General features: G+C 43.8%; 5 protein-coding genes, 5 long non-coding RNA genes and 2 other non-coding genes across 30 annotated transcripts in view; 7 read left to right on the top strand and 5 right to left on the bottom strand.

The window, feature by feature from the left end:
• Positions 1–8,320: 8,320 nt before the first annotated feature.
• LOC120097044 (uncharacterized) lies at positions 8,321–22,130 on the bottom strand. Of its 2 annotated transcripts, none has more exons than XR_010058212.1 (2): positions 13,326–22,130; positions 8,321–8,560 (listed from the first exon to the last, which is right to left on the bottom strand). It is a non-coding gene; the product is annotated as an uncharacterized LOC120097044 (long non-coding RNA). The 2 variants fall into 2 exon arrangements; XR_005494124.2 differs by lacking the exon at positions 8,321–8,560 and adding an exon at positions 11,180–11,771.
• Positions 10,762–12,587, top strand: LOC103690313 (uncharacterized). 3 transcript variants are annotated; one of them, XR_596213.4, is made up of 3 exons: positions 10,762–10,900; positions 11,828–11,878; positions 11,963–12,587. It is a non-coding gene; the product is annotated as an uncharacterized LOC103690313 (long non-coding RNA). The 3 variants fall into 3 exon arrangements; XR_005494123.2 differs by having other exon boundaries at positions 10,808–10,938; XR_596212.4 differs by lacking the exon at positions 10,762–10,900 and adding an exon at positions 10,932–11,068.
• Positions 22,131–22,871: 741 nt separating the features above from the next.
• LOC134482153 (uncharacterized) lies at positions 22,872–24,371 on the top strand. Its single transcript, XR_010058211.1, has 2 exons — positions 22,872–23,399; positions 24,316–24,371. It is a non-coding gene; the product is annotated as an uncharacterized LOC134482153 (long non-coding RNA).
• A 21,139-nt stretch (positions 24,372–45,510) lies between these two features.
• Positions 45,511–166,627, top strand: Gtf2f2 (general transcription factor IIF subunit 2). The gene is made up of 8 exons (NM_031042.3): positions 45,511–45,688; positions 48,652–48,725; positions 61,803–61,821; positions 62,939–63,083; positions 111,230–111,311; positions 141,060–141,159; positions 152,135–152,278; positions 165,920–166,627. The coding sequence occupies exons 1-8, from the start codon at positions 45,623–45,625 to the stop codon at positions 166,037–166,039; spliced, it is 750 nt and encodes a 249-aa protein (NP_112304.2). The 5' UTR covers positions 45,511–45,622; the 3' UTR covers positions 166,040–166,627.
• Positions 88,454–88,593, top strand: LOC120097218 (small nucleolar RNA SNORA5). Its single transcript, XR_005494451.1, has one exon. It is a non-coding gene; the product is annotated as a small nucleolar RNA SNORA5 (small nucleolar RNA).
• On the bottom strand, positions 95,172–106,964 carry Kctd4 (potassium channel tetramerization domain containing 4). 2 transcript variants are annotated; one of them, XM_006252330.4, is made up of 2 exons: positions 105,783–106,964; positions 96,784–98,382 (listed from the first exon to the last, which is right to left on the bottom strand). In XM_006252330.4, the coding sequence occupies exon 2, from the start codon at positions 98,189–98,191 to the stop codon at positions 97,412–97,414; it is 780 nt and encodes a 259-aa protein (XP_006252392.1). In that variant the 5' UTR covers positions 98,192–98,382; positions 105,783–106,964; the 3' UTR covers positions 96,784–97,411. The 2 variants fall into 2 exon arrangements, with proteins under 2 accessions (NP_001103120.1, XP_006252392.1); NM_001109650.1 differs by lacking the exon at positions 105,783–106,964 and having other exon boundaries at positions 95,172–98,376.
• LOC120097043 (40S ribosomal protein S29-like) lies at positions 139,845–173,925 on the bottom strand. Its single transcript, XM_063274895.1, has one exon. The coding sequence runs from the start codon at positions 173,805–173,807 to the stop codon at positions 173,637–173,639; it is 171 nt and encodes a 56-aa protein (XP_063130965.1). The 5' UTR covers positions 173,808–173,925; the 3' UTR covers positions 139,845–173,636.
• Positions 173,926–179,869: 5,944 nt separating this feature from the next.
• Positions 179,870–196,542, top strand: LOC102549099 (uncharacterized). 2 transcript variants are annotated; one of them, XR_005494122.2, is made up of 4 exons: positions 179,870–180,157; positions 181,761–181,922; positions 195,124–195,231; positions 196,230–196,542. It is a non-coding gene; the product is annotated as an uncharacterized LOC102549099 (long non-coding RNA). The 2 variants fall into 2 exon arrangements; XR_360065.4 differs by lacking the exons at positions 179,870–180,157; positions 181,761–181,922 and adding an exon at positions 194,759–195,030.
• Positions 196,543–213,019: 16,477 nt separating this feature from the next.
• Positions 213,020–219,771, bottom strand: Tpt1 (tumor protein, translationally-controlled 1). 5 transcript variants are annotated; one of them, XM_063273910.1, is made up of 7 exons: positions 219,653–219,771; positions 215,749–216,542; positions 215,519–215,592; positions 214,891–215,081; positions 214,438–214,543; positions 213,928–214,044; positions 213,020–213,228 (listed from the first exon to the last, which is right to left on the bottom strand). In XM_063273910.1, exons 2-7 carry the CDS (start codon positions 215,774–215,776, stop codon positions 213,226–213,228), a joined length of 519 nt encoding a protein of 172 aa, XP_063129980.1. In that variant the 5' UTR covers positions 215,777–216,542; positions 219,653–219,771; the 3' UTR covers positions 213,020–213,225. The 5 variants fall into 5 exon arrangements, with proteins under 5 accessions (XP_063129980.1, XP_063129979.1, NP_446319.1 ...); XM_063273909.1 differs by having other exon boundaries at positions 215,749–216,047; positions 219,653–219,766; NM_053867.2 differs by lacking the exon at positions 219,653–219,771 and having other exon boundaries at positions 215,749–215,844.
• Positions 213,295–213,424, bottom strand: Snora31 (small nucleolar RNA, H/ACA box 31). Its single transcript, XR_005494449.1, has one exon. It is a non-coding gene; the product is annotated as a small nucleolar RNA SNORA31 (small nucleolar RNA).
• A 4,180-nt stretch (positions 219,772–223,951) lies between the features above and the next one.
• On the top strand, positions 223,952–229,140 carry LOC102552389 (uncharacterized). 8 transcript variants are annotated; one of them, XR_005494116.2, is made up of 4 exons: positions 223,952–224,088; positions 226,014–226,112; positions 227,215–227,554; positions 227,630–229,140. It is a non-coding gene; the product is annotated as an uncharacterized LOC102552389 (long non-coding RNA). The 8 variants fall into 8 exon arrangements; XR_010058210.1 differs by having other exon boundaries at positions 227,315–229,140; XR_360060.5 differs by having other exon boundaries at positions 227,215–229,140.
• Positions 229,141–273,006: 43,866 nt separating this feature from the next.
• Slc25a30 (solute carrier family 25, member 30) overlaps positions 273,007–287,464 on the top strand; it is a 22,636-nt gene continuing 8,178 nt past the window's right edge. The window contains exons 1-8 of one of the 3 annotated variants that reach the window (XM_008770873.4): positions 273,007–273,088; positions 276,766–276,907; positions 279,298–279,428; positions 281,007–281,154; positions 284,436–284,530; positions 285,877–285,962; positions 286,463–286,558; positions 287,279–287,403. In XM_008770873.4, coding sequence (XP_008769095.2) covers positions 279,365–279,428; positions 281,007–281,154; positions 284,436–284,530; positions 285,877–285,962; positions 286,463–286,558; positions 287,279–287,403 — 614 coding nt within the window. In that variant the 5' untranslated portion in view covers positions 273,007–273,088; positions 276,766–276,907; positions 279,298–279,364. Of the gene's footprint in view, positions 273,089–276,765; positions 276,908–278,307; positions 278,439–279,297; positions 279,429–281,006; positions 281,155–284,435; positions 284,531–285,876; positions 285,963–286,462; positions 286,559–287,278; positions 287,404–287,464 lie in introns of those variants that run through there. The other 2 variants (NM_001013187.2, XM_063274438.1) reach the window with 2 other exon arrangements.

Below are 287,464 nucleotides of genomic sequence, written 5' to 3'. Positions count from 1 at the left end.
GGTATATGGTATAAGAGTATATGGGTATACAGGTATATGAGTATATGAGTATATGGCTATATGGGCATATGGGTATATGGCTATATGGGTATATGGGTAGCACTGATTGGGCTCAGTGGGTTATAAAAAAAAAGACATGAAGTTGGGAAGAGGTGAGGTAGAACCCAGGAGAACTTGGAGGGGAGAAATGGAGAATTAAGTGAACCAAAATAAGCCCTGGTAACTGTTACATGAGGTTTCAGGGCCTGTTCAAACAGAAGCTTTACACATATGAAGAAAAGATCTCATGGGAGAAAAGCAACAGTTTTCACCTGCTTTCCCCCAGGTCCTGGAAGTTATTCTTCCTCCTCAATGTGTCTGGCACACAATGGCTGCTTTGACCTCTCTGCCTCTTAATCTCTCCCAGTTACTCCTAATCTTTAAAAAAATGGTATTGCTCTCATCTGCCTTTATATTGACACTTCAATTTTTATCTCTCTAAATTACCTATTAAAGTCCCTCCACTGTAGCGTAATATGCATAATGCCAGTCGTCTTCACAGCACGTTGGGCTTGAATCCAAGGTGGGAGATATTTGTCTGCATGTTCATAGTCCTTAATTACAATAAGGCAGTAAGAGAAAGGCAGGAGTAGATCAGTCATCTATTCCACATCGATTTGCCCGTTGAAATGGGGCATTTATCCTCACCCACTGCCGCGCCCCTGTCTTCTGAGAGAATCCAAAATGTTGTCTGGGACCTTATGAATATCCAGCTCATTCTGTTCCAATTCCTTCTCCTGAGCCACAGAACAACAAAATCGTTGGGCTATTTTTGCGCCAAGAAACACAATTTATCATTTGCTCAGAGGTGAGCAAGCTTTCAGATCAGCAGCATTTCCTAGTAAGATGACATAAACTTTTCAGAGGAACCTTTGATACATCCTGCAAAGAAACCTAACTGCTTCTAGCATAAAACCAGGTAGAGTAACAGAACTTTATTTTTTTTTAATTTTGTTTTTGGTTTTGTTTTTTGTTTGTTTGTTTTGATTTGTTTTGTTTGAGATAGGGTCTTTTTATGTAGCTCTGATCGGTCTGGAATTCACTATATTAACAGGCTGTCCTGTAACTCACAGATCTACCTGCCTCTACCTCCCAAGTGCTGGCACTAAAGATATATACCACCTTGTCCCAATATAACCTTTAAAGGAGTCAGATAGAAATACACGAAACTGAGGTATTGCCTAACTGTTGATAGGACATCTGTAGCAGAACAGTCTTTAAGGAAGTTGGTTTGTGAGGCTCTGTCAAGTGCTCCCAGATATTCTTTTTTTTTTGTTTTGTTTTGTTTTTTTTTGTAAGTCTCTCTCTCTCTCTCTCTCTCTTTTTAAAATTAACTTGAGTATTTCTTATTTACATTTCGAGTGTTATTCCCTTTTCTGGTTTCCAGGCAAACATCCCCCTAATCCCTCCCCCTCCCCTTCTTTATAGGTGTTCCCCTCCTCATCCTCTCCCCCATTGCTGCCCTCCCCCCAACAGTCTAGTTCACTGGGGGTTCAGTCTTAGCAGGACCCAGGGCTTCCCCTTCCACTGGTGCTCTTACTAGGATATTCATTGCTTCCTATGAGGTCAGTGTCCAGGGTCAGTCCATGTATAGTCTTTAGGTAGTGGCTTAGTCCCTGGAAGCTCTGGTTGCTTGGCATTGTTGTTCATAAGGGGTCTCGAGCCCCTTCAAGCTCTTCCAGTTCTTTCTCTGATTCATTCAACGGGGGTCCTATTCTCAGTTCAGTGGTTTGCTGCTGGCATTCGCCTCTGTATTTGCTGTATACTGGCTGTGTCTCTCAGGAGAGATCTACATCTGGCTCCTGTCGGTCTGCACTTCTTTACTTCATCCATCTTGTCTAATTGGATGGCTGTATATGTATGGGCCACATGTGGGGCAGGCTCTGAATGGGTGTTCCTTCTGTGTCTGTTTTAATCTTTGCCTCTCTATTCCCTGCCAAGGGTATTCTTGTTCCCCCTTTAAAGAAGGAGTGAAGCATTCACATTTTGATCATCCGTCTTGAGTTTCATGTGTTCTAGGCATCTAGGGTAATTCAAGCATTTGGGCTAATAGCCACTTATCAATGAGTGCATACCATGTGTGTTTTTCTGTGATTGGGTTAGCTCACTCAGGATGATATTTTCCAGTTCCAACCATTTGCCTACGAATTTCATAAAGTCATTGTTTTTGATAGCTGAGTAATATTCCATTGTGTAGATGTACCACATTTTCTGTATCCATTCCTCTGTTTTAGGGCATTTGGGTTCTTTCCAGCTTCTGACTATTATAAATCTCCCAGATATTCTTACAAGCTACTGGAATGGTGGCAAAATACCATGAGGTAAGGCAGTAAGTGATCTGGGCAGTATGCCTCTCGTCCCAGCATCCAGGAGGTGGAGACTGGCGGATCTCTGATTTCGAGACCAGTCTGGTTTATCAAGAGAGTTCCAGGGTTGGGGATTTAGCTCAGTGGTAGAGCGCTTGCCTAGCAAACGCAAGGCCCTGGGTTCAGTCCCCAGCACCCCCCCCAAAAAAAAGAAAAAAAAAAGAAAAGAAAAGAGAGAGTTCCAGGACAGCCAGGACTACACAGAGAAACCCTGTCTTTAGAAAAAAAAAATCAGCAAATGGTTAGATTATAGCACACAAGGAGCCTTACAGGCATTACAAGGTATACTCAGAAAATGTACCTTCTGGCCAGAAAAATGCTTATGATAGGCTCTTGGGTGTCACCTGGATCAGCGTATAAATCCTATCACCTTACACTTAAATATATCAGTAGCACAGTGTTCTACTGGAAGCCAAGGTAGACCTGGCCTGATGAACTCCCATCACCCGAGATGGTAAGGACAAAACTTTACCCCCAAACCACAATCTTGGCAGAGTCCAACAATCTCAATAACTATTTTAATTACCACAGCAGAATAAGGGAGAGAAGACTAATTATTAGATACCGATCTGTTGATCTGCTTAGTGGTTTAATTAAAGCCCTGATTGTCCTGCTTGTTGCCAAGCATGGCTTCACCTTACTACCTGGAACAGACTGACCTGGAGAAATAGTGGACCAGTAAGTCGTTGCTCATAGCAACCTAACCACAAAGCTCGCCCCCATCAACTGTAACATATACCTTTGAAAAACAAGAGCTCCCACAAAGCTCGCCCCCATCAACTGTAACATATACCTTTGAAAAACAAGAGCTCCCGCAATAGCTGTCGTGCATGCTTCTGGAAAAAGTCCAACTTGCTTGCTTGTTGACCCCACTTGGTGGTTTTAGAATATAAAATGAGAATGAAAACTGGACCAAAGTCTTTCAGGAGCTGTCCTGGCTTTGGTCCAGCGATGATGTTTCCTCTCGTCCACTCTTATCAGTGTCAAAGCACTTATTCCAGACAGATTCCCACAATATTACTCTCATGTTGGTAACATGAACAGATATTCCGATTTCTCTCCAAAAAGAGCGTGGGATATATGGGAAGGGGTGTGGTTTGGGAGACCACCTGGTACTGGGGAAGTGGAGTTTGAACTCCTGACCGGACCTTGTGTGCAGTCTGGGGTGTTCTAGAGAATGGGGTAGGCAGTCTGAATCTCTGAGTCTCTGTTGTTATCAAGGCTCACGCATGCTGTACTGAATGCAGCCCACATGATCTTTCCAAAAGTGCAAATCCAATCACCTTTTCCTATTGTCTCATAAACATCTGGGAGGCATTGCACATGCCTCTTCTGTCTTTCTCTCCTGTCACATCCGGTACTGCGGCTAGCACATAGTCCTTCCCTGACTTCCTTGTTTGAGTACATTGGACACACACCTGTGCTTCCCTTTATTAATTTTTATCATTTCTTCAAATCCAACCCCAGAGTTCTCTTGTTTAATCTCCTTGATATTCTCAGTCCTCCACACTGTGGACCACAATACATGTCTCTGCAAAGCCCTGACTCAAGATTGGCAAGATGACTCAGTGGCTGAACACACTTGACAGCAAGTCTGACAACCTTGATACGGTCCTCAGGACCTGCATGGTAGAAAGAAAAAACCTATTTCCATGTGTTATCCTTAAAATGTGGCTCATGGCATATACATAGGTGCGCACACACACACACACACACACACACACACACACACACACACTGTCTTCATTATGATTTTACTGCTATGAACAGACACCATGACCAAGGCAACTCTTACAAGAACATTTAATTGGGCCTGGCTTACAGCTTCAGAGATTCAGTTCATTATCATCAAGGTGGGAGCATGGCCATGTCCAGACAGACATGGGACTAGAGGAGCTGAGAGTTCTACATCTGCATCCAAGGCAGACAGGAGAAGACTGTCTCACACCTGGCTAGGAAAAGGGTCTCAAAGCCCATCCCCATAGTGACACACTTCCTCCAAGGCCACACATACTCTAACAAGGCCACACCTCCAACTAGTGCCACTTCACGGACCAAGAATATTCAAACCACTACATACACAGCTGAAAAATTAAATGCATGTGGAAATAAAGCCACTGGAGCTGCAAATTGAAACTCAATAGTAGCACTTAATGCAATTGCAGAGTACCAGGCTCAGTTCCCAAGCAGCACAGGCACCTGTAACTCCATTCCAGGAGATCCACTGCCCTCTTCTGACCTTCATGAGTTCCTGCATGCATGTAATACACACACACACACACACACACACACACACACACACACACACACGCAGGCACACGCAGGCACACATACATAAATTAAGTAAATTATTTAAAGATAAAGCTCTTATACAGTGTAAGTTTAAGTGTCTTTGTGACATGCACAACAGTGAAATAGATGCTTGGAAAATGTCTCTCTCCATTTTGGCTCCCATTTAGGTCTGTGTCAGGCTAGTGCCCCCTGAGGGAATGCTTGTAATCTTGCCAGCTATTTTCCACAATGTAACAATAGTTTAATATTCAGGTTGATAAAGCAGTTGGAAAACGATAGCTAAAATGAGCTAGTTCCCCAAAGCCCTGTTGCATGAGGTCACATTGTTGTATTGGTTTCCAGGTCTGCCAGAGCAAATTGCCATAAATTTAGATGGCCAAAATATTCTCTTATAGTTCCAGAGGCCAGAGACCCTACTCAGTGTGTCAATGGGGCATACACCCTCTGAAGTCTATGAGAGAGGGTCCTTCTTTACCTCTTTCTAACATCTGGAGACCGTTGACAGTGTTTGGTGTTCTTGAGCTTGAAGACATGGTACTACCATGGACTCAGTATCGATGCCTACATTTATCTCAGTCTTGGAGCAGGAGAGAAGGCTCAGCACTCAAAAGTACTGGCTCTCTTCCAGCGGACCTAGGTTCAATTCCAAGCACTGACATAGTAACTCATCACTTTCTGTAACCCTGGTTCCAGGGGCTCCAATGCCCTCTTCTGGCCTCCTCAGACATCAGGCACATACATGTGATGCACCTACATACAGTAAGGCAAAATAGTCACGGACACAAAATAATAATGCTGCTGCTGCTGATAGCAACAATAATAAAAGACACCAATCTTTGGCTGAGGGTTCATCCTATCCAGCAGGACACTATTTTACCCTAACTAATTACATAAAGTTTTTGTTTCTAAAAAATAGGTAACATTTTGAAGTTCGAAGTAACAGGACAGTTGTAATCAGCATTGAACGGACACAAAAACAGACATGTAGACCAATGGAATAGAACAGAAGTCCCAGATATAAACCTACACGGCCACAGTTACCTAATTTTTGACAAAGGCCAAAATATGCATTAGAGGACAAAGAGCCTTTCAGTAAATGGCCCTGAGGAAGTTGGTGGTCCAACTGTGAAAGGATGAAGCTGGATCCCTGTCTTTTACCAAATAGTCATTGAAAGTGGATCAATGACCTTAAAGTAAGACCTGAAATTCTGAAAGTGTTTGAGGAAAACATGGGGAAAGCTTTCGAGATATAAAGGACATTCTAGAAAGGACTCCAGAACCTAAGAAAATATTCGAAGAATTGATACATGGATTATATGACATGAACAAGCTTCTGCACAGCAAAAGAACTAATTCTTCATGTAGCACGTGCATACACTCTCTGTATGTTGCACGTGCACACACTTGAATGATAAGAAAACAGAAGGGGGCCCTATTGGGATCAGGAACCAGGAGCAGGAGGAAGGGGAGGGGACAAAGAAAGATGGTGGGAAGTGACTATGAACCAAGATCATGCTATATTGAGGAAAAAAAAAGTACTATGTAGCCCATCACTTTGTACATTGAATATAAATAAAAAGAAAAAAATAACATGTTCAAACTAGAGACTTTCTCCTGTGACTAGAATATCCATTATCATATTCTCTGTACATTCCCAAGAAGTTTCTCCTTGCAGCTCTGAATGTAATATTTTAACATTTGTATTCAACACTTTCTATCTCTATTTCTATGAAGGAGTTTTGCTTTTAACGAATTCTAGTGGTTAAGGACTATCCTATTTGCAACACAAAAGAGAAAGCTCTGGCCAGAGGCAGTGCTGAGTGGGTGACACAATTAAACAAGCCCTCAGAGACTTGCCCAAGCAGCCTGATTGTGAGTCACCTGCAATTCTTCCCTGTGCTGAGAGCTCCAGATCCTGCCATGCCTCTGACCCACTGGAACCTCCAGCAAATGTTTCTTCTTGACAGAATTTCAATGTCACTGTTGGAATGGTGATACTAATGGACGTGTGTACTGCTTCTTTCTCTTCACCAAAACGATTCTTTGGGGTAAACAAGGTTTAGTCACACAATGGCCAGCTTCAAATTTCAGATTCTACAGTAAGCCCTGGTTTAGAAAAATTAATTGTAAAAGAAAATATCTTGGGCTGGAGAGATGGCTCAGTGGTTAAGAGCACCTGACTGCTCTTCCAGAGGTCATGAGTTCAATTCCCAGCAACCACATGGTGGCTCACAACCATCTGTAAAGAGATCCGATGCCCTCTTCTGGTGTGTCTGAAGACAGCTACAGTGTACTTACATATAATAAATAAATAAATCTTTAAAAAAAAAAAAAAAAAGAAAATATCTTGAACAATTAGGGAATGTGACTGTGAACTGAGTTTGGGTCTGAAACATCCTCTGAGGCCCATACCTTCAAGGCTTGGTCCCCGTGATGGTTATTCTTGGCTGTCAGGTTGAGTACATCTGTAATTAGCTAAAACCATTAACTAAAATCATTTGTAGTGGGAAGATGCACTTTTAATCTGGGTCACACCTTCTGAGGACAGAACATATAAAGGACATGAAAGAAGAAAGCTTGCCCTCTTTGCCTGCTCACTTTTGTGCTTGCTAGCTGTACCATTTCTTCACTGGCGTTAGAGCCTACTTCTTTGGGATTCTGGCGTACACTGAAGACCAGCTGAGACATCCAGCCTCCTGGACTGAACAACTACTGGACTCCTGGACTTTCCATTGGTAAACAACCATTGTTGGATTAGCTGGACCATAGCCTATAAGACATTCCAATAAATATCCTTCCTATGTCTATAGATAGACTCATTCAAGTCTGTTCCTCTAGAGACCCTGACTGCTACAGGGTTGATACTACTATGAGGTGGAGAAACCTTTAGGAGATGGGGTGTTTACTGGGTGATGTTCAGGTCACTGGGGATGTGCCCTTGAAAGGGCCGTGAAACCCTAATCCTCTCCCCTCTGTGTTTCTTGGTCTTTTGGAGAATGACTTAGTCCCACCACAAGCTCAGAGCAACACACCCAGCAACCTCAGGCTGAAATTTCTAGAACAATATACCCAAATACACCTTTTCCTTTTATAAACGGACTATCTCGGCTTGTTTGCTACAGTGACAGAGAACTAGTGAATACAGCATTAGAGAATTATTAACCTTAAGGTGATTATTTTATCCATTCAGGTTCAAAAATTTAGCAGAGTAATCTGAAATAAAAATATTATTTTTGAACAGTTTTTTTTTACTTTTTTTTTTTTATTAACTTGAGTATTTCTTATATACATTTCGAGTGTTATTCCCTTTCCCAGTTTCCGGGCAAACATTCCACTGCCCTTCCTTATGGGTGTTCCCCTCCCAACCCTCCCCCCATTGCCGCCCTCCCCCCATAGACTAGTTCACTGGGGGTTCAGTCTTAGCAGGACCCAGGGCTTCCCCTTCCACTGGTGCTCTTACTAGGATATTCATTGCTACCTATGGGGTCAGAGTCCAGGGTCAGTCCATGTATAGTCTTTAGGTAGTGGCTTAGTCCCTGGAAGCTCTGGTTGCTTGGCATTGTTGTTCATATGGAGTCTCAAGCCACTTCAAGCTCTTCCAGTTCTTTCTCTGATTCCTTCAATGGGGTCCTATTCTCAGTTCAGTGGTTTGCTGCTGGCATTCACCTCTGTATTTGCTGTATTCTGGCTGTGTCTCTCAGGAGCGATCTACATCTGGCTCCTGTTGGCCTGCACTTCTTTGCTTCATCCATCTTTGAACAGAGTTTTATAGTTCTAAAACTTCAAATTGTTGATGATTATTTATGGTGAAGGGGTTAGAAGACACACTTTCAGTGTGCCCTCTTCTCCAGTGTTGAGATTCTCTGCAAAAAAAAGCAAAAGATATGTACTTCTGTTTTTCATTTATCTTGTTTTACTTATGTGTACGTGTGTGCATGTGGACATGTGTGTGCATGTGCATACAGGTACCAGAGGAAGCTGGAAGAAGGTGTCGGATCGCCAGGAGCTGGAGAGATAGGCAGCAGTAAGCCACATGCATGGCTACCTGGGTCCTTTGCAAGAGCAGGAAGTGCTTTTTGCTATGTTTTATAAAAAGATAAGGGGAGAGAATCTGTTTGGTGGATGTGCAGTAAGGTGTGAGAGAAGGGGGTGCCTCTGTGGGCCCATGCTAAGGCGCCCCTTCCTCCTGAGGGACCAGTCATACAACGGTATAATATGATTGAATAAAGTTTATTCAGGGCATGGGGAGAAGAGTTGAGGGAGACAGAGAAAGGCAGAGAGAGAAAGGCAGAGAGAGAGAGAGAGAGAGAGAGAGAGAGAGAGAGAGAGAGAGACTAGAGAAGTAGAGGAGTAGAGGCCGGCCTTGAGCACATGGAGGCGGGGTGATTGGGAGAGAGGGAGGGCAGGAGCAAGAGGAGAGAGCAAGAGAGAGAGGAGTGGCAAGCAGCCCCCTTTATTGTGAACCAGGCACACCTGGGTGTTGCCAGGTAACTGTGGGGCGGAGCCTAGACTAAATGCTAACACTTTTAAACCCTGTGCCATCTCCATCCTGAAACATGCTTTTGTATTACTTGATCACTGTTTACAAAAGAGGGGGAGAAGATCAGGATTTCACAACCCTTTCAAGGGCATATCCCCGCTGACCTGACCATCACCCAGTAAACGTCACTACATATAAACATACAGCATATATATGATTAAGTGATATATGTTTATATGCATATGTGCATGTATATTTACTTAGATTATAGATAGATGATAGATAAATAGGTGATAGGCAGATATAGAGAAATAATAGGAAATAGATAAATCATAGAAAATAATACAAACGTTCTAAGATGCTAGATTTTAGAAACTATGGGCAAATAGCACATAGTAATCATTTCTTGTACTATTGCTGTAACTTTCCATTTAAAAAGCAGTTTCCTCTGATCACAAAGCCTTCCCCCATTTTTTAAAAAAAGAGATTGATTATAAAAGTGGCTTCCTCAATCTGCAAAACAGAAATATATAAAACGCCTGTCTCTGGGCCCCGTTATAATTAAACCAGATAATGCAGGTAAAGGACTCACCACGCTACAAGATAAAAACTGTACCAGTCAGGTTGTAAATTATTGAACGTCAAACCCACCAGCTGGTTTAAGTAGGAAGACATCTATTAAAGATCATAAAGAACTCACGGACATTCAGAGTGGCAAAGGCATGCAACAAAATCTATGCTCACAAACTGAGCCAACCAAAGAGGCTTGCAAGGTAGCAGCTACCTTTGCCTCAGCTACGGTGGCGGTGGCGAGGTTGCCTCTCCTTCCCTGCAGCTCTTCCCACAGTCCTCCTGTCAGAACCAAAGTTCCGCATGAGTTCATCTAGGAAGAGAAGCTTAAAGCGGCCCTCACCCCCACCGTGCCAGCAGGTGGCTAGATGGGCGTGGATAGACTCTAGTTTCAGCAGTCTCTGAGCTGTTTCTCCTGTTTAATTTCCAAACAACAAAATCCCTACTTGATATAAAACAAATGGCTTCTGTAGAGACAAAAACTGTCCCTATCTCCCTAAAACAGGAAGCATAGGGCCACAGGAGTCCCTGTGTCGGGTGGATGGGTGGATGTATTCTTCTTCTAGATTAGTCACAACTTCTCTATCTTGACATCTTGAGATCTGTGGCCTAAATTAAAATCTAATCAAAACCACCGCATTAAAAGAATGTGGGGGTGGGAGTGGGAGGAAAGGAGAGTGGAGCGAGGGGAGAAATGCACACCCAACAGATGGAAACGCAGATGAACATACTGGCGGAGTTTATTGGCCCAGAGTTAAAACAATACTTTGACAGAGGCAAGGTCAAAGCTAACTGGTAGAGTTTCTAGAACATAACAATGGATCAGAAACGTTACAGAATGCTCCGGTTATAATTAACTTCGGCTGTGTACTTAACCGTTACCGTTCTGAACGGCCTTGGCCCCGAGTTGCTCCCGTGGCCATCCTAACTCTCCGTTAATGTTACTAAATTACTCAGTTGTCACTGTCCACAGTGAAGGAGCAGCAAGGGCTCGGGCTGGCAGGGTCGTTGTCCCTGAAGCCCTGCGCTTCCTTTCCCCAGCTGTAACGGACTCAAGTAAAGAGTCTTCAGCTCTGGGTCTTGAAAGCCCTTAGATCACGATAATGAAATTTCAGCCAAGCAATCTCGCAAATGGAAGCGCTGTGAACTGCTTGTAAGTGCTCTCTGCGTATTTCCTGAAGCTGACTCAAGGTTGTTACCATGATTTATATTCCTCCGTCCCTAACGTCTTATATGTACTTGCAGTTTTCCATGCTCAGCTGCTGAAATGTGTCCTTAAAGCTTACAAGCATAAAGCTTGAGGTGATACAATCCATTTGATGTAAGTCTTGGGTAGTTTGGTTTCCTCCACCATATTCTGTTCTTCATATATTTCCTGTCCTTTAAAGCATCTGGGTCATAAATGATGGTAAGGTTCCATGTGATTTTGGAGTCTCTCTCTCTCCTCTCTCTCTCTCTCTCTCTCTCTCTCTCTCTCTCTCTCTCTCTCTCTCTCTCTCTAAGATTTGAGTGTCCACATGGGAAGCACATTGCCTTCAATGGGCCCTGCTGTGGCAGAGCAATGTGACCCCCGCAGCAAAGACTGGAGAGGGAGAACCTGGTAAATTGGGGCTCGGTAGAGGCTGGGGAAGCAGGTGTGGGGTCTGCATAAAACAGGAGCAGAAGTCGGGCTGAAGCTCCTCCTTCTCCCGAGCTGCTTAGAACCCTGACCCCAAATAACTCATTCTCTTCAGCCGCCAATGCTATGATTTTTGGCCGTCCTTTCCTTGGTTTGTTGGGGGAGGAACCCCTGATCCCTAATCTCCCGTTTTCCACTTACCTGTTTGTTACTAGCCAATTTTGGAGTAAATTCCCCAAAACCTTCCCGAGGAAGTGTGCATATGAGGTTGATTCTGAGGACTTTATGATGCTGAAACAGATTTTTTATCACCAAATTGTTGATAATTGGGCTGGGGCAAGATCTCCGGGTTGGAAGCTCTGTCTACAGAATGTTGAAAGCAATGGTCTGTTGTCTCCTGTCTCCGCTGTGGTTGTTACAAAGTAAAATAACATTTTAAAACATTTCTCATCCTTTCTTTAGGGCCTGACCCTCAGTCTTTGCCCTTTTGCAGAATCTAAGCATTTGCTTGTGGTAGGTATTTTTCTGTATTTGCTGTGCTGTGTGAACTGACAATGGCAACAAAGATAACGGATCCCCCCTGTGCTGTTTGTTTAGGCCTTTATCTTCACTCTGGAAGCTTGAGAAAACTGCACAGCGAACAGAGTCACTACACAGCTAGCCCCAGTTGTTCATGCACATTACAGAGAGTCACCAAAAATCTAGGTGGCTTCTTCCACAGGCAAGACAATGACGTAACAGCTGTCAGATTGCCCCTTCTGCCAGAGTGAACCCAACCCAAAGAAACAGAAAGCAGAGACAGCGATGAAAGAATGGCATTTACACCTTCAGCATGGGGAGCACGAGGCAGCAATTCCTGAGCACAGAGGAAAATGGGAGATGTGTTACCCAGGGTCCAGCTTGCAGGGATTAGCAGTGTTTGCAGTGTACATGCACAAGACTAAAAAAAGAATGATCACACCAAGCTATGATGGTAATAAGAAGTGTCAAAGTATGTTCAAGACTTTTATGTCAGAAAATGGAAAAAAAACAGGAGCTAGAGAGATGGCTCAGTGGTTAAGAGCACTGACTGCTCTTCCAGAGGTCCTGAGTTCAATTCCCAGGAACCACATGGTGGCTCACAATCATCTGTAATGGGATCTGATGCCCTCTTTTGGTGTGTCTGAAGACAGTGACAGTGTACCTACATACATGAAATAAATAAACAAATCTTTTTTAAAAATGCAAAGAGAAAGATATAAATGAGTGAGAGGGTGCATCCTGTTTATTGATTGGAAGGCTTCGTATTATCAGGAAACAATTCCTTAAAACTTAATGAATACAGTCCATGTAATTCTAATTTAAAATCTAAGCAGAGTGGGGTGGGTTTTTTTTTTTTTTTGGCAGAAATTAACAAGCTGTTTCTAAAAGTTATATGAACTACAAAGAAGCTAAAGTATTCTGAACAATTTTACAAAAAGAACAAAGTTGGAAGACAAATTCTTTGATCTTGAACCTTATACTAGTCATCTGATAATGAGGAAGAATAAACATGTTTGTCAAAGAGGCAGATAGGTATGTTGACTGTGTAGTCACGTGTGAGTTTATTGACTGTGTGGTCACGTGTGAGTTTGGGTGTTCAGCCATTCTTCTAGCACTTGGTATGAACTCTCTTGAAGCTACTCCTGTAGGCATGAGAGATCTTTGTGTCGTTGGTGCCAGTGTTGTTATGACAGGATCTTGCTACGTGGCCCAGGCTAGCCTTGAATTCCTGATCTACCTGCCTCCTGAGTGCTGGGATTAAAGGTGTGTGAGACCACATCCAGGTCATAGGAGAAAACCTTAATGACCCTTTGTAGACAGACACTTAAGAGACAGTGCACAAGGTATAAGGTAGAAGCTAAAACTTTGGTAAAAGCTTGACCTCATACAAATTAAAGACCCTTGAGTCTCCATTTTTTTTTTAATAATTTTTACTTACTTTGTGTGTGGAGATACCAATGTTCAGGAACGGAGTCTCGCAGGAGGGAGACTCCTGGGAACTTACTGGATTCCAACTCAGTCATCAAGCGTGGCAGCAAATGCCATCTCGCTGGGCCAAAGCCTTTTAGTTCTCAAACAACACTGGAAAGAAAATGATAAGGAAGCTGCAGATGAAATAATTTTTTTTTTTTTTTGGTTCTTTTTTTCGGAGCTGGGGACCGAACCCAGGGCCTTGCGCTTCCTAGGTAAGCGCTCTACCACTGAGCTAAATCCCCAGCCCCAATATTTTTAGGATCCAAATTTTATGAGGATTTGTATCTAGAATATATCAAGAACACTGAAACTCTATACAAGACACTCAAACAAACAAACAAACAAAAAGGCAAAATACTTAAGCAAGTGCTTCACAAAACAAGGTGGTGAATAAGTGCCTGGAACTATACTTAGCAATATTATATTAGTCACTAGGACAGTCAGTATATGCTAGGAGTGGTGGCATATCTGTAATTCCAGTGTTCAAGAGTCTTGGGACAGAAAAATCAGGAATTTGAGGCTATCTTGGGCTATATAGCAAGATCCTGTCACAACAAATGACAGACAGACAAAAACACCTATAGGAATACTTCAAAATGTTAAGAGTAACCATACCAAGTGTTAGAGGAATTGCTAACTGTAAACCAGGCCCTGACTTGGCTTGGTCAAAACTTAAGCCTTTGGCCGAGTAATTTCACCCCATTAACCTTAACCATAAAAATGATAGTGACCAACAGGAGTCACTTGGATATTCCCTTTCTCTAGATAGAGACCCTTTAGTCTCCTTCTGGATGGCGTATATGACTACCAGCATGCTGGGAACCAAGCAATCTACCTGGGGTACCACTATTCCATATACAACCCCGTTTATTCCTGTCTTTTGTGAAGTTTGCCATCCCAGATGAAGAGCTTCTCCTCCATAAAGAGAGTGAGGAGACAAGACTGGGCTGGCAGAGTGCATTAGGAGACAGGTAGTCAGTTACCTGTGTAGTCATAGGGAGTTTGAGGTCAGGAATTTTTTGGTTTTGTTTGTTTGTTTGTTTGTTTGTTTGTTTTTGCTTCAATTGCAGACCTGTGGGTCTGGCTCTGTTGGTAAACTGTGCACTTTGAAAGAATAAGGACCAGAATTTAGTTTCCAGAGTCCATGTTAAAAAACAAAAATAGAGGTAGTGGTGGGCTAGCTCCAGAGATGGCTCAGTGGTTAAGAGCGCTTGACTGCTCTTCCAGAGGTCCTGAGTTCAATTCTCAGTAACCACATGGTGACTCACAATCATCTGTAATGGGATCTGATGCCCTCTTCTGGTGTGTCTGAAGACAGCAACGTTTTACTCATATAAATAAAATAAATAAATCTAAAAAAAACCCAGAACAACAACAACTAAAATAGGAAAGGTGTTGTGTGCTTATAAAGGCAAAGACAGGTAAATCCTGAAGCTCACTGACCATCCAGCCTATATCTTACTTGGAAAATTCCAGGTTCAATGAGAGTGGTAGAATGGACAGCAATAAGGCTGTCTGGCTTCCACGTACATGTTAACTCATGTACTCACATACTCCACAAACATGAAAACGCACACACAATTGCAAGAGATCCCAGCCTGCTCCCCTCTGCACCTGCCTTCTTCTGCAATGTCTTTCTAGCAAGTCACTTACCTTCTGGGGGTCACTGTGGCTACCACTGTCAGACACCCATACATCCACTTCTCCCTTGTTCTGTGTTCACTGAGCATTGGTTATTGTTTCAAATAGTCAGGTGCTCAGCCTCAGGTACTGTCTCTGATGTCGCAGTCACAAGAGATCACGTAACTACTCCTGTTCCCTGAGTTGTAAACAGAAGCCTGGCGGACCCACCTTAATTCTCCAGTAGGAATGTAAGCTGTGCGCGTTGGGACGCAGCCCAGTTGGTAGAGCACTCACCTGGCGCGCTCAGGGATGGGTTTGATCTCCAGCATAAACTGGACACTGTACTGCACTTGAAATCCCAGTTCTCAGGAAGGAGAGAGAGACATGAGAATCAGAAGGGCGTGCTGGCTGCTTAGAATACATGAGACCCTGCCTCAAAAAGGAAGGCTGCCACAGGCATTCCATTTTAATTATTACATTTCTAATGCAGATATAATATATGACACAGAGACCCACTTGTGACCATAAGACAAACAGAAGTCGGGGCTGGGGATTTAGCTCAGTGGTAGAGCACTTACCTAGGAAGCACAAGGCCCTGGGTTCGGTCCCCAGCTCCGAAAAAAAGAACCAAAAAAAAAAAAAAAAAAAGACAAACAGAAGTCACTAATGCAGTGGTTCTCAACCTTTCTACATCCTACTGTTTAATATAGTTCCTTGTGTTGTGCTGAACCCCAACCAGAACATTATTTCATTGTTATTTCATAACTATATTTTTGCTACTGTTACCTGATATGCAACCCTTGTGAAAGGGCTGTTTGACCTGCAATGGGGTCGAGACCCACAGGTTGAGAATCACTGCACTAATGTGCAGCATGGACAGTAAAGACAAGGAAAACAGTCTTATGCACATCTGAACCAAGGCCAGCAATCACGTTCTACTGCGACCAAAAGCAAGACAGTACAAGAATACAATACAATACAAGAAGCCTCTGCTTGTTGTATTACTTCCAGTTGAAGACATCTCCAAGTGATGAATGCTTCTGAAATGAATGCACTGAAACTTTTGCTGCCATGGGATATGGCTCCATCATGGGTCTAGAGTCTGTGAAGCCAGAGATGCTGAGGTCGAGAGTTTGGAAACTGTGAACCGAGATAAACAAGCCCTCTAAACAGGTTATGTCAGGTATCCCAAAACGGCGAAGAGAAAACTCAGATAATACCCCAGGCAATACTGCGAGCTTATGTTCCAAAAGAAAGACAACCACAGAAAGAAACCAGAGGCAATGGAAGCAGACTCTGGAGTTTCCGATGCAATTGCCAAGGCATGACATCAGCGACCTACTTCTTCTTCTCTGTCCCTGACTCTTCCGCCACCTCCCACAGCCGTTTCGAGAATCGGGGAGTAAAGCTTCAGCGTAGACGCCTGTTGAGGACAATCTTGTGTTCAAACTGTAATGCCTAGCCTGGTCTCAGACCCATAGACAAGACTCAGTCAGACACCAAAGCTCTGAGCATTCTGCACATGCGCCCCACCTCACAGCCAAGCTGACCCTCTTCTATTGCCAGCTTTAAAAATGGCACTGGGCGCTTTCTGCCCATGCTGTTTCCTCTAATGTTCTCTGTATGTGAAATCCTCCCAGTGGGGATTTGGAAGAAGGGCAAGTAAATATGAAATATGTCTGCCATGTTTAACTGGCAATCCTTCGATTGTCTCCCTGTTTCTAGCCTTGGCCATCTAATCCCCTTTAACTGTACAATATGTTTGTAAAATGCACACACCTTACCATGGTGCTCCTCTCCTTAAACATGATTTTGCTACTTAAGGGGAACAGTGAGGACTTCGGAGGACTTGAAAGAGATCACTTCTCCCTTGGAAGGGATGCCCTTAAGGAAGGAGTAAGTAGCCCGTTACCTCACCGTTCACCACCTCCCTGGGAACTCCCTGGTCCAAAGGGCACCAAGGCTAATCCTTGTGAACTGCAGTTCCGTGTGTCTTGCAAGTGAAAAGAGAGTTAAGAAGTATTGTTTGAGGTTGGAGAGATGGCTCAGTAGGACCTGAGTTCAGATTCCTAGCAACCACATAAAGCCCGCCATGGAGACATGGATCTATGACCCCAGAAACAGGCAGAGGGGCACAGGCTAGTACAGAGATAGCTGGATCCCAGGAGCTTGTTAGCTGAGCAGCTCAGACCAAAAAGGTTCAGTAAGAGTCTTTGTCTCAAAAACTAAGATGGAGAAGTTATTGAGGAAGACATCCTAACATCAACCTCTGGCTTCCTATGCATCTGTACACACACACACACACACACACACACACACACACACACACGCACACACACACACGCATACATGCACACATGCACATACACATGCACACGCAAGCACACGCACACATGTGCACACAATGCATACATGCATGCATGCATATACACATGCACGCGCAAGCACACGTACACACACGCATGCATGTGCACACACACACACACACTGAGTGTGTGTACACTCTTGGAAAGGGAGAGAGATGGGGAGAGGGAGGGAAGGAGAAAACTTCAGTGGTTTTGTGCAAAGAGGGAAGAATGATGAAAGAAGTCAATGAGAGCATGTTGCATAAGATGGAGGGTTTTGTTTTGTTTTGTTTTGGCTAGGGAGGTTGCTGGTCTACCCTACATGTAATGTGTCCCACCGATTACCTTCAGTTTATCATTCTTTTCTGAGACAAAGTTCATTCCCCTTCCTAGAAGAATGTGCACCTGTTGTTGAGGGGTTGTTGTATCTTAGATGAGATGTCTATATATGAGTGTTTCCGTTTCTCATATGTCTGTCATCATGTGTGTGCCATGCCCACAGAGGCCAGAAGAGGGTGATGACTCCTCTGGAACTGGAACTTCAGATGTTTGTAAGCCACTATGTGGGTGCCGAGAACAAAACCCAAGTCCTCTGGAAGAGTAGCCAGTGGTGCTCTTTACCACTGAGCCACACTGAAGCTCACAGTGAGACTCTTAGTGTGGTCCTCTTCCTCGCTTGCAGATAGCTGCCTCCACAGTGTGTCACCTTAGGAAAGAAAGACCCAAAGCAAGGATCCTTCCACTCCTTGCAAGAACAAGAATCTCATCATGGCCTTACCCTCATGACTGCATCTAAATCTACTTCCCAAAGTCTCATCTCCAAAGACATTCTACTGGAGTGTATAGAACCCCAATAAATGAATGATGGGGTTAGTTGGACATCAGAGTCAGTCAGAGAGAGAAAAGTCTCACTCAAGAGGCATTCTGACTTCAGAGTTCACCAGGAGTGGTGAAGACTCTTGTATCCACTCCCAGCTCCATCTCTCCCCGTATTCGTCCGCCTTCCTTCTCTGTCTCCTGGAATGAGGGCTGATCCTCGGGGACCCTTTAACAAGTGTACAGGTTGCTAGTTTCCTTACCATCTGTCCCCTGGAGTAGCCATACGGCAAACAATGCTGAGCCCCACCTGGCAATTGTCAAGATGCTCCCGACAGCTGCTTCCATTAGCCTCTTTAATCTTCACACATGGCAGGGCTTGCTTTCTGCTTCCAGCATAAGAAAACCAAGGTTTAGAGAGCATGTTTGCCCAGGGCTATCCAGCTTGTTAGATATGGAGATGCATGATTATGAAAGTGTCTCTTGCATTCAGAGAGACTGGAACTTTTGCTGAACCTCACAGCCAGAGTTAATAATACTTTAAGGTCACTTAAGATTGCTAGCCTAGCGCTCTTTAACTAGGTTTAACTTGCCTTTATCAAAACAATTAACAACCCATGATTTCCCCATGTAACCAACTTTATAACCTAAACTAATGCACATTGAGGGATATCTACCCCAAAAGACGAATCACACATAGGTGTAAGCCAATAGAAAGTCCTTATAAGCTAGCCAGTGACTACACTGTGTTAGGGATCCTAGTTGGGGAGCCTAAAGCCTTTCTCATGGTGAACTTTCGAGCACAAAGACCATATCCTAGTCTGACATACTTCGGTTAACAAGAACAGTTACCCAGAAGGGGGACCACAGAAGCCAGAAAGCAAGGTTAGTACATTTAGAGACTGTCCCGGAACTATGGCCTTTGATGAATTAAGGCTTTGTTCTTGTTTTGGAAAGAACACTCTTGGAAAGGTCATGCTGTCTACATGCTGAACTTTGTGTTCTGAATGGCCCTTCCATCATGGCTTCAGCTGTGCTAAGGTCTGGGAGCCTCTTACAAGGCACAGCAGTATTTTCGAGTCCTGTACTTTTCTATGCTCCTGACTTATGAGTAATGTTTGTATGTTTTGATAATCATTTGCTGAAATCAGGAAATAGGACAGCAGCAACCTTAAAAAAGGAATATTCTCTAGCAAGGAATGATGGCGCACACCTTTAATCACAGCACACAGGAGGCAAAAGCAGGCAGATCTTTGAGTTAAAAGCTGCCCTGGTCTACAGAGCAGGTTCCAAGATAGCCGGGGACATACAGAGAAACCCTACTGCAAAGAAAGAAAGAAAGAAAAAAGGAATACTCTTTATAAATGTTGAATGCAACCTATAGATATTGCTTGAAAGCATTAAATTGTTAGTTTTCTGGGTCAGTTGAGGTCAGTTGGAGACAATGACTTCATCCCTTGTAAAACTATTCAAGATTCCTGTAAAGTGTTTCTCATTCCTTCCTGGTGTAACACTTCTGTGCTGTTCGATGAAAGAGAGGGCAAAGCCTTTTGTTAGAGAGACACATGGACACAGAGAGACAGACACAGGGACAGATTCACAAGACACATTCAAGTAGTCACAGATTTAGACTCATACAACAGACAGAAAGGGGTACCGGAAGACACAGAGGGGCAGAAGTAGGGAATTCAAATCTGGGATTACCTTGGTTAATGATACCAAGAAGAAGTGCTTTTAAATTTATTTTCCTTAATGTGACACTGGGGCATTACTGATGACGCTGTTAGAAACAAGACTGCAGCTTGGTCTGCATTCTGATGTCAGGAGGCAGAGTTCTCTGAACAAAACAAAGAGAACAGAATCACACAACAAGCCTGTGCCAAACTCCAGGTCAGAGAATTGGGTCCTCAGAGCTTGGTCCCTATGTTTTTCCTTTCTCTAACAAACTCTTGAGAGCATACCCATTTGGACGTCAATATGCCCACAAGTTCCACTCCAAGGCCAGCAGCGCTCGAAGCGATAAAGAGACCAGTGGAGGAATCTCAAACCGTTGGCTTCCCTAATGAGTTTTCAGGTTTTTCTCTCTGGGAGAGTAACAGGCAAAGCCGCTGTAATTCTTTCCAGGCAACAGGGCACCCAGGACACAGAGATGCCAATAGTCTCCTTAGCAACCATGTAAAATCGAGTTGCTCTCAGATGAAATCCTGATCTCTATTCATGTGGCAAATCACATGGGGTCAGGTACTGTTTATCTCTCTGGCAGAACCCACCAGGCACAGGGATTTTAATTGCATCCTCATGATCTGAAGAAGAAGAAGAAAAAGAGAGAGGGGGAGGGGGAAGAGAGACATATAGGAGAAATGAGAGCAATTCTTAATGAGCAGGAAGAGAACATAAACCATTTAGCTTCTTTGAAGCCTGTACTTTCTTATCGTGTGCTTCAGAAACCACACACACACACACACACACACACACACACACACACACACACACACACACACGCACACGCTTTAGGGCTTCAGACTCTGGCTGCTCTTCATTATAACTCGAAACTCGGTAACCAAGCTCATTATGTGAATGTTGATTGGTTTGGGGGGACTTCTCAGCCACACAGCCATTTGACAAATACAGGTTTGCTGCCCTCAGCATTGCTTCTGAATCGTCTTGACTCAGGAAGACCCGTAATACTGAGCAATCCTGGAAGCAAACAGATCCGAAGGGCTGTAAATCAATGCTCGCCCTTTTTATTAAAAGAGCCTTGCTGGGAGAGCAGGTGGCGCCTGGCCGCATAACCAATTGCAGAGTCCTCGACAGATGGGGGGGTGGGGGAGTCTAGATGATGTTTTCGGAACATTATTTCATTTATTAACTTGACAAATATTTATTTTATGTTTGTGATATTCATTCGTGTCAGGCACTCATTAGGGCTTAAAAGCACTGGTACACAGTGGTATAATTCATTAATAAAATTTCTCTTACCGACAAATAGTCTGACTATATTGTTAAATCACATAGGCATTTATAAGATTAAAGAGGTTCCTGGCAGAATAGGTCCCCTTTCCTCATAGGCACGAAGAGTAATATTCTTCTCAACGGTCAATAAAGGAACCATTTTATAAAATCAACAAAGTATCATGTCTTACAAATCAAAATTTCCTCCAGCCTTTGAAGAGTTGTTTTTGAAATCTGCCTTCTGGGAGAGGAAACATTTTGACATTTTAAAGGAATAGGTTGGGTTAAGGAGATGTCTCCGTGGGTAAAGCATGGACACCTGAATTTGAATCCTCATCACCCATTTCAAAATAGAGCGTGTCCTTGTGTGCCTGTAGAGCATGTCCTTGTGTGCCTGTAGAGAATGTCCTTGTGTGCCTGTAGAGCATGTCCTTGTGTGTCTGTAGAGCGTGTCCTTGTGTGCCTGTAGACCATGTCCTTGTGTGTCTGTAGAGAATGTCCTTGTGTGCCTGTAGAGCGTGTCCTTGTGTGCCTGTAGAGAATGTCCTTGTGTGCCTGTAGAGCGTGTCCTTGTGTGCCTGTAGAGCATGTCCTTGTGTGTCTGTAGAGAATGTCCTTGTGTGTCTGTAGAGAATGTCCTTGTGTGCCTGTAGAGCGTGTCCTTGTGTGTCTGTAGAGCATGTCCTTGTGTGCTTGTAGAGCATGTCTTTGTGTGCCTGTAGAGCATGTCCTTATGTGTCCGTAGAGCATGTCCTTGTGTGCCTATGACCCCAGCATTAGGTGAATGGAGACCTGGAATCCCCAGAGCTAACTAGCCAGCCAGCCAGCCAGCCTAGGTAGGCAAAATGGCAATCTTCTGGCACACACACACACACACACACACACACACACACACACACACACAGACACACGAAAGCTTTAGCTTTTCCTTCCTTTACTGCTTGCTAATGAAGCTCTCAGGAGACACAGGCGTCCTCACGGACAACAAGTGAGCTTAGTCATATGATAGTAATAGGCTGTCTTCTGTCTCCCCTCTTGCCTTAGCCTCCTGCTTTTTTCTTTTTTCTTTTCATTTTCTCTCTTCCTGCCCACGGGCCTATTAGTGGAACTTAAAAGATGAAAAGATTCTAGCTCCATGGCTGGTGGCAAATGGCAGTGAGTTTTGACTTAATCTTCCTAACTGGGCCCCTGGCACTTTTCCCAGCATGCCCTGAGGGTTACTGTGGGAGACATAACTGGGAAGAGGCACAGTTGATGCTTGACATGCTGTCATAAGAGCTCACTGCTTCTAAAGTGGTGTGGAAATTCCCAGTGACTTGCAGAGTCAAGTCAGAGAGCCGCAGAGGCAGCAGGAGTGCATACGCAGCAGGCCAGCAGCAGCACCAGTGGGTGTCTGACAAAGGTGGACATTCTTCTACCTGCAGTTCTGAGTCAATAGGCACCCGATCGTGAGATAACATTTCTCCACTTTCTCGGCCATCTTTCTTCCTGTGCGGAGTTGTACAATGGTGGGAAGGTGGGGAAATGGTCAGAGGAAAGCATTTCTACCTGTGGAGAAGTGAGATTATAGAAACCTAAATCGTGAGTGTTAGAGCATAGGAGAATTAAAAACGTGGCTTGCTTGCTTCCCTGATCTACCACCAGAGCAATTAATGTGTGATTGAAATTAATCAAGCCAGTGGATGTGTGGAAGAACTGCCCCCTCGCTCTCCCATGTTAGAGATGGGAAAGTTAATCCACAGGGTAAGTGACAGCCAGCAGCTTCAGTCAATCGAGTGAGTTAGGAAGGTGACTGGGCTCCTTAAGCTTCTGAGGCAGAGGAGTCAGCTGGGAAACGTTGCTTAGATGCAGATTCTGATTCAGAAGCCAGGCTAGGCTCCAAATTCCGAAAATCAAGTAAATCCCCGAGGTAACGTGGTATTCTTAGTCCAAGAACTGTGCTTCGCTCTGGTTTGGTTTTAACTTTTTAAAATTAGTCATATGTTGCTTCCTATTACTGTGAGAAGCACCGAATGTGACCTGGGGAGGAAAGGGTTTCTTTGGCTTATTTGTCTCAACAGTTAATCACGGAGAGAAGTCACAGCGGGAACTCAAGCAGGAACAGAGGCAGGACCCAAGGAAAACACTGCTAAAATGGCTTGCTCCCCATGACATTTCTAGTGTAACTCCAGACCCGCTGTCTAGGGTGGCGCTACCACAGGCTGCTGGGTGCTCCCGCAGCAATCAGTAAAGACAATGCCCGCAGACACACCCAATGGCCAATCTGATGGAGCAGTTCTTCAATTAAGGTTCCCTCCTCCCCGGTATGTCAAGTTGGCAACCAAGTTTAGCCATCATAATCGGTATTTATTCATACAAAAGAATGGGTTCCATTATGAGATTCATGGGAGTGCGTATGGTGTACTCTGATTATAGCCACCCTCTCTGCCATTCCGCTCTCACTTCAGCTGGTCTTCCCAAATAGTCCTCCATGTACTTCTTCCTCCTCTTCTTCCTTCTGCTCTTCCTCCTCCTCTTATTCTTTTAAAAAAATTTTTTTTTCCTGAGAAACTCTGGCTGTCCTGGATCTCACTCTGTAGACGAGTCTGGGCTCAAAGCTCAGAGATTGTCTGCCTCTGCCTCCTGAGCTCTGGGATTAAGGATGTGCACCACCACTACCCTGCGGTTTATTTTATTTTTAATAGTGTGTGTGTGTGTATGTGTGTGTGTGTGTGTGTGTCTGTTTCCGTGTGTGGCTAAGTGTGTGGGAGTGCAATGCCCACTGTGGTCAGTAGATGGTTGTGAGGATCTGAACTCTGACCTTCCTAGAGTCTAGAAAGCACTGTTTACCACTGAGTCAGCTCTCCAGTTATGTATGTTTTAATGTGAAAACCCATGAAGAATTTGAAAGGTCTGGTTTAGAACCTTGGAAATGAAAGTGTGGTCCCTGCAAAAGGAGCTCTTAGACACAGTTAGCGGGAATGTAAATTATTCCAACTTCTGTGGAAATCCACATGAAGTCTCCTCAAAAAACTAAAACTATCAAGTATATCACTCCTGGGTACAGGCCTGGGAGAATCTAAGAGATTGTGATTATCATGACAGTTTTCACAACACTGATTTCTAACATAGCCCAGGTGCCTGACAATGTGCACAAAGATAGAAAATGTGGCTTAGAGGGAATATGGGGTTTTACTCAGCCATGAAGATGAACATGATTATATTTATTCTATTTTTCAGGAAAATAGATGAAACTGGAGGTCATCAGATAAACAAATATTTTATGTTTTCCCTCATATGTGGAGTCTTGATTTAAAAAGAAGAGGATGCCTTGTGGGGTAGCTAAATGGTTAAGAGCATCTATTGCTCTTGGAGAGAAGCCAAATTCAGATCCCAGCCCCATGTAACAAGCTGGACTGTCTGCAACCCCTGTAACCTCATCCCTGAGGAGGCTGGAGACTGGAAGATCGCGGGGACTATTGAAAGATCGCGGGGGCTATTGGAAGATCATTGGGGACAATTGGAAGATGACTGGGGACTATTGGAAGATCATTGGGGACTATTGGAAGATCATTGGGGACCATAGGCTTCTATCTTAGCTGGGGGAAAAATATGTAGGTTCAGGGAGAGATCCTGCCATAATGAAGTGTGGGAGAGATTGCCTGGTGCCCTTCTCTGGCTTCCAAATAGGTACAGGCACCTGCACACATGCACATCAACACATACACACACACACACACACACACACACACACACTCACACACATATACACTCACACACACATATTCACACAAACTCACACACACACTCACACACATTATTTAATATCACATATAACTGAATGTTCCTATGGTAGTAGCTATTTTATTTTATTATATAGGGATTATTACATTATAATGGTCAAGGACCTTATATTAAATGAACTGACTTATTTTGCTGCTAAGAGGCATTGTTAAAAGGAGACTTAATCTGTTTTCATTTATCGACGTGTCACTTTTTTTCATGCTCAGCCCAAACTTTGGTCAATTCAGGTCCTTCCAGCCAGATATTCCTGGAGCAAGAACATTTGTTTTCTTAGATGCAGCTGTTTTGTTTTATAGGGACCCGGTGGGAATTGTGGTATTACATTTTTCATAAATTTTTGTTGATTATTTAAGAATTTGACTTCATGCATCCCCAATTCCCCTCGTTTCCCAGTTCTACATATGTCCTCCACCCTTGTATCCTGCCCCCCACCGAAAAAAGTATAAAAGTAAAGTTTTTGCCCAAACAGCTTTACTGGCAAATGTTCGCTGCAAAGAGTCATTGGTCTGGCTCAAGGCCTCCAGCTTCCACTGTTATCCATACTGGCTCCTCACCCGGAATCCCCGCGGCCGTCTGTTGTTATTCTGTGTCCTGGAAATCCTGCAGCTTTGGATCTGCAGGCCCAGCCCGTTCTGGAGCTCCAGCAGTTCAAGCTAGAGTAGATGTTGAGGTGGGCCAACAAAAAGCCCTGGATCAGAGCCCGGGTGGTAGTGGAGTTGGTCAGTCCTCCAGCTCTCACGAACCCACGCCATCCCGCCAGATCTCCCATTATCCCAGTCAGCAAAGGAAAACTTTTTAGAGACTTTCACAGTCGGCAGTGACTGTAGAGACTCATAATTGGTCAAATACAGAGAGTAAGGGACCACTGATGCCCACTGGGACATCTGTGTCACCACCCCCAAGGCTCAGGGAACACTGTGGTGGAAAGAGGAAAGAGCTGCTGTGACAGTGCATAAGTTTGGTCGCAGCCCCTGGGAGGCAGAGGCAGGTCGCTCTGTGAGTTTTGCATCCAGTCTCATTTACAGTGTGAGGAGGAATGTTAAGAACCTGAGAAAGGTGCTGGAGTCCAGGCTGGAGATATACTGTATGCCTGAATTCAAGTAGCTATGATGACCTCCACAAGATTGCTACAAGATCTGAACTTGTGGAAACCCTGTTACAGATCTGAAAGGGGCTCCTCCTGCCCTGTCCTTTGGGCCCTGCTCTTCCCTCAGGATTTGTTTACAGTCAGTGGTTGATGGAAAGATGAGAGATTTTTCTTCAGTGGGGTAGCCTCTGGTGCCTGTGCTTCTGTAAACAACCCTAATGATACTCATTGGGTTGCACACTCACAAACAGGCATGAAGTAGAAGGTGAAGTTGGGGAAAAGGAAAGGATCTGGAGTTACAGAGGAACAAGAGAGGCGAAGGGGACCCCGCTGAGGCAGGGCAGCGAACTGAGGCAAAAAGGCAATGATGAAAACTCAGCTCAGATTGATGCAGCTGTCGGTCTGGATCAGACTTGGGGATTGTTCATTGTCAGCATATTTAAAACAGTACAATTCAGGAAGAAGTTTCCAGGCAACAACCATTCTCATTCCAGGTTTCCAGGCAACAATCATTCCATTTCTGGCTGTGCGTTAAAACTGAAGGTGTGACTACTTAGAAACTCCATTACAAAGTACATATGTATGACCACAAGGGTGGTTTCTATAACTAAAAAGCCCAGAACCTAGTGTGGTCTCCGGCTGGTAGCATAGAGTTCAGCAAGCTATGCAGTACATGTGACCCCCCTCACCCCTAAAGATGGCCTCCATTAACTGAGAGCTAAAATAATGGTCTAAGAGAAAGAGTCTAGGATAAACATTCTGGGGAATTAGGGTAAGGTATGCCCCTTCGGAGAGCAAAAATGTCACCAGGATAGTAACAATATCTACTCCTAGCCTTCTGGGTGGAAACCAGATAGTTCCTCCTTGAGGAGATGCCCCTGTGTGTTTAACATTCCTAGTTCCCTAGTGCTCTGTGGACACAAGGACCTTTGTGACTCCAACAGAGAGGGCAAAGAAGGGGTAAATATGGTCAAAATGCATCATGTACATATATGAAAATGTCCATTATGGTAGTCATCCTTGTGTGACATATGCTAATAAAATGCTCAGAAGTAACACTGTAGAAACTATGATATTCTGAGACAAGAAACTGTTTCTGATACATTAAGTGGAAATGGCAAGTTATAAGATAGTCTTAATCCAGTTTTGAAAAAGAAAAAGGGGGTTGGGGATTTGGCTCAGTGGTAGACCACTTGACTAGCAACCACAAGGCCCTGGGTTTGGTCCCCAGCTCCGAAAAAAAGAAAAAAGAAAGAAAAAGAAAAAGAAACGTATTTATGTGGAAGAGAGAAAAATGCGAAGCACGGGGAGGTGCAACCACCATAATCATGGTGTAAGCTTTAAAAATGCAAGCAGGATCCCAAGTGGGTAACTGGGCTAATGCTTCAAAATGGAGCCTGACAGCCACTTGCTGACCGTGCTGTCACACAGTCACATATATTCTTTTGCACATAATAAACTTTGTGGCTCTTACGTAGGCGTAGTCCTGTACCAACTTTCAAAATAAATGCATCCCTATAAAGCTTCAATTCGCTGCTTGGATTCGACCAATCTGAGCCATTGTCTATAGTCATATGTAAATGCCAACCAATTAGGAGCAGGTAAGGTTGCGGCTCACGTTTGTGCCGTAGACAGATGGTAAGAACAGCCTCTATTACAGTTTTTTAAACTGTGGGCATGATCCCATATGGATCACATAACTCAATGTTCAGGTTACAAAAAAACTGACAATAACACAAGTTTCTGCTGGGCAGTAGTGGCATATGCCTTTAATCCCAGCGCTTGGATGCAGGTAGATCTCTGTGAATTCAAAGCCAGCCTGGACCACAGAGTAAGTTCCAGGACAGACAAAGCCATACAGAGAAACCCTGCCTTGAAAAACAAAACAAAGTTTCTGAACTTGCAACCGACCACCAAAAAATAAAAAACAAAACAAAACAAAACAACCAAACGTAATGAATCCAAGGTGTTCTCGCCAGAGCTCAGTGGTATCCCACATCTCCATCAAACTGTAGCCTTGGCTCTGAGCACACAGTGTGCACACGCTATACACGCTCTGCTAACAAACGCTGCCCAGACACACACTTTGGCTCAGGTTCAAGCCTGTTGCTTATTAACAATGTCAGTGCTTTTACGACCCAGGCAAGTTTCTTTATTAAAGTCTGAATAGTTTCTCTACCATCATTTCTCAGGCTGTAAATCAAAGTGGTGTTTCTCTGGATTGTGTTCTGCTAGAACGTCTGGTAGAAAAGTTGCCCTTTGAATTGATGTCTTTGAGTTTCATTAAAAAAAAAAAATCATTGAGTGAACATTGCCTTGGGGTTGGGACAATGTTTCCATTAGCTTTGGTGAGGGTCCTGAACATATGCCTGTCATTTCACACTATCTATGCATGTAAAGCTGTGTTCCCCTGCTTTGATGGTGGTAAAGATTAAATATTGATCAACTCTGAAAAAATTTAAAGATACCCTACATTTTGCAATATTCCACTGGGATGTAATTCATGTAAATACAAACAGGCTGATTCTCACCGATGCACTTGGTAAGGTCATTTGTATACCAAAGAATTGTCTCGAAATTAACTTCTGTGAAGGTCTGCTCTGTGTACCTGTTTCATATATCTGCATATCTGGAGTTACCAGAAAGTGTCTTGGGCCTAAAGGTGTCAAGAGAGTGAAGAACACTGTCCTTCTTGAGGACCTCAGCTTGCTTCCTGTTACCCTTGCGAGTTGATAGCCTGTAGCTTTAGCTTCAGGGGATTTGGTACCCGCTTCTGGCCTGCACAGATTCCTGATACACAAAAACAACCAACACTACACCAACATAAAAATAAATTAAAGCAAAAATACTAATTTTCAAAAGCCATGTCCTAAGGGCAGGATAGCTCATATTTGTACTTCCTGTACTTGGAGGGTTGAGGTGAGAGGATTGCCATGAATTCAAGGTCAACCTGGGCTACATGATCAGTTCCAGCCTGGGCTACATGGTCAGTCCCAGGTCAGCCTGGGCTACATGGTCAGTCCCAGGTCAGCCTGGGCTACATGGTCAGTTCCAGATCAGCCTGGGCTACATGGTCAGTTCCAGGTCAGCCTGGGCTACATGGTCAGTTCTAGGTCAGCCTGGGCTACATGGTCAGTTCCAGATCAGCCTGGGCTACATGGTCAGTTCCAGATCAGCCTGGGCTACATGGTCAGTTCCAGGTCCATCTGGGTTACAGAGTAAAACCCTGTCTCATACAACCAAACCAAATCTCAGAAAGCCTTGCTCCATCCGAGCTAGCATTTCTCTTTGCTCCTGCACATGGTAAGTTTTCACTTCGTACTGAAACTGAAGGCTGTGTCTGCATCTCTCTGGATTCCACAGTGTCTGTTTTGTAGCTGTTTTTAAATAAAGGCTCCCTCTGTCAACATTTTTTTCCCAGTGAATTGTTATTGACAGTTGCTGATTGCTGCTAGTTTCTGTTCTGGGTCTCACTGGGAGGTTTCCAAACTGGATAGAAGAAATTGTCTAAGTGCCTGACTTGAGGTGCAAGGAGCTACTTCTAAGGTTGCTTACTCGAAGAGCTGGCTCCTGAGAGGTAGCAAGTGGTCTCCTTTCCATTGGGCTTCTCTTCTCTTCTCTTCTCTTCTCTTCTCTTCTCTTCTCTTCTCTTCTCCTCTCCTCTCCTCTCCTCTCCTCTCCTCTCCTCTCCTCTCCTCTCCTCTCCTCTCTTCTCTTCTCTTTTTTCTTTTTCTGAGAGAGGGTTTCTCCTGTAGGCTGTTCTAGAACTCACTCTGTAGACCAAGCTGGCTTCAAACTGAGAGATTCACCTGCCTCTGCCTCCAGAGTGCTGGGATTTAAGGTGTGTGTACCACTGGGTTTCTTAAACAAGTACATCCCTAGTAAGAATGTGTCAGGCCTGTGTCAGTGGTTGGCTTCTCTCTCTCTCTCTCTCTCTCTCTCTCTCTCTCTCTCTCTAAATAACAGGCTTTTTTCCTTTAGCTGAAGCTGCTGCTGACTCCTTGATTTTCATCTGGGGATTGATGTGTTACAAATTAGTACTGTTTGTCCTCTTGGAATAAGCCAGTCACAGTGACAAACATTTTATTTTCAAAGCTGACAAACACTCGGCCTGAAAAGCAAGCAAACACATAATCTCAACCTCTAAAACTCTTCGTCTTGCCATCTGTAATTTGCACCAAATCATAATTTGCATCTGTAATTTTAGGCACCAAGAAAAATTCCAAGGTCAAACAACCTTACTGAGACACTTGTCTTCAGAGCCCTGGTCTTCTTCCCGTTGCAACACCCTTCATGAAATGACCTGAGAGAGAATCTGGTAGAAAGCCACCCTCTTAGGACCTACTCTTGGAAGTCACATGACATCACTTTTCCTACTTTCTGTTTGAAATGAATCACTAGACCTGCTTCCCATCCAGGCGGGGGGAACCTGGCCTCATATTTTGAAGAAAGGGCCTGAGACATATTTTTAAAACTACTGATGTGCTGAGATGTAACTCAGCTGGAGAGGGCTTGCCTAACCCACATTAAGCCCGGACTTAGCTCTCCGCCATGCGAGTATAACTGCAGCGTTCAGGAAGTGGAGGCAGGGGAATCAGGCGTTCAAGGGCACCCTCAGTTACATATTCAGTTGGAGGCCATCTGGGCTACATAAGATACTCTCTCAAAAAATAAAAATTCTTTGATAATCAAGCTACCCAGATCAGCACGAGTCCCCTAGAAAATGCCTGGTACCTGGAGGACCTCACTGCGCATGTCTGGTCGTTCTCCCGGCACAAATACAGCTTTGTGGTCTTTATTTTTCTTGTGTGGTGGAATTAAAAATAACATCTAGAGAGGTTCATCTCAATTCAAACAGTGCTACAGCAGGTGCAACCTATTTGCTCTGTCTGCCTCTTCCCGCACAAGGGTTCCTACCTAAATTCACCCGGATAGAGAAGGGAATTTTAATCTTCACCGCTGTCTGTAGCACATGCTACCTCAACAGAAGTCGGGATCATCAGGCGGCTTTGGAAAATTCCCACTGATTATCCTTCATGTTAAAAGGAGGGAGGGAGATGTGTTTCAGCTTCTAAGGGATTCTGGGAAGGAAGCTTCAGGTACAATGATAATGAGGAAGCCGGGCCTAAATATTCACAGCAATTATTTCCTTCTGGACACGTTAAGAGAAGAGGGGGGAAATCGATTGAAAACAAATTTGCATTAGAGTTAAATGTTTAAAAAGCTCAATTTATACCTCTTGTAAGACTAACAGTCAATTCCTCCGCTGGGTTTTGAGTGGCTACTGGATTCACGATGAACAAAGAAGAGGCTTGACCCGAGGGAAAGCAATTAGCATCGCTTTCCCAGCTCAGCTTCGGTTGCTCAAGGTCTGGCACGGCTGCGAAGAGCTGTAAAAGACTCACTAAAACAAAATCAATTTTCAAATGTGATGTATGTATGCTCTCTAGACTTAGCAAATAGGCAACTTCTGGGTATCTTATTAGAGAGGAGAGCAGAGGAACAAAGGAATATAAAGTGGTAACTGCTAAGGGCTTTTGCTCCTGCCATGGTTGAATCTAAGCCTGGAAACCAGAAAAGTAAATTGCAGTGAAGCAGAAACATTACTAATTGCTTCTCTTCTCAGGAGTTCCTTCATCCTGAGCATTCTGTTCTCCCAAGAGTATTGTGAATGCCCTGGTGCTGAGAGATCACACAGATGTGTTCAGGCGGGCAATGAATTACAGAGCAAAGACTTTTAACCCAGCCCAGGTAGTTACCAGCTTGCAGTGAGCTGTCTGTCCATGGAATTAAATGTATTGTTCTGACAGCAAGTACCCGGCACCTAAATGTCTCCTTTTAGCAATCCCAGGAGAAAGATGATCCCTCTCCATCCAGAGGCTTGCCAGGCGAATGGCACAGAAAGCCGTTGTCTCTAGGCATCGAAACAATTGGGCAATCAACCAAATGAGTTTTCTGGGGCTTCAGTTTCAATGCGTTTTGGAGGTTTTTCCTGATGGATGATTAGGGATGTTGTGGGGATGGGGATAAAACAAAAGGACTCTGGTCTTGTGGTGAAGAGATAAAGGAGGTCCTAGGAGTTGGAGATTGAGACTGAACCTCCTATGGGTGTGTGTGTGTGTGTGTGTGTGTGTGAGAGAGAGAGAGAGAGAGAGAGAGAGAGAGAGATCCGTGTGATATATGGGCTGTGTGTGTGTGGTGTCTGTGTAGTGTATGTGGTGTGTGTATGGGATCTATGTGATATATGTGCCGTGAGTGTTTATATGTGTGTGTGGTCTCTGTGGTGTATGTGGTATGTGTGTGTGTGTGTGTGTGTGTGTGTGTGTGTGTGTGAGAGAGAGAGAGAGAGAGAGAGAGATCCGTGTGATATATGGGCTGTGTGTGTGTATGGTGTCTGTGTAGTGTTTGTGGTGTGTGTATGGGATCTATGTGATAAATGTGCCATGAGCGTTTATATGTGTGTGTGGTCTCTGTAGTGTATGTGGTGTGTGTGTGTGTGTGTGTGTGTGTGTGTGTGTGTGTATGAGAGAGAGAGAGATCTGTGTGATATATGTGCTGTGTGTGTGGTCTATGTGGTTTATGTGATTTGTGTGTTTGTGTGATATGTGTGATATGTGTTGTGCGTGTGTGTAGTGTATGTGGTGTGTGTACGGGATCTGTGTGATATATGTGCTATGAGTGTTTATATGTGTATGTGGTCTGTGGTGTATGTGGTATGTGTGTGTGTGTGAGAGATCTGTGGGATATATGTGCTGTGTGTGTATGGTCTGTGTGGTTTATGTGGTGTGTGTGTGTGTGTGTGTGTGTGTGAGAGAGAGAGAGAGAGAGAGAGAGAGATCCGTGTGATATATGGGCTGTGTGTGTGTGGTCTGTGTAGTGTATGTGGTATATGTGGGGTGTGTATGTGTGTATGGTCTGTGTGGTGTATGTGGTGCATATGTGCTGTGTCTGTGTGTGGTGTTTTGTATGTGTATGTTGTATGTTGTGGCATGTGGTGTTCTAGCATATATTAATCATTCATATTAGTGGTTTTCATTACGCCATATTCAAAGGTATCATATTTTCCTACCCCATTACCCTCTCCTGCCCCTTCCCAATGATCAAGATGCATTTGAAAATTTTTTATTTAAGGATTGTTTATTTTTATGTGTATAGGTGTTTACATTATATACACACATATACACAGGTACCACATGTGTGCCTGATGCTTGCAGATACCAGAGGCTTAGAATCCTGTGGAACTAGAATTATAGGTGCTTGTGAGCTGTCATATGGGTGCTGAGAATTGAACCTGGGTTCTCTGAAAGAGCAGCAAGTACTTTTAACCATGGGGCCATGTCTCTACCCCCTCAAGATTGTGTGTGTGTGTGTGTGTGTGTGTGTGTGTTGTGTTTGTGTGTGAGTTTGTGTGTTTATTTATGAGTGTTTGTGTAGGTGAGTGTGTTTGTGTATGAGTAGTATGTTTGTGTGTGTATGAATGTTTGTGTGTGTTTGTGTATATATGTGTGTGTATGAGTAGTGTGTGTGTGAATGTGTGTTTGTTTAAGAGTGTGTTTGTGTATGTGAGTGTGTTTTTGTATAACCAGTGTGTGTGTGAGAGTGTGTGTGTTTGTGTATGAGTAGTGTGAGAGTACATGTGTTTTGTGTGTAAGTGTGTGTTTGTATGTGAGTGTGTTTGTGTATGAGTAATGTGTGTGTTTGTGTGTGTGAGTGAAAGTGTTTGTGTATAAGTGTGAGTGTGTGTGAGAGTGCATGTGTTTGTGTGTGTGTGTGTGTGAGAGAGAGAGTGTGTGTGTGTGTGTGTGTGTGTGTGTGTGTGTGTGTACATGAGAATACAACATTCAAATCCAAGTCTCCACTTTATGATAAAGGCTCTCCTTGTCTCTGCTCAAGCCCTCACGTGATGTTGCATCTCACAAGAATGAGATGAACATTTCTCTACAGAAATCATGACAAAATCACAATACAGCAACTTGGCGATTTGTGATGAATTACTGGGTCTAGTCAACACTCATCAATGGCTGTGGTATTATTAATGGTTACTTACTTTTGTGTTGTTGTGCTCAGAACACCTGATAGAAACAGCCTGAGGAAAGATTTATTTTGGCTCCTAGTTTCAGAGGTTTCAGTCTATGGAAATATGGAGGAAATGCTGGAGTCATGGTAACGGAAGTGTGTGGGAAGGCTCCTCATATCACAGCAGGCTAGGAAGAGGAAAGACTATTAGAACCAGCGGCCTACTTCTGCCATCTAAGACTCCTCTCTCTAAAAGTCCCACAGCCTCCTGAACAGCATTCAAAATGAGTCTGTGGAGGACATCTCTGATTCAACCACCATTACAACCACCAACACTGTAGGAAGAGCGAAACCCAGCAGTTATGTCCCTCATGCTTGGAAGTGCAGAAGACTATGTGTGAAGCAAATTGTTTTTTCCCATCAAAGTCAGAGCTGAATCACGTCATGCTTGGAGATCTAATGATCATTTAGAAACTACAAGTAACAGCCTAGAGACGCAATTAAAAGATTGGGGATATAGGAAAATACATGAGACAAGTAACCTGGACAAGAGCAGTAGGCATGAGGAAGAGGGGAAGTGGAGTGGAGATAGGAAGGGAAAGGGGGAGAGAAGGATGGAGGTGAGGGAAGGGAGCTAGGAAGAGATTCAATGTTTGGAATTTGTTTAGACCATTATCAAACAGACTGTAAAAATAATTGTTTTTAGGGATGGAAAATTGCTCAGTGGTTAAGAGCATTTGCTGCCCAATCATGAACACTGGAGATCAGATCCCCAGACACACAAACAATGTGTCCCATAAACACCTGTGGTCTGAGTCCCTAATGGCAGGAAGAGAATGAAGGAGGGCTGGGGCTTGCTAGCCTCCAGACCAGCTCAGAGAAAAATGAGGTCCAAGTTTAGGGAGGGGTGCTGCCTCAAAGAAACACTGGAGAGTATGGGAAAGAACCCCGGATTCCCTCTTCTGGCTCCCATGCACATAGGCATGCGCGTGTGCGCTCAAGTGAGATAAGCAGGATGCATACACCAATACACACATAAGGAAATACGTCTTTAAAAGAGCTATGTTAAAGCTTTGATCAAGACAATGAGTGGTCTTTTTCTCCTTTACCTTTTCCCGGTAGCTGGGAAAATACATTCACTGTGATCTACCACACAGTCAAGATGGCACTGGGACTGGAACAAGAAGAAACTGGAAGTTTCACGGGCCTTCAACAGCCTATGTGTCAGTCAACATGGCAGCTCAGTTACACCAGAGACATGTGAACGCCATGCCTGTACAGCGATGGCAAGGGTTCTTCTCATAAGAAGTACCAGGAGGGTTGGGGATTTAGCTCAGTGGTAGCCTAGCAAGCGCAAGGCCCTGGGTTCGGTCTTCAGCTCCGGGGGAAAAAAAAGGACCAGGAACCTAACTGACATCTCTAATGGATCTCTGTCCAACACCTTTACCTTGGCGCGATGCTCTCCTGCCCCTGATGTCTTTGTATTTGGTAGGAATTTGGGTAGGGAGTCTGGGCTTATAAAAGGGGAAGCCCTAGTTTTTGCTCTTAGGGAAATGTGGACATGATTCCTCATTGATATTCAGCGTGCATGGCTTCTCTGGCTTGAAGAGCAGAACGCCAGCGAGGATCCATCTGTCTAATACGGTATTTTAGGGCTCACCGTTATTTGTAATTTTTATCTGGACACTTTGATCAAGTGTCTCTGTACTGTTTCCTAACTTTAATTTCATTTTATATAGAAAGCATGATTTAAATGTTTTGATAAATTATATAGAGAAATAAACTGTATTTTATTACAGCGATGACAAATTAAATTTTCTCATGCTTTATTTAACACAGTATTCCCACAGAAATCCCTAATGGGCAATTAAATTGACTTGCTGAGAAAGAAGGCTTCTTGTGGGCCACGGTAGCCATATGTTACATCAGACATAAAGCACTTACCAGGACTAATTCAATGGGCTCCTGTCATTCATCAGGCAAAGTACATGCAGAGTCCTGTTTTATTTTCCAGAAGGAACATGTTTCAATTTGTTTCCTTGCACTGAGTTATCGCTTGGTAGAGGGTCCTAGTTTGCTACACGGCTAAGAATCACAAAGACTTAATCTATTTCACAAAGTCTATCTCTGCTTTGTTTCTGGACCCATCTATTTCTCTTATTCTCCACTATTACTTTTCTTAATGCAAGCCATTCCCACTTATACAGTCCAGTGATGTCCCTCAGGCTCATCTAATAGCATAGTGGGTAGAGGCGCTTACATAATAGAAGGTAGAGAATCTCCCTGCAAGCTATCCTTTGACTTCCACACAAGTTCCATGGCACCTGTAATTAACACATGCATATGCACACACACACACACACACACACACACACACACACACACACACACATGCACCAATACATTATGAACACATACACAGAACATAAACCCGGAACTAGACATGATGACTCACTCTGCCATGCCAGCACCATGGAGATCGAGGCAGGAAGTCATGAGTTTGAGGCCAGCTTGGAGTATACAGAAAGAACTTGCCTAAAAGCTAAAATTAAAAGAAATAAAAAGACATTAGATTATTTTATACTCAAGTATTCATTTTCCCTCCAGTTTACCTGTTCTTTGAACATGCCCTCCAATGTTTTGCCTGTTTGGCTTCCCCTTCCTCTCCTGCCAGTGGTCTGTCCTGACTTTGCCTCCAGTTCATCATGTCCTTCCAGTGGCATCTGCTCAGTGCCACAGACACTAACACACAAGAACTTTCCACTCCGGGGGGTTGTGTGATATTCCCTTTTCTCAGAACATTCACCATTAAGTAAATTATGTTAAATAAAGACTCAACTCATCAGCCCCTAGTTTTTATCTAGGAGTTCAGTTAATAGTGGAGAAAACAAAGGTATCCATGTAAATATGCATCCCATGGTACAGTAAGCCAGCCCCAGTTAAATGCTTTCCTTTATCAGAGTTGCTGTGGTCATGGTATCTCTTCACAGCCATGGAAACTCTAAGACAACTCGACAGTATGCTTGCTCCTAAGTTGATGCTCTGTGCTCAATAATCCAGAGCTGACTGAGAAAGCATGCTCTGTCAGTGTACAACATTAGAAGCCAGAAACGTGCAGCCCTGAAAAGATCCACACTCTGGGATGCACATTAAGAGATTCTGGGACTTTCTGTTCCAGCTCTTCGTTTGATTCTACCTCAACTACACCGAAGCTGCTTCTTTTAAAGACTTACTTCCAGAACTTTCCCAGAGTGGCTAGTTTGCCTCTTCAGCCTTTCAGACTGTCATAGTCAAGATGTCAGCTAAGCAATGAACTTTCTCAGCACACAGTGACTGGAAAGCAAATGACGCCAGTCAGCTCTCCTCTGACAAAGACAATTTTCCTATTTCCCTTTGGGCCCCAGAAGGGAATTCTTTACCCCAATTCAGCTGGAAGCAGACAAAAGAAGATCATTGTCCCAGTTCCTTATGTTGGGGTGGATGGTTCTGGTTATGTTATGAATTATAGATATGTTATCATTTAAGGGATTCTTTACAAATGTAGCTTTGGACAGGGAGGGAACTAGAGAGTTTAAACTCAGGGATTTCTAACCTTCCTCTTCTCTATCCTTCCTTCTTAGGTAAAAGGGAAGGGGGTGGAAGAGAAAGGGGGGGATATAGTAATATCATAGAAGTTAGAGAAATAGACAAATAGGGATAGGTTAGCAAATTTACTCTTAAACAAAATATTACATAGCTATATCTTACATTGGTAGAAATCTTTGTAATTGATACAAAGTTGAAGTTATAATCTCTTACATCGGTACAGAATTTATTTGATAAAAATTTAACATTTTCATTGGTATGAATTTCTCATTGATATAAAATTGGGATTAATATTGTTACTTTCATATAGGCATTGTGTCTATACAACACATTTAAGAATACAAGGCTTAGACAGTCGTATAACTGCTATTATATACTGTTTTTAGATGATTATGCAATACCAGTTAAGGGTCAGATAGCAAACTCATGGTTCTGAGTTAATTCAAAGGGTGTTTTTGAGATAATTCAATTAGAAATGGCCGCGAATAGTTCAGAAATGTTGTGTAGATAGATGGTTTTCAAAGGCATCAGAAGTCTACAGACTATGATGTTTATGCACATTTCTTTATTAAAAATCATTTGACTAGAGACCTGTCTGCTCCTGAGAGCACCCCTTTCCTTGGATTCTAAGAAAAAATTGAGCATCAATGGAGTTGCTCCAATTGTGGCAAGATGAATTGCCTCAATTCATCTACAGACAAAATACTGTCCAGAAAAAGGACAAACTATACAGAATAGTTGACTGATAATCTCTGCCAAGACAGGGTAATCAGCCCTTCAAAATTCTGCATTACAAAGGTCTGTCAGATGATCCTGGGCCAGAAGGCTGAAGACTGATGCTGCAATGTTTTGAAGAATGAGGGACTGTCCAGGTGATCAGCAGTCTCTATAAATTGGCTAAGTTTTATGCTTCTCATATTTTCAGGTAATATTAGTCTTTCTTGGATTTCTGACTGGGTTGAAGACTGGTTGAAACCCAAACTGTTTAGCACTGAGAAAGATATAGACTTAGGAGGATGGTTTTCAGATGATATACGATCTAAAACCAAAACATAAGTCAGGTGTAGAATTATAAGTCTTTTAAGTTAGGATAGATGGCAGAGTGCTTTATTTAATGGATAAAATTGATGGACTGGGTGTTAAGTGTAACTTATACTTTATAAATTGTAGAATGGTAATAGTTGTACTCAATTTATATCCAAGGGAAAGGAACCTTTTAACTGGACAAAAAGGGGGACATGTGGATTTCCCTGGTGCTGTTTGTATTTTGATGCTAGTTATGCTTCCTCAAGAGGCGCTGCCTAGGACTAAGTGTGAATCAAGTACTCAGGTGACTTCATTGGGACCTTCTTCCCATTTTAACTTGTAAAATAAAGGCTAGAGACAGTGATTGGGCAGGGGAAGGAAAGGCGGAGATAAAAAGTTCAGGGGAGAGATCGAGGGGGATGACAGAGGAGGAGGAGGTGGAGGGAAGATGGAACTGAAGCACATGGCCTGAAGAAATGGCAAGCTGTAAGAGATCTCATAGCTGGGGAGCATAGTGGTGCAGTGGTAGATCTGCCCAATCTAGGCGTGCAGCCTAGATTGAGTTGTGTTTTCATCGCACGGGCTTATTTGGGTTGGAGAATTTAATGCAACAACGTGCAACCATCCAGAACTGATTGAGAAAGCATACTGTCAGTGTACAACATTAGAAACCAGAAACGTGCCTTCCAGAGGGTGATCATGTGGCTCAGGGACAGGACCCTGGTGCAATATTGCCAAGTCTCCAGGCTTCATTCAGAAGGGATGGGTGGAGAGGAGAGAGAAGGAGAGATTGGGGTGGGGTTGGGGGCACACACTAGGGCTGACCAGAAGACAGGAATCATTCTGAGAAGATGTTATGATATATGGAAGCAAACTTATCTATGACTTCAATAATGTGAGGAAATAGTTTTTTTGTTTTGTTTTTGTTTTTGTTTTGATAGCATTTTGAACCAGACTGGTTAGAACTCTACATGAGGATGACTTTCAATTTCTGATCCTGTCTCCACCTCCCAAATGCTGAGGCAATAGGCCTGCACCACATTCAGTCATATGCAGAGCTGGAGACAAAAACCAAGGCTTTGTGTATGCTCGGCTAGGCCTTCACCAACTGAACAGTGTCCACGCCTTCATTTCATGTACACTTTTTATTCTGCGACACAATCTTGTTATGGAGCCCTGACTGGCCTGCCACCAGCTATGTAGCCCAGGCTGGTCTTGAACTCAAGGAGATTCTCCTGCCTTAGGTTCACAAGTGAAAAGATTATGAGTATGCACCCCATTGCCAGCTTTTAGTTGTAATTTTTGAGTAGTATTTCTACTATTGGCCAATAAATAATAAATCTGTCTATAAAGAGTGATTTAGCAGGGCAAACCTTTAATCCTGGTGTTCAGGAGGTAGAGGCAGGGAGAGCTCTGTGAGTTCCAGGCAAGCCTGGTATAGATAATGAGTTTCAGGCCAGCAAAGATCCTGTCTTTAAAAAAAAAAATCTAATTTTTAAAGTACCTTGCAGTGGACATTTGAAAAGAGGGAGGCAGATATGTGAATTTTCCTCAAAGCGATGGTTCCTCTAGCTAGACCGTGCTCAAGTAAGCAGGAACAAAGAACATTTACCAACTGGAGAGGCATCAGGACTTGCGTGAGAGTCAAGGACATAATTTGAAAGTGGGCTCAGTCACCTGTTAATACCGTTCTGATCCCTCAACTCACCTGTAACATCTTATTAAAGGCTTTGCCACACATACTGTAATGGCTACCTCACAGAACCGCACTGGTCTGGATTTACAAAGCACAGGGAACTCTAGCTGTATGTCAAACACAAAAGAGAAAAAACTCCCGGTCGCTTTCCATCATGCCTCGGACCTTGCACTCTGCTCCAGGTTTAATGAATTCTCGAAGTGTCAGATTAGAAGAGTTAGTCTCAGTAGTGCAAGTAAGTAAACTGTTAGTTTTGTGCCTGGAAATTTTGGATTCACTCGCCTCAGTTATGGTTCAGCTGTTAGTTTTAGAATGTCCCTCAGAGAGTCCTGTTGCACTGTGTCCAGGAACTGGACATTGAGAGCTGTCATCTAGAATGAAACATGCTTGGTAGAGGCTATGGAGGTTGGGATTTGTTCCTGCTCCAGCCACTCTGGAAGAGTCAGGAGGATTCTAATTCTCCCTTTTCAGCAGATTGGATTGCGTGAGTCTGATCCAGAATCTACGCCCTATCAGATATGTCCAACAACGAGGCTCAATCACCTTAGACACTATGAACTGTTCTAGCACTAAATCGTAATTTACCTAAAACATCATCAGGATTTTTTTTTTTTTTTGTATATTGGTTGTGAAGTCCTGAAACATGAACTTTGTAAGTGACAATGTCATGCTGCCATGTTGCAGACTGAGCATGCTTGAATGGGGTCAGAGCTTAGTCTAAGCACTCATAAGAATTCTTGGAAAACCTGCCACCAGAGTGAGTCTTGGGCCTTCCCTCCTATGACAAAGTTTCATCTTAAAAGTCTTGATAAGAATTCCACTGGTCGGGGCTGGGGATTTAGCTCAGTGGTAGAGCGCTTACCTAGGAAGCGCAAGGCCCTGGGTTCGGTCCCCAGCTCCAAAAAAAAGAACCAAAAAAAAAAAAAAAAAAAAAGAATTCCACTGGTCAATTATCTGGGGAAATAAAGAAGTTTAGGGTTACCTGTTTTTAATTTCTTTTTTTTTTCTTTTCTTTTTTTCGGAGCTGGGGACCGAACCCAGGGCCTTGTGCTTGCTAGGCAAGCGCTCTACCACTGATCTAAATCCCCAACCCCACTGTTTTTAATTTCTGACCTTTGTATTCAAATGCTTTGTGGGTGGGTGGCATCACAACTGGGACAAGGTCTCAGTTCTGGGAAGTTTATGGAGTCAGAGTGAAGAATAACAAATAACTCTCTCTGGAGCAGATCCTCATGAGGACTCAGAAGGACAATGACGTCCAAGTACCCAGCCAAGTGTCTGACATCTAATAATGTCAGCTTGGTGAAGTGTCTGGCACAATGACTGTCGCTTTGTAGTCTCCAGGATAAATCTGTTAAGAAAGAAGTGATGAATAGTGTTTTTCCTCCTATATAATCATTTTCAAGTCATTAATTTTCTTCTTTCTTCTGTAAGACTTTTCTTTAGACACTTAGCACCTCCTAATAGCTGTAAACACCCACACAGACACCCACAACACACACACACACACACACACAGAGAGAGAGAGAGAGAGAGAGAGAGAGAGAGAGAGAGACTTTATTTCCCACGACCTACAAATCAGATCTTTTTCTCTTTTAATTGCATTTATTGTATGCTGAATTTATTCCCATACCATAAGTGTTTGTTTCTTCAGTTTCCAGGATGATTTTTTTCTTCTGTGCGACCTCCTTTTGATTTAGGAACAGTTCGTTCCATCTCAGCAAAGACCATCTCAGTGTGGCAGGGGGAGCCCATGTCTGGGTTGATGCAACAAATCAGTTACTTTTCTGTTGCTGTGATAAAACACAGTGGCCAAGTCAACTTACGGGAGAAAGGGTTTATTTGGGGCGGGGCTTCCAGTTGGATAAGAGTTCATTACCATCACAATGAAGAAGTGTGTAGGAAGTTCAGCATAGTAGCAGGAATGGCTGAGAGCTCACATCCACAAGAAGGAAACAGGGTGAACTAGAAATGGCTTGTTCTCTTTAAACCCTATTTCCTAACCTCCTACTTGGATGATCTGCTAAGCTCCTCTTACAGCATTAGTCCATAGTCCCAAAGTCTCCCACATTCCTCCAAAAACCAACATGGTCAGGTTCTTTAAAGTAATAACCCACTTCCAGGTACCAAGTCTGTATTAATTGCTTTCCCACAACTGTGATAAAACGCCATGATCAAGGAAACTTATTGAACAAAGACTTTATCTTGGGCTTACAGTTCCAGAGTCTGTATTGGTGGGAACAGCAGATGGCAGACAGGTGGCCGGATCTGGAAGTTGAGAACTGAGGGCTCACAATGTCAGACTGCAAGAGGGAAACTGAAAGGGTGCACTCAAAATGGTGTGAGTCATTTTGAAACCTTGATGCCTGACCCACTTACCCACAATGCCAAACTTTCCAAGCATCTCCAAATATCTACAAACTGGGGACCAAGTATTCAAATGCACAGTCTGAAAACAGAACTCTAACCCTCCTGTTGTAATTGTCTCAGAGGCTTACTGCCTCTGTCTGCTAACCTAGGTCTAGTCCTGGGAGCTTCTAGCCTAAAGACAATTTTATCTGGGCCCAGAAGGTTTCCAGCCTTTGAGACTTGCTGCGGAATAAGCTCACCGCTTCCAGTTCTTTCTGACCCCTGGCTGGCTGGTTCAACTCAGCTGTTCTGTCTCAAGCTCCTCTCCAAGCTGACTGATTCAATCTGGCTTCTCTCTTGGCCTCTGAATTTCTCTGCTTGACCTCAAAAATAACTCTTTCAACCTTTTCTAAATACTCTTTCAACCTTTTCTAAATACTCTTTCAACCTTTTCTAATCTTCTGGCTCCTTCTCATTCCCCTTTTCATTCTGACTTCACCTGTGTCTAGCTTGTTCTCTCATCAGTCTATCTCTGTACAACTCTTCTGGTAAACTGCCTCCTTCTCCCTCTCTGTACTGCTCTACCCTCCCTCTCAACTCTACTCACTGCTCTCCATGAACTCAAGTCTATTCCCGTACTGCACTCTCTCCCTTAAGTAGCCTCCCTTTCCTCTTTCTCCCTGTGAGAGCTGGCCATACCCTATTCTGTCAGACCTTTCTCTGATTCATCACTTTGTCTGCCACTCAATTAGACATTGCTTCCAAACATGGCTGCTTTCTACTCCAAACTAACTTTACCTTCATTGTTTGGGATTTAAGACGTGTACTAAGGGTGTGTCTGTACTCCAGCCAAAGTGATTAAAGGTGCGTGATAAGGTTAAGGGCTGAGCCTCACCACAACTAGAAACAGGTTCAAATATCCTGGAACAGTGGTCTATGAGCGACATCTCATCCAAACCATTCTATCTCTCAACCGCTATAACCACCTGCTCTGTAAGTGGGATGGTGCACCATAGGTGCTTCTGTTTACCTGGGGTGTGTTCAATGCAAGTGTCTTATCTTTAAAGCCATCCCTGGGGTGTGCCAGTCTCCTTTGCTTTCCTTCTCACACAGTCCCTATTTTATTTTATTCTTTCTACTTGAACCAAGACCAGAGCAGTTCTCATGTGCTCGCCTTTTAATATGTTAGGCCTGTTTCCAAGCTGTTATAAGAGAATGGAACTTTTCTTGCCAATGAGTGTCTGCTCTTGGCTATCATATTAGTTTAGCGGATCTCAGAGACCTGACAGTTTTCCCCGTCCCTTATGCTGCCCAGATACAGACTCTCTGCAGTTTTGTGCATAGCTCTGGTGTGTGAGTCAATAAATTACTTGCCATTCTTGCAATACCTTACTGTTTGTTTCTCTTCAGCAAAGTTCATTCAAGCAAAGCCCACTGACATTCCACAGTATGTCAAACACTATGCTGGATGTTGTGCCTATAAAATGAATAAAGCATTATTTTGCATTCATCCATTCTGCTTCAGTAAATCTGGGGCACAAGCAGTATTTCTGTCTAGGAGTTCAGCGAGTAGTGTAGAAGACAACGGTATCCATGCCTTTCATGGTACGGTGTTAAGTATCACACAATGTGGTGTGGAGAAACAGAACTCTCTCTGGGGGTCTCTCTTCCTGGTAGTCTTTGTTTCTTTTCTACTTGTCTTTGTTTATAAGTAGACGTTTGCCAAATGATAGGGCCAGAAAAGGACGGGGCGGGGGGAGTATCTAAGGCACAGGTGTTGGTTTCAAAGAGGTAGTGAAATGGTAGGAGGAAGGGCCTGGAGTCTTCATGTAGGTGGATGGGATTGGTGTGGAATCCTGTGTGGAATTGTGAGAATAGGAGGATCAAACTGAGAGGACCCAGTAAAACACAGGGTAGAATTTCATTCCAAAGGCAAGTGCCAGAGGAAATTACCAAATGAAGACTCAGGAGGCAGAAGCTGTGATGAAAGCTGGCAAGCTCAGAGAGGCAGAGAAAGCACCCAGCTGACCTTCCTACTCTACCAGCTCTCCATGCACTCTCCAACACCCTTCAACTCAAAGTGCCTCCTTTCTCTTGCTTATGTTCACTCTCTGTCAGTTGGTTACTTGCTCTGCCTCTTGATCTAGGGTTGACTTTATTTAGCTCTGGGACCGAGGTGTGCGCACCAATACTGTTCCAGGCCACAAATACTTGTTTACAGTAAACAGAAAGTTCTGGGATCAAAGGCTGAGCCACAGTTATTAGCAGATTCTTCCAGTTCACAATCTCAGAGTTCATAGTGTGATTAAATATCCTGCAACAGGAAACTGTTTAAGCAGGGCAGTTAAATAATCAGATTTATTTCTTGCGTGGTGGGTCTTACTGACCCAAATAGATGGCATTTGGGCTTTGGCGTCTGAAAGAGTGTATTCTTCTTGCACCGTGTGAACTTATTTTTAAGTCTCGAAAAGGCATGTGTCCAGCATACTCACTTGTACCTTAGTGCCCACTTGTGCCAATGACATTGGGCCAAGAAAGTGACTTTTACCCCTAAGTCTGTCCTTTAAATGCCTAGCCTCTTCAGCTAGGGTTGGGTATGAATACATACAGTTTTTGTCTGTCTTAACCTTTTTTCCCCCATTTTTGGCACCTTTTCTTTAAATGCACTACTCAGGATTTGGTTTTTCCTTTCTGCACTTGGGTCTCAGGTTTGCATGTTGGCAGGAGTCACACCCACCTGAGAAATTGCGGAAGCAGGAAATTTGTCCCTCGCGGGACGCTGTCCGGACGTACCGTGCGCAGGCGCACTTCTTCATTCAGCGGCGTGTTCCTCTCGTCTTAAGTTTCTAGTTCCCGGCCGGTGAGCCACTCCGGCTTTTCGCGGTCTACTTGTCCCAGCGTCCGGCTCTGGACTGTCTATCGCTCTCTGACGTTCAGTCCCGGGTCGCTGCTTGTGCGCGCACGCCGCCTCACACGACAAACTTATGGCGGAGCGCGGGGAACTCGATCTGACGGGCGCCAAACAGAACACCGGCGTGTGGCTGGTGAAGGTGAGACGCGAGCCCCACGGGGCGCTTCCGAAAGTTCTGGGTCTGTCTTTCCCGGGCCACCGCTGTTCTGAGAAGCGGGTCGCTGTTGCGCCTGTTTGCAGGTTGGAGAACTTACTTTAGGGGCCACAGGGCATCTTTCAGTCTGTCTGTCAATTTCATCCGCCCACCATAGAACTCTGTTTACCGCCAAGACCTGGCCTTCCTGATGTTCCCGAGAAAGCAGTAAATTTTACCCCATGCCGGAAAAGCCCTTGCGGGTTTGTTTGTTTGTTTGTTTTTTGTCTTTGTTTTGGTAAGGTTAACTTTAGTCATGAATGTGTATAAATTAGGTGAGTAGATACACAGTTTTCTGGACCACAAAGTGGAACTGGTCCCTGTGAACTTTTGCTGTTTTGTTTTGAAACAGAATCTCTCTCTCTCTCTCTCTCTCTCTCTCTCTCTCTCTCTCTCTCTCTTCTCTTCTCTTCTCTTCTCTTCTCTTCTCTTCTCTTCTCTCTTTCTCTCTGTCTCTGTCTCTGTCTCTGTCTCTGTCTCTGTCTCTCTCTCTCTCTCTGCTGGTCTGGAAGACTTCTGTCGCTTTACACTGGTAAAGTGTTCCCTGAGTTGGTAATCCAATTGGAGTTTTCCACTGGTAAAGTGTTCCCTGAGTTGGTAATCCAATTGGAGTTTTCGAAAGACCTGGAAGTTCCGAATTCAAAGAGAAGTTTGTTGACTTAGTGTTTTTAAAGAGCGAGTTTAGGTTTCATGAAACTTAACCATCAGTAAATGTTTTAAACGGACACGTGCCAGGCTTTGTTTGCCCCAGTGGTCACCATCTATTTGGGTTACATTTTTTATATGGACTGGGGGACTATTACTCTGTGGGAAATCTCGTTTTAAAAAGCCGTATTTAAATGGGATCATCAACGTTTCCCAAAGTTGGTTTATCAATGATTTATCTTTATAGTGAGTGTCAATGTTTTAAGCACATGGCTGAGTTCTCATCAAGACAAGGTGTCTTTTCCTGTCCATTACTCTGAACAGCTCCCGTTTGCCAGTTCTGCAGACCATGTTAAGTTTTTCAAACCATTTAACAGTTTCTGGTGATTCTTTGTACCTGTACCCAGTGTTGATTGCCTCCACCTCCAAGTCACTTTCTTTGCACTTTGATTAGTGTTTGGCACATATTACTTTCCCAGTGTGTGATGAATATAAGAAATTGAAAAGGCTGTATATCAGAGAGACACAAAACTAAAGTGGGTGGGGGTTAGTCTTCTCAGTTTCATCAGATTAAGAGCTTATGCAGTTAGTGAAGCACACCTTTGGGTGTGTTTGTGGTGCTGTTTTCTGGAGGCAAAGTAGGTCATGAGGGCTATGATCTAATTAAGGGATTAGTTACTCCTTAGGTGGATTTGTAATATGGCGTCTCTGGGAAGTAGTGAAAGGTGGTGAGGTGAGGGCCTAGTTGGAAGAGGTAGATACTGGCGGTATGTTCTTAGGGCTGCCCTGGCCCTGTCTATATCTTCTCTATATCGTGGCCATTGCGATGTGAGCTTGCAGTGCTCCTCCTCGCTTTTCCACAGATAGAGACTAAGATACCCAGTGCAAAATAAATCTTTAATTGTTTCTGTCAGATATTTGGTCACAGTGACTAAAGTCTGATTAATACAAATAATACAGCAGAGGGTTGTAAGTAACAGGAGAAAAGAAAACCTACTCTCTTCCTTTCCTCTCCCTTCCCTTCTCTCCCTGTCTTTTCATCTTTCCCTTTCTCATTCTCTTCCTTTCTGTAGTTCAGGCTGGCCTGGAACTCACTGTGTAACCCAGGCTGGCCTTAAACTCATGGTAATCCTCCACCTCTGTGCGTTTAGAGCATCTGTGCTTCTTGCGTATTTATGTTAGATAAATAAAGCAGAGCTATCAAGTAGGTGCTCCTGTGGTGCTGCACACCTTTAATCTGAGTGCTTGAGAGGTTAGCCTGGTCTACATTTGTGAGTCAGGGGAATGTAGTAAGACCCAGAAGCCAGAAGAGGGCATTGGATCTCCTGGTACTACCGTTATAGCTGGTTATGAACTGCCATGTGGGTGCTGGGAGTCAAACCTAGGTCCTCTGGAAGAGCAGCCAGTACTTTTAATGCTGGGCCGTTTTTCCAGCTCCCATCAAACTTAAATATTCAAACCATTAAAAATTTCACACGCTATTTTGAGATACGCTGCCCACAATCTCACCTAGCTTTATTTCTGAGTCGTATCAGTATCCCTGGGTTCAGTTTTCATATCTGTAGACGGGGGAGAGTACATTTGAGTTTGAAAAGAGATTGAGGGGATGAATTTCCGATGTCTACAAGGTGTCTGACAGAATTGTCTCCTCAGCCTTCCTCTTTTCCAGCCTCCGGCATATCATCTGACACCCTTTGGTAGTCCAGTAAGTTAATATGATGAACTTACACAGAATCGAATACATAACAACCAGTCTTTCTTACTCCTTTTTTAAAACCATAACTGTAGTCAAGGTACTGCCCCACTCCCCCAGCCCCCATAATCTTGTTTCCCCTTTGCAGCCCCAACAGCTGTGTCTCAGTCCTGTATTCATTGTGATCATGTTATTATTCTGAGATTACTATGAGACAACTGGCACTCAATGAATACTTATGCCCCACAACACATATGCTTCGTGCTTTATTAAATCTCTTTGCTTCTCATAACAGAATAGCTGAAAGGTAGATACTGATTTCAAGATCTAAAGGACTGTGAAGAACAGAGGCAGATTACTTAGTAGAATTAATGTATTTTTTCTTCTTAGAATTTATCCCTTGCTTACTTCTGTATCTGGGTTTTAGACACAGTATTTTTATGGTTAAGAACAAAGTCCCTTGAGGTGCCTTGACCTTGAATCCTGTTCTATCATTTACTAATTGTATAACCTCAAGGAAGGTATATAATTCCTGGGTATATCATCTCTGAAATGTTTTGCTTTATTTTAGGTTCCTAAATATTTGTCCCAGCAATGGGCAAAAGCCCCTGGAAGAGGTGAAGTTGGGAAACTGAGGATTGCCAAGTAAGTTATTTATATACGTATATAAATATTATATATAATATATACATATAGTATATATGTATAGCACATATACTATAAGTTTTTAAAAGCTGTTGTGTTTGAAAATGTTTATAATGGCTTTTGAATTAATTACATTCTTAGAGAACTTATTTAGAAGATAAGAGTTATTGAGGTTGTTAAAGCAGGTCATGCGATACTTATATATTCCTTGAGGAGACAGGCTTGTACATGTGTGATAGGTAGTGTGACTATAGAGCTAAATTTATTGGTGGAGTTTACTGGTAGTGCAGGAGCAGATGATATGGTTTCCCCGTCCCTTCATCTGTTTGTGGTGTGCAGAGGTGTGTTTGGGCTAGGTATACTGAGAAAGTACTTTGATGGAAGGACTTTGGCACTATCATTGTTCCTGCTTAAAGGTCTATGGAAGGACATAGGGGAACATCTATTTCACCTGAGACTTTATGTTCCATTCTTTCCATACAGTCACATAAGGGGCATTGAACCCAGGTTCTCCATGCTAGAAAATATTCTATCGCTGGGCTTCACCTTTATCCTTTATTAACCTACTTTGTTTGTTTGTTTAGTTTATTTCAAGTCAAGGTTTTTCTATGTAGCTCTGGATGTCCTGGAACTTGTTCTGTATGTAGGTCAGGGTGGCCCTGAATTCAGAGATCTGCGTGCCTCTGTCTTTTGAGTGCTGGGATTAAAGGCTTGCACCGCCATGCCTGACTTCATCCATTCCCTTAAAAAAGATTATTTTATACAGATGAGGTTTTTGGCGGTACGTGTATCTGTGCACTGTTTGCCTGGTACTTGAAGAGACCAGAAGGTATCTGACCCCTTGGAACTGAGATACAGATAGTTCTTAACCACTGAGGGTGCTAGAAATTGAACCCAAGTCATCTGGAAGAGCAGCTGGTGCTCTTGACTGCTGAACTCTTTCCAGCCCCTTACCCAGCTACTTTTCTTCCAACTTCACTGAGATTCTCATGCCTGGTGGTTCATTGAAATAGCTCTCATCTGTTACTGATGTCCCTACCTTTTAGTCTCTTAGAACAAAAACCATTTTATTTGTTCACAGTTTTCTGGATTTTTTTCTGATTGGGGCTGACCTGGAAGGCCTTCCTGACTGGACTGGTCTTGTTAATTATTGAGTAGCTTGGTGTCAGCTGGGCAGGGGCCATCTCATTCATCTCCAGCATATTCTTTCATTGGTGGTGAGAGTTCACATTGGCTACAGGAAAGGGGGCTTACAAGTACAAGAAGTTTCCAAGCCTGAACTTATGTCTGTTTGCTAAAGTCTTGGTGGTCAAAACCAAATTCAAGGGTCGGCACAGATTTCAACACCAAAGGATTTATTGCTGTGAAAAATGTTATTGGACATTTACATAGCAGCTGTCTTGATGGCCCTCATCAGAGTTGACACGGCTGTACAACTGCTATGCCATCCATCGGGGCAGCGTCTGCCTTCCTTGTCTCCTTTGTATACTTTGCTAGGCTCCCCCAGTCCCCAACTCAGCATCTTAGTTTACATGATTCCTCCTCTCATCAGTTCTTTTCTCTTTTCAGTCTTTTTTAAAGTGGCCTCTTCTCTTCTACTAGCTTTAACTGCTCAAATGTAGCCCTCCCCCAACTCTAAGTTGGTAACGCTGGCCATCTCTTCTATTCCCACTTTGGTGTCTCAAGTGCATCTTAGGCTTAGTAATGGCTGCCTGGTGCTGTTGGAAGTATCTGAGAATTCACCTTTTCAGGGACCATTTTAAAGCTTCCTCAAGACACACACATGGTTCTGGGGTTAGACTTTCTCCCCCTCTTTGTTGTAAATGCATTTTAAAAAGTGACAGTATTTCTCTATCCCTGGCTAGCTTCCAAATGAATGAGACAGAGACACTAGATTCTTTTAAATCAAGCTTTACTGCACAAGTCCTGGGCAGCCATTGATCTGTTCTAATCCTCTGAGCTCATCTGGCTCCCTCCCAGCCCAAATCCCCAAGATAGCTGCATTTTAATATCGGTCTGGATGTCTTCCCCCAGGCTGTCTCTGAGGACCCCTTTCTCCTGGTGAATGTCCCATCCCATCTCTAACACTCCCCCCTCCCCTGGCTAGTGGAAGTCCTGTTCTGTTCTCCCTTCTACCCATATTGACAGAGAATAAATGGAGAGCAGTGTTTATACAAGCTTGAAGCAGAAGATAATTGAAATAAGCATCATAATGCCATGTCCAGCAACAACAAGATAGGGTCAGAGAAGTCAGCATCCGAGTGCCTCAAGGGTAATCTTTACATAGTGCACCAGAACATTTTGCCTGCACTTTATCTTACTTGAGGTTCTGTCTTGAAATTCTTTGTTTCTTGTGTGACATTGTGCAGTTATATACTGAACCCCTTGTCATCTGGTGTGATTTCACTAGACTCTGGATGGTTATGTGTAGTTGTTGGCTTTGGGACTTACCTTAGCTTCCTTGTTTGTGAAGTGTGAGTGTTAGCACTAATGGTTCTCCAGGTCATAGGGCAGTGTTATAAGACAGTCGAAGCTTAGGGCTTGTTAAATGACTTTGTAAACTTAAGCATTACATTCCTGTCAATCTGTACAAAAACTGTGCCTATTGGAAGAGATCAGCATGACCTCTCTTAGTGTGACAGACTGAGACATACGGGAACTAGGTCCAGGGAAGTCATGCAGGCCCCAAATACTGCATCGGTCACTGAAATGAGATGTCACAGGGGATGTTCAAGTAGAGATGGCTATACTTCAGTTCTTCATTGCTGTAAGCGCTGGGGCTTACTCACCAAGCCAGGGCTAACTGACTGTGGTCAGACGGAGTGTCAATCAGGACAGCCCAGAGGGATCTCAGCAAGACTGAGGCTGAGACAACTTTATTTCAAGCAGTTTTATTTTTTATACACTTATCAAAACAGTGTAATGGTAGTTTCCTGGATACAATCATGGTTGTAAGCTACATGGGGCATACAAGAGTAATGTCTAAGACTAATTGTTCAGCCAAGCTTCTCTATCAGTAGTTCGACCCCTTGGGGTTTGAACGACCCTTACACAGGGATCACCCAAAATCACCAGACACAAGGATATTTACATTACAGTTCATAACAGTAGCAAAATTGGTCATTACCGCATGAGGAATATAAAAGCTTGGCTGGAAGTAACATAGAAATACTGTGCATGTGTGTTTTCTTACATAAGTAATACATTCCCCTTTTTTGTATTTAAAAAAAAAAACCACCTTAATACAAATAGTCATCTCAATTTCCCATTCACACTCTTTGGAGGTGGTGACAGTTTGGTGTGGAAGCCTCTAGATTGCATCCTGATTATTTTTGATGTGTAACATATGGATGCAGTTTTGAAGCATCTTTGTTTATTCCACTGAACTCTCAGACTCAGTGTAGCTAATTTCAGAAGGTAGCACAGAACTCTAATTGTGTTGTCATTCGCTGTTGTATGGAGGCACAAGGCTCTGGTTTATTACTGCTCTGTTTTTCTTTGTCTCCTCCTCTGACTATAGCTAGTCCCCCTGTTCCCTGGGTCTTTTTAGAAAGAAAATCCTTAGTAGAAGTAACTTGAAAACACTTCAATAAATTACATCGAGGAGAAAGTAAACATGCCAGAATTTCCTTAGGAAAAAAAAAGCAATCTTTTAGTTGATGTCTCTCTACCCAAAATGACACATAGTTTTACCTTATAGAAGATCTGGCCTCTTTACTAATAGCACACCTATACTAAATAGTCGGCTGAGATTACTGGAGAGAGGCTTGAAAACAGCTTGCCCCAGTAGACTGCGTTCTCCCATGTGTCTTGTTTATGTTCCTGTCTCATGGAGTTTGTGCTGCTATTGCTGAAGTACCTAGTTTACTCTTAGAAAATGTCCAATGGATGAGGGATAGCTTAGAAGTGAGTGTGACTGAGTTACCAGGGTTTCAGTTGATATCTTGCATATTATGTCATCAGATTTTTATACCTGTAAACTGGTCTCCATTAACAGATGTTTGTTTAGAATAAAATGGGGTGATTATCATCATGGCAGGAAGCCTAGTGGCATCCAGGCAGACTTGGTGCTGTAGAAGGAGCTGAGAGTTAAACATCTTGATCTGAAGTCAGCCAGGAAGAGGCTTGACACTCCACACTGGGCAGAGCTTGAGCACTGGGAGTCAGTAAGGCCTAACCCCACAGTGTCACACTTCCTCCAACAAAGACACACCTACTCTAGTACACGAGTCTATGAGGGCCAAACCTATTTAAACAACCACAGTTACTTACCCCCTGTTTTCTTATCTGTTAAAAGGAAAAGTATTGATTCCTCATGTTCACTTTATGTGTTTAAAGTGCTTAGTTGGTAAGTCATAGCATATATCACATACAGTAGGTACCATGTGGTGCAGGTAGACCTCTCTATATATACCAAACCCCCCAGGGTTAAGGAGAGTGTGCTGTGTAGCATAGGCCAGAAGTTAGGAAGAGGTACACAGTAAGCTGCTCATCTCTACACAGATAGGCTTCGGGGTGGAGAGACAGAGAAGCAGAAGGGAGGGAAAAAACATGCAGCTGAGGTGGGGAACAACTTTCTGTTGTAAAGATATTAAAAATAAAAAATGTATTATTGTCTTTTACCTCACTAGGTCTGGCACCGTGGTGCCCCAAGATATCTGCTAGATATCTTGGTGGAAACACATTCCAACTTCGCAGCGGCCCAGTGTCTCCTGCCGCTGCACACTTTCCTACACTCAAACCGTCACATAAAAGAACACACAACACAATAATCTTTGACCCAATTGATAAGATATAATTGCCCACTTAATCATACAAAGCCTGGTGCCATCCATCCCTTAGGAACATTAATAACAACCTGTAACTACACAGAGCGGAATCTTAACATCAGCCTTCATTGTCCTGCCACAGCTTCTCTCCTTCTCCCTCCTGTCTCCTCCTTTCCGTTCCAGTCCCCTCCTCCTCCTCCAAACTTCTCTCCCGCCCATCCTTCCTTCTCCTCCAATGACAGGCCTCCTTCTATCTTGTACCTGCCTCTCACTTTACAGATTCAAGGGGGAGAAGGTTCTGGTGAAGTCACCTGATTCCTGAGTAGTGACTAGGCTGCTGTCTTTGGGGCAGTGGGATTAGCATCAAAATACAGATAACTCCAGGGCAAACCACAACAACTTTCCTCAAATTTGGATCCCATTTAATATCTGAGAAACGGAGTGCAGCTGTAACTATGCAGAATGACACCTTATGTGGATAGTTGGACATAGGGCCAATTAGGTAAATCAGTTTATGAGATGTCCTGATTCCCTCTGTACTTTATTTTGTGCTTTTTGAGGTCCATCATCCCACCTGAGTTTCTAGTCTGCTTTAGCTTCTTTAATTTTACATTACCATCTTCCTCATAGCACTTATTATTTTCTCTGTGCTGCATTTTATCTATAATCTTGAGTACTATGCATAGATGTCTTTTCAGAGACAATTGATATCTAGCTTTATTTCTTAATAGATTTAAAGTCCCAGATCATTTGGGGCCTATTAATAATAAATGTCTGCAAATAAATCAATGAGGTAAAAGTTGAATGAATTCAGGATAAATTTACAGTGCTGACATCATTTAAATTGGCACAGACTGTTGGAAAGACAGTGTTTATGTGTGTCTATGCATAGAGCAACACATGCAGCATGCACATTACACAGTACTGCTGCTCAGAACAAAATGGAGTTGTAAGTCACTGTTCCCTGGTAGGTGCTTTATAGCTCGGCACTGTTTTTAGTTCTTACTGCTACCATCCCAGACAGACACAGTGAGACAGAGCTGACACTGGCTCAGCTGAGGATTGGGTTAGTGAGAATAAAAGATGAATAATAAAATATCCTTGCCTTGTTCTCAGCAGTCTCATCAACTTCTAGGAATTTATCCCATGAACCAAGTCAGTGACGATAAGCAAAGATACAGTCTCAATCCTTAGTAGGGATTGCTTAAATATACTGGACACAGCTTTTAATTGTTGAAGTCATTCTTAAGACTTCATTCATTCAGGTTTTCCAGTCATCTCTGTATTATTTTATAACAATGATCCAGTTTAGAATCTTACATTGCATTCTTTTGTTGTGTGTTTTTAATTTTTCTTCATTCAATCTAGACTCTTCTGAACCCATTTCTTGAACCTTTCTAATGTATAAACTTTAATATTGTTGATATCTACAAGGCAGTAATCTTAATAAATATGTGTCTGTCTGATGGTTCTTCATGATTAGATTTGAGTAGATTTGAGTCATATATCCTTGGCAGAGGATAGATAGCAAAGTACAGCTGGATATTTTTGGTGCTCTAGAGGGATTTTGCATTTTGTTTTGTTTCAGATGGTATTAATTTGACCACCTGATTGCAGGGTGTCTTCTAAGTTTATTTTGAAGTTCCCCTCACTCTGTTAGGTTCCCATTGTGTCTTCTTTAGAGAGAGGCTGTCTTCTGTTGCTAGGAGTATCAAGACATGTTTCAGGGGCCTTCCTATATAGATGTCCTTCCTTCTGCAGCACACTTTCAGCTAAGCCATTATGTCCTTTATAGAGATAGCCTTGTTTTGACAACTTGCCCTAGGATATCCTTCAACCCTGAGTATATCCGCTTTACTCCGTTTGGATTATGACTGTACTGTCCAGTCCACCTACCTCAGCTATCTCTCTGGTATTGCCTAATGGCTTTTGAGCTTAATTGTTCAGGCAGCAGAAACCAACCTCCAGTGTAACTAACTGATGATTTCATAGTTCTTAACTAGGGAAAGAAAGACATTTACTGTCTATCACTGACCTTTTTTGGTATCAGATCCAAGAAATATTTTGAAAGTGAAGAACAGAGACATGATTTGTTTGGTGGGGGAGTTGTCGTCTTGAGGCAAGGTTTCTCTGTGTAACAGAGCCCTGGCTGTTCTGGACTCATTTTGTAGACCGGGGTGCCTTGGAACTCACAGAGATACCCTTGCCTCTGCCTCCAATGTGCTGGGATTAAAGGTGTTTGCTACTGCACTTGGCTTTTTTTTTTTAGCAAGAAGAATGAGTGGAGCTTGGAGAAATGTTGTGGGTGTTGGGAAATTACTTAGAGTAGTGAAGGAGGAAGAATAGATATAGCATTTTTTTTTCTTTTTTCTTTTTTTGGAGCTGAGGACCGAACCCAGGCCCTTGTGCTTGCTAGGCAAGCGCTCTACCACTGAGCTAAATCCCCAACCCCTAGGTATAGCATTTTGATAAACTGAAGGTTAGGCCAGGTGTTTACCTCATTGCTCTCTGGAGATACTGTTTATAAAAATAGCTGGTGTTGTCCATTTTGGCCACAGATCTTTAGACAAAAGATACGTGATAGTTTTAATGTGGAATAATAAAGTTTTGTTTACTTCATTAACACATACAAAGGCAAAGATATATGTATTTACCTTTTAAAAAAGTTAGTTTTTCAACAACAAGCTTTTGCTTCCTATGAAGTTAACCTGTCAAAGAGTTCATTAATCTGTCCTCATTCTAGCTAAGTTGCTGCTATAATTATGTAAAAAGGAAATTACTCTCCCCTCCTGTGTTCCCTAATTGCATCTGGGTGATTTTCTTGTTTTCCAGACTGGAAATGTCAGTGTGATCTTTAATCCATTCTTTTTCACTTCCTCCCACTTCCAGTCATTTCCTCTTCTATTAGTTCTGACAGATTAACAACTCACGTGGACTTCTTCCTCCATTTTACCACCACCTGGGTCAAACCTAAATTCTGTTTTCTGGGACTTTTGTGTTCACCTCTATTTAATCCAGTAAACATTATAAAGTGATTTTCTTCTCAGTTAGGGTTTTACTGCTGTGAGGAGGCACTATGACCATGGCAAGTCTTATGAAGGAAAATATTTAATTGGGGCTGACTTACAATTGACAGGTCTAATCCATGACTATCGTGGTGGGAAACATGGCAGAATGCAGGCTGATATGGTGGTGTTGGAGAGGTATCTGAGAGGTCTATATCTAGAGGCAGCAGAAGAGACAGTGAGCTGCTAACCTTGTTTGAGTTTCTGAGACCTCAAAGTCCACCCCCAGTGATACACTTCCGCTAACAAAGCCATACCTACTCCAACATGGCCACACCTCCTAATAGTGCCACTTCCTTTGGGCCTGTGGGGACCCTTTTTCAAATTACCACATTCTACACGTGTTTGAAAGTCTAAATTTTGTCTGAGATTCATGGTAACCTCTTAACTGTAATTCCCTTTAAAATTAAAATAAAAAACCAAATCATGCACCTCCTACATTTAATGGGACAGGATATCCATTACCATTCCAAAACGGAGGAAAGGGGCACAGTGAGGGGCACAGTGAGGGACACAGTGAGGGGCACAGTGAGGGAATATTGGACCAAAGCAAGACTGAAAACCAGCTGGGCAGACTGCAGGCCCTGCATCTCCACGTCTGATGTTAAGTGCTCTCAAGCTCCAACTCCCTTCAGCTTTGTTGACTGCAGCACACTTCTCTCGCCCTGCTTCTGTCCCCTTAGCAGCTTCCCACAGCAAGTGTCCCACAACTCCGGCATCTCTAGCATCTAGCAACACAGTCCAGGCTTTACCCTCACAGCTTCACAGAATGGTCTTTCTAGGCTTCTCTGCGGGAGCTTCCCCACAAACAACCTTGGCCTCTGCAGCTTTCCTCAGCAGCTTTCCTCAGCCATGGAGATTCTATAACCCCTTTCTTTCTATCCTTGATTCTAAAGCCCTAACCACATAGCTGAATCTGCCAACTTCTGCTCCTTGCTGGAGCTGGAACATGGATCTACTTTTCACCATATGCATTTTCACCAGCTCTCTGTCTTCCATAGTTTCCTTCCATGCCTAAGCTTGGCTACCCTGAACTTGCTTTGTAGAGCAGACTGGCTTTGTACTCTGAAATCTGCCTGCCTCTGCCTCCCCAGCGCTGAGATTAAAGATGTCAGTCACCATGGCTGCCCCCAAGCTTTTCTTTAATTCCTTTTCACAAGTCAGAAACTGAGGTCACCACTCCCTCCCTTTATTCCATTTAGCATCTCCTTGAACACAGGGTTTAGCTCCATTCCACTTTCTAGTGCTCCCTTTCTCCTCAAATCATACATTTTGTTAACTTTCCTTGCTTAGCTTGCTCCTTTTCCTTATAGATCTGCCTATGTGTAGCCACTAATATCCACATGACACAGTCCACACTTGTGTGTTTTGAAATCTCCTCTGCAAAGGCAATTAATCCAAAACTCTTCAGTTTGGCCTCAGGCTGATGTTTTGGACAAGGGCAGAAAGCAGCCACATCCTTCACTAAAATATAAAGAACAGAATAGCCTCTAGGCCACATCCTAACATTCATCTTCTCTGAAAGCTCTTGAGGTAGGTCCCTACAGTTAAAAATCACTGTACATACAACATTCAACTACTTTTCTTACCTAAAGACCACATTCCTGCAAACAAAAGCATGGTCAAGCCTGTTACAGCAACACCCCAGTCCCTGGTACCAACTTCTGTCTTAGGATGTCTATTGCTGTGAAGAGACACTGTGACCAGGCAGCTCTTGTAAAGGGAAGTATTTAATTGGGGCATGCTTACAGGGTTTCAGAGGTTTAGTCCATTATCATGGTTAGAGGAGCATGGTGGCATGGTGTTAGAGAAGTAGCTGAGAGTTCTACCTTTGAATCTGTAGGCATCAGGAGAAGGGAGACTCTGGACTTGAAATGGGCTTTTTAAAACTTTTAAAACCCCAGTGACATACTTCCTCCAACAAGGCCACATACCTATTAATTCTTTCAAATAATGCTACTCCCTGGTGACTAAGTACTCACATTTTTGAGCTGATATGGGTCATTCTTATTCAAACCACCACAGGTAGGTTTTATTGACTGAGGAAACTGCTCATAGTAAAGGTCTGAGGAGTGGAATGAAATAGAAAATATCTTCCTGTATGAGGTAACCCAATCACAGAAAAACACACGTGTTATGCACTCATTGATAAGTGTAAATTAACCCAAAAGTTCGAATTACCCAAGATGCAATCCATAGACCACACGAAACTCAAGAAGGATGACCAAAATGCACATGCTTCACTCCTTCTTAAAAATGGGAACAAAAATATCCATAGGAGGGGATAGGGAGGCAAAGTTTAGAGCAGAGACTGAAGGAACAGCCATTCAGAGCCTGCCCCACATGTGACCCATATATGTACAGCCACCAAAATAGATAAGATGGATGAAGCTAAGAAGTGCATGCTGACAGGAACTGGATATAGATCTCTCCTGAGAGACACAGCCAGAACATGTCATATATAGAGGTGAAAGCTAGCAGCAAACTACTGAACTGAGAATGGGACCTGCATTGGAAAAATTAGAGAAAGGATTGAAAGAACTGAAGGGGCTTGCAAGCCCATTAAGAACAACAATGCCGGGGTTGGGGATTTAGCTCAGTGGTAGAGTGCTTGCCTAGCAAGCACAAGGCCCTGGGTTCGGTCCTCAGCTCTGAAAAAAAAACAAAAACAAACAAAAACAAACAAACAAACAAGAACAACAATGCCAACCAACTAGAGCTTCCAGGGACTAAACCACTACCCAAAGACTGACCCATGGCTCCAACTGCATATGTAGCAAAGGATGGCCTTGCTGGGCACCAAATGGAAGAAGAAGCCCTTGGTCCTGCCATGGTTGGACCTCCCAGCGTAAAGGATTGTGGGGACGGTACAGTAAGTGGGGGTGAATGGGGAGGGGAACACCCATATAGAATGGGAGGGGGAGGGGTTAGGGGGCTGACGGAAACCTGGAAAGAGAATAGCATTTGAAATGTAAATAAGAAATACCCAACTGTGAGGGGGGTGGGGAGGAGAGGAGAAAAGGAGGAGAAGAGAGGGAGAGGAGAAGAGAGAAAAGGTCTAAGGAGGAATGACTGATATAATGGAAGAGTTTAGGGGAGTCAGATATTTTCTGGCTGTGTGGTGGTGGCACAGGTCGCCAGGCTATTAATTAACCCATTCCCAACTTTGTGAGTGGAAAGCAGATTGATTATACCTTTCAACCCTGGGTGTTTAACATTACTGGTTTCCCTAGTGCTGATCTGGGAGCACAAGGACCCTGTCCCTTCTATTTGTTATATTTAACATGATGTTTGTTTATAATTCTTTATGGATTTAGCTATTTTCATTAGCCTGTATCTTTACTCAGTTCTTTGATAATTTCATATATGTATAACATGCATTCTGAGAACCCCACTTCTCTAATCTACCACCCATATTACTCCTCCGTTTCCACATTCATGATCTTGTTTTGTGTTTGGTTTATTCTTTGAGAGTTCTATGTTGAGACCATGTTGGAACTATCTGTTAGAGCCTAGTAGCTCCTCAGTGAGTAACTCAGCTCCTGGCTGCCCCTCCTCTAGAATGCATCAGTCTGCCAGCCGTAGTTCAATAGAGAGGGGAAAGGAAGGCTCCATAAATTCTTCCCTGATCCATGATTGGCTATTGACAGTCTTAAGTCTTGGTTAGCTCATCACAGATAGCCATAGTTGCTCTGAGGTCTTGACTGTGTTGGCTATGCCATGCTCACAAAACAACATTTCACAGTCCTCTGTTTTCTGGGGTTTACAGTCTTTCTACCTCCTCTTTCTCTCTATCTGAGTCATCGATAGAAATGTCTTGTTTCAGGATGAGCGCTCAGCAGTCACTTTTCTCAGCCCCTAGAGCAGTCGTGACCTCTGCATTCACCACTATTCACTGCAAAGATAGGCTTCTCTGATTAAGGCTGAGAGTAGCATTTCTTCTAGGGCATGGGCTTAGAAGGCAGCTTGGCACCATGACATTTTAGCTAAATAGCATCATTAAGCGATGGCTCTTTTTTTTAATTGTATGTGTATGATTTTCCTTCATGTATATTAGTGGATAGTTGTGAGTCACCAGGTTTACAGTATCAGGTATGAGTCCCCTCTTGCAGAGAGGACCTCGAGTCCAATCAGACATGCCACTCTTGCACCAGTGGGCATGTCCTGCCTGATGGGTTGATAATACAGGCTAGTCTGAGACTCTTTGAGACAAGGATTTGTACTTCTTCCCAATGCCTAATGGAGATAGAAGAGGTGTAATAACAGAGTGAATGAGGGATTTAATGAAGGCAGGTTGGAACTGAGTTTTAAGAAGAAACAGCAGTTTCTACTTAGTTTTAGCACCTTGTGGTGCAAGTCAGTTGTGCTAGGTCATCTTTGAACTTGTTTTTGATTTTCCTTTTTGTTCATTGCCTAAAGCATGAAGTCTATGCCTTGGCTGTGATATCTCCCACAGTTTAGTCTTAACTCTTCTTTTTATTTCCTCCCTCATCCCGTCCTTCCCTTCTTTCCACCTCCCTCCCTCTTTCTTTTCTTCCCTCTCGTTTTTTGGAGGGAGGGAGGGGGTCCTAGGATTGAAACCAGTACTGTCAACCGAGCTACACCCTAGCCCGACTCTTCCTTGCTTTGCTTCATTCTTCTAGCGAATTATGATCATTTATTTGTGATGATTTTGAGATTTTCTTAGGTAGGAGCTAGAGAGATGACTCAGCAGTTCAGAGTACTTGACCCAAGTTTGTTCCCAGCACTCATACGGTGGTTCACAACTGTCTTTATTTTTACTTTATATCAATTTCCCAGGGATTTGACACCCTCTTCTGAGCTCTTTGGGCATGAGGCATGTATGTAGTAGTACACATACTTAAACGCAAGCAAGACACTTATCTACAGATATTAAATCTTTAAAAAACAAGATTTTGCTAGGTAATGGAATCTTTTCAGAAAAGAAGTGGTAAGATAAACATTTATTCACTACTGAAGGCTAAAAATGTTTAGAAATAGTAAGAATTATAAGATCATTATTTAGTTACTATAATTAGGAGAGGGTTTAATAGTGTTCTGATACAACTTCATAAATAAACACATGGGTTACTCTAATAAGATTACAAATAGGAGTAAAAGGTAGATTGAACTAAGTAAATTGAACTAAGTTTAATACAAGAATGGGCATGTCTTTAGAGATTTATTTCTGTTTGAAAGTAATATGCAATCTAAGTAATTTTCAATGCTTTTTCCTCTCTTAGGAATCAAGGAAGGACTGAGGTAAGATTATTTATATGAAAATTTACTGAAGCCATGAGCTGTGCGTGGGGCTGTAGTTCCAGCACTTGGGAGGCAGGGGTAGGTGGGTGGATCAAGAGATTTAAGAGCATCTTCTGCTGCATAGCGTGTTCCAGGCCAGCCTGGGCCACCTCAGATCCTATTTCCCAAAGACCAGCAACAACAACCAAACCACAGTAAGCATATTTAGTTGTTTGTAGCAGTTGTTTGCATTCTGGAACATTCTAATCGAAATGGATGTCTGATGGCCATGAACACATAAAGGTGAGTGCACTCCATGGAGGGATGAAAGGACTCCTAAGTTCATTTTGAGCATCTTTTCTAATTGACCTGACTATCCCTCTCAGCACTGGGAAACAGAACACTTTAGCATTACTTCTATGGGACAGATACATTTGGTGTGGAATTTTGAGGATGTTAGATTTAGAACCACTGAGTCTAGTCTATACTGTGTATATGGTACCTATCATAATAGTAGCTGTGTAGTTAGTAATTCATGATCTTCCTGTCTAATTGGAAAATGATTGATTTTTATAAATATTTTTAATATAACATTTGTTCTTTAGGGGAGAGATGGCATGTGGTATAGATCATACTTTTTATACTATACCATATTTAAATTATTTTTAAATGGCATATTTTAAAGTATTTAAAAATAAATACTGTATGTTCATATAATAGCTGTTAGGCGTAAAAATAGAGTTTATTCTGCACATTGACTGTTTAAGGTTTTTAGAGTAAGTAGCTTGTTCCTTACCCTTTTCAAGTACAGTTGATTTTTCAATATTAAAATACTCATTCAGTTTTTCTTCTATGTGCCAAGCACATATTAGGTCTTAGGGATATGTCAGTAAAAAAGTAACCAGTATTGTACTAAAAAGATTTTCAGAGACGATACTTCATCATTCTAACACATGGGGATAAACCTTCTGTTTATGACTGAGAATTAAGGATTTCATGGTGACATTTAAGAAATAAATGATTAAGAGACTCACATCTTTAAAAAGGTTTTAAAAAATAATTCATAATTAAAATGTTTGTATAGATATTTTGAATATAAATGTCTGTTTTAATAAGCTTTGGTTAATTTGGCCCTTAGGTATCATTTACTTTGAATGAGGATCTTGCGAATATTCATGATATCGGTGGGAAACCAGCTTCAGTCAGTGCTCCTAGAGAACATCCATTTGTCTTGCAAAGTGTTGGAGGACAGACATTAACAGTGTTCACCGAGAGCTCCTCAGGTAAGGGGAACAGAACTATGCACTATGATTCCAGTGTACATTGTATAGATCTCTGTCTCGGCCTGTACCTCTTTGCTTTGTTTGAGATCACTGCCTACTGTTTGTCTACCTGGGTGGCATGCAGCCTTTCTGCTCTCGTGTGGGCTGTGGGGTTTGGTTTTGTTTTGGTGATGACATTTTGACCACTCCCTGAGAAGACTTAATTTCCATTTGGGTATAAACTTATAGAGCAGAACAGATGGAAGAACTGCTCTCTAAGAATCTGCGTCCTGCCAGCCCTGACTTGCTGTGTTGAACTAATATAGAGCAAACGTAAGTTATGCTTTAAATAGTTCTTAGTATTAGGGTTCTGTGCTTGTGTGCTTTGGAAGTCTTTATATTTTATAAAGAGTAACTTTTATTGGCATTAGTTTCTGGTAAATTCAGATTGCTAATTAAATATGGAGGAAAACTTTTGCTGGCTTGTTTTCATTAGTTTTTACATTTATCTTTTACTGAATTTAGAACATTGCTATTATAGCAGCACCCCCCTTTATTCAGTAGAATTAAATTTCTCCTATTCAAAAGGTCATTGGTTATGTAAAAGGAAAACTTTAATTTTGTTGGATCTTAAACATTATTATGTATACTAAGAATGTTGTTTAAAAAAAGCTTCACATAGCGTTTTTGTCATAGCTTGGATTTTAGTAACTGTGTGAAGAACTATTAGGTTTCCAGTAGCTGCATAAACTGATTGAGTCTTTTCCTTTTTCTCCTTGATGGAGAATATAAAACAATGATGAGTATCACTTTAGGGACATGGAGGCAGAGCCAAAAGATTGATTTTACTTTTATTATCTTGATGCTATGTTAATATGTTGTGTGCTAGAGCAGTTTTAAAAGTGATTGATTTTTTTCTTTATCGCAGCTAGCTCCCAAATAAATGAGACAGAAATTATAAGTTTTATTAGCAAGCTTTACAGCACAATATCTGAGAAGTTGTCAGTTCTAATCCTCTGAGCTAATCTTGCTACCTGCCAACCCAAATCCCCAAGACACTTGCACCTTAGTTTTGATCTGTTCTCTCTGCTCCAGGTGTGTTCTCATGGTGTCTCTGGGCCTTCTTCATGTGGTGAATCTTTCTTCCTCTCTTACTGCCCCTCCCCAGGCCGAGATCAGAAGTCCGGCCCTATTCTCTCCTGCTCGGTCATTGACTGATCAGTTTTAGAATAAATGGGGAGCAATGTCTATACAAACATTGAGATTGGAGACTCTTAGAATAAGCCTTACAGTGCTATGTCCTGATGTGGGGAGCAGAGAAATCAAAATTTCAGTGGCACAAGGATAATTCTTACACAGTCCACAATAACATTATGCCTACAGGGTGTAGAAAATACTCATCCATGTGGGAAGGCGCTCAGCCGGTCAGTAACTGTGTATAGTCTGTTACATTGTTCAGGACAGTGTGCGTGTGCATACACACAGTCTGGAGTCAGTCTTTAAAGTGATGGGATTGAACCTGTAAGGCTTCTGGACTGAGCAACATGACTGAGCTCTTAGGACTCTGGAGGCAGTGTCTCCAGAAAGGCTCAAATATGCCTTGCACAGAAACTACCTTGTTTCTGTATTTTATAACTATGTGACTAATTTTTCCAAAGCACCAGTTAGCTCTGGTTGTGCTGTAGAAAACTAATGTGTTGTTCTAAAAAAAAGAGTTGTTTAGGGTTGCAGGATTATCTTGGCACCGGGGATGGAAAGGGTACAATTGTCCTGCTGCTTTGTCTGCCTGTATTTGATAGCATGCAGCCTTTCTGCTCTTGCTCCTTCCTTGTGATGGAGGAGATTTTGACCACTCCCTGAGAAGAGCTTACTTCTCATTTGAGTATGAACTTACAGAACAGAACAGACGGAAGAGTAGTCGGGTTACGGTTGGACAGTGTGTTCGTGCTCTGTAGAACTGAAGGAACTCAGGGTGGAGTAGAAACATAATTTGTAAATGGGTTATTTGCTTTCTCTCCTGGTTATTTCTTTTGTAAGTCATTGTCTTTGACTTTCTTTGTACTTTTCTATCCTTTAATTTCTTTCTTTGTAGAATCAGGATAATTATTTACACTTGCAGTATTTACACTTAGAGCAATGTATACATCATTACAGCTACTATTAATATTATCTCTTACATGTTTTCAAGTTTATTTCTTAAGATATGTGCATTCACTTGGCTCATGTAAATGAAAATCATTTGAAAAAGCCCAATGAGTCAGGGCTTTTATATTTAGTGGTTCTCATTTGTATGGATGACCAAGAAGCAAGGCTTTAGAGTTAGTAACAGTTCATCTCCTCTGGAGTCCTACAAACTTCGCTGTTTCTCATCATTAAAGCAGCCTTCTAGAAGTCACTAAGGTGTCTGAGGAGTTGTAAATAAATGGCAGTGGCTTCTTTGAACACTGTGACAGATCCAGAGGGACAGGCTTATGTTCCATATATACCTTTGTTTATTTGTATGTATTTGCTTTACTTTTTTTTTTCTTTTTAAACAGGGCAGCATAGTTCAGTATAGTCTAAGGTCTGTGATTAAGAACAACTACAAAGCTATGATATAGCCCTGCCTTGATTGATCATTAATTTTGCCAAAATATGAGTTACCAAGCCATTTTACAGGGTGTGTCTTTGTATTTTATATTGAAATGTATTAAATGAGGTAGGCATTATTTTGAATTCTTTTGCATTTCCCTCAGACGTAGAAATGTACCTGCTTCTTTTAAAAAGTTATTTCGGGGGCAGGGAAATAGCTCAGGAATGAAAACCTCAGAACCAATAGAGAAGCCAGCTGTGGCTGTGACCTGTAATTCCACCACTGGAAAGGCAGAGACAGATGGATCCTTGGGGCTTGCTGGCAAGCTCCAGGTTTGGTGAGAAATCTGTCTCAAAAAATAAGGTGTAGAACGATTATGAATGATGTCTCCACACATGTCCATATACATACCTACCTGTGCATCTGTAAAGGAACTACACACAGGCAAATGCACTTGCACGCATGCAGACACACACATACACACAGCATGCACACAAATTAGTAGACAGATAATTGAGGAAGATAACCCATGTTGTCCTCTGCCCTCAACACACACCTACATATATGTTCACAAACACAGACACAGATAAGTTTTAAAAAGTAGATATTTTTAGACATTTTAAATAATACACTGGTCTATAAAATGTAGACTTTTACAAGGAAATCAAAGTGTTGAGTTCAATATGTTTAGAGTTTCAGTTTTAATAACTTTTTTTCCTTCTGTTAATGGAAATTTGGTTTTTAAGAGACTTTCTTTGAGCCATCTTTGAATTTCACATTTTTGAATGTCTGTGGGAGATGGAGTTAGAGGGGTTAGTAGTGTGCTTTATAGTACTTCCCCTTAGTCTAAACTGTCTCCATAGCATTAACACACTAGCAACCCAATTCATTTGTTCCTGGTTGAATGTTCTTTCAGCTTGTCTTGGGTTAATTCTTCCTCTTCTGCATTTCTGTGTGAACTTCCAAAAGGTTCATTTCCCAATTCAATATTTTATGGAGATTTTGGAATCTCTGTTGTCTTTTATCTATTTCTGGAAGTGTCTCATAATATAATTCCCTTTATAATTCTTCATTTTGGGTGTTCTATTTAATTTTTTTTTTTTTCGGAGCTGGGGACCGAACCCAGGGCCTTGCGCGCTTCCTAGGTAAGCGCTCTACCACTGAGCTAAATCCCCAGCCCAATATTTTTTCTTAAATTTGAAATTATATTTAGTTTCTCTCTCTGTGTGTGTGTGTGTGTGTGTGTGTGTGTGTGTGTGTGAGAGAGAGAGAGAGAGAGAGAGAGAGAGAACTCGCGCACGTACATGTGCCCACAGATCAGAGGACAGCTTGTGGGAGTTGACTCTCTGTTTCCACCATGTGAGTCCCAGATTCAAGCTCAAGTTGCCATGTGTGGGGGAAAGCGCCCTCACCCACTGAGCCTTCTTTTGCTCTATGATTGCCAATTTTGGACAGTCTTCACTTATCTGCTGCACAGATTTTCTAGTGCAGTTCCTGTGCTAGGACAGGGCAGATTCCTGTCCACTAGAGCAGCTAATCTGTGGTAACAATCGCCACAGTGAGTCCTTGAATGTGGTTCATTCTGTACAGAGCAAAAAAGAGCACAAGCACGTCCTTTGCCTGAAGGTTCTCAGTGCTGAAATCTTCAGCAGTGCTGAGATTTGGACCGGACCTTGGAGTGTAGGAGTGATTGCATGAACAGCAGGAGAGGAAACATAATATTTATTTTTGAATGTTGAGTTACTACTGGCTGTTCTTCGTTTTACATGATACAGTTTTGCTCTGCCTAATCTATCCAGAAGAGAGTCCCAGTTAAAGAAAAGAAGCTCAGTTGTGGACTTTAGAGATGAGGAAAAGTTGAGCTGGTATGGTGGGAGCAGAAAGGGAGAATCATGGTCTAGAGATAGCATCATTCTGACAGCCCCTGGTGCTGTGAGGGGCTTGGTGGCTAAGAGTGGTTTCCAGGGACTTGGGGCATGAGCAACTGGATGGGTAAAACTGAGTTAGGAAGTACTAAAGGCAGGACTTCTTTGCTCTGATTTAATTTTTTTTTAAATCAGTTGGAAGTGGTTCATTAATTCAGCAGGTCGATGTTGCTGGCTACTTTGTGTACATCCTCTTTGAGGCTTAGGAAATTTAAGTGAGCAAAGTTTGAACCTTTGTAGTGTTGTTGGTAGAGGAGATAACAATGAACAGTAAACAATTTCCCAGACTTCAGGTTGTCTGGGGTAACAGGATGAGGAGTATTCACTAGTTAGTTTTTGTCAGCTTGACATAAACTAGAGTCATCTGGCAAGGGGGAACTTCAGTTGTGGGATTGTCTTCATCAGATTGGCCTCTGGACATGTCTTTGGGCATTTTCTTGATTAATGTTTGATGTGTGTTGACCCAGTCAACTGGGCAATGCCACCCCTGGGCAGGTGGTCCTCTGTTACAGAAAGAAGCAAACTGAGTAGAACCAAGAAGGAAGCAGTAAGGGGTATGTCTCCATGTTTTCTTCCCTGACTTCTCACAGTGATGGACTAGGGTTGTCAGTGTAAGCCAAATAAAATAAACCCTTTCCTTTTTAACTTGCTTTTTGGTTGGGTGTTTATCAGAGATTCAGAAAGTACACTAGAACCAGAGAGTGGGATATTGCTATGATGACAAGACCACCTTTTCCTTTTGGGAAAATTGTGGAGGTGTTAGCAGCTTTGGGCTGGAAAAGCTGCTGAGTGCTTATAGAGTTTGATGAGCTGTTAGAGGAGCTTTGAAAGTAAGAATGTTAGAACAGGGCAAATGGCGGAGGCTGGTGAAGTTCAGAAGGAAGCAAGGACTATCAGGCCATTTATGTGGTATTTTGCATTAAGAATCTGGACGTGGGGGCTGGGGATTTAGCTCAGTGGTAGAGCGCTTGCCTAGGAAGCGCAAGGCCCTGGGTTCGGTCCCCAGCTCCGGAAAAAAAAAAAAAAAGAATCTGGACGTGAAATCTTTGCTTAACTGGGGTAAGAGAATCAGCTGTGATTAATAAGAGACTAGCGTCATTGGGTGAAATTTTATGGGAAGCGCTTCCTCAGGGTCATCACACAGAAGCTGTGATCTGAAGGGGCCAAGGTTGCATATCAAACTGGCAGCAGAACTTGGTAATGTGTGAGTCCCCCAGGTGGTACTGGATTTAGTGGCAGGAAGGCTGCCGGACTGAAGCAGTCCTGAGAGAAGCTGGAAGTAGCAACGCCTGTCTGCTGTTAGCCAGCCAGATGCTTTCAGGCCAGAGAGGGAACATTGAACCAGTGTCCTAGAATGAGAGCCAGTCTACCATGTTCAGGTATTAACAGGGAGGTCATAATTGGATGAGTCTAAAGTAGGTTCTTAGGCTGGTGAGCAAGAGTTAGTACAGATTTGAAGGGATTCAGAAGTCCTTGTGGTGACTGTAGGGTGTACTTAGGGAAGTGAGAAGCAGGGATCAACCTGCGTTGTAAAGGCTCTTTCTGACTGGTGACTGGAGAAGAGATACATGCAGGGAAGCCTACAAGTAGGAGGCAGTGGCAGGCTTGGTTCAGTGTGGCAACAGTGACAGAGGTCTAGTCTCGTATCTAATGTCCAACCCTGTCTTTTTTGTTGTCTCAGTAAATCATACACTTGAGTTGTTTTAGATCACCTAAGACTCACAGGATAGGAAGCATTCACTTTTCCATTCCATTTTCTCTGTAGATTCAAGCCCTTTGTTCTCTTGGCCATATAGTTACTAGATTGCTTGTAATCTGGTGCTTGGCCACGATCCTCACCTGCTGTATTAGTCAGGGTTCTCTAGAGTCACAGAACTTATGGGTAGTCTCTATGTAGGAAGGGAATTTGTAGATGACTTACAGTCTGTCGTCCAACTCCCCAATAGCAGTGAGCAGCAGCAGTGAATAGAAGTCTAAGGATCTAGCAGTGTCTCATACTCACAAGGCAGGCAGACTAAGAAGAGTCTTCCTTCTTCCAATGTCCGATTATAGGTCTCCAGCAGGACATGTGTCCCAGATTAAAGGTGTGTACCACCATGCCTGGATCTGGGACTTGCTTTGTCCCTGATGACCTTGAATTCAGAGATCTCCTTGCCTTAGTCTGGGATTCATAACCACTATGCCTCAAGATCTCTATACCAAGATCCAGGTCAGAAACTTGTATCTCCCAGCCTCAAGATCAGTATCAAAGGTGAGCCTTCCAATTCTGGATTGTAGTTCATTCCAGATACAGTCAAGCTGACAACCAGGAATAGCCACAATACCTGGTCACTTATAGAAATCACACATGCAGATTTGTGACTGTCATTTAACTCACTCAACCTCTTAGACTTTGCCACTTCTCCACCCTAACTATTTTTAACCCTCAATGTTATGGTTTCAATGAGAATGGCCCTCAGGGGCTCATATTTGAATACTTGGTCTCCTGTTTGGAACTGTTTGAAAAGATGAGGAGGTGTGGCCTTGTTGGGGGAAGTTTGTCATTGGAGGTATACTTTGAGGTTTCAAAAGATTTTCAACATCCCTAGTTTGTCTCTCTGCCTCCTACTTAATGGAGTAAATAAGATGTAAGCTCTCAGCTCTTCCTGCCTACATGCCTTTGCTCCACAACCATGGACTCTCACCCTCTGAAATTGTTAGCCAAATTAAATGCTTTCTTTTATAAGTTGTCTTGGTCAGGGTGTTTTGTTAAAATAGTAGAAAAGTAACTAAGACACTTACCTTACTTAGATTCACTTGGCAGTAAGATTTCTATGACTTTGTCCCTTAATTAAACTTTTTAGGCTGAGGATAGGTCTCAGCGTTATACCTGTAGTACCCAGTAGAACAGAATCAGAGTGAATGAGGTGAAGTCTATTACCTCCTAAGAAACATGTACACTAGAGATAGTTTTTCGTACTGTAAAATGAAACTCCTTGCTAGTACTGACTTGCGTGGATCGACTTTCTCCTTTGGAGATTAACAGCTTGTTTTAAGATACTTGAGGTTCAGGACCAAATATAAACTTCCCTTGTTCTACACTTGGTATTTGCTTGTTACCACACACACCTTCTCTTTGCTAATCAAGCTCATGAGGTTTGGTTAGCTCCTCTACACAGTTTAAAAGACCTATTCCCCAGGTGAAGTAGCAGCTAAGATAATTGGCTTTGACATGCCTTCATACTCTGAAACATTTACTTTAATACTGTATCACAGCCAGTATGGTGTAGAATATAGTGTGATTTAGAATGTATACATTTGAAGAAAATATTTAGGGTAAAGATTTTCGTTGAGGATGCTGAATTATTAATCTTTTGAAATCTGAACTGACACTGAGGAATTTTCAGTCTGGTGATACCTACATTTTAAGTTGATGTTTGGGGTCTTATGGGGAACATAGCTTCTGCATTTTACCCCATTTGTGGAGGAGGGAGCATGTGATACTGATTTTTGAGAGATGTGAATTTCAGCTCTCTGTTATATACATATGAACCTGTTAGCATTCACAGTATATTCTCATTAGATTGTTTTTCCACTGGTTTGAAGGATGGCCTCTGCTGTTTACTACTGTTATCATAGGTATGTATTACCAATTGCCAGAGGATGGGGCTCCCAAAGAGTTTTACTTAGCCTTGTCCTAAAAAGTTAGCAGACACTGGGTAATAACATATTACTGGCCCAACCTTTTGAATTTTTGACAGATTAAAACCCTTATTAAAGGCCAGATGTTATGGTGTCTGCCTATAGTCCCAATAGAGTTAAAAGGGTCACTGTGAGTTCAAGGCCAGTCTGGTCTTCATAGCCAGTTCTAGGACAGCCAGAGCGACATAGAGAGACCCACCACAAACAAACAAACAAACAGCAGCCTCACTCTTGACTACACTAGTTCTTTTCAGTGCCTCCTCTTTCATTAGGTTTATGAGAATGTCTGTGTTCATTCGCAGGGCTGTTGATTTTCTAAGAAACGAGCTTTAGTATAGATAGCTGCTGAGCTTAAGGTACTAGGCACAAGTTTTTCAAACTTAAAATTCTAGGAAATCTACCTGTTTAAGTTCAATTGAGGTATTTTCTTTGAAAGGATAAACGTTTCTCATTCAAGTTTGAAAAAAAAAATATTGTCCAAATAACTTGAGTCCCAATAACTGGTTTATCTGTTAGTTGATTTTTTTTTTCAAGTTAACAATGATTTTCATTGAGAAGAAAAAAAAAAAGTCAGACCTACTCCCAGCTCAGTCACGCTGTGCAGTCTGCTAAGGCAGCCATATTACCTAGTAGGAGCAGAAATGCTTTGTGCATTTGACTTTACAAAATGTTAAAGTATGTTTACTTGAGAGAGACATTCTGAAGTGAAACCAAGTTTAAAAAACCAGAAGCCTGTAGTATGAGGCAGTGAGGAAAACCCTGGTGAGGTTCATTGACACTGCCTTGGTTTGTGGCAACACCACCAGTTTCATCTACCTTGCCTTTCCTGCCATCATTGCAAGAATCAGAGCAGCACAAGGCAATTCCATGTTTTAATAAAAGTTGTTTGGGCCGTTTGGATACCCAGATCTTGAGGATCCCCTAGGGATCTTTAGACCCAGTTCTGGGGAGTGCTAGTGTAGTGTACTTTAATAAGCGAGCCTTGTGCGTTACATTAACGAAGGCGTTGCTCCTTCCAGCACTGGTGCAGCACATGATAGCCGGCTTGGAGCAATTACATTCCTGTTGGAGGTTTCTGTTAAGAGTACTGCATCCTCTTAGACGGGACTTGATTGGTCGTCAGTCAGTCTTCTCTAAATATTTGTTGTATCTCTCCCGAGGAATGACTCGCCTTTCCATGCACTGTAATTCTCTCCAAAACCCTAGAAGGAGAGGCCTCTGGGGGCTGCAGAAACTAAAGCTCTTGAGCATAGTCTGCTCAGCCTCACTTACGTGCTTTAGTTATTAACCTGGAAAGGGGATAACATTTGAAATGCAAATTTAAAAAATCCAATAACAATGTTAAATTAAAAAGTTTAAAAAATATTTTCTAAAAACAGACTCCCTGTGATGAGATGGTTCTTTTGGTAAAGTGCTTCCCGACCATAAGGGCCTGAGTTCAGATTTCTGTGCCCTGTTTTAAAAAAAAAAAAAGTCAGGCATGATGGCATGTGTCTGTAGTCCCATAAGTGGGGTGACACAGCCAGGTGGATGGATCTCTGAAGCTTGATGGCTAATCAATCAGCTTTGTGAGTTAGGTGAGCTCCTAGTTTGGTGAAAAGACCCCAACAAAAAGTAAGATTAGTTCTTTTATTTAAAAAAAGAGTCTCCTTTTGAAGAAGCTAGCAGAAGTGTTTATACAAAGTACCTGTGTCCATGGTTGTTTCTGAGTCCCCTGAGCATTCTAGTTTTGCCTTGTCTTTGTACAGCCCAGGGAGAGACCTGACTCGGGCAATGAGAGGGTAAAGAAAGACAAACACATGGTCACAGACAAGCGGGGATTAGGTGGTCTGGGCTCCCTGATAAAGAACCCTCACCCAGTCTGAGAAGCTCAGCGTGTTTGTTCTGTGTGGTTGAACAGAGGCAGGGTTAGTGCATTCAGCTGAACAAGGAGTTGAGTTTTATGGTACAGCTGAATGGGGAAGCAGGTTTAGCTAATCTTGTTAGGTTCACACTGTCTCCATAGAGAGACAGTATTTTGGTTATACGTATGGGGGGAGTAGTGGGCTGTGGTGAACATTTTCTGTCACAATATTAACATCTTTACATGGACCAGAGGAGGGCTTTGCCCTCTCTGAACCATATTCTGGTGAGGGTGGGGGTTTGCCATTTTTCTAAGGCAAGGATCTTTTCTAAACCTAAGGATCTAAGGTTATGGTCCTTAACATCACCAGGCCCATGTCAGCAGCACACACCCCTCAGGCTTTCCTCTGCTCCCCACATCTTCCTACATGTTGCTTCTCAGTCATCTCCAAGCCCTGTCTACCTTAGCAACTGTATTGTGGGCTTTCTTGTTTCCCTGGTGATTAAGTGACAAGGCTTCCACAGGAGGAGGAGGAAAGCGTTGTTTGCCACCTTCTTCCTCTGCTGACTCCTTTCCCGTCATGGCAGTCTCAACACGTGTGAGAAAAGCAAAGTGAGATGGAGATCAGGGTTTGGCCTTGTGTATGGTTCTGAGCTGCCTCCCAGGTTTGTGGTTGGCCTCAATGTCTGCTGTGGATTTACTGCCAACTGCCTGAGCCCAAGAGCAGAAAAGTTTCTTTATTCAGTGGTTGGAAGAGATTGAAAGGAGTGTCTGTGCAGTTCATATTCAAAGATGTGTGCAAATTAGGGGGCTGCTTTACGGGGTGGCCTCCAACTGAGGACAGAGTGAGGAGGAATGAAAAGAACCTAGCATATAGAGTGATGGAAAGAAATAATATCAGGAATGACAAGTCATTAAAATTTAATTACTTACTCCTGTTTTATTTATTGAAAATAGATTGTCCTCATGTAGTATATTCTTATGGTTCCCCTCCCACATCATCTTCCAGGTCCTCCCCACCCAGTCCACTCCATGTTTTCTTTCTCATTCTTTAGAAAACAGGCAAACAAACAAACAAACACCAAACAAACCAGAATAGAGCAAAACAAACAGAAAAGGAGAACAACAAAAAACACATACACCGCACGTGGAAAACTCTTAAAAGCACAGATTGGAGTGAAAAGCATAATATTATAAGCCAGAGACCAGTAAGGGGGAAAAAGCCTGACAAAGCATTAAAATATCTCCAAAATACCATTTGTTTCACAGTGGCATCTGCTGCTAGCATGGGTGTACAAAACCCGGGAGTGAGGTTTGTGTACGTAGTAAGACTCACTAACTTTTCCTTTGTGAGTGAGTTGGAGGTAGTTTCTGGATTAGGGATGTGGGCTGTGTCCACTTCCACTCTGAGCAGTGGAACCCCATCAGGTTTAGACCTGTGCATGCATGCGGTCACCATCTCTGAGAGTTCCTATATTCATCAGTCCTGCTGTATGGAAGGCCTTGCTTCCTCTGTGTCTTCCATTCCCACCTTGAGACCTGAGGTGTGGGATTGGATGGAGACATCCCTTCTAGGACTGGGTGTTCCAAGGTCTCTCACTCTGCTGCTGTCTAGCTGTGGGTCTCTACTGCAGGAGGTCATCTCTGATTGTGGCTGAGCAAGGCACTGCTGTGCTTCCCAGTTTTGTTTTGTTTTTGTTGTTGTTGTTGTTGTTTTGTTTTGTTTTTGTTTTTGTTTTCCCGGAGCTGGGGACCGAACCCAGGGCCTTGTGCTTGCTAGGCAAGCGCTCTACCACTGAGCTAAATCCCCAACCCCACTTCCCAGTTTTATAACTGCTTCCAGTTGTCATGTTTTGTAAGTACTCCAACTCCTGTTTTCACTGATTCCTGTTTTTCTTCCTCCTGGTCCCAGCCCCCTCCCGTTTCTCCAGAGGAAAAACAGGAACTCTCGCTCTGGAGTTTCTGTGTGAGTGCAGCTCATTGTCTACATTCTTCACGTGTCTATAAAGTTTAACTGGAGAAAACCAATATAGTTTTGGAACTGAATTAATCAGTGTCCTCTATATTTCTAGCAATGCTGGAAGTGCTTAGCTAATAGAGCTGTTTTAGAAAGTGTATATTATACATTCACAAGATTAGTTTTTCTTCTTTTTTTTTTTTAGAATTAAAAAAAGGTCTGTAGTTTTGTTAGACATTCGTGATACGAGTTGCATCAGTGAGAAGCTTAACAGCCCAGTGTTTGCAGTGAAACTGTGAATACTCAGTAGTGTGGAGATGCCTGCATTCTGTTCAGCTGTGACACCCATGCATTTTTGTAATTTGTTAATGTAGCCTCCTCTTCATCATCTGTATTGTCGCGATCATACTGACAGTGTTTTCATTGTGCGTCTCTTAACATTCAGGATGTTGTTCCTCAGAAGCCTCCATCTATCATTTCTGGCCCATTTTAATTTTCCTAGTTAAAGAAGAAGATTGATTTATTTTTATGTGTACGCGTCTTTTGCCTTCTTGTGTATCTTTGTTGCATGTGTATGTGTGTTGCTGGAGGAGGGTGGAAGAGGACAGTGGATCCTCTGGAACTGGAATTAGCTGGGACTTAAACTTGGGTCTTCTGGAGATCAACCTGTTCTGTTTACCACTGAGCTGTCTCTTCAGCCCCAATTTTTCCTATTTTTTAATCATCGATGTACATTTGTTAATGTACCCAAATGTTCTAATACAGATGAATTTCACTTATGCTTTCTGAATTAGTGTTTATTGGGTATGATTTCTGTTTAATAAGTAACTTCATTATGGATCTCTATGCCAAGGATTCTGACATTCCTTGATACTTTTTTTTTTATTAAAGTCAAAAGGCATTAACACATTTTGACTTTTATTGTATGCCATACTTATTCTTTTTTTAAAAAAAACATTTATTTTTGTTATATTATGTGTGGGTGTGGGTGTCTGTGTGTCTGTCTGGTGTGGGTGTGGGTGTGGGTGCTTGCATGTGGGTATATATACATGAGCGCTGGTTCCCATGGAGGCCAGAGACATTGGGTTCCCCAGAGATGGAGTTAGAAATAGTTTTGAGCCATCCAATAGGGGTGCTATTGGCTAAATAACATTTGGGTCTTTTGTAAAAATAGCAAGCTGAGTCATCTCTCCAGCCCCACGTTTACCTATTCCTAAAACACTTTGATACCTACCTTTTGATACCTACCTGGTTATTTCCAGTTTTGTAAAACAGTTGAGAAGAACTTAGAAACTTGTCATTCCCAGGGGGAATGGCAGGGGATGGGAGTTATGGTTTCCTGTTGCTTCCAGTTGATGAAGTTGTTTCTTTGTTTAGACGCTTGTCTACCCAAGTTCTTAGGGGTAGCTCTAGCAGCTTTACAAACTGAGTCATCATGGGGAAAAACTGTTTTCATTATGTAAGTCATTTCTTTGAGGTTTTGAAACTAAGTCATTGACATAATTTAATTTAAAACATTTCTGTTTCTACAGTTGTCTTTCACCTTTTAGTTTTAATTTTACTTCATGCATATGGGTGTTTTGCCTGCATGTATGTTTGTGCACAATCTGTGTGCAGTGCTGGAGAAGGCCAGAAAAGAGCTTCAGATCCTCTGGTACTGTGGGCTGCCAGGTGGGTGCTGGGGATTAAACCCAGGTCCTCTGGAAGAACAGCCACCTCTGAGCCACCTCTCCAGTGCCTGTGTCTCATTTTTAAAGCCTCCCTAAGAGCAGTCATATCTTTGTTTTCATCCAAGGAGACCAGGTATAGTTAGTGTTGCTCAGGTGTAGGACAACCTCTACCCTTTCACCTGGCAGGGTTATGTTGGGACTTCAGCAAGTCACTCCACCCTTAAATTTCTCAGTACACACCTCTGTGTGGATTCCTTTTTCAAAAGAATACACAACCACAAACCACTGTGATAAGTACAAGATAACATAAAATCCCCAAATGTTTTCATAGTTTGTGGGAGCTGTTACTGCTCAAATTCCAGTGGTTTCTTTAATTTTAATGTTCTCTTTTTAAATACATTTTGTTTTCTGTATTTTGATACAACTCTGTCCCAAGTAAGCATGGTTTGTATTACTTAGCATCACTGGGGAGATGCAGTTCATTATGTCATTCTTACTGCTCTGGTGACATGATCTTTCTACAGACTGATCTTTCTACAGATCTTTCTACTGCCATTTGTATGGCAAAAATGTGTGAGAGTAGAAAATCATTTCTAGGGTAAGTCTAAGGCGCTGGGGTCACATCTGAGACACTGCTGGGGGATAAGCTATTCACTGAATATTGGGTTATTTTTCATTTGTCAGAGTAAAGTTAACAGTTATGTTTGGACATGACCAAAAGCTGAGAAGCAGAGAGCAGTGCATAGAGTATGAAGAGGGAGTGCTTCAAATGAGGAGGGGCATTGTTTATAACTCATATGTTACTTCAGTTCACAATATTAGTTTATTAATACTTGGAATATAAAAGATATTTATCAAAAGAAGAGAGACCAATTTCTCTTAAGTTTAAGTTTAGCATAAATTTCTTTCATCATTTAATACTCCATTATACAAAATCACTCAATAAGCACTTTAAGGTTGTGAAATGAAACCACGGTCTTGTATTTCCCTTACCATCTAGTAGAGGTAGATGGCCTGGAGAATGTTGATGGTGAGCCAGCATATACTGAAAGACTGCTGTGTTTGAGGAGAATTGCGTAGCTGAAGTCTGTCCTGATGGGCGTTTTAAAAGCACTCCGTGTATCAAACACTCACTAACTGTTCCAACAGATGCACGCTGGTTTGCTTACCCCATCCTTCCTTCTGAAGAGCCTTCCTTAAGAACATTTTAGGGATGAAAGTATGGTTGTCTCTCTTCATAGAGAAAAAAACCCTTCTCCACCCAGGGTTGTTTACAGCTCAGTTTCTTACATGTGGCTGTAGAATTTAATGCCTGTGGTGATGTAATAGATTTTTCCCTACTGTATAATTTGTTGCATACCATAATTTGGCCATTTATTCAGATGAATACCTATACTGTTAAACAAAGGAAAAACATAGTTTAGAGCAATTTTCATCACTTTCTCTGCTGTGTCTTGGTTAACACTGATGTTTCTTGTATGCACAAATAGACTGGCTCCTGTGATTTGGGACTGGCATAAAGGATGCCTGTGCCAAGCCATGAATGTGCCTATAGTAGCTTATACATTGTTTCTGCCTGAGAGCTATTTCTTCTGTTGGCTAGTTTTCTCACAGGAAGGGATAGACAGTACCAGACTACTAACTCTTAACTCGGTGATAGCCTGTCAATCTAACCTGAGAAGATTTAGTGGGAAAAAGTGATTATTCCATAACCAGTAGTTAGGACACTCTGAGGATACTTCCAGAGTCCTGCAGCTGGATTAAGCGACGGTCTGTATATAGTAGCTTCAAATAGCACTGGATTTCTAAACTAGTCTCTTTATTGACTTCTTTTGGTTCCTTTTCCCCAGTCTTCTCCCAGTGTTTCCTGACAGTCACCTCCCTTTCAGACTGTGTCTTTCAGCTGGCTTATGGGGGGTCAATTCGAGACCGTACTTCTTTATTCAGAAAAGAGAAGTGATACTTTTAGGGTAATAGTCTTAGAGCGTGTCTGTCTGTCTGTCTGTCTGTCTGTCTGTCTGGACTGGTCGTCTCTCTTCCTCCCTTTCTTCCTCCCCTCTTCCCCATTCTACCTCCTCTCTCCTCCCCCCTTTTTCTTTTCTCCTGTGTATTGTGTGTGTTGGGGGGTTTGGGGGGGAAATAGACCAAGAGAGTCACTTTTCTCCTCGTGAGTCCTTGGGTGGAGCTTAGTCACAGGTGGCAGGTGCCTTTCTGGCTAAGCTATCTCAGCAGTACTGCTTTGATGGTTTGTTTGGTTTGTTGAGACAAGTCTCACTGCCTTGGTACTTAATATGCAGACCAGGCTGGCCTCAAATCCATAGGGATCTACCCGCCTCTGCCTCCCAAATGTGTGTGGGCCACCACATCCAACTTCTTTGATTTTTAGCTTAGAGATCTATACTAATATTCTACATATCGTCACCAACTTCATCCTCACACACACACCTCCTTCTTTCTTTTTTTCCCCAGCACCCACCCAAACTTGAGTTTAATTTGTCAGATTTAACAGGATCAGAGCAGATTGCTTGTGCTATCTCAGCTCAAAGAGCTTTTTTCCCCACGCCCTTTTCTTTTATTTTATTTTCTTTATCTACATTTCAAATGTTATCCCTTTTCCTGGTTTCCCAAACGGAAACTCCCTATCCCATCCTTCCTCCCCCTGCTTCTATGGGGATGCTCCACCACCCACTCCCTCCCTCCTGCTTCCCCACTGTGGCATTACCCTACACTGGGACACTGAACCTTCACAGGACCAAGGGCCTCTCCTCCCATTGATGTTGAACAAGGTCATTCTCTGCTATGTATGCGGCTGGAGCCAGGGGTCATTCCATGTGTACACTTTGGTTGATGGTTTAGTCCCTGGGAGCTCTGGGGGATCTGGTTGGTTGATACTGCTGTTCTTCCCATGGGGTTACAAACCCCGTCAGCTCCTTCAGCCCTTTCTCTAACTCCTCCATTGACGACCCGGTTCTCAGTCCAATGGTTGGCTCTGAGCATCCTCCTCTGTATTTCTCAGGAGACAGCTATCTCAAGCTCCTATCAACATGCACTTCTTGGCATCAGCAACAGTGTCTGGGTTTGGTGACTGTATATGGGATGGATCCCCAGGTGGGGCAGTCTCTGAATGGCCTTTCCTTCATTCTCTGCTGTACACGAAGATCTCCCATGCTCGTCATGGATTGGCAGGATTAATATAACAAAAATGGCCACCTTGCTGAAAGCAATCTATAGATTCAATGCAATCCCCATCAAAATTCCAACTCAGTTCTTCATAGACTTAGAAAGAGCAATTTGCAAATTCATTTGGAATAACAAAAAACTCAGAATACCAGAAATGATTCTCAATAATAAAAGAATTTCTCGGGGAATCACCATTCCTAACCTCCAGCTGAATTACAGAGCAATAGTGATAAAAACTGTATGGTATTGGTACAGAGACAGACAGGTAAATCAGTGGAATAAAATTGAAGACCCAGAAATGAACCCACACACCTATGGTAACTTGATCTTTGACAAGGGAGCTAAAAGCATACAATGGAAAAAAGATAGCATTTTCAGCAAATGGTGCTGGTTCAGCTGTCAGCATGTAAAAGAATGCAAATAAGTCCATTCTTATCTTCTTGTACAAAGCTCAAGTGGATCAAGGACTTCCACATAAAACGAAATACACTGAAACCAATAGAAGAGAAAGTGAGGAAGAGCCTTGAACACATGGGCACAGGGGAACATTTCCTGAACAGAACACCAATGGCTTATGCTTTAAGATCAACAATAGACAAATGGGACCTCAAAATTGCAAGACTTCTGTAAGGCAAAAGACACTGTTAATGGGACAAAATGACAACCAACAGATTAGGAAAAGGTCTTTACCAATCCTATTCTGATAGAAAGCTAATATTTAATATATACAAAGAACTATAGAAATTAGACTCCAGAGAATCAAATAGCCCTATTAAAAATGGGGTACAGAACTAAACAGAATTCTCAACTGAGAATCAAAACAACCCTAAGATTCCACCTCACACCAGTCAGAATGGCTAAGATCAAAAACTCAGGTGACAGCAGATGCTGGTGAGGATGTGGAAAAAGAGGAACACTCCTCCATTGTTGGTGGGACTGCAAGCTGGTACAACCACTCTGGAAGTCTGGAGGTTCCTCAGAAAATTGGACATTGCACTACCTGAGTACCCAGCTCTACCACTCCTGGGCATACACCCAAATGATGCTTCAACATGTAACAAGGACACATGCTCCACTATGTTGATAGCAGCCTTATTTATAATAGCCAGAAGCTGGAAAGAACCCAGATGTCCTTCAACAAAGGAATGGATACAAAAAAATGTGATAAATTTACACAATAGAGTACTACTCGGCTATTAAAAACAATGAATTCATGAAATTCTTAGGCAAATGGATGGAACTAGAAAATATCCTGAGTGAGGTAACCCAATCACAAAAAGAACACACATGGTATGTACTCACTGATAAGTGGATATTAGCCCAAAAGCTCAAAATACCCAAGATACAATTCAGAGACCACATGAAGCTCAAGAAGAAGGAAGACCAAAGTATGGATGCTTCAGTCCTTCTTATAAGGGAGAAACAAAATACTGGCAGAAAGAAATATGCATCTCCTTTCTAATATACATTACTTTTAACATTTTCAAGCATGGATATAGGTGTTGTTTAGAAATAGTACAGTAGTAAAAAATACCAAGCTTCAGAAATATTGTGTGTTAAGGCAGACCAGAGAATTGTACTAGCAACATACATTGAGACATGTAGGTTGGTAAATTTACCATTTAATTTGGGGCTCCAATTATTTTTTTTTTAATCTAACTTAACAACTTTTAAGTCTGACATGACTTAGGGACAAGTGGAAGTATTTGCGGAAAATGAATGTCAGTTGAATCAGTGATGCAAGTAATTTATTTGAATTATTTTTCATGAGTTTTTTATTCTTGAAATCATTTCTACCCAGTGACATTTTTTTCTGTTAATGAGATGCTTTGTACATGGAGTAGTTCCTCCTTGCAAAGGCCTTTTTGAGTGGATTATACTCTAGTAGATTCTGTAGCTTGGAAGTTGTTATTTCAGAAAGCTGGAGAGAATAGAGAATCTAAGTACATAAACACCTGGGAGTTGGTATTCTAGAACTCATCCAAGATGGCGTCCAAGTGACTAGTTTTGAGATTAGACTGACAGCTCATGGAAGAAGACTAAAGGGCTGTGGATATCTGAATACTAAGTATTTTGAAGAAGCATGGTCTCTGTTTCCAATGGATTGAATTTAGAGGATGAATAGGAAGGGAAGGAGTTCAGTGGAAGCAAAAGAGGAAAAAACAAAACAAAACAAGAAAAACCCCACTAAAACAACAGAATTATATTGGCTGAGTGAGAAAGGTTTCCAGGAGCTTCTAGCATCTCCGTCCTTCACCCCAGCAAGTAAAGCCTCTTGCACACTGAAGTGACATTTGTAAGGGACAGAAAGGGTGTGAGGAACTTGGAACATGCCAGATGGTGCATAGAGTATAAAGTGTAGGGCTAGAAGTCTACACAGTGAGTCCAGCTGGGGTGACTTTGTTACAACAGACCAACCCAGTATTAATTTTTGAAGTTAACTGTCATACAGCTATAGATATCATCCTGTACAATAGAGTCCATCTTGTTTCTTCTGAAGATTGAGGAATGTTTCTGATATTTGTGAGCAAAGTGCACAAAAATAAAGCATTGTCTTTGTTCATTCTGATATTCTGGTGTACAGGATTATATCTTGGCTTTTCTTCAGGCTGTGCGCAGTACCTCACTTATAATAGCTCTGGAATATCTGTGACTCTAAATTTGCTTTAAATACCTTTGTAAAAGTGTTTACATTTATAATAATTATTCATACTCGTTAGTGGAAGTAATAGCTTTAAGTATTTGTAATTCAGTTTAGGTCTTTAACAGTTGTGCTGATTACTAGCCATCATTGAAGTTAATTTGCCTTGGTATGTTGATACGTTGTCTGATCGACTACTGTTTAGTGTTACTTGGCTGTAGTGACATTTTATAATGAATCACGTTCTATCAGCTTTAAATCAAATCAGGTCATATGTAAGTGGTAAAACTTTCATTTTAAAGAAGTCTGCTTTGTTTTCGTGGTTACTGTAGTGCTATGTACACCATTCAACCAACTAGATTTATTTGAAAATCATTGGGTATGTCATCTTTGTAGAAACACAGGTAATTTTGTAAAACTGATTTCATAATACTATTAATATTCTTTAAGCTTGCTACATATCTTTTTCTTTTTCCATTCAAAATTAAAATAGTACAGAGAATATTTATAAGCCTTCCACATTCAGTCATAACTCAGCCTTCACATACTAATAATAAATGGCTAGTAGGGGGCTGGGGATTTAGCTCAGTGGTAGAGCACTTACCTAGGAAGCGCAAGGCCCTGGGTTTGGTCCCCAGCTCCGAAAAAAAGAACCAAAAAAATAAAAAATAAAAAATAAATGGCTAGTTAATGATTTCTTTCTTTCATATCTGCTTTGTCTGGATTATGTGAAAGCAAATCCAGGTACTATCACCTTGTAATTCCTTTAGTCCAGGGTCCTTCTCCGTTGGGGGTTCTCTTCTGAGCCATTCCAAAGTTAATGTAATATATAGTGATATAGTAATATATGGGGATAATTTGCTTTAGAGGGAAAGCTTCCTGGTGTTGAATTTCTCTTTTTCATAACCCAATCACAGTGATAAGTGAGTTTGACAGTACTTAGTGGTCTTATAAAGAAAGAGGTATATTTGTATTATGCTATTTTTATATTGTAGTTTTATTGATAATATGAATATTATATTCATATTTCAGTGTACAGTTTGTTAGTTTTAGTATATTTATAGTGCCATACACCTGTCACAACATTCCATTTTTGGACCATTTTAATATAATTAGCAGTTATCCATTGATCCCACCAGCATTGATCTCTACTGCTGCTATCTGTACATAGTTATCTATTCAGAGACCTTCATATAGATAGAATCATAAGGTATTTAATATTCTGTGATTGGCATTTGTATTAGTTATTCTTCTGTTGCGGTGATTAAAATACTAAGTTAAGGCAGAGTTTTATTTTGACCTGCAGTTCCAGAGGGATAGTCTTTCACCAGCTCTCCCACACGGGTGCTTCTTGACAAAACATGCATTTTTTTTTTTTTTTTAAGAAGGCATTTGGGATTTCTCTTTGATACTTTACGGGGTATATTTTGTGATTAGGTTACTCCTTTAAGCTGCCTAGGATCTATTGAACTTTGTGCCTAGTGATTGCCTTTAGTGTTTTCCTTTAATCATAGGACATTTTCAGAAATCCCTTTAAGTGTTGTCTGTCTATCCTTTTCTTCCTCCCCCTGAAATCCTGACTGAACAACTGTTCTAAGCATATGCTCAACTGTTTGATTATATCCTTATCTTCTGCATCTCTATTCTGGTTTTTGTTTGTTTTGTTGTTTTCTTGCTTTCCCCTTTGTGCTGCATACTGTGCAAAATTAATTTTTCCATGTTCTAGCTCACTGATGATTTTTTTTAACTTGTGTCTAGTCAGATATTAAACACATCCAGGGATGTTTAGAATCTATCTGCTATGTCTTTTGCATTTCTACGTGTCCTAGCTGATCCCTCTCAGCACAGCTGTTTACTTCCTAGTTAGTATTGGAGGATTCCAGTCTCTGATAGCAAAGTTCTTTCCTCCAGAGAGGCTCTTGGGGTCATTATCAGTTCTCATCACCATTCTAGCAGTTTATTGCTGGGGAAGAAAACACCCTAAAATGGAGCTTAAAATAATGATGCAGCATTTCCACAGGTGTGTGGGAGTGCATCAGTCAGGCTGGGCAGCTTTTTCACAGCTGCTGTCAGTGAGAGGCTCACACATCTGCACCCAACTGTGAGTTGGCTGTAGCACTGCTTCTGACTTGCCGGACTGATTGCTTCAGTGTTGCAGGGGTACCTTGGTTCTCCTTCGTGCACTGCAGTACTCTCTGTGTGGTGTCTAGCCCAACATCATATTTAGCATCATAGGTGGGTAGGGTTCTTCAAGTGCAGTTGATTAGCCCCTTCTAGTAACAGGGCCAGTCTAACTCAAGAAGGAAACAATCCCCACGCCCACTTCTTCCTTTCTGTTTCCCCCCTTTTGTATGTGGCTACAGATTATTCAAAACTCTGGGGGGATTTGGTGGCTAATTATCTGACTGTCTTAATGCCCCGTGAGTTTGTGGAGTTGAACATAGCAGTTGCACTTTGAATTGCTAGGTGTCCTCCTGGAAAGCTGTTCCCAAATTGCATCATGAGTAGAATGTTAGATCTAGTCCAGTACAGCTGTGGGGCACGTAAGTGTTTATTATATATTATCTTCAATGCTTTTCTGAAGTTTAAAACTAAAATAGGGGGAAATGCTCTATCAGGATTCATTAAGTTATTTTGTTTAATAAATAATTATTTTCTAAATTCATACCAAATTGATTTTTTCTTTTTATTCCATGCTCTGTAAGAAGGAAGGAATCAGGCAAGATGAGATTCATTGAGCAGGGATTTCTTAGGAAATGGATAGACTCCACTTTTACATTTGGGGTGTGTGTGTGTGTGTGTGTGTGTGTGTGTGTGTCCCCGTGTGTCCCCTCAAGGACAGCATGCAAGATTCTTTTACCATGTGGGTTCCAGGTATCAAACTTGGTCTTCATGCTTCGTGGTTATACCTTTAACTGCTGGACCATCTTACCAACCTAACTTCACTTCCTGAGACCAGCCATATGCATGCACAGAGACAAAAGGGGTTCTTATCTGAGTGTGTGTGTGGGGGGGGTGCATTTGTAGTTAGAGGTGTGTAAATACTTGTGTAGTGGTGTGTGGATGCATGTTTATGTGTGTGTGTTCTTGTGTACATGTAGAGACCAGAGGTCAACACTGGGTATCTTCCTTATATCTGTCCTCAGTTTTTGAAGACAAGGCCTGTCACTGAACAGGAGCTAGCCAGTTCAAAAAGGGTGGGTGTCCTTGCCTTGCCATCCCTGGCTTTACAGATGCATGCTGCTAGTTGTGGCTTTTTACATGAGTCCTAGAGATTTGGACTTGGGATCTAGTGCTTGCTATTCCTACTGAACTGTCTCTCCAGCCCCGGGAGGGATTATTATTGTTGACTGTTATCTTCAGAGACTGCCTACTGCAGCTTACGTTACTTCGAAAAGAACCATAAAATTGTCACTTGATATCCAGTCTGGACCACTTTAGTCTGTACATTAGAACTGTTCCTTCTTTGTGTCTATGTTAGATAAATAGTTACACACAAAGACACAGACACACACACCTACATCTCTTTTGCACTGCAAACAGAATTATAGCTGGTCGTAAATGTTTATTTTCCAAGCTGTTTGTGTACTGTAGATACTTTGTTGAAAAACTGACTGGTTTACTGAACCATCCTGATGTTAAAATCCAGTTTTTAATATGTATATTTTTGTTAATTATGAGCTATGATCTAATTTAGTCTGTATTATTCCTAAATAATAATACATAATAGTATATCCATGAAAAAGGATTGTTTTTATTTTCTTAAGTTTTGTTTGTTTCAAGATGGATTGTGTTACTACTTCTACATGTTTGTTATACTTGGAAGCTGTCATATAAATTGCCTTAAACTATTGCATTAATTTTTATGTTAGTCTTAGTATTTTCTTTAGGTAATTTGAAGAAGTCATGGTTTGTTTCTGCGTAATTCAGAGAGAATGGATAAATAAATGAATGAGTGAAGAAATAAATCGCCAGACCTCTTATCCTTGTCGCAGTAGCCACTAAACCCCAACGTGAGAGTCATATACTAATGGCATCACCTCTCTCCTTCCCTCCTCACTGGCTACCCTGATAAGGGAAGAGTTACTCATCTCAAATAGTGGCAACTTGAAATTTATTGATGTATTGACAGTAGCTTAGTTTCTTTTCCTATCAGGGTGGCAAAATACTTTTAACAAGAAATCAACTTAAAGGAGGAAGGGTTTATTTTAGGTCATATTTCACTGTACATACTTTGTCATGGTGTGGAAGATAAGACACCAAAAGCTTGAAGCAACTGGTAGCATCGAATCTACAATCAGGAAGTGGAGAGGGATAAATGCATGGTGATGTTCCATTACCTTCTCCATTTGCACAGTACAGGATCCTGGCCAGGGAATGGTACCACCCACAGTGGGCAGTTCTACCCACCTCAATATAATAAAAATAATTTTCTTCAGGTAGAGCCAGAGGCCCAGCTCCCAAATTATCTTAGATTCTGTCAAGTTGACAACACTAACTATCAGACAATAGAGCACAGTAAAAAAAATTTTGTTAAGGGGAAAAAAAACCTTTAAATGTGCCTTCTACACATACATGGCCATTATTTTTTGCAGTGCTCTTAAAATCAAATTTTAGGTGGACTGCTTTACCTCTAATTGTATTGCTGATAGTGTTGCAAAAATGGAGTAGGGGTAAGAAACAGCTTTCTACTTTTTAAAGGGAAAGAGAATGTAGGTAGGGAGAGTGTATTGTAGTGGAGAGTGGGCTCTGAAGCTGACTTCAGAGCTCTTGTTACTTGCTGTGCTCTGCAGTGGCTTGCTCCTTGCTAAGCTTTAGTTTCTCTATTTGTAAACTGAAGGTAGAATTAGCAAGCACAATGGAATTTTCTTCTGCTTTAAAAATAAAAAAGGTCTTGTTTTCACCAGACAATGGTAGTACGGTCCTTTAATCCCAGCACTGGAGGCACAGGCAGGTGAATCTTTGAGGTGAAGCCTGGTCTACAGAGCAAGTTCTAGGACATCCAGGGATACACTGAGAAACTTGAAAAACCAACCAAACAAAAAAAAAAAATCCTTTTGTTTTCATATTTATTACCTTATATCCTTACGTTATTTCCTACATATGTAGTAGTAACCCATGGTGATGTGGGCTAGAATTTTGGACAGGCAAGAGTCTTATGCTGTGAAGACAATTTTAAATAAGTGTCTATTGTAGATGTTTTAAAAACATGAGTCTAAAAAATGAATTTCTTTGGAATGTATCAAATTGTACCAAAATGTAGTAGTGGTCTACCTTTATTGTAAGCTAAGGTCTCGTGTGTGTCCTTTCGTCAGCCTTTCTTCTCTGTGATTTTATAAGAGACTGATATGAACGAGGCTAAGTCTTGCGTTCTCCAGAATGACAGCATTGTCCAGTCTTCATTGTGATTTGCTGATTTAAGAAAATCAAGGTAGTTAAGAAGCAAAGGAGCCTGGGTACAAAGCCACACCTCACCTCTCATTTGCCTTTGTTTGTGTCTTCCATTTCTTAATTTCTCTAATTTCAAGATGCTTTTTGTTCTAGTGGTCTCTATAGATATTTATCTTTTGGGCAGTTTTAAAATAATAGTAGTTTTATTTTATAGATGATTGTGTATATTTAGGAGTAACTTAAAAAGAGAACTCAGTAATACACTCTTTTGTCAGACAGATACCTGTACTCAGTATGCATATATTTAGTAAGAGGTATTGTAGATGTAATAAAAAACAGAGAGAGAGAGAGAGAGAGAGAGAGAGAGAGAGAACGAGAGAACTCAGTAACCTACAGGGCTCACTGTGTCAACTGTTTTATGCCCTAAACACTTTCCAGCCATCACCCCTACCCTCTCCCCCTTTTCACCACCCTGACTCTCTCTCTTTGCCCTCCTCTCCTTTGCCTTCATTTTGAAAAACACCACCTGGCTGCAGTCGAGTCAGATTCAGCCTCCATCCTTTCATGGTGGGAGCTAGCCCAGATGGCTGCTACAGCAAGCTCTGCTGCTCATTGGGGACACTTACAACTAGTAACCTTTATAACTCTCAGAACTCAAGTTACAAACAATTATGAGCAGCCATGTGGGTTTTGAGAATTGAACCTAAATCCTCTACAAGAGCAAGTGCTCTTAGCCACTTAGCCTTCTCTTCACACTCTTAAGGGTGTGTGTGTGTGTGTGTGTGTGTGTACTTGTGTGTATGTGTGTGTATGTATACGCGTGTGTGTGCACGCGCTCGTAGCCACTTAGCCTTCTCTTCACACTCTTAAGGGTGTGTGTGTGTGTGTACGTGTGTGTATGTGTGTGTATGTATACGCGTGTGTGTGCACGCGCTCGTGCCCGTGCCCCTGGAGATCAGAAGAGAGCATCAGTCCCTGGAGCTGGAATTACAGGGGAGATTATAAGGATCTGACATGGCACTGGGAGTTGAAGTCTGGTCTACACAAGAGTAGCATGCACTCTTTACTGCCGAACCATCTCTCCAGCCCAGCTATTCATATCTCTGCCTTTTTTTTTTTTTTTTTTTTTTTTTTTTGCCTTCTGTAGTTGGGGCCCCAATAGGAAATGGATTTCTCGCCCTCATATTTCTTGCAGCATACTTATCAAGACAAGCTGAATTCAGTTATGGTTAACTGTGACTTCTTACATTAAATTAAACTAAAGCCTGTCCTGATCTAATGAACAGTAGTCCTGACCTTCCTCCAGTGTTGTCTTGACATTTGCAAACTTCATGTTCTTGGTCAGGTTTCTCACTGAGTTCTTCAGGTCTAGTGAGAAGGCAGCATTACAGAGTGACTAAGAGCTTGGTATGAGCTTGGTACTTGAAGGTTGCTTGTCAGCTATGGAGTGGACAAGTTGTCCATCTCTGTGGGTCTCAGTTCTGTAAAGTATGAGTGCTGGCACTCCCCATCTACTTCCGATTGACAGCATCTCAAGGCATCAGTGACTTAGATACATTCCCCCTCTCTGTTGGAAGTGCTAAGGTGACAAGTCCTGACTACTCTGGCTCTGCGGTCATCAGCTATGCTCTACTGTTGCTAGCTTGTAATTTCTGTTCACAGTTATCTAGCATGAGTGCTGTAACTAACCATCATGTCTGCATCTTGTTAGCAATAGATGCAAAAGGAAGGAGGCAAAGGACCCAGCCAGGCTTTCTGCTCTTTAAGAGCATATTATAAGTTACATATGCCATTGGTAAAAGCACAAGAATCTACCACCAACCCTAGAACACCAGGAAATAATACATTTAACTTGGTGCATCCTCCCACCTTTCCTCCCCCTCCCCCCAACATCAGTTGAGTTCCTAGCAAAGGAAGAGAAGGTTGTTCTGAGAAGTGATGAGCAGTGTCTTCCTTAGGAGCTCAGGACATTGTCATGTTGGTGCTTTGAATACAGTCCTTATGTGGAAAATGGAGAAGGAAATCTTGCAGTAGGATAAAGTTGCAGCATGTTTAAAACACTTAAAAACCCCTCATGCATGGTGGTTGATTCTGTTGGGAGTTTTAATTTTTGACATTAGTATGCACATTTTAGAAGAATATTAAAACATTTGTCAGTTTTCAAGGAAATAAAAAGTTAGCTATAAGTGATTATATTTTGTCTTAACATTTAAAGAAAAGTTGGTATTTATTATCTTGCTTTTATAATCAAGCTATAATGACATGTTGCAAAAGGGTATATGAAAAATTTGACTCGCGTGTAATTACAAGATTGCATCTCATTTGAATTTAAATTATTTTTATTATATTTTAACTTAAAAGGCAAGGTCACAAGCTTTGTAACATTAGTAAGCTAAATATTTTCCTGAAATTGTTTTGTCTGTAAAATAGCTCTTTAACCTCTTTCTTTTTTGCTAATTTAACATGTTGCCCTCTTGCCACCCCCACCCCCCCGCTTGGTTTGGGGAAGAGGGTAAAGGGTAATGCTTAAACATTTGCTGCCGTGTATTTAATGTGCCTTCTCTTAGGGAATCGTATCCCCAGCACCTCCTACTTTTCTGACTTGTTCTGATTAATTCATAGGCTTTTCCCAGAAGAGCGTCCTTTACAATGTAAAAGTACTGTCAGGTACCTCGTACTGTCAGGAAACTTAAAACAACCAGACTTGGCCTTTGTGCAGGAGAGAACAGGGTGGTGATGGTTCTCTTGTTGGAATAGCAATAGTTTCTGAGGGAAGCTTTTTACATCATTGGTACTTCCTACTTGGATTTTGAAATCCTCAAAACACACACACACACACACACACACACACACACACACACACACACACACACACACACAGAGAGAGAGAGAGAGAGAGAGAGAGAGAGAGAGAGAGAGAGAGAGAGAATATCCCAGCATATATTCTCACACACATTAAAGGTAATTGTGCTTAGATTTTTAAAATTACATCCTGTAGTTAAAGCAGCCTTGGAGTGATACCAAATAATTAGTTGGTTTTGGTGGTATCGTGATGATGCTTTCCAGAGTGAATGCTGGGAGTGGCTTTATTTAATACATAGGTAGCCTTTGAGTTCATTAAATATCTCATTGTCCACTGCTGTCTTAGTTACAGTTTTACTGCTGTGAACAGACGCCATGACCAAGGCAAGTCTTATAAGGACAACATTTAATTGGGGCTGGCTTGCATGTTTAGAGGTTCAGTCCATTAACATCCAGGCAAGAGCATGGCGGCATCCAGGCAGTCATGGTGCAGCAGAGCTGAGGGTTTTACATCTTCATCTGAAGGCTGCTAGTGGAAGACTGACTGACTTCCAGGCAGCTAGGGTGAGGGTCTTAAGCCCTCGACCACAGTGACACACCTACTCCAACAAGGCCACACCTCCTAATAATGTCACTCCTTGGGCCAATCATATACAAACCATAACATTATAACAACTGCCAAAGTTGTATATAGTCCAATTTGCTATTTCAACATTAATTGTTAGTGACATTTTTATTTCTCATATACATACTAATGCTTTTGCTCTTCAAGAGATATGCTGGAATTCCCCCCTCTTTTTTTTCTCCCTTTTCATACTCAGAAAGTGTGTTGTACCAACACTAAGACCATCTTATACTTAGATTCCAGAATTTTCACTGAGACTAAATGGGAAAAGGAAATACAACTGCTGGCCAGAATGATATTTTAATGTGTCTTTGTAGTTTTCAAGCTAACTGAATTTTATATACTAATCTCGGTGTGGTGTTTTCTGGCTGATTTGTAACTAACACACACACACACACACACACACACACACACACACACACACACGTTGATTGTGGTATTTTTTTGTTTGTTTTGTTGTTTGGTAAGCTGGCCCTACTAACTTAACTATTTTTAAAGCTATTTTACAACATGTTAACTGTAATTAATAACATACTCTTTAAAGTGTTTTCATAATAAAAAGATACGTGAAGTAATACCATAAATAGTTCTGTTATCCCTTCCACAGTGCTCACATGCTTAAAACATCATGTCATGTGCCATATTTTTTTAAAAGATTTATTTTACTTATGAGTACATTATAGCTGTCTTCAGACACACCAGAAGAGGGCATCAGACTCCATTACGGATGGTTGTGAGCCACCATGTGGTTGCTGGGAATCGAACTCAGGACCTCAGGAAGAGCAGTCAGTGCTCTTAACCACCTGAGCCATCTCTCCAGCCCCCCATATTTTTTATCAACTAAAAATATAAGACTTTTTAAAAATGTTTATGGAAAAATACACAAAATCAAAATGGTTTATCAAAATATAAGATGACAGTATCTTCAGTCATAATTATTAAAATTTTATTAAGTGATATACCTAAGCAAATGTGAAATATTACAAAATTAAGTGATGAAAGACTTAAATTCAAGGAAGTATTGAGATTAAAATAATTTATTCAGCATTTCTTAAGAATTCTTTTAAAAGTTAATGAACATCTGTTACAAGGAAGTAAAATCAATGGGGTGTAATTAAGACTAAATTAATAGGCTAGCTCAGTTTCACACTTTAATGTAGAAGAATTTGTGCTTTATGTCCTGGAAGATATTAATCAAAATCACTTGTATAAAGTTGAGCCTAGCCTCAAAAAGGAATTTCTAAAAATTAAGTAGATCTTTATAGATAACTATTAAGAACTGTTTTGAGATGTGACCAGATGTACTGGGGCCTGTACAGCTGAGAATCCTGCCATGGTATGAGGGAGGAATATCTATTTGCTGTCTAATAGAGCTCCCTTTTTTTGTTTGTTTAACGTCTAATTCAGTGTTTCTCATTGGTAATACCTAAGCTATACACACATACACTTCCCACACACACACACGCCCCGCTGCCAATGCTGGAGATCAAACCCAGGAGAGACTTGCTTATGCTAGGCAAGCCTTCTGCCAGTCATCCTCAAACCAAGACGTGGACGTTTTATTTTGGTAGAGGAATTCAGTTACATATAAATAACTTATAATAGCATGCAGGATACAGTTAAGTAACTTGCTTGATAGAATCACTTTAGCCAATTATATATTTTTGTCAAGGAAAGATGAATGTTATCTCTTCTTCACAAATTATTTCAGGTAAATTTAGATTTCTTCTTTGATATATCTCTGTGCCGAGCAAGTGCTTATTTAACACTTCCCCTTTGTGTTTGTTGACAAAGCAAATGAATTTTAATAGTAGCTTAAACAGAATGTGATTAGGAAGCCAGCTACAGAAGCCGTGTGTGTTAGAGCCGTACACATACATTTACCGAGTTACAGGCTATGTTGGATGGTCTGTGTTACATCTCTGCTCACGAGCAATAATCATGATGACTCAGACACTAATTTTAACCTTAGCCAACATCCTTGCATTGTGAGCTATTTACTCATAACTCATTAAATAGGCTTGGCTTTTAAATTGCTTTATCATCTGTATCGTTCCCACTGATTTTTAAATTGCTAATAAAATGCTAGCTTATTTTCTTATAAATTTTTACATAGAACTAGAAAGTCTGAAGAAAATCGAGTGTTTTTAATAATTAAATGAAGTCTGTTTTATGTTTTTGTCTTAAAATAACTCACTTTATTGCATAAGAAAGCATATATTTTTAAAAGATCTGCACTTCGTTCATGTCTTAGTAGGAAGCATAACTTATGTGTGGTCCTGCACTTTGCATGGCTAACACTTGTGACTAGGAGGATGTCCTTGCACTGGGTCAGACTATTAACTCTTCTCCTCAAAGTCTGAAGTAGAAGTGCTTTACATACAACCCCCACTTTAAACCTGCCCAGGAAGAGGTTAAAAGTTTGAAAGGATTAAGTATTGACTTCCCATCCTCTAGTTTGTAGACGTTAATAGAATCTCATTCCAGAACTCAGGAGAATTTTATTTAAGCATGTTTTGCTCATAAGAAAAGTATTTTTTTCACAGTACAGCTAATGCAGGCTCTAAAAGATTAACCTTTTCAGCAAACCTGGTGTGTAAAAAGTGTAGATTCATAAATAGACACATTTGGATATTCTTTAGTCTATGAGATGGATGATTCACTCATGTTCTTTCAGTGACATGACATTAAAAATGTTATTTGCTTAAAAAAAGTTATTTGATATTCCAAAGTTCAATTTTTCACTCAACATTTTTAGAATGCTTGCATTGTGAAAGTGTACATATGTAAGACAGACTGTATCTTGTATTTTGTATTCACATTGAGTTATGAATGTAAATGTCTATTTTGTGCCAAGTTCTAGGTTAGGTACTGGGGATCTGAATGGTTTGGTTCACAGAAGCATTCCGTGCTGCATCTAGAACCACTAAACTGGGCTATGGGCCTTGGCTTCTTGCTAACCGTGAAGTAGGGAGGGATTCTTAGCCCTTCTTTCTCTGTATTCTGGAAGAAGAGCGTGACTGTCATTGGCATTGAGGGTTAATTGAGATATCTAGCTTGAGCTTTGGCTATAGTAAAACACAGGTGGTCACCAAACCAGGAACCCAGCTTTAGGAAGCTCAAGGTAGGAGGGTCATCAGGAGTTTGAGGCCAGCCTTGCCTACAGGTAAGGTTCTACCTCAAAACAAAAACCAGACAACAGGAACTTAATGAATGTTACCTTTTTATTAGTAGTGCTTTATAAGGAGCACTTAAGACTTCAGAGAAACACTGGAGCAGGCTTATTTGTTATCTTCATCTTTAGGCTGGGATAGTCATCTGCTTTTTATTATTTGAGGTCTTATGTTTCATTCACTCTTCATGCTGCACAGGTACAGTTTACAATACAGCAGAAAGCCATAAGGACATTTTAAAATTGGGTACAAGAACCACTGCATGGGCTAGGTCCAAATACAGGAGAATGTATGCTTGGGTCCTGGAAGTATAGTAAATAACCTTTACCACCTTCCTTTAAACAGATAGAGACACTGGTGAGTTCTTTATAACATTTGCTTATGAGAAAGACATTACACAGTCATTGAAACAAAACTGTCACGGAAGCTTTACTCTTGTCCTTTTGTAAGTTATCAAGATATCTTAGTAAGATCCTGGTAAATATTTCTAGAAAGCCATAAATTTAAAACTAGACATTTTCTGTGTACCTGTAGCATAGCATTTAGGCACTAGAATCTGTAAATACAGTTAATTTTGAATTTGCAAAGATATGTTTCTAGAGAGGTATGAGGGGAAACAGTATAGTCATATTTTCCTGTCCACTACTAATTGTTGTAGATTAGTATGGTGCCTTAAAGTTTGAGGACTTAAATCCAGAAGTGAATATTCATTTAAAGAGCTACATAAACATGCATGGATTCCTTTGGTAGTTCATAACAGCATCAATGACTTCATCATGAAAGCTAACCTCTCTAGTTAAGTCCTGGGAAGCCTTATTGCAGCTCTGAGGCTGGTTTAGCTGTGTCTCTAGTAACACATTGTATCAGTACAGCTTTATTATCTGGGCTGAAACCTTGAGAAAGAAAAAACTTGACAGTGATGTTAAATCACTACCAGTTTTTCTCAGTACACAGTCTGAATGCCAAGGAAAAGTCAGCCCCTAGTCTGGGGAGGTGTATATATGTATAAACAGTTGAGTAGCAGCCACTGGCAAATTGTACTTTTTAAAAACTGTTTCAGTAGTCCCTTTACGTTCTGATCAAGCCGCTCAAAGTTCATTAAGATTTGATACAGAAGGCAAAGCAGTTTTTTCTTAATGTAACATCTGAGGAAATTATGTAGCTGACATTGATTGTTGTTTTAGTATGAATTTTTGAAGGACTTTGTTTGCACAGTACTTTTTAAAGGGTTTCTTTTAGTCTGCATAGGCAGCTTTTATATTACCTTAGAACTTGTAAGTGAAAGTCAGTTATAGTTAATCGTAATTAATATTGAGCTTTATTCTAAATTTTATATGTAATCAAAGTGTTATAATATATGATTAACTATTCAAACTCAGCCAAGATAATCAACAGGTTTTGTTGGTTTACTATAATAAGGTTGGATTGTACTTAGTTTCAGTGATTTCTTCCCTGCGTCCTTTTTTTTTCTTTTGCTTTGTCTTTTTTGAGATAGAGCCTCACCTATTAACCCTAGCTGGCCTCAAAACACTCGTTAATCCTCCTGCCTCAGCTAGAGGGATTCCAATATGAATCACCACTTCCAGCTCATTTATTTTAAATAGACAATTTGTTCTTAGAGACCATTAGGAATGATGTAGGTGAAACCATAGGAATGATGTAGGTGTTCTTTGCAGAGTAAGTAGGCAAGGCGTGCCCCACATTTAGAGTTTAGCTGGGAGAACAGTCCTTAAGCAGTCATTCATAAAGTAAAGTTTAAGATTTCTGTGACTGTTAGCATGAGATAGAAAACATTAGCACGACTCTGAGATTTAGCAGCAGAACAGATAGTTTTAGTATAACACGAGGAATTGAGTAGTCGGTGTTGACTTTGTTGGGTTTTAGTATGAAATTTTGAAAGACTTTTTTTGCATAATAGATTTTTAAAAGATTAGTAAAGTTCTTCTGTAAGAGTGTTCTTGAATAATGTTCATTTAATATTTTTGAGCTTGAAAAATGAGCATAGAGTGATTGTGAGAGTGGGTCTTCCATTCTTACACCATGTGCTCAGCTGGGACCAAACTGCCCGTGCTGTGCTGTGTGGGAAAGTGCAGCTGCTAATTTTTGTCCCTTGCTGACTAGTAAGGTGCTACTGTAGCCTGGCAGGTGATCGATTGCATGCATGCAGGATATCATGCACAATCATCAAGTGGCACTATTCATTTTTAAAGTGACACGTGTAACTTTTATTGCAATCATTAATACAAGCAAAGAAGCTAGCAGTGCTTTTATTTATTTTTTTATTGTTATCAAGCAGTTTCCTAGAAATTTTCAGCAAAATTATAAATTTAGCCATAATTGTAGTACGAAATACAGGAACTATAATAAAGCTTTTGGTGCCTGCTATTTTAAAAGTCAAATCAGTAGCTCGAATGTGTTTTACAATCCCATTTTGATTCACTGTCACCCCTGCTTTAGGTAGCTCTGTACATTTAATTTGCTCTCCATGTTTATTTTATAAACCAGTTCATTTTCTTCATGGAATTTTGCTCTTAAGTAGAAAAGATTTTGAATCGTATATTGTTAGCATTTGCTATAGTGAATGATAGGTGAAGTACAAAGACATTCTCATTGAAAGACAGCTTAAAGAAAAAAAATAAATAGCAAAAGCATTGTCTTTATTTACAGTGTAGAAGACCACAGCTTCACTGTCGGTGGGAATGTGAAGGCAGAACACCCCAGAGAAGGACATCTTTAGTGATAGATTTACATACCGTTAGCTCACAGTACTTGATTAGCAGCCGGGCTCTGGACTAGCTAGCTGGGCACGTTGTTTGGGATGCCTTTGATTCTGTGGCTTCTGAAGCTTGCTGGCTGCATGCTTGTTGCCTTTGTTCATGAGACAGGTAATTACTTGATAAAATGAAGAGCATCGCTGTGAACAATTGACCCTTTGGAGCAGTCCAGGCTGGTCAGCAGTCTAAACCCACACTTTAAAGCCATCATTATGGCCTCAAACTTAAGAGTTTCCAAGGTGCAGACAAAGGTGTTGTCTTCCTTTAGTACAAGTCGAGTGCCGTTCTCAGACTTGATGAAGTATTTAAACTGAATGATATTTGACGACACAGAGAACTCCTCCGGAAACCCATCCAGCCTGCTTTTGGATACCAGAACAATGCGAGATTTGATTTTTGATATGAAATCAGGAGCATTACAGAAGATTCTCAGTCCTTGTGAACGGTCGTGGTTATCTGTTATTTCTAAGAAAGTGGTCTCTCGGGGTGTCAGCTGTTCTTTTTTCCACCTGGATTTCACCTCCTCCGCCAGCCCCTTGAGCTGGAAGAATTCTGCCTCTTGAGCAAGAAGTTGATTTTCTCGAAATCCTTCGGGAAGTAGAAGTTCTCCATTTCGTAGGAAGTTTAGGACATGCCTGAAGAGGAGCCCATCCCTGTCAATGAAGTAATGGCCATCAGCATCAAATGGACAGAGGATTTTGCCATTTACGATGCCTTCCAGGAAGGTGTCTGGGTACTTGGTCAGTGTCTGCCTTTGAGTAATGTATAGATAACCACCGACGTTGAGGGTCGTCAGTGTGGATGTGCAGTTCTTGCCTTGCTCGGCGTCTTCCAGGCTGTTGTGCCTCCCTTCGTACTCCCTTTCTTTTTCCCTTCTGATTATTTTACGCTCCATTTTCAGGATGCTATTTCAGCTTGTTCTTCTTGGCTTGGAGATTTTTTTTCTTTTAAAAAAGAAACACTACCACACAAGCACGCCTTTATTCCGTCCCAGCCTGGCGATGCAATGAAATGCTGGTAGCACCGCCTGCGCTGGCAGCTGGGTTTTGCAGTAGGTGGCGTGTCAGCTATGCATGCAGGAGCTTTCTGGAGTAAGACGGAAGAGAGAATTTGCATTTAACTGTGTCAGGGAAGGGATTTGTTGCAAAAGGATTTCTGTGTCTGTTTTTGAGTAAATGAGACTTACTCAGAGTAAATTGACTTTCCTTACCAGTTAAACTGCCACTCCAGTTTAATTCCTAGGTAAATGAGAATTTCTGTCCGTTTCTAAAGGTCTAAGTCATTGCTTAGTCTAAGTCAGTAGACTAATACTGAGTTACACTGTCATTTTTTAGAAATAGTATATGTTGTACTGGTTTATTTAAAAATAAGTCATAATAGGGAACCTAAGGTGAAAGAAACTAGCATATAGAATTTTTTCCTATAAAAATACAGTGTTTGCAATGTTTTAGACCCAGACAAAAGTATCTAGACGTGCTGTTGTGACATTGAATTTGAATTTAGTGTTTTGTATTTGGACCTCTTTGTTAAATAAGAAATTTGCAGAGCTTCTTTTCACAAAAGGTTGTTTATTTACGTATTTTTTACCTCAAGGTTAAAAAAAGTCATGCAGGCTGGCTTTGTAGTATTCATTCACATTTTGTTAGTTACGATCTCCTATAGCAAATCCACGAGCTCGTTTTACCCTGCTTAGGTGCTGTGGAGAAAACTGTAGCCATGTGCGTGCAGGGAGAAAGATGATTCTGAATGCCTGCTTGGTTTCGTGGTTACATGTTGTTAGGGTTTGTTATCTCACAGAGAGTGATGGAGTCGTGTGAGTGGAGGGCTTCCCTGCCTCTTTGTCCTTAAAATCGCCCTCCAAAGCATTTTAGGATTCTGAGCTTAGGCTTCTAGAATCAAAGCCCCGGAGATAAGAAATCTGGGTGTGCTTCTAGTACATATTACTTGAACAGCCTGTCTATTAAATTACCCCGAGGAACTCTGTTGTAAGAGTTTGGCTTTTATATGAAAGTCACTTACATTTCTGTTCATTAAATATCTTTTAAACTATATATTTTTATAGCAGATAATGAATTTAACATTTAAAATTTGAAATTGGACTAGAAATCTAAGGCCTAATCATTGTTTGCTTATGATCATGAGATTCAGCTTCTTTACCAAAGAGGGAATTCCGTCTGAGAGAGCTTTTCATGTTTACCTGGGTTTTACACTTGCCTTGGTAGAGCCATAAACTAATGCCTCCTTCTCAGCCCTGTAGCATTGAAGAAGAGTGTGCTCTTACATTCTGACAGAGGGTGTGTGTGTGTGTGTGTGTGTGTGTGTGTGTGTGTGTGTGTGTGTGTTAAAATGAAGTTTTACTATGGGTGTGACTTTTTTTTTTTTTTTGGTTCTTTTTTTTCGGAGCTGGGGACCGAACCCAGGGGCTTGCGCTTCCTAGGCAAGCGCTCTACCACTGAGCTAAATCCCCAACCCCGGGTGTGACTTATTTTAAGAACTGAATAGTTGGGTGGAAGGAAGATACCAGTTTAGAAATCGTGGAGTTTTGTTACTACCACTGACTAACATCAGCAAGAGCATAGATACATTCATAGATACATGCAGTCTGTTCTTTATGAACTAACAGGACACCTGAATCATACAATATGATCATATTTAGGAATAGGTTTTCTGGCATAGCTCAGCTTCCTTGGTCTGTCTGTAGATGCCCTCATGGGACCCTCCTGATGTTGGTGCTAGAGAACAGGCTTCCATTGGGGTGGTGGGCAGGTCAAACAGGCAAGTTTGCTATCTCTTTCTGAAGCCCACTTACAGTTTCTGCTACCAGATTCTCAGCACCACTGATAAACTTGCTGTTTCTTTAGTCTCGCCTGTTGTGTTGTGTTATTTTATTTGTTGATACAGCCTAGCCTGTCATCAAAATCTTGATAGTCTCTTTTCTTCAGCTTCTTCAGTGCTAGGATTCCAGGTGTGAGACACCATACCTAGCTTATAGGCTTACTGTGATACGGACTGACACTCTTCCACCATGTGCCTCTCACCCTAAGACTCGCAACCTCACTATGGTGTGCTTTGCTTCGGCAAACTCGCCATGCACGATTTGCTTGCCAGCTTTGGCTGCCACTGCTGGTTGTAACTGAAGCCTTCTCATGGTGCCTTACTAAAAGAGATGTGAATCCACAGGACTTCCCTTTTGTGTCTTGTCTGCCGTCTTGCATCTTAAAAAAGGAAACTGGCATCTAGTAGATGCCACTGCATCCCATGTTACTGTGTTTCAGCCATGTGATGGCACTCCTGGATTTACAGGCTTCCTTTGGTTATTGCTGCCTGTGTTGTACACTTGCTAGCTTGGCTTTGTGTGGACTCTTCTGACTTTTTATTTGTGATAGATGCTTGTCGAAGGTAGTCAGATGGTCTATATAATATACTATATAATATAATATATAATAAAGTTTATATAATAAACTATATAATAGTACTTGTGTGACAGTACCAGAGAGAGTCCGTTTGTATGACTGTTTCTCTGCCTCACTACAGGTATAACGTAGAATTAGCAGTCCAGCAAAACTCCATCACAAGAGCCAAAGCCACACATCAAAGGTTGGCTCCTTTGACCGCCCTTGACCACTAGCTTAGAGCATCTCATCTAACTTTGTAGTCAGGAAGGCGTCACTGTGGAAAGCAGAGGCTCTGCTTCCCTTATGACCTTACTCTTACAAGTTGGATCACTCGGTGTGGTAATTCATGCTTACCCTTATCCCCAGCTCTCAGAAGTTGAGGTCAGAAGATTCTGAATTCAAAGCTATCTAGGCTACATAGTAATTCAAAATAAATTTTAAAAAGGAAATAAGAAAACCTCATAGAGGGGTTTAACCTTTTTTTTTTTTTTTTTTTTTTTTTTTTTTTTTTTTTTTTTTTTTGGAGCTGGGGACCAACCCAGGGCCTTGCGCTTGCGCTCTACCACTGAGCTAAATCCCCAGCCCGGGGTTTAACCTCTTAAACACCATAATCTGGAACCTTACAAAAAGAGTCCTTCAGCAACTTGTGAATTTAAATCTCATTTCCTATAGTTAAGCCCAATGCCTAACCGACTTCTGGCAATACTTCCCATTATAAGGTAATGCTCATCTACTGTCTGTAGAAGGCAAGGCTAATAATGGAATTCCCATCTTTTCTACCGACTCTTAATGGGAAGTGATTGGCATAGGACATATGCAGGCTCTGCTTATATGTTATACCATGTGAGGAAGCTCCCATCCGATTGACAGATAGAGGAAGGGGCTGAAGCCACCAGACTCAGCAGATCTCTCTTCTGTGAGATCCAAAGCAGCCGTGGTTTCAGGAGCTTTCCTTAACAGAATGTCTTCACATTTGCTTTTATTGCTTTTCCTTTAAAATGGTGAGTTCCATGACTTTAGAGAGAAAGGTGAAAACAACTAGAGCTGTTGATCTGTGCTCGATTGCTACTGCGTCTCCCTCTCTGACCGTGACTCTCATTCTGTTTCCAGTGTATTGATCTGTGCTTTGACTTCACTGCTTTTACAAGTCGAGTTTCTCTTCTTGACGTGTGGCTTGTTTCCTCATGGTCCCCCGCTAAAGCATTGACTGTGAGTGGAATCCATACTGTATTCCCCATGAATGTTTTATGTTGGCCTCTTTGTTTATTAAAAAATAAAATGCCACCGAATAAAAAATTTTTCATGTGAATCTAGTTCTGTTCGCATGTCAAAGTTTAGTTGTGTGAAATACAAAATTTTGAAATACAAAATAGCATTGGCAGTTTCCTCGGGCTAAACTAGTACTGACACAAGTACAGTGTCAGCTAACTGACCACAGCATCACTCAAGCTATGCAGAGAACCAGAATCTTCTGGAACTCACTGGACATGATCTCTGGCCAGAAAAGCAAGTGAACATGTCATTCATGCCTCATGGTTTTCTGGTGCTGCTTCTCCACAGAAGCTGAGGCCTGTGGCTACATTGGCAACTTTTTTTTAGACTTGTAAGAGTACAGGGGACAAGAGTGTTCTATGAAAAGAGCAAATAAAAATGATAGACCAGTGAGAGAAGTTCAGGTAAAGTTCCATCCACAATCTTGCTTTTTTGATCCAAGGGCAGTCTTGACAGCTTTAAATCTTAGTTATTCCTACTTTGTGTGTGCTCTGTGGATGACTCTTTCAGCAGCACTCATGTTTTATAAGTAAAAGTTAAACTTTAAAATTAGTGTTTAATGAAGAGTTTGTTCTAATTTGTATGTATTTATGTGGTGTGTGATGTGTGTGGACATTCAAGCTGTGGCCCACACACATAATAGACCAATAAATAAGTAAATAGGACAGTTGTGGGAATCTGTTCATTAACAGACTAAACTTAGCTCATCAAGCTTGGTGGCAAGCACCTTTACCTGCAGAGCCATCTTGCCAGCCCTTTGTTTTTAGTTGTAGCCACTTGAAACTTATTTTACCTCGATTAGCAAAGCATCTGTCCGCTATCGTGTCAGCTCTAGAATTATAACATTGTACAAACTCATTTTTTGTGGCTCTGTATGGCAAAGTCAAATTTTACTGGTTTGGGGGAGTAGGTAATTATGTTAATAACCATGTCTAAGCTCTGAATGAATGAAGGTATGATTTTGAAAACCTTTATAAAGTTTGTGGGATTAGGGATGGAGAAATCTCACTTTTTTTCACATTTAACATTTCTAAAATTGTGTTGAAGTCATTGGCTTGCCAAAAATTAATGCCAGCATTTTGTTTCCTTAGCAATATATTATATAATGATGACTTTGGAATTGATGTCATTTTTAAGCAACTCTGAGATGCTCCTTTCATATGTCAGGAAAATAAAGACAGAGAATGGGGAATGGGAATGAGAGAGAGATGCTGAAAGAAGGAAAGGTTGCTGCTGAACACTCAGTTAGTAAGAGCTGTGGAAACACCACCACCACCCTGCCACAGGCCGCAGCTGAAGCAGGCTGTTCCGGAGTGAGGAGTCCAGCATGTTCTCAGAGCAGTCCAGCAGGTGCTGAGAGTCAGCCCCCTAAGAACCAGTCTTGAGGAAACTCCGCTCTGAGGAGGGAGCCCAGCTTTTGTTTTTTTGGCGGGGAGCCCTAGTTCTTAAACCCTGGAGCTCAGGGATCTGCCTGGGATTAAAGAAAGGCAGGTGCTACCAAGTCCTGCTTCTAAGAAGCAGTCTAAATTTAAAGGAGGTTGGGTTTTGTTGTTTGTTTTGGTTTCTGATTCCCTGGTTGTTTAAGAAAGAGTTCTTTTTGCTCACAGTCAGACCATTTTTCAGTCTGTAATTGGCTAGCTCTGCTACTTTGGGACAAGGTGAGGTGAAGAGCATGGGGTGGCATGGTGCTTGCCTCATGGTAGCCAAGAATCTGGGTTCTTGAAGGAGGTCCAATCTTCATAGTTGAAAGAACTTTTTTTGTTTTTGTTTTCGTTGTTGTTGTTTTCCCTGTATATCCTTGGCTATCCTGGAGTTCCCTCTGAGATTTGCCTGCTTCTGCCTCGGGCTTCTGCACCACCACTGCCCTTATGGAAGAGCTCTTAATAATATCTTGAAAATCATAAAGAACTTCACTACTGTTACAGTAAAGAGAACAAGAATTATTTGGGGCTGCCCAGACAGCTCGGCAGACAGAGCACTGGCTGCTCTTCCAGGGGAGCCAGGCTCAATTCCCAGCACCCTCATGGTGGATAATAACTAGCTTTAACTCTAGTACCAGAGAAGCCAGTGCCCTCTTTGGTCTTCTGAGGGCACTGTGGGCATGGGGTGCACATATCTCGATACAGATAAAACATTCATACATTGATAAGTACAATTTTTAAAAAAGAGAGAACAAGATTATTAAAGGTTAGCTAAAGAGAACATGAATCAGACTTAACAATGTGCCGAATTCTATGATTTCAAATATAGCTGCTAAAGCCAGTTAATATCCTTTAATCAGGGCCTAATTCAAACCATAGGTTGAATGTTCATAAAAGTTTAAATCTGAAATTCAAAGTGGGTTTGAAGTTTTGCATTATGGATTTTTGAACTGGGGTGCTTATTTGTAGAGCCTACACAAATATTTCAAATCTGTAAAAATTCAAAATTGGAAACAGTTCTGTCCCCAAGTATTTTGATTACAGATGCTCAGCCTGCCCTATATTGCAGTGACTTTCCTGCCTCCTTTATTACAGCATAGTATTCCTGCATATAAAAACAGCATTTATTTTTCTAAGTCTATTTTGTGTCTAGATTTTATTTGTCTTATTCTGGATGTGTGTGGCAAATGCACACAGATGTGTATTTACACGTACCGGTACATGTGTGTGTGCATGCATGTAAATGAAGACCAGAAGATTGGTGCTGGGTCTTTCTGTCTATTGCCCTACTTTGTTTACTTTGTTTACTTAGCTTACCAATTGGGCTAGGCTAGCTCAATGGCTTGCCCCTGGTTTCTCCTGTCTGTGCCTCCTGAGTGCTGAAATTACAGGCAGGCAACTGTGCCCATATGACTGAGAGAGTGAGGTGGGGGAAGGGAGAGAGACAGAGACAGACAGAGAGAATGAAAATGAGAATGCATGTATACATGCACACAGTCTATGTGCAGACTTAATACTGTGGGTCACACGTGGGTCGTTGTCGTTGTTCACACTGTGGACACCAGGTTAGTTGGCCCATGAGCCTCTGGGATTATTCTGTCAGTACTCACATCTTGCTTAGGATCGTTAGGATTATAGACATATAGGACCTCCTCTAACTTTACTGGGGCTCTGGGTTTAAGCTCAGCTCTTGATGTTCACATGGCAAACATTTTCCCCCACTGGGCCTCCATTTTATATTCTTAAAAGCAAAATTGAGAGTAAAAATTCTGTGTTTAAGGAATTTTGTGTTTACTTAATCATTTGTTGTCTGAAATCAAGTGAAACAATGACTTGTGAATTTGGCTTTGTAGAAGAAATTAAAATAATACAAATATGGTAATTTTACAATATTGGCTCACCAAAAACAAACAAACAGGAACCCTGTTTAGTAACTATTATTTGACAAGACTGTCCAAAATCATCTTTCACACCCTTAACCAAGCATTTTCCTTTCTGCTCCTAGACACAGCCTGTCACCAGCAGGTACTCTTAGGCAGGGTTGAAGCGTCTGTGTGTGTCTGCACCTCCCAGCCTTCTTTCTCCCCATCCATGAAGAAGAAGAGAAGTGTAATGAAGTTAGGTTCTTCTAGATTTTGAGCTTAGTTTTCAATTACAGTTCTAAGTTCTTGTTAAATTGGGTATTTTCAACATACTGAGTTGAATGGTATTATCAGAAAGCGTGTATTATCTCATTCCTTAAGGTCAGGGAAGATCAAAATATCAATTCACAAATTAGTGATGATTAACCTTTCACTTAGGGGATACTGAATCACTTATCCCACCCCAAAAAAACCTTCTAGGAAAATATACTAAGTGAGGAGAAAGGAGATTACTGGGAATATTAGAGATCACTTACCTTTCAGATGCACATGATTAGAAGTGCTTCTTTTCAAAGATGGTAGGTGGAGAGGTAATTTGTGAAAAGTCTAGAAGATCAGGTCAGACTCTCAGTAACTAACCGCCCGGTTGTGTTGTAGCTGGAGTTGAAGTGTCCTTAAAGGTGTCCACATGCAAATGGAACTCAGTAGTCTCATGGAAATGAACTTCTCGGTGCCTTAGACTTCCTAAGTAGCTGATGTCATTGTTCACATGATGGTGCTAACACACACCCTTCCTGCTTACTTACTAATGTAACTTGCTGAAGAGAGCTGACAAACTACTTCTCTTCCTAAAGCAGCATTGGCACTAGGTGCCTACAAATCTGTTTTTAGTGTATGTTTTATTTACTCTTTAATTTTCTCTGTTCCCATTATATTTATTAAGGGTCTTCTGGCTATAAAACAAGAATAAAAATTAGTAAAACAATCTGGCCAAAGAGTTGGGCAGGTTAGAAAAGATCTAAGAGGTTTTTTGTTTGGTTGGTTTGTTTTTTCACAAAGGAGATTAGCTGATGTCTGGACCTAGGGAAGGAAGTGTAAAGCTGGGGTGAAGGGTCAGAAGAATGAGTAGTCACCACCACGTGGTCCTTGTCATTGGGAGTTTGAGTCTTCTGAACTGGAAATTCCAGGTATAAGAGCATGGCTGGTGCTGTCAAAAGCTACTGCCACGGCTGTTTCAGTGACTTTGAGTTCCCTTATCACTAATCCTACCTTCCCTAAATCCTTCCAGTTGTCAGGGTTTCTAGCAATGCTTTTTGGTGCCCAGCTGGATATAACTTCTCTCTGTGTTCAATTCAATACTCAGCTTTGTAACACTAGTTTTAACACTTAGTCACATTGTACAATATAGTACAATGGTGACATAGGAGGCAATTGTTCAGTTAAATTAGATGGCAGGAAAAGTTCAGGGCCACATAGTATGTCCTGTCTCAACAAACACAACACAACAAAAGCAAGATTAGCAAGTATTCCTACAGCTTACCTTAGGCCGCTTCCTTAGTGATGTAAGACAAAGCTTTGCTTTGAGTACAGGATGGATGCCATTGTCCATCTGCTTTCTCTTCTTGTGGAAATTAAACCTCTAATTTAAATGATCAGTTTGGGTTTCTGTAAACACAAAGCAGGATACCGAGGCAACACTGACCAAATCCTTATAGATTTGGTCTCCAAGTTTACAACTAATTTAAAAGTATGTTTTTAAAACAATTTACCTTTACAGATTTTTTAACAAAAGACTTTCATAAAAACAGCCTCCTGCCCTATAGCCCTTCTCTTAATTTAAAAGGTTATCTAATTCGTAATCAAATTATATAATTACTTAAACTAGTATCAACAAGTTTGAGCAGAAGTATGTGGGAGTGCTTGCGATTAACCTACTACCCACTAGTGTATGGCGAAATACTGCATCTGTCACTGTATTTAATAATGGGGAAGTGGGTGCCTGCGTTATTCTGGGAATAATTAAATGAGGTATGCCCAGTGCTCCCATTATATTGAATCCACCTGTGTATTCTTTTCCCTATCCTACTAGACATGAATATGGCCTTGAACCTGTGTGGGGAGAGTCCTGTAAGCTCAGCCTTTTTTCTCACATTTATAAAAATTGTGTTGTTTCCAGTGTTTTACATATCCATAGTCATGCTGGGGCCTGCAGTGATGGTCTGGCAGGAAAGAGCGCTTGCTGCTCTTCCAGAGGCCCATGCTTGTATACCAGCAGCCACATCTGGTGCTCAGAGCTGGCTGGAACTCCAAACCCCCTCTCTAACCTCTGTGGGCACTTGCACATGTGGCAGGCCATGGACATTTTTCAAGTTACACAGGTCTCAGGATGGCTTTGTTGTTAAGAACACTAGTACTCTGGCCGAGAATCAGCGCTCTGTTCCCAGTACCAATGTCACGTGGTTCTCAACCACTGAGCACCAGACCTGCGGATCTGAGGCTTCCGACCTCTGCGGTCACCTGTACATACAGTCACATACTCACACAGACACGCACAGATAGACAGAAAGAACAGTTACGTTTACATTAAATAAAGGAACATTATTTGGGGATTTCTGTGTTTCTTTTTTGTTTGAAACAAAGCAGTGTTTGGTGTTAGGGTTGGTGGTGCACACCTTTACTCCCCAAATGTGGAAAGCAAAAACAGGTGAGTCTGCACGTTCCGGGTCAGTCTGATCTACAACAAAAGGCAATGTGAATGGATTCAGTTTTGAATTTTTTGTAAGTCCATAAGTAAAACCAATTTATTTGGGGTATGTTATATGTTGTTTTGTTACATGTACATATCATGGAATGGGGAAATCATGCTTCATTTATACATTTTGAGAATATATGGTACAGAACAAACACTGCACTCACCTCTATTCCCTTACCACATGAGGCACGCTTCCTTTATCTCTGCTGTTTCTGATGTGCTTACTTTCTTACACGGCAGGCACTTGACAAGTACATCCTATGTGTGTAACAGTAACAGGATCATCATTCAGATACTCACATTCTTTCAGATTGGTCCAAAAGGTAGTTTTAAGTAAGGATTTCTGTAGTAATATGTACAATTTGTAATTACCAGCAACGGTGTGCCAGTGAGTGCTTTAAACTAGAACTCCATGACCAACAATACCTTTCCCCTGATTTATAAGCAATGAATGTTCCCCTGAATCTTTAAGAAGTATGTGTTAACTTTAAACAAAGAACAAGCAAATCATGTTTAGGGAGGCCATTTCCAAAGTGAGTTGGCTTCTTAAATTTAAGAGGAAATAGGGGAAGCAAACTGAGAAATAGTTAACTAACACCAACCAGTTCTTGGGAATATTTATTGCTAATGATTAAGACTTTCCATTTACCTTGAGTAACATGAAAGCAATTTTCGGTTTGTAAAGATATGGTAAACATAAAAGTCTGGTCTGAAGGAGTGAGTAAGTAACCTTTTTATTTCATGTGTTTTGCCTACATATATGTATGTAGACCACATGTATGCATAGTGCCTGCAGAGGTCAGAAGGGATAACAGATCACATGGAACTGGAGTTAAGGATGATTACAAACCCAATGTGGGTGCTGGGAACCAAACCCTGGTCCTGTGCTAGAGCAGTAAGTTCTCTTAACTCTGAGCCCTCTCTCCAGCTGTGTGAGTAACCTTAACTGAAGAATAGAAAGTGCTGGTCAAGTTGAAATGAGCAGGGACCTTGAACTTCCTGTCCACCCTTTCAGATAACATACGTGTGTGTGTGTGTGTGTGTGTGTGTGTGTGTGTGTGTGTGTGTGTGTGTGTGTAAAAGTGATGGCAGAGGGCTGGAGAGATGGCTCAGCGGTTAAGAGCACCCGACTGCTCTTTCAGAGGTCATGAGTTCAATTCTCAGCAACCACATGGTGGCTCACAACCATCTGTAAAGAGATCCGATGCCCTCTTCTGGTGTATCTGAAGACAGCTACAGTGTACTTATATATAATAAATAAATAAATCTTTTTAAAAAAAAAAAAAGTGATGGCAGAACCCTTTAAGAATTAAATCCACTCTCTTAGAGTGGGTACTGTTAAATAGGTGGGGAGCCTTAAAGTAGCCATTTTAGCATTCAGTATTAGTAAATACTTGGATCTGTGGTTGAGTTATCAGGGATGCTACCTCCAGACTTACTTTGTTTTAGAAAAGCATTGATTACTGTCTAGTATTGGGCCTTTCTTCATGTACTCAGGATACTCCATATAGCAGAAGTTCCCAGATTTTTCTATTATTGTGAGACTGGAGCATGTTCTTGTTTAAAACTTTCAGTTTCATCAGAGACAAACTGGAATATAAGATCTGTGTTTGCTGGGCTGGACCTAGGCCTCCCCACTTAGAAGTAGCAGGTGTGCAGCTCGCTCAGTCTTCATGTGGGTCCCAAACCACTAGAGCAGGGGCTGTCCCAGAAGCTGTTGCCTGCATATTGGACTTGGTCTTTTAGCTGGGCTGCCTTGTCTGGCCTCAATGGGAAAAGAAGCACTTGAAGTGCCAGGGTTGGGGGATATCCGGGAGGGCCTCCACCCGCTCAGAGAAGGGGAGGGAAGAAAGGAAGGATTGTAGGAGGGGACGACAGGAAGTGGGACAGTGAGTGAGGTGTAAAGTGAATAAACAAAAAAGATTTGTGTTTGCTTTGAAAAAGTTGAGTTTCCTCATGACAGGACTTATTTTTAGGTTTAAAATGTAAAGAATTGTGGTGTGCATAGTGTTTCTTTGCTGGCACATTGTACTGTGAAGTGGATGTGGGTCTTGTCGTTGTGCTGAAGAGTTTCTGTATTGAAGTACTCAGACAATTTTTAATTCAGATGGTAAGTTTCATAATTAGTATTGAGGACCACAGGCTATAACTCCTTAAATTTTGGAGACAAAGGTCTAGGAAGGTCACTGGAAGATATTCTTTAGTGGATTGTGTAGATGTGGTCCATACGAGTCTGTTTTATTCTGCGTGTCACTGTTCGTATAGCAAACGTGTGCTACTTGTAGACAGTGCTGTATCTTAATCATCTTTGATTCTACAGTGCCCACGTGGTGACTTTGAATGGTAGTCATTCATAGTTAGTGGAATGAATGAAGTAGGTTACCCTGAAGAGATAAATCAGTTGCATTTCTGGTTAGTCAGAGAATTTTTTTTCTTGGTGCCTTCTCAGTGCTCAGGTGAATTTTTGTAGACCTACAGCTGCTGTCTGTGAGAGGCACTCACATGCCTCGCACATGGCAGCTTCACTCCGCCACAGTGCCCGGTGCCAGTGGGCTTGTCAGGTCTAGGCTCTCCTCTCCTCTTTTTCCTCTCCCATTTCTCCTGGGTTAAGTCAGGATGACTGTAAGAAAAAATATCTTTTTAGACAGATATTCATAGTAGAATCACTGTTTGCTTGTAATAGTCCTTCTATGTAGCCCAAGCCTCCTTATCTCCCTCCCCATTGCTACAGACATGTGCCCCTCAGCTTAACCACATTAAGCATAACCACATTAACAACCTCAGGTTCATCACACGTGATTCCGTATACTCACCGTTACCTACATAATGCATATGTGCCCAGTGTTATATTTTCCCACCTGGCTGATTCCCCTGTAGGATATTCGAGAAGCTCATTTATGTATGGACTGTTGATTTAGTGCTTTAGACTTTTTCTTATTTCTGGAGTAACTTGTTTTACAGGTGGAGTCCTTCATTAGATTGAATGCTCTGCCGGGTCTTTTCAGTCTGGGTAAAGGGGCAGTGTAGCTCAAGGAACAAGGCAGAAAGGCCCCAGTTTTCAGCTCACTAAGAATGAGGCTTCTCTATTCTGATACAAGATTTTGCTCTCAACTTACTACTCTACTTTTGTTTTCTTGAGTTATATGAATTATGTTTCAGTTATGTGTCAAAATGCCATCTTGGAAATGATGAATATTATCTCTGAATACATTTTTCCCCTTTCCATTCAAGATAAACTGTCATTGGAAGGAATAGTGGTTCAGAGAGCGGAATGCCGACCTGCTGCCAGTGAAAACTACATGAAACTAAAGAGGTTGGTGTTTAGTAACTTTAAATTGATGCTCAATATCTTTCATGGGTCTTAGGACACATGTTAGGTTTTTATTGGCTTCATACAAGCCATGGGTTCTGTTTGAAATGTTTGCTGCCAACACTTTGGGTTCAAACCAAGTGTTCAACATGATGGCACACACTTTTAATCCAGCAGTTCTCTGTGAGCGAGACTAGCCTGGTCTACATAGTGAGTTCCCGGCTATCCAGGGCTAAATAGTGGGTAGTAGTAAGAACATCTTTGTTAGAGAAATTTCAGAATCAGCTGTTGGAGTTCCTTTAACCTACTGTATTACATTCTAAAATCAGAGCTAATAGGGTTTTTTTTTCTAGTTGTATTTATGTAAGCTTGCAGTTATGTATGTGTGTGCACATTTGTTTGAGTGTGGTGTGTACGTCAGAGGTCATATGAATGGTGTCCTTGGGTGCCTTCCACCTGTCATTTTTGTTTGTCAGTTTGTGTTTTGGTGGTTCTGTGTGGTTTTGGAGACCCCGTGTTTGGAGACAGGGCACTCAGTTGGTATGGAGCTTACTACTGTAAGTGGGCCAGCTGGCCTGCCACTTCAGGGATCTGTTCACACACACACACACACACACACACACACACACACACACACACACACACACACACACACACCCCTCCACCTCTCAGCACTGGCATAGTACTGCACCCCCGCGTAGGTGCTGAAGAGCATAATTGACAGGTGCTTTTCTAATGATGCCACCTTCCCCACCACAAATCTTGGTTTTTCTAATGACACCAATGGTCTAATGGTCTTCATAGTGTTTTATTTTCAAAGGCTGTAATTTCCCTACAATGAATATGTACAGACTACTGTCTGAAGAAGCAAGTATGGTTGCCAGAGAATCATTTTGCTTTTCATCTATTGAGAATTTTGTAAAGTTATGTATTGTTAATGAGATTTTTGCTTCAGCCCCCCCAACTTCTATATGCCATTAACATTTTGTAATCAATATTTAAAGACTCTGAGTCAGTATCTCCCTCCCACCCCCAGTGTTTTGAGACAAGGTCTCTCTGTCCTGGAGCATGCTTTGTAGACCAGGCTAGCCTCATACTCACAGAGATCCAACTAACTGCCTTTGCCTCCCAAGTGCTGGGATTAAAGGTATGCATTACCACCAACTGGCGAATCAGCATTTTTTATCCTGAAATAAATTAATACCAGTTTCATGATTTGTATTTGATAGGTGTCAGCACCATGAGATTAGAGTTACTTATCCATCCATCCCTCTACTCATTCATTCATTCTATACTATCTGCCAGGTGCATTTTCAGCACCAGAGAAACAGTTCTGCATGGGGTAGACACTGTTGCTAAGCAACTTTCCTTAGGGGCTAGTTTCCTTAGCCATGCAGTGCTGCTCCTTGAGAAAGTGCTGCCTAATAAGTGGTCTCCTGGCTGTCCAGCGTTCCTGCCTGGGAGACAGGTAGTTGAAACCAGCACCTCTAAGGTCACATTGTATTGTAAATTTCCCCCCTTTCCTTTCTTTTTTTAAAGATTTATTTATTATATATGAGTACACTGTAACTGTCTTCAGACACACCAGAAGAGGGCATCAGATCCCATTACAGATGGTTGTGAGCCACCATGTGGTTGCTGGGAATTGAACTCAGGACCTCTGGAAGAGCAGTCAGTGCTCTTAACCACTGAGCCATCTCTCCACACACCCTTCTTTATTGTATTAGATGCTGTTTCCTGAAAGGGGGGTACAAAAAAAAGGCTAGATGTGGTTTTTGTTCTTTTGTCTAATCTTTCCCCCAGTTTAAATGCCTCCCTGGGGCAAGGAAAAGAATGACAGTCAAAATGAAAATTAGCTTTGTAAAACTGTCAAGAGATATTTCATTCTTCGTTTGCAGCCTATTTGAAGTTTATGCTATAATATGAGCCTTTTTGAAAAATGATCTTCAGATAACTACAAATATTGAAAAAGTACAAAATCAAGTATTGGGCTACTTGTGGGAACCTCTTTGTGGTTTTAATTTCTTTGGAAAGGACTTATGTGAGGATGAGAGCAGACAGGCCACCTGCTGTGTTTGCAGAATATCTGCCTTTTACCAAAATGAAAATGGGAAATTATGTAGCTTTGAAAATATGCTATATGGCCAAATATTCATATTTTAGTCTTAAGTGACTAAAGGAAAGAATCAAAGTGATTCAGGAAATGCTGATGATGTGTTTCACAGAGTAGATGACATCAGTTTTTTTGAAGGTGGAGATTGTTTTCACTAAGTAGAGAAGCATGAGGGTGGGAAGAGTAGAGAGATGGGCTGTCATAAAGACACAAGGAAGACTAGGTTCTGTAGCCTAGACGTGTAAGATGACAGGGGCCCTTCTGTCATGAACTCCACATTATATGTCATACATGCCTGCCTGAGTAGCCACTGCATTCCCAGTGTGTCAGAAACACCTCAGATCAGGTGTCAGAAACGAGTCCCGGCAGTTTCTTAGCACCCATAATGCCACACCGCCTCCTTGGTCCACCACCCCACAGCCAATGTCATAAAATCTTGTAGATTTTTCTCAAAACCTCAAAATCCTTTTTTTCTACAGGCCAGCCTTCTTTTAAATACGCCACAGAAGCAGCCATGCTTTCTTATCTGAGTCCTGCTTCGCCCCCCCACCTCCCCACCCCCCCACCCCCGTCTCCTCAGTGCAGTAGCTGCACTGCAGTACCAGGGCCTTTTAACTCTGGATCACGCTATTCCTTTTTTTTTTTTCCCTGTGTTTTTTTCTCCATGGTCATCCTATACTCTGTGTGCCCTCTCTCCTTCCTTTTCTCTTCTCCCTCTCCCCCTCACTCTGCATCAGCCACTCCAATCTCACAGGCTAAAACTCTATCCTTGCTGTCATCCTGACCCCCTGTGCTGGCTGTGGCTTTCAGCTTGAGGCAGCCTTTTCCTTTTTCAAATGTCTTCTCCCATAAACCTTTTCACTAAGGCCCACCTTGACCCCACCTCATTCTCTACTCTATGACTCACACCTCTCAAACTGTAGCTTACCTAGCTTTACTTCCAGCCTGTCCCTGCTTCAGTAAGACTCTCACAAGAGCAAAGGCTTGGGTGCTTTGTTGGCGTTAGCTTTGGTATCTGTTTACTTCTTCCATGGCACATAGCAAGGAGTCAGAGAATGCTTGGGAAGTGAGAGAAATGCAGAAAAATAGGCCTGAAAGTTACAAGCTTCACACACCATTTAGGGAGGTACTAGCAATTTTTTTTAAACTGGTAGAATATGAAGAGATCTGTATTATAACTGGACCACTCTGACAACAGGCTAATGATTAGAAATAGGTCAGGAAGTGAGAGGCTTAAGAGGTAACAACCCATACATAGAGCATCTGAAAGCCTTAGGGGCTGCTTCAGAAAGGAGGTGAGAAGCTGTGTTTGGGGAATATTCTTAGGAAGAGTCTGGGACTAAGTGAACTCAAACTTGTGTGGTTATAAAATGATAGATTCTGTAGCTGGAGATGGCTCTTATGGTCTGCGTGTATGTCCCATTGTGCTATATCAAATTAGCTTCATTCCATCCCGTATATGCCAACCAGAAAGGGTTATACTGATGAAAGAGGAGGGACTGCAGGGTTTCCCTAATTTCCATGTCTATCTTAATGTTTATCAACATTAATTTATCAAAAAGACTTAAAACGGGAAATACTTAGTGTTGCAAGGGCAGGACCAGTGACTAAACTATCAAAATGGCAAAGGAATATAAGTATTAAAATGTGTCTCTGATACTTTGCTTATAATTACATAGTGTTGGGTATAAGCTTTGATCACTGAGGCGAAGCTCAGTATGTTTTTAAATCAGAAGGTACTGTTCTTGCTCCAAAGAGTTTACAGTTTGAACCTGGAAAAAAAACCCTACATGCACCTGTTTTGGTAAGAGTATGTTTATTGGCATTGTAGCAGTGAGATAGAAGTGTGCTACTGCTGTTGAATACAAAATGGAAAAGCAGAATTCCAGACATAGGTCACATTGAAGCAGAAATAATTGAGAGCTGACTTAGCAAAAAGGATATCCCACACTCAGGTTGGATTCTTCGGCACGCTTATGGTTGCTGTCTCTTAGTGACGTTCACATGTTTTGATCATCTGGCTCCAGTCTTACTTTCTGACTTCATTTTCAGCTACTTCTCTTTCTATAGAGATGAGTAGATCACACTTCAGGGTCATAGTCCAGATATGCCTGAGACTTTACCAACATGTGCCCTTGTTGCATACATGCTGCACTCTCCACCTGCAGTCTTTGCTTCTGCACCCTCAGCAGAATCTCCTCCCAGGTCCTGTTCCCCACCAGACCTAGGATCTGCCATCCTTCTGTTGGATATGCCACATATTTATTCTTTAATAGTTTGGGTGTGTCTGCCTTGTTTTCTGTTGTCCTCAGGGAAGATACCTTCTGTACCATTCTGATCATGATAACAGAGACTGCATTATCCTTCTTTCTTTCCCTCTCTCCCTGTTTTCTTTTCTATTCTTGTTTTGTTGAAAAATCTAGTATGACTGACAAATAGCCAGAGAGCGAAGTGAATCAAAGTGGGATCAAAGTGGAAAAGAACTGTCAAAACAACATACAGAAACAGGGGAATCATTGACACCCAGCTTCTGTATTTCTTTAACTCGGTGTTGTTGTTAATGAAATATGTATGTATGTATGCAAAAGTGTGTGCATCATACAGACACACATGCCCATGTTTATTAATTGAAGGCAGGCTTCATAAATAAAGACAGTGTTGAGAGTACTTACTTAGTATGTGTGGCCTCGTGTCCATTCCCTAGCACTATAGAGTGCACACACATACACACAGTAAAAAGTGACTAGTTTTCCATTTGAACAAAACACACGGACACCAAGCACCACTCACATTCCGGTGGATTTTTGAGGCAGGATCTCATTGTGTATCTCAGGTCATCTCTGTCTGTACTTCTGCCTCCACACATAGTGGGATGTGCCACAGCCATGGCTGACTATCAGAAACCTTTCTTTCCTTCATGTGAGTCAGTAATTTTAAAATTTAGCCAGTGAGTTTTTACTGTATTATATTTTGGTAAATAGCAGTTGAGCTATATGGTCTTAGTAACATGAGTGGCTGTATCACAAAGTGTAGGACACACAATGTATTTATACTACATGGTCTTAGTAACATGAACAGCTGTATTACAAAGTATATTACAGGGGTTGGGGATTTAGCTCAGTGGTAGAGCGCTTGCCTAGCAGGCTCAAGGCCCTGGGTTCGGTTCCCAGCTCCAAAAAAAAAATAAAAAAAATAAAAATAAAAAAAACAAAGTATATTACAAAGTGTAATACACATAATGTATTTACAAACAGCCTTCTTTGAGAATAATCAGTTGTATTTTAGAATTTGATTTTAGTAATCAGTTTTTATTATAGCTCTGTTATTGAATTTTGGATGATAAATGAAAATTACATGTTTATTAAATCTAAGTTAATGAGATCTTGTCATTTATTTAAAGATAGAAGTCCTTTAAGTAAATGAAATTCAGTCCAAGAGAAACAATTCTGCTGTCGTTTCCTTTTTTCTGATCCCATCACACAGTAGACTTGTGCATGAATCCGGGCCACTAGACAACATAGAAAATAGACCTTAGTCTTAAAACCTTAGACTCAGCTTTTCACATGGTGAGGCAAGGCCCTGTAGTACTTCAGTGCTTTCTCTGTGGTGTTAATTTGGGTTGATCTCAGAGTTTTATTAGGAAAAAACCTGTTTTGGGTTGGTGAATATATTTAACATCAATTCAGAGTGATACATACCTAATTTTGGTTTAATTTTGCTTCATAGAGTATAACTTTATTTCCTCCTGTTGAATTCCTCAGTCATCTGTGCCACATACTTTTAAAATTACTGACTCACATGAAGGAAAGAAAGGTTTCTGTGGTGTCCGTGTGTTTTGTTCAAATGGAAAACTAGTCACTTTTTACTGTGTGTATGTGTGTGCACTCTATAGTGCTAGGGAATGGACACGAGGCCACACATGCTAAGTAAGTACTCTCAACACTGTCTTTATTTATGAAGCCTGCCTTCAATTAATAAACATGGGCATGTGTGTTTGTATGATCAACATATATTTGTAGTTCATGTTTCACTCTGTCAGTTGCAGGGACACCTGCTGTCCTAGTTATCTTCTTACGGGAACATCCTTGCAGTATGTGCTTTGAGGCCTTTTAGATGCTTTTGCTAGTAACTCATCTAAAAGTACTTGCCACAAAAGTTTTTTCTTCCGAGGCTGACAGAAAGTCTTAGTAGGTAGAGGTGCTTGCCGCAGACCCACATGGCTGAAAAAGAGAACAGATTTTTTTTTTTTTCTTTTCTTTTTTTCAGAGCTGGGGACCGAACCCAGGGCCTTGTGCTTGGTAGGCAAGCACTCTACCACTGAGCTAAATCCCCAACCCCGAGAACAGATTTTTTTAAAGTATATTTTTAATTCTGTGGATGTGTGTGGGTTTTTTTCAGAAGACAAAAAGAAGAAAACCCATTTTCTGGGAGGAGCTTCCTTTTGAGTTACTATCCTAGATAGTAGGGAAGTAAGTTGTGTTTTATAGTCATTCATGGGAGAAGTTCCCATGTCTTACCCACCCTCATTCCTGTTACCACTTCTGTGGTTAAAGAGATCTTTGGGTCTGGAGAGATGGCTCAGTGGTTAAGAGTGTGGACTGCTCTTCCAGAGGTCCTGAGTTCAATTCCCAGCAACCATATGCTGGCTCACAACCATCTGTAATGAGAGCTGATGCCCTCTTCTGGTGTGTCTGAAGACAGCGACGGTGTACTCATAAACGTAAAATAAAGAAATAATTCTCTTTTTAAAAAAAAAAGAAATCTTTGACTGTCTTGCTGCAAGAAACTTCAATTCTAGAGGATCTGATGCCTTCTTTTGGCCTGCATAAATACCTATATGTATAAACCCTCAGGCATACACATTTTTAAATGTTAATATTTTATATATTTTTATATAAATATATATTTATATTTTTAAATATTTATATATGCTTTGATTTTAGTTATTATAATGATGGTCATATGTGAAAGGTGCATTTAAAATAAGTTTGTCATATAATTTCTCATTCAAAACAATACATTTGTACATTTTTATTTACAAATCTATTTACTAAATTTGTATTGTACCATGTGTGAGGTTGTGTATGTGTGCAAGTGAGCACATGCAGTTGTTTCCACATGTGTAGAGGTCATAGAACAATGTGCAAGAGTGAGTTCTCTCCTTACACTGTGGTCCCAGGAATTGAACTCAGGCCGTCAGGCTTCTTAGTAGGCACTTAGTAGGCACTTTACCTACTGAGTCATACCCTTGGCTCTCAAAGCAAGATACCTTGGTTTGAGAGCTGGTTAAGAGAAGGTGCTGCTTACAGAGGACCCTGGTTCCAGGCACCCACATCAGGTAGCTGAAAATCCTATGTAACTCCAGTTCTAGAGGATTCAATATCCTCTTTTGGCCTACATGGCTGCCTATATGTATTATACACTCGGGCATACACATAATAAATCTTAAAATATTTATATACTTTTGATTTGATTTATGATTGCTTTTGTTTGGATTTCTTAAAGATGAGTCTCATGTAGCCCATGCTTGCCTTGATATTCTGACCCTCCTGTCTCTGTCTCCTAAATACTAACACTATAGGTGTGTACCACACATCTAGATTCATGTGCACTAGAGATTGAACCTAGGTCTTTCTAATACAAGGCAAGAACTTTACCCACTGAGCTTTACTTCCCAGGTCTCCTTTGTTTTTGAAACTATCCTGCTCTGCAGTCCAAGCTCACCTCAAATAAGTACATTGACTGGGGTAACAAGTACAGTGTTAGGGTGGACTTCCGCTTTGCCTTCATTTGGAGATTCCAGAGTACTAACAGCATTCCAGCTCTGATTCTAATCTTAGCACACAAGTCTTTCTCCAGATTGAGAGCTTTCTTGGATCGTTTCTTCTGATAGTAAGAAAGCTGCCATTTGGTTCCTGCCTGTTTGTTGGTTTGGGACACGTTGGAGTTGAACTGACATTATGATACGTACATACCAGGTGCATGTATGATCATATGCATGGCTATGGAGGTCTAAAATAGACCCCATAAACATCCTTCATTTTATTTATTGAGCTATAGGGTCTATTATCAAATCCACAGGTCACCAGTTCACTAGTTCTCTAGCTAGCCAGCCAGCTTGCTCTGGGAATCCCCTATTTCAGCTTTCTGAGTGCTAGAATTACAGGCCATCAGCACATCTGCCTAGTGTTTACTTGGGTTCTAGGGGTTCCAGCTCTGGTCCTCATGTTGCCCAGTAAGCGTTTTAGCCACAGAGCCACTTTCCTAACCCCTAAATGATATCTTCAATTTTAAAATAAAACTCTTCACTTTCTTCAGTGGGCCAGCATAAATTCTGAGTTTATGTCTTAACCAGCAAATGAGTCAAGGAAGATGGGATTGTGCGAAGTGGTTAGAACTCACCTATTGTGTAGGCTGTAGGCTCAATCCTGTCCAAAGTGAGCTGCTCTGGGAAGGAGTGGAGTGCATGCTAGGAGGTGGTCAGAAGATCCAAGGTAAGCCTGGTCTTCCAGACAGCATGTTGGAGACAGGGAGCATTCGCTCCACTGAAATAGTCCTAATCTTGAATACTTCCCTTGAGGACAGACCATTTAATTCTAGCTATGACTGAGGTTTCCATTAGAATGTAGTTCTGGGACTGTAGAAATAGTTCCAGAGGTGCCAGGTTTGATTCCTAGCTCCAGTGCCATGGGATCCAACACACTCCTCTGGTCTCTGCAGTCACCTGATATGCACATAAAGCACACGCATACACACAGGCAAAATACCCATACATATAAAATAAATATGGACTTTTTGATGTCTCGATAATTAGGGCAAGTAGTTAAGAGATTGAGCTCTGGAGTCAGACCAACTCCCTACCTACTTACTGATCTTAGCAGCACATGTACCCTGTTTCCTTGGTTTTTTTTTTTCCATCTGTAAAATGGGACAGTGGCATTTTTCTCGCTGCACATACTCTACAATTGCAAATGTTGCTGTTAATCTTGTGGCCCTTAACCATGCAAGAATAGCTGTCCCAGCTCTGAAAGTATCCCTGACCCTGTCCAGTTAATTCATGATGAGGGATGCAGAAGGATGCTTTTGATTTTATTTATTTACTTTTTTACTTATTCACTTTAAGTCCCGCCCACTGCCACCCTCCTAGTTACCCCCTCCTACACACTCACTCCCTATCCTTTTCCCTTTCTCTTCTGAGCAGGTGGAGAAGCCCCCTGGGTATCCCCAACCCCGGTACATCAAGTCTGTGAAGCTAGGCACATTCTCTCCCACTGAGGCCAGACAAGGAACCCCAGCTAGAAGAACACATTCCCACATGCAGGCAGTAGCTTTTAGAACAGCCCCTATTCCAGTTGCTCAGAACCCACATGAAGAGCAAGCTGCACGTCTGCTACATATGAGTGAGGAGGCCTAGGTCCAGCCCTTGTATGTTCTTTGGTTGATCGTTCCATCTCTCAGATCCCCAAGGGCCCAGGTTAGTTGACTCTGTTGGTCTTCCTGTGTAGTTCCCATCCCCTCAGAGGCTGCAGTCTTTCCTCCTGTTCTTCCATGATTGCCTCCAAGCTCCTTCCACTTTGGCTATGGGTGTCTGCTGTCCGAGTCAGCTGCTGGTTGGAGCCTCTCTGAAAATAGCCAGGCTAGACTCCTCTCCTGTCTGGGAATAGTTTTACCTCAAGACCCCGCTATACCACTTCTGAACATTTACCCAAAAGATGCTCCATCATCCCACAAAGACACATGCTCAACTGTGTCCATAGCAGCCTTATTCATCATAGCTAGAGTTGGAAACAACCTAGATGTCCCTCAGCTGAACAGTAGATACAGAAAATATGGTGCAGGGATGTGGGGGCAACATTTGTCATATAAATAAGTAAAATCATTTTAAAAAAGAAATGTATACCTACACAATAAAATACTATTCAGCTATTAAAAATAAAGACATCTTGAATTTTGCAGTATGAACTTTTTGTCTAGTTACAAGTGAAGAATGGTATAAAGAAGCTTTTTCTATTCTAATTTTTTGAGATTATAATATAATTACATCATTTACCCCCTGTAAAGCACTAAAATAGCCAGGTGTGGTGGCACACAATTTAATCCAAACATGATTGGCAGAAGCAGCGGGTCTCTGTTCCAGGACAGCCTGACTACATGGTGAGTTCAAGGACATCCAGAGCTATATAGACACTGTCTTACCCACCCTACCCTGGAAAGGACTGAAACAGATCGGTCCTCTTAGAACATGCTGCTTAGGGCAAGGGAGATACTTAGAGAGCCATGATGGCAACAAGTGCTCCTTCACATAGCAGAGAATAGATCATAGCACTTCCCACCAGTCCACTCTGTAACCTGCCCTAGGAAGCTGATTGCTTTCGGGTTGTTGTTGTTGTTGTTGTTGTTGTTTGTTTGTTTGTTTGGTGAGATAACAATTTCCAAGTAAAGGTAAACTATTGGGAAAATATATTAAAAAATAAAATCACTAACATAGACAATAGACTGAGGTTTTACTTAAGTAAAATACTGGGTCATCCAGTGTCTTAGAATGTGTAAGTGCTGTTTCACCATGAGCATCTCTGACCTTTCAAGCTCCCATGCTCAGCTTGTTCTTGTTCTTGTACCCAGTGTGCTTCCTCTCTTGTGGGACCCAGATATGTGGGATTTGTTGTTGTTTAGTGTGGGAGTATGTCTTATTAAATCAAAAAATTGTAAGGCCAGAAAACAAAGTGCCTCTGTGTTCTGGCCCTTTCCTGCTGCCATTCTGGTTCAAGTGTGCCCTGGGTCAAGACCAGTCACTGGGTGCCCCAAGTGCCCCATGTGCTTTCCTGACCTGTTCTCCAGGGTCTTCCTCTGCTTTCTGCTTGCCAGCCTCTACTCCTTCCCATGCAGCACAGATGTGAAAGCTGCCCACACAGAGCAAGAACCACCCCCCAATTCGTGCTGAATGTCCCCTAAGACACTGCTGTTCATTTTAATGTATTACTGTCCCCCCCTCCCCTATTGTGAGCTCCTTTAGTTCTGGGACTGTATCTTAGTCATCCAGCGTACAGTAGCAAAGGTCTGTATTTGAAAATGAATGGTTTATAGTTCTGCATTGACTGAAAAACATACAGCGTAGTATGTTTTTATCTGTTTATGGATGAAAGAGTTAAATCCTGACCAGCAACATTGGCATATGGTAGTGTTTTCCCAGAGCCTCATAGCTTTGCAGAATTAAAAATTACCTCAGTATAAGTCTGTCTTTGTTCACTCATAGCTAAAAGTCAACAAGGCCAACCTGAGGCCAAACTGATACTAAAGATCACCTTTATTGTCACCGTCTCCTTCACTGTCCTTAGCTGTGTCTATATTTAGATGCTGACCGACTTTTTTTTTTTTTAATCTCATTCTGATCTTTTTATTCTGTCAATTCTGAACAAATTCAGTCAAACTGAGCACTTGATTTTAAACCTCCCATTACTGAGTGTGAAATCCTTACTTAAGGTTTTGAGTGGGCAGTTTTACATGGTAGGAAGAGAAGTCACTGGAATTACACCATTTGTAGATTGGCCACAGACAAAACCAAATTGCTTTTAGTTTGCTGGAACATTTATCACCAGAATAACCGTCTCTGCCTCTGGGCCTGATGAGCATTGCTGGTCCCGATGCACTTGTTGGGAATCTGTTTCTAAAGTCTTCAAGGTGGCTGGCTGGTGAAGGTAGCCGGAGTAGGTGACCACATTCCCTTAGGCAGAACCAAGACTGTTTCTGACTAGTCCATCTGGAGTCGTTACAAACCAGGAAAAAGGAGCTTATCCCCTAAATGCTTTTACTTTTATGTTGGAGAATTGTGGTAATTGACAGGTGTGGTAAGCCAGGAAGTGATATCAGTAGTTAATGTGAATCATTGTTGTCCGGCTTGTGAATTTGACTTACTTGTGGTACCACTGTCCACTGCAAAATGGGCAAGAGTTGAGAAGGAACTTCACTCCCAGTGTTACAGACCTAACTATGTGTCCTGCTTTCTTCATGAATTACATAAAGTCTAGTGTGCTTCTCCTGGTCCTTGTTGGACTTTCATTCTTTGGACTATGATTCCTTGATACCTTTCATGCTAAGAAAAGATGTCATGTGATCCTTTGTTACTGAGTGAGGATCTTACTCAGTATGTTGAGTTAAGCTACTTAGTGTCTGTGACCACTAAATGCTATCAGTCATGTCTTTAACATACTAGTGGGGTGAACTTAACTCATACTTTGAGATGATCAGAGCTTAGTCTTTGTACTTTCTTGTCCCCAAAGTAGAAGCTGTGACACTCAGACATTATTGTCTGCATCTTGCCTCCAGACTCTAATGTAGTTGTCATAAGATATTGCAAAGAAAACTTTAAAAGCAGTCATTTGGTTATAAATAGAGAAAAATATTGTTTTTAAAAAATGACTGATGAGGGCTGGAGAGATGGCTCAGTGGTTAAGAGCACTGACTGCTCTTCCAGAGGTCATGAGTTCAAATCCCAGCAACCACATGGTGGCTCACAACCATCTGTAATGAGATTCGATGCCCTCTTCTGGTGTGTCGGAGGACAGTGACAGTGTATATATATATAATAAATAGATCTTTAAAAAAAAAAATGACTGATGAGTGAAAATGACTTCCAGGTCAGCATGCATGGCAGATGACTCTTAAATAGCTTTGTGCCACCTGCGTTAGTTCTTTTCAGTTACCTCTTAGAAAACCTTATTTCCACTTTCCCACCTGAGAAGATTGAGTTGCAGAAAAGTTAAATGGTTTTCTTAGTCTCACAATTTGTAAATGGAAAAGCTGGAATTTAAACCAGTACCAAATGGTATCCGGGAAACTATAAACAGGTTACGTCTTCCAGGGCTAGTGGTTTCAAAATACTGTCTAACCTGTTAGGAAAAAAGAAACTTGCATACACCTTTCTTTCTTAGATGGCTCTTGCTCTGAAGTTCCTAGAATGTAAAACCAATATTATTAGTACCATGAGTGTTGGATTACCAAGTAAATACAGTAATATAAGATATATTATTATTTCTACTTGGAATTTTTACCTAGTTTTTTTTTTTAAAGATTTATTTATTTTATGTATGTGAGTACACTGTAGCTGTCTTCAGACACACCAGAAGAGGGCATCAGATCCCATTACAGATGGTTGTGAGCCACCATGTGGTTGCTGGGATTTGAACTCAGGTCCTCTGGAAGAGCAGTCACTGCTCTTAACCCCTGAGCCATCTCTCCAGCCCTTTACCTAGTTTCTGATCCTGCAACTTTAAATGAGGTTTCAAATTATTGTTGAATTTAGAGCTGCAGGAGAGAGGTGGAACGGCAGAGTATTCTATCTATGTGATTATTCTGCTTTCTGTATATATCAAATCTGGAATTCTCTAGTAATTTCAATGATAGTATTTGTGTCATTTTGATGATTTCATGGATGCATTCTTAGTAAAGATAGTCATTAGAAACCTGCCTGGCAGCTAATTATTTGCTGAATAAAAGTTGTGAGGCTTTTGCTTAATCCATAGTCTCCCAGGCTTCCCAGAACTTTGGACACTGAGAGTCATTTCTGGTCACACTGACTTACTACTTCTCTTACTTCCCCAGGCATTATAGCTCCTGACCACAGTTGATTACTCATTGGTCAGCAGGTATTCGTTAAGTATCTAAGCATACTAAGTCAGAAACATTGGAAACAACCAGAGATACCACTTTTGGAAAATAGATTAAACTGATTTAGTACCCTATTTTATGCTATGTAAGAGGTAGGCATAAGCAGTAAATTGTAGAGTTTATAAATCCATTGATATAGTAAAGTCAGGGAGGAGTCTGGACATTGAATTGCTGTGGGGACTTGAGAGACATCCTAGGCAGAAGGAGCAGTGTGTCGTGAGTAAAGCAGTAGGGGTCTTACATGCTGACCATCATGAGTAGGTGAAGGACCACGCAAAGTCAGCCTGTGGGTAAAGCTGGCTGTAGAGCGTCCGTGCCGGGCTGAAGGCTAGACTGCATGTAATGGTGTTCCGTTCTTCACTGTGCAGGAATTTCCTGGGACTCCTCTAGGGCTTTGTCCTTGACATACTCTCCTCATTCAGTTACTAACTTTTATCTTTTTAAATATCTATTTTTAATGAGTATTTTGCCTACATGTGTGTATTATGTATGTTTGTGCAGTGTTTGTGTCTGGTACCTGTGGGGACCAGAAAAGAACATCGGATCTCTTGGCACTGGGGGTGAGTGTAAGCTAACATGGGTGCTGGCAGTTGAATCCAGGTTCTCTGTAAGAGCAAGAAGTGCTCTTAAGAGTATTTTGGGTTTTTTTATTTTGTTTTTTTTTTTTAAGAATGATTATTATTTAATGTGTATGGGTTTTTGCCTCCATGTAAGTCTATACCTTATATGTGCAGTGCCCTTGGAGACCAGAAGAAGACATCAGATCCCTTGGAACTGTAGTTGGAGACAATTGTGACTTAGCCGTGTGGGAGCTGGGAATAGGATTCTGTACCTCTGGAAGAGCAGCCAGTACTTAACCACTGAGCTGTTTTTCTAGCCCTTTTTAGGCTTCCTTAGGTGCCTACTTTTTTAACTCTTTGTGCCCTATACTTTATGCGTTTAAAATATATCAGTATAGGGGGTGAGTGTACACACATGCATGTGTGTAGTGTATGCATATGTGCAAACTCCAGCATTTGTATATCCTCCTGAGACCAGTCTCCTGGGTTTTATATCAGATATTTACATTATGATTCATAACAGTAGCAAAATTAAGGTTAGGAAGTAGCAATGAAATAATTTTGTGGTTGAGGATCAGCACAGCATTTGAGTTAAGGGGTCACAGCATTAGGAAGGTTGAGAACCACTGCTCTTAACAGTCCTACATAGAATCCTGTTGTAACATTAAATAAGCTACAATCTTTATTTCTGAATATAGATTCAGGAACAACTATATAATTTACAGATCTAGTTATACAAAGATAATGTGAGCATTTGTTTATAGATTCACAATCTCAAAATTGTGACAGTTGTATATCAAAACAGGTGCAGGCTCTTATGTAGAAGCACTTGGAGAGCACCATGTATATAAAATCAGCCTGGGCTACTAGGTAGCCTGAGGCTAACCTGGACTATACAGCAAGACTCTTGCAGTAAGCATTTTTTTTTTTAATTAATGAATTTGCAACGTCATAGTGACCTGACCTTCAAAACTCTGTGGTCAGATCATAAGGTTTCTACAACTTCCTCTCATTTATTGGCAACAGCCCAGGAGACCACCTTCTGTTTTTCAAACAGAACAAGGGCAGTTTCACCTCCAGCTTCTACATGTGAACAAACGGTCTTCAAGTGGGAGCCTCCTTCCTATCATGCAGTTCTCAGTTCATGTGGCCATCTCTGACCCTCTTGGGTGAAATAATGTAGTCTTCCTCCCAGTGCAGCTTCCTAGTGACTAGCTGTCTCAGTCACTGTTCTTTTGCTCTGCAGAGACACCACGAACAAGGCAGCTCCTATAAAAGAAAACCATTTACCAGAGGACTTGCTTATAGTTGCGTTGTCAGCATGGCGGGAAGGAAGCATGGCGTAGAGCAGTAGCTGAGAGGAACACCCCATGCACGGTACAGAGGGAAAGAGATTGCGGAGGCCGCTGTGTACTTTGAAACCACAAAGTCCACCCTTCCTCCAACAAGGCCACCTCTCTTAATCCTTCTCAAATAATACTACTCCCTGCTGGCTCAGCATTCAAATCTATGAGCTTATGGGGGCCTTCTCATTCAAAGCACCACATTCGCCATGATAGCGCTCAGTTTTAGTCTTAACACTTAAAACTACCTGTGCTGGTTATAATGAATGCATTCCTTGTGTGCTCACCAAGTATAAGGATGTTATGCCTGACTGTGTAAGAAATGCTTGTTACATGAATAAATGTATTTTGTAATGTACATTTGTAAATGTAAATTTGTATTATGTGCCTATGTATGCCAGTCCTTGTGGAAGCTAGGAGTTCTATTCCCCAGAGCTGGAGTAGCTTGCATTTATGAACTACTTGAGGTGAGTGCTAGGACATGAACTCTGGTCCTCTGGTCCTCTGGAAGAGCAGTGCATTTTCTTAACCACTGGACCATCTTTCCAGTCTCTTAACTGATTTTTCTTAAGATTTTTTTTTTCTATTAGATATGTGTTGGGGGGGCGGGGTACTACATGTGTGCAAGTACTTGAGGAGAGTCAGATCCCCTCAAAGCTGAAGTTGGCAACTGGTTGTGAGTTGCCTGTTGTAGAACTGGGATCTTCTAGACGTATAGCAAGCTGTGACTGTGAGCTGTCTATCTAGCCGTTTATAATTTAAAATCTTTAGTCTTTTAAAGGTCTCTCTGTGTCCCAGCCTGGCCTTAAACTTCAGTTCCTCCTGCCTTAGTCACTTCATTGCTCAGATTATAGATGTGTACCAGTGTGCTACCATATCCAGCTTAGTCTCTTTGATTTGATAATTATATTAATAGAGACTTTCTTCTTTATTAAATCCTAACAGTTTTACCCTGCTGAGCCATCCTCCCCCCTCAAAGTTAAATTTTCAATCTAAATAAAAAATTATTTTTATAATAACATTTGGTATAGCGTGTCATATGAAATATACACGTGCTATTGTGTTGTTGTAATCTTAAATGTTCCCCCGAAAGGCTCGTGTGTTCAAGGATTGATTCCCCAGAATGGTATATTGTGAGGTAGTAGAAATTTAAGAAATGCAGCCTAGTAAAAGGTAGGAGGTCTTTTGCTAAGGAAGATGTGACCTCCAAGGAGATGATGTGGCACCTACTGTCCTGCCTCCCTTCTTCACCTTGCAGCCATACAGTGAGTGGTCCTGCCCTTCACTCACTCCCCAGTTGAGGTTCCAGCTGATCATGAACTAAAACTTCTAGGATTATGACTCAGTTCTTTTCTCCTTGTAAGTGGATGTGTCATCTATTTCTCATAGTAATGGAAAACTAGTATCATTTTACAAGAAACTAAAGATGTCTGTACTTGTTGAAGTTAAAGTTAATACTATACAGAGCGGAATTCCTCCCCAAGAGTCTATTTTATACTGCTAATAATACGGAGTAGAATTCCCTTGTTAGTGCCAGTATTATAAATAAAACCAATGGTTTCATAGCCAAGCTTCACAAGTTTGTGTAATAACCCTTTAAGTAAACTTGAACATAAATCATGTAGCAACAGTCAGGAATGAAAGGAGGAGAGTAAGATACTCATCTCTGCTCACTGTAGATATTGTCTGTCTACTTCATTGAACTACAACTACACCATCAGCCTTTACGCTTCGTTTCATAGTCCAGAATGATGCAGGTGTCTAGAGCAAACTTACTAGACACAGACCCCTCAGGAGGCTAGTGTGAGCAAGAAATACTTGAATTTGTGAGTCTGTTTTCTTCTATCCACTACACACATCAGTTTTAGACAAAGTGGGTGTGGCATGGACAAGTGCTGTTGCTAGAATTTTCAGTTCTTACATAATCATGTTGAATGCCATATGGCATTTTCCTGTTGCACATTAATTACTCGTGGCTCTTCTGTTTCTGTTATTAGCGCACTTTGGTATAGCTGATATTTATTATTTATTTATTTATTCATTTAATATATACAATGAACACATTTTAGCTATCTTCATGTACACCAGAAGAAGACCTTGGGCCCCATTACAGATGGTTGTGAGCCACCATGTAGTTGCTGGGATTGAACTCAGGACCTCTGAAAGAGCAGTCAGTGCTCTTAACCGCTGAGCCATCTCTCCAGCCCTGGTTTATAGCCTCTTTTTAAATATAAAGCTTTAGATGTTTGTTTTTTTCATAATGTTATCCTTTGGGGTGAAATGCATGGCCTGTAAACCATGTGCACTGTAAATGTGAATAAATGACAGCATAGCATCATCATTCAGATATATAAAATAATTACTGGTAATCATGTTAAAAGTTCATCATAATGGACTTGTAACGTTAGAAGATTGAAGGTATTTGCCCATTATGAAGTACAATTAAATAAGTTCAAAGAACTGGCAAGAAAAACACAAACAAGGGTAATTAAAATTCTTTTGTGAATATTTGAGGTCTCATATTGTAGACCTAGTTGGCCTGAAACTACATAGCCCATGCTTTCCTCATTTGTGGCAGTTCTCCTGCTGGCTGTTAGCTATTAAAGTCTCCAGAACAGTCACCGGTGTAATTCTTAAGTTATTAGCAGGGCTTTGTAAACAGTGTTACAAATTACACCTGGGCCCACAGCTGCACTGAGAACCAAGCCTAGCGCACATCTTATGAGCACCGGGGTTTGAACTACTTTCAGGTGAGGTCAAGAACAGGATATGATCTTTTCCTGAGTATTACAGTTCACAGATTGTTTTCCTTGTGTTCTGTTTTCTCTCAGAGCTCCCATTTTGTCATGTTGATGGTGCCCGTTACAGCCCTCTCCTCTTTCTGGTTGACTGTTTTTAATTCCTGAGCTAGGAATCCAGAGTGTATTCAAAAGGACCGCATGGATTCTGAGTTGAGTGCTCAGAGCTGCCCTGCTTGGCCTTGTAACATCTGTTTTGGTTTCTGAGATGGTTCTGGTGAAGGCACATGTCATTCATGAAATCTAGTAAGTCACAAAGCGAAAGTAGGTTATCTCGGCGTAAGACCCTCCATTAGAGTAACTTGGTCTTTGTGGGAATATGCTTGTCCATCTTTCTGAAACTCCATTGTATAATAAAGTATTGCTAATTCAATTTCCTGACATCTTTCCAAGTGCTTGGCTGGGAAACTCAACCATGCAAGGAAAAGAGCTCTTAATATTAAGCTGCTGATTTCCAGAGTCGATTTCTCTGTTGATCATTAAAATTTCTATCAAGGCCAAAGTAGGCAGCTTCAAAGTCTGTTTCTATTTTGTCTTAGATATTGGTGCTCAAACTCTGTGCCCCCTTCATGGTATAGGCAGACGCTCCATTATTGCAGACACTACCTTCCCCATATTGAAGCATTTTATAGTCAGTCCAGTGCATATTTTTTAACCCTCAAGCCGCATCGTGAGCCACCTTCTTTTGTGGGCACTGTCAGTATCTACAAAGCATAAGAAAGATAAGATTTCTCTTTTAAAAGCTTGCATAGTTGGGATTGGGGATTTAGCTCAGTGGTAGAGCGCTTGCCTACCAAGCACAAGGCCCTGGGTTCGGTCCCCAGCTCCAGAAAAAAAAAAAAAAGCTTGCATAGTACAGGTTTCCTCAAGGTTTTGTGTGAGTATGTAAATCAACTCAGGTCTTCAGACAAATTTAGACTCCAGAACCCAGCAGCAGAAGTTTAATGGTCACAGACAACATGAAGAGTTTAATGCAGGTGGGCCTTAGAGTGTAAAGAACTCTTAACAAGGGAGGTATGCTTTTAAAACATATGCAGACATGAATAAAGCATTATTCTATGTGCCCTGATTTCATCTGGAAGCTAAGCTATAGTCATATGCTACAGATTTTTTTTTTCAACAAGGGACCATGTACCCAATGGTCATCCCTTAAAATGATCACATTCATTAAATTGTAGCCCTGTAAATGTTTGGAGTGCAGGTGCGCATCATTTTGCTCAGCTGAGAAGTTTTTAACTACTTCACCAACAGTAAATCTTTGCCTTAAGAATGGTCAGCCAGTGATTTAGTAGATCTCCTTGGATGACTACTCTGATATCTTCCCTTATGGGACCCTTCTTAGTTTTGCTTCTGCTTCTGATTATAGGTCCATGTGTGTTAAAGAAACTAGTTAATAGGTTTGACTTCCTACAAAAAGAGAGAGACACTCAACAAGGTTGGTTTGAGTCTTGGTTCACTCGGTCTCCCTGGATGACTACCCTACTTTCTGCTATATAGCTGGGCCATTACTAATAGTTTTCTTGGTTTTAGTTTTTAGACCCTGCGTGACAAACAGGTTAATTACTTTTGTTAAAAATCAAGTAGGTCGGGGTTGGGGATTTAGCTCAGTGGTAGAGCGCTTGCCTAGGAAGCGCAAGGCCCTGGGTTCGGTCTCCAGCTCCAAAAAAAAAAAACAAAACAAAACAAAAATCGAGTGGGTGCTGTGCGGTTGATGGTTCTGAGACAACAGTACCAGTCAGTTAGGACAACTGGTGAGACAAAATACGAGACTTGATATCAAAATTCTAAGATTAGAATTACTTAATAGAAGAAGAGGGGAATGAAAGGAAAATTATACAGATTTAAGGTTTAAAAATATGAAGTTAAAAGAGTAAGTTTCAAAATTCTCAAAACTCAGGGCTAAACACTTTGAAAAGCAAGTCCAGGCAGCCCTGCCCTGCCGCTAGGACTAACAGACCGTAAAGATAAAGAAAAGGAATGCAGGAACCAGCCCGAGTTATCAGGACTGACCCAAACCATCTGGCAGAAAGGCACCTCCCCCAGCTTACTCAGAGTCACACCTTAACCAGATGTCCTTCAAACCCTGATACGCCCCTAGCTTCTAAAATCCTGTAAGCTCCAGTCAATACATACTCTCCTGCTGTGCTGTAATCTCACTGCCATGTTTAAATTAGCCAATTGTGTGTAACCGAGCCAAACCCCCTAGCCTTCCCTATATAAACCCCTGACTTTTGAGCTTCGTCATCGACTCCTCTATCTCCTGCGTGAGATGCGAGTCGTGTCGGCCCGAGACCTCAGTGTCGGCCTGAGATCTCGTTAATAAAAGCTACCTCTTGCTGTTACATCCAAAAAAATAAAAGAATGGTCAGCCGGGCTGGAGAGATGTCTCAGCGGTTAAGAGCACTGCCTGCTCCTCCAGAGGTCCCGAGTTCAGTCCCCAGAAACCACATGGTGGCTCACAACCCTCTACAGTGGGATCCAATGCTCTCTTTTGGTGTGTCTGAAGACAGCTACAGTGTACTCATATGCATAGGAATAAATATTTTTAAAAAAGAAAGAATGGCATTAGCCCATTACATGCTTCTTCCCAAAGACAACTTATTTGTTGTGTGTATGTGAGCACTCTGTTGCTATTGTCAGACACACCAGAAGAGGGCATCAGATCCCATTACAGATGGCTGTGAGCCACCATGTGGTTGCTGGGAATCGAACTCAGGACCTCTTGAAGAGCAGCCAGTGCTCTTAACCACTGAGCCACCTCTCCAGCCCCCTGTCCAGGACTTTTTTGTTGACTCCTACAGTAGTTCTGCCTGACCATGTCAGGTGCTGAGGCCCCAGGTTTCAAAATTACTGCCACATGTCTGTTCACTGCACCCACATCCTATTCTTCCCTAAGCCTGCTCTTCAGACTTTTTCTTGTTTTTTTCTTGTTCTAGCTCTTTCTCTCCACTTGCTGACCATAACCTTCATTTTCAAATGAACCCTTTGCTACAGACCCTCCAGTTTTAACAGTTGCCTACCTATAGCTTAGTTTGCCATTCAGGACTTCTTCAGTCACAATTCCATCCTCTTGTCTGTTCTCTGTTCTACTTTCTTCTTTCTCCTACTCTTGATCTCTTTTTTTCTTATTTTCTTTTACTCTCTCTTAAAACTTGTGAGATTTCCTCACCTTCATGGAATTGGCCTCCTTCTCCTGTGTCTCTGTTCTCCCTCTCCCCTTAGCATAGTAAATGCCTACTGGGGACATCTTTCTAAAACAAGCCTTTTCTTAGCCCTCCAGGCAGTCATTCCACCTTCTCCATGTTTTTGTTCTGTTCCTAATGAAGCTCTCCTACATGTTCTTGTTTGACTTTCTGGACTTATCTCTGAGTTTGTTGAGAGACAGGTAGGTGTGTGGAGTTAGTTTAGAAATAGGGGCTGTGGTGGTTTGAAAGAAAATGGCTCCATGGGTTCATAGGGATTGGCATGATTAGGAGAGGTGGCCTTGTTGGAGTGGCTGTGGAGAAAGTGTGCCTGCAACTCAAAATGTAGAACTCCCAGCCCTCTCCAGCACCATCCCCATTCTCTACCTTGCTTCCCATCCTGACAGTAATGGACTAAATCTTTGAAACTTACTCGTAAGCCAGCCCCAATTAAATATTTTCCTTTGTAAGAGTTACCTTGGTCATGATGTCTCTTCACAGCAATAGAACAGTAAGACAGGCTTTTGTCAGAAGAACATGACTGGGAAGAAGAAACATAAATGCATATTTAAGAGAAGTCTCAGACTATTAATAGAATCCAGTGTGGTTCGAGTCCTTGAGTGCGGTAGAAAGGAAACTTCAGTTTGTATGTATTGGGCAACATGGATCATTGATGAGTTCTGTTCTGGAGAGGCGAAAGGTGGGAAGTTGAGAGAATTTCTCATGGGGGTAGAGTGTGTAGCATCTGGGATAAGAAGAAATAGGGTTTAGAAGATCCAATAAAGGAAATGGAGAAGGATAATAAATCAAAGAACTAAATAAACAAACTTTCATAAGCTTATAAAAGCTGAGACAAAGCCAAGAATAACACTGTATTCTATTTGTGAAGTCAGAAAGGTTTGCTTACTACCAGTCTTCATAGTCCTGGTGGTGTGGTGAAAATGTAAAGCAAGTATCCATGGTGTGTTTGTCTGGCATGGAGTGCTGTCACTGTTCTTAGCAGTATGTAATGAAGGCGGCACTTCACTTTGAACTGGTACTTTGTATTTATGGTGTTATATCATCAAAGGACCATAATGTAGCATGAATGAAATAGAAGCTTTGTTGCCTGTAAGGGGTCCGTGAAGAATGGCAATATAAAATCATAAAAAGACAAAGGGGCTTGGGTTTTCTTAGTTTACAGCATGGAAGTTTGTTGAGCAGTAATTAATCGAACTGCTTCAGGTCAAGTCCGAAACCAGCATTTGTCTTTTGAAACTGTTTCTCTGGTGTTTATCTCCAGCTTTTATTATTCAAGTTTACTTCTAATTTTTAAAAAAGTGTACGGAGTCTCCTTTTAGCCTTCTGTGCCTGGCCTTGATGGAGAGAGCTGGGACCATATGGCTAAAGCTCTAGCCACAGGACGGGCTGTGGGGCCTTTGCCTGTTTGCAGTCCTTTTGGCAGTCTTGGCTTCCTCTGTAATACCAGTATCCGTGCCTCAACAGCTGGCCCTAAATGAGCTTCTCCCTTGAAAGCTCAGCTACCGTCTCTAATTTTTTTCTCCCTGACTTGATTAGGCTTTAGTTAGCACAAAAATCTCAAAAATGTTTGAAATGACATGCTAAAATTTACATTTTCTTTAAAGAAATTAATTTTGAATCTCAGCCCCCATTAGTGGCTATATACTGCCAGATAATCCCCACCTTTTCCAGCCTTTATATTTTCATGGAGTCACTAATGAGTTAGCCGCTTGCTATATTTGCTTAGTCACCATGGCAACAGTGTCTTGGTTAGTGTACACCTGGGTAGCTTCCTGCAGTTTGACATGATGCACAGCCAATAATTCTGATTCCCACTCACAGGTAGGTGGAATTTTGTAGCTGGTGCTTTTTAATTTACTGAAGAGAAGTTGTTTGATCCCACTGCTATATTGTGTTGGTACCCATCACATAGTCACAGGGTTGTAGAAATTTTAATTTAGAAAAATGATTCAGACTTGCGGTAATATATATATATCTCAAAGTAGCTACCTAAGAAACAGTACCTTCCTCACTGTAAACACTTTATTTGACCTCTAGCCTCAATATTTTTAGGAATCAAAGACATTGAGGGTTACAATTGAGACTGCTTAATAACCACAAGTACTTAGCCTTAAAAACTTCAAATTCAGACGTCAGCGTCTTTGTTGTGGTGAGTGGGGGTAGGGTAGTTGTTGTTGTTAGTGTTGAGACAAAGTCTCACTCTATAGCCCAGACAGTCCTCACACTCACTATGTAATCCAGGCAAGCCTGGAACTCTTAGTCCTCTGAGGTGTATACTACTACACACAAAAAGCCTTGGGTTTTTGTTTTGTTTTATGTGTGTGAGTATTTTGCCTATATGCATCTATGTATGTCTGGTGCCCAGGGAGGTTAGAAGAGGGCATCATATCCTCTGGAAATAGAGTTAACAGATCTTTCTGAGCTACCATTCGGGTGCTCAGAATGAACCCAGGTCCTGCAAGAGCATCAAGTGCTCTTAACCACTGAGCCATCCCTTCAGCCCCTAAGCCTTCAGGGTTGGGTTTTTTTTTTTTTTTTTTAATATAATACAGATGAAAACAGAAGGCAGTTCTCATCACACCGATGCTTTCTCTCTTCGTTTGTCACCTTTCTGTTAGATCAGCCTCTTTGAATCTGTTTACCTCCTTTCTTACATACTTCCTATACTATTTTTGGATCTCACTATACAGCCCTAGTTGGACCCTCGAGGAGTTCTTTTTTTTTTTCGGAGCTGGGGACCGAACCCAGGGCCTTGCGCTTGCTAGGCAAGTGCTCTACCGATGAGCTAAATCCCCAATCCCCCTAGTTGGACCCAAAGAGGTCTGGCCACCTCTGTCTCAATTGCTGGGATTAAAGGCTTTGTGCTGTCGTGCCTGTAGTGCCTAGCTTACATAGCTACTACTTAAACTACACTTTCATGACTCTGTTTCCATTTTATATGTTTGTTTACGGTGGTGGAGGAGGGAGGGGCTATATAAAAGACTGTTTCCTATTGTGTGTTTGCATAGACCTGGATTAGTTATAGACAGGCCAATGACTATCATAAAGAAATTGCTGGACTAGAGAGACCCCGTTAGATCTGCTACACGGTATAAACTGGTCATGACAGTGCACGCCTGTGAAAGCAAGAGGATGAAGGTCATCATCAGCTTCTCACAAGCTCAAGACCAGTCCAGGCTAAATGAAACCTGTCATTTGCTGTTTCTTTTTGGCTAAGTTCTGTGGGGTTTAAATAGTTTCTTCTCTGTCTCATCCCTTATATAGTGGGATAATCCGAGTTATAGCTCTAGTTTTACATACTATGAGAAAAAGCGACACAGTGGCATGTGGGTAAACTCAACACAGTTTCTAGCATGGACTAAGAACTCTTTACTGTCTGCCTGTTGATTTCCCTCAACATTGTGTTGGTGTTTAGGTAATGTAGTCCTTGAGAGCTTTTATGGCAAGAAACATAGGAGCTCATTAATCTTAGAAAGACTCCTAGTTTAACTAATTATATATAGCCAAGACTGCATGGAGATAGTTGTGCTTGAATATTGTCCTGACATTAGGTGCTCATTTTCTATTCTAAGAACGCACATGTTTTAATTCTTCAGTTTAATTTTCTGAACTTTCAACTACAGTGGTTTCTCAGGGTTAGAATTTGGAAGATTTCACAGTTTCTAGTAGGATACAGTGACTCTTCCAGAATGGTTTTACAGTAACATGGTCTGCTAGTTCTTCTTAGGTTTGTAGATACTCAAGCCAGGAATCGGAGCTCGGTTATCTTTCTGCTGCTACTCTCACTCTTTATGCCCCAACTCACTTATACTCCAGTTTCTCTTAAATGTGTCTTCCAAATGATTTTTAAAATGTGATTATATTTAAGGGCTGGGGATTTAGCTCAGTGGTAGAGCGCTTGCCTATCTAGCGCAAGGCCCTGGGTTGGGTCCCCAGCTCCGAAAAAAAAATTTTTTTTTTGATTATATTTTATGTTCTTAAGGTTTACCCTAATGCAGCAGTTCTCAGCCTATGGGTTATGACCCCCAAGCTGATCTCATAACAGTAGCTCATAGCAGTAGCAGAATTACAGTTATGAAGTAGCAATGAGAAATTTATGGTTGGGGTTGGGGAACTGTATTAAAGGGTTGCAGCATTAGGAAAATCGAGAAACCATTGTCATAATGGAAATAATATACTTTCCTCTGAATTTGTACAGTAGCCTTCCCAGTCTCAGCCCCACACCCCCATTAACAGGGGCCCTGGAGTTTAGACTTCCTTTAGGGAACTAAAAGAGTTGAGGATGCATGGGATCCCCAATTTTGTTCTGCTTGCCTACTCCTGGCTTTTATTTCATCATCTCCACAGATTGGAACACTACTACAGGCAAAACAGACATGTTGAGTATTTCTCTCTTCTGGCTTTGGCCAAAACTCTAACTAAATTTATTTTTCCATTCCAAAATACATGTAGATGAGGTTTTGAATCCAGAGAGCTAGTCCACAATGGCCAAGAACTGAAGAGAGAACACTTTTGTGTGGTGTGAATTACAGTCAGAGAAACAGGAGTTGTTGCTGTTTGGAGTTTTGATTTTGAATTGGGTCTATCTATATGTGGGTGTGTGCACATAGGTAGTTATTGCTCTTAACTGTTAAACCATCTCTCTAGCATCCAGAGCACTGTTTTTAAAGCACCCGTTTATTTACTGTTTTGCTTTAAATTTCTGGTTTTCTGGTCTGGAAAGATGATTCAGCCTTTAATAGCACACACTACTCTTCCGAACGACCACAGATCATTTCCCAGCATCCACTTGGGGCAGTCCATAGTTGCCTATAATATCACCTCCAGGGGATCTCATACCTTTTTCTAGCCTCCACCAGGAACTGCCCATGTGCATATGCAGAGACACATGTATACTCATATATGAATTAAAAATTAAATAAAAACATTTGACTGTAAAGTTATAAGTTAATAAACTACCATAGCATTTATAAACATGTTTTCAAGTACTTTCTTTGTGATTAGAGGGGGAAAAAACTTGTTTCCCCTCCTAAACTTCTAAAGTGCACTAGAATTCTTCTAATGTACATGTGAATTAATTGTCCTATAGTGGTTATTAGGGATTCATGCCAAGTATCTAGATTGTTAAGCAGCTTACTAAACAAAGGTAATTCTTATGCCAATTCATGGTAATTCATGGTGGCACACCTTGAATCCTAGCACTTGGGAGGCAGAATCGGGTGGATCTTGTGAGTTTGAGGCCAGGCAAGTCTATATAAGAAACAACCACGCAAAGGGATATTATATTCCTGAGTACAGTTTCTTGGAAATAACACTACTTTTTAATGTTCTGAAAATAAGACCTAGTCTGCAGACATAGTCAGGACACAGGCGTTTCTCCTCATTCAGTCACACCTTTGTATGTGGTTGGCTACTTGGCTTTGTGAACTGAGTTTCTAGATTACATTATATAGAAAAGCCCAGATAATACTTGTTTTGATGTTGAAAGTACGTTGAAGTCAGCAGTGTTTAATTTAGAGCATTGTTAATAATAAAATAGAGTTGCAAATTGTCCTGGCACATCATGAGATAATGTTAAATGAATTATTTAGTGTTAAATAAAAAAGCCTATTAAACTATTTTAAACTATTCATGGTTAATGAAAATATTTTAAGATTAAGTTCTTTTGAAATACATTGTGTTTTCAGTCCATAGATTAACCTTTTGAATTTTGAGTCATAGGGTGTACTCTTTTAATTAAAACAAAATTCTGGGAATTGGCATTTTTAATGTATAATAGAAAGGTTAAATTTTTTGTATGAGCAGTTTGTTTAAAAGAAAACACAATGTATTCCATTATTTTAAGAATGTGGTGCCTTAAGAATAGACACAGCTCAACTCTCTGATGAACTTGACTTTTAAAACTGAATGGGAGGTGCCTCATGATCATGAGTCAGGGCGCAGGGGTTACAGATTAATCCAGGGTGCAGGAGGTACAGGCTGCCATTTATAAAAGTCACGGGTGTTTATTGCACAGAGTTTAGAAGACTCACCAGCAACAAATCTTAAAACGTATTAATTCTAATCTCCCATCTTTCATGTAGTTCTGTGTCTTGAGGAGCCAGAGCAGTGGCTCAGCAGCTATGAGCACACACGGCTCTCCCATGGCACCCATACTGTGCTGCCCAGAACCACTTAGCACTCTGGCCCCATGAAGTCCAGTCCTTCTCTTGGGTACCCACATACATACATGTGACATACACACATGGAGACATGTATACACATAAGTAAAAATAAACCTTTTTTTTTTTTTTTGACAGTCTGAAGCTTTTATTCAGTGGGTCTCTGTGTCTAGAAGAAGGTGCTGGGCCTCTTGGTGGTGAAGTGTGGTTTGTGCTGGCGCCCACACGGTTGGGCAGTGGGAATTTGATCTGGGAGTCGTGGAACTGCTTGACAGCTGGCCGGTGGCTCTTGCTGCAATCTCTTCCACCTTCATGATCTGGATGGAGTGCACATGGGCACGGTGTGTGGCACCCATGTTGGTAGCACTGTATGACTGTACCAGCAGTGAGTTCCCGGTACTCTCAGTACATGTTGTGAGTGCCACTGTGGAAGTCACAGCATAGCCAGGGGCCGAAGTTCTTCTTTAGCTGCAACACAAAGTACCAGAAGCAGGACTTGGCCATCACGTGGTTGGGTGCAAAGATGTGCATTTGGTACAGTGGCAGTACAGTGGCAGTGTGTGGCATGTTGGTGTTGGCAAGTAGTGCCCGACACCTTCATGGCAGTGCATGGTCATTTACCGCCACTTACAAAAGGAAAATAGGGGTTGGGGATTTAGCTCAGTGGTAGAGCACTTGCCTAGCAAGCGCAAGGCCCTGGGTTCGGTCCCCAGCTCCTGGAAAAAAAAGAAAGAAAGAAAGAAAGAAAGAAAGAAAGAAAGAAAGAAAGAAAGAAAGAAAGAAGGAAGGAAGGAAGGAAGGAAGGAAGGAAGGAAGGAAGGAAGGAAGGAAGGAAGGAAAGACCCTGCCTCAAAAGCAAAAGGAAAATAAACCTTTTTAAAAACTACAGTGCATATGCTGTTTCTAACCTGGTGTTTTGGTTTCTGGGCTGTATCCACTGCATCCATTAATTCCTTAGAGGCCTTACTGCGTTACATTCTTGAGTGCACCTCTCAATGAGATTCATAAGTGATAAGCCCATTTCTTTTTCCAAAAATACTTTTATTTCATGCTTAATCTTCAATTATATGTTAGGCAGATATGGTAGGCACTTTCCTTAAGTATGTTACGTTCTCTATTCTGATACCCTGCTGATGAAAAGTCTAAAGGTTCAATGATACCTTTTGTGTCTGTAAAAATAGTCACTTTTGAGAGCTGTTCTTTTTCCCTCTCGAAGCAGATTTTTGGATTTACTTTGCTCATAAACCAAACGCATTAATTTTTAAGGAACAACTTTAGTATACAAATTAGGACATAATAAATCACTGCTTAAAGTTATAGGCACTCGTGGAGTAGTGTCTTCATGTTATATGTGTGCTCGTGTGTTTATTTTGTTTATTTTTTTTTCTGGAGGCAGTATTTTGAGTTCTGTTTAATTCAGAGTTCTGCAGTGTTGTAGACCAGTGCTGTTCAGTAGAGGTTTCTGTGGTGACAAGAATGTTTCAAGCATCAATGTCTGATCAGATAGCTACTAGTCACTGTACACTGCCTGTTAATATGGGCTTTTTACACATCTTTATTTCTTCTCAGGACAGTAGAAGCCTTGGATTGATGAATTCTAGACAATAGTAATTTAAGACAATTTGTTTTGCTTGCAGAGTTTGGTTTACCCAAGCAGCATAGTTTCACAACTATAGCATACATTTAGTTTATGGGACTATTTTTTGCCTTGTAGTCCTGTTGTTGTTGTTGTTGTTGTTGTTGTTGTTGTTGTTGTTGTTGTTGTTGTTGTTGTTTTAAGTGTTCCTAAGTGATTTGGTAACGCTACTGTGGTGTTCTGAGCTTACTTGCTTATATATGATTTGTAATTGGTATAACCACAGGACCTACTCTGCTGAGCAGTGTATTAACAATGCCTTCTGTTTTTCAGATTGCAAATAGAAGAATCTTCCAAACCTGTAAGGCTCTCACAACAGCTGGACAAAGTTGTAACCACCAATTACAAGCCTGTCGCTAACCATCAGTACAATGTGAGTCTTCTGCATGTCTTTCACCAGCATCCTGCTCCTTTCAACATCACTTGCAGCTTGCTATGACCCACACAAAGCATAGAAAAGTGTTTGCTCTATATCAGGAGCTATGTGGGACAAGAGAGCCACTGTGCAAATTACTCTTGATCAGATTTTACAGAGTGCTAATAGCATTTTAGTTCTCATGTTTCTAATCACAAAATACTTCATAATTATGAATTTACCGATTTTTTTTTGTTTTCTGTATCTCTATGGTTTACCATACCAGTTTTATTTAATATGCCAACAAACTTTCAAAGGTCATATATAAATATGTACAGCTATGTGTTCGTTTTTTTAAATTATTTGAAAATCTTAAGGATCTGGAACAGTGGTGGTTGTCCTCATGAATTATCAAGAGTGTGCTGCTTCACTTGAGGTGTCACGGGCATCTTTATGGTCCTCCAGTACTGTGCCAAGTGAGGAAGGACTGCCTGGTCTTAAACCTTTCTGTTATGTCAATGTACAGAACAATGCGTTAGCGAGATGTATATTGTCCTCTTATGTATGTAAGCACATATATGTCACAGTTACTTCTGTGAGTTCTTCATTAAAATGGCTTGTCATCTTCATTCCTTCCTTTTGAAGTGTAACTACTGTTACCCATGTGAGTAAAATTGATCGGTCCAGATATTCAACCCAAGCACTCTGGGTTGAATATTTCTGAGCTTCATTTGGAAAAATGCCCCACTAGGCTGGCCTGTGGGCAAGTGTGTGGTGCATTTTCTTGACTGATAGTGTGGGACTATGTCAGTGTCAGTGCTGATCCTGTGCAGGACGACCTGAATGCTGTTAAGAAGGCAAGCTGAGCGAGCCATGGGGAGCAAGCCAGTAAGTGAGTGAGCCTCCTCATGAGTCTCTGCCTGAGTGCCTGTCCCGAGTGCCTTGGATGATGCACTGCAAGTTGTAAAATGGAATAAACCCTTTCCTCCCCGAGTTGCTTAGGGTCATGGTGTTTTATGCTTTATCTCAGCAATAAAGTCTCCAACTGAGAGAAGAGTCAAATGTTTAAACTTCTGTGTATCTTACTGTGGAACAGTAACAGAGCTGAAGGAGCCTAACGAAATGTGATGAGTTCCTAAAGAGAAAAGGAAATCTAAATAACAGTCAGTGGATAGTATCTTGTATTCTATACTATTGCCTAATTTTCTTTTGGTCTAGGTTTAGAAAAAATAAAAGATAAAACCTCTATAAGTGGGCCTTAAGCACCCAGACTTGAGTGCCCATAAAATGGTGTCTGGGTTCCTTGTCTTTATTTTGTATGAGATGGCAGATGTCTCAAAGGTAAAACAAGTGTCTTCAGTGGGCAGAAGACTCAAATCCATTCACGTGTCAATAGTTACCACCCTGACTGGATTAAAGGAGGCAGGAGGCCCTGTGTAGCCCCTAGTTATGCTTTAGGGGAAAGTAAGCTAAAGAAGAGGAGAGGTCCAGGAGGCTAAGTGGAGTCAGCAGCATCAGGTAATTGTTTCTCTGTTGTCTGAGACAAGTAGATAGAGGGCAGTGTCCTTGTCCTCTTTTCTTCTTTTCTGTTTGTTTCCATTCTTAGCTCAGAACATTGTCATGTGTGGTGCTAGAATGAAATAAATTCTGAAAGTGTACAAGTCGGTGATTTGGTGCTAAAACCATAGAATGTGCTTAAGCGCTATAGTTTTAAGAATCCAAGACAGTATGTACTGTCTATACATGTTCAAAACACTGTATACAGGACTCTACATGCAGCTTTCTGGGGCTATAAGAGACAGGAAAATAACATGACAGGATTGTGTTGGATTTGCTCCTTTTTGTCACCAACATGCTCTTCCTGTGGTTCCACAGTTGGCCTTTGTCCTCCTCTTTGGGACCAGGTATATAGGTGTATAGGTACAGTTTTTACTCTGGTAGATTCTTATCACAGTATAGGCAAGACAGCTCATTTTTCCCGTAGGTTACAAAGAGATAAGTGCTTTCTGGGGGTAGGTGTGTGCGTGCGTGTGAGTGTGTGCGTGTGTGTGTAAGTGTGTATAAGTGTGTAAGTGTGTGAAGGTATTTCCCTTTGGGCCTAGAAATCACATTTCTAAAATTTATAATAGTAAGACAAGATATATTAATTATACAATAATAGCTCTCCTGTTTAAGACAGAAAAACACTGAAAATGAAATTGAGAATTGAGGATTGGTTAAGTGTTCTAAGTTATTAATTCTAGATGGATAGGATCTAATATGTATTTACCCAAATTTTCCTCCTCACAAATCCCTAGGCTTGCTGGCATTGTGGCAGCGAAGATGTATTGTCTGAGAAACTATTAGGCAGTCCAGTTCTCTTTTGGGGGTTAAGAAGGGGAAGAGCTAGGGAAGTGTCTGTCTGGCTAGCCATGTCTGAGATATCTTCTGAGTAGCAGATGTTTGCCTGTGACTGAGAAAGTCCCCTGGTGACCACCTTCCTAAGCTGCCACCTCTTCCTGTTCTCTGCTTGTGCCTTCCTTAGATCCCAAGTTGGGACGCGGTGAGCAGTTCCTTTGAAGTGTGGAGCAGAGATTTCTGTAGTATTAACCACCATGTCCCCCTGAATTCCATTGCAAATGCCCCCTGTGCTGCTGTAGACCATTAGCCCTAAGATGAAAGGCAAATCCCCTCTAGGAGGATTGAAGCTAGCCAGAGCTCTGGTAGTAGTAGAGCAGCTCAGACCTCTGCCTAGGTGGGTTTCTAAGTGACATTAGCACTCAGCCTGGCCCGTAGAGCCTTATGCTTCAAATGCCTTCATATTGTGGCCTTTTTACTACTAAAGTTAGTACAAACTCATTATATTCTTTATGACGATATTAAGCTGTAAGACACCTGCTTTAACAATTTCTTCACATTAAGTGACATTTTAGTTTATGATAGCAGTTATAAAAATTGCCAATTTATTGTATAGAACCTTGCTTATTCATCCAAGAAAATTAATTTTTAAGATATTGAGAAGTCAACATGGTTTAAAATAAATAATTTAGAGATCACATAGTAAGACTTTTAATAAAATTTAAATTAATATAATATTGAAATAATTTCAGAGGTTTGCATAGTAGTGTGTCATGTGACTCAGTGATTCATTTTAATAGTTGAGGTGTTAAAAAAGAAAGAATACGGGCTGGAGAGATGGCTCAGTGGTTAAGAGCACTGACTGCTCTTCCAGAGGTCCTGAGTTCAATTCCCAGCAACCACATGGTGGCTCACAACCATCTGTAATGGGATCCGATGCCCTCTTCTGGTGTGTCTGAAGCAGTGACAGTGTACTCATATACATTAAATAAATAAATAAATCTTTAAAAAAAAAAAGAAAGAAAGAAAGAATACAATTACATACATACAAAATACATAGTCGTACTTCTGGGGGAGGCAGCTACAAGGGCATTGCCATGGTAAACAAGGTGGTTCTAGCAGAGAACACCCCAGGCCTTGCAGTATCAGCTTCTCGAGCTTGCTACTAAATTCAGGCCTTAGAGCCTATTAGGTAGTAAATATATGTGAATAGAAAAGTGGAAAAAGGGGGCTGGAGAGATGGCTCAGTGGTTAAGAACACCCGACTGTTCTTCCAGAGGTCATGAGTTCAATTCCCAGCAACCACATGGTGGCTCACAACCATCTGTAAAGAGATCCGATGCCCTCTTCTGGTGTGTCTGAAGACAGCTACAGTGTACTTATATATAATAAAATAAATCTTTAAAAAAAAAAAAAGAAAAGAAAAGTGGAAAAACTGACACTCCTGCTCAACAATGATTTATGAGTCACCCTCTTGAATAGAAACTGATAAAGTAATCAGATCTGACAAGAACGTGGCTCTTTTCAAAATAGAAGCCATTAGTCCCACCTTAAGGATGGCTGCCATTCTCCACCTGATTGATGAGTCACTTGGTTGTCTTTTTACAGAATTGAAACAACTCCAGGTTCTTAAAACAAAAAGGAAGAAGTAGAGAATTGGCTTTCGGATATTTTATCAGTACGAAGTGGAAGGCTGTGGTCATGAGAGGGAAGGGTTCTGCTGGTAGGAAAGGAAAAAAGAAAAAACAACCCTTTCCTCCCGCTACCATTTTTCTATTGCCAGAAGGGCAACTGGACTGCAGCTGACAATCATTGGAGATGTAGCCAGTAGTCCCTGCCCAGCCCCTGCCACTGCCACTGCAGACACGGAGTTAATGGCTTTGACTGAAAATAACTGGCCTTAACTTGTAGATTTTGTTCCTTATTCTGTTAGCCTTGTTAGTATAAACTTTGTGAGTTTGCAAGACTGTCGAAAATGAAGTGTCCTGAACGTGAAGACAGATCACTTTTTTTTCTTTCCAGATCACTATATTTTTGAAAGCAAAGAATGGGTTGTTTGTTTATTGTTTGTTTTCTGGTGGAGAAAGATTATATTTGTGAGTGTTCTTGTATGTGTGTATGTTTGAATGCCAGAGCCTCAACACTGACTGTCGGTTACTCTTTATGTTCTGTGAGCAGGGTTTCTAGGCTGAACCTGCAGCTCAGTGATCCAGCTAGACCGGCTGGCATCCAACAAGCCCCAGATCTCTGAATTCAGTTCCTCATTTCCTAGAATAATAATTTTATTTCATCTATTTTAATTTTAAAAAATTTATGTGTAGCTCATACTATCCATGTATTAATATAGGATAATAATTCATAACTTATTAAAATAGACATGTGTGATTTAGTCATTAAATTTGTTGCTTGTAGAAATGTTAATCAAAAAGGTATAATCAAGTCAGGCATGACGTTATATACTTTTTTTTTTAAACATTTATTTATTTATTAAATATAAGTACACTGTAGCTGTCTTCAGACACACCAGAAGAGGACATCAGATCTCATTACAGATGGTTGTGAGCCACCATGTGGTTGCTGGGATTTGAACTCATGACCTCTGGAAGAAGAGTCAGTGCTCTTAACCACTGAGCCATCTCTCCAGCCCGACGCTATATACTTTTAATCCCAGAACTCACTCTTAAGGCAGATGGGTGTCTGAGTTCCAGGCCAGCCAGGGCTACTTAAATAAACCCTGTCTTTAACAAAATGGAAAAGTATAATTAGGGGTTGGCTATGTACCTTGTTCAGTAAAGGGCTTGCCTAGCACACAGAAAGCCCTGAGTTTGAACCCCAGCACTGCATAAAAGTGACCGTGGTTGTATATGCCTGTAATCCCAGCATGCTCAAGGTGAAGACAAACAGATCAGAAGGTTGAGCTATGTAGCAAGTTGGAAGCCAGCCTAGGCTACATAGGACCCTGTCTGAAATATACACTTAAATGAAATTACTACGTAAGATTCCTGCCGTCCCCCCATCTCTGAGTCAAAGTAGAGGTGCCGTTGTCTCGGGGGGGGGGGGTCTTGTATCATTGGCTGCCTGGGACTTTCACATGTCTCATAAAGAACTAACTGTCTGAATGGTGATTCTAAATGTGGCTTGTACGCTAGAGTCACCCAGAAGGATGCTTTCCTGAAGAGAAGGAAATGACTTCAGACCAAATGTGGATTGTGTTTTCAGCTCCTGGGTTATTCTAGTTTGCAGCCACCAGTCTAAAGACAGGCACTTTTTATAACTGTCTGCCATCTGTTGAGAGGGGTAGGGCTCTGTTGATGGCACCAGGAGACAGAGTCTAGGAAATTTAAGAAGTAACTATTTGTCTTTGTTACCATTCCTGCCCTCTTGTTCTGGGTTTAATAAAGGGCTTTTTACCTAGCTTTGGTGGTAGAGAAACTAAGAAAAGCTCATAGGAAGGCAGTTGTTGAATAATAGGGTAGTTACATAAAACCTTCAGGTGGCGCCTCCTCCCAAGAACTAGGAAGAAATTTTATGTTTATACACAGTCCTTTCCTTCTGTGAGCCAGCCAGCCACTACTCTCAAGAACTAAGGTTGTTGTGCTTTGAGTTTTTCAAAGTTAGGTGCATAGATTTTTAATTTTGTTCATTAAAGTAGATTCCTGTGAGACTATATCATAAGGGCTTTTCAGCAATATTTCCCTGCCATAGTTCAATATAAGAATACTACATGCCTTGTCCTTTTGAATTTGCATACGAAGGACTGGCCTGCTCAAAAGAATTACTTTTCTCCTAAGAGATGATGACACACCAATCAGAAATAGAAGCATTGGCAGAGGAGAGAGGGAAGTAATCTTTCATAAGGATTTAAAATGCAAAACCATGATAGTCAAGGCTGTCACAGTCTCTTCGGAAGTTGGAATAAAAGCCTCACAAAGACTGCCTTGACAAAACAATCAGAGTAGTTCTGCAAACAACAGTCTAGAAATTTACAGACATCTGAATTACAGTATTTTAATTGGCAGTGGGTGGCATTTATAATTTAAGTCAGTGATTAAGGTCTCAGTAATAACAATTGAACATGTCTATGCTACATCCACTGTAGGTTTTCAGCTTGCAGCTACATTTTAATCGTGAGTGACTTGTTTTCTTGAGATAAGAAGTTAATAATTATCTGATAAATTTGGGGAATATAAACATTTATAACTGGAGACTAAGCTTAAAGTGCTGAGTTGACATTTGCCTCTAACAGTTGGCTCTGCAGTAATCTGGTCCATGGAGGCAGATAAAAAAGATCAGTAAGTAAAATTCTCAGGACATAACAATTGCTTCTGTTCTAGTGACTATCACAGCGATTTATTTATTACCCTGGCTGCTGATGCGCTGGCTGTCCAGCTGCTCTCCATAGCTTTGCTCTACATTCCCAAGTTCATCAGTAAGAAGCTCAAGGGAAAGAAGCAGCCTCACCTCAGAGCCATCTTCTCCTAGGCACAGCGGTTGGCAGTATCAACAATCTGTTTGCAGAGCCTATTTATAGTTTTAAATTGAGTAAAATACTAAGGGCACTGTTTTGATACTTTGTGGCTTTAAAAAAGCTATTCCAAAGCCTTAGCTTTGTCCTAAGTTCAGTGCTGGGTATTATTAGTGGGGCTAAAGAGATGGCTGGAGATTGGCTGCTCTGCCACAGGACTGGGGTGTGATTTCCAATACCCCCGTGGTGGCTCATAACTCTGTAACTCCAGTCCCTCCTCTGGCCTTCATGAGCACCAGGCCCACACATGATGCACCGACAGACACCCATACACAACACCTCCCTGTACACGTGAGAGGGAAACAGCAGCACTGGGTGCTCGATGCAGTAGGTCTCTTCTATGACATGAACACTGACGAGCTGCTGGGCCGAGAACGCCACAGACGAGGATTTGGATGATGAACCTGTTAAACAGCCTTTTTCTGTAAGTCATCCACAGTTTGAACCCCAGGAACAGTAAGGATTCTGTTATCCTTGAAGAATGCATGTAGGGTTAGAGTCCTAGACCTAAAAGCTCTCTGAGGAGGACTGGTATTTTCATTTTCATCATTGCTGCTTAGATACCTAGGTTTTCAGATTTGGCTTGGTGATTGGGGGTTTTGTTTTGCTTTAAGCATGTCAGTAACTTGATCTTCTGTAGCTGGGGATGACCTCGGTCTGCCGAGGGTGAGGAGTGTGCTGCCCCATCCTGTGTGCGTTTCCCTGGAAAAGGTAAAACGCACTGGGCAGGATGGCACCCAGCTTTATCCTAACACTCCGGGGGCAGATCTCTGGTGGATCTCTGAGTTTAAGGCTAGCCTAGTCTACAGAGTAACTTTTCCAGGACAGCCAGAGCTACAAAAAGAAAACCTGTCTCAGAAAACCAAAAAAAGAAACACACACACACACACACACACACACACACACACACACACACACACACACACACACACAAGAAAAGCGGGGTGTGGTGGTTCAGGATTATAGGCCTAGTGCATATTTGGGGTGAGAACATGCCAAACAGGAATTTGTCATGTAATTGACTTTAGTCTTCAGTGTTGATTTGAACTTTTTTGTTATCTATTCTAAAATCTTACCTTTGAGTCAGACCTTTCTGGCTTGATTGATTCAACACACACACACACACACACACACACACACACACACACACACACACACACACACCCACACACACAGAGAGAGAGAGAGACAGAGAGACAGAGAGACAGAGACAGAGAGACAGAGAGACAGAGAGAGACAGAGATATCTATCCCACCGTGTCCAAGTAGAATGTGAGCCATCTTGCTTTACTGGCAGGACTCTGAAGTCCTTTTCCTACAGATCTTCCAGCGTCTCCCCCGCTCCTGAGCTCAGTTTCTCCCATATTCTTCCAGCATAAATTAAAGCTGGGGTGAGGCTGCGCTGTAATGCTTAGACTCTTGGTTGGATCCTGGTCTCCGCACTTTCTTTTTCCCCAGTGTGTTCTTTCTCTTAGTTTGTCTTTCGAACCAGAGAAAGCGCGTATCTTTCTAAGTCCTTCAGAGCTGCACATAGGTGTTTTTCTCTATGCTCTTCTTTTTTTTTTTTTCTTTTTTTTTTTCTTTTTTTTTTTTCTTTTTCCTTTTCTCTTTTTGCTACCGAGCCAAGCATTCTACCTCTATTCCCAGCCCTTTTGTTATTTTCTAATTTGAGATAGTCTTGCCAAGTTGCCCAGGCTGGCCTTAAATTCACTCTGTAGCCCACACAGCCCTGAACTTTTGATCTTGTCTTGGCCCTAAAGTACCTGGGATTATAGGCCTTGCCTCACTGAGAAAAATCTTGAGGCCGGCTGCAGTTTTCCTCCACAAAGGTTTCATCGCTGGCATGCAGCTGGAGGTTCTTGTCTCCATTGTGAGCTTGTCCTAGGACGTTCAGAGAACATAAGCCTCTTCCTCAGTCTGGGGTTCACAGCGTAGTTCATTGTTAGCTCTGAAGTTCGAGTGCAGTTCTAGAGCCGTTCTCACACTACAGCCATCCCCATGTGCAGGCCTTGCTCTCTGCTGGCCTCTCCCAGGCCACCAAGGCTTTCATTTCCCAGGGAGCTTTGAGACTGACCCTCCTCCAGCAAATCACTCTTTCAATCAAAAGTTAATAGTAATAAACTTAACCAACTGAAGTACATAAATAGAAGCTGTGTATTTTCTCCCTTTTTTATGTGTGTGTACACACACGTGCAAGCACATATTTGTGGAGGCCACCGAACCATAAACTGCCTTTTTTACCTTTTCTTTTTCTTCCTTTGAGACAAGGTTTCTCACTGGCATGGAGCGCTTCAGAAGCTCAGGTATCTGCCCTCCCAACCCTGGGATTACGAGTACTCCCTACGCTGTATGTCTTTTTACCTGCTTCTGGGGGTGGAACTCAGGCTCTCCTGCATTTGCCAACTGAACTATCTTCCCGGTTTTCAGTGCAAAGATCATTTTCTACAAGTGATTAATACCAGGAGGATAACAATGGCATCAAACTACTTTTCAAATTTTATTGACATTTGTTAATTGTACAAAACACTAGGTTTCGTGACAACGTTTCATATATGTCTGGTACATGTTGATCATCTCAAGCCCCTTTTAACATACCCTGCTCCCTCTCCTCCTCCCCTTCATCTACCTTCAGCGCTCCTACTTCCGTGTATTATCTCTAGCTTCCTTTTTTCTGTTGATTGTTGTTGTTATTGTTATTATTACTACTACTACATGTTGTCTTAGGGCTACTGTTGCTGTGATGAAACACCATGATCAAAGCAACTTGGGGAGGAAAGGGTTTATTTGGTTTGTACTTCTGTATTACTGTCATTATTGAAGGAAGTCAGGACAGGAACTCAAACAGGGCAGGATCCTAGAGGCAGGAGCTGATGGAGAAGTCATGGAACCCAGGACCACCAGCCCAGGGATGGCCCCATCCTTCTCAACTTAAGTTCAGATAACTTGGGTTTAAGGTCAGGTTGGCACCAAACGAATGTGTGTGTGTGTGTGTGTGTGTGTGTGTGTGTGTACATACATCCCAGCTACTGGGTTCGTCTAGTGTTGCTCTTATATAGAACACTGACCACTTGTATTGGATAACCAACCGGTTAGGGGCTCATCCCTGAGGAGGATGTGACTCTGTGTCTCCACGGTCCTCAGTTGCTGTGACCCTTCATGTAGAGGCAGGACTTGGAGATTCCCCATTCGAGCTGCATGTAGGCTGTCATTCAGGTTTTGGTTAGGCAACTCTATATAGTGCTGCAGTTAATGAGTGCAGCTTCTCTGTCACATACAGAAGATACTGTCTCACGTCAGATGTCCTGATCCTGTGGCTTTTCATGGTCTTTCCACTCCCTCCTCTGCCATGTTCCTGGGTTGTGTTGTGAATATATCTGTTGGTGATAGGCATCCCAAGGCCAGTTGTTCTCCAGTTTTGGCCATTTGTAGCTTTTTGTAATGTTCTCCATCTGCCTCAAAAAGAAGCTTCGCTTGTGAGAGCTGAGAGTTGCTTCCCATTCTGATGTGTGTGAAGATGATGTCTTGATTTTATTTGAATAAGAAGTACTTTTATGGTAAAAATTAGAGAATATTATACATGGAAACTTCGAGGACACCTGATGTGAGATAAAATGAAAATGTAGAAAAAATAATTTACTGGCATCAGCGCTGAGTGTATCTACCTTTCTTGTTGCGGAACCTACTTCTATGTACAGTGGTAAAGCATGGGCTGAGAGAGGAGGAGGCTGACTTTGCTCCTCTGCTCTTCACTAGTGCTCCCCAGACTTCCCAGTTGAACCTGCGCTGGAACAAGCTTGTGCCCTAAACTCCTAGAGCATGCAGTTTAATTCATAAACATATCTCACTGTACCTTGATTAATCAAAAACTAAGGAACTGCATGTTAGCTTCTGGGCTAACCAGGAAGAAACCCTCCTTGGGGAGAAATGAATGTGTTACATAAAGCTTCACAAGAGACTGAAAGTGGTTTACAGACCTCTGTTACAACTGTCCTGAACCTGAAAGGTAATGGGAGTCCCTGCCAGAGGCCTGATGGTGTGAGACTTTAAGTGAGGTTTCAGGTGACTCAGACTATTTCCAAATGATTTCTTTCCAGATGCTGAGTTGATACCTTTCTTTTGTTTTTGCCTACAGATTGAATATGAAAGGAAGAAGAAAGAAGATGGAAAGCGAGCTCGGGCAGACAAACAACACGTCCTAGACATGCTGTTCTCAGCCTTTGAGAAACATCAGTACTATAATCTTAAGGACTTGGTGGACATCACAAAGCAACCTGTGGTATGTATACATTTCTAGTGATCTTTAAGTATACCAGACTTTATTAGCATATCACTAGTGAGGAGAAACGTGATCAGGTTCACATTCACTCTGCTAATGACAGAGTTTATGTCAACAATCAGAAAACAGATTTTTTTTTTCCCCCAGAGCTGGGGACCGAACCCAGGGCCTTGTGCTTGCTAGGCAAGCGCTCTACCACTGAGCTAAATCCCCAAGCCCCAGAAAACAGATCTTAACATAGCTTTATCTTTCGAACATCCACTTCATTACTTTAGATTTAAAATACATGTAAGAGCTATTAAAATGGCTCAATTTGTAAAGGCACTCGGTTCAAATGCTGATGATGCCCAGAGCTTTCTGTGGAAGCAGTAAACCCACTCCTGGAAATTGTCTTCTGACTGCTACACACACAGCCAGGCACTTATGTGTGCGAGCATGTTTGCACACATGATAATGTTAGAGCCTGGAGAGGTGGTTCAGTGGTTAAGAGACTAGTTGCGGGGCTGGGGAGTTAGCTCAGTGGTAGAGCGCTTGCCTAGGAAGCACAAGGCCCTGGGTTCGGTCCCCAGCTCCGAAAAAAAGACCAAAAAAAAAAAAAAAAGAGAGAGACTAGTTGCTCTTCTAGAGGACTCAGATTTGACTCCTTGCACTCACTATCTTAACATCAATCTGAGATCTGTTAAGCAATTTGCAGTCTTTTTAATTTTTGCTAAAATGCCCATGATTCAGTATTCGCGATTCAGCTAATGACTTAATTCCCTTTGGCAGTACAGCCTGAGAAACAGCATCCATGCTAGATTAAAATATTTTTAAAGAATACTTTGTTAACAAGCTGTATTTCTTCTGGTTATAATGAAGTCTACCTTTTGTTATTTTGTATGTAAATATGCCTACAGGAAAGACTTTCCCAGACAATGAGCGCAGATGATGTATTCCTACAGAATGAAATGTACACACAGTTAGACAGGGAAGTAGGCAGAGTAGAGAGGGGGGCATTCTAGTAATGGTAGGGAAGCAAGTTCCTCAGTCCTTGTTCTTAACACAGGGTATTGGGCTTATTTGCTTCACATTGAAGGAAGGGGTTTATTAAAATGTCTATCTGGAGTAGATAGGTACTCAGGGGCTCCAATAAAAAGATCCCAAAATCAAGGCCAGGGTGGAGTATATAATACATATGTGGTCTGTCCCCAAAAACTGATTCAGTTCAGACTGTTGTTGCTGCTACTTCACTTCACTCTTTGTGTGGGGATGTTTTGCCTGCATGTGTGTCTGTGCCTGGGGAGGCCAGAAAAGAATATTGGATGCTGGGAATTGAACCCAGGTCCTATGAAAGAGAAGCCAGTGCTCTTAAACACTGAGCTAACTCTCCAGCCCTGGTCAGATAATTATTATGTTGTGGTACTTAGTGAGGTTTTTGTACTAGATCTTCTTCACTAATGATCTAGAGTGGACCTCAGGCGATCTAACTTAATGAGTGTGTGCAGACATAGATTTTCCAGAGAACAGATGGTAGCTTGTATCAAATTCTTGTCTGATGTGGAAAGGAAGTCTGCTGTATGAGAGAGTCATTTAGAGGCCACACTACCTCAGCAGCCAGATCCTTTTTGGAGAGGAGGTCTTGTCATGTACCTACTGACACTTGCCCTTTTGCCCAGACTAGCCTCAAGTTCCTGTGTCTCCTCCCTTGGCCTTCTGAGGGCAGGTTTGTGCCAGCTCTGCTTCTTCACCCACAGCAAATCCTTGACAGTATTGCCACGCCATTACTCTGCACACTACCCTTTCCAGTGCCACTGTTCTCACACTCACACACCTCCCCTTACCCTCTCTCCTCTCCTACCTCTCTCCCGCCCCTCTCCATCTCTTACACATCCCATCCCGTGCTGCTCTGAATTGGAATGGCCCCCATAGACTCAGGTACATAAGTGCTTGGTCCATAGGAGGTGGCACTATTAGGTGTCCTTTTTGAAGGAAGGGTGTCACTGTGGGGCAGGCTTTGAGGTCTCAGATGCTCAAGCCAGGCTTGGTGTAGCACACAGTCTCCTGCTGCTGCCTGCAGATCAAGATGTACAACTATTAACTCCTTTTTCAGCACCATGTCTGCCTCATTCTGCCATGCTTCCTGCTGTGACATTAATGGACTAAACTTCTGAACTGGTAGCCAGCCCCAATTAAATATTGTCTTTTATAAGAGTTGTCTTGGTCATGGTGTCTCCTCAGAGCAAAAAAAAAAAAAAAAAAAAAAAAAAAAAAAAAAAAAAAAAAACTAAAACACACCCCCCCACCCCACTTTCTTGCCATCTTGCTGCCTCACTTATATACATACCTAACTTGCCATCAGACTCCAAGTCTTCTATCACAGCTCTGCAGTTCTGGGGCTACTACCATACTCACCTCTAGTAGTCTTCTCTTTTTTTCTGTTCTATTTTCTTGCTAAAAACTTTCATTTCTGCAAGCAAATTTGCTTATCATGGAAACTACCCTAGGGTGCTCTTTCTGACATATATCATAATATATAGCTTACGTAGATAACCAGAACAGTAGAAGTTTCTCAAAAGTTAAGCCACTTTGAAAAGGTCAAACTTTATAACCTGATACAAAGTCAGGAATTTGATATCCCTTAAACTGGATGTTTGTATGTGATTCAGTTTTTAGCTTTTTTTTTACTCTCTTTAAAATGTGAAACATTTGGGGGTTGTAGGGATGGCTTCGTGGTTAGAGTGCTAGCTGTTCTTCCAGGGGACCAAGGTTTGATTCCCATTACCACATGACATCACATAACCATCTAGAACATGGGGATCCAGTGTTCTCATCTGGCTCTCATGGGTACCAGATATGCACAGACAGGCAGGCAGGCAGGCAGGCAGACCACTCACCTACATGTAATAAAATAATAATTTAAAAGTGATAATAAAAATAAAATATGAAACATCAGAGGAAACCTGTTATTTCTCCCCAGGACTTGGTGAAGTTTAGCATTTGCTGTGCTTTGTCTAGTATTCCTCCATGTATAGAAACACACATAACATTTCCTTTAAAAATGCAAGCCATCGAAAAGTTAAATAGTACCCTTGAAACATGAAACTGCCGAGGGAACCCTGAGAGCTGACACACTGCTTCTGGTGCCTCCCCTTTACCAATGGATATTTGTGTTAATGTCATAGATTATAGCTGAGCCTCATTTCCTTGAGCTTTATCCTCCTGGGTATATTTATAATTTTGTCTGTGTGGATGCACATTTAGAAGTTTGAGGATAATCTGGGAAATTAGTTCTGTCCACCATGTAGGTTCAGTGAATCAAAATGAGATCATCAGGCTTGCTACAGACACCTGTACCACTGAGCCATCCCACCAGCCCCCACCCCACCCCCCCGTGGATCACATTTTAATTCATAATAGACAGTTGGATAATTGGCATGCGGTTTGAGACTCGGGAAAAGCCAGTGCAACTTTGTGCCCATACTTACATAGTCCTGCCCAACAAACACTTGCTTCTTTGCAAAGTTGGTGCTCCATAAACAAAGCAGTTACAGCACTGTATCAGCATTTGGGTGGGGTTGGCCTAGGACTCGTGGTTCATTTCCATATAGGCCTAAGTAAAGATCTGAGTAAATAAAGATCTGCAGAAATGGTCAGTGGCTAAGAGCCCTGGTTGTTCTTCCATAGAACCCAGGTTCAGGTCTCAGCACCCACATGGCAGCTCACAACTTTAGGTCCAGGGGATCCAGTGCCCTCCTCTAGCTTCCAAGGGCACCGGGCTTGTATGTGATGTACATACATAGATGCAAGCAAAGATAGGCCTACAGTGAAAATAAATAGATTTGGGGCTGGAGAGGTGGCCGTGATTAAGAGTACTTGTGCTCTTCTTGGTGTCCTAGGTTTGATTCTCAGTACCCATATGCTGGTTCACAGTGTCTGTAACCAGGTGGGCATACATACAGACCAAATACCCATAGACAGAAGATGAAACAATCTTTCTTTAAGGATTTGAGTAAATATAATTTAAGTGAAATTTGTAATCAAGAGTATATAGTGTCTCTCCAAGGATAAAATAGCTAGAGAACTTGAAATAGTCTGCATCTTTCCCAACAAACCTAAAAGTTTTCAAGCATATCCTACAAGGAGTCTGTGAACTGGTGGTGATTTTCAATTACAAGGAATAGAAATACAAACTAGCATCAACAAAAATAGGATCCATTGCCTCACGTTGCAGTAAAGTTCCAGAACATGGCTTTAGAGATAGCTTGAACTAGTTACTAGTATTTTCTAGATAGAACTGTTCCTTCCACTTTGTTCATCTTTGTTGTTGTTGTTGTTGTTGTTGTTGTTGTTGTTGTTGTTGTTGTTCCTTTATAAGCAGAGACTTGCCTATTAGGGTAGCCAAAATGGCCTTGTGGCAGCTAACAGCTGCTCAGAGATCTACCCTGGTTATTCCTGTAAAAGCCCCAGGGTGGGTCCTAATGTATTCAGTAGGAGTTGCCTGTCTATTTCTGGACCAGTCAGATCAGGCTAGGAAATGCTCTAGGCTCCCAAGACCCGCTGGTCTCCTTCCCCGTACTGTCTAATCAGTAGTGATTTCAGGTATAATGTAGTCAAAGTAGAACTCAGGAGAGGGAAGGGGTAGCTGCTGTACTTTACAGTTTATGCATGTGGAACCACTGGATATCATTCCTCAGGTGCTACCCTTTGTTGTTCTTTGACACATGGTCTCTCAGTGGCCTGAGCTTTCAAATTAGTCTTAGGTAGCTGACCAGCAAGCCCTACCTGTCTCTGCCTCTCCTGTGCTGTGACTACAAGCACACCCTTCCATGCCCTTTGTGACAAGGGTTCCAGGGACCACACTTAGGACATCGTGCTTGCTTGGCAAGCAGTTACTGACTGAGCCATCCCTACAGTTCCAGAGCAGAACTTGATTTCTGTACCTCACAAGCCTGTAGTAAGTGACAGTCGCACCCAAGTTGCTCAAGCCAGGTGGAAATCCCTGTCATCTGGCTACAAATCCTGGCCTGTAGGTCTCCCGCTTCGGTTCTTAAAATAAAGATAGCATAGAGACAGCTGATTTCTACCCAACAGGCCCAGGGCAGTGCTGCGGCTTGGACACAGTTGTCCTAACCTCAGCTGAAGAGGAAACGCATTATTGTGTCCTGATGTTTATTCCAGCACATAGATAGATCTGTGGACAGTGAGGAGGGAAAATGTGGGTTTGGTTTTTTCTCAGTATGAGATTCCTGTCTGCCTCTTATGTAGTGTCAGTGATTATGTGTGTCATTGGCTGTGCTCAGCTGTACAGAAAGTAGAGCACAAGCTTGCTGTTTGCTTCTTCAACTCCTGGTCCCAAAGGGAACGTGGGTCTGCTAATAGTTAACACTGATTCCAATGCACTGTCTAATAACTGCTGTGTGTTACCATGCACATTCTGTCTTCTCTGTCTCATTTCATTCCTTTGTCTCTGTTCTTAATTGTTTTCAATTCCTATTCCTTCAGTTCTTGAAGTTAATATCAATGATGCGAGATTTTCCAATAGACTGTATTAATTGATAATCCTCCTTTTTTTTTTTTTGGTTCTTTTTTTTGGAGCTGGGGACCGAACCCAGGGCCTTGCGCTTCCAAGGTAAGCGCTCTACCACTGAGCTAAATCCCCAGCCCGATAATGCTCCTTTTTGAGAATAATTATTTCTGATTCATGAAGAGGAGTCGTAATTAAAAGTTTTAAAATAGGAAATGTTGCACTAAGATAAATAACTGTTGAATGTAAGTAGGTAAGTTTTAAATACATTTACAAAATTCTAAATTTTTTTTGAGTAGAGATTTTGGGTTTATTTCTTTTTATTTTATTACCATCATTATTACTTGTGGTAGAAATATAGTTTATTAAGGAAGAGAAATATATGATTAAAAATGGAAGCAGCTGGAGTACTGGTCAGTGGACTTAAAAAGCCAGCATCTAGATGGTGTTTGAGGCAGGATCCCATAGCTCCGGTTGGTCAGGAGCTGGCTGAGGCTGGGTCTGACCTGGAGCACCTGCTTCTGGGGCTTGGCCCCTCAGCTCTATCCTGGCCCTGCTTTAACTTGGCTTTTTGAGGCAGGGTCACACTAGGCTGCCCAGACCTGGAACTGTAGCTCTTCTGCCCTTGACCTTGATGTGCCCTCGTCTGTCCTTCCTGAGGTTAGGATGCATAGGCATGTGCCAGCAGGCCCAGCTTCTCGTTGTTTCTGGTTTTCTGTGGGGTTTTTCCTTACCTCATTTGTGAATGAGGTCATATTTTAAGATAAATTTAGTAACATGCCCAAACAATTCAAGCTTATATAGAAGTAGCTACATGGGTGTTAGTATTGAGCACAGATTCCAAGAAACAAAATTGTGGATTATTTATGTGCAAAAATGTAAGTGGAATTTTCCTGTAACTGGTAACCCAGAGTAAAGTGTGTGTGCCTATTCGCACAGAGACCAGAAGAGAAGGTATCCAATCCCTTGGACCTGACATTCATTCATATGGTTGTGAGCTACCATAATATAGGTATTGGGAACTGAACTTGGGTCCTCTGGAAGAGCCGCCAGTGTTGTTACTGAGCTGCTGCTGCCTCTTCACTCACTTTTAAAGAATAAAATAAAATTGCCCTCTGCTGGTTTTTTTCTTTTGTTTGTTCGGTTTTGGTTTTAGTTCCCAAACAAGCTGGAAAGGTGAGTTTTCAGGCTTGCTGTCCATATGGAAACAGTTTTCTTCAAGAAAGAGTTTTGTTTATGTTGGACTCTGTTCAAGAAGCATTAGCAGCAAAGAGAAGCAGCAGCCAGGGCTCTGCATCCGGGCCTCCCAGTCTCACCTCAGCTGACTGAGCAAGTCTGCTGCAGCACCAGGCAGCCTTGTTCCTAGAATGGAGCTCTCCGTAACTTTAATTATTGATAACATGCAGAGCCACACACTTAAACTGCTGGGCTGGAAAATTAATTTTTCTCTCTTTTTTCATTGTGTAGGCCAGACCAGGCCAGCCTTGAACTCAGTGAATAGTTTAGACTGGCCTCACACATGGCTTCCTGCCTGCCTCAGCCTCCTGAGTGCTGGGAGTGTAGATGCTTGCCAGCACATGAAGTTTCCTTTCATATCATTCTTCCTAATTTAAGGCCTTTGTTTGCGGAATGGCCTCCGTATGGAACTGTACAGATCAGGGCACTTTAGTATATTGACAGTCACAAAGTGTCACCACAGTTACCTTCAGAGCAGTGTCACATAAACCCCGTTCCCCAAAGTCCCCTATCCATTAGCAGTCACCCACCCCCAAATCCTAGGCAACTTCGGATCTGCTTTCTGCCTTGACACATTGTCCTGAGTAAGAATTCATACTCTACTATTTTTCAAAATAAGTGCTGTTTTCTCTTTTATTAAGACTTGACTTGGGGCTGGGGATTTAGCTCAGTGGTAGAGCGCTTGCCTAGCAAGCAAAAGGCCCTGGGTTCGGTCCCCAGCTCCGAAAAAAAGAACCAAAAAAAAAAAAAAAAAAAAAAAAAAGACTTGACTGAGTGGCTGGAGAGATGGCTCAGTGGTTAAGAGCACTGACTGCTCTTCCGGAGGTCCTGAGTTCAAATCCCAGCAACCACGTGGTAGCTCACAACCATGTGTAATAGGATCCAATGCCGCCTTCTGGTGTGTCTGCAGACAGCTACAGTGTACTCATATAGAAAAAAATAAATAAATCTTAAAAAAAAAAAAAACTTGACTATCTGTTTTCCAGGGGTTATGGATTTCAAGTATATATAATCTTGTTTTTGTTCCCAAATTTAAGCCATTAGAGCCCAAGTTTAGGCTGTTACATATACAAGTAACTATTCCAGTATTGTCTTCAATACTGTCTTCAACCAAAGTTAAAGGAGCCACTTCTAATCCCAGCATTCTGGAGGCAGAAGCAGGAGGTGTGCTTGAGTCTAGCAAGAACAAGCCAGGGCTATTCACTGAAGCATTGTTTCAAAATTAAAAAGAAAGTGAACTTTATCTGAACCTTTCAGACCTGTGGGCTTTTGTCACTGCCAGACAGATGAGGCTGTTTCAGTACACAGATATTAATGCAGTAATTATCTGGTTTTTCAGGGTTTGAATAAAATGTAGAGTCAGGCAAGGCTTTATTCTTTGACCATTTCCTTACCCATCTGTCGGCTGGTCAGAGTTTTCAAAGGCAGAAATACAAGCAGTGGGAACGCAGAGAAGACACAGGAATAGGGGTGGGGACAGCAGTGAGGAGGAAAACAGAAAACCGCAGACCCATGCTGCACAGAAGCCCCCAGTACCACCTTCCCTCTCCTGTTCACAGTTTATTCTGTCTGAAATAGTGGGAGCATCTGGCCCTCTCTCACTGTTTACTCCTAATGTGTACTTTGTTTCTTAATGAGCAAGCTTGTGCCTCAGAGTCACTAACTGCTTCATTAGTAAGTCCTTTGTTCTCTCCACAGCTCTGGAAGGAGTCAACTTACTTGCACAGAAAATTCTGTCTGTAACACCCTTTCTCTTGTGGTACCCCATAATAAGAGACACATTCCCATGTGCCATCTGGGGCACACATATTGGACACTTGGTTTAAGCTTTTAGGGCCAGCTTTGTGACTAGATGCTAAGTGGGGTCTATAATTAAGTAACTGAAAGCATTAGGAGTGCTAATGTCTCCCTGTCAGAGCTGTTCTTAATCAAGTTCAGTTGATTTATTATTATGTAAATAATGCTTATCACTGAAATGTCTGACGAAATGCACATCAGTCCTCTCGGGTTGGCAGAGCTGGAGAAGAATAAAACTGCATTGGGCGGGCTGGGGTGGTAGTCAGCAGAGGAACTAAATCACAGGCTGCTTGCACCTTGTCCTCGGTGGTCAGGAATCCATTGGCCGATCCCAACTCCTTAGTCACCACAATTCTATCTTGTGCCTCAAATACAAAGCCTGTCCTGATCCTCTGGCCCCTGTGGTCAGGTGCACTTAGCTGCATCCTTAACAGACGCTGTGGCATTTTGCTCTGCCATCGGTTGCCTCCCTTTGATGAAGCACTGAGGCTGAACCAGTGTTAGAATGATGTGCAGCATTATGACCCACACGCTCATGAGAAACCTCAAGTCCATGTGACACAGAGCTCTACCTGTTCCTGGCGTCCTCTCTGAAATGCAGGTACTGAGGTGAGGAAGCAAATTGGAAACATGCTTGTTTTTAAGTGTGCTTCTTTCTGCACGGAATTGCTGTCAGCTGACATGATCTGGTGCCTATCCTCAAAGAACACCTGTACAGGTGGGGCAGGGGCAGGGGCAGGGGCCCCTCGGTGCCCCCACCACACGCTATGTAGGTGGCTCTCACTGTGCCTGCCTGGGCTGTTTTGCAAGGAAGACTGAAGAAGACATAGTCAGTGCTGGAGTAAATACTGGGATGGATAACAAAGGGGTACAAGATTAACAATTTTTGGGGCTGGGGATTTAGCTCAGTGGTAGAGCGCTTACCTAGGAAGCACAAGGCCCTGGGTTCGGTCCCCAGCTCCGGAAAAAAGAACCAAAAAAAAAAAAAAAAAAAAAAAAGATTAACAATTTTCAGCCCTCATAAAACTTTAATATTTCATCTCAGTGTTATATGATCAGATATACTTTGTTGCATACAACTACAACACAATATTTCATAATTAATAATGTCAGGTTCACACTGAGAAAATGAAGTTCACTCACTTTGTTCCTCAAACTGGTCACTGCCTATCCCAGAGGGAAAACTCTAAAAAGTTCCAGAAGTAAAAAGAATTGGATTTCCTGGAGCTCACTTCCACAGACCTTCTTAGCCCTCCCCAGTCTCTGCTGCCTGCCGTCAAGCATCCCTACTCAATCAAGTAGGGCAGGTGTGGGTGACTACAGGGAGGCTGGCAGTACACAGTTTAAGATGAGAGACATGGGAAGAGATAAGGCCCTGAAGTCAGTCTAAGCACAGAAAGCCAGAACTGGGTTATTGCAGAAACGTTGGGGGAGGGGTGCTGTCGTGGAATGCTGGGCAGTGTGAATGCAATTCTGGGAAGTTGAAATAACTGCTGAAGAAAACTGTTCAGCAGAAGTGACATTGAAACCTAAACAGAAAGGATAAAAATAAAAAGGTCAGATACAAGGAGCAGGGCAAGCATTTGAGGGAGGAGACCCCTAGCATGCATACCCCAGAAGCAAGTAGATAGAGAATGGCAGGTGGGGGAAGGGCAAGCCAGAGTGGATGGCCCAAAGGAATTTGAGATGAGACTTGCAGGCCAGGAGGGACAACTTTGAAACAGCTCACTGTTGTCTATTGTGCTGGGTAGCTTTATGTCAGCTTGACACAAGCTGGAGTCATCTGAAAGGAGGAAGCCTCAATAGGGAAAGCCTCCATAAGATCTGGCTGTAGGGCATTTTTAAATTAGTGGTTGATGGGGGAGGGCCCAGCCCATTGTGGGTGAAGCCATCCCTGAACAAGTAGCCCTGAGTTCCCCCCCCCCCCCCCCCCCGGAGCTGGGGATCGAACCCAGGGCCTTGCGCTTGCTAGGCAAGCGCTCTACCACTGAGCCAAATCCCCAACCAGTCCTGAGTTCTGTAAGAAAGCAGGCTGAGCAAGAAATGGAGAGGGAGACCGTCAGCAGCCCCTCCATGGCTTCTGCATCAGCTCTGCCTCTAGCTTCCTGCCTTGTTTGAGTTCCTGTCCTGACTTCCTGCAGTGATGGACTAAGATGTGGAAGTGTAGTTAACCCTTCCCACACCCCCACCCCACCCCATCTTTGGCCATGGAGTTGCATAAGTATTATAAGTATTAGCTCTACTGGGAATTTCTGGACATGTTTTCCACTGTTGCTGCCGCGTCTTCCTTTCTAAACACTGTGCCCACTCCTTGCTAAGCTGTTTGGTTTGGTTGAAGTAAAGTATCTTTAGTTGTGGTTTGAAACATCCTAAAAATGAAGGAAATTTGAGGACAGCACCCTGCAGAGTTGTGGCTGGTCCATGCTGTGGTGCTTCGTGTTACATTACCGAAAGAAAGGGGCGTGCATGGGAACAACCAGTCTGTAGAGTGAGGACTTTGTCCTTCTGTTGTGAGCCTAGCCTCTCACGGCTAAACCATCTCTCCATCCCAGTGAAGACTTTCTTACTGTTTCATGTTGAACACTTTGCTGGCTTTCCATTTTCTGACCAAGATTATAGATAAGCACACAACTTGAAGTTAGGAGCTGCTTCTCTCTGGGCTCAGAAACGCTCCTGCTGATTGCTGTTTGTGTTCGGGCCACTGCTGTGTGATTGTTTGTGCAACAAGATCCGAACAGCCTCACAATGACCCATTCTTTGGAATTTTACAAAGATGTCATTCTTGGCACCTAATCTGCGAGTCATTTGTGCCTAACCCATCATTTTCCATTTATGAGTCCAGTTTAATTAGAAGTAGTTTATGAGCAGTGTCCCATTTTCAAGTGTAATTTGAAGTGGCAGATGGCAGCCGTGCACATTACCTGCCTGCCCGAGCCTTTGTGCTTACTCATTCACACTCATGCCTTCAGCAAAGCCAACTATAGAAGGTGTGGGAGACAGGCAAGCCGCCTGGGCAACCCAGGCCTCAGTTGGTTGCTGCCACCTGCTGGGGCCTGTTTGCCAGAAGGCTGTCCAGTAGATAAGCAGTCCCAGGACCTCACTGAATCTAGTTTCTCAGCTGTTAAGTTTCTAGAAGACAAGCCTGGTGAGAGTGGTGCGTGCCTTTAACCCCAGGACTTGGGAGGTGGAGGCAGAGGCAGGCTGATATCTGTGAGTTCCAGGTTTCAGGACAGCCAAAGCTACATAGTGAGACCTTGTCTCAAAAAGAAACAAGCTTCTAGATGGCAGCCTATCTATGGGTTAATGGATTGTGCTGCATTATTTCAAATCAGCATAGGTAGGGAATTGACTATTTGGTAACATGTGGTGTCCTGTTGTGTCGAGGTTCAGAGAACAAAGGATATCAAGGGCTCAGAAATCCTGGAATATTAGAGAGCTGTAACAGCCTCAAAGCAGAGGTCTTGGATCTTCAGAATCTGCTAGGGCCTTGGATGGAGAAAGGAAGAACACAGATTTGAGCTCAGTCTGGACAGCTTAATGAGACCATGACTCAAAAAAAAAAAAAAAAAAAAAAAAACAAGGACAGGTTTGGGTCTGGTGGCACTTGGAGGCAGAGCCAGGGAGATCTCCACTAGTTTAGGGCAAGCCTGGTCTACATTGAGAGTTGCAGACCAGCCTAGGCTGTATTGTCAGACCCTATTTATAAAGGAAGGGGTCATAGTGGCAAACACCTTTAATCCCAGTACTCTGAAAGCAGAGGCAAGTAAATTTCTGAGTTTGAAGCTAGTTGGTTTACCTAAGAAAGTTCTTGGCCAGCCATGGCTACAGAGTACAATCCTGTCTGTATACCCATGCATGCCTTCATGCACACACAGGAGTTTGCTGAAGATACATACATAATGTGGTTTGGGTGATAGTGCATTCAGTGCAAATATTATCTAGGCAGGAGCTCCTCGACCATTAGTGCCTCTCCTTTCAGTGAATGACATATCCTCCTGCAGTGAGAGGAGTCATCTTAATCTTGTGACTGTCTTTGAAGCATATATTCAGAAGTTAGGTTGGTTGGGTTTTTTATGGCAGAACACACTTGTGAATAACTAGCTTTCCTTTCTCTTCTGAGGTCACTGTCATTTGTATTAGTAAGTTTATAGTGGGTGCTTCCGTGGGTTTTGTAGTACAGTCAGCATAGTCCTAATTTCCAGGACTCCAGTAATCATTTGTAAGCAGGTTCTGGGGACACAGAATAATGTGAGCCAAACACGAGGAGCCTGCACCCTCATAGTTCTTGGTCTTCTCCCTGCTTTAGCAGGCCCAGGCAACACAAAGGTAGTACCTTTCCTTTTTCCACAGGAAACTTGTGTTTGAAGACCCATCTTAGGTCAGATGGGGTGTGGCTCATAATTTTATTCCCAGCACTCAGAAAACAGGACAGTCAGGCTGGAGAGATGGCTCAGCGGTTAAGAGCACTGACTGCTCTTCCAGAGGTCCTGGGTTCAAATCCCAGCAACCACATGGTGGCTCACAACCATCTGTAATGGGACCCGATGTTCTCTCCTGGTGTGTTTGGAGACAGCTACAATATACTTCTATATAATAAATAAATCTTTTGAAAAGAAAACAGGGCAGTTGAGGCCTGTCTTTAAAGAAAAACACATCTTATAGAAGTAGGAATTCTAGATGCTTATCATATGCTTGCTTCTTAACTATTATTTCCCGTCCCTACAGTGTGTGTCATTTGTGTGGATGCTCATTAAACTGCTGATTAACTCAGTCTGTGGACTGAGTCTGTTAAGTCACTGAAATCAAATCAGACTGCCCTCTATTGAATTCAGTAAACATTGAGCAGCCATTACTGTATATTTTCCGCTAGATTCCTCTCTATTCGGGACTTCCAGGCCTTTGATGCACATGCTTGTATATTTAGTGAAGTACACATTGTAGAATCAGAAAAACTGTTGAACCTTTTCATAGAAACCCCACTTGGGTTTCAAGGGTGCTAGTTTTTGTTACTGCTGAGTATTTAGTGTATGTCACTGTCAGTATTATTTCCTGCCTTGATAATCTCATCTGTGGAGGGTTTTTATAATTTTGGTTTTGGTTTTTAGGGATACCTGAAAGAAATCTTGAAAGAAATCGGCATTCAGAATGTAAAAGGAATTCACAAGAATACGTGGGAGCTGAAGCCAGAGTACAGGCATTACCAAACAGAGGAGAAGAGCGACTGAGAGAAGCGTGTGCAACAGTTACAGGCAGATCTCTGCCACCACACGCTGACTGCCTGCCCACCCTGACAGGACAAAGACAACTGAGTCTGTCTGCCATTCCTCAGTAAACTGTTAAAGCTGGGACTCCAAAAGGTTTCTAAGTGTTTTTTGAAGAGAAAGATATTATTTATAGACTAGACTTGTGTTAAGCCATAGCATTCAGCAGGCATGCTGACAACACATACATGTGTCTGACACTCAGGAGACTGAGGCAGGCAAAGGGTGAGTGACTTTGAGACCAGTCTGGAATACACAGCAAGACCCTCTCCCATAAAAGGAAAACATTACAGTATGGGTAGGGTCTGGGGTTACAACTGCCTCTGTTCCCACTGGTTAGCTTTGCAAGTGTAAATGGGACATTTCCTAAATGAAATTGTATCTCTGAGGAACTAAGGTAAGAATGGAGAAAGTGGGGGGAGGGAAACTATTAAAGGAACAGAGTTGAAGTTCCTTTTTCTGAAACTGAAGAGGGAACTTGTCCCTCCCTACAGAGGTAATATTTTACCTTCAAACATACGTAAATAAAGAGATCTGTTCCCTTTGTACTAAGTGGCAGCTTTTATCACTGGTGCCTAACCCTTGTGGTACTGGAAAGAGAAACAGTCAAAACTCGAGACAGTTACTGTCCCATCTGGAGAGCTGGCTCGTGGTTACGGGCACACACTGCTCCTGCAAAAGATATGAATTTGGTTCCCAGCAGCCAAGTCAGTTTCTTTCTCAGCTGTCTATACTCCAGCGTCAAGGGATCCTTGCCTTCTTAGGTCTCCACAGGTTTCCACACATACGTGTCCATACATTCACACAGACACATGAATGAAACTAATTTTTTTTTAAAATCTCTTAAAATAACAATTGATAATTAAGTACCTTTCCAACTTCAAGATGCATCTCTAACCAGATATAAGCTCCCTGGAGACTGGCTTTGGCCTGGGATTTTTACTTCCCACTGTCTAGGCAAGGCTGACCCTTTGCTATCAGATTCTATTGCCAACTGAATCGGGGCTGTTAGGTGGTGCACTGAGATGGCAAAGGCAGGTGCTGTTCCCTAGAGCCTCAAACGCTCTCCGCGCTGTCCTCAGCTGAGCGGATGGAAGCAGCACGTGTATGGATGAGTTTCCTCAGGACGATGAATGTCATGTGGTAAAGAATGTGAAGCAGATGCCCCAACAAAGCAAGTACAAAAAGAAGACACACATTTCATCCTCTGCGTCCGGATGCCTGCAGCCAAGCGGTTCAGATGCCAAAAATATAAGCAAATGCTGTGTAGTTAAAGCAAGGAAAAAACTTTTCACTAAGAGAAGGGTCTTGCCACATTATTTGCTCTTGGTAGCATGTCATCAGAATTCCGAGGTTGAGTGCTGCTGTTCTGAGAAAGATGCTGTCTCTGTCCGCCCCCTGTAAACTACAGGTCTGCCTAAGGAAGGCAGTCCTAGTCACCACCCACCCTCGGCTGCCTTACCTGCCTCATTCTGGTGTCAGAGCCAAATGTGTCTGCCCCTTGTCTCCTTTTTAAAATCTTTTTAAAATCTATTGTTTGACGGTTTCATACATTTATTCATTGAACACATCCATTCCAACTTTCGTCCCCCTCCAATTCTTGATAACTGGAAGCCTAGTGTCCAGAACCCACGGGACAGTGTGAAAAGAACTGCAGAACTGAGCGTGCTGGGTACCTGCCACGTGCTTGGTAAATTATACAGCATGTACCTTCCTGCAGAGCTTGCCGTTCTGTTCTGAGATGCTTCCCTGAAACATAAGGGTGCTGCCTCTGTCAGAGTTTGCTTTATAGATTCTAGTAGCGTCACGATCTCATTAATAGAACATCCAGTTGGACATTACACTGGACTCTTGATGGGCTTACCTCTGGGTTACCCTTTTGGTTTCTCTGTGTCAGCCACACAGCCTGTTAGCTACCTTGCTACTCATCCAGTCAGTGAGAATTATTCCAAAGCCTGACTTGACTTCCCATAAATATCCTGGAATAGCTGGACTTCCCAGAGACAACCCAGCCCTGGGGAGGGAACACAGAGTCAGGGTCACAGCAGAGGAAAGGGATGAGCAGAGCCCTTCCACCAGCATTGCTGGGTGTAACCTAAGGAGCCTTTGTTAACTGGATGGAAAGAGAAAAGAATGGTGGGTTTGATGGGACAGCAGCAGGCTACCATGTGGATCCTTTGATGGTCTGCTACTAACTAGACATCCTCTAGATGACAGGGGTGCCATGCCCAGGACACAGCTGGGACATTAGTGGGCACTCACTCAGCTCAGATGAGGACCTCCAAAGAAACTTCACTGTGGCACAAACATGTTCCCAATATGTTCTTCATATAAAAGATTTCTATCAAAACTAACGAGATCTCTCAGAACCAATAACAAACTGTATGGTTTTAAGTGCGCAGTAATACAAACATGCGTTTCTTGACGGGTTGGATCAGTAGCTCATGAAGAGCTGTCCCAACAATCGGTGGTCACTGGAGAAACAGAACATGTTTCATGGAGAAACATGGCCCATGCCTGCTAGGATAGACAACTTCTGTGGAAAGCTGACTCTCTGGGGCTAGTGAGCAAGGAGAGTAACCAGAACTCACACACACGATCCTGAATGATGCAGGGCTTGAACAACATTTTAGAGTCTTCTTACAGACTTAGACATGCAACCCAGCAGTCCCCCTACTGGAAGAGTTAGATACATGTTTAAGAAGGGACGGGCTGGAGAGATGACTCAGTGGTTAAGAGCACTGACTGCTCTTCCAGAGGTCCTGAGTTCAAATCCCAGCAAACACAAGGTGGCTCACAACCATCTGTGATGGGATCTGATGCCCTCTTCTGGTGTGTCTGAAGACAGTGACAGTGTACTTACATACATAGATAAATTTTTTAAAAGAGGGGGGGTTTCCAAGCATGGTAGTACACACCTTCAATCCCAACACTTGGGAAGCAGAGGCAGGCAGATCTATGAAATTCCAGGACAGCCTGTTCTACAGAGTCAGTTCCAAGACAGCCAGGGCTACACAGAGAAATCCTGTGTGGGTCGGGGGTGAGGTGGAAGTGGGATTAGAGGAGGGAAAGCGCTTAGGTGTGTGCCAGACACTAAACATACTGCCAGATGGTCACATGGTCGGCTCTTCCACAGCGAAGACAAGGAGCTAATGCAGTTGGATCATCCCTGGGCCATTTGATGTGGCCTCCTACTGTGCACTTTCCACCTGGCCTCTGCAAGAGGAGAACCGAAGGAGAAAGCAGGCCCCTGTTTGCATGGGAGACATTCTGGGGCTACCACAAAGACATGGGAACTTTGGGTAATGAAAATGCTGATTGCTTTCATGATTTTGTGATGTGTATGAAATTTTGATCTTCTGTTTAAAAGAAGTCCTGTCATGTATGGTGACGTGTCCCAGCACAAGGGTAAACTGAAGCAAGAGGACCGCACTTCCAGCTTAAGCCATCTACCAAGACCCTGCCAACGGATCACTTAAAGGGAGGGAGGAACACGTTTTCAGCCTACTTTATTTAATTGCTATGTGAGAGAAACAGAAAACGACTGAGGAGTTAGCCTCAGGTCTGTGTACACTAACCATGCTTTCCATAGAGCACCCTGTACCCAGACAGGCCTGAATTCTCCTACCTCAGCTTCCTGAGTAGCCAGGGTTATAGGCCTGTGCCGCCAGCCCGGGATAAACTGACTGGAAGCAATACCCGTTAATGGGGACAGTTAAATAACTAGTCTGTGTAATGGAATGTCCAAAGCAGTTTAACAATGTGGTCCTGAGTTCAATTCCCAGCAACCACATGGTGGCTCACAACCATCTCTAATGAGATCTGATGCCCTCTTCTGTGTCTGAAGACAGATGCAGTGTGATCACATACTTAAAATAATTAAAAAATTCTTTTAAAAAAAATGTGGTGTGTTGTTAACTGACACAATTTCATGTGCCTAAGCAGAAAAATGCCTCAGAACATTAAGGGTTAAGAGCACTTGTCCTTACAGAGGTCCCAACACCTACAGTTGGACCCAAACACCTACAGTGATTCATAACCATCCTTAACTCCAGAGGATCTGACGCAGTGCCTTCTGATCACCAGACACACATGCAGGCAAAGAGGCAAAACACCCAGACCCATCAAATAAGTAATATGAAAAGGAAACATGTTAATTGTGGGTGATTGAAGTTCTGCACAATGTGGACAGGATAAACTTTTAAATGGTTTTTTGTAAGATGCTGGTTACAGTAATAAAAATAAAACCAGCTAGTTCTGTATGAGCATGGATGTTTATAAACACAAGGAAACATACCTGACTTACAGTGCTACATGTAACATTGTAAGGCAGGAACACCGGGCAGGATAGGATGGTTCACCAAGTCTACACATTGAAACTATATTCCTTGTGTGTACATGCATGTGTTACCAAGCCCAAAAGGAGAGAGTACCTCTAACAGTTAACAGCTTAAGTTAATAGCTTAAGGCTATTCCAAGAAACACGTGGGGTTCCATTTCTCCCCACCTGGGCTCTACAGTTAGCCGATACCTTAAATCCTGCCATCGAGCAACAACGCCCTCCAGAGGACTAGGGGTGGGTAAAGAGGATAGGCCTGTTCCCTGGATGTTACAGTTTCCTACACGTGTCCTGACCTCCCACAAGCCAGGAGCCTGCCAATTGAGTCTACAGTGTCCCCGCTGGGAACTGGTTGCCTGTTGCCTTGTATATTTTCCTAGGATTAATGTTGATAAACAACAGCCTTTCAAAGGGAAGAGCATGCCTGGGCACAATCACAGCCCGATGGGAGAACAGCCACGAAACCTGGAGTGAAGCATTGATCAGTGGCAGGAGAAACCTGCTCTGCCTTGATTTGCCAAGTGTGTGAGAAAACTGATCCCAAGTAAACAGAGCCACTGGAGTGTGGGAAAGGCGCTAGTTTCTGAGCAGTAGATAGTAAAGCAGTGGCTTGCCGGCCATGATGACTGACGTGCCTTTAATCACAGTACCCGGGAGTCAAAAGGAGGGGGGAGGTGGCCTGGTAGACCTAGCAAGTTTCAGGCTAACCAGAGCTACATAATGAGATCCTGTCTCACAAAAGGGTGGAGATATGGGGCTAGCCTGGGCAATAATGTCTGTGGAGCTGAAAGGACAAGGTTTGCACTCCAGCCCACAATGTCTCCACTCCTGTTTCTGGCCTGTGGGACCCAGCAGGGTGGGACTGATTGATTTCATCCTTGGTGCCTGCCGTTGGTGTAGCCAGCAAAGACTTCGCCATCATAGGAAAGTGTGATTGCTGTTCACACACAGAGGCTGCAGAGGTCTCTTCTGTTCCAGTGTGGCTGAGGAGGGAGTCATTACTAAGTAGGCTTTCTACCCTGTTCACGGGGAAAGCTTCAGTATTCTCAGACAGCGTTGGCAGTGGAATCTTAACAGCATCAAACAGCCAGCTCTGAGATCACACTCTGTTACCCACCTACACAGATCCGTCGGAAAGCCGAGCAAGCCTTGACTTGCAAGCTTAATAAGTTGAAATGAAACACTCCCACGTGTGAGTTCAAGTCGCACGCACTTGTGTTACAAATGGATGCCGGGTAACCCATTGGGCACAGACAGCAAAGAAAACCAGGAGAGTTCTGTTTGCTGTTCGAGTCTTATCTCCGGCAACCCTAAACTCCCAGGCTCATGCCAAACGTGTTCTTCAGCCTCCTCGGTGGCCAGAGGTGAATGCCACCAGACTACAGGCGGGAGCACTCTGAACTGAATCCAGGGCTTCACATATGGCTAAGAGCATTCTGCCACCGGTCTATGTTCCCTGCCCACAGGATCAGCTTAAATAATGGTGCGGATGGTCCTTTCCGTTGTTTTCAGTTGAACCCTCCTGAGAGAAAGCACATGTGTACCTTGGTACACCAGAAAAGAAGCCAAGAAATTACAGTTGATGTCTCACACGCTTCAAGCAGGCTTTCATCTGTACCAAGTGGTTAAGGTGTCACCGTTGCCAGTCACAGAAGATGGAGAGGCTCTGGTTTGAGGGAGTGGTTGGGTGGAGGCTGGTGAAAGGTTACCTTTGTGCTATGGAGGAGTGTCTTAGTCACGGTTCTATTGCTGGGAGGAGACACCATAACCAAGGCAACTCTTATGAAAGAAAGCTCTTGGTTGGGGGCTTGCTTTTGGTTTTAGAAACATCCGTTATAGTGGGAGCAGGACAGCACCCATCTGGCTGGAGCAGCAGCGGAGAGCTACAGTCTGATCTGCAGGCCACGTGAGAGAGGGAAAGAACTGTCCTAGCGCGAGCTTTTCAAACCTCCAATTCACCCAGACTTCCCCCGACGAGGCCACACCTCCTAATCATTTTCACTCTCTGGTGACCAAACATTCAAATATATGAGCCTGTGGAGCCCATTCTTATTCAAACCACCCCAGGGAGGTTGGTGAAACTAATTTCTAATGTCCTCCTGGTTTTACAACTGATTCAAACATGGTCTGAGGCAGCTTTGCTCTATGGTCCCTTCAAAAGACTACACATGACAGAGGCCCTGCTCTTAAGACACAGGGTATCTCACCTGTCTACGTCCCACTAAGGACAGCCGGCAGAAACCGGACAGGCACAGGAACTCTGGGGAATGACTTCCTCGGTGACTTTGGCATCACTTGCCCCTCCTGTAGGCCACCTGCTTCTGCCATTTCACTGTGCCCCAAATGTTTGCCTCGGTCACAGTGGTTTCCTGGTTCCAGCCTGCCCAAGGCTCTTGCAATTCTTAAAGGGTGGGGAAAAGAAAGAAAAATAATTCAAGTTGTCTTTAAAAATATTAATCACAGCTGGGCGTGGTGGCACACACCCTTTGATCCCAGCACACAGGAGGCAGAGGCAGGCAGATCTCTAAGTTCAAGGTCAGCCTGGTCTATAAGTTTCAATATAGCCAGAGCTACAGAGTGAGACCCTGTCTCATTTAAAAAAAAAAAAAAGAAAGAAAGAAAAGAAACGAGTCACAGCCCTGGGGACTGGCCACCCTCTCTCTGGCCACGTGGTCTTTGCTGTTTCCTGTTTCTGTAGATACTCTGCTCTGCAGGTTGGCGTCTTGACAACATAACCTGTGTGGAAGAACTGCATAACTTTGCTTTGGCTTAGCAGGGTCCAAACATTTTTTTTTTCGGAGCTGGGGACCGAACCCAGGGCCTTGCGCTTGCTAGGCAAGCGCTCTACCACTGAGCTAAATCCCCAGCCCCCAAACATTTTTATTTTGTAATTTATTTTGTGTTTGCGGATTTTGCTGGCATGTATGTATGTACCACATGTGTTCAGTCAGTGCCCATGGAAACCAGAAGATGGTGCCAGAGTCCCTGGAACTGGAGTTAATAGATGGTTGTGAGTGTAGGGAATTGAACTCGGGGTTTCCTAGAACAGTAAGTGCTCCCAACCACTGAACCATCTCTCCAGCACCAACTTGCCCATTTTTTTTTTTTTTTTTGGCCTTCAGTTTTTTTTTATTCTGTGTACACAAAGACTAGCATGATTGGTATCACAGGGTAGACAACTGGTTTCACTGGGTAGACAGTTGAAGCATCCATTCAGGTCGCTTACTCCAACTTAATGAAGCCCATGTCCTTCACGTACTGACGGAAGCACTGTCCGCACACGTTCAGTCCATATTTACGGATCAGACCGTGGCAGTTAGAGCAGACGTGGCGAGAGCAAGAACCCTGGCCAAACTTCCACGGGTGACTCCAGTAGAGCTGCTGGTGACCCATCTTGCCTTCAGACACCCAAGGAGGAAAAAGGCCAACTTTCCCCTTTTGTTTGTTTCTTTCTTTCCCCTTTCTTTCTTTCTCTCTTTCTTTCTCCCTTTCTTTCTTTGCTTTTTTTCCCTTGTTTTTTCTTATTGCTTGAGTCAGGCCCTCACACCTTCTAATCACATACTTCAGTTTTACATGGATTTTAGCCCAGCCAATTGCCACTCATTCCAAATCCCACCTCCAGAGCTACATCAGGGGTTCTCAGCCTGTGGGTTGTGACTCTTTCAGGGGTCAAATGACATCTTCACAGGGGTCGCTTAAGACCATCCTACATATCAGATATTGTAATTTTCCTAACAATAGCAATAGTGCAGTTATGGATGAAGTTAAATCTATGGTGGGGGGTCACCAGGACATGAGCAACTCTATTAGGAAGGTGAGGAACCACTGTTAGCAGATTAATCTGATGGCTCTCTGTTCACTGCTAGCACCTAACCTGATGTTTGGATATGGGAGGTTTCCACATGGGGTAGATTTTGGGTAGCAAGGCCTTCCCAAGGAAGTAAAGGGCTTCCTGAGGAAGGGTGTGTCTACCTGAGCTCAAGAAAAGAAGAGAGCAGCCTCCAAGTGAGCCAGCTACTACGATGTGTGCACCAGGGATCTAAGACCTGAGTTGCACAAATCCTGAGAACACTGGGGATTCATCAGTGGACAATGGTGGGTTTATGAAGAAAATGGCCATTCCATCCAGTTCTAGAGTTCCTATGACTCCTATGTAAAGAAGAGAACACACAGTCTAGAGGGTTGGGTTAAGCTGTATGGAGGGCTTGTCTGCTTGCATGCATAGTGAGCAAAGAAGCCAAACGTGGTGGTGCAGGCCTGTGGCCCCAGCAATCAGGAAGGTGTCAGCAAGATAATCAAATGACTGAGGCTAGCCTCAGCTACATAGACTATCTCCAAACACACACACACACACACACACACACACACACACACACACACACACAAACTAAATTGTACCTGGTGGTGGCAGCAAATACCTTTAATCCCAACACTCAGAGGCAGGCAAATCTTTGAGTTCAAGACTAACCTGGGCTATAGAGTGAGTTTCAGGACAGCCAAGGCTACACAGAAAAACCCTATCTCAAACAAACAAACAGACAGACAGACAGACAAACCAAACAACAACAACAACAACCTAGATTGCAGTAACCCACCAGGTACACAGTTAGCCACAATTTAGTAGTTCCTGACCTCTTTTCTGGCACATGACCCTTGTGCACTAATAAAGCCTTGTCAGCATGTCAGAAATGTGACAACTCTGTCTCATTCTGCAGACTGGGGGATGGAAAACATCATTCAGACCACACCATCTTTTTAGTAGTGAAGCACAGGCCTCTCCAACACTCAGGGCACCACAGCACCCCATGGCCTCTAATCCTTTTGGTCACCAGAATCCTGGGTGGGAGATCAGGACAAAATGCTGGCTATTAACCCCTACTGAGGCGCATCCCTTGGTAGGACCCCCCAACTTCTGTTTTCCCACAGAATTCTATAATAACTGATGGTGACCAGCCAAGACTCAAAACAATTGAGTTTGTCATACACTGTCAACTAGACAACTGGAAGTGTCATTTGGTGGAAGTCTTCCTGTTCGTGGACAACCTATAGGAAACACCAAGGGTTTCCTGAAGTAACTTAGTGGCAGCCCACCTCACCCTGCACCCCCTGCCCTGGAAACTCAAGAGACAAGCTACACTGACAGTGTGAGCCCTGACACTGGAACCTAAGGTAAAAGGGCACATAGTCCCAGACGGAGCTCTGAGTTCAAAGTCAGCCTCTCCTACAGAGTGAGTTCTAGGACAGCAAGAGCTACATACACAGAAAAACCCTGTCTTGAAAAACCAAAAAAAGAGAAGGAAGGAAGGAAGGAAGGACAGACAGACAAGTCTTTCAGGGCTTCACTGTGAAGTTGCATCCTGATGAGCCTGTCACAATTTGAAAACATGTTTAATTCAGCCTAGCCTAGCAACACTTCTCTACGGAGTGTGGAGTTTACCTTGTGCCGGCATGGCTGCCTGGATGCTGCTAGTCCACATCAAATTGCATGTCGATGGCCAGGGAACAGATCCAAATTCAAAACTCAGAGCCCAGTTTCCACAGAGTGTGAAGCATTTTCACACCCTCCCAACATCTAAACATTGAGGTGAGCCTGTTCTCAACAGTGTCAGAAGGAAAGGAGGATACAGTCAGCTCGCCTCAAAGCTCTGATGTCTGTCTCTGATGGACAGGGGCACTGGGGGTAAATGTCACAAGGCCTCTTCTCACTGCTGAGAAGGCAAGTACTTCAGTTGCTGTCAGGCCCATTGCACGCTGGGATACATCCTCTCAAATAGGAGAAGGGTGGAGAAGCGAGATGCTCAGTGGGTGAAACAGCTTGCCTGATGACTGTGTTTGCACCTCAGGCCCCACATAGTGGAGGAAAAGAACCAACTCCCACAGGTTGTTCTGTGACTCAGGAAGGCTCTAGCCCCATGACCTCACCTTCCAACGCCCTTCCTCACATCATCACCATGCACGAGAGAACTTCGATGTGGATTCCAGGACTGCTTAGATGGTGGCTCATGGTGTGAAGAAGCTTGACGTAGGACTCCGTAAGTCTTCTGAAAGATGAATAAACCTTATTTTGAAAACAACTGTTTGCGCCTCCAGGCCTCAGCTGAAGAGACTGCATGGCTCTGTTATTTTTTTTTTTTTTTCGAAGTAGAGGCTACACCTACACAGGATCTACTTTGGGGAAGGGGGTGGTTAATGCCACAGCTCATGAAGGCTGAATTGCCAATCCAATTTAAATTAGGTTGAACAGCAATTCTAGCACGAGAGCTAAAATCACTCACGCTGACCTTGAGCTTGGGTGGTTAATAAAGTCATGCTGAGCCAGATGTAGGGTAAGCCTTTCTAAGGACATTGGGAAGCTGGGTCGGCTTGACCCACCGCTGCTTTACTCAGTTTTTCTGGCTCCTGACGCAGCCTCTCACTTGGCTTCAGGGACACCTGATGGGTAAAGGCAGAATTCTAGTTTACAAAGGGGAGACAAGGAGAGTGCACTGGGCTGGCCAAAACCAGTTTGAAACAGGCCAGGTCCCATTTAACAGCAATTAAAAAGAATCAAAAGAAATCAGGCTAGGGTTGTATGGCTACGCGACTTTCCATCCCACAATCCCTCGCGCCCTTCCTTTCCAACTTGGGCCTGGAAGAATGGCTCCAGCAAAGAAGGGTGGAGAAAAGGGCCATTCTGCCATCAAGGAGGTGGTGACCTGAGAATACACCATCAAGATTCACAAGTGAATTCATGGAGTGGACTTCAAGAAGCGTGCTCCTCGGGCACTCAAAGGAATTCAGAAATTTGCCATGAAGGCAATGGGGGCTCCAGAGATGCGCATTGACACCAGGCTCAATAAAGCTGTCTGGGACAAGGGAATAAAGAATGTTCTGTACAGCATCCGAGTACGTTTGTCCAGAAAGTGTAGTAAGGATGAGGATTCGCCAGGCAAGCTCTACACACTGGAAACTTACGTACCCATTACCACGTTCGAAAATCTACAGACGATCAATGTGGGTGAGAACTAACTGCTGAATGTCAAATAAAGTTACAGAACTGCCTCCAGCAAAAAAGAAAGGAAGGAAGGAAGGAAAGAAAGAAAGAGAAGAAAGAAAAGAAAGAAATCAGGCCAGAAATAACCAATTTACTGATTATTGTAAGCCTAACTCCTAATCACACTACTTCAGTTTATCATATAATGCATTATTAGTTATAAATAATGCATTACCAGTTATAAATAATGGTTATGGGGCTGGAGAGATGGCTCATCAGTTAAGAACACACACTGTTCTTCTAAAGGACCAGAGCTAGCTTCCCAGCAGACACATCGGGTCATTCACATCTGCTACCTCCCGGAGTCCCAGTGCCCTCTTCTGGCCTGCAAGAGCAACTGCACATGTGTATATACACACATACACATAAATTAGAGAGTAAAAATGCAATCTTTAAAAAATAAAATGCATCGGGGCTGGAGAGAGCTCTAGCTGTCCTTGTAGAGAACCCGAGTTCAATTCCCAGTAAACACATGTTGTCTCGCAGTTATTTGTAACTCCACTTACAGGGCATCTAATTCTCTAGGGCACCAGGCATTCATGTGGTACAGACAGACAGACAAACAAGTATGTATATGTACATACATGTTTGGTGCACATACATATAGGCAAGTATGAATATGTACATACGTGTTTGTACATATACAGAAATAAATAATAAGAATATTTTAAAAGCACGTGTATCTTTGTGGGGTCGACTTAGTGAGCTCCAGGGTAGCTAGGACGACATAGAGAGCCATTGTCTCAAAGGGAAGAAGAATGCACATCTTGAGATTGGGAGGGGTACTTTTGGGGTCTGAAGGAGAGGATTAGGGTTGGGAAGGGTAGCAGTGGACAAAGATGAGTAAGGTACAGTGATGCACGTGCATTAAAAGGCCATAGAAGGGGGCTGGAGAGAAGGCTCAGTGGTTAAGAGCACTGACCACTCTTCCAGAGATCCTGAGTTCAATTCCCAGCAACCACATGGTGGCTCACAACCATCTGTAATGGGATCCGATGCCCTCTTCTGGTGAAGACAGCTACAGTGTGCTCATAAAGTAAAATTTAAAAAAGAGACTTGGTGTAAAGAAGAAGGAGGAAGAGGAGAAGGAGAAGAGAAGAAAGCTTGTTTCTCCAGAATTTCATAACAGGCTTGTAAACTGTTAGTGATCTAGCTCCTGAAAAACAAAACAAACAAACGAAAAAACAGTAGAATCAAGGCAGTGTTTAGATCCACACACAGTGTGACTTCAACTGTCTGCTGCTCACAGAAACGCTGACTGCTTCCTCTGGGAGGGTGCTCACTTCTAAAAGGGGTACAGACAATAGCACAGGGGAATCCAGGCAAAACAGAACAAAACCAAGGCTGAGCCTGGAAAGACTCTAGTGTGTGTCTGCCCAGGAGTTGGGGGAAGGGAGGGGAAAGGAGAAAGAGGAGGAGGAGGGGAAGGGGAAAGGGGAGGAGGAGGGGAAGGGGAGAGGAGAGGAGGAGGGGAAGAGGAAAGGGGAGGAGGAGGGGAAGGGGAGAGGAGAGGAGGAGGGGAAGGGGAGAGGAGAGGAGGAGGGGAAGGGGAAAGGAGAGGAGGAGGGGAAGGGGAGGAGGGAGGAAGGGGGAAGGGGAGGAGGGGGAAGGGGGAAGGGGAGGAGGGGGAAGGGGGAGGAGGAGGGAGAGGTGTTACTAAGTTATCCACAACCACACTCCATCCACACCGTAGCTCCATAACGGCTGAAGAAAAAGAGCGGGAAGAAGTGGCTCCGTGGGTGTAAAGCTCCTGGCCCACCTGACCGCCCTGGACACTCGGGTCTACCTGGTCAGAGACTGACTTTTTCCATCCTCATCCCTTTCCTTGGCCTTTAAAAATGTGTGTTCTGGGGGCTGGGGATTTAGCTCAGTGGTAGAGCACTTACCTAGGAAGCGCAAGGCCCTGGGTTCGGTCCCCAGCTCCGAAAAAAAGAACCAAAAAAAAAAAAAAAAAAAATGTGTGTTCTGAGAGGGTTCTCTTTTTTCTTATGTTTCAATCATGTCCCCTAAAATATTTTAATTAAATGTTTTCGTTTCCAAGACTTCTTCTCCTGTTTTCTTTGTTTCTGGAAGCCCTGCCTCTGTGGATCTCTTTGACGACGCTAATTAGAGGCCGACGTTTCCCTCTATCCCCTGAATAATGTTTATTTTCTCTGTGTTCGCCGGATCACTGTTGTGCCGACTGCCCGCCCCGTGGATGATTCTTGCCTACTGCTTCACATTTTTTTTAAACAAGATGAGATGTTTAGTGAGGACTCTGTCTAGGGAGAAGGACTCATCATCCACAGACTTTGCCTTAGGGTACATGACCAGGCTTCTGAGGACCTAAATATGGGACATCACACATTCTCGATATCCTAATCCCCACCCCACCCCCAGAGAGTTTTCTCAACTTTTTAAAAAGAGAGAAATACTGTTGTGTTTTATATTGTTCACCCTGAAGATAAGCACCTGGTCAAACCACCTCTGCATGTCCCCGCTGTGCCATATCCATTTACAGACTGAGGAGACCAGGCTGATTCCACCACAGACTTCAAGTTGGCAGTTAAGGAGACTAAGCTAAGAACTGGGCAAGTCCAGGCAGGTCAACTACTAATAGAAAAAACCCAGGCTCCAGCCTTCATGACAAGGTAATGGAATGTCCCAGCCACCGGGCCTGAGGCAAGGACAATGGGTCAGCAGTTTCCAGACTTCCTCAGCTTCTTCCTCAGTAAGTCTCCAGACCCCCCAGCAGGTTTCCAGCCCCCACAGCCCGGTAATGGAATGTCCATAGAGATGACCCAACAGATTCACACAGAGGTCTCCTGCCCCAGAATTCCCTAATGTGCTTTAAATTGGGCCTGCAAGCTCACTTGAGTGTCTATTCTGGTAATGGGAGCCCCAGCATGCTGGACTTCTGCAGAATGAGACTCTTTGTGTTTATGTACTATTGAGTCCGGGGTACCCTTACAGACCACCTCAGCGGGCGGGGCACCCACTTGGGACTAGGGAGTGTTCTGCATCCACTAAGTACCAGTTGTCAGGTACCACCACACCTCAGAGTTTGTTGTTCTGTTTTGTTTTGTTTTCCTTCCAGACTGGGTTTCTCTGTGTAGCCCTGGCTGTCCTGGAACTCGATCTGCAGACCAGGCTGGCCTTGAACTCAAAGAGTGCCTGGGAGTGCTGGGACTAAAGGCCAGCATACCCCGCATACCCAGCATACACCACAGCCACATACCCTGCTTTTTAACATGGCTCTGCAAGGAAATTCCTTCGATATTTTCTGCTCTCGAGCTGTCCTTATTCTGATCTTAATATTTATCCTCAAAAGCAACAGCCAGATCCCTCCGTGATGTTAACTTTGACTGATGTTTTTTGTATATGAAGTAATTTTATATATGAAGTAATTTGTATGTCATGCTTGGGGAGGGGGGTTCATGATCTCTGTGAGGTTCCTGTTCTAGTGTAGTGCTGCCAGCTTGGCTTTCTTGACAGAGCGTTAGGCTGGCAAGCGCTTTCCACTAAAGGTCACTGAGATCCTGAAGCTGGCCACCACCCTTTCCTTTCCCCATCCCCTCTCCCCTCCCTCTCTCCTCCCCTCCTTCCTCTCCTCCCCTCCCTCTCCCCTTCCCGTTCTCTCCCCTCCCCACTTCTCTGTATCTCTCTGTGTCTGTTTCTCTGTGTCTCTGTGTCTGTGTCTCTGTGTCTCTCTGTCTCTCTGTCTCTCTGTCTCTCTCTCTCTCTCTCTCTCTCTCTCTCTCTCTCGGAATTGCTACAGAGTCTCTATTGAGTTGGGATCAGTGGCACAGCTCTTGAATGCTTGAACACCACCTCAGCTGTCAATGGGAGTTATGGCTCTCTTTGCTTTTTATTTTTTTTGAAAGATTTTATTTATTTTATATAAGTGAGTACCCTGTCACTGTCTTCAGACACACCAGAAGAGGGCATCAGATTGTGTTGCAGATGGTTGTGAGCCACCATGTGGTTGCTGGGAATTGAACTCAGAACCTCTGGCAGAGCAATCAGTGCTCTTAACCATTGAGCCATCTCTCCAGCCCCCTCTCTTTGCTTTTTAATATTGTACAAGGTCACTCAGGTCAGAACTCTCAGTTCATAGCCATTCTCCAGTTGGGGGTAGGGTTGGGGCTTAAAACCTTGATCCCGGGGTTGGGGATTTAGCTCAGTGGTAGAGCGCTTGCCCAGGAAGCGCAAGGCCCTGGGTTCGGTCCCCAGCTCCGGGGGGGGGAAAAAAAAAAAAAAAAAAAAAAAAAAAAAAAAAAAAAAAAAAACCTTGATCCCTTGAGAAAAAAAAAATAATGTAAAAATCACCCCAGCTGTCTTTCAGTCTTTGAAAGGCTTGGAGTCAGGAAAGGCTCGAGTTGCTCATTATACAGCAAGAGTGAGGCAGAAGTGGACTTACTGTGCAGCATAACTCACCCTGTGCTAGAAGATGTTCGCATGCAGAAAGGAACAAGGGGAGTGTTCCCAGCCAGAAGGTAGGTGACTTGCTCTTCTTAAGACATTGTTGTCATGATTGAAGAGTACATGTGCTTAATATGTGTTTTGCTAAAGACAGGTCATACTGGGACTTTAGAGTGCTTGTGGTTCTTGCAAAGGCCCTGGGAATTACCCAGCACCCACAGGGTGCCTCACAAGCATTTGTAACTCCAGTTCTAGGTGTCTGATGTCTCCTTATGACATCCAAGGGCATCAGGCACACATGTAGTACACAACATACATGCAGGCAAAACACATACACATAAAATAAATTTTAATTTTTTTTAAAAAAAGATAGGACATGCTCTGAACACACATGTCTTCAAGAAATTGCTTCCTAATCCACAGGAGGAGACGTTGCACTCATGGGAACTAAACCTCTAATATGATTTTTTCCCTCTTTCTGTTTGTTTTGTTTGAGAAGCCACCACATAACCCAGGCTGACCTCAAACTCAGCAATCCTGCCTCAGCTCTGGGAGTGCTGAGGCTATCCCAAAAGTGGCTGTTCTAGAGGCGAATGCCAGCAGCAAACCACTGAACTGAGAATAGGACCCCCGTTGAAGGAATCAGAGAAAGAACTGGAAGAGCTTGAAGGGGCTCGTGACCCCTTATGAACAACAATGCTAAGCAACCAGAGCTTCCAGGGACTAAGCCACTACCTAAAGACTATACATGGACTGACCCTGGACTCTGACCTCATAGGTAGCAATGAATATCCTAGTAAGAGCACCAGTGGAAGGGGAAGCCCTTGGTCCTGCTAAGACTGAACCCCCAGTGAACTAGATTGTTGGGGGGAGGGCGGCAATGGGGGGAGGATGGGGAGGGGAACACCGATAAGAAAGGGGAGGGGGGAGGGGAATGTTTGCCCGGAAACCGGGAAAGGGAATAACACTTGAAATGTATATAAGAAATACTCAAGTTAATTAAAAAAAAAAAAAAAGTGGTAGACCAGTCAGTAAAATGATGACAGATGGTGCTTTACGAAACCTGTAAGGGAGACCCAAGCTGACACCATCGGCTGGGCTGACACCGTCCCTGGATCTTGACCTACAGAACTTCCAGATGATGTTTGTTGTTTTATAGACCATGGTTGAGGGTTATTTTGTAACAGTAATATATAATTAACTCAGTGAGTCATGCTAAACAAGATGCAAGCAATTAGCATATCTTTCAAAATAAAAGCTACCTACTTCGAATTCTTTTTACTTTCTTGTGTGTGTGTGTGTGTGTGTGTGTGTGTGTGTGTGTGTGTGTGTGTGTGTGTGTAGGTCAGAGACAACTTGCAACTTTCAGAATCAGTTTCCTCCCTGTGGGTTCAGGATGTTGAACTAAAGTTGTCAAGCTTGGTGGCAAGTACCTTTGCCTAAAGAGACATCTCACCAGCCACAGAATTAATTCTCCCCCCCCCTCCTTTCTTTTTCCTTTCTTCCTTTCTTGTGTGCATGTGTGCCCAGGCCCACATGACTGGCACAGGTGTGGGGGTCAGAGGACAGCCCTCTGGTGTCAGTTCTCTCCTGTCACCAGGGATGGAACTCAGGTGTTCTGTGTGCTGGCCTCTATCTGCTGCCCCCTTTCTGCCTCCAGTCAGATTTTTTTAAACCTTGCAACACATGCTTACTTGGGGTTTTTATCACTCACTGCTCTCCTCTGTGGATACACACCCCACCCTCTGGATTGTTCTCTTCATTCATGGTTGCGTGGATTGTAACTGGTCATTGGTTAAGGACCCCCAGGGAGCAGGACAAATTGAGAGGGTGGGCTGAGCACGTAGTTATCTGCTAAGCAGCAGCAAACTTCAACTAAAAACAAAGAATTTGAAATCCAACCATGAGCACCTCTCCATCCTTCAGTTCCCACCAGCGAGCCTCAACCCACTCCCTCCCCGCCCCCCGCCCCCCGCCCCCGCCCCCCCTGTCCTCCCCGTCCCTCCCTGTCCCCCCTCCGTTCCCGATCAGGGTCCTTTTCAGCCACCAGCTCCCCCAGCCCCTTTTGTGCTTCAATTTACCTTGGATTCTTCAGGTAGCAGACGAGCTCCCTCTGCTGGCCTTCTAATGAAGCACATCACCCAAACTGACAGGCCCCGCCCTTTGAAAGAGAGGAAGCTCGCACAGTTAATTTAATGAGGTGTCTTCTTACCCACACAGTACATGCAGCAGCTGGAAGTATGGTATTCAAAAAGGAAAAAAACCCAGCCACTTGTGCACTGTTTTGCTCATTTACAGACATTTTGCTATTCCTTGCTTATCTAGATGTAGAGAGAGTGCAAACAATTGGTTATTATTAGATTTTTAATAATTTTAATAAGATGTTTCATTGCCCAGTTTAATTCTCCTGGAAAGCCTCAGAGAAGATATTGGGAAGTTTGTTAGATTTTGCGTGAGAGCTAGAACACCAGAGTTGACCCGTCTCTTACGTTTCTACCTTTGCTCTTGTCAGAACCCCTGGGACGTGGATTCAGGTAATAAGTCTCAATTTGCTTGGCCTTTCATCTAGAACCCCCACAATTTCATCGTGGCTGCCTTTCCCCTTCCTTTGGAGTAGGAAAGAGCAATAATACTGTGAGACAGCCACAGGAGACACTATAGGGTAATAGCAGATGTGTGTACAGGGAGTTTTAGACAAAGAGTTCTGGGTGGGGCCTGTATGGTTAGCACATTGAGTTCTTAAGTCTCTACAATGAATAAATTCAAGAGAAACCCATACTAACCACTTGTATAGGAATTCATATCTTGAATACCTATACAATAATTAGCAACAGACTTGGGCCAAACAGAAATGTCCCAGTAGATCCACTTCTTCCCAGGGGAATGTTTGATATCTTTCTGCTTATAGAAGCGAGACTGCCTTCCCCTCCACTTAGCCACCAAGCATTTCCGCGATGAGATACAGCAGAATCCATTTGCTTGGTACCACCTGCCTTTCATAGTAAGTTTTCACCTGGATGGCTTTTAGCAACATCGAGTCACATTGCTAAGCAACGGGCCAGGCCTAGGCTCCTCCAGTAGGAGTGGGTCGGACTCCTGATTCACAAAGGAATGTCACTGTACCAAGAAGAGGCTTTTTCGGCTTTCCTTGGCCTCTTTCCTTCTTTCCCCCAGCCCCTCCCAATACGGGCACGCTGACACTTTCATCTCAGAACCTCTTGGCTCAGCAGGCGCCTCCTCCAAGCGACTCTCCATCACCGAAAGGCCAGAGGAGGCCTTTGAGCCCTGAGCGCTGCGAACTACAAATAGTCTTTTAGGATCCATTCTCTCCCCCAGGCCAAAGCCAGTTTGTTTATGAAGTAGCTGCCACCGCAGTGGCCCACTCTCTGTCATCAGGCAGTACCGCTTCTTGTCGTCCCCGGAAAGACGCTGGTGGAGGAGGAGGAGATGGATAATGTCACACCGATGAGTTGCCTCCCCACCCACCCTGGCTCATGAGAGAGCCTCATTGGGGAAAGGAAGCCAGAGGGTTGGAGGAGGCTCCAGGACTGCGTTCGTTCGTTTCGGGTTTGGATTTTTTAAATGCAACTCAGTCTCCAAGACCAGGAGGGCACCGAAGGCACCTTCCTTTGTGTCCTGGCTGCGGACCCCGGCCCCTACACTCACCACAGCCTGGCAGAATTCCTAAAGACCAGACACTTAAAGCCGAGGGCGGGGGTAGGGGTGGGGGGTTGGGGCACTTGGGCCCCACACAATAACCTCCATTCCCTTCTAGCCCTCTGGACGTGAACTCAACGGTGATCTGAGCTTTCTCTAGGGTAGCCAAGCCACAAGTCACTGCCTAGCCCATGGGTGTTCCGCGTGTTTCCCAACAGATGTGGCCCAGGACCACAAAGCTTACTGGAGACGTCCTTAGAATTGCCCCTACTCTGGTCTATTCCAATTAACAGATTGCTGTGATGAGCACCAAAATAACCAAATATAATCAATAACCAAATTTAACCAAAATAACCAAAAGCTTCTTGTGTGGGGGGAAGGGTTCATGCTATCTTACAGCTCTCAGATGACACCATCACTGAAGGAAGAGAGGGCAGGAACTGATGCGGGGTTCATGGAAACAGGTTACTTTCTGACTTGCTCAGCACTTAGGACCAGAGGGATGACCCTCCCACATCAACCATTAATCAAGAGGATTTCACACACACACTTGCCTACAGGCCAATCTGATGGGGGCATTTTCTCAATTGAGGTCCCCTCTTTCTAGATGACCCTAGTTTATGTCCCAATGACAAAAAGCCAACCAGCACAGGAGGTTAGTAGTGAACCTTTCAGGGAGGCTGGTTTAATTTGAGAACTAAGTCCTGGGTGGGTGTCCTTGAAGGGGAGGGATATCGGTACCGTAAGTCCTCCTCTTCCTCCCTTCGCCTCCAGGCCACCATGAATGGGTGTCCTCTTCCGCCAGGCACGCTTGCCTTGACTGTTGTCTTACTGCAGGCCCAGAAGAGTAGGCCAGGCACGAACCAAAACCTCCAGGGCTGTGAGCCATGTGAGACCGATGAACCCTTCCCTCTTTATAATGAGGTGCTTTTGGTGTTTGTCCCAGTGATGGGAAGCCGAGTGACACACCCTGATGTTTTCAGTCATTTTCTATACGAGGACCCCTGTCCTGTTCCTTAGCTGCAAGCCTCAGCTCCCTTTCTTGTCTCTGGAGTTGGTACAACCCCTGCTCCCCTAATGCAGCACCCCACTGTAGCAAACTCTTCGTGCCAACAAACTTGCTGGCTTAAGTCTGCCTTGCTATTTCAAGGAGAGACGCCGGTAAGCTTTTCTTCAGTGCATCTCCCACATGTCCTCCATCTCTGATGGCGTCAGATGTTCTCCCCTTCCCCTTAGCAAAGCCTCACCCAGCCTCTCCCTCCCAGACTCCTATACTTAACACTTGTGGCTACCTTCTCCAGTTCTTTCTCAGTTCTGTTTGGAGTTGAACATACAACACTCACTCCTGAGCCACATCTCCTGTCTCTTATGAGAGGTCTTTCTCATACAGCCACAGAAAAATTTGCCCCCCTTCTCTGCCTAACACACAAGCCCCCTGTGGAGAGGGTGTGTGTGAGTCTGCTCTTGCGATCCACGGTGTGTGTGCATGTATTTAAAATGAATAAGTCCCAGAAATTGAGGGTTGGGCTCAGCAGTGGGGTGCTTGCCTAGCAGGTTTGAGGCCCTGGATTTGGTCTGCAGCTTCAAAAACCAAAATTAAAACAAACAAAACACACAGCTTTAGCTCCTGGACCCAGAACGCCGTGGAAGGCTTTTTTATATGTGTGCCACCGTAGCTGTCTTCAGACACACCAGAAGAAAGCATCAGATCCCATTATATGTGGTTGTGAGCCACCATGTGGTTGCTGGGAATTGAACTCGCGACCTCTGGAAGAGCAGCTGGTGCTCTTAACCCCTGAGCCATCTCTCTGGCCCCAGGAAGGCTTTTCCTTACAGGAAATTTATAAGCTGCTGCTGAGCACAAGAAAAGGCAAGCGGGGGGCTGCTGTGGTACCTCATTATTGACATGCGGGGTGGCCAAGTCTGTCTTTGTAGAAAGAGAACAAGCATCACAAATGTCTGCACTGCGCACAGTAGGGACAGCAATGCCTATCACTTTGTCACTCCGGGATGTGAGTAGCCCTCTTCATCCCTTCAGTGTCTTGGCTGTAATTGGACGCACCATAGATCTTCCCATTCAACATAACAATGTGCATATCTTTAATATTGTAATTGTATTTCATCATAATTGGTATAATGTGTATATGGGATGATGTCATGGTTGAAGCAGGTACAAGATAGAATGAGGCCTGTCATTGGATGAGAAGGAAGGAAGGATGGGCGGGAGAAAAGTTTGAAGGAAAGGGAGGAGATGGGAACGGAAGAGGGAAGGAGAAAGAGAAACCGTGGCGGAGAGAACATGGAGGCTGACGTTAAGATTCCACCCTGTGTATTTACAGGTTGTTATGTTCTTGAAGGATGGATGTGTATGTTTAGGTGGGCAATTATGTCTTATCAATTGCATTTAAACTTATTGTGTTGTGTATTCTTTCATGTAGCGATTTAAGTGTAAGAAATTGTGCAGCGGCTAGAGACACTGGGCCGCTGCGGAATTGGGATGTGTGCTTCTGGCAAGATGTCTACCAGATATCTTGGGGCCCTGCAGTGCCGAATCTAGTGGGGAATAAAAGACAGCATTTTATTTTTTATATTTTTACAACAACATATGTAAATCCTGTTACCTTATTTTACACATCTCTGCTTGGGTATTTATTTGTGTTGTTGTTGTTGTTGTTGCTATTGTTGTTGTCATTTTAGACAGGCTCTCCCTCTCTTCTGGCTGGCCAGGAGCTTGGTATGTAGATCAGGCTGGCCTCGCTCTCACTGAAATCCACCTGCCTCTGCCTCTGCTTCCTGGATGCCGGATACCATACCCGGCTATGTTACAAGTCTTAAAGAATCTCTTTGGGACTGGAGAGAAGATGGTTCGGCAGTTTGAAATGCTGATTGCAGAGTTCACTTCCCAACACCCACATGGGCAGCTCCTAACCACCTGTGACTTGAGCACCCAGGGGCCTGACATCCTCTTCCAGCCTCTGCAGGCACAGGCAGTCATGTGTTTTTCATAGAAGAAAATAGAGGATGTTCTCGACTGGGGAGAGAAGGGAAGCCAGTCGTTTTGGCTCATATCTGTAATCCCAGCACTTGAGAGATTAAAGCAGGAGGATTGCCGCAGGTTCAAGTCCGGCCAGTATTTCAATGTGAGATTCTGTCTTAGAAACCTAAACCTGGGGCTGGAGAGATGACTCAGCGGTTAAGAGCACTGACTGCTTTTCCAGAGGACCTGAGTTCAAATCCCAGCAACCACATGGTGGCTCACAATCATCTGTGATGGGATCCGATGCCCTCTTCTGGTGTGTCTAAGACAGCTACAGAAACCTAAACCTGTGGAAACCATAGGCAGGGAGCAGTCAGCCCGAGTCAGTCAGAGAATAAGCTGAATGGGCTGCAGCTGGCAACGTCCACCTCAGATCTGAGACACGGAGCTTCAGGGCCTAATGTTCGCCTGGCAGGACGTTTGTCTTGCCCTGTTCTCCTTGTACATGCAGCTTGATAGTGACTAGGGCCATCTGAGGAGAGGAACCTCAGTTAAGAGACTGCCTCCACTGGGTTGCCTATATTGTGTCTGTAGATCATTTTCTTGACTGATTAGCTGTGGCCTGTGCCACCCCTGGGCAGGTGGTCCTAAGGTAGGTAAGATGGCAGACCTGACGAGCTAGGAGGAGTAAGCCAGTAAGCAGCACCCGTCTCGATTCCACTTTAGTCCCTGCCTCCAGATTCCTGCCCTGCTTTCCCTCCCAACAGACCGTTTTGGGCCTTGTAAGTCAGGTCAGCCCTTTCCTCCTCAAGTTGGTTTTTGTCCTGGTGTCTTATCACAGCCATGCAAACCAAACTGAGGACCTGCTCCTCCTTCTCTCTCTGTGCCTCATTCCCTCCGTGTGGAACAGGAACTTTCGACCTCTTTCTTTAAATCTATGTTAGAAATACGTACTATTACTGGGTGGTTGAGGGGAATGCAGGTGGATCTCTGTGAGGTCAGGGCCAGCCTGGTCTACAGAGCGAGTTCCAGGACAGCCAAGGCTACATAGAGAAACCCTGCCTTGAAGAAAGCAAAAAAGAAAAAGAAAAAAGAAAAAAGAAAAAAAGCAATGTGTATTTTAAAGACTATGCACACGGCCGGGAGTCTCTGAGAAAACCATGATCTTGGGTTTTTGAGCAATTTCCAACTGTTGAGATGACTCAGACCCTTATGGATGGATCGGATTCAGGTTGCCTTGTAAAACAGGGGTGAGCTTCTTGCAGGGCGGCTGATGTGTTTCAGGAGATGTTTGGCTGTCAGACTAACGGGGGGCAGACAACGATAGTTCATCTTGATTGTCAACTCCATTGGACTGACAGATGCCCTCAAAGAGCAGTGAAGTACACGTCTGTCTGTGTCTCGGACGGTTTCCAGGAAGGACCAACTAAACGAAGACCCCCCATGTAGGACGCACTGTGCCCACATGCCATGACCCCAGATAGGATAAGAGTGAGAAACCCGACAGCCAGCTCCTGTCCCCTCACTCTCTGCTAGGACACACCCTCCTATCACGGAGGACTAAAACCATGAGCCAAACACAGCTTTCCTCCCCTAACCTGTTTCGCTCAAGCATTTTGTCACAGCAACAAAAAGCTAACTAACCCAAAGGTCAAGACTGTGTGATTTGGAATGAGAAAAATAATCACACGCATCACAAAGAAGTCCAAGGCTTTAAAATCCTGATTGTGCTGCTGGGTTTTGTCAACCTGGCACAAACCCAGACCTAGATTGAAAAAAATGCTTCCATAAGATCACCTGTGGGCAAGGCCCAAGGCATTTCCTGATTGACAGCTGAGGAGGGCGGGTGCAGCCCACTGAGGTTGGTCCTGGGTTGTGTAATAAAAGCAGGCTGAGCAATTCAGGAGGAGCCAGCCAATAGCAGCGTTCTTCCTCCTGCCCCTCCGGCCTCTGAGGACAGACCGTGATGTGAAGGAATGAGCCAAACCCATCATGTCCCCCCACGCGCTTTTGGTCACGTGGGTTATCACAGTATTAGAAACCCTAACAAAGACACTGACATACTCCAAAACAAAACAAAAACATATTTATAGGAATTATCTGCCGTATCTCAGCTTTCTAATTAAGTCGCAAGCTACTTGGCCACCTCTTTTATTCTACAGATATTTACAAAATCGTAGAAAAGCAAGAGAAAGTCTAGCGTCTCTCACGGTTGAAAAGAGCTGCCAGTGCTGGGTTTCCATCCTAGTAACCCAACAAAACCACTCGGCTGCACAATTTCATGCAGACATTTGCCCATAGGAAACACTGGATGTTTTCTCTCTCTCTCTCTCTCTCTCTCTCTCTCTCTCTCTCTCTCTCTCTCTCTCTCTGTCTCTCCCCCCCCCCCCCCCCCTGGAGCTGAGGACCCAGGGCCTTGCGCTTTCTAGGCAAGCGCTCTACCACTGAGCTAAATCCCCAACCCCACACTGGATGTTTCTACACACCGGCTTCTGGCCACATGTGCTTTAGAACTTGTTTTCCCACCACTATTTGTACGCTTCCTCTACTGGGCACTGGAAATTTGGTCTTTTAAGTTACAAGTCACAGTTTTATGTGAACTGCCGTGGAGGACAAGAGAGAATTTCTGGGAGTCATTTGATCGGTCATGCAAATGACTGGGAACGATGGACCAGGGTTCCATTAAACTCAAATCAGAGACTGGACGGATGGCTCAGCAGTCAAGCCTGCTTGTCATTCTTGCAGAGGACCGGAGCTGGGTTTCCAGCACCCAAGTCAGAGTGGCTTGTGGCTCCAGGGACTCAGGCGCCCTCTTCTGGCCTCTGAGGGCACCTACCCACAATGAACTCATACGCCTACAGATGAAGAATAAAAAATAACTTCAACACAAACAAAATGTACCCCAACTCAACTGCCCTTTATTTGGATTCTAGAAATGTCTGTAGCTATTGGTGCCACCCACTCCCAGATGGAGAATGTCACTCTATCAGAGAGGAGATCAGAGTAAAAAGATACAGCAATTATTAATGACAGAAATAATGTTCTTTGTTTCGTAAAACGAACACAAACATTTGGCCTAGGAAGGATCTGGGCAAAACCCTTGGCTTTTCTAGAAAAGCTAGAAGAACTGATGCTATTGGGCCTCACTGCCCTCAGGGCACAGTCCCTTGGAGCTGGGTCGGCATGCCCTTCTCTCGCACCACTTGACATCCACTGTACCCAGAGCAGCTGAACTTGAAGCCCTGCAAGCAATCCAGACTTCCTAAGGGCGGAATTTACCAGTGCTTTCAAGCGACAGCTGTCCGTCTCTTGTGGAGTTTGGAGTGGAGAGAACTGTATCGAGGCAATTAGTTCATCTGCTAAAGTAGCCTGTCTTAATTGAAGTTGGAAAAGCCCCCAGATTAGTCATTAAAATCCGTCATAGTGTAGTGGAAGACCAGCTCAGCAAAGCTCCGACGAGGTGGGGGGCAGCGAGGAGTGTGGGGCGAGGACCGTGTTAGGGCAGGGGCAAGGGAGAGAAGAGGTAGGGGCGGAGGGGCGGGGCGGCGGGGCGGCGGGGCGGAGGGGCGGGCGGGAGGGCCGGGGCAGGGGCGAGGCGGAGGGCCAGCGGGGAGGGGTGTTGACTGAAGAGGATGAGGGAGCCCTCTAGTGGGCACTGCTATTTCTCTGGACCTTTTAAGATAAGTTAGGTTTGGAAAGGGGCAGCCACTCAAAAGATAAAACGTTCACTCAAAGGCAAAAAGGCCAGGGAGCAAGGAAAATATTCGGGAAAATAAAGTGTGTGTGCTGATGGCTGCATGAGGGTCACTGAGGGTTCTGGTGGTGGACTGAGGTGATGGGAGGCTGGGTTCCCAGAGGGAGACCCTTTCCTCTGGCTACTGAAAACCAGCAAGGGCTGAAGTATAAGGGCTAAATGAGGGGCTGGGGATTTAGCTCAGTGGTAGAGCGCTTACCTAGGAAGCGCAAGGCCCTGGGTTCGGGCCCCAGCTCCGAAAAAAAGAACCAAAAAAAAAAAAAAAGGACTAAATGAAATTTAATACAGTCAAGGTATGGATGTATATTACCGGGAATGCTAACGATTTTTTTTAAAAGCTTCTTGGGACCTAGAAGTGGGTCCAAAGTCAATCATCTTTATTTTATAAATATGAAAAATTCTGAATCGTGTAATGCACCCCCCACCTACTCACGCTTCAGCTTCAACAGTTATCGGCATAAAGCTAGTCTCCTCTCCACCATCCAACTCTCCCTAGCCTGAGCCTGCTCAGTGCTCAGTGAACAGCACAGCTGCAGTGTCTCCCACACGTCTTTAAAAGCAAGCAGAGCAAAAGAATTTTCAAAGCCAAGAAAACGTTGTGCAAGTTTTCTAAGAGGGAGGTGAAATGTTTGAGTCCAAGAGTCGAAAGTCAAAACTGGGTAAAGGTCAAGCCAGTGTTGACCAAAGCAGGTTCACAAGTTCACATGTCCTCCACAGTCTGGGGCAGAGAGGTGGATGGTGTTGAGAGATTTAAAAAGGGATTTGACAGACTGGTTCTGTATTCACCGAACATAAAAATAAAATTGAATTATCAAATACTGAATATCTCAAACTGTATCTTGTATGTTTTAATTTGTAAATAACATCTCCAGTGTTTTAGGATGTAGGTCACTGGTACAATGCTTGTTCAGCAGGCACAGAACTCTGAGTCTGATCTCTTGAGGGCCACAAACATGTCTAGGACATGTTTGTGATCCCAACACCTGATGAGAGGTAAAGGCAGAAGAATCAGAAGCTCCGTGTCATTCTTGGCTATGGTCTGAGATAAGCCTGTGATAACATGACAACCTCAAAAAGCCACACTAAATAAAAACTTCTAATAATGCATATTATAGTCATGAAAATTCCTAGTCTGGGGTCTGCAGAGATGGCTCAGTGGGTAAGAGAACCAAGTGCAAACCCGAGGACTTGAGTTTGAGTCTCCAGCACCCCCGGAAAAAGCTAGGCGTGGAGACTGGAGAGACTGCTTAGCGATTAAGAACACTGACTGCTCTTCCAGAGGTCCTGAGTTCAATTCCCAGCAACCACATGGTGGCTCACAACCATCTGTAATGGGATCCAATGCCCTCTCCTGGTGTTTCTGGAGACAGCTACAGTGTACTCATATGTGTAAAATAAATAATTCTTAAAAAAAAAAAAAAAAAAAAAAAAGCTAAGTGTGGCTACAGGCCTGCCTGTAGCCCCTCTGTGAGGGACAGGATGCCACCAGAGCTTGCTGCCTACCAGCCTAGCTCCAGACTCAGGGAGAGACTCTGTCTCAGGGGATTAGGTGGGGGTGACGCCTGTTTCCTCTGACTCCACACACTGATGGGGAACAGGAGTTAGACAAACTTCCCGATAGACAGACACCCAGAGAGAGGCCCTGATAATTAAGGTGGCAGATTTCTAAGATGCCCCTCTTACGCCTTGGCCTCTTGACCTGAGAGAAAATCCTTAAACAAAGGCCTTCTGGGACTTTCTGACAGGGGGGGCCTCTGCCGATGGACTCGTCCAACAAGTCCAAGGCTGTCAGAACCCAGTTACACAGCAGTCGTGGAGAAAGCCATCCTTTCTCCAAGCTGACCAACCCTCAGTTAGGGGAGAAAGACCCTTCAGAGACCTTAAAAACCCGGGCCCTGGAGGGGAGACTAGAATTTTGGCTTCCTGGGTCATCCCTCGGTTTTCCAAGGGCCCTTTGTCTGTGTGTCTGCTGCAGGTGTGTGCGTCCTCACTCAACAGAGTCTCTCCTGCTGGCTGCGTCTGCTCCGGGTTGCTGGGCTGGGGATTGCTCCACTCTTACTTATCACAAGTTAGATTTCTTCTGCCTTTTAATTCTTTAACTGGCAGAGAGAATGAACCCAGGCAAGATCCCCAAGTAAAAGGTACATGGACTTTCACTCCGCATATACAGAAGTTCTTATATAATGACACACACATTATACTACACACACACACACACACACACACACACACACACACACACACACATGCACGCACGCACACGGTAACTAGTGCAGAAGAAATGGGAAATTGAAAGAAAAACTTCCCTTCTCCCAGAGATAACACTGGAAACCGCTGGATAAGTCACAGGAAGGGTGAGAGCAAGACAAAGACAAAGCAGGTTTTAAGCTTTTTAATTTTATTCCTTAGGTGGGATTCTTGGGAAAGAGTAAACTAATTGAAAATTAGCAATTAAGAATTTCGAGTATACCCCGCAGAGTTGGACTATGGAAGGGGCGTTAACAGCCAGGGTAGGTGACTTCAAGTGGCTGTGGAATGACCACACAACTGGGGTTGGACTCCTGCAGCTCCTAGAAGTTTGCACTACTTAGACTGTTGTTACACAATGAGCAACGCGAGGTGCAGGGGGTGGGAGGTGGGGGTTGAAGCACTCTTCTTCCGCAGAACCTGAAAGAAGAGCTACTCGCAGATCCTTGAACAGGAGCTATTTACCTGAGCAGAAAATGCTTGCAACATAAAAAGCAAGTCAAATGTCACAAACCAATCTGGGGAAATGTCACTGTGTAAGAATAAGGTGAGTGACAGGTAGGGTTGGGCTTGGTGCCTGATAATGCGTCATGTTGTTATATAACGACAGCTCACCCTGCGCCTTCTTGGCATTTTACAGTTCCTAGGATGCGCAACAACACGGGGAGAGAAAAAAGGGATACCGGCAGATTTTAGCCCGGAAGAACAGTCTGGCTGGGGACCGAACCCAGGGCCTTGCGCTTGCTAGGTAAGTGCTCTACCACTGAGCTAAATCCCCAACGGTTGCAAACTCCTTTAACCCAAACATTTGGCGGTCTGACCAGGCAGTGGTGAATCCCCGTGCTCAGGAGGCAGAGGCGGGAGGATCTTTGTGAGTTTGAGGCCTGCCCCGTCTGGTTTACAGAGCGAGCAACAGGACAGCCAGCGTGACAGAGAAACCCCGTCTGGGAAACGAGACAGGGAGGGAAAGAGAGGGTAGGGGATTGTCGGCATAGGGACAGATCATCCTTCCTCAGAAGCTTGGGATACAGTCTGCCTGCTTGTCTGGTCTTGACTCCCCGCTTGCTCTGTGATGCAACCAAGGATGCAGTTTAGAGGCTGTGACTGACATGTTTCAGTCTTTGAGGCATGGCCCCAACATAATGAAGCTTTTCTGGGTTTCCTTCATCCCAGGAGCTTTTTGGAGTGAAAAGGTTCAGTGAACGGCGGGGCTTCATTATTTTTTTCGGGAGTTTTAAAAACATGTATGCATGCCTTGGGGAATAGAAGTGCATAGTATCCACGCAGGAACCCTTGGAGGCCCGAGTGGATGTCCGCTTCCCTAGAACCGAGGATACAGGCTGTAAGCCAACACGCATGCTCTGGGGACCCCGTCAGGTCTCCTGATAGAGCACTGAATGCTTTTTTTTTTTTTTTTCTTTTTTTCAGAGCTGGGGACCGAACCCAGGGCCTTGCGCTCGCTAGGCAAGCGCTCTACCGCTGAGCTAAATCCTCAACCCCAGCACTGAAGGCTCTTAAGTGGTCAACATCTCTCCCAGTTCTGAGTGGTAGGCTTTAATCAGAACGTAGACCCCAAAACCCCACCACCGCATTGCATGCGCTCCTCCGTCTTCTTTGCAATCTGAAAATTATGACTTCTTAAAAACCAGGGTTTGTAAAAATCTTGGGCTGGTGAGACAGCTCAGTAGGTGACAGCTCTTGCTTCTTACTAAGCCTAACGTCCTCCGTCCTCCGTTCAATCCCTAGAACCTACCTATGCGTCTGAAGGAGAGAGTCACCACCCGCCCGCAAGCTGGCCTCTGACCTTCACGGAGAAGCCACACCATGTGCACACTCAAAGAATAAAAGAATAAATGAGGGCTGGAGAGATGACTCAGCAGCTAAGAGCACTGACTGCTCTTCCAGACGTCCTGAGTTCAATTCTCAGCAACCACATGTCGACTCACAACCATCTGTAATGGGATGCGATGCCCTCTTCTGCTGTGTCTGAAGACAGCGACAGTGTACTCACATACAAATAAATAAATAAATCTTTAAAAAGAAAAGAAAAAAGAATAAATACATAACTTTTCGAGTCTGAGGTCCACATCATAAAAAAAAATACATAAATGTAATGGAAATTTTAAAGGGGTCAGGGGTCAAGTGTGCCTGCAGAGAACCAGAATTCGATCTCGGGCACTCACTTCAGGTGGCTCACTACTGCCTATAAGTCCAGCTTGAGGGAATCCACCCTCTTCTGGCTTCTGGGACATGCCATACATGTAACACACACACACACACACAAATTAATCTTTAAAGAAACCTGTATCAAAGTAATGTAAGATGGTATTCTCTTCCTTTGATTTTAGTAAATCTAAAATGGAATTTCAAAAATAAAAGCAAATTATGTATAGCACAGGGAAATATCTATAGCACAGATTCGATCTGGTGTGCAAGGTAAGCAGGGCACACTACAGCTTGAGTTCCTGAGTGAGCCCCGAGTCCAGCAGCATCAGTGTGTGCACAAGGCAAACTGCCAGGAGCCAAGCCACTTACACACTCTGTCTCAGGTATGGTTCAGGAATGTCAAACCCACTTACACCCTCTGAGAAACTTAGCCAGTTATCTGTTCTTATCAGCATACCTGCAATTTGAGGCTTAGGGCTATAGGGAGGGTAGTGGCAGTGATGGATCGATGGGTCCTGGGTGGCCTTCTCGCCTGCTTGCCTTTATAAGCCACTGTTTTTAAATAAAGTTTGAGAGCTTGATCAGGCCATAAACTTGCGCTCCTTCTTTGCACCTCCTGTCCCCCATTCTTTCACCCCCTCCCAGATCCCCACTGGAACCCCCAAAGGCTGGGGCAGCAGACTACACCCTCACTGCAGTTCTAGAAATGAGGAGAGAGAAGTGGGGGTAGAAAGAAACCTCAAGGGGTTGGGGATTTAGCTCAGTGGTAGAGCGCTTGCCTAGGAAGCGCAAGGCCCTGGGTTCGGTCCCCAGCTCCGAAAAAAAGAACCAAAAAAAAAAAAAAAAAAAAAAAAGAAAGCTCAATACTTCCAAAAGAAAGCACATGCTTACATGCTTAGTATTGTGTTAAGCAGGGCGTGTGGCATGTGCTGGTATCCTAGGACCTGGAGGCCAAAGCAAAATGACTCATGGTCATTCAGATTCACGAAGTGAATCTGAGGCCAGCCTGGACGTCATGACAAGACCTTGTCTCAAAACACCAAAAATAAATAAATAAATAATAATAAAAATAAATAATAATTAATACTGCTTTAACACAACATGTGTAAAATGCAGTCAAGCCACACCTAAAGAAGTGACAGGCATCCAAGGCTCCTTCCTCAGGAGGATGTGAGTCACAGGCTGTGCCCAGCCTGTGCGGGGTCAGTCAGGGGTCACTGGTCTTGTTACATTGCTTTCTCTCTAATGTTCACATTGTTTCCAGCAGGAGGGAGGAAGCAGGAGCCCAGTGAGTTGGCTGTTATCCATACAACTATTTAACAGTTCATTTCTGTCCCCGGTCTCCTGCCAGGGCAGAGATTTCCTTAATCCCCACTGTAGTAGACCACAGGGGCCTTTAGAATGCTGGGCTTTCTGACGCAAGTGTCACAATTGACACGGGTGGTCCCAGCTACCCTAAAGGCTGAGGCAGAAGCTGCTGGAGCCCTGGAGTTATGGCCAACCTGCACAGTATTATCAGACACTGTCTTTTTTTTTTTTTTTTTTTTTTTGGAGTTGGGGACCGAACCCAGGGCAAGCGCTCTACCACCGACCTAAATCCCCAACCCCAGACACTGTCTTTTTAAAAAGTACTAAATATTCTGATTTAGTAGGTGTGTTTATTACTTTCTGTGTCATTATTATCCCTGTGACCAAAGCATATAATAAAAATGACTGCTTTAAATTTGTTTTCGAAGAGTTATATGCTTATATGTGCATTGATTTTTTTTTAATTTTTTTTTTTATCTTTTTGCCTGCATGCATTTCTCTGCGAAGGTGTCAGATCCCTTGGGACTGGAGTCATAGACAGTCGTGAGCTGCCATGTGGGGACTAGGAATTGAACCTGGGTCCTCTGTGAAAACAGCAGCCAATGTTTTCCTCATTCTTTCCCCAGCCCTTTTTTTTCCTTTTTTTTTTTTTTTTTTTTTTTTGAGACAAGGTTTGGATGGCCTGGAATTCACTCAGTAAACCAGGTTGGCTTTGAACTTACAGAGATCTCCCTGCCGATGCATCCACAGTGCTAGGAATGAAGGTGTACCATGCTCAGCAATGGAAACAAGATAAGGGAAAGTTTCATTTTGGTTCAGGGTTTCAGAGGACTTCAGCATTCTCATGAGTTAGTGAGACCCATGGGACAGCTGGTGTTAATTGTCAGCTTGACAGGACCTAAAATCAGATATATGGGCATGCCTTGATTATATTAACTGTGGTTGGAAGACCTGCCCACTGTGGATGACACCATTCCCCTGGCTGAGACCCTGGACTATATACATGGAGAAAGGAGGCTGGGCAGCAGCAGGCATTCGTTGTTCTCTGCTTCCTGATTGACCTGACATAAATTCTGCTGTGACATAAGCAGCTGCTTCAAGCTCCTGCTGTCTTTACCTCCCTGCCATGATGGACTATACCTTTAACTGTGAACCAGAATAAAGCCATTCTCCCTCAGGTTGCTTTTGTCCAAACATTTTGTCACAAAAACAGGAAAAGAAACTAGGAAGCTGAGAACAGAACAGAGACTACAAGCAGATCCAGGGTATAATCCTCAGAGATCTGCCTCCAGTGACCCACCTCCATCAGCCTGGCCCCTCCCACAGCCTCCCAAAGCTATGTCATCACTGGGGATCAGATGTTCAAACATATGAACCTGCAGAAGACATCAGTGATTCAAACCACAATGATAGGTCTGATGCTTCTATATTAATCACTGTAGAGAAACGCCTGAGGTGATTAATTACAGAGAAAAGATTTACTTTGGCTCATGATTCTGAAGAATACGGGCCATGATCAAGTGTCCTCATGGCCTTGGCCTTGACAAAGACACACATCAAGGTAAGAGTGCATGGCAGGAAAAAAAACAGTCACCTTGTGTCAAGGAAGCAAAGAGGAAAAAAAGGAAAGAGAGCAGATCTCATGATTCCCTTTCTTGCTTGCTTTTGTTCTTGCTTTTGTTTTTGTTTTTAAAGACAAGATTTCTCTGTGTAGCCTTGGCTGCCCTGAACTTGTTCTGTAGACCTGGCTGTCCTTGAACTCAGAGATCACCTGCCTCTGCCTCCATAGTGCTGGACTCCATGATCCTTTTTCAAGGAAGTGCCTCCAGTTATGGAAGGACCTCTGCTAGGACACACCTTTAGGACCAAGTCTTTAACTCAGAGACCTCTGGTCAACCCTTCCAGGAGTTGAGAGACCTTTTCACAGGGGTTGGCTGAGGCCATCCAAAACCACATATAATTCATAACAGTAGCAATGAAAATAAAGTTATGGCTGGGGTCACCACAACATGAGGAACTGTATTAGAGAGTTGCAGCATCAGGAAGGTTGAGAACCACTGCTGTAGGGGATGTGGTATAAGACTCAGTATTTTATTACATTTGTTTATTTTTTAGCTATTTTATTAGTTATATGTATGAATGTTTTGCCTGCATATAAATCTGTTCACTACTTATGTGCTTGGTACCTTTGGAGGCCAGAAGATGGTGTCTGACCTCTTAGAACTGGAATTGCAGACAATTGTGAGTCAACATATGGGTGCTGGGAATCAAACCCTGATCCTCTGAAAGATCAGCTAGTGGTCTCAACCACTAAGACATCCATCCTTCCCCTAGGGACTCAGTATTTTTTTAAATATTTATTTACTATATATAAGTACACTGAGGGGCTGGGGATTTAGCTCAGTGGTAGAGCGCTTACCTAGGAAGCGCAAGGCCCTGGGTTCGGTCCCCAGCTCCGAAAAAAAAGAACCAAAAAAAAAAAAAAAAAAAAGTACACTGTAGCTGTCTTCAGACACACCAGAAGAGGGTATCAGATCTCATTACAGATGGTTGTGAGCCACCATGTGGTTGCTGGGAATTGAACTCAGGACCTCTGGAAGAGCAGTCAGTGCTCTTAATCACTGAGCCATCTCTCCAACCCTCAGTATTTTTTTTAAAATAAAGTTTATCTAACAAATAACTCATGCACTCACATGATTTAAAAAACTATAAAAAGTGCAGAAGAGGGTCATCAAATTGTTTACCCTCAGAGGGTAAAGGTGTCTGCTGAAGTTTGATCTCCAGGGCCCACACGGCAGAAGGAAAGAATCAGTTCCTGCAAGTTGTCCTTTGACCTCCACATACATGTAGCCTTAGGTGGCGCCATTTCCTAGTCAGGGGATCCTGAACTGTGTAAGAATGGAGAAAGCAGGGCCTGGAGAGATGGCTCAGCAGTTAAGAGCACTGACTGCTCTTCCAGAGGTCCTGAGTTCAAATCCCAGCAACCACATGGTGGCTCCCAACCATCTGTAATGAGGTCAGATGCCCTCTTCTGGTGTGTCTGAAGATAGTGACAATGTACTTATATATAATAAATAAATCCAAAAAAAAAAAAAAAAGAATGGAGAAAGCAAACTGGAGGTGAGCATGTGCGTTCAGTGCTCTTAGCTTCTTGAATATGGGTGCAGTGTCATCAGCTGTTCTGAGTTCCCACCTCAGTGACTTCCCCCAAATGATGAACTATAAGCTGGAATTGTGCACTAAAACCCTTTCTGGGGCTACCATTGCAGTTAACAGTGGATACAGCTCTGGCGGAGGGTTCCCAGCTCCCACCTTAAGTCACCTGCCACAGCCATCTGCTGCCAAGTGTATCATATCTCTACAATTCTACTTTGTGTCTCTTACTCTTTGTCTTTCCTCCTCCTCTTCCTCCCCCTCCTCCTCCTCTTCCCCCTCCTCTTCCTCTTCCTCCCCCCTTCTTTTCCTCCCCAACCAACAGTGCCGGGGACTATTATCTATCAATCTCTCATTTTCCAGCATGGTGTGGGTTTTCTGAACAAAAGACATCTTTGAGCAGTGGTTCTCAACCTTCTTAATGCTTTGACCTTCTAATACAGTTCCTCATGTCGAGGTGACCCCCAACCATATTTTGTTGCTACTTTGTAACTGTAATTTTGCTACGGTTATGAATCATAATGTAAATAACTGATATGCAGTATATCAAATATGAGACCCCCCCCAAAAGGGGGGGCCACCCATGGGTTGAGAACCACTGTCTTAGGGTAACTGACAGTCCTGGAAGCTAGTGTGTCTTTCTGAAGAAGTTTGGACATAGCATGGAAGTCATGTGACCTTCCCCACTCTCCTGGAGACAAGTCCCTATTCATTCCCCGGTGAAGAATGATGTCTTTGTTGGGAGGAGGAAGCAGAGGTGCTAACTGCCTTACAAGTCTGTCTTCAGATTTGGGGGGATCTTCTGCAGTGCACCCCTCTGCATAGGCTGTAGCACTTGACTTTCACATCACCCTTGGGGAACAGGGTGTGGGATCCGCTGCGATTTGCTGCTCCAGCTGCTTTTCTGCCTCAGCGATGAGCTATATTCTGACACTTGGGTTTGGTGTCTCCTGTCAAAATATGGATGTGAAACTGTAGTAACACATTAGCTTGCAAACGGTAAAGATCTCAGACCCACTTACAGTCGCTGACAGAAAGAGGCCAAGGGATTAGAAAGGATGAACATTCAACAAAACCATCAAAGGACTTGATGGGAAGTTAAGAACATTTGCCAGGTGTTCTGTGCAGTTCACAGGTCTCACAGAGCTGGCCTCCATGGGGCTCTTAGGACATTAAGGATGGGGTGCAAGGCCTCATAGCCTACAAGATGCCACTTTGGTGTTAAAGAAAATTCAAGGTGGAAAGGCCATCCTCATTTTCCTCAGTCAGATCACAGAACCTCTATTTGAGAGGACACCCCCTGCGGCTCCCACTTCCCCCTCACCCCCAAAGAATGGGGAAGGGAGGCTCTTCAGCAATAGGATAGAGAAGAATCTGAATGAATTCTGAATGAACATGGCTTTGCCAATTTCTCACCGTTCTCTCAAGCTTCTTTGTACAAGCTAGTTGTATTCAGCTTCCCTGAGGGGAAGGAACCTCAATCGAGAAAATGCCTCCAGACAAAATGGGCTGTAGGCAGACAAGCCAGTGGGGCATTTTCTTAATTAGTGATTGTTTGGGGACGGCCCAGCTCACTGTGGGTGGTTCCATCCTTGAGCTGTGTGGTTCTGGGTTCTATAAGAAAGCAGGCTGAACAACCCATGGGGAGCAAGCCAGTAAGCAGCACCCCTCCATGGCCTCTGTATCAGCTCCTGCCTCCAGGTTCCTGCCTAGTTAGAGGTCCTGCCTTGCCTTTCTTCAGTGGATTGTGACTTGGGATGTGTAAGCCAAATGAACCCTTTGCTCCCTGAGTTGCTTTGGTCATGGCGCTTTATCACAGCAATAGTCACCCTGACTAAGATACTCTTCATACATACTGTGTGCCTGCTCACGTGTCACCAAACCGAAGTATAAAAAGATATACCTCTTTATTTGTTCCTTTGAGTCCTCATTATCTTATCTTATCCTGTGTCCTGTACACTTTATATTAAAATATATACACAGTGGGCTGGATATAGAGCTCAGTTGTTAAGAGCATTGGCTGCTTTTCCAGGGTTTAATTCCTAGGACCTACAAGCTAGCTAACAACTGTAACTCTAGTCCCAGGAGATCTAATGCCCTCCTCTGGCCTCCAATGGCACTGGGCACACCTGAAAGCTAGCTCTCTTCCATAAAGTCCCCAGTGCTCCAATTCTCACCCTCCTCCCTGTCTGTGGAGCAGAGGGGAGTGCTCCCATGCTCACCCTCTTCCCTATCTGTGGAGCGGAGGGGAGCACATTGCTTAACCAAATTTCAGCAGCTTAGTCACCTTTACTTTTAATAGACAGTGGCAGTTGGCATTATCACTGTGCTCATATTACAGCAGGGCAGTCACCCAACACACGTCCCACCTGACTGAGTCCATCACTTCCAACTGCCTTCAGTCTGTGCGGTGGGGGAGGCCTGGGAAGAGCGGTACGCTGGGATGTGATGGAGAAGGATTATAACGAGCACACCAAGGTTCGAGTGGACTTAGCCTCTAACACTGTCCCTGACTACTGACCTTCTCTTCGTCTCAGCGAGGTAGGAGAAAGGATCCAGTTTTTTCTTTTTAATTTTATGAGCGGCAATTCCCCACTTTTGCTGACCAGTTCTCACCTTAGGTGAAACTTAGTTTAGATATTTATTTAAATGACAGATTGGACTTTCCTGGGGGGAAACTATTGAATTAATGTACTCAAGTGAACTGAGATTACATGTATAGCTGTTTTGAGTGGAGGTCCAGAAAAATCGTAGCTTTTTCTATGGTTCTGCAGGTCCCTTCTGGAAAAACAATTTAAAAGGAGGAAAGATTTTGTTGTTATTATTTTCGAGACAGAGTTTCTCTGTGTAGCCTTGGCTGTCCTGGAACTCTGAGATCGGCTTGCCTCTGCCTCCCAAGTACTAGGATTAAAAGCATGGACCACCACTGCCTTACTGTGGGGCTAAGGTAGGCTGAACAGACATGTTTCTGTCTGATTTTGTTAAGAATGTGTTTATATGCCAGGTGGTGGTGGCCCATGTCTTTAATCCCAGCATTCGTGAAGCTGAGGCAGGAAGATCTCTGAGTTCAAGACCACCCTGGTCTATAAAGTGAATTCTAGGACAGCCAGATAGCCAGGGCTACACAGAGAAACCCTGTCTTGAAATACAAAACAAAAATTTTTCTCTAACATTGATTTCTCTCTCTCTCTCTCTCTCTCTCTCTCTCTCTCTCTCAAACACACACACACACACACACACACACACACACTCTCTCTCTAATATTTGTGTTTTCTTTATTTCTTCACCATGCAATGCAACATCAATTGAGATTTTTTTTCTACTTTTAGAGGTACAGGTTACATCAGCAAGTTTACAGTTTTAAACTTATTTTTTTTTTCTTTTTTCTTTTTTTCAGAGCTGGGGACCAAACCCAGGGCCTTGCGCTTCCTAGGTAAGCGCTCTACCACTGAGCTAAATCCCCAGCCCCAAGTTCTTGGTTTTTAATAATACCATGTACTGGCTAGTTTTGTGTGGCAACTTGACACAAGCTGGAATTACCACAAAGAAAGGAACCTCTGTTGAGGAAATGCCTCCATGAGATCCAGTTGTAAGGCATTTTTCAACTAGTGATCAAGGGGGGAGGACCCAGCCCATTGTGGGTGGTGCCGTCCCCTGGGTTAATAGTCTTGTGTTCTATAAGAGAGCAAGCTGAGCAAGTCAGGGGAAGCAAGCCAGTAAGTAACATCCCTCCATGGCCTCTGCATCAGCTCCTGCTTCCTGACCTGCTTGAGATCCAGTCCTGACTTCCTTTGGTGATGAACAGCAATGTGGAAGTGTAAGCTGAATAAACCCTTTCCTCCCCAGCTTGCTTCTTGGTCATGGTGTTTTGTGCAGGAATAGAAACCCTGACCAAGACATACTATGACTGTAAAATAAAATGCTTTTGCTTTTCAAGAAGAACGTCCTGTGGGGCTGGAGAGATGACTCCGTGGTTAACAGCGCTTGCTGCCCTGGCAGAGGACCTGGGTTTGGCTCTTAGTGTCCATATTGCAGATCACAACTGTCTGTTACTCCAGTCATAGGGGATTCGATGCTCTTGTTGATCTCCATTGGCAGCAAGCACACACACGGTGCACATACATACATGCAGGCAAAACATACCTATACATTAACTTTAAAAAATTACACATGCTGACATGTTATGGTAAAGTAGCATCATAATTTCAATCTCATTTCAAAATGTTTAGAAAAAAAGTATAGAGAGAATAATACACCATGGACAATAAAATGCTAGTATTCGGGGAGTCTGGTTGAAAGGTTTGTGTTTTGTGCTATTTTTGTGATTTTTTTTCCCTAAGTCATTACTTCAAAAGTCCAAAAAATAACTTTCTACCTGTGAATTTTGACACAACTAAAGATAACAGGAATGATGGACAATCCCTTGGGAGGAATAATTTTATGACCCATTGCTCTAGTTGAGGCCACAGACGTGCTCTCTGATAATGAACAAGGATTTATCTACTCTTCTAAATATGGAGCAGGGACTTGATTGTGTGATCAGGGCTAGAAACTGCCCTGGCGAGTTTTATGTCGCCTTGACTGAAGAGGAAGGAGCTCAAGAGAGAATGACTCCATTAAGATCAGGCTGCAGGGGTCTGGAGAGAAGGTTCAGTAAGAGCACTGACTGCTCTTCCAGAGGTCCTGAGTTCAAATCCCAGCAACCACACGGTGGCTCACAACTGTAATGAGTTCTGGTGTGTCTGAAGACAGTTACAGTGTACTTATATATAATATATAAATAAATCTTAAATAAATAAATAAATAAATCTTTAAGATAGGGCTTCAGCACGGTCTTAATTAGTGATTGATGGGAGGCCCCGCCCACTGTGGGTGGAGCCATCCCTGGGCTGGAAACCCTGAGTTTTTTTTTTTTTTTTCTTTTTTCTTTTTTCTTTCTTTTCGGAGCTAGGGACCGAACCCAGGGCCTTACGCTTGCTAGGCAAGCACTCTACCACTGAGCTAAATCCCCAACCCCAATCCTGAGATTTCTATGGCCCAGCATATGACAGATCATTCAGTGCCATTCTTCATTGTTTGAAACCATGTGTAACACAGAAATCCACAATCCACAGGCTCTCTAAATACATAACAAGTTCAAAAGATGCCCCGTGGTGGAAGTCTGTTTCGACTGCTGACAGGCACAGGGGCTGAAGCTTATCACTGCTGCTGTGATGGTTGGACTAGTGAGTGAGGTTGGATGGACTCACTGGATAAACTGATGACATTATCGACTTACCTGGTGGGAGCTGGCTACCCCAGCAGCTAACACAGTCAATGGAAGGTATGCAGCACTCTTTTCTTCCTAAGTATATTACTCAGGGATTTTTGTTCGAAATAACACAAATTATATATAAAAATAATACGTATAATTTATATAATTATATATATAGAATTTATATACTAAAATCAAAGGTCCTAATTTTTTTCTTCTTCTCCTCCTTCTCCTTCTAAATACTTATTTATTTATTGTATATAAGTACATTGTAGCTGTTTTCATGCACGCACACAGGAAGAGGGCATCAGATCTCATTACAGATGGTTGTGAACCACCGTGTGGTTGCTGGGATTTGAACTCAGGACCTCTGTAAGAACAGTCAGTCCTCTTAACCACTGAGCCATCTCTCCAGCCCCTCTTCTTCTTTTTCTTAGCTTCTTTCTTACTTCTTCCTCCTCCTTTTCCTTTTGATTTTTAAAGACTGGGATTCTCTGTGTAGTCCTGGCTGTCCTAGAACTACTCTGTAGACCAGCCTGGCCTTGATCTCACAGAGAGCCACCTGTCTTTGCCTCCTGGATGCTAGAATAAAAGGTGTGTACAATCACAAATGCCTAGCAATAGTCTATTAAGGATCTAGAATTGAATACATTACAATGCTGACACTCCTCCGGGAAGAGAAAGCTTGTAACCACCAGGGAGCTGATGGCTTTTACACTAAGAATCAGGGTTATGTACATCATGAGGTGCTAACCTCTGCAGTACAGTGTCCTTGGTTAATTCTGTTCCACTGAAGTAGGCATTCACAACCAGCATGAAGGGGGACACAAAGGGGGAGCTAAGCCCCTGTGGTGGTTTGTATATGCTTGGTTCAGGGAGGGGCACTATTTGGGGGTATGGCCTTGTTGGAGTAGGTTTGTCACTGTGGGTGTGGGCTTTAATACCCTAGTCCTAGCTGCCTGGAATGAGTCTTCCATTAGCGGCCTTCAGATGAAGATGTAGAACTCTCAGCTCTGCCTGTACCATGCCTACCTGGATGCTGCCATGTTCCTGTCTTGATGATAATGGATTGATCCTCTGAACCTGTAAGCCAGTGCCAAGTAATTGTTGTTCTTTGTAAGACTTGCCTTGGTCATGGCGTCTGTTCACAGCAGTGAAACCCTAACTAAGACAGAAGTTGGTACCACGAGTGAGGTTGTAATCTGCAGCTGTCCACTTCTGGGTGGCGCCTGCGTAATGTGCAGAGCCGTCAGTAAGAGAGGCCCTAGCCTTCTCTCCTCCAGTCAGCTTTTCATAGGGAACACCCCATGGGGCTACGGGTGCATGCTTGGCAGCAGATGGCCTTGTAACAGGAGTAGAAACCATAGGCATCTGAGCGACTTCTTTTTTTTTTTTTTTTTTTTTTTCTTTTTTCTTTTTTTTCGGAGCTGGGGACCGAACCCAGGGCCTTGTGCTTGCTAGGCAAGCGCTCTACCACTGAGCTAAATCCCCAACCCCCCTGAGCGACTTCTTCATGCAACTTGCTTGTGCCTTCAGGATCTGCCTGGGCCTGATCATGTGTATACCACTTCCATTTGATAATAGACTGCTGCTGTGCACGTCCTACTTTATGACCTGGAGGGTCTGAAAACACACAGCTCATGATAGGCAGTTCAGGTCGAATGGTAACTTGTCCTATTGTCAAACATTCAGTTTCCACTATGGCCCAAAAAGCAAGCCAAGACTGTTTTTTTCTTTCTTCCTTCCTTCCTTCCTTCCTTCCTTCCTTCCTTCCTTCCTTTCTTTCTTTCTTTCTTTTTTTTTTTCGTTCTTTTTTTTTTTTTTTTTTTTTTCGGAGCTGGGGACCGAACCCAGGGCCTTGCGCTTCCTAGGCAAGCGCTCTACCACTGAGCTAAATCCCCAACCCCTCTTTCTTTCTTTCTTTCTTTCTTTCTTTCTTTCTTTCTTTCTTTCTTGGTGGTGGGAGGGAACTGGTACAATAATTTACCTTTCATCTTAGAAGGAATATCTCTACATGCCCCACACCACTGGCCTCCTAAGAATGTCACTGAGGTAGATGGTCCTTGAATTTTGGTTGGATTTATCTCCCATCCTCTGATACACATGTGTTACCAATGAGTCCAAAGTGGTTGCTACTTCCTGCTCACTTGGTCCAGTCAGCATAATGTCCTCAATACCGTGCAGCAATGTGATATTTTGTGGGAGACACAAACAATCAAGATCCCTTCTAATTAAGTCATGACACAGGGCAGAGTTAATATATCCTTGAGGTAAAACTGTAACGGTATACTGCTGGCCTTGCCAACTGAAAGCAGATTGCTTTTGGTGGTCCTTATGGACAGGAACTGAGAAGGCATTTGCTGGATCAATAGCTGCATATCAGGTACCAGGAGATGTGCTAATTTGCTCAAGTAACAGAACTACATCTGGTGCAGCAGTTGCAATCGGGGTTACTACCTGACTTAGTTTTCGATAGTCAGCTAGCTGTCATTCTCCATGATCCATCTGTCTTCTACCCTGGCCAGATAAGGGAGTTAAAGGGAGATGTGGTGGGAACCACCACCCCTGCATCTTTCAAGTCCTTGATAATGGCAGTAATTTCTGCAATTCCTCCAGGAATACAATTCTGTTTTTGATTCACTATTTTCTTTGGCAGAGGCAACTCTAAGGCTTCCATTTAGCCTTTCCAACCATAATGGCCCTCACTCCATAGGTCAGGGAACCAATGTGAGAATTCTATCAATTTCTAAGTATATCTATCCCAACTATACATTCTGGAACTGTGGTAATGACCTCAGGATGTGTTCAGAGACCTACTGGACCAACTGTGAGCTGGCCATCAGTCAAAACTCCATTACCTGTCCTCCATAAGCCCCTACTTTAACTGGAGGGCCACAATGTTTCTTGGGGTCTCCTGAGATCAGTGTCAATTCAGAACCAGTATCCAATAGACCTGGAAAGTCTGGTTATTCCCTTTCCCCTAGTGTACAGTTATCCTGTAAAAGGCTGTAGGTTCCTCTGGGGAAGAACTGGAGAAAGGCTACCATAAAACTTTTTGGTGTCATATCAAGATCCTTCCTCAGGGGAACCTGGTCACCCCTTCATTCAAGGGGCTCTAGCTCTGCAAATGGACTTAAGTCTGGAAACTGACTCACTGGCTGAGATTGCTTTTTGCCATGATCCAATGTGGCCTTTCTTTCGTTTGTTTGAGAATTTTCCTGCTTATACAGATCAAACAGATATGTAGTAGGCTTCCTATCTATTTCATGCCTGGAAACACCATGACAGATTAGCCAGTTCCAAAGGTCCCAACGAGTCATGCCATTATAAATTTTACCTCTCCTGTGCTGACCATTATGGGCTATGTCATTATAAATGTTGTTTTGTCTACGCCGTCCATTATAATAACTATGATCACCTTGTCTCTGGAGATTCAATGCCCTGTTACCTTGGGGCCCAATTAAACCCATTGCATTTAATTCATCTAATTGAGCAGAAACATCTCCAATCCTAAGGTCTGGCACAAAGAAAAGGGCAAGAACAAAACCCTTCAAATGTGCTGGTGCCCACCAGGATTCATGAAGGGCGTATCTTCGGGCCCTCCCATTGTGGAGGATTAGGTTTTACACAACATATTCACTCTAGCACTGCAGTTTCCCTGAGCCTTAAAATCCCCTCATCAACACTAAGCCAAGGATTATCAGGCACCTCCTTTCCGGTATCACTGTTTGATAAACACTTCAGCCAACCATTCAAACACACTTCTGACATCCTTTTTAACTGTGTGGGCTTCCATATTGAACCTAGAATCTCCACTCAGAGGACCCACGCCAATCAACTCAGCCTGATCTCGTTTATGTTCCTTCCACCATTATCCCACGCCCTTAAAATCCGTTCCCAGACATAGTCCCCAGACTTCCACTTGAATGAATTAGCAAACTCATTAAGCTACTCATGGACTACACTTTCTACCTCCCCTCTAGGGGCCAGTTTTGCCTTGAATCTGGCTATAGATCTAGAAGAAACTATTGGTGGGCCTTGAGAAACATCAGTATTGTCTGGCATTTTCTTCAGAGAAAGTCACTGCTGGTTTATCAGACTCTGAGGGATTAATTTCCTCATGTGAAAAAGGATTATTTCAAGGGGTGGACTATAGTGGCTCTTCCTGGTTGTCAACCTGACTCTATCTGGAATGAACTACAATCCAGAATGGGAAGGCTCACCTGTGGTCCTGATCTTGAGGCTCAGAGATACGAGTTTCTGACCTGGATCTTGGCATGGAGATCTTGAGGAAAAGTGGCTATGAATCTCAGGCAAGGAGATCTCTGAGTTCAAGGTCATCTGGGACAAAGCAAATTCCAGATCCAGGCACAGTGGTACACACCTTTAATCGGGGTCATACCTTCTGCTGGAGAGGACATTGGAAGAAGATGCTTTCTTATTCGTCTGCTTGCCTTGTGGGATTCAGCAGCTGCTAGATGCTTGGACTTAGATTCACAGTTGCTGCTGACCATTGTTGGAGAGTTGGACTACAGAAGTCATCAACAAATTCTCTTACCCATGAGTTCTGTGACTCTAGAGAACCCTAATACAGCCCCTAATTATTGTTTCTGTGGCTAAAAGCTCAGACCAAGGGGTTGGGGATTTAGCTCAGTGGCCCTGGGTTCGGTCCCCAGCTCCGAAAAAAAAGAAAAAAGAAAAAAAAAAAAAAAGCTCAGACCAAGACTCAGTGCTACACTAAACATCCAGTGTAGTCATGGGCTGGCTAAGACTTTCTATTGGTTTAATCCCACATCCAAGCAGTCTTCTCTGACGAATACCCCACATGTTCTAGATGGTGAAGGTATTTACTCTTGTAGCTTGCACGGTCTCCTTCTAGATAGCCACCTGGCTGCTCCTTCACACCCACATTTAAGTGGCATCCTGCAAAGGTTTTCACAAACACTGTAAGGCCTTTCTCATCCCATTGTTCTACACATACAACAAAGTCTAGGATCCACAGGTACTCGGAATCTGTACCAAATCTGTAGCAAACTCAACATCAGAGAGATCAAGTGGTACACACCCCTGTCTGTGCAGTGCTGTGGAACTGTGGTGCTTGTTATTCTTCTCTAAGTGGTTCTAGCAATAATTAGAAGATAAGTTGTAATAAATTTAAAAAAAAAGCCTCGATAATTCATGAGGTAAATTCCTGGTCTTCTGAAATAAGACCACATATGAAACACAAGGCACACACCAGGACTCAGCCATGCTGCAGAACATTGCAGGGACAATTGGGAAAGTGTGACTGAAGGGGTTGGAAATCTTGTATGGTGGGGCAAGCCTCAAACTAGCACTAAGAGGTTGAGGAGTTCAAGGTCTAGCTCTCTAGAAGCAAAACAAACAAAAAAACCCCAAGATGAAGCCAATATCTGTGGTGTGCTTGCTAACCCCATAATCCTTAGATTCAACCTCAGGACCAAACAACTAAGCAAGAGACACATGCCTAGAACATAGGTGGCAAAGGCAAGGTTATTCAGCTATTTAAGGCCAACCTTGGGTTTATAAAAAGCTATCTCAAAAACAAATCTTGCCAGCCCGTTAAGGCTCAGCTGGACCTGCCTTTGGTTCCCAGCGCTCATGGGAAGCTCCAGCTGCAGAGAATCTCTCCTTTGACTCTATGGGTGTCTGCAGTCACATGTACAAACCCACACACATGCGTGCATACTCATACCACTGGCTTCTTGTCCTCCTCCCCTACCAAGCCTCTGCTGTCTTTGTTCACTTCTCTAGGGCTAGCACTAGACTTGAAATTTTCCCAAGTTCCTTCCACAAAAATGTAATGGCTGACAGTGGCCTCAAGACCCAGTAACAGCACTTCAAAGACAGCCAAGTGGCTTCCTAGACACAGCAGGACCTCCCCTTTCATCACAACACCTAGCCAGGATCCAGTTATCTGAACTTCACATCACAGAGGGGTGCTAGCACCTCCTTAAACTTAGCTCATTTTTAGACTTCCATTGCTGGAGAAACCTTAGATGGCAAATGAAGTTTAGTTTTAGCTTTAGGAGATTCATTAGCAACAGCAAGTACGGGATTTCACAAGTTCAAAATCTATTTTTAGGCAACTATTCTATCAGGCATATAAACAGTTACTTCTACAGAAGATAGTATGCTGTTCTGTTTCTCAAGATCCAATCCATACAGGTCTCGTGGGCTAACGTCACGCCATGAAGCATGGCTGCTGGCTTCCTCACATCGCATCCAGTCAGGTACCGACTAACCCCAACCTGAAAACAGCCAGCACTCGTGGTCTGTGCCATGTCTGTACAACTCTAAGGTAGTGCAGGCCAGCTTGTTAACCGCTAACTCTGGTTACCAGGAATCTGACATTAGTCCAGGAGACGTACGTAGTTCTACTTCTGAAAGAAGCAGATAGTATTCGTTCCCCGCTAGGTGGTCTTTTGTGCGTTTGGTGAGCTCTTTCTTCCACTGAAGGTGATGAGTGAGGGTCCACTTCCCATCTCTCCTTCAGTGCAACTGAGACTCTTGTGTCTGCACTTTCCAGTCCCGTGGAGTCCCCACTGTAGCATTAACTCTAGAGGTTTAGCTTCCTAGGATGCTCAACTGGGCTCTAGCTTCTCAGACACAATTATAGCAAAGAGGAGTTCTTGAGTGAATTTAAATGCACTTTATTTTTAGACAACCCACATGACATGTTTTTTTTTCTTTAAAAAAAAAAAAAAACAATGCCTCCACTCCAAATAAATCACGGTCAAAATAAAAGCTCAAGATGATATCAGTCCCATTTGTCCTAAGTCCTGGTGTTGTATGGATGGTAAGCAGCAGCCAATTATGGTGACAGGCGATAGATCCAATTTGTTACTGGAAAACAAAGAGATGGCATTAATAACTACCCTCAGCCTCAGTGTTGTCACTTTCTTAGTGTAGAGATGTACTCCCCAATTCAATCTGGACTGCCACAAAGGCAGGCAGGAAGCGAAGGGAGAGTTTCCTTTTGCATCCTAGTGCAAACCAGAAGAACAACCATAAACTGTTCGAGGTCTATCAGTGGATGCAGAACACCCCTCACGGAGTCTGCTGACTCTATACTTTGCTCCACCCCACTGTCCTGGTGCCCACCCACTCTCTAGTCCGTTCTAAGCTCACCTACTTGGCTTGCAAAACAAGCCTCCAAAATCCAGGACGAGGAACTTTTGTTTTACCCTGACTCTACCAGTCCCTTATATAACAGACACTGTTGTATTCCTTCTTATTGAAGTTAGTAAACACTAAAAAGAAACATCCTGTTGAAATGGACTTGAACTACGGTGGGGCAGAGACACTAGCCCCATTTCACTCATTCTGCATGAGTTTATACCAGGCTAGTGTCAAACTCACACGACCCTAAGCACTCTACACAAGCAAGCCCGTCTATCTCCAGAACCTTTTCATGTTCAAGGCACTAACCTTGTCAGATCCCACAGGATAAAGAGCCCAAATCTCACAATCTACAAGGCCTACTACCTGCAGATGGCAAAGAATCACCACACTCCTATCTTTTCTAATTTAACAGATACTTACACATTTTTCCATCTCTAAGCCATCCTTAAAGAAAATCATGAATGGAGTCACACCATCTTCACGGTAGTCCAGTAGAGCAACCATGCCATCTGGATTCATGTTTTCACCAATAAAAAACTTAAGAAGAAAACCTACAATTAGACTGTCACATACACACAAACATAAAAAGGAGATCCAGAATAACCCTAGCCAACATTTGGAAAGAAAAATCTTTGGTACTCAAAAGTAACACATGCTACCATATGTTGGCACGCACTTTTAGTCCCAGCACCTAAGCTGCATTGACAGGTAACCTCTGGGTTCAAGGCCCCCCTGGTCTACAGATAACCCAGTCTGAATGAAAAGAAAGCAATGTCTACCATTTTAAATACCAGCTCCTTGCCCACTGTGGTGCTGTATGCCTTTAACCTCAGAAAGCAGGGGTAGCTGGGCCTCAGGGTGTTCCAGGACAGCTAGAGCCATGTTTTCTGATCCCACAGTTAAGGTTATACAACCCTTTGGTTTATTCACCTGGTAGTTATTGAAATTAGCAAGGATGTGCTTAATTTGCTCTGCAGCTCCAGTCATAAAAGGCTTTACCCTTTCTGGTTTCTGTTCTTCAAGTTTGCCCTTGAGTCTAAAACAGTAAAGTAACAGGTCATCAGAATACTGAATTGAGAAAAAAAAATCATTTTCTTCCAGTAAAGTAAAAGAATATAAGCCTCAACAGGAAATGGCTATGAGCAAAAACAATGATACAGTTTACTAGGTGTCAAGAAACCACTTAAAAAAATTCAATCCCAGGCATCTTAACTTTTAAAGTAACTGTTACTCTTCAAAGCTAAAGCCAGCTGGCTGGTCCCAGTATCCTCACATTATTGGAAAGCAACTTCACTGTATAACAAAAGGTTCTCCTTTCCCCAGTCCTTTATAACTAAAGTCCTAGGACCCTGACCACCAACACAGGGTGCTTACGTCACTTACGATTTCATGTAGTCTTTGATATACTTTTTGTAGGCCTCTTTTGTGAAGCTGGTTTCTTGTAAGTGATGGTTCATGACAATGTCAACACCGGTGACTACTGTGCTTTCGGTACCTTCGCCCTCCGGACCTTCAGCGGAAGCATTTCCACCAATGAGTGAATCATCGATGGCACCCTCTGTTCTACTGACCATCTACATTTAGAAAAAACAATTTAGTTGAATGGGGAGAAAAAAAATCCTATACGCCGGCAACGATCTGTTAGTTCCCTGAAACATTTTAATCTCCCCCAAAATAATTGCTGCCCTGACCGAAAGCCGTGGTCATTCTAACCAAGCGGAACCAAGTTGCTGTGGGTTCTCTCGGATCGCCACGGGGTTAAGAGCAGACAGCGCAAACATATCTTGGAGACAATATGTCCCTGTTCGCCCGGAAGGAGGATGGCGCTGAGTTCGCGGACCTATTTCCAGGCTCGGCTCCGCCTCCACTTTTCTAGAAAAACCCAAGGCCGGAAAGAGCGTCTCCTCCGCCTGGAGGCGGCTGGAAGGATTGCACGAGCTCCAGCGGCCTCCCCGCAAGCTCAGCCCGGCCGGCCGGCGACCGGCCAACCTCCCCACGACGTCCTGCTCACCTTGCCCTCCACCTCCAGGCACAGCCCGTCCGCGATCTCCCGGATCTTGTAGATGTCGGAGAACAGCTCGTCATCTGTAAGGGAACAGAGAGCCGTCCGTCAGCGGGCGAAGGCCCGCCATTTCCCGCGCCCTCTGGGCGCACGCGGCGGCTCCCGGCCCAAGCTCTGTGCTCGCGCCCCGGCCTCCCCGAGCCCACCCGCATCCAGACCCGCGGGCGGCCGGGACTCACGGCTGATGAGGTCCCGGTAGATGATCATGGTGACGGCTGGGGACAGTGGCGCTAGCCTGACAGCGCGGAGCGAGCGCGGTGCAGCCGGAGCGGCGCTCGGGGGGAGGGGGGAGCGGGCGGAAAAGGCCGACTCGGGCGCTTCCCAACCTCATATAGAGGGCACGCTCATCTACGTCATCGCCCGCTGCGCCCCCGGAACTGTCGTAAGCGGTGACGTGGCACGCAGAGCCACGCGGGGGCGTGGCCACGTCATGGCAGTACAGGGGAGGGCGGCGGGCATCCGGGCACTTCGCCGAGACCTGGGACACAATACGGAGTTTCCCTGGGTGCGCTGTGCTCAGGAGCGGGGGAACGGGGAGCACGCCCAGGGCATGCTGGGACCGGAAGGGACTTGAGATGGACGGAAGACCTGAGGCTAGAGTCGCTACCCGGGTGTGGCCGGGGGATGATTGCATCCGTCTCCCTCCCTCCGCGCCGCTCCAGTTCCCACCCCTTTCTCGGAAAGAAAGTGTCAGCAGAATTGGATGACTGTTGTCGGGTACGCAGCTGAGCCTGCGGGGACTACACTACAGGATGGGGCCCGGCAGGTGTCCCGGGTCCCCGACATCCGGCCCAAGGCTGCTCACGGACTTCACCCGGTTTGCCTAGGGAGAGAGGTGTCGTGGGGTCTGGTCTTCTAGTGGGTTTCGAAAGTCAAAGCCTGCGGTGGGTCTGGCGCTCTTCGCTGGCCTGTCCTGCTCTTGGTCTCAAATGGTGTCCTTTGCTAGGACAATTCTGTATTGTCACTTTTATCCCTGGTGATGCAGGATTAAACAGACCAAAATGAGAAGCTTCCCACTTGCCCGGGTCACTTGAAGGGCTTTCACATCCACTACGAAGTACAACAAACAAAATACAACTTCTGGGGTTGGGGATTTAGCTCAGTGGTAGAGCACTTGCCTAGGAAGCGCAAGGCCCTGGGTTCGGTCCCCAGCTCCGAAAAAAAAGAAAAAAAAAAAAAGAACCAAAAAAAAAAAACGTTCGGGTAAACACGTAATGGCAGCATGAAATCAGAGTTTCTTCCGTTCCATATTTGGCTATAGTCCGTTGTATCCCTAGTGTTGCAATTTTTGCATTTTAACAATGACATAGCCAACCTTGCCTGCCCTTGTAGAAAACGTACTAGTATGTCAAAGGAGAAGGCAATTCAGACTCACAAAGTGTTATGAGCACAGAATAAATCATTCAGGAATAAAACTCTTGCGAGAAGATGGGGTCTGGGCTGGAGAGATGGCTCAGTGGTCAAGGGCACTGACACCTCTTCCAGAGGTCCTGAGTTCAATTCCCAGCAACCACATGGTGGCTCACAACCATCTGTGAAGAGATCCGATGCCCTCTTCTGGTGTATCTGAAGACCGCTACAGTGTACATATAATAAATGAATAAATCTTTAAAAAAATTATTCAAAACACTCATTTACATTGCTCTCAAACATTATTCTCTGGCTTTTTCTGTTATTTTCTCCCGTTTTATGCCCGAATGTATTTTCTCACATCATTAAAAAGAAAAAAAAAACATGGTGGAAGAGAGCTGAAGACTTAAACTTAATCCTGGCACCTTCTCTGTGTTACCAGTTATATGATTTCAGGAAAGTCACACTCTTTGAGCCTTATTATGAAGTGGAATTTCTGTGAATTTAATAAGACGAGTAAGTGGCTGACAGGCTTAATAAATTCACTCACTAGTCACTAGTTTACTCAACCCTTAATTTAAAATGTGGTGTTAAATGCTGTGCATGCCTTTAACTTGGGACCCAGGAAGCAGATCTGTTAACTCAAGGTGAGCTTTGTCTGCATAGCAAGTTCCAGGCTAGCCAGGGCTACAAAGCAAGGAGGGAGGAAGGAAGGAAGGAAAGGGGAGAGAGAGAAAAGAGAAAGGAAGTAAAGAAAAATGGAGAGAAAGAGAAAGAATGAACAAAAGGAAAAGAAAAATCACATCTTCTTAAAGTGAAGGTTTTCAAATTACTAGGAATAGTCCCCGTTTGGCTGGTTCCTTATCCACTTTTTCTGGACCCAATTAATGAGGAGCATTCCAAATTCATCTAGGTTCTAACCATCAGACCACACCCTGAGTGACACTTTCTACTCCAGCCTGTAAGGTACTTCTCACCACAAATGCTATTCCGAGATAAGAATGGTGGGCTCACACATGTAATCCTAGCCCTATTGAGGCTGAGGCAGGAGAGTCTTGATTTCCTGGCCTATCCGGCCTCCAGAGTCAGTTTGAGACCAGTTTGGGCTACAAAAGCAGATGAGTGAGAGGAGAGGTAACTGTCAAGTCTAAAAGAAACTGGGGACAAATGGCTTTTGGAATTGACAGTAATAACTTTAGGGATATTATGAAAAAAAGTTAGGAATTACATAAGACTTCTTTAACCTCATCAATTCAGAGGCAGAGGCGGGAGGATCTCCTTGAATTCAAGGCCAGCCTAATTTACATAGCAAGCTTCAAAACAGCCAGGATTACATAGAGAAAGGAAAAATTTAAAAAGAGAGCTTTTAATTGTCTGTGAAAATAAAAGGCAAAAATATGGGGGTCCCTGCAAGTGTCACAGCTGGAAGAGTAGTGATTCTCATGAAGCAAGAAGGAAATCTGATTTGACAGACTTAGATGGTGTTGGTTCAGACTTCCAGACTCCGACCCTAAGCAACTTATTTTTGACATATTTACAGTACAACTTTGGAAAAGGTTTTTTTTTTTTTTTTTTTTTAAAGACAATTATCACAAAGTTTTAAGGCAATGACTACATTGAAACTCCTTTGTTCCACACAGTGATGGCGCATGCCTTTACTCCCAACACTGGGAGGCAGAGGCAGTTGTTTGAATAGAGGCCAGCCTGGTCTACAGAGCAAGTTCCAGGATAGGCAGGACTAGCCACACAGAGGAACCTTGCCTTAAGGAGGAGGAGGGAGAAGTGGAGGAAGAGGAGGACCATGACAACAATAGGGGGAGGTTCCTTTGCAAAGTACCTGTGTCCTCTTCTATAAGAATGGGTTATATTGATTGAAAAGCTGCTCTGGGGGCTGGGGATTTAGCTCAGTGGTAGAGCGCTTACCTAGGAAGCACAAGGCCCTGGGTTCGGTCCCCAGCTCTGAAAAAAAGAACCAAAAAAAAAAAAAAAAAAAGAAAAGCTGCTCTGGATAAGGGTCTAGGGAGGAAGGGTATGGGAAAGGCATACTAGTCCTCTCTCGCAAATACATGGTACATCTTTTGTAAGAATGGATTCTATTGGGTTGGGGATTTGGCTCAGTGGTAGAGCGCTTGCCTAGGAAGTGCAAGGTCCTGGGTTCAATCCCCAGTCCCGAAAAAAAGAAAAAAAAAAAAAAAAAGAATGGATTCTATTGACTGAGAAATAATTCTCAGGAGTCTGAGAGGAATCTGGAATAAACATAATAGTCTGGGGGATTTCGGTGATACCGGGCCCTGCCAATAGCAAAGATAACTAGATCATTAACTACATCTAACCCCAGCTTTCTGGGCAGAAACAAGTGTAAAGCCCTTCCGCTGAAGAGAAAAGCCTGCGAGTTTAAGGGTCCTGGTTTCCCTAGTGCTGTGAGCGTGAAGACCTCGTTCCCTCTACAAAAGGTACAGGTTGGGGGAGGCAGCTTAGCCAGCGAAGGGCTTGCTGTGCAAGGTGAGGACCTGGGCTGCACGCATGCCAGCTCTAATGGTAGGAAGCAGCATGGCAATCCAGGGGCGTCCAGACACTCTGGCTGTAACTGGGAGAATAAGGAAAGCGATAGGACACACCTGATGTGGGCCTCTGGCCTCTCTACAACGGTGTCTTAGGGTTTCACTGCTGTGAACAGACACCATGACCAAGGCAAGTTTTATGAAGAACAGCATTTACTTGGGGCTGGCTTACAAGTTCAGAGGTTCAGTCCAGTATCATCAAGGTGGGAGCATGGCAGCATCCAGGCAGGCATGGTGCAGGAGCAGCTGAGAGTTCTACATCTTTACCTGCAGGCCTCTAAGAGAAGACTCACTTGCAGGCAGCCAGGATGAGGGTATTAAAGCCACACCCACAGTGACACATCTACTCCAACAAGGCCACACCTAATAAGTGCCCCTCCCTAGCCCAAGCATGTGCAAACCACACAAATTTCATGCACCCTCAAGACCTCAGAGGCACTAGTCAACCAAAGACAAACTGACATCAATTGTTACCTTCTCCATAGTTTGTTTCTAAGACTTTATCCTCTGGTAAAAAGGAAAGGAAATTACAATCTCTGGGCTCCAATTTACTCTTTTTTCCCTCTGGTCTAAGAATCTACATTTCTTCTTAACTTTTCCTTGGAGCACATCATCTATCAGCATCCTATCTGGTTTATTTTGTTTCTCCTTCTGGGTCACATAGAAACCAGGGAGGCAGAAATCATCTGTCTTGCCCACACCCAGTCCCTAGTGCTTGGATCAGTGCCTAGCTAGGTTGCCCATTAGTGACTTAAATGAATGAACTTGAGGCCAAACCTAATAATAGCACGTGTGAGCAAAGCCATATTCTATCCCAGCAGCCTGGGAGGCTGTTCAAGTGGAGAATGTTTTTCGCCCCCCCCCCCGATTCCTGAATAGCCAGAAACTAGGTTTCTGTGGTGTAAAGTTACAGTGAACTAGTAGCAGAAAACTATGTATCTTTGTCACTTAACACATAATGTACATAATGCAAGTCAGCATGTACCTGCATGTGCTGGCTTACACATTTGGCACAATTGATCCCAGCACTTGGGAGGCAGAGGCCAGCTGGTCTACAGGGCCAGGTCAGCCGGGGCTATATAATGAGACCTCATCTCAAACGCAAACACCTGGCTATAAACATACGTGTGTCTGTGCAGACGTACACCCAAGAGTCTGGAAGGACATGCAGCCAGAAGATAACTGGCTGAGGGGTGGTGGCTGGGTTGGGGAACAGTCAAAGGGAGAGCTTCAGTGCTGATTGTATCGTCCAGGCGTGCTTCAGTGCCCTTTGTCCATTTATATTCTTTCCCTATACATACCAAACAATGACACAAAGAAGGGGTGCTGTGTCTACTATGTATAGACAATTTGTAAGAAAAATTGGTCAAATAAGGAGCATAGATATCTGAGGGGGCAAAAGGAGTTTCCTAACCAAACTGTGTAGCTGGGTTTTCTGATGCCTTCATAAATATGGTGTGTGTGTGTGTGTGTGTGTGTGTGTGTGTGTGTGTGTGTGTGCGCGCGCCCATATATGGGAATAATCCAATACTATTTTGATCTGGAAAATTAATTATTGTGCTAAAAATGGCAACCAGTCCTTCTTAAGGAGAAGAGAAGGCTGCTTGTCAACTTGCTGCAGGAGAAAGATAACTTAATCTTCTGCTTTCCACTCTCTCTCTAATATCGTCTAACAGGTGGGAATTAGAGGTCACATGATGTGGAGAGCATGTGGATTTCTTAGCGCTACCCCATGATTGCTTGGTAGCTGCTCTAGTTTGTGTGCAGCACAACTTCCTTCAAAAATTATCGAGGTAGCAGAGCAGTTCTGGCCATTCCTTTAATCCCAGCACGCAGGAAGCAGAGGCAGGCAGATCTCTCTGAGTTGGAGGCCAGCCTGGTCTACAGAGTGAGTTCCAGGACAGCCAGGACTACCCAGAGGAACCCTGTTTCAAAAACAGTAACAAAAACAAAAACATTAAAGGGTTTGGTGATGTAATTAGTAGTTTGTAATGCAAATGAGTAAGACAAAGCCAGAAAAAATGAGATGTCAGTAAGTCTACAATTACAATTAGAGGTGAGCTCTAGATTTGAGTGCCGGCTTTTTAGCAACCAAAGAGAAATATAAGTCACTGAGTCATTATTAGCACAGAGCTTTGTGGTATAGGACTGTAATCAGCGACAGGAGCTGAGGCAAGAGAACAGCCTGGATAATTTAACATGACCCTGCCTCTAAATTTAAAAAAAAAAAAAAAAGTCATGTGATGGCTATTCCTGATAGTCAACTTGACTACATCTGGAATGAACCACAATCCAGAACTGGACAGCATACCTGTATCCAGATCTCGGCATGGAGATCTTGAGTCTTAATGGCCCTGGAAGGCATTCCTTTAATGCCAGGAGACTGAGGCACGCAGATCTCTGAGTTCAGGGTCAGCCTGACTCAAAGCAAGTTCCAGATTCAGATATAATAGTACACTCCTGGGCCACACCTTCTGCTGGAGGCCTAGATAAGGACTTTGGACTCACTCTTCTTTGCCTGCTTGCACTTACTCACCAGTACATCTGTTGGGATGTGTTCAGGATTTTAGCTGAAACAAGTAGCCTCTGTTGGAATATGCCTAGTCTATGAACTGAGCAACTACGATCTTTTGGATTTCCCATTCACAGCTGCCCATTGTTGGGTTAGCTGGATTTGAGACTGGAAGTCATTAAATTCCCCTCATAGGTCAGTCCATAAATCCAGTGACTCCAGAGAACCCTGACTAAGACTCTCAGCCACCATGGCTATTCTTGAGTTCCACACAGTGGGACATTTTAGGGACTACGGTGCTAAAGTCCCTTCTAGGCCAACACACAGGGATGGAGTCACCAAGGTGGGTTCACTCCTCCCGTTGAGAGCAGGCAAGCCAATGAGTCAGGTCTAATTGCATTTCATGCTTAATTAATAAGTGGACAGGACTGAAATTCTAGTTCGTGGGTCTGTGTGCATCTGTTTACCAAAACAAGCATTAGATGGCCCTCCGAAGTACAATGAACAGTGATTTTTTTTTTTTTTTTTGGTTCTTTTTTTCGGAGCTGGGGACCGAACCCAGGGCCTTGCGCTTCCTAGGTAAGCGCTCTACCACTGAGCTAAATCCCCAGCCCCCGAACAGTGATTTTTTAAAAATTTATTTATTTTTATTTTATGTACATTTGTGTTTTGTCTACACGTGTGAGGCAGTCCAATCCCTTGGAACAGGGGTTTCTGATATCCCTGAGCTGCCATGTGGGTGCTGGGAATTAAACTCAGTATATCTGGAAGAGCAGTCAGTGCTCTTAACCACTGAGCCATCTCTCCAGCCCGTTTTTTTTTTTTTTTTTTTAATTAAAAAATTCTTTTTTTTTTTTTTTTTTTTTTTTTTGAGACATGGTTTCTCTGTGTAGCCCTGGCTATCCTGGACCACTTTGTAGATCAGGCTGATCTTGAACTTAGAGATCCACCTACTGGGGGATTCCATGTGCTAGGATTAAAGGTGTGTGACACCTTTAATTCTAGCACCTGGGAGGCAGAGGTAAGAGGATCTTGTGAGTTTGAGGCCAGCCTCGTCTACAAGTTGCAGGACAGCCAGGGCTGGGCTGTCACATAGAGAAATCCTGTCTCAGAAGACAAAACAAAAACAAAAACCCCACAAAACCAAACCAAACCAAAACCCTTTCTCAACAAAACAAAGTGTACTAAACATATGGCAAGTGTCCATATTTGAAGGCCCAGTCAATCACCTACCCCAGAACCCCGAGCTTTGCTCCTAGAACAGTGTTTTTTTTTTTTGGTTTTTTTTTTCGGAGCTGGGGACCGAACCCAGGGCCTTGCGCTTCCTAGGTAAGCGCTCTACCACTGAGCTAAATCCCCAGCCCCTAGAACAGTGTTAAAGAACACACCATATGCGTTTATCTGCCTAAATCGACCTACATAGACACAGATACTCTCCATCCTAATTTAGCTCACTGATATTTTTTAAGTTAGCATCAGAGTATCAGGCTTGACTCTGGCATTTTCGCACACAACAGATCATTTCACTTTGTTCCACTCATTGTGCTCTCCTGTCCTCCCCCTCATCCCTCTGTGTTCCTGTGAAGGGTAAACTTGGTTGTCAATTTAACGGGCTTTAGAGTCGTCATGGAAACAAGCCTCAGGGCAAGGCTGTGAGGATTTTTATAGATTTGGTAAATTGAGATGTGACGACCCTGCTAAAGGTACAATCAAGAGAAAAATTGGAGAATAAGTAAGTAAATAAATGGCCAGGTGGTGGTGACACACGCCTAATTTAATCCCAGCGCTCAGGAGGCAGAGTTAGGTGGATCTCTAGTTCCAGTCTATCCTGGGCTACAGAGGAGTTCCAGGACAGCTAGGGCTATACAAACCCTGCCTCAAGCAACGGCAAAAACCCCAAACAACCCCCCCTACCAAAAACAAACAAACAAACAAACAAAAACCCGGAAGGAGGGGGAGATGGGAGGAGGAGAGAAGGGAACAGGAGGGGACTGGAGCGGGGGTTGGAGGAGAGAAAAGAAAAGAATGAACAACGCAGCTACTCATTTCCGGTTCTCGGAACTTGGGACCGCTGGTACTGGCCTGAGAGGAGGTAGGTGAGTTGAATTTCGGACTTGTCTCTGCTATGGCTTAAGCTGTGTTGAGTTCTGTGCGCACTAGGGGGCCACCACTGCGGTGGCTAAAGTAGCTGGTAGGGCGCCCAGCTGCCTTGGGGACGGGACTAAGTAAGCAACCACAGCAGGTGGAGGTCTTCCAAGCGCAGCTTAGGCTGCTGAGGGATGTGCTTAGCGAGGAGCTCGCAGAAGTTTCAACTATAACATTTCTATAACAGTGACAGCAGCCTAGAGGATGCCCTGACCCCACTGCGGACACAGGCCGCCAGACTCCAGGGTTGTTCTCAGCTAGTGAGATCAGCTCCCAGCAACCCAGAGCTGAGTTGATTTTCCGCCGTGCGTTCACTTCCCGATTCCTGCTACCCATTCTGGGTCCCACCCTTCCATTCCACTCTCCATAACTGCCTCCCGGAGTTGCTTCTCATCCCGGGGTTATGACAGGTTAAATTTGGAGTCCTTGGCTTATGGCTGGGGTTACTTCCCTGTTCTTTTCTCGGGCCCTCAAGGTAGCTCAGTTACAAACAGTAGATCCTTTCTGTGAATGGCACACAGCATCTGAATCATACAGAGGGATTCCTGCCTTCTGCTGACCTGTCACTGAGGTATCATTGTCTTACCAAAGCTCACACGTAGTTTTGAGGCTTGTGAGCTTGCTATGAGGGAGGCCCAGAGCCACCTGGTCAGCTTTCTGCGGGCATGGAGACATATTCCTCTTCTCTGTGAGTCAGGGGTCCTTTCCTTTCTTTTTAAAGATTTATTTTTTCTATATGAGTACACTGTAGCTGTCACCAGAAGAGAGCATCAGATCATATTACAGATCTACCATGTGGATGCTAGGAATTGAACTCAGGACCTCTGTAGTCAGTGCACTTAACCACTGAGCCATCTCTCCAGTCCTTTCTTTCTTAAGCCTTAGGGACCCCTGCCTGTCACCACCTTTGAGAAATTTTAATCTGCGTATCTCCTCCCTTTCTTTCCACTAATGCACAAGTGGAGGAATGCAGATCTCGTGGCCTGTCTATGTCCTGTCCGGATGTGTGTCGTTCGCGTTCCTGTGTTCTGTGTGGATTTCCGGCAAGGATTTCCTGCTAGATTTAGAAGTTCAAGAAGACTCAGATTTGGCTGTTGGGTAGCTTGGGTTTTCTATTAAGAGGCTGCCATGTCAGCTTTGGCTCTTCTTTAACTTTAAAGTTTTGCTAGCACGAGGTTAGGCCGCCCTGGATAACCTCAGATCTCACTTCTCTCGGTTATTGACTAAAGCAGTTTCCTGAAAGTTCAGATGGAGCTGTGCTTGAGAGGGCAGCGTCTCTAATCTCCCGGCTCTGCCTCCTCCTACTGTTTCTATGGCAGCATCTGCTCTTGGACTTCCTGGCTCTGCTTCCTTACATGCACTTTCTCTTCTTTTTTTTTTTTTTTTTTTTTTTTTTTGGTTCTTTTTTTTTTTCCGGAGCTGGGGACCGAACCCAGGGCCTTGCGCTTCCTAGGTAAGCGCTCTACCACTGAGCTAAATCCCCAGCCCCGCACTTTCTCTTCTTAACATTTCTCTAACATTGATCTCTCTCTCTCTCTCTCTCTCTCTCTCTCTCTCCCCCCCCTCTCTGACACACACACACACACACACACACACACACACACACACACACACACACGAATGAGCCATGGGGTTCATGTGGATGTCAGAGGGCAATTTGTGGGAGTCAGTTTCCTCTTTCCATCATGTGTGTCCCTGGGATTGAACTCAAGTCAGCCTTTTACCCGCTACTTTTCTATTGCTCAAGCCCTCATTTCTGCAGCTCACCCAGTGGCTGCCCCATCATCCTCAGTTCTTCTTCTGTGGACTCCTTGCCTCGCAAACCTTCAGTGCTTCCCAGCCACTATGAGTTACTTGGGACTTTTCCTGTTCTCAGGTCCACGAGTGCTATGGTTTGAACATTCTTTCTCATCACCAGAGTTCACACGGAAAGCCCCAGTGTGGGAGTGTTGAGATGCCCTCAGACCTTTAAGAGGTATTTAGGTCAAATTGCACCCACCCTTATTGTTGTCCTTTATAAAAGGACTGGGATGTGTTGTTCAATAGATCTCGGTATGGTGAGGTGGGAGGGGTGCCGGGGTGGGGGAGCATGCTGAGGCATCCCTTCTCTCTGAGGTACCAGCCATTATGAGGCATTTAGTATAGAATAGAGTTTATTTGGGGGCATGGGAAGAGGAGTTGAGAAGGAAATAGAGGTAGAGAAAGAGAGGGGACAGAGGGGGTTGGGGATTTAGCTCAGTGGTAGAGCGCTAGCAAGGCCCTGAGTTCGGTCCCCAGCTCTGAAAAAAAGAAAAAAGAAAAAAAAAAAGAGAGAGAGGGGACAGAGGGGAGGGGAGGGGAGGGGAGCGGGGAGGAGGAGGAAGAAGAGGAGGAAGAAGAGGAGGAGGAAGAGGAGGAGGAGGAGGAGGAGGAGGAGGGGAGGAAAGGAGGCTGGCCAGGAACACATGGAGAGAAAGTGGGGAGGGAGAAGGGGGAGAGGGAGAAAGGAGTCAGGGAGAGGGAGAGAGAAAAGGAGCAGAGAGAGCAATGACTGGCCAAATAATCCCTTTTATAGCAAGCCAGGCCTACCTGGCTCTTGCCAGGTAACTGCTGGGCAGAGCCTAGAAGGAATGCCAACACGCATGAAGGACATAATTCCAATTTAGGGGACTGAAACTTCTTATTCTGAAGAACTGTTTTGGTTACCACGGGAGCGGAGCAGGGGGAGGCTTTTCTTCCTTCTGGTGTCTTCCATGAATCAAAGCAGCATGAGCCCCTTGCCAGCTATGACTGCTGGATCTCCCAGCTTCCAGAGCCAGAAAGCCAAGCACACTTTGTAGTTTTTACCTTTGAAAAGTACTTGTGGTTGTTTGAGTAAGAATGACCCCCATAGACTCACAGATGCGGATGCTTAGGGAGTGGCGCAGTTAGGACCTGGGGGCTTGTTGGAGTGGGTGTGGCCTTATTGGAGAAAGTGGTAACTGGGGGTGGACTTTGCAGTTTCAAATGCTCAAGGCAGGCCCTGTGTCTCTCTCTTTGTGCCTGCTGATCCAGATTAGAACTCTCAGCTACCTCTCTGCCTGTCTGCATGCCAACAGGTCTCCCACCGTGATGATAAGGAACTAAACCATTGTGAGCCAGCTCCAAATTACATGCTTTCCTATATAAGAGTTGCGTGGTCATGGTGTCTCTTCACAGCAATAGATCATTGACTAAGGCTGGTGGTGGCGGCAGCAGCAGAAGCAGCAGCAGCATGTGGAGGCAGAGGCAGGAGAATGAATCTCTGAGATCAAGACCAGTCTGGCAGTGCTACGCAGAGAACCCCTGTCTGAAAAGAAAAGAAAAAAGTTAAAACAAACAAACAAACTCCCAAACGAACAATTAAGACAGTACTCAGTTCAAATGTTCCATCGCGGCAACAGAAATCAGACTTAGACGGTAAGATGTTCTTATCTCCCTTTTCAGCTCAGATGTAACCCCATCTCACAGGCTTGCTGTTCTCGTTGTGTTCAGCTGGCCGTGGTGCTCCGTTGACGATCCTCAGGAGCTCGATTCGGTATCGCTCCGCTCTGTTTGTAATAGAAGACTCAGAGACTTAACAGCTACCCACCATGCCTGTTGCCATCTTCCAAGAATCCTCCTCGTTGACTTTAATGAGAAGAAATTCACATGAATGAACACACATATGCACACATAGACAGAAACATAGACAGTTGGTTTATGGAGTTCACCAGGCTCAATACAAGCTTTAGGTGTTCAGGCCTCAGGGATTCTTCGGTTTCTCTGCCAGTGACACTTGGGATGTGTCCTACTGCCAAGAACCTTGGCTTAAATCTTCTGGGCCTAACTCAAGTTATCAGAGGCAATCTGAAGACATTTTCTGTCCTCAGTGTGCCATGTGTTTTGATCCTTGTATCTGGGCAGGCAGGGCGCTCTAAAATAGTGCTCAATGGTTAAGAGCATTTGTTACTCTTACACAGGACTTAGGTTTGGTTCCCAGCACCCATGTGGTGGCTCACAACGGACTCCAGTTCCAACCAATCCCAGTTCTACCAGCACCCACCCTCTCTACACCTCCTCCGGTACTAGGCACACACATGGTGACTAATACATGCAGGCAAAACACTCATACACATAAAATAAACAAACCTAAAAGATTTTTTTTAAAGATGAATCTATTCTATGTATGTGAATACACTGTCACTGTCTTCAGACACACCAGAAGAGGGCATCTGATCCCCTTACAGATAGTTGTGAGCCACCATGTGGTTGCTGGGAATTGAACTCAGGACCTCTGGAAGAGCAGCCAGTGCTCTTAACCACTAACTCATCTCTTTAGCTCCAGAAAGATGTTTTAAAAGCCTGGTACATGACAGCTTATTGTTGCTTTGTGTGTAAAGCACTTCCCAGCACTGGGTACGGTGGCACATCCCTTCAATCCCAGCACCCCAGAAGTAGAGGTGGGCATATCTCTTGAATTCAAGCCAGCCTGGTTTATAAATGGAGTTCCAAGACAAATTCCAGGAAGAATTTGAACACCAGGTCATGCTGTGGTTTTCCCCAGCAGGTCTATTATGGGTCAGACCTTTATGCCTCAGTCACATCTCTCCAAAGCTGTCTATGCCTTATCATCTGAACATGATACGGGGTACCTTGGCTGTGCCACATCATATAAAACTCTAAGCAAATGCATTTGCTGTGCCCTTTCCTTGACAGACTGACCTTTATTAGTGCTTGTGGTGGTTTCTATACGCTGGGTGCAGGCAGTGGCACTATCAGGAGGTGTGGCCTTGCTGGAGTGGGTGTGGCTGTGTTGGAGGAAGTGTGCCTCTGTGGGGGCAGCCTTTGAGACCCTAGTTACCTGGAGGTCAGTCTTCTGACTGCTTTCAGATCAAGATGTAGAACTCTTGGCTCCTTGTCCAGCACCATGTCTGCCTGGATGCTGCCATGCTTCCCGCCTTGATGTTAATGGACTGAACCTCTGAACCCGTAAGCCAGCCCCAATTAAATGTTTGCCTTTGTAAGAGTTGCCTTGGTCATGGTGTCTCTTCACAGCAATGAAACCCTAACTAAGACAGTATGATAAAAGATTCATTGATCTTGCACACACACACACACACACACACACAAAAGATTCAGATCGGGGCTGGAGAGATGGCTCAGTGGTTAAGAGCACGACTATTCTTCCAGAGGTCCTGAGTTCACTTCCTAGCAACCACATGGTGGCTCACACCCATCCGTAATGGGATCTGATGCCCTTTTCTGTTGTGTCTGAAGACAGCAACAGTGTACTCATAAACATAAATAAATAAATCATTAAAAAAATAAATGATACAGATCTACATTTCTTTTCTTTTTTCTTTTCTTTTCTTTTTTTTTTTTTTCAGAGCTGGGGACCGAACCCAGGGCCTTGCGCTTAGCAAGCACTCTACCACTGAGCTAAATCCCCAACCCCGATACAGATCTTCAAACAGCAACTAAATATCTACACATTTGTGCACACAATGTACTCATGGGCAGATATGCATTTCTGAACCTAGTTTAAGAATTCCTTTAGTTTAAGAATTCTTGTAGCAGCATAGTTAGCAAATGCATGTGTTTTGTATGAACGACAGATCATTCACAGCAGAGAGCAGGTGAGACAGCCATGTTTTGGGGTGTCATATGTGTCCCCAAGTTTAAATCCAGAACGCCAAGTCACACTGTAACAAACAGTAGTCTCCTTTTCCCTGCCTGTGAGGTCAAGCGGAGAGTGGGAACCCAGGCTTGGTATGTCTGCTCTCTGTTTAACACTTTGATACATGGTGTCTGTTTCTGACTGATGAGCAACAGGTGTTTGCTGCTTCCCCTTGGCTTCTTCTGTCTGATACTTTCAGATTCAGCTCCCCACCTCCACCCTTATTCATGCCGGTGCATATGTATACACTCGTGCTTGTGGAGGTCAGAGACCAACCTCAGTTGTTCACAAGCCATCTACCTTGGTTTTTAATTTATTTTGTTAATTTTTAAAAAATATTTTATTTATTATATATGAGTACACTGTAGCTGTCTTTAGACACACCAGAAGAGGGAATCGGATCCCATTACAGATGGGTGTGAGCCACCATGTGGTTCCTGGGATTTGAACTCAGGACCTCTGGAAGAACAGACAGTGCTCTTAACCACTGAGCCATCTCTCCAGCACTCAGAATTTTGCTTAAAGATGTTCTCTATCCCCTTCATTGTTTTGACATGATGTTGGCTTGCAAGGAGGCAGGTTTGCACGAAGATATTCCAGGTAACTCCAAGCAGACTTGATTCAGGAGTCTGAGTGGGCCCTTGGTGTGGGTCTGTGTGCAAGACAGATGCGATACAATGTTTTCTGTAGGGAGCCTGTTGAACTTGGGTGTTGAAGCTGGACTACTTAAGAAGGTGAGCCGTGCCTGCCAATCTATAGTACTTGTAAACCACAGCCTCCTTACCAGCTCCCTGGCTTCTGCTCCTCCTTTACGATGGATGCTGCAGCCACACTAGCTCCCTCTGAGTGCCCCAAAGGAGCCTCCACGAACTCAGTGGGAACTTCCCTCTGTGTTTCATGCCTAGTTCCTTAGCTCTGAGCCAGCCCCAGAAACAAGCCATCCTTGATCAGCCTACTAAAAACAGGTCCTTCAAGATCCAATTCTTTTCCTTGTAGCACTGACCACCATTTTTCTGACTTTTAATTTTTTTTTCTTTTTTTTTGGAGCTGGGGACCGAACCTAGGGCCTTGCGCTTGCTAGGAAAGCGCTCTACCACTGAGTTAAATCCCCAACCCCTTTGACTTTTAATTTTTTTCCAGACAGAGTAGCCGAGGCTCCCTGAACTCACTATGGAGCCTAGCTGTCTTGGAACTCCCAGTCCTCTTGCCTCTGGCTCTCAAGTAGCTAGTTAATTTGTTTAATGTGTTACCATCATGAGACCATAAATTCTGCCGGGAGGAAGTTCATGTACTGGTTCTATTGTCAGAATAGACTTAGTGCCGGGATATAGCTCTCTAGAACACCAGCCTCAAACTTACCCAGTGTAACCAAGCCTTGGTAACCATGCCTTGGATTTCATCCCCACAATCTCTAAGACAACAAAGTGGTTAGGATTCACTGCACATCTAAACACACTTTTTGAGGAAATAAATAAAGTCTAGTCAACTGTACCCTCCACCCACGGGTGATCTCAATAGTTGAATAAACGATTGTGTGCTTGCTTTTCTTCTTCGAGTGCCTTGCTTATTACTGTTCTAATTAAAGGCAGTTTTTTAAAATGCCAGTGATTGAACCAAGGGCCTCTTGTGCAGATGGCATCCCACGGAGCTAACCCTCGGCCCGAATTCTTAATTCATTTGTTTGTGTGCTCGTGTATTAATAGATTTGATTGCTAAACATTTTCTCAGCAGCATATCTGCAGTACTGGCTGAGATCACTATAGGAAAGGGCTTTTCATTTTCTGTATTCTGAAGCGATGGGAGAGCATAGCTGGAGTGAAGCATTAGTCTTAGGAGAGGAGAGAGCTGCAGTTGCAGTTCCACGTGTGCCTGGCAGATGGCGATGTCGAGATCACTGAGAGCGATTCTCAAAGCTGAAGGGTGACCACTTCTGACCGCTTTCCAACTCCTGGATGGAAAAGCCCTGCAGAACTAGAAGATAGGTAGAAGGGATTTGGAAAGGTTCTGGGAAAAAAGTCGGGTTTCTGGCCGGCACCCCCAAAGGTTCTAGTCCCACAGGAATCAGGCGGTCCCTGGGCTATCCTCTGAGGGTGCTCCCGCAAATTAAGAGGTCTGGAACCCATTGGGAATTCCTAGGTCCTTCTCAGCTGACTGAGTGAGGAAGAGATGCATCTGGTTCCACTCTGAGTCTGTTATTTATCTGTGTGACCTTTCCTGGTGTACCCGCCCCACTGCTACTAGCGGAGCGCAGGTGATAAAGATGATGCCGTTACGTCTGCCGCCCAAGTTTGCTTCAAGGCTGAAAGGGTATCCGGCTGTTGGCAGCGAGGATTTAAGGCTGGTTTACTCTGAATCAAAGGCAGGCGTGGCTGGTAAAGAGTTCTCTCTGTTCCCGTGGGGCAGGACACTGTCCAATCTTGTGATTTGAGAACTGGCAACGATAGTAGTTGGCCCAGGGGCGCAGCTGGGCTATCTCTGCTTCCTCTGCTCCCAGAACCAACCCTGACTGGAGCTTCTAACTGGAGGGCCTTTACAGCATCTAGTGGGACCAGGGTATTTCCTTAAATTTTCTTAGTTTACTATTATTTTTGCTCGTGTGTAGGTGTTTTACTTGCATGTATACCTGTATAACAACATGTGAGCCTGACAGAAGTCAGAGGTATTGGATTCTCCAGAACTGCAGTTGGAGTTTCTGATGCTCCCCAGTGCTGCGAATCAAACCCCGGACCTCTAGAAGAGCAGTCAGTATTCTTAGCCGCAGGGCCATCTTTTCTAGCACCCCTAGTGTATTTCTTTCTTTCTTTTTTTTTTTCCGGAGCTGGGGACCGAACCCAGGGCCTTGTGCTTGCTAGGCAAGCGCTCTACCGCTGAGCTAAATCCCCAACCCCCTAGTGTATTTCTTGAATAAAGGAGATTGCGTTTAGGAAGGCTGACATAGGTTCACTGAGGTTCTTGCCTGCACACATAAAGGTTTGGTGGTGATTGGGGGAAGGGGGCTCGTGGGGGTGATTCCTGCTCTTCTTTGGGGTCATCATTACCATATTATCCAATAGCTAAGGCTTACAAGAAGGAACATAGATAGAGTAATAAAACGTAATAATACTGAATGCCATTGTTATATTTATTGCCTGGACCGCTCCACAGGGTCACGCAGGCCTTACACCTTCTTGAAGGGATTGTTCAAAGGGTTTGAAGGGTTAGGGATACTTCAGTAAGCAAAGATGCATCCCAGGGGGGAGCCCGCTGAACACAGTCACACAAACAGGATGATTTTTGCCCTGTTTATGGCTGTGTGTCACGGAAGGTCTCTCCCAGGAGGTGCCATGAGAAGCGCCCCATGGGACCTGGGAGGAGAGCCCCTGGAGAGGGGGAAGGCAGTTATCCAGAAGGACTGGGCAGAGGCTGGCGCGGGAGGGGCTGGCAGTGTGCTGAGCAGCCAGGGAGCTGGAGGGGAGGAACTCGGGACTGGTCGAGCCTGCTTGTCCAGCTCTATCCTGGCCTCACCCTGACACAGGAGCTGTTTGCCTTTCCCCTGGGAAAATGTCACCAGGGCAGATGGGACTCTGGAGTAGCGATGGAAAGTTTTGGAAAACAGATGTGCACTGCGAAGGTTGGGTATTATATAACTGTTTTGTGCACTGAGGCAAGGCAGACTGAGCGGTGGCCTCCATTTGGTTTCCTTCCAAACATACCCCTTGTGTTCCTGGATCTGTTGCTGCCTTTAATCTGTCACTGTTCTCACACCCACTCCAGTGCCCAACTTGGACTGTCCATTCTGCCCAGTTCTGTTCTTCACTGGTCTTCCTCAACCTACTTCCTCTCTCCTGGCTCAGCAGGGAACTGTCTGAGCGGCTCTGCCACAGCCCTCATCCTGTAAGTTCTCGGGTTTCTAGTCCCAATGAAATTAGAGCTCCTTCCTATTGGGTAAAGGGCTATCTCTAGCTCACACCCATTTCCTATCGGGTAAAGGGCTATCTCTAGCTCACACCCAGGCCTCCCTCTTCTGTGAATTAAATGATGCCAGGGGAGCTTTCCAGTCATATCTGAGCCGAAGTTTCCCCTTCAAAGACTTCTCCAGGACTAGGGAAGTATCCTAGTAGGGACACTTACAGTAGGGAAGTGTCTTTAGTTTCAGGACCAGACTCTTTCCTTTAGGACTCAGTTAAATGACCCTTGCCCTCACACATCTCCCTAGACACTGTCTGGAAGAGAATCTGGCCCAGTTTGTTCCTTTCATTCATGTGTCTAATAAGCCTTGTGCTGGGTAGTCTTATGTCAACTGGACACAAGCTAAAGTCAACTGTAGAGGAAGGAACCTCAATTAAGAAAATGCCTCCATAAAATAGGGCTACAAGGAAGCCTGTAGGGCATTTTCTTAATTAGTCGTTGATGGGGGAGGGCCCAGCCCATTGCAGATTGGGGCTGGCCCTGGGCAGGTTCTATGAGAAAGCAGGCTGAGCAAGCCATAGGAGCAAGCCAGTAAGCAGCACCCCTCCATGATCTCTGCATCAGCTCCTGCCTCCAAGTTCCTGCCCTGTTGGAGTTCCTGTCCTGACTTCCTTCAATGATGAGCAACAATGTGGAAGTGTAAGGCAAACAAACCCTTTCATCCCCAAGATGCTTTGGTCATGGTGTTTCATCACAGCAACAGTAACCCTAGACATTGCCTGGAAGAGAATCTGGCCCAGTTTGTTCCTTTCTGTCGTATGCTTGCCCGACTGTGAGTCAAGCATTTGGATCATAATTATTAGGTCTTTGAACTTTAGGAAGTTACAACAGAAATACAGTGCCAGAGTCTATAAAATCTTCCTACACAGGCTACCGGTTTGATCTTCCTCTCTACTAGGGAAGATGTGGAATGGGTCAGGAGGTTAAGAGGTCACTATGATGTTGCTTGCTTAGAAAAGGGTCACACTTATTCTGGGAAGAACTGGGTCTAACCCAAGCCTTTGACTCTGATTTTATCCCTCTGCAATTTTAACTGGAATATGGAGCTTGGACTGTCACTCCCATGAGCAGAGACAGGGATTGAATCTTTAGGCTGTGTTTCATTCAGAGAGCCAGGAAGAGAAGAGGGCAGTGGGTTAATCTCCCCCAACCCGTGTGTGTGCCTGTGTGTGTGTGTGTAGATGTCAGAGGTCTTCTTGGCTTGCTTTCTACCTCATTTTTAGATTGTATTTTATGTATGACTGCTTTCCCTGTATATTTGTGCACCACATGCATGCCTGCTGCCCATGCAGATGAGAAGAGGGCAGGATACCTTGAAACTGGAGTTAGAGATGGCTGTGAACTACCATGTGGGTGCAGGGAACCGAACCAAGTCCCCTAAGAACAAAATAAAACCCCTAAATTTGAAAATTACTCTTAACCACTGAGACATCTCTTTCCTTCATCTATGTATCTATGTATCTATCTATGTATCTATCTATGTATCTATCTATGTATCTATGTATGTATGTATGTATGTATGTATCTATCTATCTATCTATCTATCTATCTATCTATCTATCTATCTATCTATCTATCTGTCTTTGAGAACTCACTGAACCTGTAGCTCACCAATTGACTAGATAAGCTGGCCAGCAAACTCCAGCTCCTCCTGCCCCTGCCTCCTGGCACTGGGGTTATAGATGCACAGTGCTGTGCCCAGCTGGGGGTTTGTACTTAGGCACTGATGCATATGTGGCAAACACTTTCCCCCTTGAGCCTGAAATGAACTTCTTTACAAAACAACCTGCCAACCAGCAGACTTTATGTGTGTGTGTATGTGTGCATGTGTCTGTGTGAGCATGTATCTATGTGTGTGTGCACATGAGTGTGCTGGTGTGTGTGTGTGTGCATGTATCTCTGTGAGTGTGTATCTCTGTATGTACATATGTGCATGTATCTGTGTGGGTGTGTATCTGTGTGCATGGGTGTACATGTGTGTACCTGTATGTGTCTGTGTGGTGGGTGGACAACAATGGATGACATTGTGAGTCACTTCAGAGGTCAGTCTTGCCCTTCCATTCGGGTAGTCCATCACATTTTGAGACTTGTGGTGTTTCTCTTCATACATCTCTTGCACACTTCATTAATTCTCTGGATATTTGGACTTACAGACTTCTTGCCGTGTCTTGGTTTTGTCTAGAAATATGAGCCCCATATTCCTCCTCTGGGCTAGGGTAAGAGTGACTTGGGGCCAGGTCTTTAATCACAGCACTTTAGAGGCTGAGGCAGGTGGATCTCTGTGAGTTTGAAGCCATCCTGGTCTGTGTATTAAGTGAGTTCCAAATAGCTAGGGCTATGTAGAGAGATGCTGTCTCAAAAAAAGATAAAAGAAAGAAAAAAAAAGAGAGGGAAAAGATATGAACTTGGAACACATGAACCATTAAGCCAGTATTGAGCTGCTAAGGAAAGTTTCCACTCTAAAACAATTAATTATTCGTTATGTCCATAGAATTTTGCCTGCATGTATGTCTGTGTACCAACCACATGCATATCTGGTACCCGTGGAGGCCAGAAGAGGGTGCTGGACCTTCTGGGACTGGAATTACAAATAACTGTGCTCTCATGTGGGTCCTTTGGGAGAGAATTTAGTTTGTCTGTCTGTGAGTGATGCTCTGGCACTAGTACAACTCTGTTCAAATTTCAAAGTTCTCTTAATATTGATCAGCTGCTGGCGGTATAAGCAAAAAGTGGCTTAAAACAAAAGGCTTGTGTTTAGTGGAATAATCACCCGTGTCTATATTACGTAGGAATCAAAAGCAATAGTTTCCCTCCATCTGTGGGAATTAGGGTTGCTCAGCGGCAGATCTCGAAGAGCCTCCAGTCTACTTCTGGCCACCCCACAAATCTATTGTCTTCCCCAAAGGGAAGCAAAAACTGCAGTCTCACCCAGCCTAGAATTCCACAAAATCCCAGGAGTTACAGAATGTTACATTCCAGTAAGACAACAAGGCTTCAGTGACCTCCAATAAAAATGATCTTGTATAAGCAAGAAAAGATGCGGCTGAAAATACATGAGAAGCAAAAAGGTCTGTTACCCCGGTAACTGTTGTTTGGATGGAAAATTATCTGCTTCCTTAAAGAGCTGGGAGAGTTAGAAACAGTGTGTGTGTGTGTGTGTGTGTGTGTGTGTCTGTCTGTCTGTCTGTCTGTGTGTCTGTGTGTCTGTCTATCTGTGTCTATGTAGCCCCGACTGTCCTGGAACTCACCAGGCTGGCCCTGAACTTAGAGATCTGACTCTGCCCCTCTGCCGCCCAAGTTCTTGGATGCACTATAACCACTCCATCTCAGAACAGCGTTTGAAAACCAGAAGCCAAACCAGCTTTAACCTGAGAACCTAACCAGACAGAACAGCATCTCAATTAGTTGCAAGAAAGTGACAGAGCCAGGGCCGGGAGAGGGAAGTCCACAGTACATCCACGTGACTTCCCCACAATGCAAGGGAAGACTCTTGGCAGCACTTGGACATCTCCTAAGCCTGTGGCCCTCGGTAAGGCAGCCATTGTGATTCTTCATTAATTACAGCCTACCGGGGAGTCCCCACCTGTCCTGGCAGAGCGCCTGGAATGTCACAGGACTACTGGAAATCAAATCATGTGTGTCACTACTACAACAGCCAATGAACGCAGGCGGCCCTTTTGCATTTATTCATCAACGGCTAAACAAATCCCGGCGGTCCATTTATCTCCCGACAGTACGCTTATCTGCTTTGTGGTTCCAGAGGTATGGTAGTCTCGAATGCTGGAGCAGAGGTAGCAGGGAGCAGGCTGATGGAGCAGCAGGAAGGAGCTTCCATCTCAAACAGGAAACAGGGTGGAGCTCACATCTCAAACAGGAAGCAGAGGGTGCCCATTGGAAGTGTTGCGTGGCTTTTGAAACCTCAAAGCCCACCCCCAATGACATACTTCTTTTTTTTTCCGGAGCTGGGGACCGAACCCAGGGCCTTGCACTTCCTAGGCAAGCGCTCTACCACTGAGCTAAATCCCCAACCCCATGACATACTTCTTTAGCAAGGCCACACCTCCTCTGCCCACCCAAACAGTGTCACTGCCTGGGAGTATTCAGATGCCTGGTAACACAGGGCAGATCTCATTCAAACCACCATCATGGTAGAGGGGGGTGGGTGTAGGTGTTAGAAAAAGGACCCAATGGGCACCAGAAGTGAAAAAACATCTGGAGACATTCTAGAAGAGCTGATATTTGGAGAAGGGGTGAGAGCCCCCCTGTTTTTAAGATCAAAAGGGGCATATGACCGATGCGGTTGCTGGGAGTATTGGTAATATGAAAAGAGTTGAGGGGGTTGGGGATTTAGCTCAGTGGCAGAGCGCTTGCCTAGCAAGCACAAGACCCTGGGTTCAGTCCCCAGCTCCGGAAAAAAAAAAAAAAAAAAGAGTTGAAAATGATGGTGGTAAAGGTCCCCAGTTTGCTGGAAGGTGAGTGAAGATGCAGGAAGTGAGGTAGCATCAGGTAAAGCACACTATGGCACAGCCTGGGGTTACGGTGACTTGTTCTTAAAGGGTCAAGTTTGTTCCTTGGTGAGTCTGTGTTAAGAGCACGGTGGAGTGGGGATGGGTGAGTGGGAGGGGGAGAACCTTTGTGGAGGTGGGGGGAGGGGAATGGGATGGGGGCTTCTGGGAGGAGAGGCTAGCAAGGGGGTTAGCATTTGAGATGTAGACACATAGAATATCCAATAAAAGAAAAAAAGGAAGAAGAGGGGAGAGAAGTGGTAGATCCTTTAGGAGGTGGGACAAAGAAGCCATTAAGTCGCAAAGCATCACCTGGGGAGGGGATCAAGGTAGCTTCTGTGGGACCCAGAGTTAGTTCTTAGAAGTGTTTTTTTGTTTTTTTGTTTTTTCTTTTTTTCTTTTTCTTTCTTTTTTTTTTTTTTTTTTTCGGAGCTGGGGACCGAACCCAGGGCCTTGCACTTGCTAGGCAAGCGCTCTACCACTGAGCTAAATCCCCAACCCCTAGAAGTGTTTTTATAAAAACAAGACTAGTTAGGGTTGGGGTGGCGAACACCTTTAATTTCAGTACTTGGGAGGAAGAGAAAAGCAGATCTCCATGAGTTAGGGGGAGTCTGGTCCACAGAACAATTTCTAGGACAACCAGGGCCACACGGTATCAAACAAACAAACAAGCAAGAAAGAAAGAGCATGACGGGACCCTCCCTTTTCTCTGGCTTCCCATCTCTCCATGGGAGAGATGTTCCACATCCGGTGGGCCTTCATTAGACTCAGACTCCTGATCCGTGCACCTGCACCCCCAGGGCTCTGAGTGAAATGACCCTCATTTTAAAGCTAAGTTTCTAGGGCTGGAGATGTGGCTCAGTGGTGGAGGGGTTCCTAGGTTGTGGGTTCAGCCCTCAGTGTGTGATGAGGCCATGCTGGTTACAAATCGTCCCTCCCAGCCAAGTTTCTGGGTGCTTGCGACTGGAAAATGGTGTGAAATGACAAAAGAAGTTGGAAACAAAGTGTTTTTTAATTGAGAAAGAAGGAAGCAGAAAAAGCAAATGTTATCATCTATTAGGTTTCTTAAAGAGGTTTAGGGCTGAGACTGTAGCTCGGATAGTAGGATGTTTGCCCAAGGGCACTGAAAGACCATTGGGGTGGGGAAGACCCCCACTCAAATCTTGAGATGACGCAACCCCCAAGAACTCACGAGAAACCAGTCTTGATGTAATAAACAAGAGGTGTGGTGTATTTGAGGAACCAGAGCTCTGGGGACAACACGTATCTCACACAGGAGACAGAGGAGTCGACCCCGAGCCCAATTAGGGGAAGGGATTTATAGGGAAAATTACATAGGTAGTTGGCAACAGTCACACAAAGCAATTTCATTGGTTTGTAACTTGGGCTCAGTTCAACTCTAGGCCGCCCTGCTTCTGGGGCAAGCTGACCCTAATTCTCGATTCTCTCAGGACTGTTGAGTCAGGCCTTATCGAGGCCAGATGGTTTGTGGTACCTCTATAGTCAGGCTACATCCCCAAAATATGTTATGTTGTTCTTTGCTGTGAGGTGCACTTGTCCTCACAGCAGGGTCAGTGGGGGATAGTTTAAAATCTTTATTCTTTCAGGCACCAGGGTTCATCCTCTGTACATGGCAGCCTGAACTGCCTGAAACCTTGTCTCAAAATCATTTCTTTTTTAAGTGAGCGAGGGAAGACTGTATCCCCATGCATCTCAGGGCCCAGGGCACAGGACAGGAGAGTTTTCTTTTGCTACTTGAAAGAACAGCTGGCATTTGTGTGTGCTCTTAGGTTTCTATAGCTGCTAACTGCAAAGGAACCTGTGGTAGCTAGGGGTAGTGAGGGGATATTTAGCCAGCTTAGCGAGGCCTGGATTCCTCCCCAGCACTGCCCAAAACGAAATGAAATCCAGCCTCTAGGACCTGTAACGAGTGGTATTCTGGTCTACACGCACTGCACTGAAAGCAGCAGCAGCAACAGAAACCAGGAGAAAACAAAGGTTAGGGTTCGTCTCACCCATCCACCCCACCCACCCCTGAGAAGTCTTACACGTAGTCTCCAGAGCCAGTGTGCTGGGTTACACCTGTCGTCCCAGTACTTGAAAGGCTAAGCCAGGCAGATTGCTGCAAGTTCAAAGCTAGCCTGGGCTACTTAGTCAGTTCTAGTCTACCCTGAGCTACAGAATAACTACCACTACCAACAGTAGAGATAACTTGAGACAAAAAGCCCTTGTCTCTTGCCCTGCTATTTCTTGCTCTTCATTCTACCCACAAGAAAGTCACCAAGATTAGAATTCTTCCCCCAGAGCAGGTCAAACAATCCAAAAAATATCTCTCTCTCTCTCTCTCTCTCTCTCTCTCTCTCTCTCTCTCTCTCTCTCTCTCTCTCTCATCTAACACTTTCCTAACTTTCCAAGCTGTCTATCTAGAAATTTTCTGACCTACCTTTTTGACTATATTACCAGGAGGATGGTGTGCCACAGAGGCCAGGAAGAATTTGAACACTAGGTCGTACCATGGTTTTCCCCAGCAGGTCTATTATGGGTCAGACCTTTATGCCTCAGTCACATCTCTCCAAAGCTGTCTATGCTTTATCATCTGAACATGATACGGGGTACCTTGGCTGTGCCACATCATAAAAAACTCTAAGCAAATGCATTTGCTGTGCCCTTTCCTTGACAGACTGACCTTTATTTATTAGTGCTTGTGGTGGTTTCTATACGCTGGGTGCAGGCAGTGGCACTATCAGGAGGTGTGGCCTTGCTGGAGTGGGTGTGGCTGTGTTGGAGGAAGTGTGCCTCTGTGGGGGCAGCCTTTGAGACCCTAGTTACCTGGAGGTCAGTCTTCTGACTGCTTTCAGATCAAGATGTAGAACTCTTGGCTCCTTGTCCAGCACCATGTCTGCCTGGATGCTGCCATGCTTCCCGCCTTGATGTTAATGGACTGAACCTCTGAACCTGTGAGCCAGCCCCAATTAAATGTTTGCCTTTCGGGGTTGGGGGTTTAGCTCAGTGGTAGAGCGCTTGCCTAGCAAGCACAAGGCCCTGGGTCCCCAGCTCTGAAAAAAAGAAAAGAAAAAAAAAAAAAAGAGTTGCCTTGGTCATGGCATCTCTTCACAGCAATGAAACCCTAACTAAGACAGTGGTAATGACTCTCACTCTTAGGTGGCAGGAAAAAGGCCGCCCTGTTGACTCCTATACAAGTAAGCATGAAGTGAGTTTTCTTCTCTGCTGTGGAGCCTCTGAAACAGTGCATTGGCGGAGGGGTGCGTTAGGTGGTTGGAAATTTCTAGTAGGGGAGGAATATTCCAGGCCAGGGGGACAGTGTGAGTGGAGTGTGAGGCAACATACCTGGGAAACCACTAGTAATCCACAGAATTGCCCGGCCCTATTAGTCAGCAAAATGGGATCATGCACTGTGTGCAGGCAAGCTCCGTGCTATAGTCATGATCTCAGAGTAAACCTAGCTCATGGATGCCATTTTTCCCATTTTAGAGATGGAGAGACTGAGCCTTGCCGATTAAAGAAATTTGCCTTTCGATATTAGTGGACAAGGCAGATTGAGTAAGCAGAAGCATTCACTAGATCTCAGGCTAACTTGTGCCCCAAAACAAACAAACAGAAGGGCTTGTGAGTCAGGGAGCAACCCTCTTGGGCTCTCACCCATGCTGTTTATCAGAGTCACTGACGTCAAATATTCAAATATCAGATGCAAAGTGTTCTGAAGCACCCCAGCATTTCAGAGATGTCTTGGGGCTCCTTTTCTTCCAGTGCCCCATCTGTCCTTTCCTGTGAGAGCCCAATTCCGAGGTTCCACTCTCTACTGTTTGGTACCACGGTGCTCAAATCTGATTTCCATCTGAGTCCTTTGCTGGAATGCCTTCTGAAGAGACTTCTGCAAACCCCAGTCTCCCACGGACCTAGGCTTCCCTGACTGGGGAAGTGGATCCTGCTTTGCCCTTAAGCCACAAGACCCAGAGAAACTGCCACAGCCTTTCTGTGCTGCTGCTTAATTCCTGAAGACCCACAGCTGGGAGAAGTTCACTATGCTATTTAACCCCTTACTATCAACTTCACAGGGTGTCGATTCGGTGCTGCTGCTGCCGGGGACTGGCATGCTGCAGCAGGCCTGTTAGGACTGGAAGGAGCTCAGGGTCTCAGGGCCACAGAGGTGACATACACCCTATACCTCCATGCATAGATTATAGCAAAGCAGGGAGATACGGAATGAAGCAAGATCCATTTGAAACACATCTAGATAATATGGTGATAGTTACCACTGTTGGGGTAGAAATCTGGGCTCACGCTGGACAAACCACACCAGGCCAACATGGTTCCACGTGGAGAGGTTTAATGTAAGGACAAGAGTAGAAGAGGAGAGGAGTAGAGGCCGGGCATGAGCATGTGGAGGGGAAGGGGAGGGAAATGGGGGAAAAGGGACAAAGAGGGAAGATCGAGAGAGAACAAGAGCAAGAGAGTGAGGAGGGGGCAAGCAGCCCCTTTTATAGGGAGTCAGGCATACCTGGTGTTGCCAGGTAACTGTGGGGGTGGAGCTTAGACAGAATGCCAACAACCACTGCTGTTGAACCTGTAGCTTTTGATAAAAGAAATCTGGGCGCTGGGGGCTGGAGAGATGGCTCAGTGGTTAAGAGCACTGACTGCTCTTCCAGAGGTCCTGAGTTCAATTCCCAGCAACCACATGGTGGCTCACAACCATCTGTAACAGGATCTGATAACTTCTTCTGGCATGTAGGATATTATGCAGATAGATCACTCATATATAAAATTAAATAAAATCTTAAAAAAAAAAAAAAGAAAAAAAGAAATCTGGGCGCACCCTATGTTAAAGCATAAGCTCACAGAATACTGTCAGTCAGGAGATCCAAGTACTTAGGAACTTTGTTTGGTAGGTCGGCTGGGCTTGCCTCCGGTCATGTCACTATTGGTCATGTCACTATTCTTCCAGCCCTACTTTCCCTCCCTGATCTCAGACAATGGAAACAAGCATCCTTGTGTCAGGGCCTTAGCACCATGTGGCCCCAATGCCTCTCTCTATTCTTACATGTTTGTTCCTTCTGCTCTTCTCCCAGGTGTGTGAAAGCTGGTTCTTTTTTTTTTTTTTCTTTTCTTTTCTTTTCTTTTTTTCGGAGCTGGGGACCGAACCCAGGGCCTTGCGCTTGCTAGGCAAGCGCTCTACCACTGAGCTAAACCCCCAACCCCGAAAACTGGTTCTTGCAGGTCATTTCTCCTCTAAGACCCCGCTCCCTGCCACCCAGTCTAGCTTAGCACATACCCCACGCCCCTGCCACACACACATACACTTTCTTGTTCCTTATTGAACCCCTGGGTTCAGGTGATCCTTTGCCCATCTCCTAAACAACTGGGCCTACGGGCATACACCACATCTAACTTCATGCTCTCTCCTTCGTGTTTTTGAGAGAGGGTCTCTCTGTTTAGTTTTAACTGTCCTGGAACATGATATCAGACCTGGCTGGCCTGGATCTCACAAAGATTCTTCTTCTGCCCCTGCCTCCTGAGTGCTGGGATTAAAGGTGTGCACCACCATGCCCAGAAGGTTTTTCTTTATAGTGTATCTCACATGGCAGCATTTACTGTGTGTTTGTTTATCATCTGCCTCCTCCCGTCCGTGAGTTAAATCTGAATGGACAGGGACTCTGAGGTATTCCTTGTCACTTATACTGTGCCTGCTACAGTAGCTAGTGTGTCTGTATGCATATATAAGTAGATATTTAAATGGATGTCTTAAAACTGGGAAGTGATTCCAAGTTTTTTCATTCTAAATACTTAAATCGATCTGAATCAAAATTAGAACCTCATGAGACTGAAGGGAAACCCAGACAGTTGGGTAATTGGTCTGCATTTAGTTCCTTTCCCTGGTGCCTGTCAGTCATTCGCCATAAAGGGGATCAGATGAACTGAGTTCTGATTTGGACCAGAAACCATGGGTACAGCACTCATAAGAGGAAGAGCGGACTCAGTAGAAGAAAGCGCCTGTCCTTGTAAAATCAGGGCACCTGACCTCCACATGGATCAGATTCTGTAAGTAACAGCAGAGTTTCAATGTCTGGACAACTGAACCCTGAAGTCTTCATTTATTTAAACAGTGGGAGAAGAGGGTAGGGCATTTCTCCAAGTTAATTATGAACTACATTTTCAGCCCAGCATTCAGTTTTACATATTGGCTATTGTGGTAGTTTGCATAAGAATGCCCCCCATAGGCTTATAGATTTGAAAGCTTAGTCCCCAGGGGGGGATTAAAAGGATAAGGAGGTGTGGCCTTGTTGGAGGAAGTGAGTCACTGTGTGTGTGTGTGTGTGGAGGGGGGGGGCTTGGTATTTCTGCCAAGCCTAGAGTCAGGGACTCTTCTCTCTCTCTCTCTCTCTCTCTCTCTCTCTCTCTCTCTCTCTCTCTCTCTCTCCCTCTCCCCCTTCTTCTCCCTCTCCCTCCCCACTTGCCTTCAGATGCAGCTACTGTTCCTGCACTATCTGCGCCTCCTTGCTCCCTACCATGCTGATAATCGACTAAACTTCTGAAACTCTAAGCCAGCCCCCGAGTAAATGCTTTCCTTTGTAAGAGTTGCCTTGGTCATTTGTCTCTTCACAGCAACAGAACAGTGATTAGGACAGCTATGCCGTGACAAGGGCCTGACCCTGGGGTGAAAACTTATTGCTGAGAGAGAACTCCTTGAGAGATAACTTACTTGTTACACTTGGGAATGAGTATATAGGTGCGAAGGGTTTTCTGGGCAGAGGGAAGCTGGACAATGCCCCGTCCCCCTAATAAAAGATGTCTTGGACACTGTGAATGTTAACTTAGATGTCAAAAGAAACTCTACAGGTGAGATGACATGAGGGATTTAATCTCTTTTTATTATGAGTGTGTGTGTATGTGCGTGTATATGTGTGCGTGCGCGTGTGCTTGAGTACGAGTGTGTGCATGCATGTGTGATGTTAGTGGGGCATGAGTGTCATAGCTTGTGATTGGAGGTCAGAGGGCCACAGAGTGGGAGGAGCTTGTCCTCTTCATCCACCTTCCTGTGGGCTCAGAGGAATCAAGGTCAGGTTGTCAGGCTTTCGAGCCTGCTGAGCCATTGTGTGTCTGTGATCGTTATGGCCTTTTCAGATAGAGGAAGGAGCTGCGTGCTAGGGACCAAGTGTGCATAATGCCGTCACTAACACCACCAGGGCTGGTAGCACGGTCCACCTGGGGCTTAAAGCAAAAACCACATGCTACAAGATAGCATTCACAGCATACAAATGTTATACCCATGAGCTCTGAGATTGCTGAACTACATTTTAAATTGAACACACGTGTACTGGCTGGTTTTGTGTCAACTTGACACAAGCTAGAGTCATTAGAGAGGAAGGAGTCTCATGAGGAAATGCCACCATGAGATTTATCTGTAAGGCATTTTCTCAACTAGTGATCAAAGGGAGATAGCCTGGCCTATTGTGGGTGGTGCTATACCTGGGCTGGTGGTCCTGGGTTCTACAACCTGAGCTAGCTATTGAAGCAATCCAGTGAGCAGCATCCCTCCATGCCCTCTGTATCAGCCCCTGCTTCCAGTTCCTGCCCTGTTTGAGTTCCTGTCCTGACTTCCTTCAATAATGAACAGCAATGGGAAGTGTAAGCTCAATAAACTTTCTCCTTCCCAACTTGATTTTAGCCATGGTGGTTTATCTCAGAAAAGCAAACAAAACCAAAAACCAAACAAACCAAAAAACCCTAAGACAATAGTATAGAACAATTTATAATTGGTAACAATCTGTATTGCCTTATCAGTTAACTGCAGTTGTGTGTGTGTGAGAGTGTGTGTGTGTGTGTGTGTGTGTGTGTGTGTCTGCCTGTGAGTGTTACTAAGGATAAAATCCAGGGCTCATGCATTCTTGGCAAGGACTCTACCACTGAACTATATTCCTAGCCAGAGGTAACTACATTCATGACAAGCAGAAGTCAGAAGAATGGCCAGTGTTAATTCTGAAGTATCCAACAAAGGCTGTATGTAGAAAGACAGAAAGGCTATAAAGACTAGCCTAGGAAATTCTCGTTGCTATGGTATTTGGCTTGATGGAGCATCTCAGCACTATTGACAGCAAACCTTTAAATTGCATAGTCTCACTTTCTTTTCTAAATCCTTGGAAAACATTAGAGCTGTTTCTTGAGACAAATTCCACGGTAGCTTTTTTTTGTACTTCTCTGCCTTAGCAACCTCTAACTACTTAAGTCAGGGTCACCTTCCAATGAACAGAGCCTCATGATACAGTTTACAGTGGAAAGTCATTTAACCTCAGGACTGGTTTGCTTCAGACAAGTTCTTAATGTTCTCTTCAGTTACTCAGAATGTTTCCCAAGGGCACCTGCATTCCATTTAATTGTCTTTTCGGGAGCTTTCTGTTTCACTGCACTGTTCTGGATTTTTCTGGAGCAGAGAAGTTTAAGTAGAGGGCAGTGTTTAAGATCAGAGGAAAGCCAGGCTGATCCAGAAGAAAGCCTTTGGCAAAAGTCTAGCTTCTTGGTTCTGCAAATATTCCTAGGTCGTTATCTTGTACTCACTGGTGCTGTGGTCAAACATGAAGACCTGATGTCAAGAACCCAGGTGATGAGGTGAACACCAAATACAATATGAGGAGATGTGATTGGGTTGGCGGTGTTCACTACTGAAATGACACCATCAACCAAACCTTTTATGAAGTCACTGTGCTGGCTGTTCTATGTCATTTTGACACGAGCTAGAATTATCTGAAAAGAGGGAACCTCAGTTGAAAAAGTTACCTCCCTAAGATCTGGCTGTAGGGTATTTCCTATTTAGTGATGGATGAGTATCTCAGTTAGGGCCTCTCTGCTGTGGTGAAGCAGCATGGCCAAAGCAGCTTGTTGGGGAAAGGGTTTATTCACCTTACACTTATCACAGTTCATCATCAGAGGAAGACAGGGCAGGAGGCAGGAGCTGATGCAGAGGCCATGGATGGCAGAGAGGCCCTAACTGAGGCTCTCCACTGCTATATTCCACCCCAAACTCCTAGACCTATAGCCTTTTGTTGTTGTTTGTCTTCTGCTTTGTTTTCTTGTGTGTGTGTGTGTGTGTGTGTGTGTGTGTGTGTGTGTTTCTTGAGACAGAATTTCTCTCTGTAGCCCAGCCGTTCTGGAACTTGCCCTGGAGACCAGGTTGGCCTCAAACTCAGAGATCCACCTGCCTCTGCTTGCCGAGTGCTGGGATTAAAGGCATACACCACTGCCTGGCTGGACATGTAATCTTAAATAGCCAAAGTGAAAGAAAATTAGAAAGGGACTTGTCCATCATCAATGTTTGTTCGGTGCAGGGACTTACTCTGAAGCCCAGGCTAACCTGGAAGTCACTATGTCTGGCCCCCTAGGGTGATCCTCCTGCTTCAGTTTCCCACATGTGATTATGGGGGCGAGCCACCATGCTCTGTAAGACGCTTTACTTCTCAGTGAAGCAATTCTGAGAGCTCTAAAGGAAGGCCAGCTGCTTTCACTTTCCGATTAGATAAGGTCTCTGCTGTGCTGGAGTCTGGCAGGATGCCGGGGATAAAGGTCTGGGGCAGCTTGGGGCACCTTTGGAAAGCTGGAAGCCATATGGAAGCTAATCCCAGGTCCTTGTGCCTTGCAGAGGAATTCCACAGGGTCCGTGCCAGCCATGACTCACTCACACTCCCAGGTGTTGCTGTAAATAATAAAAATACCCTCAGACCCTTGCTAGCTGGCACCGACAAGCCATACAGCATTAGCGGGTACATTCACCTCCGTGGTGGCCGGCTCTAGGGCACCATGCCACATTCCCCCAGCTATTCTCTGTCCTCCTCGGTCTCTCAGGCCCTGTTGCTAGCCGCATGCCATGGCCGCCCTCTCCAGGCTGGCTCTCTGCAAGCCACCCCCTGCAGACACTGTCACAACCCGCACCAGCCCGACCAAATCAAAACTCCAGATGCTTGTAATTTAGCAATCAGATTTATTAACAATAAATTCAAATCCCACAAAATGTCTGCACAATAAACTTAGGGCCAATTGATAATGATAAAAAACGCCCACCTAGATAAGATAAATTGATCTATAGAGATCCATCCCTTAAGAAATATTCATAACTACCTGTGGCCATTTAAGGCCACATGGATCTGGGTCGTTCTTCTCCTCTCTTTCCCCTTACCAAAACTCTGTCCCTGTCCCCTTTCTCACTGTCCAATTATTGGCTTCACCTTAATTTGTGCTAGCCCTTACCTGCATATAGACATCAATCTACACCCAGGCGCCTGAGTTCTACCTGTGGAGTCAGAGGCCCTATGGAGCTTTGGTGGGGTTTCCATTATAACCAGGGCTCATGACTGGCCCCTGTGGATTTTCTGTTCTTCAGTGAAATGCCTCTCAGCTCTGAGAAGGCTACCAAAGAGCAGGCTACAATCTAACCTCTGAGAGAAAGAAGGAAGCTCAGAGGTCACTCAGCTCATCATCCCAAAGGATCACCCAGTCTGTTAGTGACAGGAGAGTACCACCTCCTGCCCTCCCCAGCCGCCGACCCATATTGCTAATACAATTAATAGATTGCAACTCGAGACTAAGCCTCATTGTACAGACAAGAGGACCCTGGCCCAGATCCCCACAACTGCACCGACTTAGAATCAAAGTCTCTCCTGATAGCATGTGGGTCCATACAGAAACTTGCTGTATTCAAAAGTCTACTGAGTTGGGCTGGAGAGATGGCTCAGCACTGACTGCTCTTCCAGAGGTCCTGAGTTCAAATCCCAGCAAACACATGGTGGCTCACAACCATCTGTAATGGGATCCGATGCCCTCTTCTGGTGTGTCTGATGACAGCTACAATATACTTATATATAATAAATAAATAAATCTTTAAAAATATCTACTGACTGTAGCTCATTGGCAGGGTACTCACGCAGCAGCAGACATTTTGGCTAGCTCCTAACCTAGTGAATTCAGTGATCGTATCTTTCATTCCCCTCTCCCCCCCCAATTGTTCACCTTTTTCTTTCTTTCCACACCATCCTTTGCCTTCCATTCTCAGGAGAAACCATACTATGTTCCATGGCAAGAATTTAGCCTTGTGTGTCCTATCTTAGTCTGGGTTCCTGTAGACTGGATGGCTTAAACATAAAACTCTTATTTCTAGTTTGTAGCTCTAGAGGCTGGAAGTCCAAGATCAGGGTACCAGGAACCATCACTGGGTTCTCCATGTGGACCCATGTCTTGGTTTACAGATGTCTACTTTCTCCTTGACAAAAACCTGAAAAGGCAAGCTCTCCCCTGTTAGTCCTTATGATCCAGTCACAAGGGTTCCATCCTTTTTTTTTTTTTTTTTTTTGGTTCTTTTTTTCGGAGCTGGGGACCGAACCCAGGGCCTTGCGCTTCCTAGGTAAGCGCTCTACCACTGAGCTAAATCCCCAGCCCCACAAGGGTTCCATCCTTAAAACCCAACCACCGCTTGCCTTAGCTCCTTACTGCTGCTATAACACAATTACAGAAACCGGGCCATTTGTAAGCAACAGAGATTTACTTCTTGTGGTTCTGGAGGCTAACAATCCTGGATCGAGGCAGCAGCAGACACCGTAGCCTCCTCTCTGCAGCATCTGATGAAGGCGATGGCTGTCGCGTACTGAGAGAGAAGAAAGGGCAAGGGGAGTGTGGAATCCTTCAGCTTCTGTTGTGAGAGCACTCATCCTGAGGATGGAGCACCCAGGACCTAACTCCCCACCATCACACGGGGCTGGGGACTACCTAGACAGTTAATGCATAGCGGCCTTTCGTCTGTGGCACCTTGGCTATTCCTTCCCTTGCTGGCTCACGTTCTCCCTGTTGGTACTTCCTCACACATTGCTCCACTCGCTGTGGTTAGGGGCTTCCATCCAGAGCTGTGGATTCAGCCACTGCTGGTATGACATCATCGGCTTTCATCCAGAGCTGTGGACTCACTGACTGCTGGTATGACGTCATCGATTCTACAGTCACTTCTAGCTAACACCAGCTTCTGAAACTCTAGCCCCATATATATCAGACCAACTATGGGACCCTTTCCCTTCTATGGGACCAGTGTGTTCAGAATCCCCATCTCTGTATCTAAAGGGCTCCTTCCCCTAAAATCTGCTGGGTAGAGGCCCGGCAGATGGCTCAGTGAGTCAAGTGGTAGCTGTTGGAGTGTGAGAACCTGAGTTCATCCCCCAGCTTCCACGTGAAAAGGTCAGGTGTGGCAATGTGCATCCGTGATCCCAGCACTGAGGTGGTCAAGACAGGGGTCCCCTGGCCAGCCGGTCTAGTTGAATCTTCTGCTCCAGGCTCAGTCTCTGTCTCCAAAACTAGGGTGGAGAGCAATTGGGAAAGACTCTCAAAACTGACTTTTCACTCTCATATATGTGTACTCATGCACACACATGCACATGCAAAAACATCTTTGCTATGTCACACCACTAGTCAACTTTTGACCCAAGCCAGAAACCTAGGAGTTTACCTCCATGGCTTCTCCTCCACCAGCACAGCAGAGGGGACAAATTCTCTAGAATCAGCTTTCTCCCTTCCATTATCTATTTCTTTGTTTTTTGTTTTGTTTTTCAAGGCAGGGTTTCTCTGGGTAGCCATGTCTGTCCTATCCTGTAGACCAGGCTGGCCCAGAACTCAGAGAGCTACCCACTTCTGCCTCCCAAGTGCTAGGATTAAAGGTGTGCACATGCCCTCCCTCCGAGGCCTGTTGTCCTTTTTTTTTTTTTTTTGCCTCCCTCCCCTCCACCTCCCCTACACACACACACACACACACACACACACACACACACACACACACACAAACACACTCAGGCACACACACACACTCCCTCACCTAGCATCAGTGCCCAACGGCTTGTTCAGGTGCGTGGTCATGTCTCTCAGGAAGCTTCTTCCCAGAGCCTCTTCAGTCTTCATACTCTTCCTCTTCTGACAGATTCTGTTTCTCTAGAGACAATGGCAATTCCTCCCTCTCATTAGCTGGCACCCCCCACCCCACCCCCTGTTGGTGGTTGTTAAAATTTGAGAGTAAAATGGATTTGCTCTCCACCGGGTTATTCGGGGCACATTTTTCCCCCTTTTGCTTCTCTTTCATTTTTTACTAAGCAGAAAGGACACAAGTCGCAAGACTTAGGAGTAGGGCTGAGGGTAGGGTGGTGGTAGAGTGTTGTCCTGTGTGTACAAGGCCCTGGACGCACTGCAGAAGCAAAGGAGAGCAAACAGTATGTGAGGACACACGCCTGAAGCTGGAAACCCATGGAGGCTACAGGTCCCCGAGGAAGCCGAGCTTGTAAAGCAGGCAGACAGAATTAATTGGAAATGCTGTCATTCCGGGATAGGAATAGTAGAGGGCTTCCTTCCTTCCTTTCCCCTTCCTTCCCTCCTTCCTTCCCTCCTTCCTTCCTTCTTTCTTCTTTTTTTTTTTTTTCTCGGAGCTGGGGACCGAACCCAGGGCCTTGCGCTTGCTAGGCAAGCGCTCTGCCACTGAGCTAAATCCCCAACCCCTCCAATCCATTTCTGCCCGACGTTTTTTTTTTTAAAGATTTATTTTATTTAATTTATATGAGTACACTGTAGCTGTTTTCAGACACACCAGAAGAGGGCATCGGATCCCATTACAGATGGTTGTGAGCCACCATGTGGTTGCTGGGAATTGAACTCAGGACCTCTGGAAGAGGAGTCAGTAGTGCTCTTAACCACTGAGCCATCTCTCCAGCCCTCTGCCCAACGTTTTAAGTGCGCATTTGCCAATGGTTTGCTCTTTATCTCTTGCTATCTATTCTTTTACTTTGGTTGGCTATGTACTTAATAGAGTCATTCAAGACCCGAAGTCTGGCTATCCTGGGCCACTGTCTGTACAGACAGGAAGTTGGAAGTTAGACAGTTCCGCTTCTTTCATGTTTTTTTTTGGGGGGGGAGGGGAAGGGGTGTTGCTTTTTTGAGTCATTTCCAGTGAAGTGTCAGTGAGAACAATCAGTAAGGTCTGGAGGTAGAGACTTTCAGCACCGGCACTGTTACCCAAATAAAAAAGAAGAGGAAACAGTTCCCTCTGGATTTACAGATGGACTATTTTCTAATGTTAATTAACCATTCACGCTTTGAGTATGATATTGTCCTGGCTCTCTCAGCCCATCCCTCACAGGGATTTTTTTCTCTTATAGCATAAATTTAAAAAGGGCCAACAACATACAGACCAGCTTGTCAGGCCCTCTTTAGCTTTTTGGTTTGTTTTGCTTATGAAGAAAAGGAGGCTCACTGGACTTCAGGCCCCGAGGCGTGGAAAGTGCTGGCAGAGCTAGGAGGTGGCTCAGGGCACACAGCAGGAGTCGGGGAGTGCACAGCTGTCTCGTTGGCTTGTATCTTTCAGTGAACTCTGGTTAAAGGAAATGTATTTGGGGAAAAGGTCATCCTGTTTATTTTTTTTTTTTCATAGACTTTATTTTTCTTGAGAAACAGACATGTGAAAGTTCGGAGGGCATTCTGTGACCTGGTCAATAAGTCCCAGCCCAGATCTTGTCTCTTTTAGGCAATCAGGTGAAAGAGTGAGGCTGGTGTGTGGATACACACAGGTCTCACTGCAGAATCTTTCCCAGGCTGTTGGAAAAATCCAAACTCAGGACAGGGAGCTTCCAGTCCTAGTAGGACCTCTGTCAATTCAAAACCCTTTTGTGGTTGGTGTTCAAAGAACAAGTCTGGAATTTATCTCCTGTAAGAGGAAGGCATGTCCATGTGACTTGGGCCATTAAGTGAGCGATGACCTTGAGCTGTGGTTTGGAGGGGACACAATGACATCCACCACAGGGCTGCCAGCAGTGCCAACACGAGCATGGGGTGAATTCTGCAGCTTGAGGCTGCCCCTCTGAGAGGAACTGGCTAGTTTACCAGTATTTGCTGAGTGTCTGACCTACTCAGAGCTCTTTAGACCATGTGACCATCTTTAGATGTGGAGACTGTGGCCATAGATTTCCAGAAGAGATCCATAATGATTTTGTTGTTTCGATTTTTCCCTGTTTTTTGTTGTTACTTTAAAAAGAAGATTTATTTATTATATGTATATGAATGTTTTGTTCGTATGTATGAACACCACATGTGTACCTGGTACCTCCGGAGGTCAGAAGACGACACTGGATCTCCTGGAACTGGAACAGATGGTTGTGAGCCATGGAGCCCAGGTCATCTGCGAACAAGTGTTCTTACCTGCCGAGCCATCATCCAGTGCCCCTAGGGTATCCATGAGACTCTGCACACAGTCCTTCTTGCTTTCTACCTATAGTGTTTTGATGTCCTACATCCAAGTTGTACATACTTAAGGTTTGTAATATGTTGTCACGAGGCAGAATCTCAGGGTGCCATCCAGGCAGGTGTTTTGGCATGTACCACCACACAGACTGGGTACAGGTACACAGTCTGACGTGTCTGGACAAAACTTGTGTACCTAATGTGTGCATCACTGCTGCTTGACCTAACTAGCCCAGCTTCTCCACTGCGTCTCCATCTTTCCCTGTAATTATTGCGTGTTCCTCTTGTTGGGTACGTGTTAAGAACCCTGCTCTATGAACTCTACTTTCTTAGCAAAGCCTCGAGTGCACCACAAACCATGGTTTGTTTCTGTTTGAGACAGGACCTCATGTAGTTCTCAGGCTGGCCTTGGACTCTATGCTGTCCAAGCTGACATGGACCCCTAAAGCCCATCCAAGGGCTTCATCACCAGACCTGATCTACACAGTCCCAGAGAGAGCTCTGGTTGGCCCCACAGTCATGGTAATCCTCCTGTTTCAGTTTCCTGACTACAGAGAGGAGAGGCAGTGTTATACAACAGTTATATGTAACTTTCCATTTGATGAGGACACCCCCGTCCCCGAACCCCATTTCTTCTTCTGTAAGTGTAGACTCTCCATACCTCATCATTTCACTTAGCATCTTGGTTCTCCAATCCCCATCTGGGGCTATAAATCATTCCTAATGCTCCCGTGTTGGATCGTACTGATTCCGTAACTGTTCCTGCTCATGTGAGTAGGAATAAAGTATGCTCTTCTCTGTGCGTGACTCAGGTCCTCACATTCTTACTGCATGAGACAGTCGCACCGGGCCATGTGAGTAACTGCATGAGACCGTCGCACCAGGCACTTGAGCAGGAGAGGAGGAACATTCCAGCGGGAAGTCTTCCCCTTCACACTGGTCTCCCTAGCTTGGGCGTTGATCTATGCAAACGCAGGCCCTCCTGATGCTGCTCATCAAACCCAAAGTGATTTTTAAATGTAATTGCATTTGTTTCTTTTTCTTTTTTATTTATTTTTGGGACTCTACTTTAATCCCAAATCTCCCTTCCCTTTCTGCCCTCTAACCCCCCTTCTGCCCGTCCTCACCCTCTCTCATGCCTTTTTTATTAGTAGTTATTGCATTCTTTTTTTTTTTCTTTTCTTTTTTTCCGGAGCTGGGGACCGAACCCAGGGCCTTGCGCTTCCTAGGCAAGCGCTCTACCACTGAGCTAAATCCCCAACCCCAGTTATTGCATTCTTATATGTATCTGTATAGACGTATATATTCCTAAATATAACCCATTGAGTTCCTTTAATGTACGTATCCAGGACTAAGCATTTGGTCCTGGACAAACAACCAGTTGGTGTGCTCTTCATCGGCAAGACCATTTCTCCTGTGCCCAGCTTTCTATAGTTGTCTTTAGTTCTTTGTGTAGGGTCAAGGTCTCATAGGCTTTTTTTCATTCACTTTGGTATGCACATTGGTGTCCTCCTTGTTAAGCTCACATTGGGTGGTCATGCTGGTGAGACTTTATGGGCATAGCTTCTGACATTACTAAAAGACACACTCTCAGGGTTGGGGATTTAGCTCAGTGGTAGAGTGCTTGTCTAGCAAGCACAAGGTCCTGGGTTCAGTCCTCAGCTGGGGGTGGGGGGGAGAGACACACTCTCACAGCAAACTCCCTCATCCTGACCCCTCTGGTTCTTACACTTTCTGTCCCTCTTCTACAATGTTCTTTTGTTTGTTTGTTTGTTTTGTTTTGTTTTTTTTTCTTTTTTTCAGAGCTGGGGACCGAACCCAGGGCCTTGCGCTTGCTAGGCAAGCACTCTACCACTGAGCTAAATCCCCAACCCCTACAATGTTCTTGGAGCCTTAGTTGCACAGTGTTTTGTAGATGTGCCTGTTGGGACTGGGCTCCACAACTCTGCATTTTGATTGGTTGTGATTTTCTGTAGCAGTCTCCATTTGTTGCAAAGAGGTGTTTCTTTGATGAGGGGTGAGGACTATACTTATCTGTGGTTATACAGGCAAATGTTTATGGATTTTTTTTATTAGGGATTATGCTGGCTTAATAAATTAGTGGTTATCAGTCCTCCTTCAATAACTATGGCTTTACTAGCACTGATGAGCTCTCTAGGTTTCCAGCACCAGGCATGGTTTCTCTTTCGTTGAGCTAAAGCGATTATTAAAATGTTTGAGAAAGGGGCTCAGTGGTTAAGAGCACTACTGTTCTTCCAGAGGTCCTGCGTTCAATCCCCAGCCACCACGGGTGACTCACAACCATCTATAATGGAATCTGATGCCCTCTTCGGTGTGTCTAAAGACAGTGACAGTGTACTCATATACATTAAGTGATGAATGATTAATGAATCTATAAACATCTTTTTTGAAAACTATTTGGGTTGGGGATTTAGCTCAGTGATAGAGTGCTTGCCTAGCAAGTACAAGGCCCTGGGTTCGGTCCCCAGCTCCGGAAAAAAAAAAAAAAAAGAAAAGAAAAAACAAAACTATTCAACTGAGTAAGAAATAGTTGGAGTACTGACGCTGAGGGAAGGGTGTGAGCTTGGCTGCTGGTTATACTTACGGGAGTGATAAATGGGGAAGATTATTTTATTATACCAACAGTGTTATCAGCAGGGAAAATGTCATATTTACAAAGCTTAGTTAAATGTCATTTTTCTCATGGGACCAGCATTGCAGATGCTGGAAGCTGCCATTGATGACTTAGCTGCCCATCAATGCCGAGAAGCATCTGGAAGTTGTTCTCTCTTGGTTCTACCCCCTTAATTAGTAATACCTTTTTGGGTGGCTTTTCTGTTTGTTTGTTTTGTTTTTTGAGACAGGGTTTCTCTGTGTAGCCCTGGCTGTCCTAGAGCTCATTCTTTAGATCAGGCTGGCCTTGAACTCAGAGATCCACTGGTCTCTACCTCCCTAGTGTTGGGATTAAAGGCACCCCCTCCCTCTGGTGTTCCCAGGACTTTTCCTTTTGTAGCACTTTGCAGAACTTCTCACCTGTCACCCAGTCACTCTCAGCTGCAGGAAGAGCCAGGAGAGAAGCACTTGGTGTTTTCTGCTTCTATAATGGAGATTGGCAAAGCAGAGAAGGGTTAAGAATAAAGTGGTTTACCAGTAGTATGTGGGGAGTCACCAGCAATCAGTCCCAGGAAAGGAGGGAACAGCTAGTTATTTGTTTTCCTCTTGCTGCATTCATGTGTAAAGTAGATTCTTCTGGGTTTCAGGAGGTGGGTCCTCCTCTAAATTATATCCACTAGGAAAGACCAGTTTGTAAGGCTACAAAGGTTAAGTGTAGGAGACAGAACATTGTTTCTGGCCACATAGTCCTGCCACACAAGATAGATTTTGGGGTGTGCTGTGGCCCCGTGACTCCAATTACAGCCTTGGTGCTATTGTCCTGTTGCTATTGATCCTTCTCGATCAGTTGAACACAGACCCCTGCTCTGGGGTCCCCCACAGTGGTGACTCAGGGCCTCTTGATCATTACAGCTTGATCATAAGGCAGAAGACTTTCTCTGACTTGTACCAAATACCTGGACTCTGAAAGGTAGTCTCTGTGGGGTCGACCACCTTTGCTCTCTAGAAGAGGTACCCCTCCATTAGTGGCATCCCTGGTCATTTTAGGTGACTGGTCTGGTGGAACATTCTTGGTCACTAATTGAGGGGACCTTTGGTGACGTAGGCTTCCTGGGGTTTTCAGGGGAGGGGCTGAAGCCGAGGTGAGTGAGTCAGGGACACCTGGTTCTCGGCTGTCTGCCGACAGTTGGTTTTATTTTAGCTGCTTCACTGTTTACAGACTTACTCACCTTTCCAACTTCATTCTTTCAAGTCTCAGCCTTTCAGAGTGCCAGAAACCAGAACAAAAAACCCACCATCACCAATGAGCATCCACATTTCCGTTGAGCTCATGGTTTGTTTTCCAGTAGCTTTTGTTGATGCTACCATTGTTTAAAATGCTGAGATGAAGCCAAGCTCGGTGGTATTCACCTGCAAATACCGCATTCAGGACGCTGAGGTAAGAGGAAGGCCATGAGTTTGAAGTCTGCCTGCACCACAGAATGAGACTAGTTTGCCTCAATCAATCATCAATCAACCAATCAACCAATCAATGTTAATTTAAAAATAAAAATTGAGGTGAAATTCATACACAATAAAACTAACTTTGAAATTTTTACTTACTGCGTGTCTTGTCTGCGTGTATGTACACCATTTGCATGTTTGATGTCTGCAGAGGTCGGAATGGGTGTTAGACTCCCCTAGGTTACAGATGGTTTGAGAATTGCCATGTAGGTTGAACCCAGGCTCTCTGGAAGAGCAGCCAAAGCTTTTAACTGCTGACCTATCTCTCCCATTCCCTACCATTAAATCTCTCTCTCTCTCTCTCTCTCTCTCTCTCTCTCTCTCTCTCTCTTTTTAAAATATTTTTATGAGAGAAGATCTTGTTTTTTAGCTGTGATTGGCCTTAAATGGTGACTTTTCCTGCCTTAAACTACAGATTTATACACCAAGCCTAGTTAGAATTTTTAGCCAGTTTGAAACACACACAGTTTGGTTGCATTTAGTGCATCCTGGTTGTGCAGCCAGCAGATCTCACTGAGCAAATGCCCGTGTGGTGAAGACTACCTTGTTTGCTAATGGAGCCAGAGGTTTGTAGAACTGACCTTCTTTATGGACTTAAGAGAAACATACCTTTCTGGGTAAAATGCAACTGGGCCGCCCTTATCAGATCTCAGATCTCATCAGATCTCAGAGCCTTCCCACACCCCTGAGCTTGCAGTGCACACCCCTGAGCTTGCAGTGGGATGTTCGAGTTTGCTGAGGGTTCTCTCCCATCCCTTCTTTCTCCTTTTCTTTTTCTGCTTGCCCCTCCTCTTCCATCCCGGAACTGTGTAGCTCAGATTGGATTTAAGTAGAGTGCTGGAGCCAAACTGTAGCTTTTGTTTAACCATATTATGGCAACGTAGAGAGCAGTTATACACACAAAACCAGAGCCAGCCCAGGCCACAGATTGTTTCGACTGGCATGACCATAGATGCTTTGTGTCCAGACACTGGCCGGGAAGGAATTTTCCAGTTTACAGCTCTAGGACCACTGCAATTCAACCGTGACCATGTTTCCCTGTTTCTCTTGCTGTTTTCTTCCTCGCCTCCTTCTTCTCTTCCTCTTTGAAATTATAATATAATTACAAGTTTTCTCCCTTTTCCTCCTTCCCTCTAAATCCTCTCTTACGCCTTTCTCTACCCCCTTTCAAATTTATGGCTTTTAAACATTAATGCACATATGTATTTGTGTGTGTGTGCGTGTGTGTGTGTGTGTGTCCCTATAATGATACTTGTATGTATCCAGGATTGACCAGATGGCACTGGAAAGCCACCTAGTGTGCTCTTCATTGAGGAAGGCCGCTCACTTCTCCTGCTCTCAGCTCTCTCCAGTTGCCTATAGTTTGTGTAGGATTGAGGCCTCATGGGCTTTCCCTCATCCAGTTTGGCTTGTCCACTGCTGTCACCCCCGGCAGCTCACCCTGATGACCTCTGCCTCTTACAATCTTTATGGCCCCTCCTCATCAATGTTCCCTGGGCCTTAGGTGTGAGAATGCTTTATAGATATATTCATTGGGACTGGGCTCTACAACTCTGAATTTTGATTGGTTGTGGTTTTCAGTGGTGGTTTTTGTCTTTGGCAAAGAGAGGCATCCTTGAGGAGGGGTGGAGGCTACATTTAGCAGGCTAGAGACCCTGGAGGAGGGTGTGGGGAATGTGAAGTGGGGTGGGGGATGCAGTGCAGAACCTTTTCTGTTTTTGAAAAGACAGGTTATACCCAGGCATTGTGTTATATGTCTTTAAGCCCAGCACTTGGGAAGCCCAGGCAAATGGATCTCTGTGAATTCAAGGCCTGTCCGGTCTACATAGAGCGTTCCAGGACATCCAGAACTACACAGAGACCCTGTCCCAAAATAAATAGAAACCAACTCAAACCCGAACCAAACCAAATAAGCAAAGGCAGGAGACGGACACAGCTCAGAGTTAACAGCCCCTATTAGCTTTCTCAGCCTTTCGGGTACAGGCATGCACCATCACACCCAGCAACTCCTGTCTGCAAAGCACTTTCCCTTGGGACCTTCCCTGAGCCATCCCAGCGGATCTCAGCAACAATGACCTGGAGCAGGCAGGGCAGGTGATAGGCTCCGGGAGCCTTGGCCTGACAGTGGCTGCCCTCTCTCTCCCCTTCCTGTTCTGGAACTCTTTAGAGATGAAGAAGAGGATGCATTTGTTGCAGGATGGCTCAAGAGGAGTATGTCTTCTCTTTTTCTTCAGAATTTTGGTGCTTGAGATTCCTCATGGGATTTCAACACACAGACTCACACACACACAGACACACAGACACACACACAGACACACACATAGACTCACACACACAGACACACACACACACACTCACACACACACACACACACACCACACACACAGAGGATCTTGTGCACTGTGTATTCAGAAACTGAGCTGCAACCTGATCTTGAGGCTCTGAGTTAACCAATGTGCTGTAAAGAGTGCTCCCCAACAATCCCTGATTGGTTAGTAAAAGGTTGGAGCCTGTGACTGGGCAGGAGAGGGCGGAAGGCTTGAGATCAAGTGGGGGTCTCAGGTAGGGACCACAGGGAGGAAGAGATGGAGGTGGAAGAAGGTCTCCATGAGGCAGGATGGACCTTGAGCCCGTGGCCGAGAAAATCTCATCCTGAGGATACACAAGTCTCAGTTGGCGTGTAATGGGGGCATTTATCTGGTTATTAATTTCCTAGCTGAGTTAGAATAGCTCAGAATCTGCTCAGCACAGTGCCAGAAACTTGTAAATAAAATACCAGGCAGGTTTTTGTGTCTTTTATTCGGGAACTAAACAGAAAAGAGTGGGATAGAAAGTCCCCATAAGGGGTTGGGGATTTAGCTCAGTGGTAGAGCGCTTGCCTAGCAAGCGCAAGGCCCTGGGTTCAGTCCTCAGCTCCGGACAAAAAAAAAAAAAAAAAGAAAGTCCCCATAAAAGTACTATAATACACACACACACACACACACACACACACACACACACAGAGAACACTTTCTACTACTGAGACACACAGGCGCGCACACACATACATACACGCGCGCGCACACACACACAACACTTCCTACTACTGAGACACATACAGACACAGACACACAGACACACACAGACACATGCACACACAAAGAGAATACTTTCTACTACTGAGACACACACACACACGCACACACACGCACACACACACACACACACACACACACAACACTTCCTACTACTGAGACACACATGCATACACCCAGGCACAGAAAAACTATGGTTTAAGTTGTACTTTCGTAAACAAAAGTTTACAAACTGTACTTTCATTTCGGTGAGTTGTGAACCACATGAACAAAAGAAACGAAGCAAGATAGGATAATAAATGCAGTCACAATTAGAAACACCTCTGGGAATCTTGACACAGTAGTGTGTGTTTCTGTGTGTGTTCCCTTACATGCCTGGGATAGTCTGCAGAAAACACTTAAGATTATCAACTAGAGCTACTTGCTTAGTTCAGTTCATGCTCCTGATTCTTAGTACCACGCTGTCTCTGATCACTTGAAGTTCCCCAATTCTTTTGTTCTTTTTCATGGAGAGAGCCCTTTATCGCATTGGCTAGAGACTGCAATTTACCTCCAACTTTATTCTCAACAGACAAGTCAGATAATTTGCTGTTGGTGGTACTTATATAAAGGCAACCCAGGAAATTAGAGAAGAATATATTTAGCCAAGTAATTGTGTTTTGCCTGCAAATATGTCAGTGTATCATGTGCATGCAGTGCCTGTGGATACCAGAAGAGGGCGTTGGAACTCCTGGAGCACTTATTGAACCACAGTCCACAAAAGAGACAGGCTACACCCCTACACCCCAAACATCCCCTCTCACTAATGCAATGAGACTCTGTCTCATTGAGTACAATTGAGTACACTGGGTCTCATGTACTCAAATGAGGCCTTGGGACTAGTTCTCGCCAACAGATTGTGAGAAGAGGTGGAAAAATATGAACCGTGCCTCCTCCCTGCACTTTTCCTTTCTTTTTCCCTGTAGAATTCCTGGATGCTGTGTATGAAGATGCATCACAGAGAGATTCAGCTTTGGTGCCTGAAAGGCACTGTGGAGCTGAGGCCAATGGCTGCTGATGGTGTGGGTGAGAGGGAGCAATAGACTTCCCTGTGTTGAAATCATGTTGCTGTGGCTAGCCAATCTTGACTAATAGCCCAAGGGAAAACAAACGTACAATAATTTTGAGTATCGCTTATTTATTTGCTTGTTTGTGTGCACGCGCTGTATACAATGTTCCTGTGTGTGTGTGCAACTGCACATACATGTAGGCATACATGTGGGAGATCAGGGGTCAATGTCTGGTGTTCTTAGCTCTCTCCACTGTGTTATAACTATTTTTATTGTATGAGGAGGTCTGTCACCAAACCTGGTATCCACAAACTGGTTCAACTGCCCAGTGAGTTCTCATGATTACCTGTTAAAGCAAGTTTTTAAAATTTATTTTTAATTTTTTCCTTTTGTTTTGCTTTTATTTTTATTTTATTTTCTTTTTTCTTTTTTTCAGAGCTGGGGACCGAACCCAGGGCCTTGCCCTTGCTAGGCAAGCGCTCTACCACTGAGCTAAATCCCCAACCCCTTGTTTTGCTTTTAATGACATTACTCTGTTCTGAAACTCAGTTTGTAGACCAGGCTGACTTTGAACTCAGAGATCTGCCTGCCTCTGCCCTACCACTGTCCAGTGATATTTTTATTTTTAATCGTTTAAATGTGACATTTCCCTTTGTGCTCTACATCTCTGTTTCTGTCTCATGTCTGTCTCTGTCTCTGTCTCTCTCTCTCTGTGTGTGTGTGTGTGTGTGTGTGTGTGTGTGTGTCTTTCTCAAAGTTAAAAGAACACCTAAGCAGGTTGGTTAAAGGGAGAGAAACTATTCAGGGATAAAGGCAGAGAAACCACCCAACTTATAGGCTTAGACAACAGGTTCCCACTGCAGGGTCAGCTGCAGCTCTACTACAGAAAATGGACACAGGGTATTGTGTCTACCATGTCCTGCCCAATTGCCATATCTCTGGAAGGTTACGGTCTCATCTATGTCCCCATTTTCCCTACCCTCCACTACTCAGTTGATCTCAGCTGGCAGAACCTGCTGTCAATTATATAACTATACAACCCCAGGAAAGTTTAGAATTAAATATAGAGATGATGAGCTAAGTTAAATTCATAGCTAATATTTTTAGTATTAGCCAATGTAAGCCAATCTGCATGGGCTTATGGTTTATGTGCCGTACGGTAGCAAAGACAGACATTATACTCTTTAAAGAATCTGACATATTTCTGTTTTCTATTTGAAACGCACAATTGATTTTGCACTTGTGATTTTAGATAAAAATATATGCAGAACTGAAATGTATTAACTGTGCTGATCTTACGAAGAGAATCGTATTACTGCTCTGCCCTGTAAGGCTGCCAGGAGCCTTCACGAAGGTCTCATGACACTTAGCCTGCCACCACTTGCTGTCGCAAGGCTGTGTTATCCCCTGTAACAATGTGCCCCAGAGGCTAAGAAGGTGGTAGCCCACGCACAGAAAAGACCAGATAGGAACTTTTGAGAGCAAAGTTAGCTGAAGGCTGTGTCAGGAAACTGCAAATGTTTGCAGCAAAGGACCACATTGCCAATGCTATATTCCTCAAGGCCAGGAGGCAAATCCAGAATATTATGTAGACTAATGTATGTAATCTAAAAACTGTTTTTAGCTCTGGGGTTGTACAATAACAAGCAACTGAATTTGGACCACGAATTATGGTGTGCTGACCCTTGGCACAAAGTTAAAACTATGTGTTCTAGCTGAGTGTTGTGGCAAGTACCTTCCATCCCAACATTTGGGAGCAAAGGCAGGTAGATTTCTGTGAGTTCAAGGCCAGCCTGGTCTAAATAGTAAGTTCCAGGACAGCCAGAGCTACACAATAAAGAGATCTTGTCTCAAACAAACAAGCACAATCAAACAAAGACAAAGATTAAGTGTTATGGTTTGGATCAGGTTTGAGTGTATCCCCAAGGCCCCAGGTTATGAAGTAGAATCCTTGTCCTGAGGAGGGGAGGGAAACTGACTATGAGTTTAGCAGTGGGTGTTTTAAGCCTGATTAGATATAAAAATGAAATAAAGGGACAGATGAGATTGTTTAATTCAGAGAGATGTGACACTGCACCAAGGACGAGGGACACACAGTGTCCTGTGTCCCTTCTCTACAGAGGAGTTGTGCGTGATATACCAGCAGGGACCTTATGTTCTAGATAAGACCATAGGGGAGAGCCAGACAACCAAATCCTGGTGTTCATAAGAGAAGAGGAAGAACAAAAGACATCCACATTCCCTGTCCTTGTCACCTGAGAGCCCGTGCAGCCGCAAAGCTCAGTCATCTGTGGAAGTGGGTTCTTTGGAGCCAAATATATGTAACCATGGCTTGGAGACATGGATTCAGGTGATTCCAGGAGCCAAGTTCCAACGTGGTAATGCTTTCACCAAGCTTTTTATAGTCAGGAAACAAAGAAAATGAAAAAAAATGAAGAGACTTTAAAAATACCCAGGTCAGGGTTGGGAGAGAGTTCAGTCGGTAACGAGTTGGCCTTGAGGTCAGGAGGACAGAGTTCCATCTCCAGAACCCGCATCTGAAATGTTAGTCACAGCACCTGCTTATGATCTCAGCACCGAGGAGGTAGAGATGGGGGATCCATGGGACTTGCTGGCCAGCCAGCCCAGACTAGTTTCATCAGTGAGCCTCAGGCCAATGAGAGAGCTTGTCTCAAAGAGGTGGTCAGCATTCCTAAGAATGTCATCTGACGATTTTTGTCTCCAGCATCCACACACATGTTCACCACATGCACAGGTTCTTGTGCACACATATGATGTGCACATGTGCACAGATGCATAGAAAGTTAAAATACATTGGTGGAAAGATCAGGTAGGCAGGTTTACAGCAAAGCTTGTAGGCCTCCCGCACTGATGACAGCCTTTGGGTTGGTGGTTTGCACATTCCAAAGGGATTTACTTCTCAGTCACATGAAGGAATGTTAGGTCAAACACAGAGGTAGACACTGATTGCTACTTAGGAGGCTAAAGGCAGCTCAAGATAATTTAACTTTGGATGGGCAACATTCCGGTCCTCTGCAATCACAGACAAGTCCTAACCAGTAACCAGCCTTGTAGAATCTTTAACACAGATCAGGGTGGCATGTCAAGGTCACTACAAGACACGGCCCTTCAACTTCACATGTCCAGAACCATACACCGAAAGAATCTTCCTTTCTTGACAACTCTCTCGGCCTGTAGTACTGTGTTATTGCCAACAAATACATGCAGATAGTAACTAACGTTAAGAAGACAGAATTTCCAGCTACGGCTCACCAGACTCCACAGGAGAACCTGTGTGCTACTGCCCCACGTGTTTGCCCTGTTAGAATGTGCTGGAAGGAGCAGGTGCACTTTGAACAGGGCTCACATGAGGCCATGCTAATGGGGAAAGGATAGACCAGGAGCAAGCCCCCATCCGGGCTTTCTCTTCCCTGCCGGCTCCCAAATTGTGGGCTTTCCTGATATGATTGTATTTCTTAGGTGCAGACTACAGCAGTGCTCTGCTGAGTCCTTACCCTGCGGAGCTTACTGTGTCGTAGATGAGTGGAAACCATTCCTTCTGCGGTGGCACAGTGACTCCCGATAGTTGCTTGGATGCACAGTCTACTGTTTCACTGTTTTAGACATTAGGAGAGACTTCCAAGAGGAGGGGAAACCCAAACCGAGACCTGAGGTTGGGAAGGAATTCACAAGAGACAGAACTCTGCAGTGCTGAGACAGTTTGCAGAGTGACAATAACATCCAGGTATTAAGTCCTTAGTCCTCAGGTTTGTGCTACCGTGGAGTAGCGGAAGTTTTAAGAGGCGAGTCTAACATGGGATCTTCAGGTCCTTTTCTCCTCTTCTCTTTCCCTTCCCTGTCCTGAATGGGGCAGTTTCATTCCACAGCATGCTCCTGTTGTGATGTAGTAGCCTACCACTGGAGACCTGAAGGCAATATGTTGGCCTCATTTGGATGGGAAGTGCCAAAATGGTGATCCCAAATTAATCTCTTTCTTTACAAGCTGATAGCCCAGGTATTTGTAATAGTGCTGGAAAACTAAGGCACGCATTACCTCATTTGACATCCTGTGGGATAAATATTGGTTCCATTGTGCAACTGAAGACTTTCATTAATGGAGACGGTTAGCCAAGGGCAGAGAGCTAAGGCCGTGAGCAGGATTGGGCGCGTGCGCATGCGCGCGCGCGCGCGCGCGCACACACACACACACACACACACACACACACACACACACACAGAGAGAGAGAGAGAGAGAGAGAGAGAGAGAGAGAGAGAGAGAGAGAGAGAGAGAGAGAGAGGACTTGTCAGGAGAAGGGGACTCAGCAGGTACAAGGATACACGCTGTAGAGCTCAGTGGGAGACTGGCATATCCAGGGAGCTGTGTATCTGGCTATTTTATACAAGCACTCCACGTCTCACACTACCAGTGAGTGCTGTGTCAGATCCTTCTCATGATTTGAATTTCTGACTCCCCTTTTGTGATTTCCTAGAGAAAACTCTTGACTTTCAACTCTTGGCTCCCGTGACAGGGGAGGGCCCTGCCATGGTTCCACATGCTTTATTCCAGACATGGGCCTCAGTGTGATGACCTAGGGTGATAGAACCTTTAATGTGGGGTCCGATAGAAGGCAATTAGACACTCCACCCTTATGAAGGGATTCTATCTCAGGAGTGACAGGTTCAGGAGACTTAGTTCCCTGGGAAGTCCTCTGTGATAAAGGAAGGTTGCTCTTTTGCTCCCACACATATGAGTCACAGTTTTTCTTCATCTGCTATTGGATCTGAAGACCCAGGGGCCTGCACCAGGTTATATGATGCTAGGACTTGCCAGCTACCAGAAATGAATGAAGTAAATCTCTTCTCTTTTTAAATTAACTTAGCATCTGGAATTATGTTACACAATAAAAAAAACCATTCCCATTGATATTTATTGTCAACTAAATAATAGAAACTCGGACCTCTGGAAAGAGTGAGCCTCAATCGAACAATTGACTCAATCAATTGGACTTAGTCAACTGTGGGTGACACTATCCCTAGGAGGTATCCCTAAGCTGTATAGCAAAGATAACAGCGTGTAAGACACAGAGAGATGGAACCAATAAGCAGCACTCTTCTATAGTTTCTGCTCTACTTTCTGAATGAACTCCTGCCCTGAATTCCCTCAATTACAGATTGGGACTGAAGTAGAATAAATGTGTTACTTCTCATGCACTAAGAGGTAATTCAAAGTGTGTATGTTGTGGTGTGCCTTCCTGAAGATGGCACCCAAGGATTCCTGCCTCCTAGTATTTGTGTCTCTGTTCAACCCTTGAATGTGGGGTAGATTTATTGGTTTGCTTTTAGAGACAGTGCAGCAGAAATAATTGAATGTCACTGTCTTAGTTAGGGCTTCACTCTTGTGAAGAGACCCCATAACCAAGGCAATTCTTTTTTTTTTTTCTTTTTTGGAGCTGAGGACTGAACCCAGGGCCTTGCGCTTGCTAGGCAAGCGCTCTACCACTGAGCTAAATCCCCAGCCCCAAAGGCAATTCTTATAAGGACAGCATTTACCTGGAACTGGCTTACAGGTTCAGAGGTTCAGTCCATTATCATCAAGTGGGAGCATGGCAGCATCCAGGCAGACATGGTATAGAAGGAGCTGAGAGTTCTACCTCTTCATCTGAAGGCTACTAGGAGAAGACTGCCTTCCAGGCAGTTAGGACAAGGCTCTTAAAGCCCACTTCCACAGTGACACACTTCCTCTAACGTGGTCACACTTACTCCAACAAGGTCATACCTCTAAATAGTGCTACTCTCTGGGCCAAGCATATTCAAACCACCACGTTCACTATTAGCACACAAATGACCATGCCTTTGAACCTTCCATTTCAAATGAAGCAGTCTTGAAGAGTTATTTTGTAGAAAGGTCCATGATGCAAGAAACTGCTTTCGTCCGTGGTTATGAGTTTAATTATATTTCCTAAGTTCCAAAATAAAAGTCTTGCGATATTACTTGGAAACAGCATTTTTTTTTTTGCTGTTGTTGGGTTTTATTTTGTTTGTTTGTTTCTTGCCAACACAATAAAAGTTAGGTATGGTCATATTGGAAATGTTAGTTAGCTTTCTGTGGCTATAACAAACACCTGTGACACCTTCACTCATGAAGAGAAAAGAGCTGCATGGGTTTATAGTTTTGCAGACTTGTCGTCTGGTGACAAGTTCACAAGAAGCATGTGACAAAGCCATTACTACACACGTCATAGCCAGGAAGTGACAGAGAGAAAAGAATGAACTGAGGGCCTTCTTGAAAAGCACACCTTTAACGATTGGAAGGAAGACTTGCCACTGTGCCTCACTTCCTCCAAGTGGTGCTAAGTGTAAGGCTAAGCTTCCAACCTAGGGACCTTTGAGGGCCATTCTAGACATTCTAAAACATTGCCACTGGGTTGGTGTGAGTCCTAACCCTGTGACTGTTACATTTTTAAGAAAGAAATTTAGGAGTAGAAACATACAGTGTTGGTATTAGGAACTGGCTTTATGGTTGTTTGCAGACCCCCTCTGAACTCAGTGATGTTGACAATGTGACAGGCGCCCCCATCTGTTGCCATGGCAATCCCCATACATTCCCAGTGTCCATTCACCTCCCACCTTTACCTGTGAGAGGTTACGTCATAGCCTAAATAAAAGGTAGACCCTTCCTGACCTTTGGCCCTTCTCTCTCTTTTCCCACTTTGTCTCTGTCACCCACTTTTGTCCCCTCCCCCACATGGAACCTCTCTCATGTGGAACTGCATTGGCCTGGTGTGGTCTGTCCGGACTTGAGCCGAGATTCCAGCACAACCGAGCACCATCCAAAGATCCCTGGCAGAGGTCAAAATGAGGAAGCTGCCAGAGAAAAGCCATACATCAACAGGCTGTGCCCTAAAGCCTTCATAGAAACTGTCATTCTGTTACCGTCTAATTTTTGAACTTGGAGAAAATCAATCCTTTTCGTGGTACTGTGTTATGAAGTCCAGGAAATTATTTCATCAGTCAATGACGAGCCTGGGTATGAAGCCTGCCAACAGGCAAGAGTGTGCCTGAAAGAGGATCTTGCAGGGTGTGGCCAGCAGTCAGGCTATGTGAACTTGCAAGCATTCCACTTTCACTCTGGGGACAAGCCTGGAGATGACCATAACCCCAAGTGACCCTAAACTGCAGACTTGTGAGACATCTGGAGCTGAAGTACTAATCTAAGTGTTCCTTTCTCTCATCCCCGCCCGCCCATCAGGAAGGTAATTTAGGAGTTAATGACGGTTGGTTACCAACTCCAGGACTTCCTGATAGGAGCCAGGGAGCAGAGCTCAGGAAGGAAGAATGGGAGCGTTAAAAATGCTCTGGAAGGGATGCAAAAATTGAAAATGACAAATATGGTATCAGAAAGATGACAGACACAATCAGTTTCTAACTGATACTACACGTGCTGAAGAAACGGCTCAGTAGTTACGAGCACTGGATGCTCTTCCAGAGGGCCTGGGTTTGATTCCCAGCACCCATACAGCAGCTCACAACCATTTGTAACTCCAATGCCAGGGGATCTGATGCCCTTTTCTGGTTTTCCTGGGTACTGCACAAAGGCAGGGCACACATACATACAGGCAAAGCATTTATGTTTTTTGTTTTTAAGATTTTATTTGGGGTTGGGGATTTAGCTCAGTGGTAGAGCGCTTGCTTAGCAAGTGCAAGGCCCTGAGTTCGATCCCCAGCTCCGAAAAAAAGAAAAAGGAAAAAAGAAAAAAAAAGATTTTATTTATTTTATATAAGTGAGTACCCTGTCACTGTCTTCAGACACACCAGAAGAGGGCATCAGATTGTGTTGCAGTTGGTTGCGAGCCACCATGTGGTTGCTGGGAATTGAACTCAGGACCTCTGGAAGATCAGTCAGTGCTCTTTTTTTTTTTTTTTTTTTCGGATTTGGGGACAGAACCCAGGGCCTTGCGCTTCCTAGGCAAGCGCTCTACCACTGAGCTAAATCCCCAACCCCCAGTCAGTGCTCTTAACTGCTGAGCCATCTCTCCAGCCCCCAGGCAAAGCATTTATACACATAGAATAAAATAGCAAACAAACTGATTCCATAAACCATATGGAAAAGCCTGCTATATGGCTCAGTGGGTAAAGGCACTTGGTGTCAAGCCTGCTGACATAAGTTCGAATCCTACTGCCAACTATGGAAGGAGAGAACTGACTCACCAAGTTTTCCTGTGGGGGATACACATACACACACACACACACACACACACACACACACACACACACACACCATAAGTGAATGTTTAAAAAGGTTTTAAAAAGAAAAACATATTAATTCAAGAACTTTGGAGCACTGCACATTACTTGTATCATCTTTAAAAGATTGTAACGATTAAAACAATTTCAAAGAAGTTGCAAATCTAGAATCTAGAGAGTTTGTTGTTAGTGGTGCTACATATATGTCTCAGCTCTGCTGTTTCTTTTTTTTTTTTTTTTTTTTTTTGGTTCTTTTTTTTGGAGCTGGGGACCGAACCCAGGGCCTTGCGCTTCCTAAGCAAGCGCTCTACCACTGAGCTAAATCCCCAACCCCAAAAATGTGTAGCCCAGGCTGGCCTCGAACTCGTGATCCTCCTGCCTCTGCCTCCTTCAGCAAATCCTACCGGTGTGCGCCACCACAACCGGCTTCTTTTTTTTTTAAAGTATTATTTATCAATGCAACATTTTTTAAAAGATTTATTTATTGTATATGAGTACACTGTAGCTGTCTTCAGACACACCAGAAGAGGGCATCGAATCTCATTACAGATGGTTGTGAGCCACCATGTGGTTGCTGGGATTTGAACTCAGGACCTCAGGAAGAACAGTCGGTGCTCTTAACCACTGAGCCATCTCTCCAGCCCAGCTCTGCTGTTTCTGAGACGGACGAATGGGGCAGTTTTGCCTCAGAGCAGACGGAGCTCAGAGCAAGGTCACTGTTGCTGCGTCCAGCAGGACCGTTATCTTGACAGAAAGAGTTAGTCATAGCAAGCGTCAGTTGCAAACTGTGGATGTCAATTAGGACTGGTGATTGTGCTGAGCTGATTCAGGCAAGGCCATTGCTACTTCAAGGTCAGGTTGTTGCAAACCATGATAAGCCTCAGTTGCAATTATCCCAGTGTGCCTGTGACATTGAACCACAGCCTGCGTAGAACGCCCCATCTCTAGGGTAGGCTGCTTAGAAAGCCACTGTCAAGGTCCATTGTCTCATCTGCCAGGGCTTTTCTGAAGTATACTTTAGTAACTCCACTTTTGCCTTCAGTCTTTGGTGAATTCATTCACAGCCCATGTGTCACTAGCCTGTTAATGCCACTCCTGGCATGAAGTCTTTGTGTAGGGTATAGGACAGAAGAAATAGATAAATGTGTTAATGCTGGTGGAATAAGAGATTTTACTAGTGTCTTAGTCAGGGTTTCTATTCCTGCACAAAACATCATGACCAAGAAGCAAGTCAGGGAGGAAAGGGTTTCTTCAGCTTACACTTCCACATTGCTGTTCATCACCAAAGGAAGTCAGGACTGGAACTCAAGCAGGTCAGGAAGCAGGAGCTGATGCAGAGGCCATGGAGGGATGTTACTTACTGGCTTGCTTCCCCTGGCTTGCTCAGCCTGCTTTCTTATAGAACCTAGGACCACCAGCCCAGGGATGACACCACCCACAATGGGCTGGGTCCTCCCCACTTGATCACTAGTTGAGAGAATGCCTTACATCTTGGTCTCATGAAGGCATTTCCTCAAGGGAAGCTCTTTTCTCTGTAAGAATTTCAGCTTGTGTCAAGTTGACACACAAAACCAACCAGCACAACTAGGTTAGATGAAAGACACAAAGGAAGAGGCTAGAAAGAAGCCTGTGGTAGTTGGGGAGGGTGGTGAGGTGGCTCAGTGGTTAAGAACACTTGTTGCGGGGCTGGGGATTTAGCTCAGTGGTAGAGCGCTTACCTAGGAAGCGCAAGGCCCTGGGTTCGGTCTCCAGCTCCGAAAAAAAGAACCAAAAAAGAACACTTGTTGCTCTTCTGAAGGATTTGGGTTCAGTTCCCAGCACCTACAAAAGCAGCTCATAATCATCTGTACTCCTGTTCTAGGGGATCTGATGCCCTCTTCTGACCTCTGCGGACACCAGACATCCATGTGGTGTCCATAGAGATCATGGAAACACATGCACATGCACACAAAACACTCATAAGTGGAAATAAATAAATCTAAGAACAATTTGAAAACTATCTGTGGTGAGAGGCTTATTGTTTATGAGGTTAACACTGATGGTCAACTTGTCAGATCTATGGGGATACCATATCTAGATTAGGTAATCTCTAGGCATGCCTGTCCAGGATGTTTTTGGGCAGGGAAATTGAAGTGGAAAGACTCACCCTGAATGTGGCCATCACCTTCCATCAGAGCCAGTATACAAGGAGCTCCAAGGGAAAAACCCTTTGCTTGCTTGCTTTAGCCTCTTACTAGTGATCGCCTCTGCCACTGCTTTTAAATTCTTTTGCTGGCACCAGAACCCGGTTTCATTGGCTCTCCAACATGGAGTGAAGGCCAATGGCCCTACAGGGGCCTTTGGCATCAGGTTGGGATGTCCGAGACACCAGGGCTGGTGGACTGGCAGTTGCCAGATTCCTAGCCTTTCCACAGTGCAGGCAGCCATCCTTGGACTGACTATTCAGGCCACAGTATGTAAGGTGGTTAAACAAATCCCCTTTTTATTAAAAGTCATTATATTGGTTTTTTTTCCTAAAGAGAACCCAACTATACTGTCTTATGTTATGTGCTACAATATAACAGGAAACGTGTAGAAGGACGTTATAACAAAACGTTATTGTGAAATGCTAGCTTTGGTCACTCTGGGTTCTCAGTTTTCAGTCATCACATTTCAAATTAGGGTAAAACAGTAAACGCAAGATGATTTCTTTGCGACTGCGGAGGTTCTGGAAGACACAGAGAAGCCCCTCTGGAGAAGAGTCATTCGGCTCTATGGCTTCCCGGTTTCTCCTTCACAGACTGAAGACTGTGGGGAATAGCGAGCAGCCCGCAGCTCGGTTCCCAGCAGTGAACCTGAGAACCCCAGTCTGGCTGCTTCTGGGGCCCGCTCTTCCTGGGTCGGATCGGCAAAGGCCGGAGGCGTGGCCTTGAGGGAGCCGGTGTCGGCAGTGACCAATGAGAATGTGCTGTGGGCGTGTTTGGCCGAGGAGCGGGCGGAGACGTACCCGGCCTGGGGCGCGCCCTCCGCTCGGCGGCCTTTTCTTCCGCTCCCGCACGGAGGTGCTCCCAGGCGGCTGCACTGGCTCGGAGGAGTAGCAGGAGGAGCTCCGCCGCAGGGTGAGTTCCCGGCCGCACTGCTGCCTCATGGACCCAGCCAGAGAACCGCTGCGGCGGGTTTGCTCTGGGCTGAAGTGCCCCAGGGTTCGCGGGCTTCGGGTGGGTACGAGGCTCCGGGGCTCGGGCTCGCTCCGGGATCCGGGCTCGCTCCGGGATTCGGGTGGTTCTGAGGGAGCCGTGGAGGATAGCTGAGGGCCGTCCGGGAGGCTCAAGGATTGAACCTTTTGCTGCGGCACTTCCTCCCACCGGTGTGCGCCCCTCCCATCCGTGGGCAGAGACAGTGCGGCTTCAGCACCCGCGAGCTCAGTACCCGGGATAGGGGCCTTCACCCATTGAATTGCTGATGGAGGGCTGGAGATGCAGCTCAGTGGTTGAGCTATTTAGCGTTTGCAGGGTCCCTGGTTCAATCATCAGCGTAGCTAAACAGACGGATAATAAACAATTTCCATTTTCTTTAAGGCAGGGTCGCGCGCGCGTGCGTACACACACACACACACACACACACACACACACACACACACACGCTCACGCTCGTGGAACAAGTCAGGTTGCTGCTTGCGAGTTCGCAAGAACCTGTCAAATGAATTGCTCTAGAAGTTAACGTGCTAATGCGTTTTAAAGTCTCTCTGGGTGTAATTTCAGGCAAAACACTCGTAATAGTCAGGATTGTTCTTGCCTAAGAATAGCAAAGCAATGCTAGAACGCCCTTGCAGATTCTACATTCGGAGATGTGTTAGTGTAAAGTTGAGATTACATGGATTTAGATCTTAGCATTGTCGATGCCAACTTTTGTAACATGGGCTCAGTTATCTCGTGAAAGAGTGGTACCATTTCTAAAATGTTTTTAAACGCCATATTTCATCCATATGTGCTGAGTTTGTTTTTTTTCTGTACACCTAAAACAAAAGATTTATCCAGTCTTATTTATGTGTCAGTGAGTGAGGTTTATACGCACCACACGTGTGCAAAGTACCCTTGGAAGTCAGAAAGCATCAGATCCTCTGAAACTGGAGTTATAAGCAGGTTCTGAGCCACTTGGTGTGGATACTGGGAATCAAATCCTAGTCCTCTGGAAGAGCAGCCAGTACTCAACTGCTGAGCCATCTCTCGGCCTCTCACTGTGTGCTTTTAGAACAGAATAGGGAATAGGAAAGGCTTATGAGAAGACAGTGTAACTGAGGAGAGATTTATGAGAACACAGAAGGGAGTAGTTTGTGATTACTGTTTAAGACTGTAGACTGGGGGTTGGGGATTTAGCTCAGTGGTAGAGCGCTTGCCTAGCAAGCGCAAGGCCCTGGGTTCAGTCCCCAGCTCCGAAAAAAAGAAAAAAGAAAAAAAAAAAAAAAGACTGTAGACTGGGGCTGGAGAGATGGCTCAGCGGTTAAGAGCACCCGACTACTTGTCCAGAGGTCCTGAGTTCAATTCCCAGCAACCACATGGTGGCTCACAACCATCTGTAAAGAGATCTGATGCCCTCTTCTGGTGTATCTGACGACAGCTACAGTGTACTTATATATAATAAATGAATAAATCTTAAAAAAAAAAAGACTGTAGACTGAAAGAATGGACTAAAATTAAAATGATTTATTAATTATATAAGAGGAACTCGGAAAGCCCTCAGAAATACCAGCAGTACCAATTTAAAAAATGATCATACAAAGCAGCTAGTTTCATCGCATTGACTTCTTTGCTTTTGGTCCTCACCCTACCCACCTGCCCTCAGCTCCCTCCATCCCCCCATCCCTCCATCCACCATCTGCCCTGTTAGAGCCCTTCTGCTTTCTAGACCACCAGTTATTTCCTGTCTCTCTGAAGGTCTTTCCCTCCCTTCTCATGACTCTTCCTTGTAATGTGATCTGTACACATACACTTACAAATACACATATATTTATAAGCATAAAACACGGAATATTTGTCTTTCCGAATCTAACATATTGCTTAATATAGTGACTACCAATTGTATACGTTTCCCCAAAATGCCTTGATTTCATTTTTTTTCTTATGGCTGCATAAAATTCTATTGTATGTGCGGATCACTTATTTTTATTTTTAATTTATTTCTGGTATTTTTGAGACTCACTATGGAGCTAGGTGTTTTTGGGTCTCCCTATGTAGCTTTGGCTAGCCTAGAACTTGATACGTAGACCAGGCTGGCCTTGAACTCACAGGGATCCACATTACCTCTGCCTCCAGATTGCTGGGGCTAAAGGCATGTGTGCCTCTGTGCATTTACCTGCAGTTCCTTAATCCCATCTCATGAGTAGTTGGCAAAGATTCCCTCCCTCCCCCTTCTCTAAGCTGCCTCCTCACTGTTCTCTTTATGCAAAGAGCCTTTTAATTTCCTGTAATCCTATTGGTTTTACTTCCTGTAAGTATTATGCTTTAATGGCCCCTCTTTACAGTTGTACAAATAAGGCAGGTGGAAATAAATGTTCATTAACACATCAGAGATGATATAATAGAATGGGTAACAGTATATATGTTAGGTGTAGAGAGAATTTTTGAGGTTCTTTGTATAGATACTTTCATTCAGTTTTTTTTTTTTTTTTTTTTTTTTTTTTTTTTTTGTGTGTGTGTGGCGTTTGCTAGGGTTTGGACCCTCAGCTTTCGACATGCTAGCCAAGGTATATCCCTCAGTCTTCAGTAAACACCCACACATGCATATGTATTTAATAGCCTTGGAAGATACTGTTTGACTGTAAAGTGTTATGCAGAGGAACGATCATACTGTTTCTTTAGTCTCAGCTGATCAGCAATCACAGAGTCCTAATCCAAAATATCACCAAGACCCTAATAGAGTCTTTGCTTCCTTCTGAAAGCCGGACTTCCAATGTCTGCATTATCATCTAAGTTCCTACAACAACTGTGCATTAAAGTCTGAGTTGAGTTCTCAGCAGTTCCAGATTCTAAACATTTCTATAGTCTTCCCCCTAAAACAACATGGGAAGATTTCATCGCTGTAACACCCCACTCTTGGTACCAATTTCTGTGCTTGTTTTGTTTTTTCTGTTGCTCTAAGGAAAATACTCCCAAATGCAACTTGGGGAGGGAAGGGTTTCATCTGACAGGTTACATGTAGTCCACCCTCAGGGGAAGTAAAGGCAGAATCACAGAGGAACACTGCTAATGGCCTGCTTCCAGGCTCACATTCAGCTCCCTTTCTTATAGAGCTCAGCACCACCTACCTAGAGATGGTACTTCTCACAGCAGGCTTGGGCCTCTCATATCAATTAGTAATCAAGAAGATGCCCCACAGGCATACAACAGGTCACTTTTTCAATAGAGATTACTTACCCCTTCCTAGGTGGGTAAAGGTGACAACCAAGATTAGTCATCACACCTAGCATGCATGAAACCCTGGTTTGATCCTCAGCACTGCATAAAGCCAAGTGCTTATGCATGCTTATAATTCCAGGAAGCAGGAGGATGAGAAGTTCAGCATTATCTCTGTCTACATAGTAAGCCTGGTCAGCCTGGCATAAGAGACTGCCTCAAAAGCAAAACAAACTACTCCAAGGGGAAAAATACTTAATATTAAAACGTCTAGAACTAAAGATAGCTCAGAAATAGCAACAGAAAACTAGAAAGTTAATTGTTGACAGAGCATGAGGGTATGATGGTAGTGTAGATAATTTCTAAAAATTAAAGGTTAAAAAATATTTATTTTTATTTTTAAGTGTACATTGGTGTTTTGCTTGCCCATGTGTCCGTGTGAAGGTGTCAGATCTCCTGGAACAGGAGTTAGAGACAGCTGTGAGCTGCCATGTGGGTGCTGGGAATTGAACCCAGACCACTGTGCCATCATCATCTCTCTGGCCGGTAAATTATCTTCCACTTTCCATAAACATTTGCTGGCATTTTAGAGGCATGTGTGTGTTTTGTGTGTGTGTGTGTGTGTGTGTGTGTGTGTGTGTGTTATGCTTGCATGTGTGTGTGTGTGTGCAGATATGCCCATGCACATATATCATAGACAAACACTTGTAAGTGAGAGAATGAAAAGAAGACTCATCTGTAATGAATCACCATTGCAGAACAGTCATTATAAGCAGAAATTTAGATTTCAGGGTCCCTGAGGCCAGCCTTTCTTTAGTTTACCAAGTTACAGAAACAGCACAGACACTTGGGCTGCACCCATGGGCGAAGAACTTCTAAGGAAGCCCATCACCACAGCGTTGCTTGATGGGTATATAGCATCAAGCTTCTGAAAACCAGTCATATAGTCGGTGGGCAGGGGCGGGAGCAGTGTTTGGGTGATGAGAGTTTCAGAGGGCTAGAGAGAGTGGTGAATACAGTAAGAGTCATCAGTTCATTTCAGATACTTGGTTTATAGTGGGGAGGGCTGGGGAGAGAGCTCAGCTGGTAAAATGCTTGCCCAGGATCTGAGTTTGATCTCCAGAACACATTTAAAAGCCAGGTGTAGCAATGAACGCATGCAGTCCCAGTGCTGGGGAGGTGGAGACAGGTGGACCCTCAGGACTCTGGCCAGACACTCTGGCTGAATCAGTAAGTTTTGGGCCAGTGAGAGGACGGAGAGGAATATCATGAAACACTGCCATCCAGACATGACATTGCTGCTGCAGCCATGGGCATCTGGGCTTGATGGATACTCACTAGATTGGCTTTTAACTTCCCATCATGCGTAGAGGAGGAGATAATGAAGCCTTCTCTTCCTCAGTCACTAGTGACTAGTGATGGTTGCTGGAGGAGGTGGGGTGTTATTTCTTTCTTAATGGTGTAGCCACTGGGAAACTGGGTGGGAAGGAGGGGTTCAGAAGGAAAGGGGGAAGAGACGGAAGGTAATCACTGTGAATATAATCACAGTGCATATGTACAAATACGCACATGAAATTTATGTATATAAATCCAAAAGTAATATAAGTAAGTCTCTTATATTCTACTCTACTCTTAATTTGTTGGGATGGCTGCTCTTGTGATGGTGGTAGTGGTGGTGGCGCAAGGGGCACTTAGCATGAGAGAGTAACAAAGTGTGTGCTCTGACCAAGGTCTGCCTTGACTTTCCTTCATGCCAAGCTTCCTCTGTGCTTGTAACACAGTATAGATAGGGTGAGCTAACACTTACTGAGTACACACTCAAAGAGGATTGTGTTTGTGCTAAAGATGCTTCATTTGATCTAGGTTTATAGTGGTTTTCAACTCTAGTATTCCAGAGGGCTATGATGTTTTCCCTTAGGGAGTCACTGAGACTGTGCAAACATTTATTGCGTGAGAAACTACGAGATCTACGGTAAAGAAGACTGGCTAGAAAGCAGCCTCCAGTGCACTGTGATGGATGTGCACACACACATCAGGGTGTCAGCCTGGCAGAATGTAGGCTAATGCCCCTGGAGATGTAAGATTATGGATTGCTCATATGGGGCCTGCCTTAGAGTTTTATTGCTGTGATGAGACACCATGACCATGCCAACTCTTGTAAGGGAAAACATTTAATTGGGGATGGCCTACAGTTTAGAGGTTTAGTCATTGTCATCATGACAGGAAGCATGGTGGCACACAGGCACACATGGTGCAGGAGGAGGAGCTGAGAGTTCTACGTCTGGATTGGCAGGCAGCAGGAAGAGACAGTGAGCTACTCAAAGCCCACCTGTAGGGACAGCTTTCTCCAACAAGGCCACACCTCCTAATAGTGCCTCTCCCTACAAGCCTTTCGGGACCATTTTTATTCAAACCACCACAGAGCCTAGGGCACGGGGCTCAGCTTTAGTAAGGCAAGGTTTGCCCCTGTGGTTGATAGGGTTGTTTGGGGGGCATTCTCTGAATAAAACCCAGGGATAAGAGTTTGGAGCAGAAGCTGCCTGTGTGGGAAGTTCTGTGTGGCTCATTGATCGAATACTTAGTCACCAGGGAGTGGAACTTTCATAGGATTAGAAGGATTAGGAGGTGTAGCCTAGTTGGAGAAAATGTGTCACTGGGGGTGGGCTTTGAGGTTCAAAAGCTCATGTCAGGCCTAGTCTGTCTTAGCTTGCAGATTAGGATATCTCTGCCCTACTGCTCCAACGAGTGCCATGCCTTCTGCCCTGCTGCTCCAGTGAGTGCCATGCCTGCTCCCGCTACGATGATAATGGACTAAACCTCTGAAACCGGAAGCCAGCCCCAATTAAATGCTTTCCTTCATAACAGTTAGGGTGGTCCTGGTGTCTTTTCTCAGCAGTAGAACAGTGGTTTTGAATCATTTTCCCTTTTTTATCTAGAACAAACCTGGAGGCAAACCAGAAGGAGGCAATGTTTGAATGACTGTAAGAAGACCAGACAGTGAAAATGTCAGCCCTCAACTGGAAGCCCTTTGTGTACGGAGGGCTGGCCTCCATCACCGCAGAATGTGGTAAGAGCCCTGGGCACTGAAGCTTTGCCTGAGGGATGTGGTGGCTGTCTTGGGTTTTGTGTTCAAGTTGCAAGCTCCACATTCAGACATGCCTTCTTTGGGTATGTGTGTAGACAGCCTAGCCATTTTGGCTACTTATTAGCAACTTTGGGTTTAAAGTGCACTAGGGGGAAAGTTGACCGGTTTCCCTGTTTCCTTGCCCCTTTCTCTACTTTGCCACTGTAAATCCACTGGGCAGCAAGAAGTTTGTCAGGCTCCAGGGCCTTCTCTGAACCAGACAGATTGACTGTGTCACTGACCTTGTGTATCACCCCCATTCCGTCCTGACTCTGTGAGTTGGGTTCTCCAGCCGATTGCATTGTTCCTGCATCCGATTGCATTGTTTCTCCATCTTGCTCCTGGGTTTGTGCTGTTTCATTAAACACTAGCTAACTGCCTGGCTCCTGGCTTGGACATTCCCTTTGCTCAGTTGACTTGCAAGGCTCACGAAGCCTCCACTCAATAATGCTGCTCAGCTTTCTGTGAATGGATCATGGGATTTGAAAGACTGATTCCTGTCCCCGAATGAGTTAGCCTGGACTTAGTGAGCCAGTTACTGTTTGAGGATGGAGTCTTATGTGTTTGGGTAACTGGACAGGTCAGTATTAAGTATTCTTACCTACCTCATCCAATTTCATTTATCAAAGAAAACTTCTTAAACTTTAAAGCCTCTGTTTAGTCATGGAACCTAATCTTAGCCTTTTCTTGCATAAAGAATATTTGAGGTTTTAAGTGGATTTCTTCTTTGTGTAAATGATTTTGTCTATCCGTGTTCTGTGGCAGTTCCTCCTCCTCACTCTGCTTTATAAAAAGACAGACATAGTAAATAAACGTTTAACTGGGTATGGTAGCCATCCCTGCAAGCCAGCATTATGGGAGACGGGAGCAAGCAGACCAGGAGTTCAAGGTCAGCTTTGGCTACACAGCAAGTTGAAGGACTGGCTGGGCAGCACGAGGCCCTATCTCCCAGAACAAAACAACAGTGTTTATTCATTTTGGGGGAGTTGGTAATTTTTTGCCTACCTCTGCTTTTTCTTTCTTTCTTTTTTTTTTTTTTTTGTTTTTTTTTTTTTTTCTTTTTTTCGGAGCTGGGGACCGAACCCAGGGCCTTGCGCTTCCTAGGCAAGCGCTCTACCACTGAGCTAAATCCCCAACCCCTTTCTTTCTTTTTTTGAGACAAGATGTTGCTCTGTAGCTCAGGCTGGCCTCAAACTACTGATTTTCCCTCTGCTTCCTGAGTTCTAGAATGCCAGCAGGCTACCTTGGCAGCCATTCCTTGGGTCCACCTTTTTTGGACAGGTCTCAGTAACTCTGGAACTTGCTAGGTAGACTTGGCCACCTGGCCACAAGGCAGCCCCTGTTTCCATCTGCCCAGAGTCCCAGCAACTCAGCTTTTTATGTGGAGTCTGGGAATCAAATCCAGGCCTCCATGCTTACAAGGAAAATACTTTATCAAGTGAACTGTTTCCCCAGCCTTGCCACTTCTTAACGTTTCTCTTTTCAGGGAGACATTGTTTTCTTTTCCTTTAACATTTTAAGGTACATTTCCAATTGATTTGACTAAGACTCGGCTTCAGATTCAAGGCCAGACAAATGATGCCAAGTTCCGAGAGATCAGGTACCGAGGAATGTTGCACGCGCTGATGAGGATAGGCCGGGAAGAAGGCCTGAGGGCGCTGTATTCAGGGTGAGTATACTTCTGTGTGCTTGTGTTTAACTGTGGGTCCTTTGAAGTGCGTGCTTAAAGCAGCCCCTTCATAGAGGGGAAAGATGAACACTGGCAAGGGTTTGGAAACAGAAATTACCATGGTAAATTTCCCCTTTTAATTTCAACTCTGTTATCTAAGTCCATATGTAGCAAAGGGTTTGGTAAACTATCTTTTTATTAAAAAACAAATAATGATAAAAAGTACATGCTTTTAAAATGTTTCATTGTATAGCCTTTCACCCTTAGAAAGAATAGACCCTTCACTTAGCTATCCTGAAGTATCTAGATTTTTACCTTGATAAAAATATTATCTTGTGGTTAAGGCTTGCAAATTCCTTTAAATTCATTAAGCTACTGATGGGGCAGTGAGCAGGGTAAGGCTTGACCTATATTCTGAGTTCTTCACGGGGAACACAACACCCTTTGATGGTTTAAATGGTGGGTCTGAGGGACTATCAAAGGCTTAAGGGAACAATTGAAGGGTACTTACTGAAGCACCTAGGAACTGGCAAAGTGATCATAGGCTAAAGGGCCAAGGGCAGGAATCATGGTACCACAGTCCAGGAAGGTGATGCCTTGTGGTAGAAGACTGTGCTAGGGTGCTGCCTACGGTATGTGGTCATTTGCAGGGGTGGGGTGGGGTAGGGTGGGGTAGGATGCCTTGCTGCTCTCTCCTTTTCCCTTCCCTCTCCCATCAGTTGGACTCCTGGAGGTCCTCTGTAAGGGTGTCTGTGAGGTGTGGTCTGTAAGGATCAGCCTTTCTCAGAGCACAGAGAGGGGTGAGCGTGAGATAGATCCTACAGTCCCCCATGAACTGTCACCGATGGGGCTGCACATGTGGAAATGGGTGTACAGTGGCATCTGGTGTCCATGAGGGCAGGGAGGTGGGACTTTCAGGCCATTTAGGAAGTACAGAAGCAGACCTTGAAAGCTCAAGAAGAATTAGGTGAGCAAAGGGTGTAGGGGTATTCATATATAGCTAGGCAACCTCATAGTCCTACAGATAGCAAGTGTTCCAGCATGGGTGGTTGGGAGTTGGTGAACAGCAAGAAATGAGGCCAGAGTGTTACTAGAGTGTCAGAGAATGGACAGCCTTGTGCCATGCCAAGCACCTGTCCCACACTGGTGACCTAAGCCCTCCGTGAGCTCACCAATCCCCAGAGGTCTTTGTTTTTAAATCCAGCCAAGACATTTTATTTATATTCATTTGTCCACTCACTCATTCCTCCATAGAGAGGTCTTGCTGTGTAGCCTAGGCTGCCTTGAACTCATGGCTCAAGTGACTCTCCTGCTTTAGCCTCCTCACCACACACGGCCAAGTCAGTACTTTTAAAATCTTTAATTGTGCATAAAAACAAGAGAGCGGGAAGGTCCAGCAGACCTGGATTCATTCACTGTGACAGTAGCTGCAGCTGATGACGGCTCTGGCTTATCTGACCTTGACGCATGGCACATGTGTGCAGTTGGACTAAGGCTGCTTCTCATCCTTGGCGTCTGCCTGGTGCTTATCAACACTGGGTTGGCTCTGCCCGTGGTGAGTGAGGGCTGCGAAAGGTTTGTTGTAGGGAGTGTGCCTCCAGCAGGCCTCCATTATGAAAGGCACACGGCTGCCACAGGAGGAAGAGTAAGGAATTCTGAGAGATGGGCATCGTGCTGGGGGCAGAGACAGGAGATGGGAGCTGAGGTTTTGGTCTTGCGGATGGAGGGGGGGCAGACCGGAAAGCTGTAGGCAGCAGGATCAGCAGCATTGTGCGACTTCATTATGGGGTTCCCAGGTAGGAGGAAGTAAATGCTGAGGTCTGGACTTGTGGGTTTCACTAGTGTGTAGATATAACCACCCACCCCACCTCCATCCCCACAGGAGACAGAGGAGGAAGGCTAATGCTTAGAGATGGAGGGAAGTGGACTCTGTGGGAGATTTAATAGGGACATATGCGGGATGTCTAAACTGAAGAACTGGACAACAGCTGGAAACTCTTCAGAACTGTGTTGGAATATGGGTCTAGGAATCATCTGTTAGGATGAGCATGAAGCCATGGGAGTGGATGGGCTTGGAAGAGCGGCGGAAGGAGAGGAAGGAGACAGCATCCTGGGGGAGCCTCCCTGAAGGCATGTGTGGGAGCTGTGGTGTAGAGAGTGGTGGTGAGAGGAGGAGAGTGGAGCGGGTCAGATGCTGCAAAGGTTACATGAGATGTTATGTGGAGACTGCCTTGTGATCTGTCTGTCTGGCCGCCTTGGTGAGGGGGCTCTCAGGTTGTAATGTAGGAGGAGGGAAATGTAGAAAGAGCTGGGCCAAGGGGCTAGGGGCTGAATGAAAAAAAAAATGAAACGGGAAGGAAAGGGCATGGCTACTCCAAGGTGTGGTAGAGGAGAGAGTTTATGGCAGATGTGTGGGAGAGCAAAAGCAGTGTCAGACATCTGTGAGAGCCCGGAGTGGACAAGACCAGACTGAGCTGGCCCTGTGACAGGAAGGGAAGAGAACCGTGGCAAAGGTCAGTGGGCAAAGGTACAAAAGGGGCAGGTAACCAAAATGTCTGCATTGTATAGGGAAGAGCCTTCCAAATAAGGACAACCCAGCCATATTCTGTAATATGTAGGGACTGAGGGATGCTGGGAGAACCTGGGGCCAAGTCTGTTTTGATATATTAAATAGGCATCTCAGCTGCTTGTCTGTGTCCTGAGTTTCAAACCTAACACAGGGTAAGCACACTACAGGTTGGCCTCCCAGAGGATGGGAGGGTAGTATCTAGGATGGAGAAATCTGCCTTGTGTTTGTTAATTGTGGCTTGAATTCTGTATGCCATTGGAAAAACAGGGACAGGAAATAACCGAGTGTGCTCTTCAGGAGGCACCAGCCTTCCTGGATTCTTTGTACTCTGAAAGGAGTATTTGTGCATTTTAATGTGAATGGGCAGATTGACTCCACGTTGGCATTTTCCTCCAGGTTAAGTACGGGCCTCAAGCTTCCACCCAGGGACCTAATAATTACCTCTGCCTTCAAGACCCATGTGTGGTTTTCTTCCGGTTTTAATGTTAAGATTTTCATTTTAAGCTGGATGTGGTGGTGCATGACTTTGATCCCAACACTTGGGAGGTAGAGGCAGGTGCATTAGAGGCCAGCAGGGTTGCATAGAGACACCTTGTCTCAAACAACAAAGCCAAACGGAAAACAGAAAGTCCATCCCAGCCGTATAGTTTATGCCTTTGCGCGTGGGCCCCTCTGATGTTGGCTTTTATCTGCTTCCATGCTGACGTGACAGGATTGCACCTGCAATGCTGCGCCAGGCTTCCTATGGAACCATCAAGATCGGCACTTACCAAAGCTTGAAGCGACTGGCTGTGGAACGCCCGGAAGGTGAGTGGCAACCTGTTCACCTGCGGTTAGTTTTTGGAATGAGTTTTCAATTATTTGGTTAATTTTCTACCAGTAAGGAAAGACTTGGTACAAAGAGTAAGTAAACCGCTCATACTGAGCTGAGTGGAAGAACGTGTATAAGGAGCTGTTTGCACAGGTACTGTAGTCATTTCCTTTTTTTTTTTTTTTTTAAAAAAGATTTATTTATTATGTATACAATGTTCTGTCTGCACAACCAGAAGAGGGCGCCAGATCTCATTACAGATGGTTGTGAGCCACCATGTGGTTGCTGGGAATTGTACTCAGGACCTCTGGAAGAGCAGTCAGTGCTCTTTTTTTTTTTTTTTTTTTTTTTTGGTTCTTTTTTTTCGGATCTGGGGACCGAACCCAGGGCCTTGCGCTTCCTAGGCAAGCGCTCTACCACTGAGCTAAATCCCCAACCCCGCAGTCAGTGCTCTTAACTCTGAGCCACCTCTCTATCCCTCACTTGCTTTGTTTTTCAAGACAGGGTTTCTCTGTGTAGCCCTGGCTGTCCTGAACTCTCTGAAGACCAGGCTGGCCTTGAACTCACAGAGTCCACCTGCCTCTCCCTTCCTCAATCAAGTGCTGGGATTAAAAGCGTGGCCCATCCTTTTTGTTTTTAAATCCCCTCCTCCCTAACTCCCCGACCCACCCACCTCCTCATCCTCTCCCAACGCCATGCTCCTTCTTTTATAACTCAGACTCTAGGTGCTGTCTTGTACTCCTGGTGTGAGAGCATCCACTGCAGTGTGGTTGGCCTACCAGAGCTACACTCTTAAAGGAAAATGGTTCTCACTACCCCACGAATCATCAGCTGTCAACAGCTGCTCAGCTAGGGGTGGGGGACAGTCATTTGTCCTTATGATCAAAGTGCCTAGCTATGTGCTTACTGTTTATGCTTGTCAAATGAATTTTCTAAAATTGATTACCATCCACTTTCAGGAAGGTACAGGATGAATACATTCTGGCTATTAATAGCTCTGCCAGCAGCATGAGTCTGGGGGTAAATATGAATATTTACAAGACAGTTGGACGGCATGTCCATCTAAGATGAACAGTGCGTAGTTATTTTAAAATGAATTGCTTGATTCACAGAGCATGCGGTTATATTCTGGTGAACAGAGAGAGAGTGTCATGGGTTACATTACTTATATTGGAGTCATTTACAGCAAAAAAAAAATTTTTTTTTTTTTTGGTTCTTTTTTTTGGAGCTGGGGACCGAACCCAGGACCTTGCGCTTCCTAGGCACGCGCTCTACCACTGAGCTAAATCCCCAACCCCAAAAATTTTTATATACAAAAAAGCCATTCACTGTGTCTTTGTAGATGAAACCCTGCTGATCAATGTTGTGTGTGGAATCCTGTCTGGAGTCATATCCTCAGCTATTGCTAATCCAACTGATGTTTTGAAAGTAAGTTCTGGCTGCATGGTAAGGCACATCCCACACTTACACTTACTACAGCCGAGCTCACTGGGTAGCTCTTAGATGACATTGTCTTTGATATTAATATCGCTTTCTTTAGTATGGCATGTGGTGTGCACCTTTAATCCCACCACTTGAAGACCAGGTGTAACCTATTTCTCTATGAGTTACTAAGTAGGAAAAAAGAGGTTGTGTGTGTGTGTGTGTGTGTGTGTGTGTGTGTGTGTGTGTGTGTGTAGCCTTGGCTGTCTTGGAACTCAATCAATAGACCTTGCTGGCTTCAAACTTGTAGAGAGCCACCTGTCTCTGCTTTCTGAGTGCTGGGATTAAAGATGTGTGTCACCACTGGCTGGCTCAAAGTCATGATGATCCTAGTTTTTCCCCCATAAACCATTAAGCACTGGATGGGTGGTTTTCTTAAGTCTTTGATGGAGGGGTGGAGAATGGGTCAGATTCCTTCTCATGTTGTTCTTTATGATGGTCTGTAGATCCGGATGCAAGCACAGAACAGCGCTGTTCAAGGAGGAATGATAGGCAACTTCATTAGCATTTACCAGCAGGAAGGGACTAGAGGACTGTGGAAGGTGAGCCCGTAGAGCAGCACCACACCCTGGCTTCTGTTCGCCCTTCTCCTCACTGTATTTTACTTTAAGTGTCATCAGGGAGTAAGAAGAACCATTTCCTGCCTTTGAAGATTCCTTCTTAATTTATCTGTCTATAAAATGAGAACATGAACATCTTGTAGTTTTAAAGTGTCTTTTGGTTGGTACATATGTGGGGTTTTGTGAAAGCTGAGGACCTTTTATTTGATGTTGGTTTTTTTTTTTTTTTTTTGGTTCTTTTTTTTCGGAGCTGGGGACCGAACTTGATGTTGTTTTATTTTCTGTTGTTTCAGTTCTTAGAATGTCCCCGGGGTCCCCTTCCCACTGGGTGGTTGGCCTGTTCAGTTTCATGGCTTAGGTGAAGTCTGTGTTTAGGCAAGTGCCCACGAAGAGTGCTGTTTCCTAGGAACCCCATGACTCAGGGCTCATCGGTTCACAGAATAGACCCTACATAGACCCTGGTATGATCCCTCAGTGTGACAGAGAAGCTGGAGGCTTTCAGGGATGGTTTGCCCTAGCCCCAGGCTGGCCAGAGTCAGAAGTGATCAGAGCTGTCGAGTTCTTGCTGGGTGGCCCTTTTCTGTTCTGTCATAGCACACCGCTCCCTAATGGCAGAAGTAGTAATGGTGGGATAGCACTGCCTATACCTTGGCCTTGTCTGCAGGGATTTGGAACTCATTTGCTATTCTCGTTTCTACCCAGGGCGTGTCCCTCACAGCCCAGAGGGCAGCCATTGTGGTCGGTGTGGAACTTCCAGTCTATGACATCACCAAGAAGCACCTGATACTCTCAGGCCTGATGGGAGATACTGTCTCAACACATTTTCTGTATGTTTATGGATTTTTAAAATGTTTTAAGTATGCATGAACTTAAGGTGAAATTTTGTGT

This window comes from Rattus norvegicus, chromosome 15 (genome assembly GCF_036323735.1).
Source record: "Rattus norvegicus strain BN/NHsdMcwi chromosome 15, GRCr8, whole genome shotgun sequence".
In the NCBI taxonomy this organism is placed as follows: Eukaryota; Metazoa; Chordata; class Mammalia; order Rodentia; family Muridae; genus Rattus; species Rattus norvegicus.
The sequence above is the reverse complement of the archived record's forward strand: the minus strand, read 5'-3'. Positions and strand labels throughout refer to the sequence as shown.

Coding starts and splice junctions, on each gene's coding strand:
- Gtf2f2 (NM_031042.3), top strand. CDS start 45,623: ATGGCGGAGCGCGGGGAACTCGATCTGACGGGCGCCAAACAGAACACC. Junction 63,084..111,229: donor GTTCACCGAGAGCTCCTCAG/GTAAGGGGAACA, acceptor TTTCCATTCAAG/ATAAACTGTCATTGGAAGGA. Junction 141,160..152,134: donor TCGCTAACCATCAGTACAAT/GTGAGTCTTCTG, acceptor TTTTGCCTACAG/ATTGAATATGAAAGGAAGAA.
- Kctd4 (XM_006252330.4), bottom strand. CDS start 98,191: ATGGAGCGTAAAATAATCAGAAGGGAAAAAGAAAGGGAGTACGAAGGG.
- LOC120097043 (XM_063274895.1), bottom strand. CDS start 173,807: ATGGGTCACCAGCAGCTCTACTGGAGTCACCCGTGGAAGTTTGGCCAG.
- Tpt1 (XM_063273908.1), bottom strand. CDS start 215,776: ATGATCATCTACCGGGACCTCATCAGCC. Junction 215,593..215,748: donor CTACCGGGACCTCATCAGCC/GTGAGTCCCGGC, acceptor GTTCCCTTACAG/ATGACGAGCTGTTCTCCGAC. Junction 215,082..215,518: donor GCCTGGAGGTGGAGGGCAAG/GTGAGCAGGACG, acceptor TTCTAAATGTAG/ATGGTCAGTAGAACAGAGGG.